The 288,358-nt window shown below is 42.3% G+C and overlaps 7 protein-coding genes across 10 annotated transcripts; 3 read left to right on the top strand and 4 right to left on the bottom strand.

Moving 5' to 3' along the window:
- Positions 1-17,884: 17,884 nt before the first annotated feature.
- On the bottom strand, positions 17,885-45,887 carry scaf8 (SR-related CTD-associated factor 8). The gene is made up of 20 exons (XM_083998313.1): positions 45,758-45,887; positions 44,722-44,805; positions 29,155-29,199; positions 28,688-28,849; positions 28,079-28,235; positions 27,850-27,977; positions 27,573-27,749; positions 26,306-26,385; positions 26,073-26,193; positions 24,236-24,367; positions 23,943-24,052; positions 23,505-23,698; positions 23,315-23,415; positions 22,889-23,002; positions 22,548-22,704; positions 22,069-22,199; positions 21,787-21,928; positions 21,657-21,704; positions 21,303-21,524; positions 17,885-21,157 (listed from the first exon to the last, which is right to left on the bottom strand). The coding sequence occupies exons 1-20, from the start codon at positions 45,785-45,787 to the stop codon at positions 19,236-19,238; spliced, it is 4,257 nt and encodes a 1,418-aa protein (XP_083854439.1). The 5' UTR covers positions 45,788-45,887; the 3' UTR covers positions 17,885-19,235.
- A 1,105-nt stretch (positions 45,888-46,992) lies between these two features.
- Positions 46,993-101,358, bottom strand: LOC311005810 (connector enhancer of kinase suppressor of ras 3-like). Of its 2 annotated transcripts, XM_083998389.1 has the most exons (26): positions 101,295-101,326; positions 101,130-101,201; positions 85,929-86,092; positions 74,440-74,642; positions 73,328-73,415; positions 69,661-69,702; positions 68,654-68,773; positions 68,413-68,472; positions 67,637-67,705; positions 67,364-67,510; positions 65,819-65,943; positions 65,093-65,280; positions 64,897-64,983; positions 64,223-64,473; positions 62,038-62,075; positions 60,172-60,214; positions 54,887-54,940; positions 54,346-54,385; positions 53,638-53,807; positions 52,221-52,294; positions 50,757-50,828; positions 50,064-50,128; positions 49,691-49,815; positions 49,108-49,456; positions 48,620-48,810; positions 46,993-48,213 (listed from the first exon to the last, which is right to left on the bottom strand). In XM_083998389.1, the coding sequence occupies exons 2-26, from the start codon at positions 101,179-101,181 to the stop codon at positions 48,013-48,015; spliced, it is 3,018 nt and encodes a 1,005-aa protein (XP_083854515.1). In that variant the 5' UTR covers positions 101,182-101,201; positions 101,295-101,326; the 3' UTR covers positions 46,993-48,012. The 2 variants fall into 2 exon arrangements, with proteins under 2 accessions (XP_083854515.1, XP_083854514.1); XM_083998388.1 differs by having other exon boundaries at positions 101,130-101,358.
- A 3,051-nt stretch (positions 101,359-104,409) lies between these two features.
- On the bottom strand, positions 104,410-111,401 carry qpct (glutaminyl-peptide cyclotransferase). Its single transcript, XM_083997557.1, has 7 exons — positions 111,241-111,401; positions 108,849-108,995; positions 108,203-108,484; positions 106,555-106,722; positions 105,787-105,886; positions 105,135-105,251; positions 104,410-105,046 (listed from the first exon to the last, which is right to left on the bottom strand). The coding sequence occupies exons 1-7, from the start codon at positions 111,361-111,363 to the stop codon at positions 104,847-104,849; spliced, it is 1,137 nt and encodes a 378-aa protein (XP_083853683.1). The 5' UTR covers positions 111,364-111,401; the 3' UTR covers positions 104,410-104,846.
- A 672-nt stretch (positions 111,402-112,073) lies between these two features.
- On the top strand, positions 112,074-118,805 carry mocs3 (molybdenum cofactor synthesis 3). The gene is made up of 13 exons (XM_083998019.1): positions 112,074-112,320; positions 113,482-113,614; positions 113,725-113,817; positions 114,494-114,614; positions 115,476-115,550; positions 115,741-115,858; positions 115,939-116,047; positions 116,151-116,213; positions 116,781-116,944; positions 117,139-117,186; positions 117,764-117,860; positions 117,964-118,071; positions 118,596-118,805. The coding sequence occupies exons 1-13, from the start codon at positions 112,228-112,230 to the stop codon at positions 118,751-118,753; spliced, it is 1,380 nt and encodes a 459-aa protein (XP_083854145.1). The 5' UTR covers positions 112,074-112,227; the 3' UTR covers positions 118,754-118,805.
- An 878-nt stretch (positions 118,806-119,683) lies between these two features.
- prkd3 (protein kinase D3) lies at positions 119,684-243,073 on the top strand. 3 transcript variants are annotated; one of them, XM_083998730.1, is made up of 20 exons: positions 119,684-119,892; positions 120,713-121,376; positions 139,211-139,349; positions 143,158-143,289; positions 143,852-144,009; positions 145,620-145,812; positions 145,916-145,993; positions 146,086-146,272; positions 146,776-146,899; positions 147,089-147,166; positions 150,666-150,942; positions 152,215-152,267; positions 152,715-152,787; positions 152,882-152,988; positions 153,470-153,631; positions 154,587-154,685; positions 155,299-155,566; positions 156,032-156,117; positions 156,655-156,863; positions 243,064-243,073. In XM_083998730.1, the coding sequence occupies exons 2-19, from the start codon at positions 121,101-121,103 to the stop codon at positions 156,826-156,828; spliced, it is 2,664 nt and encodes an 887-aa protein (XP_083854856.1). In that variant the 5' UTR covers positions 119,684-119,892; positions 120,713-121,100; the 3' UTR covers positions 156,829-156,863; positions 243,064-243,073. The 3 variants fall into 3 exon arrangements, with proteins under 3 accessions (XP_083854856.1, XP_083854857.1, XP_083854855.1); XM_083998731.1 differs by lacking the exon at positions 243,064-243,073 and having other exon boundaries at positions 145,623-145,812; positions 156,655-158,250; XM_083998729.1 differs by lacking the exon at positions 243,064-243,073 and having other exon boundaries at positions 156,655-158,250.
- foxa2 (forkhead box A2) lies at positions 168,234-170,787 on the top strand. Its single transcript, XM_083997907.1, has 2 exons — positions 168,234-168,478; positions 169,178-170,787. Exons 1-2 carry the CDS (start codon positions 168,407-168,409, stop codon positions 170,354-170,356), a joined length of 1,251 nt encoding a protein of 416 aa, XP_083854033.1. The 5' UTR covers positions 168,234-168,406; the 3' UTR covers positions 170,357-170,787.
- A 24,798-nt stretch (positions 243,074-267,871) lies between the features above and the next one.
- On the bottom strand, positions 267,872-273,266 carry pax1a (paired box 1a; the record flags this gene model as incomplete). The annotated part of the gene is given in 7 exon segments (XM_083997611.1): positions 267,872-268,002; positions 268,585-268,801; positions 269,288-269,421; positions 270,503-271,123; positions 271,772-271,798; positions 271,801-271,985; positions 273,196-273,266. Coding segments are annotated over 7 exon segments (1,386 nt in total).
- Positions 273,267-288,358: the final 15,092 nt, after the last annotated feature.

Raw genomic sequence — 288,358 nt, 5'->3', positions numbered from 1 at the left:
GCATGTGACAGCGTCCAGAAAACACAAGGAGTTGTCATAAGGTGTGTGCATTCTGTATGTGACTGTGTGTTTGTGTGTGTGAAGCAGACAGAGGGAGGGCTATAATCAGACGCTCTCACGCCACACCCTGAAACAACTCCTTACTTGTTTCTAAATACAGCAGCCAACACTGAAGCATCCACAACCACAAAGAGTGCGACTGCAGCGGCTCACACAATAGACAAAGGAAATCTGAACACAGGGAAGGCAAATAGAAGAGCATGGGTGAAGATAAGGTATGAAAAATGTCAGGCCATTTTGAAAAAAAGGCTTTTAATCGAACAGGACAGGTCTGATCTAAGTGATAGCCTGCAGACTCCTAAGGGCCCGCCTAATGAGAAATCAATGACGACAACGAGTCAACCACGTGTCACTGAGGCCAACCTCTCATGCCAGTGTTATTCTGGTCTTTTAAGGATAGGCTACACTTACAGCACCAGATTTAGCCTCCTGTACATGTGACTAGCGTTAGATTTTTTTTTGTAACTCCTTGAGTTATTTTATTGTGATTCAGTAATAAACTCCTATCTGTGAATACAATTCTACAATTCAGCTATGGTTTCATATTGTGCAATAAAAAAAATGTAGGAGTTGAAAGTGGTGCTTGATAGAGCGGCCTGCACCTGCGTTCAGAGGACATAATATACCTGGATGGATATATTAGTAGTGTGGGAAACCATTTATGACAGACCTTCCCCCTGCACATTGCATCATCTGTGGTGTCTGACTGCCTGTCTGAGAGGAGAGTAACACACAGCAGGGATGGGGGATGGATGTGACTGAGCTGTTGATTACTTGAGTTGTAGGTGAAGAAACTACCACGAGGGTGTGAGAGAGGTGAAGAGCTGAATTAGGTTTTTGTGCGACTGCATGTGGAGAAAAGATTGGAGGCGACTGCACGACCATGACTGTATGCTAAAGCGTGGGGTCATTTAATTGTGTGTTTACTGTGGGGGGTTGTCCTTAGTTTCTTTGTCTATAGCTACCGGTGCCCACTTTTGCATTATCTGTATCCTTTGGTGCAAGATCATGCATGACCGGTTGTTCTTTGAGGGAGGGCGCCTCCATTCTCTTTATCTGGCTGATTGCCTATCTGCACCTACTTGCCATCATTGCTCTCAGTCAAATGACTCACTTCAAAGTAAGAGTGTGAATTTTGCAGATCACCCAAGAAGGGATTATCAGGACAGCATCTTGATATTAGTTTCTCACCATGATAAATTGTGGCAATATATACCACACAAATTCAGGAAAGATAATTTTCAAAATTGTGTTGATTGATGATAAAAGCCAAATGCTAGAAGCAAAGAAAAAAAAATGTCACAAATGTTTTCTAAACTGTGCAATATGAGTTAAAATGTATCAAACGTAAATAATTTACACTCAGCTGCAGGATGTTGTTCAACCGAGGATTAGACACTCTTTAATGACATACAACAGTAATTCTGTTCATCAGTAATTTCTAGCCTCAGGGTGAAGCCCCACAGGCTGTTGTTGCATATCACATTTATCACATTGTGTCTCATTGTATTGTAAGTCCATCAAGTGCAAGGGATAAATATATGTGAGCATACATTTAGCTCTCTCTATTTTTTTTCCCAATGACACACAATGTGCACTTATTTGTGGCAACAACTGTGCAATTTTGGTGGTGTGTGTACTGTCTGTCACGTCTGTTTCCCTGTGAAGTAAGAGTCATATGACACCTCAGTCACTTTACCACAGTCAGAGATGACTGTTCAGACGAGCAGTGTTGAATCAGGAATCTCTCCCCCTTGTTATTGACACAATCATACACTGTGTGTGAATCCCTCGTCAGAATGTGTTTATTTACCACACAGTATATTGGGTTTATACTGTAATGCAATACTTGGCTCACTCAGGCAAGCCTTTTGCATACACATGAGCATGAGTGAAATCTGTTCTATAGTTTTACCAAATCCTTTAAGACCACGATGCAAGACCCACTGCGCTGTCAGCAGCTATATTTTCTTTTTCCCTTTAAATCCTTACATTTTATTTGACCTCTTACCAGTTCCTCTCAGGCAGTGCTGCCCACCTCCATTAGCTCAGATTCAGCTGTGTTTCTCGCTGGCTACTACAGAGTGAAGCCTTACAGTGACAGACAAGAAAATTGCTTAACCTAAAAAGCCATGTTTGTCTTCCCATCAGGCCGTGTCAGGTCCGGCGCACGGTGGCACTGCACCATGTCCAAACATGGAGAAAGAAAATATGACTGATAGACTGGTGGCGGACAGCTCGACATGTGGTCAGCGTGACATGAGACCTCGATCTAAAAATGTCCCCAAGAAAACACATGAGCACCCATTTTTATATTTTCTTGAAACCGAATGTAGGGCAGATTTGACAATGACAAAGTTGCGAGTGTGTAGGTGGCCAAATATAACTCGCATGAAAGGATATAAATGATTGAGGGACCGTGAGGACATTACTGTATGAAAGAGAAATCAGGAATGGACTAGCCTTGTCTTTGAAATACTCCCTGAAAGAGAATAAGGAGGCCGTCTGTAGCTCTGGGTTGGCGTGACAGTTTAAGCTCCTTCAAATCTCCTCGCTGCTGGTTGAATGACTAGAACCACAGCCCTGCAGCCAGAGGCCAGTGGAGGTGAATCCAGAGCAAACACAGGGACACTTGATTAAGTTATCACGAGATTAAATTGAGTCAAACGAGAATAACATATTACAAGCCAACAAACATACACTGACATTCAAAAGCTCTATTCAGTAAAAAAAAATGGTAAAGGCTGATTCCAATGAGCCAAATGCAATCATTCACTCTGAAGTGTAACGTGGTATGTGGCGGGCTGCGCTGAGGCTATATTCTGCTCATTCTAATTCAATAAGGGCAACAAACGGAAAACAAGCCGAACAATTCAAGACGCAAACAACTCAGAGCGGCAAGTGGAGGGCTGGGAATCACCAATTCTTTAATTATATTCTTTAATTACATACTTTAATTGCAACAACGTTCAGCTACGCAACTGCTTTTTCGCCAATTAATGCATCTTCGACGGTGACATTACCGGCTACAACAGATAATATCCAGAGAGTTAGAGTCTTATTGCTCCATTAGGACTGTGCTTGTTGCTGAGCCCGGCCCACTAAGGTAACGTTCCCACACCCATTACCTCCTCGCTCCCCACTGAGAAACACTTTCACACCCATGTGAAGGGAGTAGTACACACGGTCTGTTAAAATTACCTTGTTAAAATCTGCTCATTTCACTGTCTTAATTAGAAACACAACCACACTGCTCGGGGTCTTTCCCACAAAATCATCACCTGCCAGCACGACATAGATTAACGGAGAGCACCAAACCCAAACGAGGCGGTTGTCTGTCTGGCAGCTCAAGTTTTAAACAAAGTAGGAAATGAATGACCTGGAGCCGTTAATGGAAAGCTGATACTTTTCTCCCCAAACTGTCTGGACTGGTTTGGTTACAGGCCCCATGGAGGCGTGCATGGCAACGATGAAGAGTCATAAACAGTTTTAATGTCTCCCTGGGGATAAACTTCAGTTATTCCCAACTGTGGCAGAAATACACTTCACAATGCCAAATCAAGTGTTCCAGCTGGCTGCACATGACACACTATTTCACTAATTGACCAATTGTTAAACCCCTTCTCCAAAAGACTGACTGACCTGTCAAAGCTTAGCAACGTAGCGAGTTGCAGTTCTGTCAAGCCTTTCTTCACATTTTGAAGCTGTGCATTGTACCGTACCTAGAAAGATACTCAGTGTCCAGAGTTTGGACAAAAGTGTCTAATTTAAGCCTTTACAAAAAAAAAAGAAAAACAAAAGAAAGTTGAAAGCAAAATGCAGGACAAGTTGTAACTCTTAGACTGCTAATTCGTACCACTGGTCCTTAAAGAGACCCCGAGGAGTTTGCTTTTGGTTATAAAAGAGTCTCATATTAATGTGGATGAATCTACATTACCCACACTTGTTAATGGGTCAATTTTCGATAAATATATTGTTTTGATATCATTATTTAGTGGTCGACTCGCCCAGCATTTCCTAGTTTTGGTTTCCCGGACGCTGCCCGGCGGGTCATGGGAATAACGCCGCCGGATTGCTAGTTGGCATCGTTTATGGTCGGAACTACGACGGTATGTGATCGTCTTAGAACCTCCGACTTTTTTTGAAAACATTCCTGGCAAATGCTTTTGCTTTTGTCCGTCTTGCGCCGGTCCAAGAATTTCACAGTGTGCGCAGAGGCTCATGGGAAATGTAGTGTGAAAACACTTCGCTTTCCGAACCTCCTCATAGTCCCTTTAAATTTACAGGCCTTGCACCTAGTATACGCTCCATTTTATAATACTGCATCCTTGTAGCCCGACCTGCACTTACTAAGCTACTCTGACCTGCTCTTACATAATTTGATTTTGAAAAGTTGTCAAAACAAGACAATCCGGTCAACATTAGCTCAGATAGCATTAACCTACATTTGCCAAACAAAGTTAGTTTTTACAATAGGCTTTTCATTTGTAATGTGAAAAACTAACTTGTAAATTGAGTGTGTATGCTAGAAATAGGGCACATGTTCCATTTATTATCATTATCTGTTTAAATAATTATTGCCTATTCTTACTTACTATTAACTTTTCACCTGGAACAGGTAGCTTTAGTCCTATTATTTTAGAAAAACACTGTGTCACTTAAATTGGTTGCTCCTCTTATTTATTTATTTATCTATTTATTTTGGTTTGGTCTTCCCATTTTAATTATTTGCTTTTGATCACCGTTAAAGTTCTACATGAACTCGTGATACTATGGGTGGTAGTATAGCAATGTTTTCCATGATAATGCACTTTTGTATTAGGGAGATGGTTGGGTGAACTGATGTCGTATGTACACTTCTGGCATTTTATGTGGAAACACTGAAAACCAATAAAACATATTTACACACAAAAATGGTTGCTGGCTGGAAATGAAAAAAAAAAATCCCCTCTCATCTTCCTCTGTGAGAAATAAAGGGGCCCCAAAATTCTATTTCTAACAATTTACCAATAATAAGTAATTTCTTAATACTGATAATGTGTCATACACAAATTTAAAGCATGACAGTTGCAGTACTGAGTGAATCACAACAACCGCAAACCTTTGACATTCGGTCTTTGTGTTTTGTGGCATTAATAAAAATGCATTGAGTAGCCTAAAAGAAGGCCTGGAAATGTTTAATTTGATCACATTCTACATGTAAAGCTTTTAAGGCCCTCGGGTGAGATAAGATTAATAATTTGTCCTTTAGGTCCATTTCAGAAAGCGTGCACCTCGGTCTATTGTGTGTATTCATGTGGGAGAGCTGTGAACAAAAGGAAAGATTCAACACGTTTCCATTTTGTAGCAGCAGGTCTCCCTTGGTGTTTATATTCTCTACAGCAGCCCTTTGTGTGTGTGTGTGTGTGTGTGTGTGTGTGTGTGTGTGTGTGTGTGTGTGTGTGTGTGTGTGTGTGTGTGTGTGTGTGTGTGTGTGTGTGTGTATTTACCTATTAGCTCATTTAGCTAATAATAGCTAATGGATCTGTGCATGCGAGACTCTTTTCATTTGGGCTGTGAAATCGGATTAGTTCTCCTGTGTGCTGTGGTGTATGTGTGTGGGTGCCTGTGTGTGTGTGTGTGTCTGTGTGTGTGTGTGTGTGTGTGTGTGTGTGTGTGTGTGTGTGTGTGTGTGTGTGTGCGCGCGCATGCGTGTGTGAACACATGCATTTGATTGGACAACAGTGTGTTGTAAGTGTGTATCTGTTACAATGAGATCCTCTTGAAAACAACCACTACTGTGCCACTACCATGCAGACAACATGGAGGGTGGTTTGCATGTGCAGGTAATGGAGAAAACGAAATGCTATATGATGAAGTTAAGTCTTGGCCTATGAGACAGCTTCATGTGTTGTGCTGCTGCTGTACAAACAAATCCCTCAACTGTGTGTAACAGGATATTAGAGCTTTCTATAAGAGGGGAAGGCTCCAGGTCTTAGAGGGAAGCACAGAGCATCCCTGACAGCTTTAATGATGTTTAGATCTGGTGATTTGAGAGGTCATGGGAATCCTTTCAGTTCCTCCTGATGTTCATGTCACTTCTACACTTGTTTATCAGTGCAACAAAGGGATTTATTATTCTAGGAAAATGGTACCAGGGTTGGATCGCCAACAAAGGCAAATTGGTCAGTTGCTGGGGTATTCATAAAGTGGATTTGAAAGTTCATGTTTTTTATTGTTCATCAGCTGGTATGTCATGTTATTTATAAATGTCCAGTTTTAGGTCTTTATGTGTGTTAGTTTTGTATGATTTTATAAATTTCTAATATGTTAAATCAATTAAACTCACCACAAGCTGGGGGCCAGAAAAATGTTCCTATTGCACAGAGACTAAGACAGTTGTCTTCATTATAGATCCACTATGTTGACCTAATTGGTTGTCATGGCTCCATGTTTGGTCACCTTCAAATAACTGTCTGGCCAAGATTTCCATTTTTTCATGAACTCATCCGTCCCCGTTGATGAAGGCTGACGTGTGTCAGTAGATCTCTGTTGGCTGTGCAGCTGCTCTCTGTTTGACTTTTGGCAGTTCAGCCGGAGGCTGTGCTACTACTGGAGCTATATGGTTGCTGTTCCATGTGAACACTTAATCACAAATTACACGGTCCTGTTTGAATGTGCAAAGCTCTGATACTAAATGGAAATATTTTTCAATCCCACACAGACAAGCCAGGTGGGTTTGTGTAGATGCCAATATTGCACCTTTGTCATGTTTTCATCACTAGTTGAACTGAAGAGCAGATGAGTGTGGAGTTACTGAAAGGAAACAGTTCCAAATATAAATGCTAGCTCCATCAGCTATATTAGGCTTGTATAAAATTTTTAAAACGTATGAATCCACAACCCACATATTAAAACCCACAGAGCACTTATTAAAAAGTGATTGCCAGACCTCTTTTACAGCTGACACACACCACTAATTGGCACACTGGTGACTTTGCCTCTGTATTAAACCTTGTAATTATGATGACCTGATGCAATGATATAATGATGAAAGTTACTTGATTTGTATGTTTCTGTTATTTTGTCCATCGCCTAGATGTTTAATGTGAGCGTACACTTGCCAATCCAAATTGTGATACTTGATACAGTGGACTTTAACTTTAAGTGGTGTATGTAGCACCAGATCTCCAGCCTAGATCGTCTGTCCAGCAAAACAGAGACAAAGACCTCCCCCATATCACTTTGTCCTCCATTCCAGCCCAGAAATGAGTCTGACCCAGCCCACACTTATCATCCTCTAACTCTTCCACTCGAGGTGAGTGCCAGATCCATGTTTTTCATTTTCTCCCCAGAGTCACCATGTGACACTCGGGGGCGTGTGGGGTGGGGTGGGGGGGCGAGTAATAAGGTGGGGGAGGAAGAACAGGGCAGAGAAAGAGAGAAAGTGTGCCGGCCAAATGGATGGGCAGAGGAGCAGACTGTGTTAGTTACAACTCCCTCCCTCACCGTGTCAGACCCTCTGCACTCGCTCCTGACCCTCTTATTCTCACTCTCCACCAAGGTCATCGCTGCTTCCTATATCGAATTAGTTCCAATTTAAAGCTCTGACACTTTCCGACTCAGAATCATTTTAATTTCAATGTTGCATTACGCCTCTGAACTCGACTTCAGCAGCTTCGTAAAGGTCACAACTGTTGCAGGGATGAATTACACTACCGAGGCGCTGCTACTACTGTATTGTGTTTCTCTTTCTCTTTCGCGCACACATTGCTGAGAGATCAAAGAAAGAGCAACGTTACCCAATTTGGAAGACTGACATTTTAGCAGCAAACGGCTGTTGTTATTTTCTAATACAGATGAAGAAGAAGAAAATCTCATCAAAACACATTTCTTAATTTGTTATTCAGGTAACCAGGCTGTCTCAGATGTGTCCAAGTAAACAAAACCACAGATTGCTGACCCACACAGTTCAAAACAGGATATTAATTTTAGTCGATTTTAGCAGATTTTCTTTAATAACTGATTAAAAATCACTCTTTATTCACAGCTGCTATGAGGAGACCAACTAACTCATGATGTCGCACTGAAAACCTACTTCATTTAAGGTGAATTCCCTCAGTCCGAAGAGTAATTTGCTGCTGTCTAGCCTCGATGGACATGATGGAAATTAAACCTAAAAATAACCCGTGACTACGGTGTCAAACCCACTGTGTGTCACATGTCACTGGGGAATAAAACAAAAGAAAGAAGCTATAAGAGGTGAGATGAAACGAGAAGGAGTAAAAAAAAAGGAGTAAAAAAAAAAACGGATGAGGGGAGAAAACGCTGTGAAGGAATAATGAGGGTGAGGCACGTGGGAAGCAAGGATGCGGGAAGAGGAAGGGAAAGTCCAAACATGGAGAGAGAGGACGTGAAGAGTGGAGCACCAGCCCACTGCTCATCACACATTTGTCATTTTCATTTGCAGAGGCTGCGGGGCGAAGCATGTATCGTGTTTTTATATCACATCAGAGGAGAACACGTGGCGGGAAGAGAAAAGGAATGAAGGAGGATCACGGTTGCAAACCAGACATGGAAGTAAAAGTCACGTTTTCTGGTGACATAACGAATTTATTCTTTTATAACTGTAGAATGGTAATTATAGTGTGATCAACCGCGATTAGCTCTGATTATCCACCTGCTACTGCATCAAGACTTAGGAGCAAAGGAGGGTAAAGGAAGGAGGGACAGGAAGGAGGAGAGTGTGAGAGTTGTTCTACTTTTTCTTCTGCAGGTCATGGACTTCTCAACCCTAGCTATAGAAACACATACACACACACACACACACACACACACACACACACACACACACACACACACACACACACACACACACACACACACACACACACACACACACACACACACACACACACACACACACACTCTCTCTCTCTCTCGCCTTCTCACATACACTGGTGTGACATCTGCTGTAGATCGGCCCTGTCACACTGCAGTCTCTGCTGGGGCCGGCCGTCACAGATGTTCACAGCGAGGTCCTCAGTCCATTCCTCCACCCCATGGGAGAGTTCAGACCGGCAGTCCAGAGAGACTTGGAGACAGGAAATCTGTTTTTTTCCTATTTAACAGGCCCGAAGATCCACAGTTTCACACATGCACACACACATGCACACACACAGTTCAGTCTTTGCTATCCGGTTAAAACAGCATGAGGATGAGCAATTTTATTTAGGGTTTTTTTTCTCCATGATGGTACTGTAGCATTTTCGTAGGTAGGAGTGTGTATTTTCCCCTCTGTGTGTGTGTGTGTGTGTGTGTGTGTGTGTAGAGAGAAAATGTGTTTGTGTATCATATGTGTGTGGGTGGGAGAATAGGAAGAGGGTTGGAGTGTGAAAGAGAGGAAGACTGTGTAGGTGTATGAAAGAAAGTGCAAATGTGTCTGAGCCTGTGTGGAAAGGAAGGAAAAAAAATGTGTATTTGCTTATATTTGTATGTGTGCACAGTGTGTGTGTGTGTGTGTGTGTGTGTGTGTGTGTGTAGGAGAAAGAGAGAGCGAGAGAGTGACAGCCTGGAAATCCCTGATGCCTGCTGGTCATTAATAAACATGATCATGAATGTTTAATCCCCATCAGCAGGGTGGCAGGGGAACCCTCGTGGGTGATATTGACAAAGTCGCACACACACACTGTGTCACACACACACCGGACAGATTGGGTGAGCGGCAGGAGGCAGGTTTGAAGTGCCCAACACGGGGTTAAATACTAAAGCCAGACTCCGGCTCTCTTTTTCACTGTGTTAAACCACATGTGTGGGAAGACGAGAACATGTTTTACGCGGAAAAACGAAATACGAATATCAGCACAAAGGACTGTTCATGTGTCTGTTCAGCTGTAGAGAACTGATTCATAAAAAGAATCCACGAGAAACAAACATATAGTCACATTTAGCTGAGGAAACAGAGATACATTGTCGAAATATGCCTGGGGAGAAATAATTCCACTGCGGAGACACTTCGTGTATTTCAGGAAGCATCTCCTAATAAACATCTTGAAAACAGAAAAAAAAAATAGCTCTCTGTACTAGAATCACGAGAAAGATTCTCCATTGAAGAGACAAGTTTTGTGGCTGAAACTCCTTGAATTCATCTCAACTTTTGTGCAAAACTGTTTTCAATTGTTCCGGGAGGATCAGATTTGTCGGATTCATTAACAGATAAAGCGGCTTATTAAGATAAAACCAGACTATTTCCTTCAGAAACTCTGTATTAAGAATTAGCCTGATAAGATATTAATTTTCCAACGTTTGCCTCCTATTTAAAGCTGCTGATATTGTCCACTGACATGGTGTATATGCGTTATGTGTTGGTAGTCCATACAAGGAGAGAACAGTCAAACTGAGGTCCAAGCCACTGCAGCACGACACCTCTCTATTTGCCTTAGTGTGCACAGGGCCACTTCATATTAAAATACAATGACAAGTCCTTCTATTTTTAAACCATTCTGGTTAATGTGACCAAAACTATTTCTTTAGTTTGAGGTTTGTTGCACTTGGCTGTCTAAGTGCTGTTTCGGGGGCTTTTGCATTGTGTCAAGAATATTTTGGAATTATTTGCTTAAAAGTATTAATAATTGAACATTTTACTACTTGTTCAACGGACAGTTTTCATTGGAACTACTTTCCACGGAAGAAATAGTCCCTGATAACGCAGTTGACGGAGCGTTCTGTGAACTGTCCAAAGTACTTGGGACAATGTTTGGTGAAAGAAGACAATGATACTTTTTACAAAAACAAAATAAAAACTACACTGAACAATTCAAAACTAACTAAAACTGAATGAAATTAGCTTAGTTTTCGTTTTCTAAGAGGAAAACGCCACAGCCCAATATAAGACTATTTTCCATTGTATCGTGACAAGGACTGATAGGAACATTTGTAGGATTTAACTAAAAGGGAAAAATCGAACAAATTTGAAAGTTCATCTTCGGTGCTCTCACAGTTAAGCTCCAAACCATGGCTTTCCTCCTAATACCTAAAAAACTGAGACTAAAACTAAATAAAAACTTAACTAAAACTGCTTAATCACCTGTTGAACTAACTAAAACAAAACTAAACGAAATAAAAAAGCAATCTGAAAAACTATGTAAAAATTAAAAATAATGAAAAATGTAAAACTATACTAACCTTGGCATGGGCACACACCAATAAAGATCAGTGAGGAAGTGTGTTGTTTTAGTTGCTAATTCCAAAATTTTGTATGATGTTGTTGGCCTAAATGTTTGCCACTTTATCTGTGAGATCTTGAATGTCTTTTCTCAAAATGGCAAATGATTCCATTCTGCTGTTAAACACAAGATTATACGTTCAAAGCCGCACCAGGTCTGATGACAACACCTCCATCCTTACAAATGTGTCGACTTCCTCCTACAACAAAGCGACCCCACCCACCCCACCCCTCCCCTCTGCACTCTACCACTTGATTCTGATGACTCAGGAATTTCCTATCTTTTCAAATGTGACACCGTCTGCTCTGTGTCTCGTGCACAACCTCCAAGGGGACGTCTCCGGCTCTCAGGAGGGGATTTGCCTCTTCCCATCGTAAACAAACACACAGACAACGAGGAGGCCTTCAGGGCTAATTACCGATAGCTGCTGCTGCTGCTGCTGCTGCTAACAAGCAGCACAGGAGGGGCAAAGCAGAGAGAACAAATGAAGTCACATGTGTGGGCAGGTAGACACACACACAAACACATGCGCTCACTATGGTTCTTAATGGAAACAATGAAGCTTGTTTTGGTGGTTGATGAACCAGGTGTCACATCTGCAGGAAGACGCTGAGTCAGCCTTTAATAGGCGGCTTTTTTTTTATGAGCTCTTCTTTTACAAACGATGACAGACGTGTGAATGGAGGCGACCCAGACTGCATGGGAACAATAAAGCTCATACAAAATGTCTGCGGCATATTCAGGTTTTTTTTTTATCACACACCTTCCGTAGCTGCAGAGATCTGCACAAGTGAGAAGGGGCTACATAATCAGAAGATTGCTTGAGCATGCAGTGGAGAGCTGGTTAAGAGAAATAGTGTATGTGTGTGTGTGTGTGTGTGTGTGTGTGTGTGTGTGTGTGTGTGTGTGTGTGTGTGTGTGTGTGTGTGTGTGTGTGTGTGTGTGTGTGTGTGTGTGTGTGCATGACTGGGATACGTGCCCACTCCCATGAGAGCAGTGCTGCTGACGGAGGAGCGTCAGCGAGGAGGCTCCGGCCCCTACCTGCCTGTCTTTCCTGATACATTTCATGTTTCCAAATTTCCACAATGTGCTGCGCTGTCAAAAGTTTCATCCCGCTTGCTCAGCATCTAAGCACGCCTCCCTCCCTCAACCCTTCTTTGCCCCCTCCCACCCCACCCCTCCAGCCTCCTGTCCTACAAACACACACATATTCCTCATTTGTGTTGTCAGATTTAATAAGCTCCCCTGTCACCAAGATCACACACATACACACACACACACACACACACACACCAACTATGTGAATCATGACTGGTCTTCTCTCATTAAAAATTTTTTTTTTTTTAATTGAGTGTTTGTTGCTCATCGTCGTATCCTTGACTACCTCATTTTCCCAGACAACTCCCTGCCTCTCCAACAGCAGAGACCTTTAACCTCCAGGGCGCTGGTGATCTCCCTGTCACTTTACAAAACTTCTTTACCTTCACTCATAATGTACATGCTCACCGTACTAGACAGTAATAATCTTACTCTATATTTACCCTTCACCCACACATCACACCATCAGTTTAATATGTCCTATAGAGGTCCTATTCTTTGGAATGGACTACCTCCTTCGCTAACATCCATTTCTCCTATTCACTCTTTAAAAAGCAGCTAAAAATACACCTTAACTTTTCTTGAATTTCCCACTCTCTCCATATCCCACATCCTTACTCTGTCTTTTTATGATTTCAATCTATGAATTTTTCTGTACCTTATTTCCATTGTCTCTATTTGTTACTGATCACTTTGTTCTTTATCTCTTCATTTTTGCTAATTTTTGCTCATTTTGCTCATATAACGTTGATTATCTATGCACTTATCTCTTTTTTTTCCTCTATGTTTACATGTTAGCCATAGAAATTTGTTTTGTTGTCATTTGTGACAGGGGTGGAACTTGTGTACAAGCCAATCCGCTTCGTTCCCTCCTTGCACCATTGAATATAAATGTGTGCTAAATAAATACACCTAAACCTAAACCTAAAACCTGGTGACCCCACCCTCGCCCTGCTGCAACGAGCAGCTCGAGATGAGAAGCAGAGGCAGTGAAGAGAAGTCACCCACTGATCCAGAAACAGCCCAGTTTTGGGCCAGATAGTCACGTGTAAACAGATGATAGACGTTTACTGATATTTGTGTTTTGAACTGAGGCCACACGACGGGAAAAGATTAGAGGCTGACAATGTTAACAGAGACAACAGTTGCAGACATCAATCCCGAAATGTAAATGTCCTGTCTCTGCCTCCGTAAACTATGTTTGCACTAATGGGTTTAATTCTGGTTGCATTGTGGCACCGCTGACACACTGCCAGTGTACACATACACGCACACGCACACACGGGAAAAAGGTATTCAGTGACAGGCATGTAGACTGCTGATAACACACACACCTCCTCGGTTTGTAAATACACACTGACTTGGCAAAGACAACCTCTTCTCTCTTCCTGCTCCTGGCAAAGCAGAGAAAAAACAAAAAAACACTTGACACTCGGTTTTTACTCTTCATAAGAGAAGATGAAAAGTCCTTATGAAAGTCAGTAGAGAGAAAAATGAGTCATTCTGGTGCCTTCAAAGACAAGCGCAGTCGACACTCACTGTAGAGTGTAGAGGTTGAGAAATGATAAGTCTGACTTCGCAGAAATTCTGTGGTCCTAGCTGCGCTGTACTGAGGATATATTACAAATGACTGAACTTCTGTAGGAGTGGTAGGGTCATCATTTTTAAATAGAGTAATAACAATTTTTTAGTTGGGTGAGAATAAGAATATATTCTTTTACATTCTAGCCTTGGAAGTATCGGTCAATGTCGACCACTTTGTCAAGAACTATTTCAATGTTCTGTACAGAATTTCAGAAGAATCCTTATGACTTTGTTAAAGGGATAGTTCAACATTTTGGCAAATTTGCCTATTGCCATAATCCCTATAGTTTTAGGAGTAGGTTCATTACCTTTAATTATCAGTGCATGTTGTTTTGAGATCAGCGGGGCAGAGACGCTAGCTGCTCAACGAACACAGTGGAGGTGAACCGTACAAGGTCCCCTGATCCTCATCAAACTCTTCAAATACACAATCCAACAACGTTAAAACGCTCTTGCGGAGAAGTTATGACCTGCACATCTGTCACGCTATGAAATAATAATAATGTGTAATTATGTAACATTACAACACATGAAGCAAATACTCGGAACTACTTACGCTTCTGAAATCACTCCACCTAGCAGACATGTCTGGAATGTAGTTCCGGCTATGCGTATGCCTTGAAAACAGCTCTTGTGATGTTACATTATTATTTCAGAGTGTGGTGAATGTGCAGGTCACTACTTTTCCATGAGAGTGTTTTGGAGTTGTTGGATTGTGTATTTGACAAGTTTGATGAGGGACACTGTACCGTTCACCTCCATTGTGTTCGCTAAACAGCTCGCGTCTCTGCCCCGCTGATCTCAAAACAACATGCACCGATAATTAAAGGTAATAAACCTCCCCCTATGACTATAGAGATTATGGCAATAGGCAAATTTGCCAAGATGTTGAACTATCCCTTTAATCTCCACTAGCAGGTCAACATTTTCAATCGTCTGATGTAATATACACAGTATGCGAAATAAGCTTCCATATTGGCAGGTACCTATGCAGCTCAAGTGGCCTTGAGCAGGCCATCGATCGCCCACCACCAGCTTTGCGGCTTCTGCTCAAACTTTTCTGTCGATCGTGGTGCAATGGGACAACTCCGTGACCTTGGCACCTCTGTGAGCCAACCTGCAGCAGGGCGTGGCCCGTGGAGCGGCTCAACTCCTGACTAGGCTATAAGTTCCTCCTGGGTGAGGGGGGGTGACTCTGGAAACCTTGGCCGAGCCCTAAGGAGTCTGCTGGCCCTGATAACGCATAGCCAGGGCAGAGGAAACTCACGCACACTCCCACAGTGGTGAGTAATTACTGTGGCTGCCGAGTGTGAGCCGAGATAGGGGGATTCCTCTCCTGTATAACTAGGTGGACGGAAGATAGATAGGGCTGGTTCCTTTTTTCTTTTTTTTTTCTTCCTTTGCCCAATTTCTGGTGCTCATGAATTCGTGCGAGCAGCCACTGTAACGCAGACACTCTGTCTCTCTCCACTTGGCACAGACTCCAGTGCGTGAATATGATATCTGAGTATCTGGCCGTGGCAGATAGAGGCTGATTTTAGTCTAGAGGCTTTGGGGAGGGACTAATCAATATCTTTAATCAATTAAGAATGCAGCAACTGAGAAACTGCGGAAACAGGCCAAACCTCACACTAGAAGGACCTCATTCCATTTATCAGGCGCTCCTGTATCGATCCAGAAAATAAGGTATGGAGAGAGGTATCAGAGGAATTAGTTTCAGCGAGGTGACACCGTTAAAAGATCCTGCATGGCAGCAATTTTCCCGGCCCCCTTTTCTTTACAGTTGTTTCAAAGAGGAGGGGATTTCACATGTGGGTGTACTTCACCCTGATGATCGACAGGCTTTTTATTTGTCTGAGCGAGAGTGAAGCACAGAAGGTAAGAGAGGTGAGCACTGCAGATTTTGAGCTGTCGCACTCCAAGAAACAAGTCTGCACAGAGCACGCTCCTCTGTCTGTCTGCCATAATAATGAGCGCTGTAGAACCACACTGACCTCAAATGGTCAGAGACGGTACTGTAACGCTACAGTTGCCCTGACTGTCTCTCTCCAGTAGCAACAGGAGCCACTGTATCTGTTGTGGAAATGAGCCACCCAGCATATGAGTGAAACTAATTAAAAAATACTCCTCGCAGAGCTAATTAGGCCTTGAAGTCAGACACCTCCAGTTCATATCAGACTGGGACTTTTTATGATTTCCTCACGTCACCGTAAAAACCATTTACAAGTTCACCTTCAGCACTGTCTAATTTACTTCCTCTCAACAGGGAACTTGATGTATCTGACCTACAGTTAAAGACACACATTAGCACCACCACCTAGGCAGTGTATTATCATTCCATGCCATTATGGTTTAGGTGCTCTCATTACTTGCCCATGCTGAGGTAATCCTCACCTAAAGGTCAGGCTAGCTTTGGTCTGTTCCCACAGGCCTTACTGGGGGGTTGTACGGAGTATAAACTGAATCTGGTGTGCACATGAGCACAATTAAGACTCATCCCCGAGCTTTATTAGAAAGCAATGTCTAAATATAGATATTTTATTCTATGATTATCTGTGATATCTGTGAACATATGAGGCTTTGTGCTACAATAGATGCGTAACTGAAGGATGCTGGACCTCTCCTAGAGAGAGGATTTACTATTATTGATGTCCAAAGGAGCCCCAGCCAACTGCTGTGTACACGTTTGTCTGTTTCAGGGCAGATAGTGGTTGATTCAAAGTCTTAGCCTGTCAAATCTTTGTGAGGGGAGGTCAGGAGGAGGTTGGGCTTGGCCGACTGCCTGGGCCTCTGGGAGCCAGGTGAGAGGTAGAAATTTATGAAGTGAGTCATAACAGAGGACACACAACTGGGTATTATAGCGAGGCTTTATCCACCCCCCGTCCCCCACTAAAAAAAAATGGTCTCCAGATGCTTAATCCAGAGCCAAACTACAAAATACGTTGTGTATCTGTGTATTAATGTTTGGATTAGCGACGTAAGCTCAGGTGTAATTGGAGGTAGAGGCATTCTACAGCACGCGGCGCTGCTCCTCTCCTGCTGTTTTCTTTATGAGAATAAAAAGCGCTGAAATGGCATCAATAGACACCATGATGCAGCCGATTGTTCAAATAAATCCCCTAGCTTGTGTTTTCTAACACTGGCCAGGACATAAATGAGTGTAGAGAAGCGCTAGTGTGTGCTGAGTGTGCACTTTCTCCAGCTGTAGCAGCCGGGTCCCTGGCAGTGCAGGGTGGAGGGGGGTGCGGGGGGTTAAAGGTAGCCAGCATCTTTTCCTGTCTCCTCCACATCTCCCTCATTTATATACTCCCCCCACCCCCATTTGTTCTCTTGTGGAAAGCGCCAGATGGCGGCTTTTTATGTTTTTATGATGAGAACTGTCCCCTGTGAGAAATGTGCTCTTTCCCAGAGTTCAGTGAATTATTCCACTGCTTCAGTTAAAGGGCATTTGGTTATAATCTGCACCTTTATTACTAGGTTATTATTACGATTTGTGCAACTGACCTTTGTTTGGAATCTCAGGTGTCAGGAGGCATTGCCTCCATGATACAGATTCATTATTAGACTTTATTTACATTTTTTTTTCTGTCTCTTTTCTTCTCTTGATACTGATTTTTTAAAAGTTTTAAAAGTTAGTCTGCAATCTTAATCTTAATTTTTGTCTATACACAACCTGCCATGTAAGGTATGTCCCAAATTTATTTATTTATTTATTTTCGTAGATTTGATTAACTATTGTCTGGTTTTGTTTTTATTTATATTAGTTTATCTCAGTTGCATTCTGCTCTCGAGGTCGATGCTGCCGTGTTGATGTGTTTGCAAAAGTTCATCTGATTGGCTTCAATCAGGATTCATGACAATAAGAGTGGTAAAAAAACTGATGCACCTTCAACTTTTATTCAACATCACAACTCCTGTAGTAGACATTTGGTCTGAGAGAACAGCAGACTATGGATTTCTAGTAGTATGTATGTCTCAACAGAAAAGCACTACAAGTATGAAATGAACAAGAGAGACAGGAAGGTTAAAACATGGCTACAGGCCTGCATGCACAGAACAATGGAGTATATATTGTTCTCCTCTAGGTGAGTGCTGTACAAACTGCCCAGCTACCATTCAAACGGTAGGCCAGTCAATTCTGTGCACGGAGCATTCTGTTCATAGAGCTGTCTGAACACTGAGTTGCACGCACAGTCTGGTGTACATCACACAGTAGTGTTGGGTAGCATCATGAACGACAAATCCATTCAAAAAGGCACAATCCCCTCCTCAACAGTCACCCAGCAAAAGCTTAGGGAAACATACAGGCTGAAGTCATCAGAAACTAAGAACTACACGTCCCACGGTTGCATCCAACAAAGTGCTCTGTGGATGGATGGTATAGCAGCAACTTGGGTTTACGAGAACATCAAATCGACTGAAGTGACAGCACACAATGTGTACAAGTCTGTAAAGCAGTCTTAGTTTCCACCGGTCCTGGGTCAGAAAACAGTCCTAAAGCATGTGTGTTTAAAACAGACAAAAGCATGTTTATTTCAAACTAAAACAATATGCACCCGACATGAGGACATCCCTCTGTTCATTTTCTTTCTCCCCGCTGGCATGTCATTTTCTGTTTGTGTTCACTGTATAATTAGAAACAAATTACAGACATTTATTTGGGGGATACAACAGTTTCATGTTTTCATGTTCATTTTTTTTTCTCCAATCTTAAAGAGCTGTACTGGTCTCACCTTATGCTGGCTATTTCTTCTCCTTAGAAATAGAAAGCATTGTAAGGACACCACCAAAGCATTCTCTGAAAACTTTGCAGCAGCATTTTAAAAGAAGAGGAGACAGAAAACGGGGCCAGCGACTGCTGTTTTCAAGTATCGTGTTTCACTGTATTCAATCCATTGTTGAACAGCCAGGATTTCTTACTCTCTTCCATAGGAAGGTCAAAGCTTATTTTCCCCATATACAATTGAAACATTGTGGCAGGCAATTCGATAAAATTCACCAAGCTTAGATTAATTAAAATGGGTGGGGGGTGGCATTACATCTTAAAAAAGGAAAAACGAAATAAAATACAAACAAAATTTCTATCAATAAATCAGCTAATGAGCCTTCTATTTAAGTACACTGGTATTTGTGTGAGATAAAATCATTTGTTATTGGCTATCAGACAATAACTGATGTGAGTCAGTATTCGTCATGTCCCGTGTGGTGGTGGTGGTGGTGGTTTGCTGACATAAGTACAGAGAAGAAGAGACAACTTTACAAAATGATCTTTTACCTACTGAGTGATGATTATGTCCCCTCAGTGTCTGTGACAGTGTCTACCACTGGCTGACTCGCAGCTTCTTCCATGGGCTCACTCTGTTCATTGTCTACGTCCTTAGGAGAGGCAAGCTGCTCCTGCTCTGGTTCACTTTCTGGGAGCATTGAGTCAGAGGAAGGGTCTGCACTGGGCTCGGGGGAGGCCTCGGGTGTCGGTTCAACCGCATTGCTATTGTCCATCTCTGGCCCGTTGACCCACTGGTCACTGGGGGAGGAGGTTCTCTCTTGTGACTCCTCCTCGTCCTTCTGTGGACTGTCCTGCTCCTCCGGGGAGTGAGCCGTCTCTTCAGGCAGGCTGTCAGCGAGTGTGAAGGCCACGGGTGAGTCCTGGGATGACGCCTCGGCCGAGGGCGAGGCTTGGATCGGGGTCTCGGTGTCTGGAGAGGCCGTGTCTGGAGAAGCGGTGGCCTTGGATGGGGATTCGGCCGCGGGCTGAGATTGTGATTCCGTTTGTGGGGGGGTGTCGGATTGCGGGGATGACTCGGCCAGGGTGGGAGCCTCTATCGACGGGCTCTCGCTCTTGTTGTTAGGCGATGCGTCGGGTGATTGAGCTGCCGGTGGCGACTGCGCCTCAGGTGTCTCGGATGGAGCCGGGGTTTCCGACTGGGACTCGGGCGTGGCCTCTTGGCTCTGGGATGAAGGTGGGGACTTCATCTGCACCTGAGGCAGCTGTGGGCTCAGGCCCACCACGGGAGGTTTGGCCTGAGCCTGAGGCAGGAGTGGGGACTGGAATCGCTGCTGAAGCTGGGGGTTCAGCTTCAGAGGCGCAAGCAGTTTGCCTTGGTTCAGGGTCAGGTTGGCGTTTAGAGTCGGAGTTGGAAGCAGAGGCGTAGGCAGAGGGAGGAGAGGCGTCCAGCCCCCGCGCTCGCGTTCCCTCTCGCGCTCTCTCTCTTTGTCCCGGTCTCTGTCGCGCTCGTGCTCCCTGGTGCGATCTCGGCCTCTCTCCCTGTCTCTCTCCCTCTCGCGCTCCCGCTCGCGGCTGTGGCGGTTTCCGTTCATCTCCCTTCTGAAGTCAAAGTCTCTTTCGTCTCTGTCTCTTTGTCTGTCCCATGGCCGTCTTCGCTCATCTAGGTCTTGATGTAATTCGCTGTCGAAAGGCGCGGTGGCACCAGCGCCACTTCGGTTCCAGGCCTGCGCCCCCCCGGTGGCGCCGGCGTTTCCGGGAGCGCTGGCTCCTCCTCCTGCGGTCCCAGGACGACTGTCGAAGCGGTTGGGGAAGTTCTGCCCAGGTGTGGGGCGCTCCTCCTGGAAGCCTTTTGGACCGGCGGGAGCCTGCGGGCCTCCTCGCATGCTATCTCGTTCGTCAAAGTCTCCTCTGGCCTGGCTCCAGCGGTTATCGGGAGTGAAGCCTGCGAGAGCCTGCAGACGTCCCACCAGGCTGGTTCTGGCTGGCTGGGTCCCTGGGGTTTGGAGCAGAGGAGGCCTGCCCCCTACACCTCCTCCTGCTGCTCCTCCTCCTCCAATAGACTCCCTGTGCTCTGGTGGAGGGGTCCTCAGCAGGCCTGTGCTCTGCTTTTCCATTGGGGGGAAGCGATAGTCCTGGTCTTTGCCCTCATCAGCACCAGAAGCAGACTCATCTTCCGTCTTGGGTAAATTTTCATTGGTAAGGTTTGCGGCCCTGTTGAAGGGGTCCAGCTGAGAGAAAGGAGCCCTGGCACGGGCCTGGAGAGAACTGTCGAGGAGGCTGGCGGCTTGCTGGGCGGCGCTCTGCTGCATGAGGAGTGGGAAGCGGGCTGCGGCCCCTGGCTGCAGCAGATTAGGTCGCACATCTAGAGGTAACAGGCCAGGCATTCTCTGCCCGGCCAGACCAGACTGGTGCAGGGGGTGGGTGAGGGAGGCTGTAGGGTGCATGCCGAGGAGACCCATCCCGCTGCGGACTGCGTTTTGCATGCCTGAGAACAAAACATAAAGACCAAAATAAATGTTCATGTTATTCTTGCTTTAACACAAATAACCCTTATAACCCCCCCAAGTAAAAACTCTTGAAAATATGCAATATGATCTGGGTATGCACCAGGAAAAAAGATTGATTATTACCTTGCAATGTCAGCTCTGCAGCAGCATCCAACCCATCTGCAGACTGAGCTGTTTTCTCATTGGGGCCTTGTTGAGTTTGGATTCCCACAGGGTTAAACACGCTGGCTCCAGGGATGGCTGAGGGCATAAAGCTGCCGGGGATGCCGCTGGTCGGCGGGATCATCGCACCGAACGGTGAGTCCTTGACACCTTCTTGGCTTGAAGCCAGAGGCTGCACCAGAGCTAAATGTGAGTACAGGAGACACAACAAAGTTAATACAGAATAATAAATTGAAGATAGATGAGAGAACACTTTGACAATTCTCAAACAATATTCACGTATTAGCTATAGGAGTAGCATGTTGTTATACTTACAAGTAGTTGCTGAGGCCATTGCTGCTGTCTGCGCTGCCTGCAAAAAACCTACACAACAGAAAGTAGCTCTGTAAAAGCTTGTTGATTTTTTCCAGAGCAGATATTTATTAAGACTGTTTGCTTTATTTACCTGGTGGAGGCTGTGAGGCATTGAAGCCGGCCCTTATGAAGGGAGGTGGTGGCCCGTAGCCTGGAGGGGGTATACCCATGGTGACAGGGAAGGTGGGGGGCACCAAACCTACTGCACCGGGAACCGCCTGGGCAACAGGTAGCTGGATGAGAGAAATGTAAGAGAGAACATGCTTCTCAGTGGCTGACCAAACTCCCACTGAAGGTCTTTCGCAATTTCTATGTTGAACAGACCCAGACAGTCCCACTTAATGTGGTTTGCTGAAATCTGCCTGTTCAGTACCTGTACAGGCATCATGGTAACCTGCTGGTTGTAGGTCTCGGTCTGGGTGTTGGATACTGCTGTAGTCTCTGCGCTTACAGGTTGACTTGCAACTTCCTTCACTGGTTCAGCATTCTTGGCTGCTTCCCACTCTGCAGAAACAGAAAACCCATTCAAAGAATTTAAAAACGATCAACCAGCTCTCCCTTGGACTAGAGAGTTTAGCTGTGCTTTTCTAACTCCAATTCTAACAGAGTAGGGGGTTCATGATGGGATTTCTGAAAGGATTTTGCGCATTACCACAACAAAACAAGCTGGGGGAATGAAAACTAATCCAGTCACATGATAAAATGCCAACAAGTGTCTGTTTGGATATCTGCCTTATGTTGTCATGATATGTGTGTACACACTCTCTTCTTCTGCCCATATTTAAACTATTACTGCTACTGAGTAAATATAATTAATGAAGGGAGAGAATAGGCGGAAGCGTTTCATTTCACCATCATTGACGGTCTCCTGGTCGATGATTCCTCCTTCAGCAAAGCCGTCCAGATCATCCAGCTTAACCTTCTCCCATGGTATGTAGGTGACGCCCAGGTCCACATCCCAAAACTGCTTGTACTCCTGCTTAACACCCTTGTTCAGAGCCCACGCAATCTGGATCAGAGACACACACATGAAGGTCATTTTTCACAAACATTACTCGGAGCATACACGGATTCCATGTGCCTGGAAAGCTAAACTATCCGAGGTTACAACATTGAGGGTCATAAGAAAATTACATTAGAGAGCACAAGGAGAATGAGAAAACAATAAATCAAATTAGAAAGGTCATGCTTACCTTGATGACCTTCGAGCCAATCTTATAGGAGCCAGTGCTCAGCTTCTGTCGGGCGCGGTACGCATCCTGTCTGTGGACCATACAGATGTAGGCACAGCCTCTAGGAGGGATCATCTGCAGAGGCACACACACTTTACATTACACTGGCAAAGTGACTATAAAATAGATGACAGAATCTATAATTGTGTGATTAATGAATGAGTGTGTAGATGAGACAGAGTCAGAGAGAATGTATAGAATAGAGAAATGACAAAGAAATTAAAACTATGAGGGGCAGATGGCCGAAAAATGGCAGACCATGAACAGCAGCTTACGGGCACAATGACAGATGACTGGCAGCAACTCACCAGTCTGTTTTCATTTTAAGATAATAGCCAACATGCTGTAACTAAATTAGAGGGCCAGCAGAGGGAGAAGGACACTTACATTGATTGACTCAATTTGGCCAAATTCTTCAAACAGGTTAGTGAGGTCTTGCTGAGTGGCCTTCTTGTCCACCTGGCCCACCCACAGAGTTGTGCTGCAGACTGGGCAAAGAAAAACATAATACTGATCAGAAGACGTATCAACTGGAGTCATACAATGAAAATATGAACAAACAGCGTCCTCCACTGACCACTGAGAGTCTTGGATCGTATGGGAGGCAGGCCTTTCTTCTGTCGCTCTTTCTCTCGCTCTCGGGCACGTCTTTCGCTCGAGTAAGACCGCGATGACTTCCTCTTACGATCTCTGGAGCGTGAGCGAGAACGTTTGCGGTGCTTACGTTTCCGTGAGCCAGAGCGGGACCTGGACCGCCTCCTCTTAGGAGACCTACAGACGGAACACCAAAACGTTAACAACTAGAGCTTGTTTTCAAATATCATAATTGTGCTGATCATTTGATCACTTTAAAAACATGCACGTGAATGACTAACTAGCATCTGAAATTAAAGTGCATCAGGTACCTATTATCGAGCTTGTATAAGCGGATTATTACTACTGTAACCAATTCATTTACTGAATCAGACAATTAAACAATATTCAAGGTACTAATATAATGATAAGTGGTACTGACCTGGAGCGTGACCTTGAGCGTGTTCGGGAGCGTGTGCTGACCGCCTTCTTTTCCTCTGCCTCAAAGATCTCCTCCTCCATTCCATCTGGGCCCTCGTCCAGATCCATGTCCTAATAAAAGACATCATCAATACCTCTGCTCAGGAATGCTAAGTAATGCAGAAAACTGCAGTAATTATCATCAGACGTTGGTTGGCCTACAGCTACAGCACTGCTTTGTGCAGTCCTTGTGTTGAGACATACAGTCTATTTACAAAGTATAGTTTTAGATAATGACCCAGAGATGACCCCTACCTGCTGTTGGTTGTCTATGGAGTCATCTAACTTGTTCTCTGCTTCAGGAAGTTGTGGCTGGCTGCTGCTCTGAGCATTTGCAACAGAGTTATCTTGGCCAAAGATTGAATCCTGTCCCTCTATGCTCATGGCCTGCAGGAAGAACAAGCAGTACAGTCATGACTATACAAGTCTTACAAAACAGCTCAGTCTCTGCAACAAAATACTTTGTTCATTAATCATACGAAAACATCCATTCTCATTTCCTAAACCTACATTTTGCTAGGGATTCAAAAGGGGTACCAAGTACCACTTCACTTTCAAATGCAACATCGTTTGTATGAGGAGACCCACACACTCCTCTAAAATGTTAATTGTAAAATGTATTGTTCTCATCTGTGCAACGGTTTAGGCCATGTCCTTAGTGCTCTTGCGTAAGTGCTGGGTGCAATTAAAATACTTTGCAGTGAATAACATTTTATTTAGCAAAAACTTAAGGCTTTGTCCTAGCAAGTAGGACAGAGCAAATAAAACATCTTGATAGTTTGTACAAAAAATCCCCATGGTAACAATTGGTGTTATATTACTTATTGTACTGTTCTTAAACATTTGTATCAAATCTTGCCACAATCTCCCTATTAGGCTACAGCACTAGGCTTAAGTAGCTCAAACAAGTGTAGAGCCAGAACAGAGAAAAAGACAACCAACCCCCACACACAGATGAACACAACAAACCTTTTCCATCATTTAAAAAGGTCACATTAGCATCTCAGTGTACACAAAGTGTGTGTGCTCCTTAATTGCTAGCATTAGCAGCTGCAGCCAAGCTTGCAAACAAGCCTTGTGGTTACACTGGTTAAAACACAGCAGCATCTGTCTTTTCAATCACTACCCAGTACAGTACGAGGCTACGAGTTAAAAAAAGAAACAGGGACATGTTAACTGAAATGTAATCTGGCCACATGGTAGAGCATTACGTGAGGGTCATATGCATCCATCCATTTTCTTCTTCCTATTGAAGGTCGGGCTGCAGTAAAAGTAGGTCAAGTTAAGTAGTCCAGACATCCGTCCGCCCAACCAACACTCTGCAGCTCCTTCTGGGAGATCCTGAGGCGTTCCCAGGTCAGATGAGATATATAATCTCTCCAGCATGTTCTAGGTCTACCCCAAGGCCTCATAGCAGATGGATATGGCTTGAAGACTTGACTCCCATGGAGGCTGCCCAGGAGGCATCCTAATCAGATTCTCTAACCACCTCGACAGTCTCATTTCAGTGTAAAGGTGCAGCAGCTCTACTTCTGGTTCTGCACCTTACCCTTTCTCAAAAACTGAGCCCAGCCACCCTGTGGAGGAATCTCATTTCAGCTGCTCTTATCAGCAAACTTCAGTCACTACCCAAAAGTGAACACAGGTGATTGTGAGAAGAAGGGCTGAATCAAGAACTTAGCCTTTGGGCTCATTTCCCTCCGCACCACAAAGGCTTCACGTAGCTGTACTGCTGATGCTGCACACATCTGTCAGACAATCTCCCGTTCAATCCTACACTCACAAGTGATCAAGATACTTAAATTACATCCCAACGGGAGGAGAGAAATGTGTTTTTTCCCATTAGACATGTTCAAGGTATGAGGAGCACAAATAAATTTAAAATACAATTGTTTGGAAACATAACAAATCTCGTGAATCACATAGAAACAAAACATTAACTGGCAACAGTCGTTCAAATGCAATGTGTGTGACAATGTTTTTCACTCACCCACCCCACTACCCAGAATAGTGTGGAACAAAACATAAACTGTTAATATAAACCAATTCCAACCAACAGTGCCCTGATTGTGGTTGTGTGTGTGTGAACTACCTTCTGTTGGTGCTGCTGGTGCTCAAGCAGCTGCTTTTGAAACTGCTCCAGGTTCTGCTGCTGTAGCTGCTCAGCTAACTGATGAAAGAGGGAGCTGTTGATGGGCTCGGACACTATGGGCCTGCAAGTGGTCAACAGCTCAATTAGATACAAGCACTTGATGGAAGTGGTTGACAGTGAAGAAACATGAACACTGGATAATTATCAAGCGGTTAGTTGAAGTTGGAACTCACAGTTGAGATGACGAAGTGTCCTTTTTAGATTCTTCACCACGCTCAGAATCATTGCCAAAGTCGAATGGACCCAAAAGCTTCTGCAGAACAGACACAACATAATGTAGGAAATGAGAACCAAGAGCTAAGGATTCTGTTTTTTAGACACCTATGAATGAACCTGGCTGCTCCCCATCATTTTTTGTGTTTTATTATAGCAGCTTTTTTAGCAGTTGGTCAATCTGCTTAGCTTTGTGGTGTAATGGGACCTCCAACAAAGCAGCAGTGTAACCTGATAAAAACAACCACAAAAACAGCATGCATTTACTTTGGTCAACAGAGTGGTACAAAAAACTCCCAAGAAGCAATTAAACAAGTATCCGCAATAAGAACAATTGAATTACACAATGGTATAATGAATTAATCAATTGTTATTATATTAATATTCAAATTAAGTATGCTGTTAATTTGTGTAAATCAACACAATTTTTAACAGACTGAAAAAATGACTAAGCCTATTCAATAAGACAAACAGTGTAATCAGTCTGATAAATAAGAGGCAATGTGTCTCAGAACATTACCTCAGATGCATGATGCAAATTAATGATAATGAATGGTTCTAGTTAGAAAGAAGCTGCAGTCAAGGTAAATCATGGTTACATGCACTGTACTGTAGATAGGTTTTACACTATTTACAAGTTCCACGAGGCCAAAAATGCGTTGCTCTGGTGTCCTTTCATGCTCTGGTGCAATGAACAAGGTGGGGGGCGGGACTACACTTCTCAACAGAGTGCCTCTCTCAGCCACTGAGTTTGAACCACAGGTGATCAGTTTTAAGGTTAGTGGTAACTATAAACATTTGTTTCATTTTACTGATCAAATATTTGAAATAAGAATTGTCTGATAACGACTGACTGAAATTGTCTGAACTTGTATCTCTTGGTGTATTTCGACACTTCTTAAAGGTCCGACAACAAAAATCATTTGAGCGGTGCCTTTGCTGACCAACCTTGTCACCTTGACCTCCTGCTCCCTGCACTTTTTGTTTTAACCTCTATTGTAACATGGCCCTATTTAATATAATGTAATATTGTAATGTATATTGTAATGTATTTTGTATTTTATAATGTTGACGACGTGTGCTGCTGCCCTCTTGGCCAGGTCGCCCTTGAAAATGAGATCTCGATCTCAACGGGTCTTTTACCTGGTTAAATAAAGGCTAAATAAAAATAAAAAAAAACCAATCAATCGGGGCTTCCACACTGACAGCTGTTCACTTGAGCCTTACCTTATTGAAAGAGGAGACCCTCTGCTCCAGGGGGTTGAGGCTGTTGGCAGTAGCAGCTGCAGTGAGTTGTGCTGTCAGAGCTTGCAGCTGCACCACTAGGCCAGCGTCCAAGGCCTGCAGCAGGGATGGCTGGGGCTTCTGCTGCTGCATCTGCAGACTCTGAACCAGCTGCTGCAGCTACAACAAGTGATAACAGGGTGTCATTTACAACATCTGACCACCCACAAGTGCCATTTAGAAGCGCACAAACTGGTTTGATAAGGACATGCACTCTAACCTGTTGCCCTTGTGGACTCTGTAGGATCTGTGCCACAGCAGCCACCGTGTCTGTGTTGGTAATCTGCGAAGCCCAGTCAGGCAGACCCTGGACTAAGTTGGCTGGGGTGGCCGGGGTGGCAGGGGTGCCTGGATGCACAGAGAAACAGATGTTGTGATGCAAAACACGAACCACGTTACCTAGATAATCTGACCACATTATTGTTGTGTGTGTGTGTGCTCTGACTGACCAGGTGTGGTGTTGTTGACCGGGGCAGCACTGCTGGGCATGACGGGGGTAACACTCGGAGGTGGAATCCCTGCTGCCATGTCCAAGAGAGGCTGAATGATGTCACTCTTGAAGACGGCATTCTTTTGCCACAGGTTGAGGACTCGCACAATCTTACTCTGGAAACACAAACACAGAGAGGCAACAGTGACACAACAGTAAACGCGACAGAAGAAAACAACATTTACACCAAGGAAATAACCAGACAATGAGAGATCGACACCCTCCATAGGCTAGAAGTCTACGAATACAAAAAAATAAATCATATTTTTACATTAAAATACATTTTCTCACTTCTGAGTTTGCGATAGCTGCCTTGAAACCAACTGCAAAATCTGCTACTTCTTTGACAAGAGTTCAAAGCTATTTCTTTGTATCATCCCATAATGTTGAAGGACGGAGACAAACTCAAATAAATGCAATGATGTGAGTCTACTGCCAGTCCCTGATCTATTCATCACATCACCTATATATCAAATCAAGTCTAATATCATCTCTCATTAAACCATGACAAGCCACAAAAATGAAAAGCCACAGAGACGAACACAAAACCTATTAAAATCTGCCTGACCTTATCATCTGAAGGGCAGCGGTAGAGGTGCTGGAACGTAGCGATGATGTTCTTGCTGAAGCGAGGGGCAAAAACGTCCTTCTCTGTGCCAAACTGGTGTCGTGACTGTCTGACAATGGAGTCGACGACGTACAGCCCTGGAACCTTGTATTCTGGTTTGCACTGCAATACACACACACAGACAGTTGAGGTAAGGGAATTCCAAAAATACTTGTTTACTCATTTGCAGAAGTAGAAGCAACACATACCAAGTATACAACCACAGAGAGCACATTTTAGCCCATATCTACATGTAATTAGTGAAGTCTACTAGTTTTAAGATGGGAAATCAAACCAAATTTACCCCCATCAACTTCCAATGACGAGTGGGAGTAACTTTGAAATAAGGTAAATTATCTATGATTTCTCCACAAAAATTAAACAGCATTTCCATTATGAGATTGTTCCTTATCTAAAATGTAACTCACCTTTTGGATGAACTTCTCTACACTCTGGACAACATGCTTGTAGAACTGTAAGAGAAGCAAAGGAGAGGAGACATTGAAATGAAGGGCAACATCTCAGAGCAAAGCTTAATGACAGCAGCCACAGTGGGAGGCAGCAGGTCCAGCCTGTGAAAACCTAAGAGAAAGAAAGAATGAGAGGCAGGATGTATGACTCAGCTGTACACCCACTGCTCCTTTTTGTTGTTTAACACCACCATCATGCACTGGTGGAGAGGGGTGGGAGTGATGAGAGCCAGAGTTGTCTTGTGGCAATTACAAATATTAAGAAATACAAAAGAAGAAGAAAATAGTGCTATTATCATTTGATTATGCTCTATCCTAGCTTAGAGCAGCTCCAAAAGGACTAATCAATAAGCAATGAGTAAGTACATGGTTATTATATGACAGCTGTCTCCAGATCAGCTGTAGATCAAATGATACAGATGCAAACTTGAGTTACACTTGCATTTCCTGGTTTAAGAAAGTAATCATTTGTGGCAGCTTGGTTCACTTATTCATAAAAGATGCACCAGGTTCAAGTGAGTTATCACAAAAATAGCCAAATCCTGTTTCTTTTTGACCATGGGTACGGGACACACAAAATCTCTGACAAAAAGTCAGGAAATGTTTATCCCTATTGTGTAGAGTGGACACACAACGATAGCAGTCAGTCCTGTTCAGTCAGTGGCTGTCTGATCAGCAGCCACTATTGTGTTGAAGTGAGTTGCCTATGGAGACAGATGCTGGTGATCCTTGAAACACCGCTGCAGCGTGCAGCTGCCTGTGCTCCTGCTGATAATGTTTGACCTTAACAAAAAACCACTGACTGAGAAGCTAAAACCGAACTCTTCCTATGTGTCCAGTCCATCGGTGAGAAAGGCTAAACTGCTGGATTACATTTCACTGCTTCAGGATGGCTGAGGTCAAAATTGTGCAATGCAGATTTCACAGACTAACCACGAACGGTACAGAGTTACGGAAATGCCTGCCTCAGTGGTGGATAACAACAGTCTTTGCTTAAGCTACACCAATAAAATACACTGGCACTAAGACAATTCAAAGGATCACACATTACGCAAATCTTTTCATGTTACAGTTAAAACTAACATGGCTACGCAAACAATGTATGTTTGGATTTTAAGCAAATGAGACAGTCAACAGTTCACACTGCTGAGAAGTATAAAACACAATTTCATATATCATCCAGCAGATGGAGTCAAAGCACAAGGCACTGACGGGTCTGAGTGTATGGCTCTTATGTCAGGGACTAAATAGAGCAGTATAGTCATTTCTCACAAGTTTAAATGTGATAGAGGAAATGTCTTTCCAGCAACCCACCCATTATATTAGCAATCACATACAGCTGTTAAATGTTGCAGTCAAATGGTCACTTTAAAAGACAACACTGTATGATTCAATTGTCCTGTGCACATGCTAAAAATTTCATTTTTAACAGTGTGTTGACGTTGGTAAGTGCAACACCTGCTGGCATTTTAAATGTGCGATATCAAACAATACCATTGTCAAGTAGGGCCACGTAAAGATAATCTAAACACATTTAACATCTTTGTAATTACAGCAACTACAAAAATTAAACTCTGCATGTGAGAAAAAACACAAGTTCAATCAAGAGCATAGAAAACGTTCACCAGAACAAGACTTCAACTTCAAAATCAGTGATGAGAAGCTACTTACAAACATCACACTGCAGCAACTGAACCAGTCAGATACTTCAATAGATTCTGCTATTATGTTGCTTTTCATTTACAAGAAATGTAAATGTAGCCTAGAAAATAACTGAAGACTGGAAATTGTTATGAGCCAGAGTCCACTACGGCTTATAGTTATTGGAAATTAACTATGAGAAATGTATTTGACTCACAACACCGTTAGCCAGATATTAATGAGATTACGCGTCAGCAGCACCAGGTAACTTGAGATCACAGGTGCCTTCTATAAAGAGCCCAACTCCATGACAACCTCAGCAACACAGTACTTAAATAGGCACAAACGAAGCAGATGTTAACACCAGGCAGATTAAGGTAAATTAAACAGCGTTTCCCAGTGGGTCAATTAACATGTTATAACCAAGATCATGATTAGAGGAAGAAACACAGAGGCTCAATAATGGAAGTAAAACAAATGCCCCAATTAGAAAGAGTAAATCACACAATCGGTCTACTGGGGCTAAAGGTGATATAAAAGGCCAATCCAAACTGGTACAGTCGCACATTTTGAAATAACAGAGTTGGTGTGCAGAATGAGCACAGAAAAAGACTGATCTTTATGCTCTTCATGGAGTTTCTCTCTCATTGAGGAACAACTTAAGCCCTATTAATTAACCAGTCAGCTGCCAGCTACTAACAACAGATCACTGTCAACAGCTGTGATGATAGCTTATGTTACTGTTTGGTCACAAACAGCCTAAATGAGTAATAGGAGGTGTATAATGCAAGGTGCATTAACTGTGCTGAAAGGCAAAGAGGTGGTGACTGGTGACAACATCTCTGGTTAATATAAATAATATATCACAAAATGTTGGACAGTATATGCCAAAATTAATTTATAAGAACTGTTGAGAGGTGGCATTTTGACATTTAAAAAGCTGATTTGAGTTGAAGTATTTTCTTAAATTAGCCAATCACTTATGTGTTATCTAAACACACTGAGTCACTGTGTAGATAAGAGAATGAAAAAGCTGTTAGTGCTGATGAGACATCAAGTGAGGAGCCAGTCTTTATGAAGATTTTACTTGGTAAAATGTTCAAAATATTGTGCTGATTTATAGAAAAGCTAGAAAAATAATCTATTTCTATCCTGTTCTGTCTTGAGAATTATCATAGACAGAATCAGCACCATTAATCTAAATCATAGATCTATTTGTTGAAAGATTCCCCACCTTTACACAACAAGCTCTCCCCTAACAGGCATGATGTTCTTACATATGAAAGAGAAAAACACATGCTCATTCACTAGTTGCTGCACTGTGGACCTGTCTCTAGGCAACGGTTGCAGCATCTGCAGAGTCTGATTGAACTTCAGCATTTCCTCTTATTATCAAACATGTTTGACAAACTAGTATGAAAAAAAAAAAAAAAAACCCAACATTTCCCCCTGAAAATCCCACAGATTCACTGTAAACTCAGATGAACTTGGGTTTGGGTAATTTTGAGTGTCTGTTAAGGCCAAGGGAAAATACATGGGAATTATTTTTAAAAAAGAAACGCAAATGTCAATGGTAGGCCAGGCATTTGTGTCATTCCTCTTCAACCACACAAGTGTAACTCGTCCTAATCTGAAGATTGGGATCATTTATGTGATTTTTTAAAGCCACAAAAAGCACTACTTGTTGGCGACTTGTTGGTCAGTCTGATGGTTGTAATGTGTCAATACATCCTTTGTAACCACACAAAGAGTCAAACTGAGATGAGCTACAGTAAGAGGTGGATGTTTTAAAGCTGCACTGGTCAACAGGATAACAGGCTTTAAGAGCTGTGATATAAGATTCAACCAAAAAGCAATACGGCAAGGGGGTAGTTCATACCCATCTGAATGTCTTTTTCTTTGTCAAGGTGAATCACATTTTGAGCTAAACCACTGTAATGTGAACAACAGCTCAACTAACAGCACTTGATTCCTAAACCTAATGGGGGAAAAAACAACAACCATAACACCGACCTATACCAATAAGTTGAACACGACAGATATTACAATTAAGAAACCATGATTGCATTCATTTTGTCAGAGCACACCCACACAAGGCTGATAAGTCCCTTGGCTGAGCAGAGGTGTAACTATGATGGGATTTACAGTCAGACTGGATTTTACCTTGGGTTGTATGGCAAAAACCCAATGTGACAAGTAGCATGGGTAGGATTGTAGCTGTAATCTCCACAAGTAAGTTTGGCCAGCAGCCATCAAGTATTATGCTTATTTTACTGTAAGTTTTGTTTTTTTATACAAGCCTGTCAAAGAAGAATTTCTGTCAATCGCAACAGACAATAAAGCTTATCTATCTATCTAATCTAATCTAATCTATCTAAATGTGCAATTATTTCAGTTAGTCTGAATATACTCTCAGGGACAATGAAGTCGTACAGACACAGTACAGCAGCATACCATAGCCTAGACAAAAACTCATGAGAGAAAAAAAACACCATCAATGACAAAACACACTTGAATAAAGAGGAAAACCATCCAGCATAACCATCTGTGATCAGCTAGTTTGCATATCACAACATTGTCATGGATTTAGTCTATTGCCATACAGGACTTAGCCTGCTGCTGGCCTTTCTGTCACATTTTCACAACTGTAGAAAATGATCATGTGCAAAGCTCTTTTATGTCCATGGGAACCAGTGTGAAAGATTAATTTCTCCTCCTATAATATTGTTGTTAGTAAGCCTATTTATAATTTTATGATGATCAAGAGCTGTTAGTGGTAAGTTTAAACTGCACATCAATTTAATTTTTATGGTAAAAAACAATTTTGGGTTAGTGAATTTTTCTTAACGTTACAGATCCCAATTTTGGTTAAACATTTAACTATGTAAATGGTCACACCCCTCCTGTCAGCAACCTCTGTCATTGTGCTTCACTGTCTGCCAGGCAGCATGCCTTTCTCTCTACAGAATTACTTCACTGACAGAATAGATACAACGATACAAAGAAACATTTCCTGTCCTGAATGACAAGTTCAATCACACCACACCATTCAAACTGCTCCTGAAGGCAGGAGTGTGTGGGGCAACAGACCTTTGTCAAAACAGGCATTTTGAGTTGTCATAGCTGGAGAGGCACAGGTGTAATAGATGAGAGAAAAATGAATACAATCCATATAAATAAGCCAGTTCCAGGATCCTTGTATTGTGCATGCTGGTTCACTGATGCAACTTAACGGGACTGAGTCATGTTGACGACATTTGTTTCACCTGTGCCTTTAGGACAAGCTAAAAGGTTGATCTGAATAGAAGTCAATGTTTCTTTTTTCCCTCTATTAGAAAAGTCTAATTTGAGTTTCTATTATGGATTACTGAGAATGATTGCTATTTACAGGCATGCAAACTGATCAGGGGTGAAAAAGGTGAGAAAATTTCACAGAAGAAAAGCAACACACGCCCTAGGAAGGTCAAGGGGTCAACTGGGAAGGTTGGGTGGCACCTGTTCTAAAAGTTAGTCTGTGACTGTGGGGGTATGCTCCCACTGAGATTTAAAAAAAAAAAGAATATAAGATACTAAATGCTATTTTTTAGTGACTTTTTTGATTACTCATGTGCTGCTCATCTAACAAAATAAATAGATTAAGATAAATAAATTACATGGTATGGATTAACTATGCGCAAACATCCCTTTACATATCAACATACAGAGTATATAGATAACTACTCCCCTCAGCCTTTACTACTATTATAACTTAAACTCATCCTACAGACGGGACAGACTGAGGATGTTGGCTAAGAAATAACTGTTGCCAAACATACTTCAATTCAGATTAAAGGGAAGTCCACAAACTGATCTGAGTTTTTTATACAAAAGAAAGTCTGGCCTTTTTTCAGTGTGTGACATTGCTGACCACCATCTGGCAACTTGTTATAATCTTATTGTCACCTAATTTGGGCATGATTTACAGAGTTTGAGAACTGGACACATTGAGTGAATTATCAAGTATTAATAATTAAGAAGGTGCATCATCCTTGACTCACTGACCAACTCTGTTTGACCATCAGAAGACAGGTTAGACAAAGAGAGGAAGTGATTCCAGATTAGTTTCCATACTCTGAAACACTGTGTGTGCTAGTTCTTTTGTCTGTGTGTGTGCGCTAGTTCTTTTGTCTGTGTGTGCGCTAGTTCTTTTGGTGTCAAAAATACCAAGCTGCTGAAAAAAACTGACTGAAAATGTATTCTAATACATCCCACAAAGTGCAATATGAGAAGATGAGGTTGAGCCCTGTACTGTAACAGGTGTCTCCTAATTAACCTTGTAAACTGCAACAACTTTTAGCTGAAAACAAATGGTGTCAAGACAATCACAAATTATTGCTGATTAGGGCTGTCAGATCAAACTTCGCTATTCTAACAGAATTCAAATTATTTTCAAAATGAGAACATTCGAAGGTGAAAACTGACGTTTGAATGTGTGCCTTCCGCAACGATGCAAATTAATGTAGTGCATCGCGACATTCGGGGTAGTAAACATGTTGATAAAACAAACAATTCTGTTGTTTTTGTGCGCGACGTAGAGCTGCAGCTTTAAATTTACAAGCAGAGTTTTTTAGATTGCCTGTTTATTCGGCTGGAATGGTGCGCCTACACACTACACTCACACCTTTTTTTCTTTTTATCAATCGATCTGCGGACCACTTATGTGCCGATTGCGGATCAACTGTGATCCGTTGCACCACTACTTATAATATTTCGATTTGCCTTCTTGAATTTTTATATTAAGTTGGTAAAACTTAAGTAATAATAAGCTGGTATAGGTGTATAATGAGCTTAAAAAACAACAACAAAAAACACACACAAATTCAAATTTGATTTGGGGGGAAGATTGACAGCCCTATTGCTGATAACACCATTGTGAGTAGTGGTTCACAAGTGAGGTACTAAAGTTATAATATTGAGAAGTAGGTCAGGGGCGGCTATATTGTACCTCTGCTGCATTTCTGTACAACATACACAAGGAACAGCAGCTTTGTGGGGTGTAATGAATAATGATGCCTCATTTTACAGTGAACTATTTTTTAGCTATTATGATGTTGCAACACTCATCTTGCCTTAGATCCACATTTATAAATTTGGTCCGTCTCACTTCAAACCTTTCTGCAGCATAAAAATCAAGAAAATAGTTAACTATCATAAAATACCAATAACATACCAACTACATGTGTCGGTAGTACAACAACTACCGACACATCATGCAAAGAAACGGATACAAATACGTATATTATTGAGAAGACTCTGGTAAAATAGGCAAGTTACTGGAGAAGACAAATGTGACTACAGATGGAACAACACTGGTCCAACTGTGTGTCATTCTTTGAGTCACAGTGCTAAAATGAATGCCCTTCTGGGCTGGTCCAAAAACTTACAACTGGCATTCAAATTGTGTGTCAAATGTCTCTGCAGTAGTATATTTATCAGCTTTAGCTCTTATCAGCTGTGATGTTAACATAACACCCCAATTAACACACATTTTTTTTTGTGCTCGTCTTTCACAGCACACACTGTAAACAGACCTGTCATCTGCCCAGCACGGTGCTGTTAAAACAGAAACCCTACAGCTACACCTTCCTCTAAATGGGCAGCTATGTTAAGGAGTTTTGTCAGAAGTCTAAGAAACACAGTAACCAAGTAAAGTGTCAAACACAAAGACTTCCAACACTTGAAAGGCACTGTTCTGTACATGAAATGCAAAGGACAGCAGCTAGCAGCTGACTCAGAATCTGTGAAGATATTCTCTCTTCACTGCATTTGTGTCAGTGTGCTCTCACAACTCTGAGGAGACAGGAAAACTCAACTTATGGCACGTAGGGAGTCAACAGTCTTTTTTAATTAGCATTTTTAAATGCACTTATTTTAGTGTATAAATAACTCAAAAAAGGATTATTCAGACAAACTCAGAATATGAAGTAATGTCAGCAATATGTAGTTCATAGTATCCTTCTCAGTAGCTCTTACTAATGGACAGAGCATCTAATGGCTGTTAACACTGTTGCAAAGGGACAGGTACCGACACTAAACTGGTCCCTCTGCAACATTTTTAAGACCTTTACCAAGACATTATGTTATGTTTCATGTACTGTAGGAATAACATTTTTTAAAAAGATTTATGATGTATTATTGCCATTTAAAGGACAATTCCGGGCAAATTCAACTCAGGGCTGTATTTTCCTAACATTTTAGGTCTAAAATAAGGAATCTGAAGATTTTTAGTTTAATTGCTCCTGTTTTGCAGTAGTTGTGTCTGTCCCCACATCGCCACGGCAGCGATCAATGGAAGCGGGTGGAAGTTCCACTGCTTAGCAAGCCGACATGTTTGTAAAACTAGATCTAATTCAAAGTCTTGCGGAGTCTTGCGGAGTCTTGCGGAGTCTCGCGCGAGACCCAAGTTGACAAGCTCGGTGTGTTTATGTGCAGTTGGAAACTCCCGTTTGTGTCAGAAACACAGGAATATCAACTCTTGACTTGCTTGAAGTAAACAATTGTTTTCCACAGACAGCGTCAGATGGCTACTCAAACATGCACCGAGAAGTTTGTTCACTTCAAGCAAGTCAAGAGTTGATATTCCTGTGTTTATGACACAAACAGGAGCTTCCGATTGAACGTGAAGCCTCAACTTGGGTCTTGTGCGAGACTTTGAATTAGATCTAGTTTTACAAACATGTTGGCTTGCTTGAAGTAAATAAACTTCTTGGTGCATGTTTGAGTAGCCATCTGATGCTGTCTGTGGGAAAAAAAATTTGGCTTTAAGGGATGTAAACAGCCTAAGCAGCGGAACTTCCGTCCGCTGCAGTGGCTGTGCGGGGAAAGACAACTACCGCAAAACAGGAGCAATTAAACTGAAAATCTTCAGATTCCTTCTTTTAGACCTAAAATGATAGGAAAATACAATTGAGTTGAATTTGCCCGGAACTGTCCTTGAAGTTCTCCCACATGTTTTATCTCACAAACTCAATTTCTCTAAGGCCCCGTCCAGACGAATGCGTGGCTTCACCGAATCCGATCTTATCGTTTTGAAAAAAATCTCCGTAAACACGGCATCGTTTTCAAAAATATCTGCGTCCACACGATCAGCTGAAAACGACCCAAAACGCTGTAGTACCTACATACTGCAGGCGTGTGTGTGTCGCTGCAGCGCTGCCTGCCACACATAAACACTTAAAACAGCTGAAGAAGACGGGAAGTCCCCGCTGTAATTCAATAGAAGAAGTCCCCCGCTGTATTCAAACTCAAACATGGGATTAAATGTTGACAGGGAGTCGTGTCAGAGTAAATATGATGATCAGTGATGATTAAACAGGCGCGATTCAGCCGCAGCGTCTGAGCGACCTGACGGTAGTCGGCCGAGACTGCAGTGTGCAGCTGCTGCAGCGGTGTGTGTGTGTGTGTCTCAGGTTACAGGTAGAGCGGCGGGGGGCATGACATCATCGTTTCTGAAAAAATCCGTATTGGCCGTCCAGACGAAAACGCTGGGGCGGCGTTTTCAAATTTTCCCACTCTGGGACCCGTTTTCAAAAAATACCGTTTTCACCCCCTGAAAACGCCGTATCCGTGTGGACGCGAGGTCGATCCGATAAAGTATTTATCCGGATTCGAAAAAAACGGATTCGTCTGGACGGGGCCTAAGAGATCTTATGTGTGTGAGAGGTGTGGCAGTTTTGTGCAGCAAATACACAACCCCTGCACTCACCGACAATGGTTGAGACACATAAAATGCAGTTTTTGACCTAGCTTGTAGTTTATCAGTTGTTGCGCCAGGTGCATTTTGTATGCTACCAACCTTGAACACATGAGAGCCTAAATATGGGAACTAATCTATGTGAAAGGTTATGAAAACTTAGCATTCAAAGGTACAGTGTGTGTAACTAATTTGGCTTCTTATTGGCAAAAATCAAATATTGCTTTCATAGATACGTATTTACCGAAGTCTAGTCACAATTGCATACAAATGAAGGCTTTCTCGTAGCTTAGAATGAGTTGTTTACAAATACATAGGTGGCACCCAACCGAGGCTGCCATGTTGCATCGCCATCTTTGAATACGGTAGCTGAAAGGGGACAAACTTGGTTCAAATGCTCTCTTGGCTTGTGCCAATCAGCAACCCGATCCTCTATCAGAGGACGATTGACAATGGGGTTTTTTTTCGTTATAAAACACACCGGGCACAAGGTGCTGAGCAGCATTAGCAGCTAGATTGTCCAATGACAAAGTGCAGCCAAACACCAGGCTGAAGAAAGAGGAACAGCAGAGCTCCCTGACAACTCCTTTGTGGAGCTGCAGGTGAGAGAGCAGAACGCCGTTTTTTTTTTTTGTCTTTAAGCAGCGCCGTTGCTACAGGTGATCTATGATCTATGTCCATGTATGTTAGTCGTCTGATCTTCCTTCACGGGACTGCACTAAACTGTAAGTCCTCCTGCGTAACTTTTTCCTGCGAAATATGACTGAAGGCACGAGTGGAAGCCAGTACGTATGTAAAAAAAAAAACCAAAAAACATAGTATCGCTCAAAGTTATTGTTATCAGTAACATGTTTGTCCTTGGAGGCCACCGTGACTTTGCCGACGCTACAATCTAGCATCTGAGCGCTGGATGTCACGGTTTCCTCCCCATTTTACACACTGGGGCTTTAAGAGCATTTTCTTAAATTCAATTTGAAAAGAAAGGATTATGAGATATTCGGTCCCCCCCCCCCCCATTACAAAAGTCTATAGTGGTAATTTTTTTAAATCAGTGCTGTTGAAGTTTGCTACTGAAGAATGTTAATCGAGTAAAAAATAGGGTTTATTCTTAATTTGTTTTCGTTATTTTTCTTTTTTTTTTTTTTTTACAAATAACAAGAAGTACTGAGTAACAACCAGATCAACAAGCAGTATTGGTGAAACTAGCAGCACCATTGAAATCTTGGTGATACCCATCCCAACTGCATAATTAACAATAGTAAAGCTTCATTGATCATCATCTTTTTAAGCCAAAATGTGAAACGTCATTAAACATGTCTGAATCTGTCAAATCTATCAGGTTAAAATGGGAAGAACTCTGTAGACAAAGCCAAACTGAGCTGAGCTCAGCCTGCAGAGTGCAGTTCACTGTCATAACTTAACTCTGACAGATTTGTTAAGTCTACTCAGATTTGACATTGGGCTGTTCCACTGTATTTGAAAGTCAAACCAGTGCACAAATATTGGAGAATTGTATTTCTGTCTAATCCACTGAGCAAATTCAGAATTACCCATAGATGAATGCAACAGACTGCCTTATACTGCAGTGGGGGAGAGCATTTGCCAAATGCTCCATCACTGTGATGCTCTGCACTGCACCTATCAGCACAGTACTCTGCTGCTGTTCTCAGCCTAATGTAAATTGGTGGAAGTTATCAAGATAGTTGGATAATTATGACACCAAACCATCAAAGACATAATGTGTGGAAGCATTTTGGATTTACTGCCACAGAAACTCAAAAAAAAAAATCAGGTGGCACCAATGTGCATGCAACCAACTTAACCAAGGTTAACTCCTCTAAACTCCTCACACGCCTCCAGTGCTACCTGGGGAGATGCACAGACTCTAGTCCCTACTTGGTTACTGTACAGAACACATGTCTGACATGTATGACCAAATATGTGTTAGTTTGTATTAGAGTGTAAAATAGTCTTTATCTACTTGGGTAATCCACCCAATAAGATCCTATGTACAGTATAAGAAACGGGGAATAGCACTGTGTGCCAACATGAAATAATAAGCCAGACTGCATGTACAGAAGGCATGAATCACAGCTGCTCTGTCACACCAAACAGTGCAGTGTGAAAGAGAAAACCCTGAGAGACGTATGAAGATTGTGGTGACTTACTTTCGACTAATTGTCACGGGGAACATGAAGTACACCGTAAAATGACACCCATCAAGACCTATTCTGAACCACTCCACCCTAACCTGCTTTCTGATTATTGTCTGGAAATCTACAGTCTATAGGCTATGTGATGTCTGTTGTGTTGAGAATGAATGCTGAATTGCTGAAATGTACATTTAGTATTAATGTTAGATCAGAATATGGATATTCATATCCCCAAAGGTCAACATTCATTAATCCCTCACAACTTGTGGTTTTAAGCTCCACTCCAACTACTGATTTCTCAAACCAATATAAAGTACAGAACAACACAAACAATAAATGCTCCGATTTAGCTGTCAAGAAATGTCAAAAGATAACTGCAATAATCACACCAAAACCAAGAAATTTCAACTTCAAACAACATCAAAACCTTAAAACCAACATCGACCAACGTTTGACAACCAGTGAGGGAGCCCACAGTGGCTGCAGAGAAAGCCTCTGCTTTTCTGGGTGTGTGGGAGCAAAATAACTTTGAATAATTTTAGTTGTCTTCCATCTTCCTTGTGAAACAACCCATACTCCTACCTAAGCTGGTTAGGGATTCTCTTATCTCTCTGTAACTCTCTCCACCCCATCCTCCTCCTTCACATTCAGTGCATTGGGGGAGCTGGGAGAGCTGCTGAGGGAAGGGGAAACAGGTGTTATTCACAGGCAGCATAAGGCACAGCAACACCAAACAAGGTAATACATTATCAGAAGACTCATCGTTAAGGGCTGGTGTCCTTGCTTTGTGTAGTCAGGCCATTTCACTAATTCATGTGTAATGCAAAAATGATTACAAAGAATGATAACAATTTGTCCAATGTCTTCACTCTTGGTGTTCAGCAGCTCAGTAAAAGGTAACCAGTTCAGTACTTCAAGTGAACTACAACCTTAGATATAAATGGAGACTTGGCCAGCGATCGGCCTATTCCTATTAGTGGCTTCTTATGGGCCCATCATGAAGGAAACCAGCCATTAGTGTAATGCATAATAAATACTAAAGACACAGTACAGAGACAAATCTGTACATCTAAGAAAAAGGGGGACCTCTCCACAGGTAGATTTTATTGCGGCTCAAGACAAAATTATAACCCTAGAACTAATAAGGCCTAAGAGACCAGTTTTGAACAGACTTTGAGTTTCATTGTAGCACCGTAGTTATGGTGCTGTTTAAAAAGCACATGTCATGACACTGGCTTGTTTAAACAGGCCTGCAAACTACCTTTTATTATATTATATTACATTATATTATAGTGTATTATATTAGGTTATATTATACAGTTACAGTAAGAGAGTATAGCAGGTATTAGGGCTGTCACAATCCTGACATTTTAGGTGATGATTAATTGCCATACAATAATTGCGATTAACAATTTAATTGCCTTTTACTGATCATTTTATGTCATGATTATAATACAAGCCTAAACATTGTTTAATAATACAATTTATTGACTTTAAACATTTGAACATACAAATAAAACCTACATTTGTTCGCCTTTAGGCTCTGCAACTAAATACATAATGCTAATGTTAATAGATGCTCATCGAAATGCGGTGGTTAGAAATGAAGCTCCTTGAGAATTAACAGTTTGGGGCGCTCAACTCATGTGTCATTAAACCATAGAAGAAGGAGGAGGAGAAGGAGGCACAACATAATGGTGTCAATAAAAGACGACATGGTGGAAAACGACGAGGAAAGAGTAGGCCTAACAGAAATAGATGACATTTCTGTTACAGTTTCATCAAGCTGTTTTTATACAGATGAATGGAAACAATTTTTAAAATTATTCAAAATAATTGTGGTCTGCTCAAATTATTGCAATCATGTAACAATTTTCAATAAGACTATTAGCAAGATTTGAAAGTCCAAGCCATACACTGTGTCTATGTCTACAGCATCCCTCAAGTTCAAATTTTAAACTTTAAAGGGTGTTCACTGTTCCATCTCTGAAAGTTTGAGAAACTTCAGTTATTTGTAAGCTCCTTGAAACCATATCAACCTGATCAATACCCCAACAACATATCAAAATATGCTTCTATAATATAAGTAATCACAGGCTGCTTAGTGACTCACAACTCACTCTGGTTTACATGCTAAGCACCAACCCCAGTCTGACTTCAGTGATTGTGTAATAGGCACCAAGTGCTGCCAAAACATGGTTCATCACACAGCAGTGCATAGTTTCAGTACAGACACTGACAGAGGACCTAAGCTGTGTAAATTAATTACATATATTAATACCCATACAGCTTCAAAGATTTTTTATACTTTGTATATTTTAGGTATACAACGATGGGCACAAACTCAACCAGTCAGCTGAGTCTCTAGCATGGCTTCCAATCAGGACAGCAGCTCATCAACAGAGCTATCAAACTACATTTTAAAAATGAGTTAGCTCAAACATTTCAAAGTAGCACTGAGATTTGACATACCGCAGGAGGAAAAGAATAGATGTCATAATGAAATGACTGATCCCTGAAAATCTGTTTAACCGAGTGTGTCAGGGTCCCGGTATTGTTTATGCTGGCCTGGCTTACTGGGACACTTTATTAGAACAAAGCCATTGTTTATATTAGTAACCTCTGCGCTTTTCCTACAACGAATAGGTGAAAAGGTTAACCACTATTATATACGTATATACATATATATATATATATATATATATATATATATATATATATATATATATATACATATATATATATATATATATATACATATATATATATATATATATACATATATATATATATATATATACATATATATATACATATATATATATATATATATATATATATATATATATATATATATATATATATATATATATATATATATATATATATATATATATATATATATATATAACTGTTAACCTGTTCAAGGTGCAAAATGTACATGTATATTTTTCAGCTTTGTCATTAACTGATAATACATCCTTACAAAATCAAAATCGTGGATGAAGTTTGGTGTTAGCAAATACTTTTCCAGTAAGTAACAAAAATGACTGGTGCTCCAGTTTAACTATTTTAAGATACTAAAAAGTTATTATGTAGTCCCTTTGGTCTTGCAGCAGCCATCTATCCTCATGTAAGTAACAATATTTGTCACTCATACAGTGCCTGTATGATGGGCTCTGCTGATGGTACATTACATGAATATCCCATAAAAAGAAATTAAGAATTGCCAAAAAGGTACAGTAGGTAGGCTATTATGCAACATGTTTTTGCTCCCTTAAAGTCCTTTGAGCCTACCAACAACTCGCTAGTGTGACCTGAGTTTCAAAGCTTTACAAAGAGTTATCTGATGACTACAGATGCTTTAGCACTATTTTTAAATAACATAATTTTCCCAGGTATTTGTGAGAGGAAATAGTCCTCAAAAGATGAAATGCCCACACCTCACAATCCTCTAGAAGCCTGAAGAATTTGTTATCAAAGACCTGAATAATAAATTCCTAAAAAAAAACTGTACATATGTATTGACGGATCATATCAGACAGAGTCTGTGGTTGGCTTTATCTGAGTTTATGTAGTTCAGTTATGGATCCACGAACTGGGATAAGGAGATGATCGACAACTTGTGAAAAGCACATTAGAGGCAAACAGCCACCGGCACGATGATTTCTGTGTTGTATAACTGACATCAGTCCAGAGTCTACATCTGAGAGTCTCCTTGTTTCCATTTTTGCATCATTTTAGTTACTATTCACTGGTGACAAAACAGCAATTATTTACTTTGGGTTAATAATCTAGTATTTTCTGGCTTTATCATTCATCAATTAAATGGCAATATACCATTACCACCATTTAATCCACATCTTGCTATTTTTTAAAACAGTGTATAACACATGCCTTTAATCTTTGTTTTGACATAAGAATTGAAGAGGAAATCCCTTTCATGACCATTTCTTTATTCCCCATTACCTTCCACCTCCTTTAAGACTACATACTTACTTTTATAGCTTTGATCCCGGACTTGGTGATTTGAGTCATCTTGGCCTTGGAGATGGGCGGCTTGTACTCATTCAATGAGTACAGCTGAAAAATGAAATGAGAGAGAGAGAGATCTTTTGTCACACTGTGTAATAAAACGCCCCCACAACAGTCACATTTACTCGACTACTGTATAACCAAACAGTACCCCCGATCACCCCCTCTTGTTTGAGAGCTTTGTTCGCCCTAACACGTTCATTGTGGGTTATGCTGGTGGCCAGGGAGCCGCCAAGTTCCTAAATAAACGATGTAGAGGAGTACGCCTACGATAAATTGACTCGACACGGCCATTTAAGCAAAACAGCCATTAGTTGTTGCCAACTGTAGGATCTAATTCACATTGACTCTTGGCTGAGTGGACAGTGAAGCCAGCAGCACCGACCCTGGCGGCTCCAAAGGACAGAGACTTTGGTGTCAATGCAGACAAATGATGGTTGCGCTACTAGCTGCGGTGGCTAGTCATAAACCTGGCAACCTAAATAGGCTACTACGTTTTTCCCCACATAGTTTACATGCGGTTAAAGTCTGCACCTGGAGGATATCCCTACACCAGTCAAACTTCAACTACAGAAGCGTAATAACGGGGGAAGTGGCCGTGTGATAGAGTATTTCCCCCACGCCCGTGTTTGTTAGCCTCCGTACCAACTTATCACGCAACTGAGGCGGTTTTGCTAACTTGCTAGCTTGCTAGTTAGCGTCACTTCGCTAGCAACGAGCTGAGGTAAATATTTACAAACGGGCTGCCAACTCAACGCGGTGTGTAATCAATTTATATTCCCTTTTGCCAAAGTCTGGACAATTCACATGAACTAGATGGCGCATCAATGTTATCGCTGTAATGTTGTGAACAGACGGCGGCCTTGTCCGAGAGACTGCCCCCCCTTTCCTTTTCTGCTACTGGATGCTAACGTTGGCTAACTAGCACCCGTGAATATGAATTAAACAACGTTTCCTGCCGTCTCTGTGTTCAGTATTTTTGCAAGGCTTTTACACAAACCTCATTGTTAAATGCTTTGACGGCCTCCATGGTGTTGTCTTCAGGCTTGCAGGTGGCTGTAAATAATTACAGAGATATCTCCTCAGTAACCGGTTCAGACATGCATGCTCGACGTTTGGTGAGATGGAGGAGACTGCCAATATGGCGCATATAACCTCAATGGGAAATCTGCAGAGGGATACGCGACTCCTAGCGTCAGTTTCAGGGAACTACAGAGTCTACTAAACACTCCCTCTGCTTTCAAAAACACCACAGCCCTCTCTGTAGTAGCTATTCAATACCTCAGTTTTCACATGTTGCACTCTTGTGCCAAAAAATAATCACGCTTATCGCCTCCCACAAATGTAGCCTCTATACTGAAAAGCAAAGCAGATTTTTTTTTTGTAATTTTATTAAAATAACAGCATCCTCATAGTTTATGTCCATTACTTTGCATTTAGTTGAGGCATCTTCAGCAATTAGCCTACAGAGTCTTGAATCTTGCATGTAACAAAACAAGCTTTGCACAACTGGTTTTCCTGCCAGTCTTCGTCTGCAGGTCCTCGCAGGCTCCATCAGCTTGGATGGGAACCATCAGTGGACAGCCATTTCTTTCCAGAGATGTTGGGTCTTGACGGGCCAGTCAAGGACATTCAGGATTGTTCCTAAGACACAGTGTTCCAGACAACTCTTTCACCTTGGTAATATCAGCGCTTTCCACTGAGCTGCTTTCCTTCAGAACTGAAATTCACATTCTCTGAAACCTCCCCCAGATCTGTGCCTTGATGCAATCCTGTCTCTGAGCTCTGTGGGCAGTTCATCCACCTCATGGGCTGGCTCTTGTTCCAATATGCTCCATATATAGACAGGCTGTGCCTTCCTAAATCATGTCCAATCAGCTGAATTGAGCACAGGTGGACTCCAATCAAGGTCTACAAAGATCTCAGACAATAAAAAGAAATGTCTGGTATCCTATCATAGAAAATGATAGCCTACAAATTATTTTTATTTTTTAATACATTTGCAAAATTAAATAATATTCATCCTTTGCTGTCCCATTATGAGGAGGACAAATTAATTTAAATGACTTCAAGAAAGGATGTATATCATATCATATGATTTCAATTTTTCCATCAGTGCTCCTGAATAGGCTACACTGTATGTCGAAGCTCTCGACCGTGACCATGTGGATCAAAATTAAACCAGAATGGCAAGAAGTTCACTCAAATAACACTTTATTTCCACGTATACAGGCAATCATACTGACGTTCATACCAATCAAAGGGAAGTGACATCACACATCCATTTACAACTATTTACACATAGTTTATTTAACATGCACAACGGATGAAACTTATTACAAAAAAAATGCATCTTTATGCCCTCAGCTTGGTCGGGTCACTGCAGCAGGGCCTACCCCCTTCAACGTGGTCTGAGCTTTCTGTTGCTCTCTGGAGGTGTGGCTGGGCACAGTCACATTATTCCTGGTGTATGTATGTAACTGTATCATCTCCAACTTATCTGCTCATCTTATGCTAGCACAGGGTTTGATGGCCCAATTTCAGTTTGTTTTCCTGAGAATCGACTGCCATGTTTATATGCAAATAAATGCCCTAAATCCTGTCTCAAGTCCAATGACATTGGTTAGTATAGTAATAAAGTTTTTATCACATTTGTAATAAAATAGTAGGCCTATGTCTGTTACTGTCAATGTTTGTCGTTTGCCATTATGGTTGGAATTCTTCACTTACAACCATTCAGTCTGGAAAGTCTTTGTGTTAGGTGTGTTGATGTGATTTCTAAAATGACCAACATGCACAGATCATTCCTATCACTTTCTGTGAAATGCAAGTGTAACAGGCAGTTGTGGTGCATGGCACCAATAAGAGACTGACAACAGATTAAAAAAAAAGTTCACTACTGATGAAACCAAAATAGATAGAAGGAGTGTTTTTCATGCAGAGAACAATGGGTCCATTATTCCAACGTACTCCATCATTCCACAAAATAAAACAATTTATGCATAGGCTCACAGAGTTACATCATAAAAACAATCAAACAGTAAAAGTAACACTAAAACACGTTTCACGTTTTTATGTGAAATGCTACTTATAATGTCTGCACCATTTGCATTTAGCAACTAAAAACACATTCTTCACTGATCCAGTTACTTGTTGAACAGCACAGAGTCCGCCGCTATGGAGCAGCAGTCTCAGGTGAAAACATCAGTGTATGTGTGTATTCAAAGTAATGTGAGTGTGACGTCTTCAGAGTCTTTATAAACTAGTCTCCACCACGGGAGCAACACTGACTGATGCTGCAGCTTTTGTGGCCTCTGCTGCCACCTGCTGGTCCTTTTTGACACAGATCTCCTGCACCAAGGGAGCATTGGCCTCCTTCCATTCTCTGAACTTATGTGAAGTAAGCTCCTGGTCCGACAGCACCTGTTCCAATGCCTGTAGGTCTGCTTCTTTCGACTGAGATAGAAAAGAAAGAACGATGCAAAAAAAAATTATATGGGTGTAAACATTCCAAATTCTACAAAAAAAAAGAAAAACTACACTGTAATGCAATGTAGCCTACAAATCACAAAATCCTACATTTTTGCTAACTGTATTGTAATAGGCAAGGCAAGGCAATTTTATTTGTATAGCCCATTTTTACATACAGTTTGTCTCAAAGGGCTTTACATAGCATCATAACAACATCCTCTACCCTTAGACCCTCACATCGACTAAGGAAAAACTCCCAAGAAAACCCTTTTAACAGGGAAAAATTGGAGAAACCTCAGGGTGAGCAACAGAGGAAGGATCCCTCACCCTAATAGTATAGCATAATACAAAATCACAAGCTAAAAAACAGACAATGAAAAAGAAAATGTACCTTTAATGTGCTGTTGAGTGCCCTGATAAGGTGCAGTTTATCATTGATGGTATGGTTTTTACAGCGTTTTATGAAGGAGGCCCTGAATTCCCTTTTTGTGGATGGTTTACGATCTCCTATTGGCGACAGGCTGGCCTCTTTTAGATGATTATACAGCTTCTCCATCTCATCTGAGCTGTTCCCACGTTCCCCTGAAACAAGATAAGGTCTTGTTTTATCACCACCGTACACACCACAAAGCATACAGTGAGTCACAGACAAAGCAATATGCATTCAAATAACACAGATCAACAAAATGTCAGTGAGGTCGCAGCTAAGGAAGATAGAGAACAAGATAGTATCTGAAACAATGTAAAATGCCACAATATTAGACAGTTCTTCCTTTTAGCATAGATATTATCTACAGTTTGGAGAAACAGGAAATGCCCTCTGCGAGCACGTTTTCTTACAACTATGAGTAAAATCATCACTTTCTCACAAAGTCTCACCTCCAACCTGAGCACCTACAGCATCCCTCTGTGCCGCCTCCTCCTCCACGGCGGGGCTGCACCCTGCTTCTGAGGAGTCCTGTGGTGCTGAGCCCTCCAACACCGGGGAGTCCTCCTCCTCCTCTTCTGTCTCCTCTTGCGGAGGCTGATGTGTGTGTACTTGAACCGAGCACACCACTGCCGTTTCCCCTGCGGGAGGAGAAGCCTGCGAGACCAGGTCCAACCACGACTGCCGGTGTTTGGAGAGCGAGGAGGCGGAGCCCTGTGATGTCATTGTGCTGACGGGCGACGAGAGCGAACCGTTGACTTCGCTAGGGACCGTGGAAGAGTAAGGGGGAGGGAGGGTACCCTGAAAGACAAACACTCCACTGTCAGACGTAATAATGTACTTTAATAGGGTTGGTTCAGTTAATTTTTATTTATTCTATTTGGAAGGAAAATAATTTGCATTTTAACATGTGATTTTCCTACTTGACAACAATAATCCCACACAATCCAGTTGCTCCAATACTCAATATCACATGCTCCTGTATTGTTGTGGCCGATGGTGTAATGTGGACCATAAGGCAGACACATGACTGACCTGATGTGTGCTACCGAGCGGTGCAGCTGCATCCACAGAGTTCCGCAGGGTCTGTTCAGAGTAGGGTGGAGGGGGGATCTCGGTGCTTTCAGTCTCTTCATGGTCACTGGCTTCACTGTAACACTCTAAACACCCACATGTGTGTGTTAGAAATCATAACATGATGAAAACACCAAGAATCCATAAGAAGTTACATTCATTCTTTTTTTGTGTGTTATTTTGGTTCTAAGATAAGTTATTTATGGGATGTGTTATGTTCACTTGTACATGAATGTTTGTGCTAGGGAAATTCTCAGGAAACAATTTCCTAAAAAATCAAGTGAATAATGTAAATAATATGTTTTCAAAAAAAGAGATGATGATGGATGCTCACCTGCTGCAGGGTTTTGTTCTGTTGGCTCATACTGAATCGATGCTAGGCCGAGCTTATTCAACCATCTGAAAAAAAAGAAAAATCAACTCAATAATCTCTCTGACACAAGAGAATAAATTGGCATATGACTTAACTGTGAGTGGTCAATATGCAGAATTGAAGATATAGCTGATAACTGTTGTAAACAACCGCTGAAAACAGCTTACATCACTGCAGCCTATCTGTATCCTGCCTAATATCAGGTTTCAACACTGCTTCTCTCCTCCTATCTGTGCCCACATAGTGACTGAAAGGAAGCACATTATTTTTTCAATGTTAATTCCCAAGCCATCTCCAAGTTTCTCCCCTGCTGCTGATAACTGTGTCAACTGTAATGTCATGTCAACTATATTTACTTGCAAAATGATCACTACGAAGGTCAGAGGTGACACATGCTGCTCCAGATATGAGACTGTGAGGAGCTGGCAACTCTCTGCTAAGCAGCCATGGTTTGTCAACAGGTCAAGAGACAAATGTGCTAAATTAGCAGCACTCCAGATAGAGGAGGAAGTCCAGATCAGTCACATGACATTTGGCTGGCCAATGGGGGACAGCGACTCAACTCTGTCACTCAGTCACAGACATCTGTGTTCCAGTAAAAAAACAAAACAAAAAACAAAAAGCAAAACAAAACAATGCTGTTCTGTGACTTACACATTCATCTCTTCGTGGCTCTCAGCAGCAAAATAAAACATCATGACTTGTGGGTGGCAGGCTTTGAACGCACTGCAGGAGAAAAATAAACAGAGAGGTTAAGACATGATCAGACGTAAGACAGAAACAGCGTGTTGGGCCATTATGTTTCTAGTCAGATTTATAATTCAAGCTCTTCACTGAGATTGTTTTAGTATTATATGCTGACTGTATGTGGGGACAATTTCTATATCATTTAGATCCAACAACAGATAAACAGTGCAGTTAGGCAGTATTCACATTTTGTGATATTGCTGCCTTGTGATACAACTGTTTGAATGAAGTTACCCTGCACAAATCTACACTCAATACCCCATTAAGAACAAAAAAACAAGGATCTTTATATATTTCATTTAGGGATTTTTAGTAACTTTATTAAAAATGAAAGCCTGAATTCAGATTATTTCATCAGTACTTAGTTGTAGCATCTTTGACAGTGATTACAGCCTTGAGTGTTCTTGAGTATGATGTAACAAGCTCTGCATGCACATTTGGAGATGGTGGATTTGGTTTAAGTCAGGGTTCTGGGTCCAGTTGTTCCTGAGCCACTGCTGCACTGTCTTGGCTGTGAGCTCAGATGATTATCCTGCTGGAGGGTGAACCTTTAGGCCAGTCTTGAGGTACTGGACACGTTGCATGTTTCTCTGTTCTGCTCTCCCTTAACCCCGACAATCCCCCCTTTACCCACTGCTGAAAAACACCACCATGACCATGTCTCATCCCTGGGGTGATATTGAGTGGGTGATGAGTAGTAGCCAGTCAGTCAGGGAATCTTGTTTCCCACAGTAAGAAAGTTTTTGTTTGTATGTTTTTGGCAAAATCCAAGCTTTAACTTTCTCCGGCCTCTCTGCCATGAAGCCCAGATTGGTGGAGTGCTGCAGGGTTGGTTATCCTTCTGGAAGTTTCCCCAGGATCACAGAAGATCAGTCAGAGTGACCATTGGACTCTTGGCCACTTATATTACCACAGCCATTCCCTCTGGTTGCTCGGTTTGGCTGGGCAGCTCTGCTTTTTCCAAAATGTCTCCAATTTAAGAATTATGGAGACCGCTGTGAAACCTTCAATACAGTGGATTTGTTTGCTGCTTCCCACAGATCTGATCCCTGTTCCTTCCTACTCATGGTTGGCTTTTCCTCTCATATGCACTCTCACTTGACCTCACATAGACAGGTGTGTGTCTTTCCAAATCAAATCCAATCAAAGTGAATTAATATCCCAGGTTGACGCCATCTATTTAGACGATTCAGCACCTGAGCTTAAGTATCATCACAGAGGCTCTGAATGGTTAGTTTTTACTTTTAAATACATAGAAACATTGATGGGGTATTGAGTGTAGACAAATGATGGGAAAATAAATTGAAATGACTCAAGTATAAAACTGCTACATCATTAACTGATATAAACCAGGAAGAGTGGAGGCCTTACTGTTTCTTCTTGCACTCTATGGCTCTGTCGATCATGAAGTTGGTGAGGTCAATGTAGCCCTCGGCTTTTTCTGCCTGCAACACACAGATTGAACAACAGTGAGCGTCAAGGGCTTAATGATGATTTCAAACCACTTCCTGACATTGACACCTGCCGTTACATTGCAGCAGGCTACTTCTTCTATTTTCACACACACACCATGTGATGGTGACATACAGTAGATCTGACTGGAATCATCATCATGCCAGTAAATCAAACCTGTCAGTTACGTATGCCTGAATCAGGGCCTGATGGGATATTAGTGACACTGTCAGCGTCAGGAAACACAGGGAGGCAGCTGTGGCAAAAACAAGTGTGACTCATTCTCACTGCATCTGTGCTATTTACGTGATGTGTTAAATTCAAGTGAATCACTACATTGCTTCAAAGGAAAGTGTCGATAAAATGCACCATTGCAAACTGTGCCAATTTGTGGTTTCAATATAAGCAAAGGTTTTTTTGTCTGTTTGTTTTTTCTCAAAATCATTTTTTTTTTCCTGAAATACTGTATATGTAAGAGAAGGGAAAAAAATCCTCCTTGTAGAAACATTCACCCTTTTCTGTTTTGTTTGTGCACATTCAGACCGACATGATGACAGGGATTTGTGTCTACTTTTGTTGTGATTGACAATTAAACAATGTTTACACAGTGATTTAACATATTAAGCTTTACACCAGCAGTATAATGTAGCTAGCAGCTTGACGGACGGTCAATAAATCCCATAAAAAACCATGACCAATAATCCGGTGCATATTCTCATTTGCCCAGGTCATAGTATTTCAAAGCAACTGGACTTTGTTATTTCCTAGACAAATAACGAAGTCCAGTTGCTTTCGATTTAACCTCCTTTGAAAAAACATGACCAATAATGAGTTGACCCCTGATAGGAATATTATGGTCATAAAGCCTCATGCTCACAAACTGACACACATGTTGCAGTTTCATGTTGCAATTCTTTCTATTGTTTTAGTAATGTTGGCTAAAAACTACAGGGTTATGAAACCTTTTTTTTTAAATGTCAATATTATCATGACTTGGATTTCAAGATTTAAATCTTGAAAATCAACCATTGTAATGCCCCCATCACCACCAACACCACAATTATTTTATCTACACTGTTAAATAATCTGCTTAAGAAGGTGGAACAAATTTGAATTGGAATGAGCTGGGGGAGAGCTATAGAGAAAAGGTTGGTGGAGACAAGTGGGCAAAGAAAGAAACAGAAACTTGATGATTATTATTCTGTGTTACTCAGGATTTGCAAACTGAAGTTCATGCAGCGGCAGCCAGCTCACACACATGACTCAGACAGCGGTCAAACGTGTCTAAATCAGCACATCCCCTGGTGAAAAGGTGGTTTAGAAAAAAAAAACTCACCAATTGGGTGGTGTACCAGTAGAGAGCTGTCTTCTTTAGCGCAAACCAGTACTTCTTCCATTTTATACCCAGGAAGCCTTTACTCTCTTTCTTCCTGTACAGCCAGCCCTGGTGGTCTGGCTGACCCAGCTCTTTGACCGAGACTCGTCTTCTGCTCATCGTACCATTGCCTGTGCACAAAAAGCAAACATGCACGTTAATGCACAGAGACCTCCTCCCCTCGGTCCACAGAGAAACAAAGCCACAGCAGAATAAAGTCTAACAGAAGACAAAGACAGAAGTCGGACACACAAAACACAAACATTTCCATTCAAGTCCAAATAGGCCAATGCATTTGGTCAATAACCAAATGAGTTTCTAAAAATAACACAGAACAAACCCACACAACAAAACCCGGAACAATCAATTGAGAAGTTGTGCTACATTTCAGCCTACCTGTTTCTCAGTATCACTCAGCAGTGTCAATGCAATGTCAACAAAATGTCACAAATGTTTGCTTCCAAGAAGAACCGAGGCTCTGCCAACACAGAGCTAAAATAGATGAGAACTGAAGTGAAACTAACCAAGCGCTGTCTGAAAAACCCTCTGTACACACTAATTGCCCTGCCACTTCATACACGCCCACAGAGGGGCCAAATTATAGTTGCAGGCACTCACACACACACACAGATACATACATACAGACAAAGCAACAGGATGACAACTTACCTCCCCGACTCTTCTTTTTGGACTTGTGTCGGAGGGAGACCTTTGGGAGCAGGGCAGAGGAGGACAACGTGAGGTCAGAGAGCGACAGGCAGAAGAGAAGAACACATGAGCAGTTTCAGACCCTAGAGCTGAGACGAAGAGGCTGGAACATCCTGTTTCTCACACTAAGTGTCACATGCGTTTGCTCTGCTGTTCTCTCTTTTTCGCTACTGACACACACATTGACACACACCTACCTTCTCTCTAACATCCTCATCTGTCGCTTGACTTTCAGGCTTGTCACATTTCTAGTCCATTGTGAATTACGTTTAGCGTTAAAAAAAGAAAAAGAAAAACCGTATGACAAGCTCTTCTGCTGATGTATGAAACCTCGTTGGCATTAATATATTTCACTTTATCATCATAAAAAATAGCAGAAGCAGAAGTACTTCCACCAGTGGAGGGAGTGCAAAGTTTCTGTTTCATTAACATGAGTCAACATCTGACTTTGAAATGAATGTCATAGTGTGAAAAAAAACAAAAAAACTGAACAAATACTTACTGGGTTGTAGTCATCAGCAGCCATAGATGGAGACACTGATATGGGGAAAGCAGCCTGTTGAAATAAAGCAGAAGATACAACTTATTCACAGAACAGGTGTGTGGGTTGTCAGCGCACCACAGAGAAATGGGCTGAAATGTGTTTTTTTCATGTGTGACAAGAGGAAGTGACATCACGGGCAGACAGTGGAGGAAACCTTCTTTTTAATTTGTTTTTTTTTTCCAACTTGTGTGAAAGAATATAAATATGATTTGAAAGCAGGAAGAAAAATTAGAATTTCTCCGACTGAAGTGGAAGATGAGGCTGAAATAAAGGTTTTAAACACTAAAAAATGAATAATGATGAACAGCAGTGACTCACAGCTGAAATATCACCATCAGCAATTTCATATAGTCTTCATATGACGCATATAGCCTTCATTTAAAACACAGTGGAATCTGAGGCCATGTTCCCATTCCCAAATGGATCTCATTGGACTGTTGGAGCCCAATGTATCTCAATAAGTTTGATATGATTCTGCTGCTGTCATCACACCTCGATAAATACCTTGTTAGCAGCACATGTGGAACAAAAGAAGACAGCAGTGAAACATTTTACAATCCTAAATGAACCATGACACAAAAGAAGTTGAGAAATCCAAGTTGCCATTATTGACTAACTTCCTCTGCGAACTGCGAGTTCCTTATTTGAAAAGTGACAAAGCTGCCAGAGACACTGTCACATTTTTAGCAAATATTCAACCACCAAGAAAAAGCTTCTCATGATACACTACAACAAAATAAAGATATTATCTCACAGAAAAGTAGTCTCTACCCTCCATTACAGCTCTTTGTGGATTAGAGGTAGAAGAAAGAGTCTGCTCTTCATAAAACCTTGATGTTACACCTTAGTCAGACTGAGAACTACACTAGAACAAAAATAAAACTCAGGAAATGTAACAGCACAGGTGGTGGTCGGGTCACAGGGTCCTGGGTTCAAGTCCTGCTGCAGTTGTTCACATTCAATCACTCACCATAAACTCAATCTACAAGCATTCTCAATGAGAACAAGAAGATGGATGGAGTCGTACCTGGTTCTGTAAAAAACAGATTCACTGCTAGTCCAAACACCTTAGTCGAGTATCCTTTGTGATTCTGAATGCTCTCACAATGACAGCAAAGGGCTCTTATCTGTGTGAAACCCTGTATGTTGTGTGTCTGTGTGGGTCTGTCTTGCACAACACAAACGCATCACATCTTATTCCGGATGTCTGAATGAAGTGGCTGCGTGTGGAAGCTACATGTTGATCACCACAGAAACCACCGCAGAAGCATTATGGTGATGGAGCCTGTGTCTTAGGTAACTAACTTCCTGCTTTTTTTTTTTTTTTTTCCTCCAGACTTTGACAGCAAAGACAAATGTAACCCTAGCTTCTGAAGATGCAAAACAAATCAATGTTTCAATAAACAAATCTATAGATTTGCATGTGATATTTAAACAAAAAGCATGTCCACTTTTCTAGCTGTCTGTGCAGCTGGCAGATATTCCAACCACAGTTTATCAGCATATCATCTGTAAGTGTGTGTGTTTGTTTCCAAAACACAATGAAGGCACAGTAGCTCTTCAGAGGGATGGGAAATGTTAAGTAGCTTGGATACAAAAAAAACATATAAAACAAATAAACGCTAATCCCCACAGCAACAATGTATCTTAAAAACTTAAATGTATGCAAAAGAGGCGATTTTAAAGTGCAATCACAAAATCTACACTGCATCATAGTTCCAACTAAATTTCCTAACCTTTTGCATACATATCTGTAATTTAACCAATGAACTGCACTTTAAAATAATATCATCTAGCCTACACAAATACAACTTTATTATGAAAGTGAACAACTCCTTTAAAATATCAATCAGCCGCGGCCCGTATCCTCTCTGTAGCTGAGCTGAACAAACAACTACGACAAAAATTACTTTTCTATTATCTCAACAGAAATACACGAGGATACTGTACCGTCCACCACGACCTCAACGTTTGAAGTTTGGCCCGAAAGCTCTGCTCAAAGTCTGACCAAACCTTAGCGAGCATGTCGACCACAGACAATGAGGAAAGTCGGGGGCGGCTGGTTGGTTTCAGGTGAGCTCAGGACCTGTTTGGGTGTAGCCCCCCTTTGTTTAGCTCCAAGACGGTATCAGCTCACACAGACACTCAGACTGAAGTTACAAAACACTATGAACGATTTTTTTCCTTCTGTTTGTTTAATATAGCTATGACAGTCATTTGTAATATTTTTGCATCTTGGCAGGCTAATATTAATCAGACGAAATGAAGAGTTTCTCTCAGAGAACATTCGCAGTTGCCACACGCGGCCACTAGGTGTCGCCAAGTCCCTTCAGTGTAAAAACCTAAAGAACCACTGGGAAAAGTCGACATTCAGGTGAAAGGGAAAGCAAGTGCAATAAAGAAAAAAAAGAGTTTTTGTTAAGGAACAGTAAAAAAAAAATAAAAAAAAAGTTATGTTTTATGATGCAACTGGAGCTCAGTCTGATCTAAACATCTGCCCTCATCTGCAAAGCCACAAGGCCACTTAAAAAAATCTGAAGAGTAGCTAACAATGGGTGCACCTTCATCAACATGGGAGGTCAGGACCAGACTGGACGAGTTCATAAGTGTTTTTTCCTATTATTTCTTTGAGGAATTAAAAAAAAAAAAAACATGGCTTCCTTCAGCAAGAAGGAGAAAAACAAGTGTTTCATGTTACAGGGTCCACTCGTAGTTCAGGGAGGCTGTGGCCTGGCTATCAACACCCTTAGCTGTCACAGCGGTGAGCTGAGGTCGTAGCCATAACATCAGTGCTCGGGCTGCAGCAGTGTGGAGATGGTGTTTGGATGTTCTGGTCTGAGTCTGTCTGTGTCAGGATGGTGGTGAACCATAGACACATTCCTCCGTCCTGCGTTATTATAGTCTCCATTTCATTTTGACTTAAATAGACCGGGGCCTCTTCTCTCTTTCCACTTGCTATTGTCCTACAGAGAGTGGTCTGAAAAGTGGTCTGAAGTGACCATGAAGAGACCCCCCCCTCCCCCTTTATATCTTTCACATTCTCACACCATAGTTTCCTCTATGCTTCCCCTCCCATTTGTCACTCTATCTGTCACATCCGTCGCAAGGAACTTCCTTGTGTTATGCCCAAACCCCTCAAGAGCTTCATCCTGAAACGTTTCAATTAAATGTGATGAATTAAGTAAAACATTTCAACACAATTCACACTCTTCTCACTTCTGTGTTGAGGGGAAAAAGCCTCAGCATGCCACTATAGGCTGATTTAAAGGGGCATTTCGTCGAGGGCGAGTTTCGGTGGAAGTGAGGTAATATTGCATGCGACTCATGTCAAAAGGCCTGAAGGATTCACGGGAATGCAGATTGGTCACACCATTGTAGCGCTCAGTCTCCCATCATGATCCATGCTGGGAATTGTCATGGCACTTAGCTAATGTTCTCCCCCCTCCCACCCAGGAACTGTGTGTGTGTGAGTGTGAGGAGGAGAAATGAGAGAGGGGGGACACAGAGTGGCTATTATTTAGCAGGGGAATCTCACACAGTGTAAAGGGGGAAGGGTGCAGGGCTGGAAATGATATCAGATCCTGGCTTGCTCAGTTTGATGGAGCTGCGTGTCTTCCCTCTGCTGTAGGTGGTAACTGCCCAGTCGCCCCCTCTGCTGATCACCACCTCAGTTTAGCTCTCACTACATTTGCACACTGGATCATATTATAGCTCTAAATACAGTATTGAGAGCGGCAGTAAATGAGGATGTGGTTTTTGCTCTGTGTTCTGTTATGTGCACATATAGAGAAGAGAAAGTGGCAAAGAACAAAAACAATGAAATCTGCACATGTTCCACCTTCTGTGCTGCTACATAAACGCTGACAGCAAGGTCAAGGTTTTCTTATTTGGTGGGACAACAAGTCGTCATTGGACCATAAATCTGTGCAAATGCGATATGCTCACTCGCCGCTGTTGACAATGCACCTAATCCATCTGACCCTTTAGAAGGTGGATGAGTGGGGCGTGCCACTGGATTGACATTAACTCATATGGCCTGTGTGCGTGCATATGTGTGTGTATGCAAAGACACAAAAACCAATCCTTAGTTTACCCCTGTGGTGATTGCATTTCCACATCGCTAATAGGTGCCGGATCAATTTTCCCCTAGCAGCACATTCAACAAGGAACAAGATTCTACAGCCATGCTAGCAGCTCTGTGAGGCAGAGTGTCCTACTCAACGCTAACACCTACTTGCTAATACGCTCAGAGCAATTATGCAAACATGTTAAATGTTAACTACTCAGTTTAACATGTTTGTCATCTTGGTTTATTGTGTTTGCATGTCAACAATTATTAATACCGGTAAGCACTTGAAACACTGCGCCTTATGGCTACAGTATTTAGCCACACTCTCATCTTAACTTATCTTATTGGTAATGATAATAAATCAAGATTCAAAAAGACACGAAAGGTGTCATACATAAAAGTTTTTATCCTATTTGTTGTAGTAATTATAAGGGATTGTTGTTGATAATGTATATTTTTGTCCCCAGGAAGAATAGTCCTCACCGTGACGACTAATGGGGATCAATGTACAAATAATGAGCAAATAAACTAAACCTGAAACTCTGTGCAAATGATAGTCCACAATAATTTAATGTTTATACCAAATTTCATGATAACACACCAGTAATTAGTTGTTGGGCAATTTCACTGAAATCCCCAACAGTCAAAGTCATCGTGCTGGAATGGTTATGGAATCCTTGAGGCTGTCTGGATGTCTGTTCAAAATATTATGTATAATTGGTGAGATACTCTGGTCTGGAAAAGAGGTGGACTGACTGACAGACATGCATTACCATCCACAGAACCATGCTGCTCGTGTGGCTAAAAAAGAAGATGGTGTAGACTCAGATTGTGTGTGTGTGTGTGTGTGTGTGTGTGTGTGTGTGTGTGTGTGTGTGTGTGTGTGTGTGTGTGTGTGTGTGTGTGTGTGTGTGTGTGTGTGTGTGTGTGTGTGTGTGTGTGTGTGTGTGTGTATGTGAAGTTGTGCATGTTGTCATATGTCACTGTGAAATGTAATGGGCCTGTAGCTGAGGCTTTCGGTTTCACCACCTCCTGCCAAGGCTGAGGCCAGTGACATTCCTCACATTGCACAGTGTTTGTATCGAACTCACACACATACACACTGTACACAGACACTGAGTGACTGCATACGGTTAATTTCTAAGTCAGTTAAGTCTGATAGATAGATACTCACTGCTTGAGAGAAGGACCAGGATCGTATATGTGGCTGATTATACCTGTAAGAACAGAGTAGATTGCAGATGGTTTAAGACAACCCACTTCAACTGACGTCAGTACTTAGAGTCATGTTGTCCTGTATACCACTTTATATCAGATAAGAGTCTCTCTTGAAATTTTCCAACACATACTTACTGCCTCCCAGCCCATTCATAACCATTCATTATGTTTATCTATATTCAAATCTAGCTTACTTTGATTTGGCGTGAACAAAACAGATCCCTTGATGACTGTTTAAGGTCGGCATTTACTTGCTGTGCCAGTGGTAGCGATGATACATTTGGCAATCAGCCCTAGCAGCAGGGGCCGACAAGAAGCTTGTTCCTGATGCTCAAAATACTTGATCTACCTCAGCCAGGCCTCACCCTGCAATTTCACAAATGAAAATTGTCTCTGGCTAGTTCTTCCTGTCTTTGGGATTGCTGACATGTCTTGTGTTCTCCTCCTCCCGTCTGTCATCCATAAATTTTCACTGCGTTGTCACCTCTTTAAATTACTAGTGTGCTAAAGGTTGCATTGATTATCTTTTCACAACTTCAAATTCTTGGGTTGATGTGTTCTACCTACCACTTAGACAGAGTGACTCCCACATTTTTCTTTGTTTGTTATGATAAGCATTTTAGAAATGGAATTGACGCACCATCACATGTTATGCTTTGTCATCAGGAACCTGGTTTGTTTTTACACATTACCGGGGCAAAATTAAGATGACACTTGATTAAATCTACCGTCAATCAAAATCTCATGCTCAAATCCCGCCCCCCCAAACAATGAGTCAACTGCTTATCTGCCAGATTTACTATAGCATCTTTCTATATATTCTACATGTGAGTAATATGTTTTGATTGAGCGTGCAAAAAAAAACAAAAAACGGATGTGATGCGTTTGTATGCGGCTCTTAGAATAGAACCGCAAGGAGGGTGGAGGGGTATTATTGTGCAAGGCGTTTAGTCATTGATCACAGTGTTAATGTGACGAGTCACACATCCTCAGGCCCTACATCCAAGACCAGAGGAAGTACCGGTACATCTGTTCCAGGGATGGAGCAGCAAACCTCAGTTGTCGTCATGCTTCGCAGTGGGATGGAGTTATTTATGGTGGTAAAATGCAGAACTATCACGATTTGTCATAACAGTGACATTTCTAAAGATTCTTCTCCCGAATGTGACGGTGTCTTGGGGGGGTGGGTGGCAAAGTCCGGATGCATATGAGAAATAATGATGTCAGAAATAGAAATGTATCTGCCTGTTTAAAAATAAAGATCTGAACTGATTTAGTATTCAAAGCTGTGACAAGTCAGTTTTCAACTTTTCAGAAGGAGTTTGGTCTGGAAATGTCTTCATTTTCAGTACTTTAAGTAAGTACTTTATGGGGTCTCAACTAGAAAAGAAAATAACAACAAGCATTTTTAACATCTGCAACAGTTATATGTTGATTCTTTCCTCTAATTATGTAAGTGAATTTAATATGCTATAATTACGTTTTCTTTCTCCAACCCTTTTCTGGGTTCACTTCATACTTGGATGATAACAAAAAATATTGTCATTGTTACTATTGTTACCTTAAAGCTGTTGCTAACTCATCCTGCCCTGTATGTATCCAGCCTGGTTGTCTGTAGCGGATTTTCCCTGATCATAAAAGCAGCTCACCCACTGACCCTGCACACTGTGGCTTGTTTTAAAGAGATTCCACAGCTTGCTGTCACTCCCTGTAAGAAAATCAGACCCACCCTGTTCTTATGTCTCCCATCTGACCTGTACACTATGAAACAGTGTGTTTGTGTGTGTGTGGGAGGGAGAGAAAGAGAGATGGAGGAACTCACCGGTTGAGGAAGTCACTGCTAGAGTGCCACTCAGGTCCCTGTGATACATAAAGATCTATGTGTTAACGCATGTCGGAGAGGAAGTCTTTCTGCTGGTCTTGTTTAGTCTTTTTTGCTCAACATCCAACAAATGATTTTATGTGGTGGTAGATCTGAAATGTTAACTGCACAACTGCAGCAGGCAACTAGGTTTGACACATTTAGAACAAAACAATCATCACATTCATAATCTGTGCCTGGGATTTGTGATAAATTAGCAATGAAACTATTCCACATGCACAGGCTACCAATAATTCAACATATCATTCCTGTGCAGGCGTAACATGTTAGTGGTTAGCAAACTGAGCAGTGGGTTAAACAGAGTGCAGGTAGTACTTAAGCAGACCACAGGTTTTCAGAAAGTGCAAATTAGTGAGGACCGCAGGCGACTATAGCTTGTCAAGCTTGGGCAGAGCAAGGCATGGGGAAGAAGAGGTGGAGGAAAGATAAGAGAAGAGAAGAGGCCCATCTCCATCAGTAAACTCATGCACAGTAAAACTAAGGTGAAGGGAAAAAAAAGAAAAGGTGAGCACGGTGGATCGTTGTTGGTAGCGGTCAGATCTTCAGCACTGACGAAGATGACGGGAGGTGTCGGTCGTCGCCTGGCAAATGCTTCTTCAAATCAATGAAAATGGCAAAAGGCTGTCAGGCATAGTAATCCTAACCTCACATTTCAATTCTTAAAGGACAACATATGTGCAGGAATAAGGTCCCCTGACGGAAAACCTGCTCTGACCATATGGTCCCCCAGCTGGAATTTTAAAGTTCATCAAAGAGGTAAGTCGTTACATAACCATCACCATCTGAGACACAGTGAAAAAAAGGTAACTTGACATCAGCTATCCCATTTCAGTGCAAGCTTAAAAAGAAAACAGAAGCAGGGTTCACCTCAAAAGGTCAAAGCAGGTTAGAAACACAGCCGGCTCCAGCACTCAGTCCAAGACTGGAAGTTATTAACTAAAGCTGCCCATCAATTAAAACCGGAATAACAGTTGAGCACATACAGTTTTCAAAAGAGAAATCGTTATCCCACATGCTAAATTAGAGTTACACTTTGAGCAGTAAGTCCACACCCAATGTTAAAATGAAGACAATACAAAAGATCACTGAAATAACTGCAATTTTTAATAAACGCTATTCAAATCTTACAAAAGGCAGATAAAGCAACAACAGACACTTCTTCCCTGTATTGTTTTAAATAATACTGTCATTCTGTCTCTTGTGAAATCTGTTCTTCCCATAGCATGTGCTAATAGAAGGCCATTTGACCTGTGTTTCCTACAGGACTGGTTCAAAAACACTGGCTTTATAAAACCAGTTATTACTGTCAACCAGCTGTATATATAGGCCCCTTTAGGTGGGTAATTGCAGAGTTAACTGTGCATAGCTTTAAAACCAGCACAAATACTGTATTTGCTAGAGACAAGATAAAAAATCCTTTTGCCAACCAAAATAGCACAGTCAACTGCATCTCTCTGAAGTATATGCATAGCTTACAAGAGGCAACTGTTGGCAGAAGGTAATGTAACTAGCTGATCACAAAAGTGTAGTTTGATAAAGAGAAAAAAAACATGTATAGTAAAAGCACAATTTCACTAACAAAATATGCTGTTTGTTTCACTTAGTTTTATTTTTTTTTTTATAACTTATTCATTGCAAATAAATCAGAGTAAGCAAATAACTGAAATTATATCAGGCAAGTTTTCTGAAATCTTAAATAATGGTACCAGAGAGCATTTGAACTGAAACATAACATAACTTAATATGTACAGAGGAGTTCAGAGACAGCACAAAAAGGCTTAAAGTGTCCTAAACCTGAACAAATGTATCTTCTTGAGGCAGAGAGGGGCCTTATAGTCAGAGACAAAGAGGATTGTGGGCAGTGTTAAAGGGGTGATGACATAATGTAGTGAGTACTACAAGAAGCAAGTTTGGTTGAGGAGTAGTAGTTGGTAGTAGTAGTAACGCCAGGGAAATATGGAGTTTGGGGAAACAGGAGTGTGAGAAAAGCCCGAAGCTGCCAAAAAAACAGCTGGACGTTAAAAATCAAAGGCACTGAGGAAGGACACAAGACAGGAACAGGAAGCCCCGGACAGGAAGCGCATCATCAGTGAGTCAATAGCTTAAGCCGCGTGATCCAACTGACCAGTAGTGAGCGTTCTGCTGTTGTGCGCTTGGAGGCGGGGGCTATTGGGGTCTTCTTCGTGTCCTCCTGGTAGGGGATGGTAGCGCTGTTGTGGAGGTCTGAGTTGGAGTAGTACCGGCTGCCCCGGATGTGGTCCACTCGGACGAGGTGGCGTTCCCCCGCAGGCCTGTAGGGCGGGGACACTGAGGGGACTTCCTCCGCGATGGTGGGGATCCTCTCGTTGCTCAGGTATCTGTACAGGAGGTCTTCGCCTAAAACAGAGACGACAAAGGAAGTTAACGAGTGTACTGTACTAGGGATCGACCGATATGTTTTTTTCAAGGCCGATACCAATACCGATTATTAATAATCAAGAAGAGCGATAACTAATATTTAGAACCACTATTCACTTGCAGTTAAAATGAACAATTAGAATAACACACCTGGGATTAGACTGAATACAGTATATTGGTTGTTTCTTGTCTGTACATTGTTAAAATCTGTGATAAAAAAGACCTTAAAATTCAGGCAGAGAGACGGCTGCATTAGAGCCATAGGAGCGTGTTTTTTCATTTTATCAGTTATCGGTGAAAAAAATGCAGAATATCGGCCGATATTATCAACCATGCCGATAATCGGTCTATCCGACAGTGGTCTTATCACAGCACAGATGATGTCAGCGTGTGTGTACGTACCTTTCCTTCCCTGTGCCCAGGGCTTGGCGTAGGGATCTATCACTCCAACGCAAGTATCTGCTGGCATGGACAGAGGCCGAGGCTTTCCTATGAGGAAGAGTAATTACTATCAATGAATGATGTTAATTCAAGGATGCATTTATTCGATATCTATCAGTGGAATATTCATGAGACACACTGATAAGAAAATACTGACCACGTGAAGGCTTGTGCTCTCTCATTCTGGGCTGGATCACGTTGGCCGTGATGGGACAGCCGGTGCTCAGTTTGTCATAATCTGCGATGGTGCAGCGTCTCCTGCTCTCCTGGTCCAGAAAGGAGTTGGGTGATTCAGAGCCCTTTGGTCTTTTGCTAATGCTGGACAAGGAGTCTGTTCTCATCTCTCTGCAGAGAGAAACAAACACTGAGTCATTTATCAAAGCACAGCATGCCAATTTAAAATATGAAATAGAATATCAGGATTAATGTCATGTTACCAGCTTTGGTGTAATTCTAATGAAATAAATATGACAAAGCTGCACACTTCTATTAAGATTATCATTTTCTCTAGATTTTTCAGTGAAGTGGTCACGTTCTGTCAACATCCTGGAGGTGGAGGATGAAGGAGCCGTTGCATAAGGACTATGATGGGAGCAGAGTGGGCAAGCAGAACAGAAAGTGGAGTGGGAGGGGAAAGAACTAAGGTGATCACGGGCCCAGGGTGCACTCATTATCCACAAGCCTCCGAGGCATGGGTGAGGAGTTGTGGCAAAGGTCGATTTGATCGATTACTGCGGGATGGAAGTCACCCTCCATCATTCTTGCTGGTCGTCGTTTTTCAAGTTCTTTCCTGGCTTCTATCTAATGCTTCTATCTAATTCAACCTGTTGAATGAGACTGTATCCGCTTTGATAAGCTCTTCAAATGAAAAGGGACGACTCACCGTGGGGTGTACGGCATAGGGGGGGGAGGGGGGATGTACAAGTCCATGATAGCCGGCTTCTCTTTTTTGGTTGTTCCATTAGCTGAGCCGCAGGGAGACTGGGCTCTGATCAAGGAGGAGTTGTTCTGGAAAAGACAGCATCATCAGTCAAAGTCAAAATGTTCAACACCAAATACAATGAAGAATCAGTGATAGACATCCAAGTTCTGCTTATGAATATTGATTAAATACATGAGTTTACTGTCAAGAGCAAATTTAAAAAAAAAGAAAAAAAGTTCTTGCTTTCTGTTTCCTACAGTTTGTGTTTTTTAAATACAGACTAAATATGATGAATAGGAGGAGTTCACCAGAAGTGGTGAGACATTTGAGTGCTTGAGTGCGTCTCCCCGAGTATAAACCTTCATGTTTGAGGTACGGAAAGACTGTAAGTGAAATCCAAAATAGCCTATGAGACATGCACTTAAAACTACACTCTTTTACCACAGTTATGTTTCCAGCACTCAACAGCATCGTGCCCTTGACTCAGTGGACCACTCTTCATCCCTGTCTCCTTCTCATCAGACCAAAATGATACGTCCAGTAGATGTGATATATTAATGATAAACTAAACATCTGATCCGTGATCTGATGAATCGGTGCCCCCTTCGCCTTTTTTCCAAATAACTCCTGTGTGTACAAATTATATAGTATTACAAAGCCAGTGCCATTCAATGTTGAATCACGGTGTGTGATTTGTCTCTGTTTTGCCTTCTGGGGTGTTATTATCACAGATAAACCTAGATGGTTAACTCTGATACCCCTGTCTACTTGTTAAAACAAGATGCTGGTGGACATGTTGACATTGGCCACCTTTCAGCTGAGAGCCTCTTTGTTGTTGTTGAGAAACCCACTCTTATCTGATATCTTCTCATCTTTCTCTCTGTGGCTATAAAACTAAAAACAGGCTACGCATGATAAGACAATGCCAGAGCCTGAATTTTGTCAGTCTAAGCTTACAAAGATCTTATTGTCTCCCTGTCAAACGGGGGACTCAGGTGCGGAGACATGGTTAAAAGCTGAGCCAAGCCCTAATGTGCTCACATGAGGCGGGACAGCAAATTGGATTACAGACACATAACCTTATTAGCACAATATTTATCAGCCACCTCTGGGTCTTTGTTGAACAATAGACATTAGGCTACGCAGACACAACACGGATGGACAATGCAAAGTCCTATTGTCTTCTGTGGATGACTTCAAATTAACAAGATACAATCTAAACCAGACTCCAAAACTATGAGCTGGCAGCGTTATCTCCCAGACCGACTGACATCACGAGACTCTTTTTGTTTGTTTGCCTCTGGTGGCTGCTCGTGACGGAACAAACTCAACGTTGTGCTCGATATAGCCGGCAGCACTTTCAGGGTGGCTCCATGACACTTGTCTAAACTTGCAGCTTTGCAACCAACTCCCTAAAAATCAGATAATTGGTTGACAATGACACAGCAAGTGTGTGTGTGCTTGTGTGTCTGTGTGTATATATATACTATATATACGTATATATACCTGAGGTACTGGAGGCTTCCAGCGCATGTTCTTGAGAGGGGCGGGGGTGAAACCTGTTGTGCCTGTGGGCCTCTTCTTGAGGAGGAGGACCACACCTTTGGGGTCCTCCCTCAGTTTGATAACCAGGTTTTTCAGCTGCCAGCCCACCTGGTTAACAGGATGTGAAAAATTAAAGTAATTAAAATCATACAACAATGTACTGAATGTGATCTATTTACCATAATGGATGTTCAAATATGTGGATAATGGATGTGAAAAAGTGGAGGTTCTCACCACTGTCTGCTGGTTCACCTGGATCACCTCATCACCTGCATGGATCTTCCTGGTCAGGTCTGCAGGAGACTGAAGAACAAACACACACTAATAAGGTCAAAGCCTATTGGATAAATGTTGAAACATCACTGTACCTGCTGCCATAAACAAACACCCTGTGGTAACTGGAGGCTTATTTGGTGACTCTCTGTCTGACTACGACTGTTCCTGCCTTCGTGTTTCCGTTCAAAAAGCAAATATCTGATGAACAAACGCTCCCAAGTTCAAAAAATCGTGAGAAAATCCACACGGCTCTCTGTCTCTGCATATCAGTTCCATCATTTTACATGTCACACTCATATCAAACAAGATTAATGAGTCATTATTGTTGATGATTCAGATCCTGATTCACAATTAAGGACCGGAGGCATAAGGATCCAACCGTGGCAGTGATGCCACTGCATTAGTCACTGGCTGTCTCAGTGTGGGGGTGCTAAGATGTTGTGTGATATTTAATGATTACTAGAGTGTAGAAGCAAAAGGTTCAGTTCACAGATGAGCAATTCTTCACTCCTTCAGATAAAGTAACTCTGTGTGGCCTCAGTATAAGAGGAGGCGAATGAAAAGAAAGATGAGGAGGAGGATGAGCGTGATGTTTTCTTTTAGAGTCTATATCAGAAATGTATTCTCAGGAGTGAGGTGTAAGAACGTGAGTTGACCATATAAATGAGATATAAAAATAGAAACACTATCAGTAATTGCTTTGTGGTGTGCTTTGAACATAATGTTATACTTACATGCTCTGTGGTTCCCGTGATGACATGTAAACCATCATAAGTAGATTTGATGTACATCCCCTGTGTAAAAAAAACACACACACACACACACAAAATGATTATGGTCAAAATATAATATCCCCAGAGGGAGACAAATGTATGATGGGGACGTGAGGGGTCACAATTTGACACACATTGCATGCATTCCAGGTTGGAGACAGAAAGTTTGGGACATAAAAAAAAAATTCCCAGCATTCCTTACCAAACCCTCTCCCGGCTTGATATTGGTCAGCTGGACTTCTTCCAAGCAGGCCGACTGGCTCATCAGGGGGTCAGAGGTGGTTCTCACGGTCTGATCACAGATGTTGTTCAGAATCTTAGACTACAGAGGAGAAGGGGTAAAAACAAAATGCAGCCGTGAATAAAATAGGAAGCACAAGACTCCAGAGAACTTTTGATTGTAAGTGAAGTGTTAAATCCTCTAATGGTGTATTGTGTCTTGAATAACCAGTCGAGGTATTGTGTGGTTTACGGGTTTGAACAAGTCAGGTTGCACTGTGCTGCTTACCTTCACTGGTGCTCATGCCTCTGTGTGTCTATATTCATGTTTAGTGTTGAGGCTCAATGGGCTATAAGGGGCCATTATTTTGCTATTAGCTAGACGTTCCTGAGCACACACAACAATGAACTCGGTCCTGCGCACACACCCTTTCTCTCAGCTTCGCCCTTTGCTTGTTTTAGGACACAAACTGTAATTTGTCATAATTAGAGGGGTCTTTTCTGTGGCACATGCATTTTGTTTTGAACACACGGTGTGCATTTTATGTGGACAAGCTCAGAAAATGGGGGGAAAAATACCATGCAGAGCAGATGGGGAACATAGACAAGAGCAAGACAATTCAAAATCTTACAAAGACAGTGTCAGCTCTACTGCTGACTTGTCTGAGAGGGAGACATAGTGCCAGAGGAAACCCTGTGTTAGCCTAAGGAGTCTGGAGAGTGTTAGCAACAGGAAACGCTGATTGATGGCCGGGGCATGTTAGTGCCGCCTCCTCCACTGGCAATCCTATAGACCTGTCTGCTCTATTCACCCAGAAAATTGACCTTGCTGCCAAGAGCACGTCTCACAATCTGGATGTAAAAAGACATTTACTCCCCCCACCCAAAAAAAGGCTGAAAAAAAAGACATTTTCCCTGCACACAGGAAATCCTGGGTCCCCCTTTAGTTTACATTTTAGAAAACAAAGGGAAGAGATAGAGTTTACTTACAACTTCTAGGATCTTCTCTTCCATCTCGTAAACACTGCAGTCCTGTAGAGAAGACAGAGATGACAGATGAGATGTGGGAGCAGTAAACAACAGGGGAGGCTTAACGGAAGAGGTTATTCAATGGCCAGAGAGAAAAAGTATAGGGGTTGGGTAAGTGCGATATAATCAACATTCCAGATATAGACCTGAGAAAAATGGAGAAGAGCCACAAATAAACAGCTTTTAGTTTCAAATTGCCTCCTTGGCTAAATTCTGGGGATTCTATAATTGCAGAATGCCCCGTGTGGTTTGGTGAACTATACTGGAACTTGAAGGACATGTGAACAGATGACGTAAGGGAAAATATGTAATCTTCAGAAAGTCCTCATGCAAATAGTCCTTGGGGGTCTCTTCAAGTCAGACATGAGACATGAGAGCTGACAGTAGCTGTGAACTTGGTTGTTTGGGGGAAAATATGTGCTGATAAAATGTGCAAGGTCAGCTGGGATACTGAGCGCCATCCCCGACATAGGGACGGGTAGACTGCAGCTGGACTGGACACAGCTGAGGCAACAGCCTCTCCTGACAACTGTGTTGTTGGTGGTGAAAGGGCCTGTGGTTAGGAAAGGGCGGGTTCACAGTGCATTATTTGTTGGGGGAGGGGTGGCGCTCTTTATGCTGGGAATGCCCCCAAGGGAAAGCCATCCATCAAAACACAGGTGAAATGCTTCTGTCAAAACCAGAGAGCGCAGAAAGCCCTCGCAAGCCACCAGCCTTTGTCAGCGCAAAATAAAGGGAAACTGGTGTTGTGGCCCGCACTGTATTAGTGACATGCATAGGCATGTGCCATGTACAAAGCCTGCTCTGTGGCTCTTTATAAATCCATTGTGCAGGCAGCAAATGGGGGGGTCAAGCAAGTTTTTCCATATTTCCATAGCTTGCACATTCCACTGGTCGTAGAGGCGAGCGCCTGTTTTCAAAGGCACTTGGCTTGTCAAACTGTTGGTTTGTTTGTATAGACAGGGTTTGCATGACTGTCTGTGGCCATGAGAGCGATGGTTTCCCAACATGATGAGTCCATCCTGTGCTCCCTAATAAGTTTGATTTGTGTTTGAGAGCCTAAGCTCCTCTAATAAGGTTCCACATCTTTCTTACTTTGAGGGGAAAAATGAAAACCCAAGATAAACACCAAGTAGGAAAAAGAGCCATCAGGACAGGTTTCATTTGACATACACTGGTCCCAAAAATTCTGTTTCCATACAATACATCTTCAGTCGGCCAAGAACATGTGGTGGTTTTTCCAAAGAATTTGGCTATGCTTGCGTAAACACTTAACTGCATACTTCTTTCACAGACTGGACAATGTTTGGATGACTACATTGTTGACCGAGCCAAGAGGGATGAGCTAAAAATACATATTTTGATGTTTACTTGTCCTCAGAGAAAACAGTAACGGCGGCAGACATGGCTTGGCTTGCTGGTAGCTTTAACATTCACACAACATTTCTCTCTTGTTTCAGACTACCATCAAATCATGTGAAAACAATATCACAGATAATCCTCCTAAGTTCTGTTCGTGATATCCAAAATAATCCCATATCTTTGCGGAAAACCAAAGTCTTTCTCGTAGACAGGAGCCAGATCAGAACTAAGCACAGAGAGAGGCTGAGGGACAATTCCCTGGGTGTACTGATCCCGCACGTTATGGACTTGATCCCACAGCCGGTGTGGATCAGATGACTCTGTGTGCAGCTCTCTGGGCCTTTGATCTGCCACCAGAGCGGATTTGCATGGTCGAGCAATGAAGTGGCCGACAGAGAGGAGCGCTGGCAAAGTGCTGAAACCTGGAGAGTTGCTGCCTTTAAACTGGAGTGAAATAAAGGACATGAACTGCAATACTTAAGACCTGGCCTTCTAATGTCCTGTTATTCACACAGTGTCACTATAAGATGGATATATATTTGTTGAGGTTCAGTGTTTGGCCTTCATAATGGAATCTGCCTGTTTTTCTATTTAAAAAGAGAAATAAGCTACATATCTCATCTAAAAATTCAGGAGTGGGAAGCACGCACAAAAGACACAAGAGATCGATGAAAAATGTGTTCTTTGAAAGAGAATGACCTCCACGCAGACAGGTCAGCCAAGATGGGTGATGCGTTCACAGTTTTATGGCCGTGTCCCATTGTGTGTGTACACACAGGCTTCATTCAAGCAGAACACATAAACTGTGTGATCTGAAAAGCCCCAATTCTTGGCTGAAGTTCATGAACGAGCTGGGCAAACCTCACGCTGTCCTCCCCCATCATAAAACTAATCACTGAGGCAGTCTCCTGTGCAACCTATTTTAGTGGCTCATATGCTTGCCTGCTTATTATTGAAGAAAAAAAAAGCCATAACAAAACAATAGGTCCAAAGAAATGAGAAACAGAGTCCAGAAGTATGCCGCTAGGTTTACACATTTCAGATTCCTTAACGACGGAGAGAGTTGGAAATAAGCCTTTCTCATCTGTGACTCTGCAGCTCTGTGCAATTACGATTAACAATGAGTTGATTTAAAACTAACAGGGGACTAAACTACGCCGCCCCCTCCAGCTGCTGGAGGAAAACTAATCGCTCCAGTCCTACAAGAGTCTTTCAGCACCTATCAGGAGTTTATTCTACACCGTAACCTCTGTACTTCACATGGCAGTGTGGGAAATGTATACCCCCCCCCTCTCTCCTGGATGACCATGACCGAGACATCCACTGTAAATCATCAGAGGCCCTGAAATCCCAGACTCTGGCGAGGAAATAGGCACTCTGGGAAAGGAATTTATTTTGATGCAATAACCCTCCAAAAACGACACCTGCAGCCTCGGCAGCCACTTTCACTGGCGGTGTAGAGAAAGTGTTGCTTATCCTTGTGCGTTTAAGACAAAAACCTTTGTGCAGAAGAAAGGAAAGGCTGCTCACCAGCTGCCTGTGTTTGATACATATGTATGAGCTAAACCACTGCTGGTTGCATGAGACTGACAGAGGTGGACACTTAAGTTGTGCCATGATGCAACACGAGAGCAATTCTCTGCAGAAAGTCCTGGGGTCTAGTGTCTAGTGTGGATGTTTGCTGATGTTCTGTTTTAACCGTTAGCTGTGGAAGAAGTCAGATGGACCTCCTCCTCATCCCTGGCATTAAAAAAAAAAAACCTACACACGGGAAGCGCTTTCAGACAGTTTGATCTCCCGCTGTGAGCATCTTGGAGATGCAAAAACAGGAACCACATGGCTGAGGGAGAATGGCAGCCTGGGGAATGTTGGCAGGCACCTTTAAAAGCACGCCAGCGGGTTTTATGAAACTGGAAAACACAAAAGCGACGTTTACCATTAAACGTCCCCGCACTAAGGGGGTCTCCTTATTAGCCAGCGTGAGGGGGGGGAAAGATCCCAAGAAAAACATCAGCATTTGCAATAATGTGCTCAGACTGCTGGCTTCAGGTTCATGTCATGGCTGCCAGACCACATTTCCCATAACTCTCTTCTCCTACACTTTATCCTGCATGTCTGTGCCCCCAAGCTTGTATGTATTCAGTGGAAAAAGCTATCGTGCATGTGCATATGTGTGTGTGTGTGTGTGTGTGTGTGTGTGTGTGTGTGTGTGTCTTTTCCTTGGGGCTGGCTACATGTGTGCTGTTGAACTAACTAGCATGCAGACCTGTTGAACTGTGGTGGTGAGCTCCAGGCACAGCTGAATGATCTTGTTCTTGGTGGCTGTGAAGTCACTGATCCCTGTAAGAGGCGTCCTGCAAACAGACAAAGAAGGAAAGGGAGAACATTAAGGAGCAAGTCTGGACTGCTTGACTGCACAACTGTAAAATCCATGTTTAGAACAATAACGGTTGATACTAATATCGAAGCAATTGAGTCATTAAGTCATAAAAAGGCTAAAAACAGAACCAGAGGATGTGTATGGCTGAAGTAGGTTAATAACACAGAGTCTGCTGTAACACGGCAGACTCGGTGAACCTTGCTCTGATTGCTGTGTATGGGTGACTGGCCACAGACAGACAGTCTTTGTTATACCTGAAGAATTTCACTGTTTTAGTGCAGTTCTTGTTTAACCCAAGTAAAATAACAAGATTTTCAATATTAATATTATTATGCTCAGGGTCTATGTCTACAGTCCGAAGCCGTCAGCAGCTATAATACTCAACCAACAACACTACTTGGGATATGGGATACCAATACACAGACGCGCTGGCATTTGATACTTAACATTTGACACTGACAAATATTAGAATAAGAGGAAAATACATTTTTTAAAAAGATGTAAAATGTAACTATTACTGTAAAATTTATTTAATAACACGTAAAAATGTGTTTATGTTGTCATCTGGGTTCTGACTCAACATTGAGCACAGACGTCTGTACTGCTCCCATCTACCATTTATGATCATGATGTCACTGTACACAAGCCTGCCACCAAAGAAGAGAAGCTTAATTTCAGCCAGCTATCATTTAATCCTGCCAACCTGCTTAATATGCTCTGCTTTTATGGTGTCATGGGTTGTGGAGCAGGTCACGTAGAGAGCAGAGGGGATATAGACATTCAGAAATCAATTTTTGGGCCATTACGTCCAAATAAAGAATGATTTATCTCACCCAGCCGTGTCCAGACTCAGCACCAAGCGTTATTATCACATTCTGTTAAGCTATGTCTTTTATGTGTGATATCTACTTTTGTGAGCAGACGGTGTCGGCAGCCTCTCTGATATCTGATCTGATTCACAGTGTACAGGCAGGTTGCGGTGATAGAGGTCTTATTACCTGTCCAGCCAAGCCAGGAGGCTCTTTGCGGCTCCGATCAGCTCCACCACGGATGTGAGGAAGTCGTTGGGTGGCTTGCGAGAGGTGGTGCCTTCATACGCGGGGCTTTTTCTACGTTCGGACGTGGCCATGTGCAGACTGTTGGTGGCAGCTCGCATCCTCACAACCAGATTCTTCAAGTTGTCCGTCTCGACTCCGTAGTTCTGCAACAGTACAACAACACACAATTCAAACTGTGCACCACATGCATGCTTTGCATGTGCCAATCAAGCTTAGAATCAAAGCAAACAATCCTTTCACACTCTAGTCCTGGGAGGTTCTTTGCCCCTAAGACATGTAGTTTCCTGTACAGTGAATGGCTGTAATCATTTCTCAGGCAGATATGATTTAAATGCACTCATCTGTGTGAGGACAGCGCAGCCATGAAAACCCTTCAGTCTACAGATTTATTCGAGGGGCGTGCACGTGCCATCACCTGATTCCTATCAAGCAGAGCAAAGTTTGCATTCTTGTGCCGGGGGTTGTTTCCTGCTTTTCCATTCCTCGACTTTATAGGTTGTTCACATGCACAAAAGCAGCAGGGTTGTGTCTTCACGGGTCACTAAGTACAGTACAGATCAAGCTATGAACGGTACTTCTGCAGAGCACTTGAACACACTACAACAGGATGCACTTTTTTTTCCCAAGCAGAGTGAAGTGTGTGTCTGAGGCTTAGCTTCGCCACTTGTCAAATATTTTAAAGAGCTTGCTTTAAAGTCCTGTCACTGTTTTGATTGAGTAAATGGGTGTGTAGCGATGTGTTGCTTAAAAGGTAAATAGAGGAACGGTGGCCCGGCTCTTGTCTCGGTAAATATCAACTTACATGGTGTTGCATCGCTGCCAGCAATGCTGCTGTTGTGTTGTCCTCACTCCAGTGTAGCAACTGGAGCTATACAACCAGATAAACTCGTTTTTGCGAGAAATGATGAGGAGTCGTAGTAAGCTGTTTTTTGTCCTCTTTTACTGTGGCTCTTTACCATCTCACACAGACAGAGTGAAAACTGTAATAAACGATACAAAAACCGTTACATTCATGACGTGAGCTTATTCACAAGCCTAACTCAATGTACATACACATTTTAATTATTGTTTTTAATTACAACAGAATATTATCTTTGTAAATATGTATTTCAACATTAACTTATTATATTTATTGTTATTTATCCATTATCTACCATGAAATTACTTACAACATTGCCTCTATGGCGTTCCCAACGCAGGAGATGTGGATATAAAGAAAAACATGCCAACAGATCAGCCTGCTTCCATGTAGCAGTTAGCGGTTAGCAAGGAAAGAACTCAACAAACCCTATCAAAATAAAAGCTCACTCTTCAGAATAAAAGTCTAAATGTCTTAAAGGACAACACACTCCCCGCCTGACCTTTGTGAGGTCACTACTCAGCTAAACTATGAACTAAGCGGGTTTCTGATCTTCAGTCTTTAGCTAGAAGTAAGATGACTTCTGAAACTGGTCTAAAGAAAGTCTTTGAATGTCCTTGATCTGTGGTCTTCAATTCCACTTTCCTGACCCTTCCATCACCTCCAGGAAAGGTCTTTGTGATCATAGCCATTGGCCAGTTGTTGCGAGCAGCTTGATTGTCCTTGAGAAGAACAATGTCGCCTTCTTGGAGGTTTTTGCAGGATTTGGTCCATTTTTTCCGATGTTGCAAGGTGAACAAGTAGTCTTGTCTCCAACGATTCCAGAACTTGTTGGCGAGACATTGTACTTGTCTCCACTGTTTGGTCAGGAGATCTTTATCTGTAAAGTCCCCTGGTGGAGGTGGGACTCCAACTTTCTGAGTTAGGAGCATTGATGGTGACAGAATGAATGGATCCTCAGGGTCATTTGAAACTGGGATCAGTGGCCTTGCGTTTATGATTGCTGTCACCTCTGCCATTAATGTACACAAGACCTCATGGGTTAAGCGCTCGTATTGTTGTAGCAGCATGGAGTCCAAAATTCTTCGGGCCACTCCAATCAAACGTTCCCAAGAGCCACCCATGTGCGAGGCATGTGGGGGGTTGAAAACCCAGGTGCACCCTTGATGGCTTAGGAACCTCTGCACAGTGGTGTCTGGTCCGTCTTTACTCATCCCAAGTTCCTTGCAAGCCCCTATGAAGTTTGTGCCGCAATCAGATCTTAGTTGCTTGGCAGGTCCTCTAACTGCAAAGAAACGCCTTATAGCATTGATGCAGCTCGAAGTGTCCATTGAGTCGATGACCTCGATGTGCACTGCTCTGGAGCTCATACAGCAGAACAATATGGCCCAACGCTTGCTCTCAGCTTGTCCTCCTCTTGTACGTCTGGTGATGATAGACCAAGGTCCGAAGACGTCCAACCCCACGTATGTGAAAGGAGGGCAAGTTGCAAGGCGCTCTGGCGGCAAGTCTGCCATGCGTTGTTCCTGCTGTTTTCCTCTAAGTCTACGACAGATTACACATTTGTGTAGGACTGAGTTGACGAGCCTTTTTCCTCCCAGGAGCCATAGTCCTGCTGCTCTGACAGCGCCTTCTGTCAGGTGACGACCTTGATGTTTGACCTGAGCATGATAATGTCTGACAAGTAACAAGGAAACATGGCTGTCTTTTGGGAGGATTATTGGATTCTTTTCTCCAATGTCCAGGTTAGCATTTTTCAGTCGGCCTCCGACGCAGATGAGATTGTTCTGCAGGATTGGACTGAGACGATCAAGGCTGCTGTTTGGAGGAGCTGGCTTGTTTGTTTCCAATGCTTCAAACTCCTTTGCGAATGCTCTCTTCTGAACAGCTCTGATGATAACTTCCTTTGCTTGAGATAGTTCATCTGGGGTGCGAGGCAAATCGCACTTATGCCATCCCTTGCACTTGTCCACACTGCTGGAGGACTTGTACGACCTTGCAATATGAATTAGAAGAGCTACGGCTCGGACAAGAGTATGGAAGCTAGAGAACCTTTGAAAACCTTCTGTGCAAAGGCCTCCCTCTCTAAGTTGCGTGGCGTAGCTTCTCACCTGTGGACGGATTTCGACGTCTAGCTCCGGTTCGACTAAATCGAATGAGCTCAATGATTCTGTGTCATTGGACGGTTTGAGCAGAAAGGCGGCTCCTGTAAACCACGTTGTTTGTGCCAGGTGTGAAGCAGGCACCGACCTTGATGCGTGGTCAGCAGGATTATCCTCCGTAGGCACGTAGTGCCATTGGTCCGATCTTGTGGTCTGACGAATACGCTGAACTCTATTATGGACATAGACGTAGAAGCGTTTGGATTCGTTATAGATGTAACCGAGGACCACTTTGCTGTCGGTATAGAACTGGGTGGAGTTCAGCCTCAAGTCCAACTCATCATAAATTAGTTCTGCCATTTCCACAGCCAAGACTGCAGCGCATAGCTCGAGTCTTGGAATGGTTGGTTCAGACTGGGGTGCCAGTTTCGATTTACCCATAACAAACCCAATGTGAGCTTGTCCGTCTTCCTGTACAACCTTCAAGTACGCAACAGCACCAATGGCTTTGGTAGATGCGTCAGAGAACACGCAGAGCTCTGTTCGAGCTGCCTTGGCCAGAGAAGTAGCTGTGTAAGCTCTTCGTACATGAAGGTGTTTCAGGTACTGGAGAGAATCTCGCCAGGCTTGCCACTTACTGAATTTATCTTCAGGTAAGGGTGTGTCCCAATCAGACAGCTCAACTGTCAGTTCTCTGAGGAGAGCTCTTCCTTGGATTGTGATCGGGGCCAGAAATCCCAAGGGGTCAAAAACGCTATTCACTGTGGAAAGGACTCCACGGCGAGTAAAGGGCTTAGTGTCGGTCGACACGGAGTAGGTGAACGTGTCACTTGATATCTCCCAGATGAGGCCCAGGCTGCGTTGGGTTGGCGTAGCTTCTCCACTGAGGTCTATGTCTTTGATGGTTGCTGCCCGGTCCTCAGGTGAAAAGGCGTCCAAGACCACTTGACTGTTCGAAGCGAACTTGTGAAGCCGAAGGTTCGACTCAGCAAGCGAAGATTGAGTTCGCCGTAGCAAGTCAATGGCTTCGGTCTCGGTAGATACAGAACAAAGTCCGTCGTCAACATAAAAGTGACGCTCTACAAAGTTGACTGTGTCGGTGCCATGCTCTCGAGCACCCTCCCTGATAGCTCTTCTAAGCCCATAGATAGCTACGGCAGGGGAGGGGCTGTTGCCGAAAACATGCACCTTCATTCGGTAGTCTATGATTTCTTTTGTGACATCATTGTCCTTGTACCACAAGAATCTCAGGTAGTTCCTGTGGTTTTCTTGCACCAGGAAACAGTGAAACATTTGCTGTATATCAGCCAGGACAGCAACCCTTTCCTTCCTGAACCGCATCAAGACTCCTAAAAGCGAGTTGTTCAGGTCAGGGCCTGTGAGGAGCACATCGTTGAGAGAAATGCCTGAGTGTTGGGCACTCGAGTCAAACACCACTCTGATTTGGCCCGGTTTTTGTGGGTGAAACACGCCAAATGTTGGCAGGTACCAACATTCTTCATCTTCACTCAATGGTGGTGCTACCTCAGCATGGTCGTTCTCAAATATTTTTCCCATGAAGGCCACATACTGCTGTTGCATCTCTGGTTTCCTGGTTAGCGTTCGTTGGAGCGATGCAAAGCGTTTGATCGCTTGTTCACGGTTGTTGGGCAAGCGAGGTCTTGGTTGCCTGAATGGGAGCGGAGCTACCCAACTATTCGCCTCGTTTATGTAGACCTTTTTGTCCATTAGTTCCAAAAAGATCTCATCTTCAATTGAAGATGCCACCTTGTTGTCATGTTCAGTGTGATTAAACACTGTTCTTCCCAGCGTCTCCTCCGGTGCTTTGCTTGACTCTTGGATCCTGTCTCTAGGTTGGAGAATTCTTTCTTTGATATGTAAGAAGTTTGTGCAGGGTTGAAGGAATGAGGGCCGGCCATTGTCTAGCACAGTTGTTTTGAAGGAATTGACAGTAGGCTTGTGTGCATTCCCCAAGCAAACTTCTCCAACCAGTACCCAACCTAGGTCTAGGCGTTGAGCGAAAGGGGCGTGGTGAGGGCCGTTAACTTGTTCTCGTACCTTGTGCACTCTGATTATGTCCCTGCCAAGAAGCAGTAGGATCTCAGCAGTAGGGTCAATCTCTGGGATGTGCTGTGCTACTTTCACAAGATGTGGGAAATGTAGAGCTACACGAGGCGTTGGAATTTCGGACCGATTGTCCAGTATATCATTGCACTCGATGAGTGGTGGGAGAGGGATTGTGACCTTCCCATTGAGCGACTCAATCACAAAGTCCTCAGCCTTCTGGCCAGATGTTTCTATTGTACCAGAACATGTTCTTAGATAGTAAGAGCAAGGTTCGCCCTTGATGTTGAACAGCTTGAAAAAACTAGACTTTGCCAGGGATCGGTTACTTTGGTCATCCAGGATGACGTAGGCCTTGATAGCTTTGTCTGGTTGACCTTTGTGATACACTTTCGCGAGGCAAATCTTAGAACATGAGCGGCCAACTTGTCCTGTGCCACATATTTCGGTGCAGCTGGAGGTGACAACGTCTTTGCTGTTGCCACTTTCTTCTCCCTCCCCGCCATTGTGTGGTGGAGTTGAGGGAGCCTCAACTTGAGGTGCAGGGCCTGGATGCATAGCAGAGTCGTGTCTGGTGCTATCACACTCCATACATTTGATGGCGATTTGGCAGTCCTTGGCCAAATGAGTGGTTGAGCTGCAACATTTGAAACAAATTCCTCTTTCTTTGAGGAAAGTCTTTCTATCCTCCAGATTCTTGGCTCTGAAAGCTCTGCACCGCTTGAGGGGGTGTGGTTTGCCATGAATTGGACAGCTTCTGTTTGGGTCACTGATGCTTTTCTCACGACTGCTTGTGTTCAAGCCTGCTGAGACAACATCTGTCTTATGAACTGTGATGGGGTTCCTTGTCCCTTTAAAGGAGAATTTCTCAGGCTTAACAGGTGAGTTAGTAGCACTTGACAGAGCAAAGCTTGGGTCATTCCTTTTCTGTGCTTCGTAGCGTACAAACCTAGCAAAGAATTCAAATTGTGGAAATCGTCCATAATTTTCTTCCTTGAACCTTGAACCCTCCGACATCCATCTTTCTTGAAGCCCATAAGGAAGTTTTGCTACTATGGGTTCAATTCCACGTGCAGTGTCCAGGTAAGTCAAAGCTGAGAGATAGCCATCCTCCTTGGCACACTGTAGTTCCATTAGCAAATCTGCTAGTTCCTGAAGCTTCATGTGTTCTTTTCCTGAAACTCTTGGGAAATTATCAAGTCGTTTGAAAAGAGACTTTTCGATCACTTCAGGTGCTGCATAACATACCTGGAGCCGTTCCCAAGCCTTGTTGAGGGCTTTGGCTGGGTCTGTTATATGTGCTGACCGTAGACGTTTGACATGGTCGGTGGATTCTCTACCGAGCCATTTGGTCATCAAGTCCAATTCCTCAGTAGCTGAGAGGTCTAACCCTTGAGTGGCATTGTTGAATGATGACTTCCAAGCACGATAGTTTTCAGGCTTGTCATCAAATTGATATAAACTTGAACTTAGCAAATCACGCCGAGCTAAGTATTGAGCCAGGTTTTCCGTTGCAGGTGTATTGGGGCTAGGTGATGGCCTAAACTGTGGATGGAAGGGCCGTGCTGACTCATTCAAGTCTGAGTGACGCGGTTTTGAATTCCTCCGTTGGTCACATTCTCCATATGGAGCCTTGTTTTCCTCTTTGATAGCTGGTGGCGCATACAAATCACTATAGCCCTCATTGGCTAATGCAGGGTAGCTAGTGACATGAGCGTGTCGTGACTCACTAGGAAAAATAGGGGCCCGAAATATTGTGGGGCTAGCATGCACAACGTGTTGCTCTCGGTCTTGGGCGGACGTTTGGGACTCAACATAGTTCCTAGTTCGCTCCATTTTGTCTTCCTCAGATGGTCCTGCCTCATCTAAAACAGCACAATGTTCCATTGCGTCAGCCGCTTCCCACACGGCCGCTTCAGCTGCAGCAGCCGCTGCCTCTTTTTTCATAGCGAGCTTTTCTAACTCGGCATCTCTTTTTGCCTTTTCCAGCTTTGCTTCAGATTCTTTAGCTGCAATCTCCTTCTGATATTCAGCTTCCTTAGTAGCTCTCTCTATTTTAGCTTGAGTTTCTTGGTCTGCAAATGCAAGGCGTGCTTTAGCAGCCTCCGCTTTAGCACGTGCTCGTGTCAACGAGCTAGTCGACGATGCTGATGACCGTGAACTTTTCCTACTCACCACTGACATCTTGTCGCTTTGCTTTGCATCCATCTTCCCGCGTTGTATAAAGCCAGTGTTCTCTGTTTTTTCACTGTGTTGTCCTCACTCCAGTGTAGCAACTGGAGCTATACAACCAGATAAACTCGTTTTTGCGAGAAATGATGAGGAGTCGTAGTAAGCTGTTTTTTGTCCTCTTTTACTGTGGCTCTTTACCATCTCACACAGACAGAGTGAAAACTGTAATAAACGATACAAAAACCGTTACATTCATGACGTGAGCTTATTCACAAGCCTAACTCAATGTACATACACATTTTAATTATTGTTTTTAATTACAACAGAATATTATCTTTGTAAATATGTATTTCAACATTAACTTATTATATTTATTGTTATTTATCCATTATCTACCATGAAATTACTTACAACATTGCCTCTATGGCGTTCCCAACGCAGGAGATGTGGATATAAAGAAAAACATGCCAACAGATCAGCCTGCTTCCATGTAGCAGTTAGCGGTTAGCAAGGAAAGAACTCAACAAACCCTATCAAAATAAAAGCTCACTCTTCAGAATAAAAGTCTAAATGTCTTAAAGGACAACACAGCTGTTATGTGTGACGTGCCAGCAGCTAAATACACTTCGCAAAAGGAGTAAAAAAGCATGTGTTTGGCAAAACAACGAGGGAGATCTGCTAGTGGTTAGCGTCTACTTTTATTCCACTGCCTCTCTCCAACGCGCACTCAAAAAATATACAAATCATTTCACTCATTTTAATCCCAGAGTAATCACTGGAATAACCGGACCAGTTCAACAGTAGCAGTAGGTTAGCAGCAGTTTCTTTCCTCATGCCACACTCGACACATGAAAGGGATTGCTGTAACGTCACAAAAGAGAAGCAAACATGATCAGAGAAGGGAGAGACGTCATTTGATGGTTTGGTTTCTTATTCAGTCGCTCACACAGTCTAGAAGTGATACTTTAGCACACAGGGCAGTGCAAATTTTCCACATCAAACGTCTCTCCTGGCTTTTTCATTAGCAGGCTAATCACACAGTCACAGCAGCTCTGACTGGCCCACAGATGTCCGGTGAGCCTTTGTCCCACACTGCCAGCTGAGCTAAAACCCACCACGTCTTGAGCAAAAAGAAAAATCTGTGGTTCCAATCAAATACAATTTTTCATTCCCTGCAACATTTCCAGCCAAATTCACATTCTTTCAGTGCCTTTTTATAGACTTTCTGTTAATCTAGAATCAAGATGGCAGAAGATTTTTTTGTGTGTGTAGACTCTACTTGGGGCTCTTTGAAGGGAACTATATACTGATATAAGTATCCTTAGGAGAAATGGAGACCGGCTATCACAACACAGCACTTCCTGCCCTTGCCACAGGCATTACATGGATCTGACTTGACTATAAAAGATACAACTGTCTGCAGTGTGTGTGTGTGTGTGTGTGTGTGTGTGTGTGTGTGTGTGTGTGTGTGTGTGTGTGTGTGTGTGCGTGCGTCTGTTGCTGGATTGTGCCATCTAAGGTTGAGTGTTACATTATACCCTGGGCAACAGTAAAATACATTTACAGCTCCTCTGTGGCCAGATGCTCTGTCATATACTGTACGTTCAATGGCTGTTGGACGCAGTTAATGTGTGTGTGAATATCATGAGCTGCTCGTCTTTAAGTAGGCCACTCGGGTCTGAGAACAAATAAAGAAGTGTTGGGTTTCAACACCGACTCTGCGGAAAGCATCACAGCCTTCAGTAAAATTAATTGAAATGTTCTTTCTTTGTCCCTGGACGGCAGTTTGGTCTTGATCGCTTTTGGGAGGAAGAGAAGCATAAGTAGAAATACATCCTATAGGGCTGTGAGGTTGTATGTCAGGCCATCAGTCTGCATGATGTAGGTAATGTAAGCACTATGAAGCTGTGATCTTTTTTTTCAATCACATGATGGCTTAATATTTGAAATTCTAGGGCAAAAAAGCAAATCTGTGACAGCATCAACAGGAGTCAGGACATGCCTGAACTAACAGTAAACAAAAAAGAGGCAAAGTGGGGGGAGTGTCTTAAGAGTGTGGAGGGTTTTGGGTGCCGGTGGCCCATGTTTCTGTCGGCAGCAGTGACCTTGCCACAGTTACAGCTAATTGAATCGGGGGCCTCACTTCCTCCCGAGGGACCTGCTGAAGGTTGAGGCCTCGTTCTTAATAAGGAAGCCCCTAACGGACATAAAACATTAAGCTGAGCTGCTTCGATCGGAGGTGAAAGGTCGCAGAGAGTCCAGCATTCCTGACTCTTGAGTTCCGAGGAAAAGAGAGGGAAGGGTGATGGTGCGATGTGCCAAATCTTCCTTACTAAATTGCATAAGACCATGCATTGTAAATACAAGTATTTCAAAGAAAGAGCACCTTCTTGAAGAAAAGAATAAACATTCATAAATGGAAAAAGGGAATTCAAATATCAAAAGCAAGCTGAGGCAACACTTTGGAAGGTGCGTTTATGAAGCAGCTCGAGGGGAAATTTACTTGAGATTTTTACTGTGTTGATGCAAAGGTTCTGGGGGTGAACAAAAGTCTGGGGGTGATTACTGTGATGGTAAAAGAGGTTATGGGCCACAGGATGTACCATATGGTATATATTCTATGATGAGTATATCTATCAAAAAACAACAAAAAAAGGCAGCCATATCTGCCAAGTGCTTCCATGTGTCCATTCCAGTGGCTGCAGCAATGGAGCAATGGACACAGTGTAGTCAGGTGATGGACAAGTTGCTGTAGTGTTGATAGAAGGAAGGGAGCTATGAAATCAGTATCGCCTTCACTCAAGATCTAATCAAGATCTAGGAAATCCCATTCACAGCTTCAGGTTGCTGAGCTGGCAGATCACTGATAAAATCACATAGTTGATTCAAAGCCATGTCACCCACGGATTTCAGATCAACATCATTCGAGTGGCAGCCTTGGGTGGGAGAGAAAAGGTTCATCTTTTAACTTTCTTCAGAGCAAAAAGTAACCCTGCCTCAAACGATTAATGTAAAGCATTTTAAGAGAGCATAAAGGAGAGGGAGAAATGCTGACACTGCGACCACAATCTGGGTCTTTTATGGCACAGGAAGTGATAAAACTTCAAATCGATCCCATCTGCTTGAAAAAAAAACCTGGTTCTCTTTCAGTTGGAGCGCGGACAGTTTTCATCGCTCTTTTTATGCTCACTGGTTGAAGGCAGAGACGTTTTTGTTGGCAGCTCTTCTGGAAGGATGTGATGATGGACAGCGGGTCAAGCTGGTTTCGCTCCCACAGTGGCTAATGAGAGCCGCACGGGGGACGTTTAATTGAACCAAGAGAGAGATGGCTCAGGTGAACAGGAGGCTACAGCAGCGAGAGTGAAACCGACTCTTCCACGTCTCTCCTGTCATTTTACTTCAAGCGAATGGAGCCTTTAAAACAAATACAGCTGTATGAATGTGTTGTGTATGTGAAGGAGACTTAATATGTAAGGATCAAAGTGTCACTCATCGCTACATGAAAAACCCACCCATTAACTGCCTCTAATAATCTCCCACAGCTTCAAACTGCCAAACCGAGCCCAGGGCCCCCCGTGACCCCATCTCCTCTTCTGTGACACCACTGTTCCCCCAGTGTCCTCGGGGGCTGCTTCATGTGTTGTGGTGCCTCCACACCCCGCTGAGCTGTGTGGGATTGGATGAGCCCGCATGCATCGCTGCTTCCTTTAGCAGCCCAACCAGAAACTACAGGCTACAGAGTTTTTTAGTGAATGCACACACTGAGAGATGGATGGAGAGAGGGAGAACAGGGCGGGGGTTGATGACCACAGAAGGCAAGTTGTTGTTCCAAAACCTTTCTTAGGATACAATACAGTCAAGTCTCACCATTGTGTCACACACACTCAGGGCTCCAGACTGCCCCTTAAATTGAGGCATTTTGCCCTTAAAATTTGACAGTGCAAGTAAATGTTTTATCTACTAACCAGTAAATTTGCAGGGTTTTTTTTCCTTCCTATTTTTAACACTGGTGAAATGTGGATGGAGCGACTCAAAGAATCTGGAATCTGTCATTACAGGTGGCAGGCCAATGTGTGTGAGGATCATGAATGAAAAGAAAAAAGTAAATATCTTTGCAAACCCCTAAATTGTCTGCTTGCGCTCTAAAAATTTAAATTAGGGGCCACTGTGCTCCTAGTAAAAAAAAAAAAGTTAGTGTGGAGCCCTGACACCCAGTGCAAAGATATACTGACCAGAGCACAGAGCAGGTCGACGGCCTCCAGCACCAGCTCCTGGTGTCCGATCCTGGCTACGCCGAGCTCCTCCAGGTCTTGATGTGTGATCTTCAGTAGCTGCTCCCCGCTGATCTTCTCCCGCTCAAAGTTGCTCACATACTGCTGCAGGCTGTCATCCAAACCTGGATATACACAAGAAGAAATAGGTAAAGAAGGTGTGTGAGAGGGGGGGGGGGGACTCATTAAGCAAACATTAAAAAATGTGAGCAGCCTGCTGCTTAAGAAAGGATTAGTTCAACTGCCATTTACTAACTTTGGCTTAACTGCTATATCTATCTAATTAGCATGTGTCCCAATATAGTGTGTAAGTCTATGTGTATGCACAGCGGAGATAAGGAACAGGTGGGATTGCTATCTGTGCTGCTAGCTAGACAAACACACCATAAACAGAGTAACGGCTGAGACCTCGGAGTCTGTTAGACTGGTTAAACAATGGATGACTATATTTGTGTGTGTATGTGGGTGTTTCAATAAAAGGTGCCTGTGTCAGGGGCGTCCCCTTGCTACTATTTGGAGCTGCACTAACAAATGAGTTAGACCGTTATGGTCCCAACGGCCCAGGAACATACAATGATTTAACTCACTATGAACATACAGTGTACTGTGGCGCACTGGAGAATGAGTTACATACAATGCACTGCAGTGAACAAACTCACAAATGTACACTCCCTATGCGTGCATTGTGTCCCTCGGTGGACCTTCAAGTAGTGTTTAGACAACAGAGTGAAGAACGAGCCTTTGTGTATGTCGTTCATGTGTGTCGTCTAGCTGAGCAAACGCCATCTTTCTCCCCATCAAAGAGTGCACAGAGAGGGGGCAGCTGCAGCTACATGGCCCGGCGCCCTGCTTCTCTGAAAGACCTGTCAGCTGCATGACACACTCACTCTGATCATAACACACACACACACAGTTTCCAGTTTGATATTCAAGCAGCAATAGCTTGACTTTTTCTTTTAGGAACATGTGACTTATCAGCAGATAACAGCAGCTAAATAAAACGCAAGGTATGTGGTTATAAGGAGATTAATTGGTCACCGAGCCATTTTTGTGAATGGCAGCTCATGTCCTCATGCCACACACAGACACTTTTAGTCTTAGTGTGTGTCGCAGAGAGTATGCATAAAGGAAAGACAGTCAATATGTGTGCGATGGCAATATGTTTAACTGTACATACTGTACGGAGCAAACACTACAGTTAATGCCTCATCATGTATATGATTTTATAACATATAACAAGTAAGCTCCTTAGTATATTCCTTCCTTTATGTTACTTTGTTTTTTTTGTTGGTGTGAAGTGGGAGGGGCTTAATAAGAAAAAAACTACAATGTGACATACTCCACTAATCTATTTCAGTGGCTTTAGCGCAAACAGTTTAACGTACAGGAATGCAGCTGCTACACAATAATAAGCGTCTTCATCAGACCTCTAGGACGGAAAGCTTTTACGACGAGGCAGCTGCAGAAGTTTTCCTGGAATGCTAAGTTGTTATTTGATAAAAAAGCTGGAGCAGAAGTCAAGGAGCAGGAGCCAAGTTGCTTGCTTCATGAGCGCTCGATATTGTGCCATTTCAAATCTTTGTGGTTCGTTGACAGTAGAAAATCCACGTTACGGTGACACTATACATCAGAATATGCTGCATTGTGTTGCTCTAGGACTCGGACTACCTCCCTTCAAAGCCATTAAAATTCCATTATGGCACCATAGTTCACTTACAGCAGCAGTTTTTTTAAACCTTGGGAAAATATATGGGAGAGCTCAAGTCATCTCCACTGAATCAAAGGGAAAAAATCCATCATGACTTGTTAACCATTAGCCGCCACACAAGTCAAGTCCAGTTAGGCTCATTAGATTTTTCTCATTCCTCAGCATGCTAATTCCTAGGCACGACTTCAGAGATTTTTTAAGCTTAACCCCTGACTGTCCAGGAGGCTTCGCAGGAATCCACTTCCAATTGTAAGAAAGGGGACTGAGCGCTGGCCTGAGCCCACACCACCGTGAACACAAGCCAAATACAAACACTGGGCTAGTCACTTAATGCGATTAGATGAAAACAAAGACTTGGATCCAGAAGGGGCAAAGTTTCTCCTTCCTGCTGTGTTAAAAAGGCATTTCCTGTGGAACGGTGCCACCGTCCTCACCGAACAGAAGAAGAAAGGGCACAAGGGAAACTTGTGGTTCGGCTTACAATGAGACATTTCTGAGGCTTTTCCTTGCTCAGCTGTAGCAAAAAACCACACAGACTAGATATAGGAAACAGTCTGGAAAAAAGGGGAATTAATCTGCACCCTCTACGTGATGAACGAAGGGCCTTTCCTTTCCTCTAGACTGTTTTCACTTTCATTGGCAAGTGTGGTCTCCTCGCATATCCAGACCCTGATCTTAAGGTTTAGAAATTTCAGGTCACCTCAGGGTTAAAACTGATCTGCATTTGCTTTGAAATGGAACAATTGTAAGTGTGTTTCTGTGCGTCAGAGCAGGAACTGCCATCTTAATGGCAGCAGTGATGGAGAATAGGGGTAAATGTGTGCTATAGAGAAAATACATCGCTCTCCCACCGAATTCAGGGGCCCTCACAGGGACAGCTCGCAGCAATCTCTCTCTCTCTGGACTCAACCAATCGACACCTTCAGAATAAAAGAGGGGTGTCCTTACAGTGGGGCTTATAAAACATTTATTGGGCCTTGATCAATGACTGCTGGTGTGTGTGTGTATGTGTGAGCGAAACTATCAATTTTCATTAAGGGTAGAGAAAGCAGTAAAAGAGATAGAGTGTCACGTTATTGTGAATTGAGAGGGAGGGGGGGAGGCGGCAAGGAGGAGTGTGTGAATGCTTTTCAAAAGCCTGCGCAGGATGAAACACTTTTGGAGGAGTTTTATTGCCTCTGTGAACCACTTGGCAAATGTCCTCAAACCAGAGCAAGTGGGTGTAACTGTGTGGCAGCAGAGGCAACAGACACGCAGCGTCAACATCAACTCCAATCACATGGCCAATAAGCTGGAAAAACAGAGCCAGTGCCCCCAAAAACACGTCTTTAAATTCAACACTTGACTGATAAAAACCAAGACTGAAATCTCAATCAATTCAAATACTACACCACATGAAAGCTTGGAGCAGCATCATAAACCATCTCTGCAGAGTTCCTTTACAGCTGGTAGTCTGAGTTGACAGAGTCTTAAATGATCATGAAATATGCTGTAATATTTTGATGGTAGAAAATTAAATCCACACTACTGGATCCAGGTGTGAATAAAAAACAGACAGAAAATTATAGACAATCTATTATGAAAAACTGACTTGGTCATTTGTCAAACACAAAATTCCAACTTTTAGCGCTCATTCTGTGCTGTAAATTGTAAATACAGTAACACTTTTATTTGACGCCTATCTCTACAACACATTATAACCATACTTTTAATGAGTTATGCAGTTATAGCACTGTATAACTAGTTATCAACACTCATGAATGATCATAATTCTTCATAACACATTATAAAGCATTTTATCATGACTTATAAGGTCAGGTATGCCCACATCGATAATGCATTATTAATATAGATATAATGTGTTATAATTGGCTTATAACTATCATTATAAACATTCATAAACTATCATAAGGCTTTATAACAATAAGCATTATACATTATAGAGCATTATAACTCTATCATACTTGACCTTATAAAATGTGGCGTGTCATGCTTATTGTTAATGATAATTTCTGAGTGTTTATAACTATAGTTATACAGTGCTATAACTGCATTATTACTCATTATAAGTATGGTTATAATGCGTTATAGAGATAGGCGTCAAATAAAGTGTTGCCATAAATATTTAGATTTTCATGATCGAGTATGGACCTTTATGACATGGTCTAAATCAAACCCAGGATGATAATATGTTAAAAAAGAAAGATGATTAAAATGAACTTGTGTCTTACAATAAACTGCTACAATCAAACTGAAACCATGTCTTACATATGGTTTCTAAAGATTCCTGCTGTATTAGAGACAATTTGAATGAAATCTGTCAGTGCTGCTCATCAACAACCAAACAGTACAGGGGGTAATGCCAGTGTGTCCCATCATGGCACCTGTTGTTCACTGTGGGGTCTTTTTCTTACCACCCACCATCTCCCATCCGGTAAACAGTGATAATGTGTAGAGCAGGTTACCAGCCCAACTGCTTCAGTCTATGTATGCGTAGTTGTGCACACAGCCATATTTCTGAACAGCTGGGAAAGCAAGAACCCTTGATATTCCAAGTCTGGATGCTACAAGTGGAGCTGGACCATGTTGGAGGCCTTGGAGCTCTGCAGCCTACGGAAAGGCTGTGTAAGCACACATTTTTGGCAATGTAAACAACAGAACCCTTTTGCAAATGGCTGGGCTATTTCTGTCATAATCTCAACATTTCCACATCCGTACAGAAGCACAAACAACAGCAGATTGGGTTTGTTGTGTCCAAGTACATCACAGGCCAGAACCATTCTGATGAAAGAAAAAAAAAATCAAAGACGAGTCAACAGCTTCGGACATGACATCTTACACAAAGTCACAGTTTTGTTCTTTGAAAATTGTCGATCGGTCCTGAACGGTGGCCTCAATACGTCCTTCCGTTGCCAACTTTTCGTTCTCAGGGGTTTGATTACACTAGAAAAAGAGCAAACACTCTTTCACCTTCTAGAGAAAGAACCAAACAGGCTTCATCCTCCTCACCTCCCCCATCTTTCAACCCCTTACTGTGCTCCCCCATGGGAGCTGTAGCCACCCTGTGACACACACACACACACACACACACACACAAGCAAAAGGGGACACACACAAACACAAACCAATATCCCCACTGGGGTGGCCAGTGGGAAAGCTACTGGGTGTAGAATAGCAAAGCCACTGTAACTCTGCTGTCTTTATTTGTCGGCCTGGTCTGCGGACCTGTGGGGAATGGGCAGGAATTCGACTCATTGTTCTCTGCTGAGCAGCTCCATTGTGGGAATTCACAGCGCTCTGGCACAATGGTCTCTGGCTAGACCGGGCAGTGTTGTAATTAGAGAGAAAGAAAAAAGCTCCTCTCAGCGACTGCTAAGCTATCCTCTAATGCATGACTTCACAGGACGACAACAAAGCCTGTACACACACACATTGGGCAGGCCCTTCCAATGGGAACTGGGGATAGGAGTTACACAATGGTGCTCTGCATCTCTCAAATCAGTATGTTGTGTTCTCGTCTCTGGACAGCACACAATCTCACAGGTTACTCTGGGAGTCTTCACTCTTGCAACTGGCTACTGTTTTTGCATCAATGGCTCTTTTACTGATGCTGCGATTTTTCCATTTTCAATCACTCTTAACTGCTTAACAGGCTGTGACCCGGTGTCACCCGTGTTTTAATCTTATCACTGACAACAAAAGAGTGTTTCACTTCATGTATCCTAATCTGAAACACAGACAACTACAAAATGGCACTGACATGTCCCCAGTGGGCTTCTTAAGTGTGGAAAAAGCAGCTGAGGCCAGTCCTTCCACAGGCGGACAAAAGCAGCTCTGTCTCTCACCGGGTGATGGACGATGACTGATGAGAGAAGAGGAGGGAGGGTGGAGGGGTGGGGGGTCAAAGTTTGCGGGGCTGTTGATCTTGAAGCAAAACCAGCAAGAAACTATGAGTTCTGCCGCCCCCCCAGGCTCGGTTAATCCTCACCTCGAGCAAGCCCCAGCCACGCCGCTCACTATCTCATCAAAATTTTCAAGTTCCATGGACAGCTCAGCTGATATTGACTGGAGCGAGGTGAGAGGTGATTTCTGGGAGCGATGCAGGTCAGAACGCACGAGCACAGGTATTTTGGCTTTGGCATGGTGCATGATACATGATGACTTCAGGTCATAAGCAAATGAGAAAATAGAGAAAAACAAGGGGAGGTTAGAGAGATGCTTTAAAAAAAATTGAGATGAAACAGACTGCTGCAGGCACAATAGTGAACGTCTTTGCAAAACCTGCAGCAAACAGTTGTTGCTTAAGCTGAGGGCGTGGAAAAAAAACACTGAAGAACTGGCTTTCTGGGTCACCGAGTTTGTACCTGAATCACTGTTTGGGTTCTTGTCAGACTTCACCTCACATATGGTTGAGCGAATGCAGCCAGACATTTGATTTGATTTATTTACGGGTAGTTAATTAGGGGGATAGTCAAGATCAGGTATGTAAATAAACCTCCTCCCTTTCCTGATGTGTGCAGGTAAGTGTGGCTGGTGCCAGAGTGTTGGACAGACAGAGGCAGGGGTTTAAGCAGTAACCTCTCCGGCCAACGTAAACACCCATCACTCGCCGGTCGGTCAGCCCGCCCCGGCCACGCTGCATCTCATTACCACTTGCAGCAGCCACTAAAGAAAGCAACAAAGACCTCAAAAATGCCTCAGACTTCCCCTCTTCCCTCTCAGCTCTGTCCCTGCATCCCCACCCATCACAATCCTGAGTCTTTCCTGGCCTCTCCAATGTTCATATTGTTGTGGTTCTGTTTGTTGACGCGTATCCCGAGATAGTCACGGCCTTTGTGTCCAGAAAAGACACAATGCGAGATATTGGGAATTTGTTCTTCTCCACAGAAGGTGTTGAATCAGAAGGATATTCCCTCAGTGTGGCCTGGGAGTTTCTCCCGGAGATGGGATGACGGCGTTGTTTGTGTGGCAACAGAACGTATAAAACACTCACTTTGCAACAACCTATAAATCTTTCCATGAGACAAAACTATAATTAAGGAGGTTTCGCTAAGAGACAGACGTGGAGGGAAAAAGAAGTAAAACGCAGAGGAACAAAGGGGAAAAAGAAAGAAAAGCAAAGATGAGAAGGCAGATGACCACTTTTAAGACTTGACATCAAACCTAAACCTAAGTCACAGCCACGGAGAAATAAACAGGTCACAGAAAAAAAAAAAAAAAAAAAGGGAACTCCATTTAGTGGTTAAAAAATCGCTCCTGTTTTGCGGTAGTTGCATCTGTCCCCGCATCCCCACGGCAGCAATGAATGGGAGTGGATGTAAGTTCCGCTGTTTAGGCTGTTTACAGCCCTCAAAGCCGCAATTTTTTTCCACAGACAGCGTCAGATGGTCTACTCAAACATGCACCGAGAAGTTTATTTACTTCAAGCAAGCCGACATGTTAGTAAAACTAGATCTAATTCAAAGTCTCCCGGAGTCTCGCGCGAGACCCAGTTGCCGTGCTGGTGTATTCAGGTGCAGTGGGAAAAGCTACCGTTTGTGTCATAAACACAGGAATATCAACTCTTGACTTGCTTCAAGTAAAAAAAAATTCTCGCGCATGTTTGAGTAGCCACGTGACGCTGTCTGTGGAAAAAAATGTACACTTCAAGCAAGTCAAGAGTTGGTATTCCTGTGTTTATGACACAAACGGTAGCTCCAACTGCGCCTGAATACACCAGCACTGCAACCGCCGTCACATGTACGGTGTATGATCAGGGTGGCCCTACATGCTGATTACAGACCAATTTACCAGCACCATAATAGCTGCCTATGGGAACCACAATAAAGATGAACAAGGTTTTGGAAGGAGGAAATGAGACCCCCCCTTATTTAGTTTGTCATGGGAATAGAGCACCAGTAGACCAACATTGCATGTGGCCATATATTATTGCAGCTAAACTTAACTAAAACTCGCATCAATTGTGCTATTATGTTGTGTGACAATGCTTTATTTGGCTTTTTATGAACCAGACAGGCAAAAGCAAGTCTTTAATTAAGCTAAAGATGGATTCATATTGCCCCTGTGGCTCATATGGTTGAGTGTTAGTACTTTCTCTGTTCCTAATGTGGATCCCCCATAAGCATCTTTGGATAAGAACCTGCTAATTGCTGTAAATCTCCCCGAGGGTACAATCCCTCCTCAAATCTTGTTAAACAGCCGAGCTGTAAAAGTGGAGAGAAAGATTCGACTGCCAAGCCATGCACGGGATTTAACTCGATCAAAACCGACAGTGGCTCCGTCCGCGACCTTGGCACAGTGGAGGTTCCCTCCTCAGCCTTGGCTGTCCACACGCAAATCTGAGATTGGTCCTTGCGTACAACCCTAGCTCTATCCAGCTGGAGCTCTTCGCCGCGGCAGCGCAAAGAAGCGACTGGTGGTCCCAGCCTCTTTAAGTCACAAATGGCTGCCAAAAACTGAGCTGATGAACCGTCTGGGGCTGTAAATAAAATGAGGGTTACTATAGTGACAGGGGAAAGAGGAGTTTGGGGAAGTTAGAGGAGGGTGAGGTGGAGGGAAAGGAAGAGGAGTACAGTATGTGATCACAATCCAACAATTTACAGCTGACTTGCATCCGGGTCAGGGGAGGGAGGGGACAGGGGTCAGACAGACTGGGATCATCAGTAGTGTGTCTTTTCCTTTTCTGTTTCACACACACACACACAGATACAGTAATTAGCTTTCTCTCAAATAATTCTCAATGACTCACTTCTCAAATATCGCCAACAGTTGAACAAATTATGCAATGCCAAACATCACCCGGCAGCCTACGAGCCGTGGGCAACTGCGCTCGCTCTCCCTGCTGCGAGGGCTGCGGGGTGGGGGAGGGTGAGTCATCTTCAACGAAAAAGGTAGTGGTAAGTGACAGTGTGTGTCACCCTCAGGCTAAGACAGGGCAGCTATGACGCAGACACACAGACACACTCACACGCTGCACGTTGCGCTGTGCTCACTGGGCCGACTCTCTGGCGCTGGTTTTAAGAGATGTGCGATCTACATTTAGTTTTAATGCTCTACACACCAACAATGGATTCTTCGGTGAATAGACACACACACACGTGCATACTAAGCTCTCTCACTACCAGAAAAAACCACTCCGCCCATCTGCAGGTGAGGTTTGTTTGTACTCCTGTCGGCACCTGTGGGTCTCCTTCACTGCCATGACACATTAAGACAGGGACAGTTACGCTCCTATAAATAAATGTGCTCCTGTTTGGAAAGAGTGCCACATACAAACAGAGCAGAAAGGCAGGTGAGAGGCTTTTCCCAGGTGTCTGCATCATTGCTAACAAAAGGGAGAATCAACAGAATCTCCCGTAATTGTTTCCTCAGGTCGACGAGCCACCACTCCCTGCTTAAACAAATTCAAAACCCTCTTTGTACGGTCTATTGAGTTGAAATCAAGCGGGGGAAAAAAAAAAAAAAACTTTTCAGCCTTGAGAGCAGATCAGCCTGAATATGACGAAAATGATGAGTATGAATAGAAATCTCGCCAGTTGATTATACATTCAGTAAGTTTAGATATTTCATGGATCTATTGTATCTACTCATAATATGTTGCTCGTTTGCTAGACGCTGTGGGAGACAATAGGGAAATAAGCAACAAATGTCGTTCGTCTTGAAGTTGGGACCAGTGAAAGGGGGAAGTCCAGTTCTTCAACACAATGTGACGTGTGACATTACTGCTATGTGCTTGTGGAATTTTCTGAAGACTCCCTGGTTGATTTTCAACTAAACCCAAACGAAAACAGAAGTCTGGTACAGGTGTTCCGCTTTATGACCTCTCTGCCTTTGTGTGCTGTGGAAAACCACAAAGACAGTACTGTATGTAGCTTCCCTTTTATGTCCCAGGTGTTTATTTTTTTTTATTTTTCCAGGTTAAAAAAACAAAACACACTCATCCCTTCATCCACTCTACACAAAGCCGCTCAGATGGTGGGCCTGGGGGCTCATCAACACAGACAGGCCCATTACAGCCGCCATGTCCATCAGCGCTCTTTAATGTAACCAGTCGACAAGTGCACGCACAATACATCATGCATGGAGGCCTACAAACAACAACAGCCTGCGTTCAGTACCATGGAGCGACAAATATAAACAGAATGGACTGCAAAGGGGAAGTTGGTGAATTGTTTTTAAAGTTCAACCACAGGATTGCGCGTTCACAAGTGTGTGAACAGCCAGGCAGGAATTCAGTCGTTCTCTGTGACAGACTGGGAAAAAAACAGGGACTGGTCTGGACATGTTCTGAACAAGCTCTGATCTGGCATCCATTCAAATGCCCGGCTAAACCCAAAAGTGGGTAACAGTTCATAAAACTACAGACCACTTCATAATCATAATGACATTTGCGCTCCATTATAGTGTAAGCTGGTGACGGGATGAAAGAGCTTTATGTGTATTTGGTCAGTGAGGGGGACCGTCAAGTCGGCCGGGTTCAGCATTTTAAATCCGTTAAAAGCAACTGGTGGCCCCGACTGCAACAAAGGACATGTGTGACCTGTTTTGACTGTTCATTCACAGAGCTGTTAGTTCAGTATGGCAGAAAAAAAAAGCAGCAGTTGACTGCATTCCTCTCATGTTCTGTGGTTATTTGAGCATAACTGCGCTAGCAGTGCTTAGATAGCAATACCAACATGGCCATACACTTCCTTTTTCGTCCTCTTCACCAGTTCCTCCAGCACGTTATGTGGTGCGGGAGCAATTCGAGACTTTAATATCCTGGAAAATTCCAATCACATGACTGAGATGGTGAGCCCTTTAGGCAAAACCGTGGCACGCAAACGCACATAAACCAGTAAGCATGGGCAGGCGCACGCACTTGACATCCCCTCCTGCACGAGAGGTCGGTCAGCATGTGACCCGTATTTGCACTCGCACCCGCTGTGCCACCTCAGGTTGGAGCGTTTATTCCCATGGCTTAAGCATGGCACTTCACAGGCCAATGCTCTTAGGGCAGAGCGGGGCCAAATAGCTTGGTCCAAGCTAAGCTGAGATCATCAGGGGAGATTTGCAATGCATATTTTAGATTTGAATGAAAAGCAAACTGGTCCAGGTTGGCAGGGATACGAGGTAGCACTCGGGACGGTGAGAAGAACTATTGACTAAACACATGAATGCAAACTGATAATATTTTACAGATGGAAATCACGACCAATAGAAAGTGCTTTATAATGAATGATTATTGTGCTGTGTCGCTGTCCAAACACACTATCACAGCTGAACACGCTGTCTCCAAGCTCAATATCAACTTTTAACCACGACATAAATTTTGAATACTGCATGCTGTGCTCTTCCCTTTTCTCTGCATCTCCTCATCGTTAGAACAGTGGCATTAACTATTAATGGTTTCTCTACAAGTCCCCATATGTTGCAGCTCCTCAGGCTGTAAAGGCTGAGACAGCGGGCCGTGTGAGAAACAGGCTGCGGAGGGGCCGGCAGGAACAAAACCCAGGCAATCCCTTTCAGCCACCTCTCCCCAGGGGGAATCCTCTTACAGCACTTCCCCTGAACTCTAAAGGCCATTTTCTATGGAAAGGTAACATGGTTATCTGCCCATCAATGGAACACAATAGCTCGATTTTAAAAAGGCCCAGTGGCTGGTTGACTGTAAACTGGTTAATGACAAAGACGAGGAGTTTTAACGTTGAGGGGACAGTTACTACATTTGAATAAATTATTTCACCTTGTTACTTCCTCGTATGCGTAGGTCAAAGGAGAGGATGTACTGATTTCCACTGAAGTCCTCTGTTTGGATTAATCGAACACCTGTCCTCCCTGATACACACACACACACACACACATACATACACCGCCTCCACAGCATAAGGGTTGCTAAACTGGATTAATGATGCCCGTGGAGGCTGTCCAAACATAGACACTTTAAAACAGAGACAGTGGATGCCTTAAAAAGAAGTGAGGTGTCTGTACGACGTCTGTTCACACTCCAGTTTAGGAAGTCTCTGTTTCAGCCAGATAAAGATCAGAGACCATCATTGCCCACACCTTGCTATCACCTCTACAGATAAGGCTGCTGACTGTTCCCATCAGTGCAGTCACTTAGCATGTGTGGACTCAAACGCGGCGGTGTTATTTTTCCAAGTGCCCGCTTGTTCAAAGACAAAAAAAAAAATCATATGCAGCACATGTTTGTCACCTCTCTGACAACCTAATTACCTTTTTGGCACTGTAGTGCTACTTGAGAACCAGGATACAACCACACACACACACACTTACTGCCACTCTCATGTTTCTGATCACATGACAACTAATCAAACACATCTGGGCTGCCAAGCACGTGTCCTAAGTCTGCATAACCACTCATGTTGTTAGGGAGGAATGGTTTCTGATTATGGAGAATGTCCACACACACACACAAGACACTGTATCTCTATTAGCTTATCACTGGGAGGCTAATAGAGCCAGGCCTTGTATAGATGCGGCAGGTCTAAAAAAAGGGGGGTGTGAGGTACATGTAGGCCACTAGACCAGCAGGACTTTATTCGTGACCTCATGCTCCAAATAAACTTCATTGCTAAAATTCACGTGCCTCCGTCCATTTACAGATACATGGCTTTGAAATTTGATTAGCCCAGTATATTTAAATGTAGAAAACGTTGGAGGACGTCCAGTGTGCACTGCACTGCAAAAGCTGGATAAAAGCCATTCAGTCAGACAGTAGTCATGCAGGTTTGTGCGTCTGGGATGCCTTGTTAAATCTTGGCAGTCACACTCGTGAGTAACTACAAGGTGGATGAGAGGGGAGGACAAGAGGAAGAAGTGTTTGAGTGTAAATGAGAAGTTATTCAGCCGAGTTGGAGCTCAACTTTCCCCCCCTGATCACTGCCAGCCTGTCTCAGCTGAAGCATTGCCCACACGGAGTCAGGACTATATTTGGAAATTGACTTGCAGCATATTACGACTTAAACTTTTGACTTTGTGAACATGAGTAAGTGGGTCGATGTATTTATGCCGCTGATATAGAATAAGCGCTTGATTTGTCACAACTAAATTTTTTAATTAATTCAGTGACAACATATTGTGGCCATACCCCACCTAAGCTGTCATTGAGGGCTGATCCCCACCCCCCTAGGCAAGGAGCTCTTCACATGACATATGGCACACCAATCACACGACACCACAGGTCCAGGTGGAAGATCAGAGCTTGTGGTGAAGTAAGTTACGCTTCAGGGCATCTCCCAGTCCTCAAACAAAAAACAACAGTGTTTTAAACTGAAAGAACCAAAAGTCCTTTCACTGGCAATAAACATCAGCCAACCACTGCTTGATCCTCTTGAACAATACAAGTGATTAACAATTGTCTCAATACACAAAAAAGGCCCTGTCCTACTAGGGGGGGTTGAAAACAACCTGAGGCAACCACGAACATACAGTGCTTAGTGAGACTTTAATTTGCCTTCTTTCACACACCCGTGTTTGCCACTGGTGTGAACAGGTCAACACTAGGCCACGACCCTGCTCTCGGCAAAAGGTTTTTACCACGGTTTTCAGTTATGAAAGGATTACACAAGTTATTCCCCAGTCAAACAACATCACTGGTGGTTACATGCTGTCGCGGCTGTGCACTGTACAGCGGTCACGGAGGACACACAACACAAGGTCTTTTTTTCTTTTCGCCTGGACACAGTTGGCGACTGCTGGCCTGGCGCTCCCTTGGCCACATGCTCTGCTGTTCTTGCAAACAAAGAGGTTAAACATGCTTATGGAGCATCTGACGCTACACAATGAACAAAATAGCCTTGTTAAGGACAATGTAGTGTAAATTATTGCGATTTCATGTTAAATCGCTAAAAAACAAAATCATTAGTCATGCAAAGTGGAGCAACCAGTGTTGCTAGTTCAGAGCTTTTACCAAAACTGCTTAAAATATGGACAGATCAAATGTCTTGCAAAGTAACCCATTGACGATTGTGCCTCTAACCCAGGCCAATGACTATTCACCCTTCCAAAAACAAAATGAGGAAAATTACATATCAGAAGATGACTGTATGATCAACTTCTGGAAAAAACAACAGCACTGAAGTGACAACAGGACAACAATGACAGGACAACCTGGTGGCCCCCGCCCTATGACCCACCAGTAGTTCACTGCATGTTGACCCTGTGTTCAAATTCCCACGTCCATGCACCAGGTCTGCATGTGTCACTTGCGTTAGTTCACTCTACCAAGTTTGTAAAGGGTCTGCAAATCCACTGGCCAAGAGCTGCAGAGACAAACGCTGAGTCAGATATTTTTTAGACTGACAGCGACGGGACCTGTGTAGACAACTAATCCTCCATCCATACGTGCCCTGGCGGGGCTCTCCTCGCTGCACACACTGAAACTAACCCCTCCACAATCCCCTCTAGCACCCCAGCTATAGATGAGCACTGGAAGGCATGCCTAAATCAGCAGTTACTGTGCTCCAACACGGTTACAGTTCCAAGCAATGACAAAAGAGCTCGCCCCGAAATACAAATTATGAGATTAAACAGGGAAACCCCCTATGATTTGTGTTGGGATTTGTTTTTTGACAGTAAAGCAAAGACAGACAGCTGTGTCCTGCCAGTGGCCATATAAACAGCACGTCAGTCCTTTTGCAGGATAATGTAGACAGACTTCACTGTTCCTGTGTTAGGAATGATTGGACTGATAGCCTACTATTTACATCCATACTTCACATACCAGTTGGTGTCCCTCACTAGACATAACTATGCTGTGACTGAACTCTGGTTCAAAGAGAACTGAAGCTGTTGCCATAACGAGCATTCCTGTCAGGTATGGTTTTTATGAGCTGTCACATCCCAAGAAGCACTAAAACAAAGACAGTAAAATGATGGATGGCATTCAAATTATTTAAATTCTTCAGAAGGCAGTGATTTCTTAACTCAATGATACAAGGGAAACTGGTTTAAATTCAGGATAACCCCATTCATACATTGCTTGAGTGAACAAACTTTGATGAATTATAATCCTTATTAGTTTAAGTAGGAGTGTGGTCTCAACTTTCAACACCGGTGTGTTGGGAGACTGAGTTAAGCGTTTCTTTACCAGCAAAGTGTTCAGCAAATGTTTGAAGAAACACTTTAGTAGCTACAATTCAAACGTCGCCACAAGCAGCACTTCAGCGGGTAGCTATATCAAAGAAAAGCTAACAGAGCCGAGTGAACCTGCCGACATGTGTAGCCAAAGTTAAAGAGAAGAAGGACGCAGTGCTATTGTTATGCGCCTCAGTGGAGGTATGTTGTCACACTGGAGCAGTTTCTACGAAACTCGCTGGAGATAACCGCAGAGAGCGACTCACAGCTGAGACACACAAGCCCCTACGGAGAGACAGTGTTTCTGTCAGGGGAAAATAGGCGCAATTTAGTAGCTACACAAAGTTGTCCACAAAGTAAAGTGCTCCACCGTTTACCTTTCATCCAGTCGACAACTTGCTTCGGCGTCCACTTCGTTATCGGCTCCATGACTCCCTCAGTAAAATAGCCTATCAAGAGAGAAAAAAAATACGCCAATAAAAAAAATTGGCTTTCAGGTTTTTTCAAAGTTAAATAAAAAACAATAATAAAGAAGCTGTCACATTCTTCACGACTGCTCGGTGCTGTCCGTCTGTTTGTGTTCACTCACTAAACAACTCTGTGCACAAATCCCTCCCAGCTCCTTAGCCTACTGCCCGGTGTGGGATCAATGCGGCGTTCATGTGCTGCTTGGAATACTGGGAAAAAATTACTGCTGGGTGAAAAGTAACGACAAAGAAGCCCTGATTAGCCACAGTAACTTGTTTTTCTATGGGACAGATTAAACTGGTTTAATTTTATGATTTATTAACTGTGCATTAATTCATGTTCATTACTATGATTAATTATAGGCTACTTCGATTCTTTAATGTGTGTTTTCCCAACTCTAAGTAGCCTAGTGACCGGTAGTGACACGATGTTGTTTCACCTTTGACGGCAAAGCAAATCGTCTGTTATTGATTATAATAAAATAAGTTATTTTTATTTTTATTTATGATCATGACCAATGTCTTCACACAGCATGGGGGATTCGTTAATGACAACTAAGAAACATAATCTGAGGGATTTACGAAGTGCACCTGAATGTAGCATGTAGAATGTAGGTAGTTCGTGTGTGTTGACCGCCCTCATTTGAAACTGGAGGCGTGTTGCTATAACCTAGGCTACCACACATTGTGTTACTCAGTTTATGATTTGTTACCCCTGGAAAAATGAATGTAAGAACATGGGGTCTGGAAAGTCTGTTTATTTTAAATAATGTTTTACTGTTAAACATTAATTCATAACTGTATTCAATGTTCAACCAACCTACCATCTTATTTGTCACTGTGATAGAAAACTGACTGGCAGTGCTTATGACACTAGTCAGTCATCACAGTCACAGTCATCGGTGCTTTATTGTGACTCCAATCATAGTCACAGTCACCAAGTTGTAAGGACATCCATGAAAAACACCAGAAGCAGCAGAGTTTTTCTTATGAATGAACTGAATTTAACTCACCAGTGCTCTCTGTTGGTACCTTGCTTCCTTGCATGTACTGTGCCACCCACCCTCTGCACAAATGTGTACAATAATGCTTCACATTGCAGGCTACAGTCCCACCAACTAATTTAGGAAACATCTCAAATCCAATAATGCAATGAAACTGGATGCTGGGCTTCAATGAATCTGAAAACTCTATCAGCTGCAGTGGAAAATTCAGTTTCAGTAACCAAGATATTTATCATATGTTTCAAACCTTAATTGTATTTTTTTTTTTTTTTACTTTTGTTTTATTATTTAAATTAAGTTTTTTCTAATACTCATGAATGTCATGTGTAGTCAACTACATTGATTTAATGCTGTATTTAAAATGGAGAGCCAACATTATTGACTTAACTGATATTAAAACAAAAACAAACAAATATAATGACTTTGTGTGTAGTCATAGTCATGTATTCACAGTCATGAGTGACCATAAAATTGTGCATTTAAGCTTGTTCTTGCCTCACTCAGTGGAACATCATATTTGTCACATAATGCATGGTTGGTGGGAAGAACCAGTACACAGGTCGTTTACTTTGACATAAGAGAAAGCACGTAAAGTAAATTCTATATTAAAATGGTCTACAAGAAACTTCTTGTTCAGGTAATGGTTTACAATCCTAGTTCCCATCAATGATAACCTTTTCCTACCTGTTTTTTTTTTTTTTTTTTTAACTATTTCTAACACGCCTTTCATGGGAGAGTCCCAGCCCTTCCCATCACTCTTCTACAGCTGGAAGCAGTTGTCTACTCTGCACTGTAATCAGCTAAACATTAAAGATCACCTGTTATTAAATTTGAATGCATCTGTGTTCTCAGACAAAAAAAAATAAAAATACAGGAAACCACAATAAAGTATAATCTAACAATTTATTCTGCTTCTGCTCATTTTCCTAGTTCAAACATGCTGGTTGCTCTGACTCCATGTACACCAGTATTTAAATTTAAGTTATTTTAACTTCTCAATAACTTACTTTTTCTACTTTTTTTTTTTTTATCTGTTTGATGAGTAGAATAAAATACAGTAGAGAACAAAGAATGAGGCAAAGGTCACTTAAGTTTTACTGTAATTACAAGTCAAAGAAGGCAGGAGTGATTGGGTGGAGACAATGGAACATGTTCTTGTCTTATTTGGCCTTTGAAGAAGAAGACAGAGATATACACCATGTTAGTTTATGTTGTTACCAGGCATCGTAAACATTTCTGACTACAGCAAACGGGGGAGTCAGGGCCACGTTCAGTTCTCATGAGAGTGGGCTGGATTTGAGAGGATCTGCGTGGTGTGGAATTCAAGGGAGGTCCTCCCTCAGAGGATTAAGTGAATCATGGGATTGTTGTTGAGGCGAGGCGGAGGGATGCAGGGAGTGTTTGGTCTGCTTAAGAAGAGAGGGCCAGAGCTTTAGAGTTGAGAGAGAGGGGGGGTGAGACCTCTGGAGTTGACACAAGACTGAAAGTGTGGGCTGTTTCTGATTGGCTATTAAATCATAATTACCGAAAAAGTTCACACTTCCTCATGGGAAAGGTCACCTTTCTTTATCATAATGACCAGGCATCAGAGCAGGATTAACAGCTTTACTCATGGCTCCTAAAATACTAACATTAAAACAAAGACTTGTAAAGATAAGCAAACCCTACATGATCTGCTTTGTATTCTGAATCAAGATTTATTTCAGCCTCAAAATACAGGAAGTGCAGATTTGGCACGGTATATTATTCTGGGATCTACATTAAGGTTGGACTAATGATGTCATATAAACAGAAGGCAGGCATGTGAAACATCACCACAGGAAGTTATCCACTTCACCATCGGAGGTGGCAGGATATGAAGGGCCCAAGATATTGTGATAATCAAAATAAACCATAACTTCCTGCCACCGACCGGTTCTCTCTCTAAACACTGAAGAGATTTACTGCAGCAGAGGAAATGTCACATAGCCTACCCTGCAGCTAAAACCACCTTGTGACTCTGTCTACATACTCTTTACCATATGTTTCGTGGAATTTATGTGACTGCCAACTATTGTATAAATCATAAGATATGTTATTATAGCATAATATTTCAAATACAACATATCACCATCTTTGGACTTGTAATGCATTTATGTATTTGAGTGCTTGCAGGGAAATTGTTAAAAAAAAAGGACATCACAGCATTTTGACACATAATTTATACATTTTTTCTAACACTTCTTCCTCATCTCTGATACGACCCGAGCAGATCCCAGACATTAGTATTGACACTAAGATGCCTCTTCCCAGGGCAAATGAGGGGTGTAGGCCTAAATAAAGAGAGCAGTGTAGTATAAAACACACAGCAGATCCTGTGTGCTCATCTCACTGGGGCGAGGGCTTGAAGGAAAAAGTCTCAGAATCTCTTATGAAACCAATTGCAAAAAAAAAAAAAAGGTCTCATGTAAACTTACAAAGGACAAATTATAAACATTTACTTGTGAAGACTTCGATTTCAAAACAAAACATGAAGTTCTTTATATGAGCGTACAGTATGCTCCATGTTAAATGCTCACTGCAGTTGTGACTGCAATAAATGTGTTGGGCTATACCTTGTTGCAGAAAATGCTAACGGGAATTTTTACGGTGCATTCTGTGGGTTTGAAGGGTTTGAGGGGACTGAAGGGACGACCGGTCTGGCACTGAGGTACTCTAGAACAAAGATCTGCAAAATCTTGTTGAGGTTCTGGATGGTGGAGCGATCCAGGTTCTGTTCGTTGTCATCAAACGTGTGCCACACGGAGGGGAAGGGGGAGGGGATGAGGTGGAGGACACGTACACCTGACAGAGAAGCACAGGATGGGGATTAACAGGTATACAAGATGCGATTATTTTTGCATTAGTGTTGTTGTTTAGTGTGTGTGTATACCTCTGTTTAGGAATGGTATATGATCATCTTGTATGTGGCCAACAGGTCGATCGGGCCAGAAATACTGCACGCTGATAGGATGATCCGCCAGCTGATTCATGGAGTGAAGTCGCTTTTCTGAGGATATACAAGACAAAGAGTGAAAAAAGTGCATGTGTAAGCACTTTACAGAAAAAACATACATATATGATCTATTAATTACAAAATCAAGACTGTAAGTGTGGTTTGATGAGTTTGGATTCATGTCTCTGCAGCATAACCAAACAATCTCACAACTATCATCCCATGTTGGTGCAATTGAAACAAATAAAGAATCCTGTCATATTAAAAAAGAAAAGAAAAAAAGAAGAAGACTGAGATAGTAGGCTTCCAGGGCCTTTACAGTTTCATTAGTAATTTTGCCTAAAAAAAAGGAATTATCTCTACAGTGCAGTCAGAGCAGATGGAAAAACACGGTGTAATTGCAATCATTTGTCAGCACAGTTGGCACTCTGGCCCCCATACAATGATAGCTCTTTGTGAGATGACTAACACATTAATGATGTGTAATTACAGAAACTGAGAGTTGATTTATTGGCTCTTGTGGCACACCTTCAGCAACGTAAAAAGCCCCACGTAACACCATTCATTTTTCAAACACTGGATCATTTACCAATGTTCTGCAGTCTGGAGAGCCAGGGGGTTGTGCTGGGGAACTGGTTGCCAAAGTGAGGGCCAGGAGCTCCAATCAGGTCCAACAACACAAACAGATCCTGGAGAAGAAGAGAAGGGAAGCAAAAGGAAAGGAAAGGAAAGGAAAGGGAAAGGGAAGGAAAGGAAAGGGGATGAAGCATTCTGGTGAGAAACCTTCTCTGCACATCCTGAAGATAAGTCTCTGACCAGGAGCCTGTTCCCATAATAATCAAAACCACCACTTTGAGGTGGCACCTCACGTCACGCTATCTCTGCAGGCCACACCCGCTGCTCCGTTCACATGCATGAACACACACATGCACAGACTTGATACTGTCTGCTTTATCTCTCCCTGTCCGCACAGGAATGTCTCCATTTGTTGATAAACACCGGCTCTATCTCAGTGTTGCTATGATAAAGAAACATCTACCAATTAAAGTGACATCTTGTTATCGGAGACTGTATAATGGATGATGTTTGATATCGAGACACCCGAGCCTCCCTGGAGATAAAATGAGTGGTTTTGTGAGCTTTTTGAAATTTCTGTAAAATACAGAAGAATAGACGTGAGATCTCCCTTGTTAAGGTGTCTGTGTGGGCTGTGTGTGTGAGAGAGAGAAGATCAGGGCTAAGCAGATTGTGCTGAAATTGATGTGGGCTAACAAAGGGATGATCTTAAGTGTGATTAAGTGATTATGCTAATCTGGGTTGGTTTAGACAGAGGAGGATGAGCAGAACTGGTACACACCATGCTGTGGAGTTGGTTGGTGCCTGTGGCTCCGGCAGGGTGCGGGGTGCTCTCCATCTTCTGGGCCAGATGGCGTGAGCCGTACAGGGAGTCTGTGGGGGTCCACTGGAAAAGGGCCTCCTCTCCATCAAAGAAGATCAACTGCAGTGTCAGGTTGGGGCTGGAGCTCTACATGGGAGGTACAGAGATAATACAGTGATACATACTGCAGTCTCCATTCCAAGAGATTTGCTGCCCTCTAGTGGAATTTTATGTGACAGTGATGGAAAACAATGGAGTTTCAAAAGAAGGTTTTACAGTATGTCGTGAACTAGAATTTCTTATTTTTTCTCCTAAAATGACTCTACTTTATTACAAAGCCTACAATATCCTGATCCTGAATATCCTGCCATGACATTGATTATGTCTCCTCCTCTGTGGCAGCATTGTATTTGTATTCAGGGTGATCCCTATTCCCCACAGTGACCTTTGTGACAGACAGCTGAGTCTGACAAACATGTCCCTTGGCAGATCTCCCTGTCACTGTCCACCCAAGAGACGTGACTCTCAACTGTGACACAGAAAAAGTACAGAGCAGCAAACTACATGAATACTAAGCATATTGCTTATGCACCATTTGTGCAACAACATTAAAACGCTGTTGAAGACAAATTTGTGTCATTCATGAGACAGAACTAACAATTTTAACTATATAAATTATTTTTACTATTTTAATTTATTTTACTATACAAATTTAGTTTGAAATGTTGTTGCCATCATTGATATTGAGTTTGAGCATTTATATCAATGTGTAATTCACATGTGAAATTTTTCATTAAAAATGTCATTAAACTTTAATTTAAGTGGCATGCACTACACATCTTAGTGAATGACCCAAAGATAATGCTGACATGATAAACCTGATCAATACATTTCATCACTACCGGTCTTTACATGGCATTTGTCAACAGTCTTGTGAAATGACAACACAAATTGTATTGTCATTGTAACCACAGGCTGATAAACAGCAGATTGTGTCATAGAGCTCCACTGTGGTTACAGAATGTGTACTGATCCACAGCTGAAACAAGTTCCCAGGAAATGTGCCACTTACTCCTGTTTGGTTACTGTTCACTATAAACTACCCAGGTATGTCAGGAAGCTTAAGGAAGATGTTTAAAGATCTACATCAAGTCACAGGTCAAGGACTGACAACCAGACCAATGTACTGGTTGGTTTTCATGAGGAAAAATATAGAATGACAACAGTTTTATCTAGTATTTAATTAATCTGCAGCACTAAAAATGTTTCCTTGTTTCCCTTTAACACTCACATCACATGCTTGAAGTGATAAATGGTTCCCTCATGTGAGTGAAAAATCCAGTGATGCTCACCCAGTAGGTACGGAGCTGGCTTGTCTGCCCCGTGTTTGACCTTGTTATTTTCAAGCTCACCATGACTGTTGTTGTTGTAAGACTTAATTATGATTCATGGCAACAAGGTTAGTCCATTCCACAACAAGAGACTACTGCACACCTCTGTATGGCCTATATTGATATTCTTGTTTGCACATTGGATGTTTTTTGTTTACAGGCATCCATAGTGCACATGCACATGGGGTCGCAGTCAAACTAAACCCATGTTTAATTTTGTAGATTTAAGTCGCTACCTTCTGAGCTTTCAGTTCTTCGTCCAGGGCTCGTGCCATCTCCAGCATCATGGCACAGGGAACAGCAGAATCGGTGGCGCCTTGGAACTCCCTCCCGTGCCACTGTGGGGGGTAGTACTTGGAGTCGTAGTGACAGGCCAGAACCAGGCGGCGTCTGGCTGATGGATTGAGGGTGGCAATCAGGTTGGTGAAGGGCAGCGGGCCGTAGGGTGTTTGTGACATGAACCTGTCCTCTGTCACCTCCCAGCCTGCTCCGAGGGAGCCCAGAGTTGTTTTAATATGCTGAAAGAAACACAAACACACACATATAAAAGAGAACAGGTTGCTTTAAACCTGTTGCTTGTCTATTTTTTACAGTATTTTGTGATGACTTCTTGAACCTATTGAGCTGAATGTATTTTCTATTGAAAGGACATGTTGGGACAAGATGTAAAATGTGGAGAAATCACCCACAAGTGTTAACTAGTGCAATATCAGCTGGTTTAAGCTGCTTATCTTTGCTTTTAGTTCCCCTAATGCTGCTACTGAAATACTGTTGGGATTTTGACATTTATCTCACCAATTACTGTCAGCTTTGGGTATCACAAATACTATACTGTATGCTGGCAGACTGGTTGTTATATTATCTTACAAATGGTAAACTCACCTCCTGCACAGCTTGGCTGCCTGCAGAGCCTGGGTACCTGGTAACCAACAGTGGCCTCAGATCTCTCTGCCACATCTGCTCCAGGTCAGTGTGAGACAGGGCGGTACGGATCTCATCTCCTGTTAGTGTGATGGCTCTGTGCTGGAGCTGAACACCACCAGAGGAGACAACAACAAAATACATGAGACATGGCTATTGACTGGCTATTGAGTGACTATTGCAAAGATGAAATGCCACTGTTGATCTGTTGTTAATCAGCGGCTCTGTCAGCACGTCTGTTGCAGCATATTGTGTTTTCAACCAACCTCTTAGTAAGAGCATGTAGCAATCTTGCTGATTCATGCAGATGACACACAGCTCACACAACCAGTAATGTTACTGTGTCGTAACATAAATACTTCTTTAACTGTGACCACGGTGCGTCTCTCTCCTTTGTCATGGCTGTAAGAGCCATGCAGGCTGTGACAGTTACTGTGTCACAACAGTAACTTCCTCCTGTCTTATTACTGGAAACCACAATGGAATTTTTTATTCCTATATTTAAGATATGTTACGGCTATTAGAGGAGAACATCCTTCTTAAACAGGCTTATTGACAATCAGCTACTATATAACAACACCTGTATAATGTCTAGAAAAGCCATACACACTGTTCATCTATAAGCAGTTTTGTGTCAAACACTGTGCTGTGAAGTTCTCTCTATCACCTCCACAGCGTGAGACACAAGAGGCAATTAGAGTTGTGTGAATAGACATTGATGAGGTAGAAGTGAGAGGCTCCTGTTAACGCCTTATTACTCCCTTTTGCTCGAGGAAAAGGAGCGTGACTGTAAAAAGCAACACAACCTATTTTGATTTGACGTATCAAGCTGTGTGTCAATTCAGTTTGTTTAAAAACACACACACACACACACATCGATCCTATGATCCCATGGCTCTTTTTTTCATTTGGTCTCAAAGTTCAGCTGCTGAGAAGCACGGTTGTCCTGGTAACAAACTGAACTGACAGGGAGGATGGAGAGCAGGAGCATTAAGGAAAGGGCTGATGGTAAATGTCAGAGCACGGTCAGTGTCTCTGTAGCTCCTGCCTCTCTGATAACAGGCAGACTGACTGGTCCTTCATTGCCAAGATGTTGGAAAAAGCCTCATACATGTGATTATTGTCATTATCAGTTAATCTGATTACTATTTTTTTTAATTCTTTATTCTAATGAGCATAAATTTATCATAGAAATAGAATTTATTGTTATTTTCCAAGAACATGTCTTTTTCAAAGTCCAAAGCTCATAAATCAGTGAAAAGCAGCAAATAATCCCACCCAAGAGGATAGAAACAGTAAATGAGTCACAGCACTGAATTGATTTTTCGTTTATTATCTGACTTTATAAATGAGCACTCATTTTAGTCTTTGAAATGAACATTATTTAAAGGGAAATCACTGTGGACATTTGTTCTTTGTACTGATTTGGTTTCACTTGTTTTTGTTTTGAACAACAGGAGAAGCCACATTCCTCAAGCCTGTTCATTACAACTGAAGCATGCAGATACACTTCTATGAACCCTGTTCACAATACGCATTGGGTCCATGCTGGCTGACTCATGCATCAGTCCTGTAATTACACAGTGGAGTACAGCTACGGCGCAAGAGTAGAATTATGTGGTCACACAGACTGAATATAGTCCTCTTCAAGAGCTGGGGCTCACTGAGCTCAGAGAGGGTTAAAGGGGGTCCACTTAAGATCTATAAATACCAAGACCTGCAATTGGAGGATCAATGATGATGGCCGTGCTGCCATAGCAACCAGGCATAGAGAAAAGCAGGAGAAGATCACTGATGAGGAGCAAGAGTGGCCAGGCATACTCAGGTGCATCTCAGGAGAATTACACAAGTGCTGTGAACAGTGCAGAGTATTGCTGGGATATCAGGAACAGCTATTATAAATCATGACTGGAGCTGAGTATGAAAACCTGTAGTTTTTACTTCTCATAGAAGAACAGTAGCCTGTTGATCAGTATGTTAAGCATGCACAGGCTGACAAAGTAAAATAAACGAATGGCAGACATACATGTATTTCCTGCAATTAAAGATTTCTCCATTTAAGTGCAGGTGCATTTCTGATGACAATAACTGTTATTCAGTTCGGTAGCTAATTAATTAGTTAATCGCTAATTGCAATCAATCGTTTGATATGGTAGGCTACTTTTTTATTTATTTATAAAGTAAGCCACGTGACACTAACACACAAGATACAAAAACATTGCATGTGGCAATTTTACTGTAAATAAATGGTTTCACTTCCGATTTTCTGATTGCCCCCATGTAGATTTACTGCTCCGACTACCTGCCCATGTGTTCTTCAGACAACAAAACGTTCCTCTCTTAATTGATCTACCTTTTCTTGAGTCCAGGGGATTCCGTAGGAGCAGTGGAGAAATGTCATCGAAATAGACACAACGTAAATGAAACGCATTATGCTGCTTCGCTCAGCCATCGTTGTTGTCGCTGCTCTCCACATTCCTGTCTCTCCTCTGTGAAAGCTTACAGATCATGTGAAAAGCAGGAGGCAGTACCCGAGGCTCTCTAGACCACAGCGCGTCACTATACTGCCGTGTGTGTGTGTGTGTGTGTGTGTGTGTGTGTGTGTGTGTGTGTGTGTGTGTGTGTGTGTGTGTGTGTGTGTGTGTGTAATCCACTCGGGTGCTTGTTAACAGTAATGACATGGTGACCCCATGTATAGCCCTTTGATAATTGCTCCTTTTCACCAACAAAGCAACACTTTTACAGCATACCTGAGGGCCCCAGAGAATACTCTGACTAGACCCATTATGTAGCCTATGTAGCAAACCCCCCCCAAAAAACAAATGACGAAATAAACAAAAAACAGTTATCAATCTATTATTTTTTTCCAACTGAACAGTTTATGAGTGACAAAATGTGATGTAAAATATAAAACGCGCAATGTTAAATTTAACAAACAGAAAGTAGCCTAAGTAAATAGGCTATTTGATATAATATTTATATTAAATCAAACATCTACTTACTTTCTTTTACTTCCCATTTAATCATATTATTAATCATGAACAGTCAGACAAACTAGTTTTTATAATAAATATGTAAGCTACTTTAAAAATATATAGGCTATTTCTTTAAAGTGCGAGCCGCGCTCTACGTCATCTACCACGTGGTCTTGTTTCACGTGGCCAACCCGGAAGTGCGCTCCCTCGTTTGCTGCATGTCAACATCTTTCTCACCACACTTAAAAGTTGTTTCACAGTTGTTGCCCGGTGCAAAGTTACAGTGAAATATCCTCTCCGTGACACTTGGCTGCACCTTTTGTTGTTGTCATTGTGTTGGTTTAATCGTGCACACGGCAGCAGCGATGTCTGAGGAGGTGTGTTGTTTGAAGGCTCAGCTCAAAGAGCAGGAGAAAGAGATTTCTGCTCTGAAGAACAGACTGGCTCAGCTGGAGAAGGTATGGGAAGTTTACTCACCGTCGAGCTGGTGTTTATTCAATGTAGCATTTCTCCACATTTGGAGCACGTCACGTGCCCACAGAAACTCCCTCCATGGGAGTAGTAGTTTAATAGTCTATTAATAACGAGTGTAGGCTAACTAAATGTAATGTACCGTAGGTAAACATAGTAAGAACACCTCGGGTCATAATGATAGCACATTTGAACCTCCCACTGCTGTCTAAACCTGGACACAGGACAGAGCGTTAACTAGCATGCTAGCTAGGTTTCATGTTGAGTTTTTAGTAGTAGTAGTAGCTAGTAGTACAAGTGTATGGAGCTACATTTGTGTCTTTATTATTCAATCAAACTTGCAATATTGATACTTTTATGTCAAATCCTAAAGGTTAATGAATGGAACCAGGTGTAGCCTATTTACTGTAGAGAAATTGGCCTTTAATTTAGGTTTTTCTTTTGTGGTCAAACTTATATCACTTGTTTACTGGTCTTTTTTTGACTGCAAATCTTCTTTATATTTTGATTGCAAAACCTACTGTGATTGAACTATAAAGACAATATCGTAGCTACATACAAGTGTTAATTCAGCTAGATGTTACAACAAGGACGTGTTTAGTGATGGTGTTATAGGTGTTCCTAATATTCTGTGCACGTAAACGGGGAAGACAACAAACAGGAACTCCAGTACAACACCACCCTCAACATAGCCCCTGGAATAAACATCTTTACAAAAAAAAAAAAACATACTCATGTTAATGTCCCTTCAGCATTATATTAAACATACAAACACACTGCCATATTCCTGTTGAATTCATAAACTGACATGATTTTGAGAAGACAAATAAAAAGCTACTTTCCTGTCTCAAAGTGGAGAAGAATACCAATGCAAAGACAGGCATTGTAATGGGTCCTAAGTAAACATACAGGTAAACATACTAGCCACTTTAATGTTCCCATATCTCTTATGTAGAGCTCTTGGTAATCAGCTCCGTATGTCAGACATCAGGCTGGAGACAAACCTAAAGACGGAAATAAACAAAGCTCATTATATTATAGAGACAGATTGTTGGGCGCTGTGATGCCACCTGGCTCAAAAGCTCTTGTACATAACTTGCCTCCTTTATTTAGTGTGTAATAATAATTGCCCCGTTGTGTGATATCAGAACCATACCTCAGCACTGGAGCTACATGAACGAGTGAGACCCCTGACCCCACTGAAAGCCAAGCCGGCCCTCAGCAATGAGGACATTATGCGGTACAGCAGACAGCTCCTTCTGCCTGACCTGGGTGTACACGGTATGGACTGTCACATGCGGTGATGTTTAGAGCAGAGGCCATTCTGTCAAGTGAGGTAAATGACAAGACTGAACACAAGTTACAACAGAGCACGTCTTGATTGTCCACAGGTCAGCTAAACTTATCTAAGACCTCAGTGCTGGTTGTGGGCTGTGGAGGACTAGGCTGCCCCCTGGCACAATACCTTGCAGCAGCAGGCATTGGTAAGTAATCTATTTACTATTGTATGGTATGATGTGTTGTTTTTTTTTTTTAATGATTGTTGAAACCCCAACTGTTTTTTTTTCTTTAGGCAGAATATAATAATAATAAATGTGTTTTTATTGTTTTTTCATATTTACACAAGACAACAAACATCCCATTCTGAAGAAGACGATAGGGCTTAAAACATACACCACGTATACAATTTAGGCAGAATAAAATTAGCAGTGTCACCTCTCAGGGGCTGATAAACAAAATGATTGTACCTTAGATTTGAAATACATATAGCAAAGGTTAATGAATGGAACCAAGTGTACTTTTCTGCTTTTAATTTAGGTTTTTCTTTTGTGGTTAAACTAATATCACTTGTTTCCTGGTTTAAAGTTGCAACTACACTTTTGCTGCATAACTTACTGGAGATAACTGGAGTAATTGAAGGAAATGGGTGTAGGGGTTTGTGCTTATATTAGCATGCTGTGTAGGAGAAGAGTCAACGTCTGTGTTTAGAAGTAAGCAGATATAACATCTAGGAAAAAGTCAACAAACAAGTGGTATAAATAAAAAGGGCAAGTCAGGTCTGATTTATTCACTTTTTGTCAAATTGGCCTTTAATGGTCATGGTCTACCAATATTATCAGTGTTTGTTATTTAGTCAGAAGTCTGTCTGTGTGTCTCCAGGCCGCCTGGGTCTGCTGGATTACGATGAGGTGGAGCTCAGTAACCTGCACAGACAGGTGCTGCATGGAGAGGAGAACCAGGGCCAGGCCAAGGCTCTGTCTGCTGCCAATGCAGTTGGAAGGTACTGACTTATACATGTACATTTCTTGAAAAAATACATCTAATGTGGGATGGCCCAGTACATAGGTCAGTGCACCATTATACCAGTATCCTGTAGCAAAAAAGCTTGAGAACATTTGAGAAGTGTATTGCTTAAAACATCTTAAACGGACCTGAAACATTATGTTTATTATTATATATCATTAGTAAAATAAGATAATATTATTAGATGCTCTGTAACTATGATAATTGGTGCATTTAAATGCTTTCTGTGACCCTTTGGTTGCTGTGTAATGTATGCTGGCGCGCTCCAGTCTCACCACAGGTTATATTTGGTTGTGTATTTCTCCTCAGTCTGCAAATATTGTGTAAACATGCTATTTTAGAGACAGCTGTTTCTGGTGCTTTTCTCCCTCACAGTGGGCCTACTGTGGTTAACGCACACACACAAACATTGCACAGCCGCGGCCACATGAGGGCGTCATTTCACTGACTGAGCAAACAACATGTTGCAGAGATTTCTTAGAGTGTGTCACACAGACAAAACCATCCTCTTCTCATTGTTGTTTATTAATGATTTTTTCTGTGTGTTTTATTAAAGAATGATGTTATGTTTTGGCACCTGTTTGATAGCTGAGAGACAGTAAAGAGTAAGGGGGTGGAGGAGAGAGGGGGCCGACATGTGACTCAGATCCCATGTCAGACTCAAAGCTCACATGTTGTTTTGTGATTTGTTTTTGGTTTGAATCACTAGTATGTCCTCGATGTGGCTTTTTTTTGTGGCTCAACGCTGATCTCACATTGTTGCTTGTGTTGTTCTGTTAATTATGGATGACCAAACATATTTTCTTGAAGAAATAATTGTCATTTTTTGAACTCACAGGTTGAACTCCACTGTGGAGTGTGTTCCCTACCACCTGCAGCTGTCATCAGAGAATGCCTTGCAACTCATTCAACAGTATCCTGCAGCAAAGTCTTCAACCTACATCTGTTACGCAGACCTACCGCTGGCTTAATCCTCTCATGAATAGTTCTTACAGCTGTCATCCTATTCAAGCTCATGGTTTTGTATCAGTAGAAAAACCTTACTGCCAATCTATTTCATTGAGAAACTCTTATGTAACCCTCCTTGACCTCTCTGACCTCATATATGACATTGTGGCGGACTGTTCGGATAATGTGCCCACTCGTTATCTGGTAAATGACGCCTGTGTCCTCAGCGGTAAACCTCTAGTGTCAGCAAGTGCACTGAGAATGGAGGGGCAGGTAAGGTAGAAAGAACTCTTTCTTGTCAGGGCTCCTGAACATTTTCCAAATCATTTATGTTTATGTGTATGTGTGTGTAGTTGACAGTGTATAACTACAACGGAGGCCCCTGCTACAGATGTCTGTACCCAGTACCCCCACCCCCAGAGACAGTGACCAACTGTTCTGACGGAGGGGTGTTAGGAGTGGGTGAGTCTTGTCCCTTCTTACTTGCCCAGAAGCCATTAACGTTGGACAGAGTGCTGTTTGTGTAAATAATAGCCCCTGGTAACATTTTCCACTTTTCTTTAAGTTCCAGGGATCATGGGCTGCTTCCAAGCTTTGGAAGTCATCAAGATTGCCTCTGGACGAGGCTGTATCCTTTCCTGCTCCATTCTTAACTCCCACATTATATAGTTCACCTTGCTTCGTTATTTTTTTTGGGTTGCAGCAGAACTTTTTCACTGAGATGTTGCAATGAAGCAACGGTCAACTGCTTAAAGCGATTTCATTGTAGCAACATTAGTGTTTTGTGCCCGTCTGATAAAACAAAGTAAAAACAGAGATATTTTTGTCTAAGGCGTCTGGACTGGCTGTTCATTTGTCATTGTCTCAAGATGCATTTGCACTAATGTTGAAGTTCACATCAGAGAATAGACTCGCCCTGTCATGACTTCTGACTCATATCATATCACCTACTTTTAAATTTCTGCAAAGTACAATGCAGTTTCCAACCACGAAGGGACTCGAACCCTCAATCTTCTGATCCGAAGTCAGACGCCTTATCCATTAGGCCACGTGGTCACTTGTGATACTTGAACCAACACCTGGCTGTCGTGTGGCAGCCAGGGAAATGTACCGTTGCCTGAATCTTGGCCGTGGCAAATGGGAGACGTGCTTGACGTGATCCATCAAATAAATGATCCTTGACCAGGTTTCTTAGCTTCCTGTGGCCAGCAGCTGATGATGTTTGACGCTCAAGATGCCAAGTTTCGGTCCATCAGGTTGCGGCCCAAGCAGGCTGGCTGTGCAGTCTGTGGAGAGACCCCCACTGTAACCAAGCTGGTGGACTACGAGAGCTTCTGTGGGTCCGCCGCCACAGATAAGGTCGGTCGTACGAGATGAGACCAAACAACTCATATAGTGGAATTGTGCACGTTTTCGTAGGAATGTTGCTTTTTGAAGTAATAAAAAGTGTTTCTTACATCAGCCGTATTTCATATGACACGTAGAAAGTACACATAATTATCCCTTAATCATAGGAAAATTCTCTTATTGCCCGATTTTTCCGTGTGTTTCAGTGCCGCAGACTCAACCTCCTCTCCAGAGATCAGAGGATCACGGTACAGGTAGGGAATATATTCTCCAGAACAGTCGGCTATTGCGTGACTCCCTGTATTTAGTGCTGTTTATTGTATGATTACTCACAATTTTCTCAGTTTTCATGTGCATTCATAAACTGATTACATCTCTGTGCTGACCCAGCCCCAAATGGGAAATGACTTAATATGGGCCTGTAGATTTTCTATGGGAAAGAATAACATGTTCTATTTGGCACTGAGAGCAGTGGTAGTGGATTGCATCTGTTTATATTTCTGCAGAATTGGCGCTTTCAAACCCGCTGAGTCATTAAGCGCAGAGATGGGGATCATGATTGATTGGGCTGTAATCGAGATTGTGCAAGGGGCTCCAGTTAGAAACAGTTTTGTTTCCTGTGATTTAAGGAAAAGCAGTTAAAATGTTCATATTCCTCCACAAATACAAATCCAAGCAGTATTTCAACATTTGCTGGGAATCATTTTGGTTTCCCTGTTTAACTATGGACATAAATCAATGTCTTTTTTGCAGAAAACCAAAGCCACACCTCTGTCCAATTATATATTTGATGATAGAAGTGCATTAAGAGCTGTCTTGATATAATTCCAGGGTTATCAGTCGATATTGGACACCGCAGAGCCCCATCTTCTGTTGGATGTGCGCCCTCTTGTGGAGGTGGATATATGCCACTTACCCTTCTCCCTCAGTATCCTTTCAGTGATGGAGACACTGTATCAGGGCCACTGTGTCCCAATTCTGTAATTTTACTTCCTGTTTCTGTGTGATTATCCTCCTTATATTTCTGCCAGACATCCCACTTTCAAGTTTAGAGGAGAGAAGGAGTGAACATGTCCAGCTATTGAGGGAGAGAATCAGCCAGTTGAAACAGCAGATGGCAGGTGACTGCCAGCCTCCAGGTAACATGTCAAAACACCATTCAGGCTCCGTACATGTTGTTTGAAATGAACAGGCACGTAGAGCCACTTGTGCATATTCACCCAGTCCACTGTGTATCGTGTATAGTGCCGGGCGGGAGGCTTATTTTGGACAGCGAGTAAAAGGTTGTAATGGGGTTGCTAGGTGACCCCTTTTCCAAAACAAGTGGTCAACCTGAGCAGCTGGCCTGCTTCAGAGAAATTAATATTCAGAACATTATTTTTGTGGTGTTGTGGATTTTCACTGTGCGGAGCTGTTTTTATCAATGAGATGAATTTAGGTTATATCTTTTGTGATGTAGTCTCGGCCACCTGATGTGTATTCAATTGTTGCATACTCAAGTTTTCATAATTTTCAGCATTAGTCTGTTTAAAAACGTGCAGCTTTTGGCAGCTGATGTGTATTTTGTTTATTATTTTGGTAGTGAAGATTAAATGTGCTGAAGTTCAGTCTCAAATTTGAACAAACTCATCCGTCAGTGTTTTCTCTCTGTGGTTTCCTCCAGTGTTTGTGATCTGTAAGCTGGGGAACGACTCTCAGAAGGCGGTGCAGGTTCTGGAGAAGATGAGTGGATCAGAAGTGGACAGCATCACAGTGAAAGACATCTGTGGAGGCCTGATGGCCTGGGCACAGAAAATAGACCCCGCCTTTCCACAGTATTAATCCATTACAATGTTTTTCTTATCTTTTAATAAATATTGCATTCTGTAGGTCATCTCTGTTTTTTCCCGCATATTTGTGTGTGTGTGTGTGTGTGTGTGTGTATGTGTGTGTAATGGGCATCTTGCTTTTCAGTAAACTGTGTTAAATGTCATAGCTGAAATACAGAGCCTCAAATTCATTGTGTACAAGTGTAACAGTGGAGCAGTTCCTAAAATGTGTTGTGTAACCAGCTGTGTATCAGTTCATCAAAAACATGAGCTGGCAGTTAGATGACTCGTTAGCATCCTTGCAAAATCAAGTTGCTCTTCCTGTTTTTCTTGTCAATCCTTAGAAGTTCGGTGAATTAAATAAAATATAATGCAATTTGATACTTCCTAACATATGACAAATCAAGCCTATCCTATTCTCTGCACACCTTTGTCCGCTGCCATAAATAAGTTAAGTTGTTTAAAGGAAAACTCTGATCAGAAAACTCAAACTTATTGTTGTTTATGAAATAAATCAGTGCGTTCTTCCAACCACTCTAAGACCGGGGACATAGTAGCCTATTAGTCCCTTCAATGAACCCTGAAGACTCCCAGACTCCGCTCGTGAAAACCAGCGTGTTTCAAACCGAACCGGTTCGTGTAGAATGAAGTTTTTTTTTTCTTGGCATGGCCAAGTTGAAATAACGGAAAAGAAAAGCACATGCGCATTGGTTTGAGTTCCATCGGAGGCGCCATTGCTTCACAGGGACTGTAGTTCAAGTTTTCCTCCCCACACATGGAAAGTCAGTTATGCGGAGATAATAAAAAGACTCCAAGCCCCAGCGACGGTCGCTGCTCTTTTTTTTCCTCTCCTCGTCAAGCAGTGGGAGTAGTCACAACTGGAAGGATAATAAGATGCGCATGAATTTACAATCTGGAATAAAAAGATAAGAGAAAATAAATGGACGACTCGGTCAGTCTCAGCGCGCCTCTGTGTCAAAGTAAAGTTACTATTTATTCTCTGTAAGCTGCGGCGCTGCGCTCCTGTGTGCGACTCAACATAAAAGTGCAGAATAATAAAGTTGAGGCTCCGCTTCCCTCAGTTGATGGAGTTAAAAAGTTTCTTCAGTCCACTCACAATGGAAAGGAAAGCGCCCTTCGCTGACTGTGAAGGTAAGGTACCATTTCACAATGATTTAATTCGACGTTTGCTTTGTGGACGGGCTCGTACGTGAGCAGATGGATAGTTGTGAGTGTCATCTGAAATGTGCATATTTCAGGGGCTTGTATAACTTGTTTTGCTGGCGTTTTTCGACTCGGCTCGTGTTCTGCCAGCGAGCCAATCGAAAGTGGGAGGGGTGCAGATGTTCAGAAGCCTCGGTTCCAGATGTTTGTGGAGTTTGAAATTCTTGTAAACACAGAAATGATACGCTTTGTCGACTTTTACGCGTCCTTTGGGCTCTAATTTGACTTGTTTTGCGCACGAGCAGCCGTAAGTGTGTTGCTTTTGCTTCGTTCAGCAACAGTCCAAACAGGTCGATATAGTAGCCTAACGTTCAAAGTAGTAATCCTCTCAAACAAAAGTTTCACTTATCAGCCCCATTTACAGACAGGCAGTGTGGAGTTAGCTTTGAGCTAGCACTGGGAAGTAGCCTGCCCTGCACACAACCAAAACAGTACTGGGCATTAGCAAAACACAATAGAAATGGTAGTGGCAGGAGAAATTGAATTAAAAATGTTCATATTGTTCCTTTATTTTATTATGTGTCTAACTGATGTAGTGCTTTCATCATAAAGTTAATATTAACTCCATTAGTTTAACTGTAAAGTGTTCAAGGTTGAACAAAATCAAAATTCATTCAGCTGACAGACTAATGCAGTGAACCAGTCATTTTCTTGCTCTGCAGTGTATTCAGATTCAGAGGTGAATACTTGTTCATTATAAAAATAGCTGTGTGTTTGTCTCTGTGTGTGTGTATGTTTGTGGTGACAGGTTTCCTGTGGTCAGAGTGGATTACTGACTTCAGTAAGGAGAAGGAACACCACTCCAGGATATGAAGTTTGTGGCATTGCTTTTACAGCAGAAGCCTGTGGATTGTTCAGACTTTCTCTCCCATCACCTGCCCACTTCATTAATGAGTGTGTGGTGTGTGTGAGCTCAGGTGGGCGGTAGGTTATTATCCTATCAATTCCTGAAAAAAACAATGTCACTTTGATAAAACAGACAGTGCTGAGTCACTACGACCGATGAAGACCAAAGGTTTCCCCCTGCCAAGAGTTCATCCCCACAGATCCAGCTGAGCTTTTTTTTTTTTTTTTGTATCACTCCTCTCTGAGTTCTCCACTATTCGGCATTTCACGTCGCCATTGGAAGAAACCCAATGTCTGCCTCCTCTCCCCCATCCTTACCTCGAGCCTTCCTCCACTCTCTCCATCCGCACCACCCGTCCTCGTCGCCGAGCCCGCCTGGGCCGCTCTACACGCGGCTTTCCAACGGCAGCCACAGTGCCCCCAGCCCCACCAACTCCCGCAGCTCTTTCCATGGGGTGTCCTTCCTGCTGCAGATCGGACTGACCAGAGAGACGGTGAACCTGGAAGCCAATGACCTGTCCTTGTCTTCTGTGAAGGACCTGGTGTGCTCCATAGTGGACCAGAAGGTAAGCGCTCACGATACACACAGTTTTCAGTTACACACACAGGACATCCCAGTTACCTTGTTTTTTCCCAGCCTGTTTTTAAATTTCAGCAGTAATCCTGGAGGCAGTATAGGACTAACATGATGATGCACCCCGCGTGTTTTCCCATCTTCTACCATATTCATCTGTTAAGGTTTTGTTTCCAACACAGACATCTGGGCCTCGTGCCCCAAAATGAGTCAAACGCAGCAGAGGCATGCACACAACAGCACCAACGCTCCTCCTGTTACAGGACACAGTCTAGTAGCACCAGTTATTTACACTGTGGTGTGATGTTGCAGAACTTACATGATGCATACACACACATATACACAACTATTCAGTGGTTTTTGCTTGGCTCTTTGTGATGTTGGAACTACTTTATTTTCCATGACATTGCTAATGCTGTAATGACACCGTAGTGTAGCCTCAGCACAAGAAGTTGCAAGTATCGGCCGCATCATTCCACATCTCATATTTGCTTGTTTGAGAATATTCTAAGTGCAAATCAATGGCGCCAGCTTTAATTCGCCTGTTATTGTTTCGAGAGCAGTCAGGGAAGTGTGTATTCCAGTGTGTGTGTGTGTGTGTGTGTGTGTTTGTATGTGAAAATGAGGCTAAAACATTTTAATTTCAGTTTTCCAATCTGAGGCGGCCCCTTTGTAATAACAAGCATTGTAAAGCTACACCACAGATTCAATGCCTTTTATGCAAAGTGGTTTTTAGTGTGAGAAAAAATATACCCATTGCTCCACTACTAATACCAAATAAGCTCAAAAACAGTAGCTCACATAAACTGGAGCATGAAACCAGCAATAAATTTATGCAGTAATACAATTAATATAGCAAACTGACATCAAAGGTTCATAACATTCATGATTATTTATACTAAATATGCAGTATTTTCAAACATATGAAGCCGCTCTAAATCTCTTACCGAGTTATTTTGTGTTCTTTGAGCCCATGGATGTGGACAGCACTTTATACTTGTGTGGGATTAATGGTGTGTAAAGCCTGTTGGAATAATGAAATGGCACCTATGTGCATCCACACAACCTCTTGTGAATAATGATGATTACTCCATTTGTGTCTGTAATTATTATTGACTGGATAAAAAAGGCGGTGATTAAACAAAGCACTTTCATCAGCCACTAGGATCTGAACATGTAGGTAGGTCAGAGCTGTATTTTTGTTTGTTGGGGTGATGATAATGGAAATGGGGGGGGGTAAAAAATGAATGAAGGGCTTGTGCTGCGAGCAGCAAGTGGAAGATACAGTAGTGAAGGAGTTATCTGTATTGCGTCTGTGTCCTTTGGTTTCCAATGTTGTCCAAGTTGACATTCCAGAGGAGCAGGGTAATGTTGTTGTTCTTTACGAGGGTCTGCTGATTCTCACTAGCTAGTTATGAACAGTTCTGGTCCGCAGAGCAGAAAATCTCATCACTGTGCATATTTACATGGATCCTGTAACATTGGCATAGTTGCAAGAATCTGTAACAGGAAAAGAGTGGGAAATACGATTCTTTGAAGACGAGTCGACGCTTGAAGAAAATCAGTGCAGCGCATTCATAGTGAGTGGGTGCTGATAATTTGCCAAGAAGTGATTAGGATCATCTATTGGTTTTGTGCGATTTTTTTATCACTGTTTTATCATTTCATATCACATGTGCACATCTAAAGACACCATGGAGTTTCATAAGATATGGCAGGAAGCAATTTAAGTTTATGACCAGCAGTCATGGGAACTTTTAAAAGGCTATAGAATAAACATGTGAGCATACTGTACATCCTTCGCCACATAATATACTGCTCATTAGTAGACCAGAGAACATATCCAGCCTGTTCATCCACATTGTTGTGCATTTCTTCTATTAGACACTGCCAAGTGCAGTGCACTCTCTCAACTATTTCATGATTTCCAGCCATATGGCTTTGATATCAATGGAAAATATGACTGTAAGCCTTGTGCACTCTCCAGTCAATCCCTACCTCACTTCTTGTTCTAAAATATGCATGACAATGGCGAGCCTTTTACAAAGTCCGCTCGTGCCGGCCAACTTTTCCAGCTGAGGATCTCTGACCCTAGCTTTAGCTGTTGACAGTCGTCCCAGGATGTCTCCAGTCAGCACAACCTCAGGTGTCTGTCAGCAGGGGTGAGACAGGAAAAAGCTTTGGACTTGATGTGGTAATATCTGCATGGAGATGTGGGTCTGGATGGAGGTGTATCCCTCCCCACCCTCCCCACCTCCATGCTGCTGCTTCCTCCACAGAGAGCTGGCCTGCTTCACTAAGTGACTCACCATTCAGCCATGTAACAAACATGGATGCTTATCCCCATTTAAATCTGTTCATTCCGTGTCAGGATTTCTGCTGTGTCAGCTGTTGCGAGCGAGATTTAGTCGTACGTAAAGCGTGATATTTAACCATGCTGATATCTTGGTCGCCTTCAACCTTGTATTATAGTGGCGGAGCAATTTGTCCAGCTCCCTGCTGATTATCTGGGTTTGGGGTAGGAACAACGACCCTGATGCACTTTTCCTCGTTCTTTTTTTTTAATGAGACCCAAAGGTGCTTTCAGGCCTGCTGGAAGATGGAGTGTTTCCACTGTGTGTGTGTCTCCGGCTCTGGACTTTTCCCAGTGCACAAGGGGTTAACAGGAGCCCAAAAGAGTAGGTTTGGATTTATAATCAGCTATTGATATCTCCATCACGCGATACATAGCTTGTTTCCACACACTGTGTTGGCATTATTTCACTGGTAACTGCCTTGTGGTTTTACTGGTTATGAAACTACCACTGTACAACTGCTGTACATGTGCCCTATATATTGGCTTAGCCTTTTCTAGGTGTGTGTTACTGAAAAGGAAGAAAACAGTCTTTCAACGGACTCACCCAGCAACAGGACAGAAAGAAAACACAGACTGATCAATCACAGCTCACAGTTCGTCTCCATGTTGTATCTGTTTCACTTCCATAGTCCCAGTCTGTAACATTTTTTGAAGAGGTGGATGTTAGCTACAGTGCAGATTGTTGCTTAACCTACATACACATAGCTGCTGTAGGTATGGCATAATAACCCTTTGCCACAGATGTATAAATGCCATTTTAAGATTCATATTTTTCATAGCAGAGAATACAAAACCCCCATTTTGACTTTCTGTATCTGCAATCTCATCCTTCCAGTATCCTCTCAAAGCTTGTGACCAAACATAGCTTAAGGACAGAAAGTTGTTTTCTCTGATAAAGTGAGCGCTTAATTTGCTGCACTGTTCCCAGTTTTAGTACAATTTTCGTTTTCTTTTTGGTGTTTTATTTTGGAACCTGCTCCTTCGCTGGCTTGCTGAACTATTACAGCAACATCTGACAAACTAGCTCAGGTCCAGTTTTCAACAAGCCTCACACACCAGGGATAAAAGCCCTTCACACTATAGCAGAGGCACTGTGAATACAGTTGGACAGCTGTATAATTTCCAAATGTTTGCATGTACTCTCCTCTACTGTGTATATTGTGTCATGGCTTCAAGTTTGACATTTCATATCTTTCCTGAACCCTTTAGTTTTGAATCGGTCTCATTGTTTGACAGGGAGTCATGCAGCCTGTTATAATAGCTGTGTATTGTATAGATTTTGTACGGCTCATTCCTCTTCCTGCTAAAGGCTCAACCACATGACTTGGCCAGAGTCTGCAGAATAGATTTGCTTTCTCTCTGTTCCCTGTACTGATCTGAAGTTGGGTTTTGATAGTAGTGGTCTGGACCACATTCAACAACTTTTGTGGTTAAGGTCAACCTCAGTCCGGGGTAACCTGATCTTGATAGGCTCACTCTCTCGGAGCAGCTATTGCATTTACTGCTCCTGAAATGTATTGAATAATCTAAAATGTTACTGTTTTAGTGTCACCACTATCAGCTCTTGGCCAGGCTCCTTGAGGACTGTGAGAAAGGATGGAAGGAGCCAGCCAGTGGGTGGTGGAGTCCCTCCCAGTCGGGTACCATCCAGCCTCAGATCTAACCCCACGATGGCCCGTTGACGGCGCTCCAATGCTCCAAGCAACTCTGAGTCAGGCCGGCCTTGTTACACTTCTCGGCTTTCGACTTGTGTGTCTGGTTTTTTGGGGGCTTGATGAATGGTGCGAGATAAACATCCATAGCTTCCACTTGTTGAACACTTCCTGTTTGGTGTCGCCCAAGTCCTCTCGTGCAGCCAGCAAGGGAGCAGTGGCGGGACAAAAGTTCACGACTCCCTGAGAATGACTCCCAGTTAGCCACTTGGTCAGCCCCGACAGCCAGCCAGCTACAGAACATTCCTCTTCACCCAGGCATTTTTGGAGGATGATGTGATGTTGCTTGGGATGGGTGGGATTAGACTGCTAGGAAACTGAAAATATTTGAAGCTAAACACTTGCTTTGGTAGTGCTGAACGTTTGACAGATTTGATGGATGCTGTACTGCCAATTAAGGTGATCAGCAGAGTTTATTTTTCACTCTTTATAGGACCATATTTGATATTCTACAATGGTGCAATTTCACTTTCGGTGGACTTGCTTTCTGGTGAAATGCTGGCACCAAACAGGTTTGATATAAACAGAGAATTTACAGTGCAGCTTGGCACCAGTTGAAAGTTTCTCTCACCGTCAAAGGGGATGATAAAGCTTAGCAGGAGGAAGGAAATGTGAAGTTCTTCTGGCATAGGTAATGGAAAAAAACATTACACTTTTGCCTGAAATGTTAGTTTTATGAATACTTTAATTTTAGTGCTTGTCCTTAGGATGTTGCTGCCTTTTCGCTACAGCTGGAAATGTTGTGAAAGGCAGCTGCCTCAGCCACAGGTTTCCCTACTGGTTTTGTCAGCGCTGTAACTCCCAGTTCTGGTTGAGGGCTGTACATCTGCCTCTGTAATTAGCGAGACAAAGGCCTTTTTGAGTCAGAACCAGGCTACGTTGAACAACATACAGCGAAACGGCAGAGCGTTATAAAACAGAAGGATTTAGGTTGTTCTAAACCTTTGTGTAATATCGATTGCATGATGCAAGGTAACGCTTGGCAGAGAAACGAGATCGGCTCAACATTCCTCATCAAGATTAATTGTTGCAACAGTGGTGAAGGCTCTTTGGTTTGCATTTATGTGCTTTCTTCATGATGTTATATCAGTATTTAGGCTTTTTGTTTGCCAAAGGTTATGTATCCAGTGATGATTATGCTTTAAAAATAAATAATCTCAATAGCCCTCTCAGCTAAGATCTTACAGTTTTTGATAGTATGCTTCGTCTGGAAAAATTAAGGTATAGAAAGCAGCAAGACAAAATTAAAGAGAGACGAAAATAAGAAGCGAAAATAGTCAGAAAAGAAGGATGCAGATGGAAAATGGAGGGACTGCAGTTCACATCAACCAAAACTAACTGAAACACACGGGAAATAAATCACCACCATCTCCCTCCCTCCTTCCCTTGGAGAGTATAAGCCCACATCTGCATGTTCCTATGGAGCTGGCAGCCATATTTCACCCCAGAGGACGTCCCAACAGCGGAGGGCTTTATGTGTGATATACATGGAGCCAGACGTTTCCTGGAAAGCACATTCAGCTCCTTCTCAAGGAAAAACAGGTCACACTCGAATCAAAATACTCACTGTTGGTATTGGTTCTGAATCCGCACTGTTACGGCCTTAGCCTTTTTCCAACTTAGATGGTTTTCAGAGTTCATTTGGTGTATTCCAAAACCATGGAGTGGACTGAATTGATATCACAATGGGGAATCCTGAAAAAAAGTCTTCAATGTACAACTGAAAAGCCTACTCGCACTAGGAATCTATCAATTTCCCCAGTCTTGGAGTAATTTGTGGAAAATGGAGAGAGAAAGAGAGAGGGAGAAAGAGAGGGAGAGAGAAGAAAAAAGAAGAAAATATCTCTGAAGTTAAGTGAGCTAAGTAATTTCTACCATCTGCAGTGCACATTTCTGCCGCCTCGCTCTCCTTTAAATGTAAAGTGGCAAGGCAGAACGCAGGGCCCGGCCACAAGACTCAGAGAATGACAGAATGGAGAAGAGCGGTCCTCTCCGGGGAAAAAGGGGCAGGGGAGGCTGGGACAGCCCTGCTGGCAGCGCCTCGCATGGGGCACCGAGGGGGTTGTGGCCACCACCGTACAGCTCAATGTCTGATGCCAAAACCATCAGAAGAAAGCCACTCCTGCCAACAACCGTGGCTTTGATTTGGATTCTCCGCACTTCTAGCTTTTGCGCCCAAATGCCCTTCACCATACTTGACTTTTCGCCGGTGGCGGGTGATAATCTCGCATCACTCCAATCTCCTCTAATGCCATGTGAATGGGCCGTGATTGTGATTATATTGAAGTGGTACGGCAGCAGTCATTTAGAACCCCTTTAATACTCGTGGAATCCCGGTGACTTTGTCCTTGTGAAGCCAACCACATGTGGTGATTTAGGAGCACTTCCTGAGAGACCCTGCGAGTTTCCATTCATAAATTTGTAACCATAGCATAACACGGTTCGCTGGAAGAGGATATTTCATTTCCCTCATTAATTTACTCATTAACAGTTTGAGTTTCTTCTCCTGTTTAACTGCAGTTCCACCTTGACTGCATTCCCCAACCTCAGCACACTGAGAAGACCTCAACCATGAAAAACGCTGAACGCAGGGGGGGCGCTTAATGACAAGAGCACGGCCCTCGTCAGGATATTAACCCCTTGCTTATTTGGCATATAGTTAATGTCTAATGTTGCTTTTCTGAACTGAGGAGCCCTTCAAATCAAAAGACTAGTACAAACAGATGTTATAATCATGACCATAGCATCTGCTAACATGCCAAAAATGTTTCCACTGTCCTGCAGTGAGGAGCACACAGTCTCTGTTGTAGCTACACAGTCGTATCAGTGTGGTGTTATTGATCCCTGCAGCACAAGCAGGTTGCAGAATGTCTTATTCTGTGTTGTTTTCTCAGTACTGTTTGCCTTTCCTGTCTTTCAGCATCGAGGGTGATCTGTCAAACTGATAGGAAGGTGGCAGGGGAAGTGCAATTACATGTTGATGCAAAGTTGTTGCTAGAACAAGAAAGCTACGATGTTATGAAGGGGAAAGGAAGGGTCTTCAGAAAATGCTGCCATATAATGAGCAACGTTTGGCCTGAATGGAGAGGAAAGTATCTGTGGTACAACTCTACTTCTGTTTGATTGGGCTGTCTGGTCACTCTTAAAAACCCGAGGGAAGCAGGCAGCCGCTCATTGCGACTCCTTTGTGTTTCTGTGTCTCTTTCTCCAGCCGTGCTCACTGTCGGGTTAGTTCCCCTCAGAGCCGCTCCCTGTTTCCATATTCTCTCCCTTCTGCTCCTGCTCTCCAATCTGCTGTGGTCGGCGGAGCAGCACAGCCCGTGCAGTCTGTGTGCCTGCGCTCAAATGGCTTTTTTTCTCCCCTACACTGCACTTGCCATTATTCTTGTCTTGTGTGTTTAAGCGTTGTGAGAAATTGCCTCTTGGTGTCTCTGTTTTGAAGAAAGGTGACAGCATGGGTGTTGGAATTTGGCTGGACCCCGAGTGTTTAGTTTAGGGAAGTTTTATTACATAGGAACAATTGTATTTCTGCGAAGCCGCTAATTTAACAAAAGCACCTCTGTAAAAAAGTTACTTCTCATGATTAATCATAAAGAAAAAGTGGGAAAACCTCAAGCAGCCAGTCAGTCCAGACCCACTTAGTTAAACAGACCCCAGAGCAATTATTAATGTTTCAGTTGAGCAACAGCAGCATGTTCCTACATCCTGCCATTACCGCGCACCTTCTGACCCCCTGCTCCACCAGAACGGGAGAAAGTGCTGTCACCATCAATCTCCACATAAATACCCCCGGGTTCACCTGTTTATTTGCCCCGTGTGGAGGTGAATCTGTTGGCTGTCCCCGGCTTCTCCGGGCCCGAGAGAGAGAGAGAGTGGGGGGAGGGGGGGGGGGAGTGTGCGCTGCAGTATATCTCTGAAGGTGAAGGCGCTGGTGGAGGATCGCAGCGGGGCTATAACTCATCAGCGGTGTGCGGGGGCCCCGGCCAAGCATGTTTTAGATCACACTGCTCTCTTCCTGAGAAGCTCTGGATCCTGTGACTCAGCCTTCCTCTTCTCTGCCTGGCCTCTGGACACTGTTAATGCATGCAATGCTCATGCACACACACACACACACACACACACACACACACACACACACACACACACACACACACACACACACACACACACACACACACACACACACACACACACACACACACACACACACACACACACACAGTGAGCAAGCACCCACACATGTACAAGACACTGTCATCAGGAGAGAGAGTTGAGTCATTTTTCTGTCATGCATGTTAAGAACTAGTGTTATATAGGCTAGGAGCCACCTGGCTCTCATTGGGGGAGACGGTGGCTACTAACCAAATGGTGACCTCACCCACCATTATCTCCACTCCACTTCAGTGCGTCTGTACTTCAGGCCAAATTACCACAGAGAGGAGTATTGTTTCTCTGGGTCCAAATAATCAAAAGCCTGGTGAAATAATTGAGGGATTTTCTTTGGAGAGCGTCGCAGCGACGTTTTATGAAACCAGAGAGAAATGTAGCTGGCAGCCGTCAGCTAGTGCGGTTGATGTAAATTGGCTAAGCGCTATAGCTTTGTTAGAGTCTCCCGATGATTGAAAGAGGTCTAGGATGGCAGGTGGAGAGTCTCCCTGCTGTATACTGCGGTCTGGACGCGACCCTGGGCCCGAGCTCGGCGGTTAGAGTCATGATCCCACCTTGTCTGCACCAGAAAACAGTGATACATTACACACACACACATACAGACACACACATGCATGGCTCCTCAGTGTGCAGTACGAGGTGGATTAATTACATATGAGCTCTTGGCACTTTTTCAGACCTCTGCGTTTCTCATCTTACCAGTCGAAGCTCGGCCGTGCTGCTCGGCCAAGCTTCGGTGTTCACACTCTTTCCTGAAACACGCAGCAAAAGATTAATGCGAGGGGTGAGAAGTAGGTCAAACAATAAGCTGCTTTGTCATTACGCTGACCCCTGTTTATACAAAAGCAGCATGCAGAGGGTGGAGTCGAGTGCAGTGAAGGCTTCCACCTTGTGCAGCCGCGTGTTAATAGTCCATGCATGTTGAAACTGACTGCAGATACTGTATATTTGCAGTTGAGCTTTATTTCACGCGCTTTGGCTGGGAAGCATCAGCAGCAGCAGCATCATTCAGACTGGAGTTATTAGCTCCGGAGGACATATACTTGTGTTGTGTGTTTTCCACGATGAGACAGCCTCACACAGTCAAAACGCCTATGAATGAGCTGTGAGCCATGTATACTGCCGCATGCATGGAAGGAAACGAGTTAGTCAGCCTCGCAGAGTGAGAAAGTCACAGCTTCTCCCACCACATGAGTTTCCTTTCCGCTGCACGAGGCCCGCTTCAGTCGCTTTACCTTTTGCGTTTCTCCCTCGTGCAGTGGAAAAGAAGCTGACTCGTCTTCAGGAGGGGGGGGGGGGCACACGTTGCGGTACGAAGAGAGCGGTGGGATGAGTTTGCTTGATCCTGCGTGTGTACGAAGACGCTCGCTTGAATATGAACCATATGAGGGTAGTGCTTTGTCAGTCAGCTACACCTCACCTCCTTACTCCCCCCAACCCCCCCTCTTACTCTTTCTGCTTCCAGCTGTAGCGTGTTTGTCTTGGCCTGCGCCTGCAAACAGAGGAGCGAATAGTTTTATGTAATGTACCATTGGAATCAAGCGTTCCTCCTCTGCCTTTATCCTTCCATGCACTATAGCTGCGGAGCAGAAGGGAAGCACGGTCTATGGAGTCGCTTGAGTCATCGCAGGCTGTCATCAGTGGATGTGCAGTTTATTCTAGCAGCCTACGAAAATGATCCGAAATGTCATGCCAAATGAGCACAGTGGGTGCTGTGGTAGATGATGTGGCATCAACTGGCTATTTATGAACATCAGTAATGCATGTTATCAAACTTTTAAAATAACCATCAGTATTAGTTTTGGTTCAGATGTCCCCAAATTAAAAATAAATAAATAAATAAATAATAATCAAGGACAAATATTAAAGGGACAACGAGGAGTTTTGGAAAAGCGAAGCGTTTTCACACTACATTTATGAGCCTCCGCGCGCACCGTAAAATTCTTTTGACCGGCGCAAGATGGACTCATGTTTTCATTCATCAAGAATTAAAGTCAGAGGTTCAAAGAGGTTCACATACCGTCGTAGTTCCGACCATAAACGGGGGTTCAGCTGCGTTATTCTCATGACTCGTTGCGAAACCGAAAGTAAAAAACGCTGGTCGGCTCGACCAGCATCTCCGCCACCACTAATAATAACAAAATAACGATAGAGACAGAACGATATATTTATCGAAAATGGGCCCATTAACAAGTGTGGGTAGCGGAGATTCATCCACATTAACGTGAGACTTTTTTATAACCGAATAGAAACTCCTCGTTGTCCCTTTAAAGGCATAGTTTAAGATTTTGGAAAATAGTGTTAGCCATAATGTTCGTTGCATGTGTAAATTAGGGCTTTCACAGTATCAAATTTGTTCTAAATACAAGCGTGGGGAAGTGGAGAGAGTCTGTAACATCTACTGCACTGTCACCTCACAGCAAGAAGTTTCTGGGCTGGATCTCCAGGCTCTATGTATCAGCCCTGTCTGGCCACCTGTCTGGGGCGTACCTCACCCTCGACCCATATCAGCTGGGACTGGCTCCAGCGACCCTGCAATTGATGGATGATAAATGAGAAAATAAAATTATTCATTTAGACAAAACAATAATTGTGACCGCAGTAAATTATTATTCATAGTAAAAAAAAAAGGGAACCAGGTAAACTAATAAACCAAAGATCAAAAACATCTACCTCACAGCATTAACATATGTGTTATAACACAATGTTACTGTGTTTTCATTTTAATAATCATTTGTCATTTTTATATCAAATATTCCAACCTACAACAGTTGTTCATCAATATACATGACTTATCATCTACAATCTACAAGTCTGTCATGTTTGGAAGCAATACATTTGAATAGTCAGTGAAGCAGTCATGGTACTGGTAGTATGTTAAAAGTTCATAATAGACAAAAAAAATAAATGCTTTGAAAAATTGAATCAAATTTGCCTGAGACTGAGAGACTGAGAATGGACAGTGTCCCCATCAAAGTGAATTATTTCGAAATCATGCAGTCAAATTATATGGAAACTGTTAAAGCGGGACCAAAAACAATTAACGTTGAATAAGACAGTGGAAAACCAGAGTGTTTCTAATGTGCCCTCTTTTTTTATTCCTAACTCCAAGTGACAAATGAATTATTTGTCCGCTCGCTTGATGCCCGCGTTTAGTGATCGCATAATTCGCTGCGCATGTGTTCCTCGTAGCGTGCTGTGTGGAAAAACTTTTGCTTGGTATTACATTAATAATATGTACTGAAAACAAATACAATTCCACGGTTGGCTTTAATAAATTAACACAGTTTTCCACCCGCAGTGTTTGATGTGACTGGAGCAGAGTAATTACACAGCTTTCCCCCACCGAGGTTCGCGTGAGCACATAATTGGATTTTCCAATGCATTCGTTTGACGCCTTCTTGAAGTAGCTACATTTTCCTCTGTTGTGGGCATTGACGTGCACCTCAAAGTCAAACAATGGTTTCCCCATTGTTTTGACATAAAACAATGTTTTCCTATTTGTGAAACCCTCACCATGGCTCAGTGGAACTTCATGGTTTCATGACAGGCTGAGGAGCATGATGATGCAGCATGTTATCTATCAAATCTGCAATACATAATAACTCATCAAGGCTGGCTTGAAGGAATGAAGCACCAAGCCTGAATATGTGGCACAGCTCTCGTCTTATTGGTCTCCTGCTAAGGTGTCTGTCTGTAAAACAAAGAGACATCAACATCTTGTGTTTCCTCATGTAGGTCTCTGGGGCGGTGTGATCTGGGTCTCTGCTCTGTTGAGTAATTGCAGGGTTATCAGTCAATAGACTTATTTATCTGCTGAATAAAAGCACCTTGTATCATACTGGTCTTGTGACACTCTTTATCTTTCCACCTCAAGCTAAATGAGGAAGGGCCCTCCACCTCCTGACTCTGGTTAAGGGTTTCACAAGAACCCTGTACCTAGATGAAAATATTTAAGTTCAGTCCTCTGGAGGGAGGTTAGATAATCCTTTAAGACTGTTTTGTACTTATTTAATCTGCACAGGCACACCTGGGAGCTGAGCAGGACCAAAATGTGTTTGTCTTCAGCCCTGGGGCTAGTTGCCTGCTTGAGGACATCCCAGAAGTGGTTGTGGTGTGAATGTTGCTCAGTCATCGTTACAGTTGAATTGACATGAGGGCAAAAAACACATCTAACATTTTCCATCCACTCTTTCATTTTGGATCTGTCTCTCCAGTGAAATGTCAAAACAATAGTAAAGTTCTTACATTTATGTGTAGGTACAGGCAGAAACAATTTTAGTTACTCAGTAATCTCACACAGTCTGGAGAGCTCTAAAAAGACATATAGATATTATGGAAATTCTTTGCCACCAGAAATAAAACTTCTCGTTCATAATCTTTTTATTATGTAAAAACATTTTGCATAGTGACAACTCTCCGTATTTTTCTAAATGAACATTTGTGCTTGAACTTCTATCTGACTGAGAAGTTCAGGCTGTGTCACATTTATGATTTACAGAGCAAGAATCAAGACTGGCAGAGGCCAGCGAGTCAACATCATGAAAAACACAGCGGCAGTGGTCACATGACAATCACACAATATTGTGGAAAACTCTCTCTTTTCTTTCCCGCATTACAAAACTGACATTTTCAAATGCGTCCACTTTGAAGAGTATGAAAAGCTCTATTGTTGATGGTCTGAAACTGTGTGAATAAAAGGCCGACTGAGAGAAACTAAGAGGATGAAATTGTTTAAAAATGTTAAAATACTAAGTCTATTAATAATTTAAGAAAAATACAAAATAATAAATGTGGATTTATTTATTATGCTTTTGTTGAATAAATATTTACAGAAAAATAATAAGCAACTCTTTTATTCATCATTGAAAGAAGCAATAATACGATAATTCCAACTTCTCAAATGAGAAAATTTGATGCATCAGTTGAACAAAACAAGCAATTTGATGAGGATCATTTAGAACTTTACAAAACTGTGGTCGCAGTTATTATTTTTTTCAATATTCTCTAAACTTTTAAAGGCCAAACGATTGAAAGATTATTTAAGAAAATAACAGACAACACTCATCTAGCAGCCATTCTGCCTATTAGCTGTGTTACTTCCTCAGAGGAAAGCACGATGACTGGCTGTTTTTCTAAGTGGTATGTTGTTTATGAAGCTCCTCATGTGTGTAACCTTTTGCTCATGCAGGCTGCTCCGGAGCAGGGAACACTGTAGCCGTCCTCCACATCTGTGTGGCTCCCTGCCAGACTAATAAAGGTGTGAGGCAGCCTGAGGTCAAGCAGCATACTTTTCCTTACTGTAATCACATGGCCATCTGTCAGAACCTGTGCACCGCTCTCAGCACCGCTTCCCTTTGGCCACCCACCTCTGCCTCACATCGCACTTGCACAGAAACTCAAATGTCTCACCGCATAATCATGTGCCTCCCATTCTGTTTCGATAAGAGTGTTTACTGTCCCGTGTGACTGACAGCCTCCACACATTACTTCTGTGTTTTTTTTTTCAGTGTGATAGCAAAGAAATTCAGTGGAACATTCAAAAACAAGCCACAACTCCCGCTCCCCGCCAGGTGTTAATGTCATATTTATTGTTTGATTTAGCCTGCGTGAATGAGTTATGACTCATTTCCAATTTGTCATTTCCAGCTTTATGGTGCAACTGATAGTAACAGCCACAGAGGAGAAAGCATCAGCAACAGTCTTAAATGCCAAAAGGCACAGTTGGTTATTCAAACCAGATCCCTTTTTTTTTTTTATTCATTGGTGTCTTGAGATCATTTGTTTTTGGCTCCCATTGAAACGGGACCATATTCCAGATCTGCGCTCCCACACCCAAACCATGTCCCGTCTTTCCTCTTCCCTCCTGCCTCTCGCCCTCTTTCCTTATAACAGGATTTAGCTTATCAATGGCGGATTAGTTCGTTTAACAAAAGCTTACTACTGCAAAGCCCCTTTCCACTCGTCCTTCCAGCCTGACTTTGTGGACCTCACACACTGCTCCTCCTCGCCGGGGTCTTTGGTGTGCGTGTGTGGTCGCGGCTGCTCGGCTGAATGGATTTGGAGATGACAAAAGACATGCTTAGTCACTACGGGCTTGGGGAGATGTATGCAGCAGCATGTGTGGGTGATGGTGTGTGAGGGTGCATATGTGTACAGGCGGTGAACGGTTTATTTTTACATGCAGGAAGGAGAAATGTGTGAATATAGGGATCTTTTGCTTATGCATTCACTCCCCACCCCACACACACGCAGGTTAAACCGTCAATTCTAATGTAATCTGTGTGTGATCTGAACAACAATACTGTTAAAATGTGCCCCAAACCTGCCAATCTATTGTTCTGCTACCTCTCTGGGCTTCCTCTTGCTTTAATGGACCTTGGAAAAAAAAGCGGTGTCCTCTGCCCTCACAGTCATTACATGCTGGCCTGCAGATGCTGCTGTGCTGGAATGGGACCCTGTTCTGTCCAGTGGAAAGTGTTGCGTGAGGTGCCAAGAGGAGGAGGTGACTCCAGCTGGCTGGATTTGGGCATGGACCACAATTTTTGTGTGTGTCTTTGTGTGTGTGTGTGTGTGTGTGTGTGTTGGAGAGCAGGCGTGTCAGGCGAGTGGAGGAAAACCCCACCATGACACTGCAGCCGGCTCAGGAAGGATACCCCCCCACCACCACCACCCCTGCCCCCCTCCCACACACACACCACCGCCACCCCGGGCCTGCCTGTGGCATGGTGATGGTTCGGGCCACATACCATTAATCACCTCGGAGGGTGACAGGATTTAGGATGCAGCTATGTCAGGAGGGAGGGAGGGTGGTGGGTGGGTGGGGGGGGACTTGGAAATGTTCCATTATAGAGGCACGTGCCCTGTGCCTCACTCAGAGCTGTGCATAACTGTTTCTCTGCTACTCTATGTGACTTTATTTTCAATGGGTAGCCCCTTGAGATATGCCATCTCATTTTCAAGGGGGTCCTTCTTAAAGGGATAGTTCAACATTTTGGCAAATTGGCCCATAATCCCTATAGTCATAGCAGTAGGTTCGTTACCTTTATTTGTCGGTGCAAGCTATTTTTAGAACGGCGGAGCAGAGCTACGCTACGGAGGCTAATGGGATTTCTTGGTTTCCTTCATCAGTCTCATCAAATACACAATCCAACAACTCCAAAACGCTCTTGTGGACAAGTTGTGACCTGCACATTCACCACGCTATGAGATAATGACGGAATGTTATGAGACAGAGTTGTTTTCTAGGCAAAAGCAGAGACTGCTTGCCGAAAAACTGCCCTCGACAGGAACACGCATCAGCAGTTTTGCATGAATTTACCTCAAAAACAACAACCTGCTATGACTATACAATTATCAAAATGTTGAACTATCCCTACAAAACAAGAGTTCAGTCACCAATAGTACAGGTTCATAATAGACACAAAACATAAAACAATATAGAGACACAGACGCCCATTCACACACACACTCACACTACAATGCTCCACCGATCCTAGCTACCACACCCGGCCAACCACATACACACACCAAATAATTACACCTCACTATCAGAATGTGACTGAATATGACCATCTGATGCTGAACTAGTTGTGACACAGCTGAAAAAATCTACAGGGGTCAAGCTACCACTCCTATGGAAGCTATAACGTCATAACATAAGGAAGGATGTGTGGGGCGTGGGGTGTCGGGTGTCGGGTGTGGGTCAATATAAGATGAACTGTCACAATGTATCTTCAAAACACATTAGCACATGAACTCACCACAAGCCTGCAGAGTCTTTGAGGGTTTGTTTACACCACAGTTTTATCAGCTCATCAGTATCACTGTTGGTCAAAGTGTGTTTGTGCATTTGTCTGTTGTTTTTGTTGTCTCTTTTTTAGTCCATACGATTTAGATCAACATCTTTCTGACACAGGCAAACCTAGATGTACAGGTTAGAGGTTAAGTGTTATCTTTGGTGAACTTGTTTTGATAGTGTCTGGCTGACATACATTATTTCACCGCAGCACGACCTCAGTATCTCCATTAATGACATCATTTTGAAAAAAGGGAATGTGGCGTGAATTAAACTCAACTTCGTTTCAATTTTGAACGGCTTCTTATATTAAAAGGGAAAGTCCACTCTTTTTTTTTTTCCAGATAGATGGTCCATGCTTGCTATTCTGAGCCTGGTGGGTCTTTCATGGGAAAAGCCCATCGCTGCACAAGAAGAGATGTTTTGTGTTTTGATGTACTTGACTGATCCCTGAAGGGACGTGTCCTCCACAGGGAGATCATCAGCACCAAGTGCTGCATCGGAGCGTCTCTCTCTGTCCGTGCCTCTTGTCCCTCCCCCTCTGCTGTCCCCGAGAAACCCACTGTAGCTGTCGGCCTCTTACCTTCTGATGGTCCCACTCCTCTCAGGCTTTTGTTGATGCGAGTGATCTCATATACCCGTGTTTTCCCCGAGCCATCAATCTGTCTCACTGTCTCTGTAATTGTGTTTCTTGGCAATTTAAAGGCTGCAGGTGTCTTAGTGTCCCGTGCCCAGATGCTGTGCCAGCCCCTGTGCTCCTGGGCCACTGTGGCATTGTTCTACGTGGCCCATTGTGTGTGACCCTGGTTCAGGGGGAAACAGCTGGTGGATCCTACAGCACCAGCCTGCTTAGCGTTGAGACTTGGGCTCATGCTTTGTTGTGAAATGGCCTGAGCTTCAAAACCTGAGTTCAGGATCTGAACATCCATCCCCTGTTGATGGGTACCGTGTTGTGGTGTGTAGGAGATGAGGGCTTTTCCTCTGGTACTCGCTGTGCAACCTTTAATTTGAAATCAGTTTTTTTGTGTATATTTACATCATACATACATTGATACACATATGCATGTATGTCTCTCCAGGCTGTATGCTTTTGACAGGACCCTTGCTCTCCAGGAGGCTACGGGCTGCCCTTAGAACAGGAAGTGACTCAGTATTGACTGGCGCTGCACTTCCTGTGCGCTGATTCTCCTCTACTCCTCTCAGGATGTTTACCTCCTCCTCCTTCTCAGCGTCTCCCTCTCCCCCCCTCCCCCTCCCTCCCCCCCCCCCCCCCCCCCCCCCCCTTTCCGCGATCACGTGACTTCACGTTTGGTGCTCCGAGCTCCAGTTCACGACCTGGTCTGTCTAGGTTTGGTTTGGCCCAGACATCAGCGCTGACGGCGACGGCTGAATCGGAGGTCCTGGCCAGAGGCAGATTTTTTCTTTGTGCGGACTTGTTTAAACACACAGAGTGCGTTGTTTGAGTGGTTTATCATGATTATTCCAGGTTTGCGTTAAGAATTCACTGTTTTAATGGAAACAATGTGAAATAAATGAGTCATAAAACAGACGTAGAGCAGAACACCTGGGCTTTATGAGTCTCTGAAGGGAAGAAAGGAGCAGGAGCTCTCTCTCCCTGAGCCATAGGGTTCAAATACTCATATTGATCATGATGTAAGCCACTGGAAATGATGTCATATGAGTGTGTGTGTGTGTGTGTGTGTAGTAGCCACCACTTGTGCTCACACATCTGGCTGAGTTTCACCGGCATCTCTACTTTGCGTATCATCTAACTCATCTCCTCTTCTTTCCAGTTCCCAGAGTGCGGCTTCTTTGGCATGTACGACAAAATCCTGCTGTTCCGCCACGACTTAAATGACGAGAACATCCTGCAGAGGCTGACCTCGGCGGAGGACATCCATGAAGGAGACCTCATCGAGGTGGTGCTGTCTGGTACGTAACCTCCTCCTCCTCCGCAGCCACAGATTAGTTTCTTATTGTGTTGCCTTGACTATCTCAAAACAGTTGCGGCACACAGTTTGTCCTGCAGCATCTCAGATTAGTGAAAACACGAACAAAGCTGCACTAAAATGATGAATTGCTACTTCATTGTATCTTTGTGAGGTTAAAGAAAAAACATTGACTCAACAGAACAGGGAACTGTTGCTCTTGGCAAATGGAACGAACAAGAAGTTCTAATCATGTAGTCACAGTGTTCCTCACTTCAAATTACACATCTAGGTAACTTTTAGCCCCTGAGCACAGAGTAAGCTTAGGGGATATTTAATTTATCATCTAATGAACGTGGTAGCTTGAAAGCAGTTGCTAACATCAGTTGTGCTGTTTTTAATCTATGAGAGAGAAACCCAGCTGTTTAACCCATGTGTTTCAATGAGGGGAAGAGGCAGAGGCTGTAGAAAACTGTGAAGTTGACAGTTCTTCATTTATCTCTTTATGCTCATGTGAGCTGAATATTGTGTACAAATTGTAATACAGTGGTTTTGTTGGCCCAGCTTTGTTCCAGAGTTTTTCCAAGTCCAACACAAACAGGCTGAAAGTCACGCTCCTTTCTTTCCAAAAACAGAAGAAAAATGAACCTAAAATTCCACCACACAGTTATAAAGTTGCCCGAACGCTAATAAACTGGAGGAAGCTTCCCTTGTTACATTTTTTGCGCCTCGTCAGAGCCGACACACCTTCCAGTAAAACCCTGCCTGTTGTGTCTTGTTCAAGGGCACTTTAGCAGTGGGTCAGATGTTTGCTGTCAGAGTCATCCGCACTCCCTGACACAAACTTTTAATATGGTTCTTGCACAATTCGGTGCTTGTGAAGCGAATGACTCAACGCTCCATTCATTAACTCATCTGCCTTTGCTTCTTATGACAAATGACTATTTTTCGTCTGTTTTTGTTTCTTTCTTCCTCCTCGAAGTTTTCCACCAGCTTGTCCACCTCAGTCACAGGTGTTTAGTCTTTTCTTTTTTCTTGAATCAGCTTCCTGTCGCGGAGCCGAGACCAACAAATGGCTTAGAGAATCTGTTCAGAGCTAATCTGTTCTCTGGCTCCATCTGCCTCCACGAGGAAGCACCTGACACCACCTGTGCTGGATATCTCCTCCTCTCTCCTGGGCTCCGAGTATTGTTTGCGGGGGATTTAGATTGTATAGGTTCAGGATCTGAGGATACTTCAGGCATCAGAGCTGAGGAACGTAGACTAAAGACTGGAGAACTTCCTTCTTTTTGTTTCTCACTGTCTGTGTTTGTCTTGCGCTCTCTTTTGTGTCAGTCTTTGTTGCTCCCTCTTTCCCTCCTCTGCGCTCTCTTCTTCTAATCCCCCTCCCCTACCTCTACAAATCCATCCGCAGGTGGAAGCTCCACCAGCGGAGCTAGACAGTTTACAGTCTAAGATATCCTTGATAAAAAAAAGCATCATAGAAGATTTGCTACATACAGCAACACTCACAGTTTTCTTTTTTTTTCTTCTTCATCCCACACTGAATAAAGCTGGCCCTCTTCATGAGAGGGGCTCCGCTATGTCACGCACTGGATCTCTGTTTGAGAAACACGAGCTGAGAGATCCACATTCCCAAAGCCTTTCATTTGGTTCACAGAAAATATGAACCTTTCCTGCCCCACAATTTGTCTCCTGTCATCTCTTTTACCCAGCGCTCCCTAACCAACCTGCTGCTGCGATTCTGCGGCTGTGGGAGAGAGACGATCCGAATATCTCTCTCGCTGCGAGAGGGAGGCAGAAGTGGCTTTTTCTTGGCTGCGGGCTCAAAGGAGAGGGCTTGTTTTTCCTGCAGTAAGTGATTGTAGTAGACCCGCCGAGTGTAAACACACTCTGATGTGCGGGGCGGCCCTGGACGCAGCGGACACAGCGCGGGCCATCTCGGCCCATGAGGCTTGAGGTTTGGCCCTGACCGATTGTCCCTTTGTTCTGTTTTTCACTCCCTTTAGAAAATTCCCACCCACTTGCACAACAGGCCGGGCTCCTCGCTCAACCGCTGCCGGCGATGTGAAATTGATATTTTACAACACCTTCTGTTTGTCATAAATATGGCAAACTTGTTTTTGTCAGATGGAAACTTGTGGCCTGCGAATGGAAACCCGGAGCCTCAAAAAGCAAACAGATAGCGCATTCATGTGAGCCTCTCCGCTCGTGAGAAGCGCCGCGAAAAACAACGTGTCGAGTTTATGTTTGGCGCTGTTTGATGCTAACAAGCGCGACAAGCATTACATAACGCTGTGACTGCTTAGAGGCAGCCGGTTGTTTTGCAGACGTGTGTGAAAAAGCTCATGAATGCTGCCTTTCATGTGCCGGTACCAGGGAGCTATGTTTACCCCATGACATGTGACCTGCCCCAACTCCTTCAAATAAAAAGCCAAACTACCAAATCTCACCCCATCAACCATCAGATCTATCTGCTATGGAGAAGAATACCACCCCAGTCTTCTCTGATCATCTCTTGATTTGTCTTTGTTGTGCATAAATATGAATATATCAGAGATTTAGGGTTAGGGTTCACTTGGCTTAAAATGAATATTTGTTTTTTTATTTGGGTTGACCTTAACATTAACCTTCGACTGTGGAAATGTTGCATTCTTTGTCAAATTAACAGATCAGATTGATTCAGTGTGACTGGCTATTTATTGCCTCAGAGGAATTCTGTGACATCTTACAATTTTTTTTTCTTTTCTAATTGTTTTCTGTCTTCAAGGATGTTTTCTCTTTACTTTATATGGAGCAGATTCTTGACAAAGAGCTTTTTTCTTTCTTTTTTTTTACTGGCCTAATGTCATATTTGTTGTTTGTCTGTATCTCATCACAGCAACAACAGCTGAGAATGTCCACACTTGTCCAATGAAAAATGTGTTTGGCTGAATCGCCTCAAAGGGAATGAACTAACACACACTATATGACATCACCCTTGCCACACACACACATACATACACACACATGCATGCACACAGACACCCACAGGTTTAGCTGCTTAACCTGTGTGTAAAGATTAACCGTTCCCTTGTTGGTCCCTGGTCAAATGATTGCGCAGGAACACTTACTAATGCAGAGTCTGAGAGAACAGAGGCTTCACTCAGACTCACACACACACACACACACATTTGGCAGCAGTCACCACCGTATCTTACTCATCTTCACATCTCTGATGATTCACAGCCATGATTAATGGAGTCTTGCTTCCAGCAGTGAGCTCAGCGTCTGTTTGACACAACGCAGCAGAAAAATAAGGGAAGAATAAGAGAGAAAGAGACGGAGAGACGGATCGTCAGCTCTGTTGGATTCGCTCATAATTGCATAAGAACAAAGATAGACAGATATAACAGGACCTTTCTGCATTTCTCTGGTGTCTTATGGGTGTGCCCTCTCACTTTGATACAAGAAATGATGAAACTCAAGTAGTGCCCCTGCAGATGTGATGCCCTCTACTGCAGCACTGTGGATACAGCACTCACACCAGAGAGTTCACTTTCAGTGGAGCTCTTCTTTGCTATATTTTCCCACAACACAAGAATGCACACATCGTGAGCCTGCATATTGTCTGATATTGCTTTGATATTAAAACCTGATGAAATAGCTTCCAGAGATACATGTGATAAATGGCTGCTCTCTTCTTTTCCTTTGTCATCATTTCTTCTGATTTTTTTTTTCCTTTTATCCTTCAGCTTTCTTTGAAAAACCATTTTCCATATTTGTTTTGCTGCTGCCAAGTTTTAGTTATACCACTTGTGTGTTGTTTCTAGCTCAAGCAACAGTTGAAGACTTCCAGATCCGACCCCATGCCCTCTTTGTCCACTCCTACAAGGCCCCCACCTTCTGTGACTACTGTGGGGAGATGCTATGGGGTCTGGTCCGGCAGGGGCTCAAATGTGAAGGTTAGATGCACACACACACACACACACACACACACACACACACACACACACCTGGGTGGAAAACTACAAAACACTGTGTTCTTCTCAAATCCTCTAAGACCTTTTGTTTTATCTCATGGATTTACTATTAGAAATCCAGACTGTAGACACACACACACACACACACACAACACCTCTGACCTTAAGAATGTATCAGAGAGAGATACAAGCAAACAAGAAAGATTTGGTCCGGGCACTGGAGCCAGTGAAATGCTTGACATTCAGATCCCAGTGGAGTTATGGCACGCTGCCTCGCTTTCATTATTTTGTCATCGTTGGATCAGATTAGAATCATACGCTTTCATGTTCCTGTCATTAGGCTGCGTTTTGAATTCAATCAAAAAGCTGATTTATTTACCAGTGAAACACAAAATCATAAATTCTCTCATACAGGCCTATTCATCAGTGGGGCCATCTTGTGGCTGATGTGCAAAGTGAAATATGTTTTTCACCTCTCGGGTCGATGTGCTGTTTTCATAGGTGTTTTGTCACTGATGCCATCTGTGTGTGTTCCTGTTTTAAGGATGTGGCCTAAACTACCACAAGCGCTGCGCCTTTAAGATCCCCAACAACTGCACTGGTGTCAGGAAGAGGCGACTGTCCAATGTCTCGCTGCCTGCGCCGTCCCTCTCTGTCCCCAGGCCGGTACCTGCTGAGAATGCCGTGGTCGTCCTGGAGGAGGTGAGTCCTGATTGGTTGGAAGTATGATTCATAGATACAAGTAGACAAACCCTAAACTATGCAAAGTAACAAAATACAATAATAAAAAGTTGGAGCAAAAAAATCCTGCTTATCTTCTGAATGAGGGTTGAACAACAACAGTGGGGCCAACCCTGTAATCACAAATGTCTGTGACTGACTGATAGAGCCCAACTCCAAATGAAGTTTTCCCATTGACTTTCATTGCTATTTCAAAATGAATTGGCTCTATTAGGGGGTGTTTTCATTCATTTATTTATTATTATTTATTATCTTTTATTGGAGGAACCAGGCAGGGAGTCACAAGAAATGTTCTGTACTCTGTTCAGTGAGACGCTGAGAGGGGGAGCAGCAGTTTGATTCCCAGACAGAGACTGTGCTCTGTGAGAGAGTCAGTATAAATAAATATGGCCAAAGTCACAGCAGATACTTTGTCTTCAACTTATGTGTTATGTGTAGATGTTATAAAATCAGGATTCTGGCAGCAGAGCAGAAATGTGGAAAAGTTAAAAGTTAAAGTTCTGAATGGGCCGGGCCTTGGTTCAGTCACTATATCAAACTTGACTGACAGATTAAAAACATATAAATGAGAACAGATTTATTGGGTATTCAACTGTATTAAAACACTGTAGATGTGAGCACAGAAAGAAGGAAAGAAGCAAACAGATGAATGTCTGAAACCAGCTGACACTAGGCAGAATGCATCCGACACAATGACGTCAGTTATTTACAGCAACAGTTTTCAAGTCAGTCTCTCTCTCTCTCTGACACACACACACACACACACTGGTCCAACCAGATACTAGGTTTTCATCATGTCTTGTTTATTCTCACGCACACAATCAGCTGGCTGGAGTTTTGACATCATCCTAAATCAGACTGGAAGCCAGGTGGATTGGCCAAGAATGTGAGGCAGTCAATCTGCATGCCGTTAAACGTTTCTAAACTTATCAAGTTTGGCTCTTTTCCATGGGTGAATCTCCTGGGCCCTGTTGTAGAACACCACTGATGCAGAAAATTGAATTGAGCTGCGCTGAGCTCTGTGGAGAGATCCTTAGCGAGGTCTTATGAAACAGCTTTTTGCATAAGCCCACAATGAAAATTCTCCTCTCGTCTGTGTCCCCACGAAAGGTCATCAGGAAATATAATTATGCTAATGGCATTAAAAGTCCATTGAAGTCCAAGTTTACGTATTTGCTCACTTGCTGGCGAAAAAACGAAGAAAAAAAAAGCTCTTGTTTCTGTCGGGAGCTTCCAGACAGCTCGATTTATTCATATAAAATCAGGAGCAAATGCTCATACATGGTAAAACATGATAAATCTAATAACCTTATTCCGACCACTGGGACCATGTAAACTATGCACAGTCATGCTAACTCTGAGCGACTTCCTTTTCCACTGGTTTCTTTCTCTTCTCCTGCCATGTCATTATTCACTCTGTCTCTCTCTATCACTCACATACTCCCTTTGAGGCTGCTCTTCCTTTCTTTTCCCCCTTTGCCTCCTTCATGCATATGGTTTTTAATTCTTCCTAACATCACTCCATCTTCCCCCCTTCTTTTTTTCCATCCCCTCCAAACCCCCCCACACAGCAGAGGTCCCATCAGGAAGCCGGGAAGCGGATCCTGTCCTGGAGCGGCAGGCCCATCTGGATGGAGAAGATGGTGCTGGGACGGGTTAAGGTGCCGCACACCTTCGCCATTCACACCTACACTCGGCCCACTATCTGCCAGTACTGCAAGCGTCTGCTCAAGGGCCTCTTTCGCCAGGGCATGCAGTGTAAAGGTAGGATTACATATGAAGAGAGTGGGGGCTGATTTTACAATGTTATTTTTGCAATAATTCACTGATTATTATCTGTTTTTGTGTATTTTTTATTTATTTGTAGACTGCAGATTCAACTGCCATAAGCGATGTGCATCAAAGGTACCGAGAGATTGTTTGGGGGAGGTGGATTTCAATGGAGGTGAGTTCTACGCAACGTTTCACAGTCACAGTGGCTTATCTGTTAATATTTCTGATTTCAAACATTTATCATAACTTCATGTACATGTGCAGAGCCAGCCAGCCCGGGCCCAGATTCAGACACAACCATGGATACCATGGAGGTGGACAGCAGTGATATGGACGGTGGCCGAGGGCTGGACGACTCAGAGGAACCGTCAACGCCAGATGAGAGGATGTTCGACATGGATTCGCCCTTCTTGGATAGAGAGAAGGACGAAGAGCCCATCAAGACAATCAGGTATGAAGATACTCATGATTCACGTGTTGTTTCCCCTCATCCTCTTTATGACGTGTTCATCTCTGTAGGTGGCACTGTTTACTGTAGCCGTGGAGCCTGTCACTGCTCATCCCAGCTTCCCCACGTCTGTTTTTTCTCTTATTATTCTGGACAAGTTAAGTGAAGACTGACAGGGGAAAGACATGTAGCAAAGGTCACCGTCCTGATTCAAACCGGAGACTTTGTGGTTATGTTTTAAACCACCAGGTCTAGCTGCCCAATTCCTGTGTTTATCCTACACCAGCAGTGTTACCACTGCTGCAAACATAAAATGCATCACGTCCTGTGCAGGAGTTCTGTCAGGAAAGACCCACCAGACACCGGCTGCTTAGAAAAGCAAACATAAAAGGTTTCATTAACCGGACTGCAGACGAGCTTCTTTCATCACACAGAGCTCTAAATCAGTAAGCAGTTGTGATATTAATCTAAAAAAATCTCTTTTTTATCTGTGTGTGTGTCTCTAGTCCTTCCACTAGCACCAACATACCTCTGATGCGGGTGGTCCAGTCCATCAAACACACCAAGAGGCGGAGCTCCACTGTAGTGAAGGAGGGCTGGATGGTTCATTATACGAGCAGGGACAACCTGGTAAGACTGATAACCTCTAAAGCTCAGCAGAGGAGGCCAGTCTGAAATGGGCTGTGCTAAGCCTGTATGCTGGGGGTGAACAGAAGGTATTTTGCTCGAGAAACAACAATCTTTTTCGACTGAATGCAATATTGGCAATAATCTAGCATTGAGACTAATTTGGTGTTTGTTTGTTTTCCCCTTAAACAGCGGAAGAGACATTACTGGAGGCTGGACAGCAAGAGCCTGAGTCTCTTCCAGAACGACACCGGCGCCAAGTTCTACAAAGTGAGCATAAAACTGTCATCTCTGCCTTGTTCTTGGAAAACTCATGCCTTGTCCTCCGGAAGAAACACACAGCTACATTTTGTTAAAATGTCAAGAAACTGAGCCGAATAATAGAAGTGGATTCAGCGTTGAGTCCACTGTGATGATATCATGGAGTCCTCATGTAGTTCCTCAGCTACATTTCTTAAAGGAATAGTTTACCAGAGAATGAAATTCTGTCATTATTGACAGCCTCATGCTGATGAATACTCTGGAGTATTTTTTTATTCCTCAAAGTGCATCTGGTTCGTAGTCCAACGAAAACTTTATATGAGAGTCAATAGCACCCGACACAAAAAGGTCCATAAAACTACACAAAGACCTTGTAATATTCCTCCATACTGCTCATCCGCTGCAATCCAAGTGTCCTCAAGGGATATAGTCCAGAGTTTACTCAAACCAACGTCATTTAGGACATTTTTATAGCCTAAAAAGTCCATGGAGCATGGGGCGTGCTCTCATGTTCAAGTGCAACACAGGACTGTTTAGGCTGTAAAAATGTCCTAAATGACATTGGTTCGAGTAAACTCTGGACTATATCCCTTCCGGACACTTGGATTGAAGCGGACGAGCAGTATGGAGGAATATTAAAATGTTTTTGTGTAGTTTTATGGACGTTTTTGTGTCGGGCGCTATTGACTCTCATATAAGGATTTCATTGGACTACAAACCCCCCTCCCGGGTCTCCAGATGCACTTTGAGGAATAAAAAACTACTCTGGAGTATTCATCAGCATGAGGGTGAGTCAATAAAGACTGAATTTCATTTTTTGGTGAACTATTCCTTTAACACAGTGAGAGTTTCCACACTCATAGTTGACTAATGCCTGTCACTCTTCTGAGAGCTATGTAAATAAAATCTAAGCAGTGTAAATCTTTGTGACTCAGCACAGAGGGCTGTCGTGTTGCAACTGTAAACTCATAAGGTCAGTTTGGCTCGGTGAAATTTCCCCTGTGGTTTTTCACCCTGCAGCCTGGTCTCTTCCCTGCATGAAGTGAAAGGACTCAGTCACTCACAGTCCCAACACGTAGCCACCGAGTATCAGGTCAGACGGGACATTTGAAGGAGTTTTGATGAGAAATTCTGACTGCAGGGATCCCCACCTGAAACAAAGTCTCACCACGTGCACCGTTATTAAAATGAACTGATGTCTTTTGTCTAGATTTGCCTTTCTCAATCCAAAAAAAAAAAAAATCCCATTGAATTTGATCTCGAGGTATCTTGCGCAACCTTATCTCGCAAGCCGGCGGTGGCCCTGAGAGTGAATCAAACGCTGTAATTTAGTCGTGTAAAATCAAGTTGTGGAGAGTGTGTGACACTTCCCGCTTAGTGCCAGCACCGTAGTCAGTCATTACACTGCCGCAGGGGCTTAATAGCGCAGTAATTACACACTGAGTGAGGGAGGGAACTGCAGCCTGCAAGGTAAAGAGTTCCACATGTGTGATGTGTGGTTGTTTGTGTGTGTCTGTGCACGTGTGTGTGTGTGAAGGTTGGGGAGGGTTGCAATCATTTTATTGTTCATGTCGCTCTGTATGTTTTGAAACTTTAACACCTCTTTGAGCTGTGGTCAGAGCTGTGTTACAGTGGGACAGTGTGTAGGATGTAGTAGTTTCCAGGGCGAGAGCCAGCATGTGTGTGTGTGTGTGTGTGTGTGTGTTGGAGGGGAGGTTTTGTTAGCAGCTGTATCTGCAGTTCTTCTTTTCTTCAGTTCTTACTGTCTCTCTTTTTAATACTGGTTGTGAAACGAGCGTGAAAAACAAAAAAGCCCCTCACCCTTCTCTCCCAATTACTCTGTCACACCCTGTGTCTCCTGCCACTGCAGCCCGCGGAGAGGAGGAAACCTCAGTTGGGGACCGACTCCTCAGGGTGTGTTTACAGGCAGCTTTATGTGGTTCTTTATTATCAACTTGGCACTCAGCTTTGTTTAAGAACCTTCAGGAGGCTAATTGAAGGCTAGCTGTAAATGGCGTCTTTTCATGCTCAAAAGTTTTGGTCTGAGTTCCAACCGAGCCTGTGAGCTCCAGACTCTGCAGCAGAAGATTTTTATCTATGATAGATAACGTGAAATGTTTTCCTGAACGTTAAGTAGAAGAAGGTTCTTTTGAGGGGTTTTTCATTTCAGAAACCGCAGAGTCTCCATATGCTCAGTGTGGATTTGGGGGGGAAGTCGCCGGTCTTTGGCGTTTTCCTTTAATTTCTCTGAAGTTCCTAGCCCCGCTGCCGCTCATCAGTGTGTGGCCACTGTCTCCCCCCCCCCCTTTTCTTTATACCTCCAATCTGATTAGTGGTGGTCGTGCGGTGGCTGGCTTGCCAGGGATGGCAGCCATTTTCACCATTTGGAAGCCATAACGGCTCCTCGTTTGAAGAGAGGAGACCCCTGTATTTGTGGCTTTTCTCTGAAGAAACCTTTTATGGGGTGAGGGGGCTTCTCTCTGTCTCTGCCAGATTGAGTCCTGTCACAATCAAACCTTGCATCCACACACACACACTTACCCCGTAGAAGAACGGCAGTGCAGTTTGCCGTGGCTTCTCGTTTCAGTGGCTAGCGGTAGCGCCGGCGGCTCGTGCTCAGATGGGGCCTCTGGCTGGCCCTGCCTTGTAATCAGGCAACCAGAGCGCTTCGGCCGCCGCAGGGCCCCCGCTCACGTGACCCGGCCCCGCTAACCACAAGCACTTCATCTGATACTCTGTGGTGAGCCACGCGGAGGGGACAGCGTGTGCCTCTGCGAGCCCCCATTGGCTGGAAATTCTGTGTGTTTTTTAATTTTTGACCCTCCCTCCTCTCTTTGATTTGACAGTGAGCATGAAGGGGAAGGGGGGGACTTTTAAAGTGTGCACTGCAGCAACTGTTCATTCTGTATCTGCACGTAAGAGAGAGAAGAGGAAGGTTAGAGCTCGGATTATTTAATCAACAGCCCAACAACTAAGTGTGGAGACTTTTGTGTGTGAGTGAGCTGCTACTGTTTCACTGTTGTTTCTGTCATGTTGTTGTGTTGTAGCTGGAGCACTGCATCTTTAGGCCAAGCAGTTTTCTGCTCTGATGTCATTGTTTGCTTCAGTTTCTTTCAGTGAGGTGAAAAGTGGTGTAACTTTTAAAATGTAAAAAAAAAAGTTCAACATTTTTATAGGAAACAAAGAAACCTGTTACCTTGAAAAAGTTGGGGAGTCTTTATTTATATTCTTAATGATCCGTTTTCATTCATTTTTATTTGTTATTAACCTTTTAAACCTGTATTCATCTTGATAACATTATTGTATCATTTTTCATTTCATTTTAAAAAATATTTCCCCTGTGTGTTTAGTCCCAGGTGATGCTGGACTACTTTAAATTTGTTGAAGAGTGTTTTTCTAAACACACAGGGTGCAGAATAAAATAAACGCTAAGAAAGAAAGTGAAAACTTCAATTTTTGGGATCTTATTCATCACCCCTCTCCTCCCCCTCCTCCTCCACCCCCACAGGAAATCCCTTTGTCCGAGATCCTCCAGGTGGAACAGTCCAGAGACTACAGTAACCTGGCGCAGGGCAGCAACCCTCACTGCTTCGAGATCATCACAGCAACAATGGTCTACTATGTAGGAGAGAACAACGGCAGCCACTACCACAGCCCAGCGCTGGCCGCCTCGGGAGTGGGCATGGAGGTGGCCCAGGGCTGGGAGAAGGCCATCAGACAGGCCCTGATGCCCGTCACCCCCCAGCCCAGCGTGGCCAGTGCTGCTGGCCAGGGCAAAGACCACAGTAAGTAGAAGAAGATATCACAGCTCCGTCGCTCTCTGAAACTAACAATGTGAGAATATTAAAAGTTTCACAAAAGGGCTTGAGGGAGAAATTTGATCATTTTCACATATCTGGTTTTAGTGGTGAAGATGACTGTTGTTTCTAATATACAAAAACGAGGGAAGTGACAGGAGTTGGTTGATACAAGAGTTAGCATTTCCCGTTTCAGTGATATCGCAGGGTATTTCCTGCCTCAATTTCAAGCCAAAGCACCTACTAGAGCCACAACAAAGAAAGAAGAGCCTCGACTGTGTTCAACATTTTGACATTTGTCCACATCGAAAGAAGGGCACCGCAAACAGATAAAAAATATTTCTATCAACTTTCGAAAGGAAGGGAAAGCCCTGCGCTCATGTTTGTAGGCCAAAGGAAGCGAGGCTGTAAAGTGAGTCTCTATTTGACAGTGGTGAAAAATGTTTTGACATGACTGTGCAGAAAGTGAACCTCGCTCCGTTTTCTCTAATCAAAGAAGTCTTGGTCCTTAACATTAAAGGCAGGGGGAATTATGTCCAGGCCTGCGGACTATCATTAGAGGCTCTTTGGTTAGAAACTGATTTATAGATTGAAGATCCACATGAGAGTCATGCCCATTAGCAGCGAGGGGCTTTTCAGCATGTGCATGACATTGGAAAAAGAGGCAGTCACAACAAGCTGAGGACCTGAAACAGAAATTCATTATGTCACTTTTGAAAGCACTTTGCGAAATGACAGCACAGCATATATAAAACTCCCCGTGCTGGCATTGTGGGCAAATTGACTCGTACATGATATTAATAATTTATCCGCAAATGTCAATGTCATTTATGTGATCACTTCTTTACAGGTTTAAAAGTCAATTTCTGCATTAGCTCAACATCATGTTTTGTACTTTTTTTGATTTGTGGCTCTCTGTTCATTGAGCAGAATTAGACCCTGCTGCTGCTGCTGCTGCTGCTGCTGCCTAAATTCCAAGTTATGAAATGCAATGCATATTTGCACCACTCTGTCACACATAGCTTCCCAAATCAATTTTATAGCCAATTTATTGTGTAATAAAATGCTTCATTATGCGCGGCTGTGACTTATTGCGTGCAGCTGCGATAAGAGGGAAAATTGTTGAAAAAAACAATAGTAGTATGTGAGCAATGTGCCTCCGACTACAATCACTTCAGGACTGACTGACTGCTTTATGCACTGGTAAAGTGGCGCTTTTCAGCTTTTGAATGTGGAAACATCATGTGTTTTCTCTTCCAGAAGAGCTGTCCATCAGCATATCTGTGTCCAACTGCCAGATCCAGGAGAATGTGGTGAGCAGGGCTTCTGTTTTTTTTGTTTTTTTCCCCCTCTTAGACACTGTTGCACAACTTCCCAGCAGAAGCTGCACTTGCATGCATGTGCTATTACAGTAGCTGTTGCGGTAACATGAGAAATTATATCCTACCGTGGCTTTCACTAAAACCTCTATTGGAAGGTTTTTATTCAGCACGAATAGGGAAGCTGCAGACCCTTTTTAAATTTTTTTTATTTTATTTTAGTTAAGGAATTTTTGTCTCAGTTCCACTTCTGCATTGAGTGAAAGTTAAATATTTGGCAATACCAGAAAACATTTTGGAAGAACAGCAGTTAAACCAGGCTTTAGATGATGTAACTGTTACTGATTGCCAATGACAGCATGGAAAGTTAACTGAATGTTTCCACAAGTAAAAGGCAAAATATGATGATGAATGAAGTAACAGTGCAAATTATGTGTGTAGGACATTGCCTCGGTGTACCAAATATTTTCTGATGAGGTGCTGGGGTCAGGCCAGTTTGGCATCGTCTATGGAGGTACGTTTCTACCTGCTACATTCATTTTATTTACTATAGATCCACTGTAGTTATATTGAAGTTATTTATTTGACCGTGTCCTGTCTTATCTTAGGCAAACACAGAAAGAGTGGCAGAGATGTGGCCATCAAAGTTATCGACAAGATGAGATTTCCTACAAAGCAGGAGAGCCAGCTGAGGAACGAGGTGGCCATATTACAGGTAATGATCACAAGCCACCAAACAGCTCAAGTGATCAATAGCAAATCAATATGATACAGAGGACATGTTACAACAGGTACTCTTTGTTTTGTCTCTGTTAAAGTTGTATGAAAGGAGAACGTTTGAACTTGTGAAAAGAACCACATGTAGTGATAACATAGCACACACAGGACTGGGTTAGGATGAGGATCCTTAAGCCAACACTTTTGGCCTTGTAGCTTCTTTAGGCTCATACTGAGCACAGGAAGTCAGTGAGTTTTATAGGAAACGGTACTCAGTAGATTTGTATAAGTAATTGAACAAAGAAAAAAATGATACAATACTACAATCAATATTCAAAGGCAGAAGAGTACCATTACAACATATAATTATACAGCAAATTCAAACAGCAAGAAATATGAAAATATCAGCACAACATCTACTACTAATAATCAGCACAAGAGGAAGTTTGAACTTGATGTCTTTGTCTGCTTCTCCTCAGAATCTGCACCACCCAGGTATCGTCAACTTGGAGTGTATGTTCGAGACGCCAGAGCGGGTCTTTGTTGTCATGGAGAAGCTGCACGGTGACATGCTGGAGATGATCCTGTCCAGCGAGAAGAGCAAACTGCCCGAACGAATCACCAAGTTCCTGGTCACACAGGTCTGTGCTTCACCTGCACACGCTGACGTTAAGTAGAGCGATCCACGGCCTGTTGTTAGTATATTTGCTCTGAAAGCAGCTGGGCCTGATCCAGTAGATCACAACATGTGTCACTGCCTTTCCACACTTTATACTTTTAAATTGCACCGTCCTTCACCACATTTTTTACATCTTATAACTTAACTTTCCATCAGCGGTTTCCTTCAGTCTCTCTGTATCTTCCCCTCTTTTTTTCGGGGTGTGTTTGCGCCCGCTGTCAGTGAGTCTGTGCTCTTGCTCCAGGGCCTGTTTATTCTTGTGGTGAGCTGATTTGTGTGTGTCGGGTTGGGTTGATGGGTGGGTGGGTGGGTGGGGGAGTTGTTTATGGGATTGGTCTGCATGGCATCACGGCCTCCTCCCTGGCCGTGGATTACAGCCTGCAGCGTGCTGGTGGCTTTGTGGGCTGATTAGAAGAGCAGCAGGGCCCTGGGCCTCTGCGGATCCCGGGTCCCAAACAGGAGCGGGACCATTAACAACGGCCCCATTAGCTGCGGCGGGGGCCTGGCTCTGATGTGGCCGGGAAGACTTCTGTCAAAGCCAGGGTCAAGATAGGCGAGCCAGGCGCGCTGTGGTTTTGGTGCAGGGCCATAGGCAGACATGCATGCAGCGGCGGTTTATGCCAGCACTCGTGAATATAGATGGGATGATGAGATGAGATCATATGTCTTTATGTGAAGGTACTGGTCAAGATGGAAGTATTTAAAGGCATTAGCATGCTTATACTGCTGTGATTTTTCCACATGGCAGCACCATAAATTCTACTGCATAGATTATACAAACATCAGTCTGTTTATACTATATGCTGTATACATTGAAATATTTAGATTCTGGTCTGAAAAAAAACAAACATTTTGATGTATTGTCATGTGGATTTTTGGAGCTAAATCTGTGCTTTTTGGACTTTTTGTTGCAACAGATCCTGGTGGCCTTGAGACATCTGCACTTCAAAAACATTGTTCACTGTGACTTGAAGCCTGAGAATGTACTACTGGCCTCTGCAGAGCCCTTTCCTCAGGTAATAAAAGTGTAAATATCTATATTTTTGCTCCAACCATATGTGTGTGTGTGTATTTGTATATATACTGTATATATATATGTACAGTGCTGTAAAAAAAAGTATTTGCCCTCTTCCTGATTTCTTACTTTTTTGTAAATTTGTCACACTTGAATGTTTAATATAGTGCCTTGTTATACACGTGACTTCTCCAAGTCACGGTTACTTTTATATAATTTAATATCATTTATATCATATCATTGTTATGTAAGCTGCTGGACGATCTGAATTTGGGATTAATAAAGTATTTTCTATTCTATTCTATTTAATGATAACCCAAGTAAATATAAAATGCAGTTTTTAAATGATGATTTCATTTATCAAAACTATCCAAATCTATGTGCCCCTATGTGAAAAAGTAATTGCTCCCATGTTAAATCATGGACTAACTGTGATAACCCCAATTTCTTTTGAAAGCTGAGTCTAGTTTCACCATCCACGCCCTGATAACTGATCACCTGTTGAATCAAGAAATCACTTCAATAGAACCTGTCTGACAAAGTGAAGGCTGAGAGATCTTAAGAAATTCAAGAAGATATATGTATTAATCATGTTTTTTTCTGTCTTGGTCCAGGTGAAGCTGTGTGACTTTGGCTTTGCCCGAATCATCGGTGAGAAGTCTTTCCGGCGCTCTGTAGTGGGCACTCCTGCTTACCTGGCTCCAGAGGTGCTGCGCAGTAAAGGCTACAACCGCTCCTTAGACATGTGGTCAGTGGGAGTCATTGTGTACGTCAGTCTGAGCGGGACGTTCCCTTTTAATGAGGATGAGGATATTAATGATCAGATCCAGAATGCTGCCTTCATGTACCCACCTACACCCTGGAAGGACATCTCCACAGAGGGTAATTTTTTGTTTTCTCCTTTCGTTGTAAACATCCAAATATTCACTAACACCAGTGCTCTAATCTGAGAGTTATGATGTCCTCCACTCGCAGTGTCCTGGTTTTACCTGTAGATTGGTGTCAGAGTGATACAGAGACATGCAGCCTCAGCGCTATCCTCCCCACCTACACGTCTAGGTCGCCTGAACTTTTCTCTGACTTTATCTTTGTCTGCGGTCGAAATGAATCACTTTCAAATCTCCCCATTTAACCAAGCTGCAGCTCCGCCCACATAGAGTGGGAAATGTAAAACAAGGTGAAACAACTGATGGATGTGTTGATGCTAATGTGTAGCTAAACCACCTCTGTTCTTGTTGTTGATACTGATCAGTCTGTCTTTTCCTGTCAAGTCAAATCATGTCCTGTGCTGTTGATATGAAATGTTGTAAGAAGAGTTTGTTTACACATGATCTGTTTCCCTCACAGCCACAGATCTGATCAACAATCTTCTCCAAGTCAAGATGAGGAAGAGGTACAGTGTGGACAAGTGTCTCAGCCATCCCTGGTTACAGGTGACATTTTGTTTTATATTTCACCCTTTAAATTGTCACAACACTTCTTAATGTTTTCTGTTCTTAATGGGTTCAGTGTGTATCACACCGTCTACTCGCTGTCACAGTGCAAACAGGAACTGGTAATGCCTGATTCTTGAGACTTTAAATGGTGCGAATACAGGCATCCAAATGTAGGTCACAAGCTGACTTGTTTGTAGCGTCATACTTCCTGCTTGCACACCCTAAGCATTATGGGAACTGTAGTTCACCCCAAATATGAGTAAAACAAAGAATAACAACAGGAACAGAACAGTGTTTTTTTTTTTTTGCAGTTTGCATACTCAGAACTAAACTCCCAACCATTCATTTACAGATGGGAGTTGAAAACCTGTTGATATATAAACTCAAACTAATTCCACTTAAAATTTTAAATTGCAACTTTCTGTAAAGCACATTATATTTGATATATATAGATAGTTAGGTAATAGATCCAGAGCATATATAATATTGATGTAATGAGGACAAAGTACTGACTGAATTGTCTCTTCTCCTCAGGACTATCAGACATGGCTGGACCTCAGGGAGTTTGAGACACGGCGAGGCGAGCGCTACATCACCCACGAAAGCGACGACGCACGCTGGGAGGAGTACGCAGACGAACACAGTCTCATTTACCCCAAACACTTCATCATGGCTCCCAACCTGGACGACATGGAAGAGGACCCCTAGTGGCCCGAGAGGGGGGGGGGACTTCCTACCACCTCGTGTGTTGAGGACAAAGATTGTCACAGGGACTTTTTGCATGAAGCTTTGGGAGCGGTGGATTTTCCCTCCTGGACTGTTTGTTGTGGAAACAGAGAGAAGCTGATCAGATGGAGAATAACTCTCCTGGGGCTTTAAAAGTGGGGAAATCCCCGACAGAAATCTAAGCATGATGCTCTGCTACAAGCAGCAGGCCGGTGGAGATGCGTGCCACAGAAACGCATTAAAAAAAAAACTGTCAGGAGAGAGGCGTGTTCTCCTCTCCTCCTTTTTGCACAAGGTCAAAACATTCCATGGATTTACTCAAGAACTATCACAAGCCAAAAATACTCAAGGTGAACTTTAAACTTTAGTTAACGTACCTGTAGTTCTGATTAATATTGAGTAATAATATGGTTCTGTTCTTTATGTGAGAGAGGAGATCAGAGCGAGATCTCACCCCAGGAGTAAAGGGCACTTTTCACAAGGGATTTACAGCCTGAAAATCAAACACATTTGAGTTTGTTCTCATTTCCAAACTGTTTGTGAGTCTGTCCTTTGGCATGAAACTGGAACTATCACATGTATTTGTATGTTCTTTGGTTGTTTTTTTAATGTATTTAGTAATTGTGGTAGGTTTTTGCACTATATTACCATTGAACATAGCAACTGAATAGAAACACTATTCGCTGCTACAGAGAGCAAACAGCTTTCAAGTTTCCGGTCTTGGGTGCAGAGCGTTAAAGAGTGTTAATCACGCTATTATACACACTATTGGCTGCTGTGTCACAAAATCCTCAGCAGGTATTTTCAGCCAACACGCTGTCAGAGTGTCATGATCTGTTCAGTGGCAGCTAATAGTGTGAAAGTTTTATGAACTGTTCCCTGGAGAAAGTGACAAACAGACCCTAACCAAAACACGTCAACAAAAGGTGTCTCCATACTATCTGTCTGAATTAACATTGTTCATGTCATAAGTGTTAAAACCACAACAGTGAACCTTAACTCAATGCAATAATGGAGCCGATACCTCTGTTCAAGACAACCTTAAATTCAACAATGGACTCTGTGTTGGAGCATCATGTGTCTGTGACCCTTTTCTGTACTTATGCAGTATTCTTGAATGTGACGCCAATTCTGAAGTTTGTGTTTTTGTTGCTCTGTAGCTATCCAACCTAGATTTTCACATAGAACAAAAATATCAGTGTCCATTCTCCTGTTTATTATGTTGTCGGGACCATTTCGACAGCCCCCGGGTGTCTAGACAGTAGACATAGTAGAAATTAAGTATAATTACAGTCTTGTTCACATGGGAGTTTATAGTGCTACAGTTGTGTAGTTTGCTTTATTGGTGTGTTTTGGGAGTACGTTCCTTGTTTCCCGTTGTCCTTCCCCTGTCTTTGTTGCCGCTGGATTGGCAGGTGTCAGTGTTTTGTATATTTCAGTTCATACCAATGGAATAAAAAAAAAAACATCTTCTTAAACTGAGAATGAAAGTTCTTCTTCCAGCCCCGCTCATACACCTGACTTTGATACATTTTGGATTGCAGCACCCCAGCATGCATGCGTGCGTACACAAGTGTGCGTGCCCTGGCTTGTAGTTTTTGTGTATATTGCATCATGATGTGTGAGTGAGTGTGCGTGTGTGTGTGTGTAGTGGTTTCACGTGTCAAATCCCATTCTCTGCAGCTGGATGTGATTGTTGCACCACACCGAGCAGTTTGCCGAGCCAGTCGCTCACCACAAGCGGAGTAATGACATAGTTAAAGAGGGAGGTGGTGGTGATGTGGGGGTTTGTGGAAGACTTTGAAAATCGCTCAGGATAAATGCTATCACGGAGTCCCTTCAAGTATCAAACATGTGTTCAACTCCAGCCATATGAATGAAAAAAGTTTCATTCCTGCACTGTGCTCCTGAATGGGCCTATTGTCTGAAGGTGCAGTCCACCATAAACTGCAGAGGATAGACAGCTGTCGTTAATTTAGCAACGTCTTTGAAGTGTGCTTTCCTCGATTCCTTACCCAGCGTTACTGTAGATACCGACTGACCACTGTTAGCAATCATGGCTAGCCTTATTGTAGTGCTATCTTTTAATAGCCACTGATGAGAAGTTGAATATACTTTTTTTCTCTCTCTTAAAGATACAACACTGCTCTCCTGTGTCAGTTAGTCTGAATGATTTCAAGATGTGGACCGTCTTAGCCGGCCAGATGACCCCATTAACCCCAGAGACATTAGAGTCTCAACAGGCACAAACACTGCGGCTCTGTTAGAGTTCACTGAGTTGATCCTGAACAAAATAAATACAAACTGACCCACATAACTTATTTTAGAGTAGCTGTGTTAGTCAGATGTAGTGATACAATGTGAGAGTTGTGTCTTCAGAGATTAGAGTGAAAAGGAAATGAGGATAAGTGTTGTGGGGAAATAAGGTGCAATGTCTCCCCCCTCTGGCTGGATGGAAGTGTAAGATTTTCAATTGCTCACATCTTTCCCAAAAGACTTTATGCTGTTTTTTCCCCCATTCAGAACAACATTTTACATGTGTAGGGGCAAGGTTTTAAAGTCTAGAATGTGTTTCTTATACTGTGAGTTAACATGAATGTTTGGTGTTTATTGTGCAGAAAGATGTAGAGTTTCACAATGGTCAACTGTTTTCACATGAAGAAGAACAAAATGTCCTTGAGACCGTATTCTGTCTCAGTTTAAGGGGAGCATGATTCTGTGACATTGGATTTACTAAAGCAACAGTGGTCTGCAGCGCTACACGAGTGACATGGAGACTTGAAACCTTCAGCATGAGACATTCATGTAATGGGAAACATTATGTATCTAGTTGTTTAAAAGTAAAGGTAAATAAAAAAGGAAGGGGTGGTGTTCCAGATTGTTTCTATACATAAATAATATTATATTCAGGAGACCTTTAAACTTAAAAGGATAAAAGTTGAAATACTATTTACAAATAATGTTCTCTAATAGCATAACATAAGATAACACACTTTTGATTATATGATGACGGAAAAGATTCAGTGTATCTTATGACATAATGAATCGAGATTATGAAAAAGAAAAGTATTAGGAACATACAGCCCCATGTGCTTGTCATATTAATATATATTACACCACATAGTGTCATGTGGGGACAACTCATGCACAGCAATTCTCTGTGCTACCAGAGGGTGTCACTCTCTGTAGGTGAAACCACTGAAACTGTGAGGGAGATTGTGAAAGTTTCTCAAACTGGATGTGTGATGCAACATTTTGTGATCCTCCAATGGATTAATGAGTCATTTTTGTCCCCGTACAGATTATCAGAAAATGTGTTATCTGTCCCACATTTGGAAATGACCTGTAAACATCTGATTACAAGAAAGTTTCACATGTTCTGAGTGGATGAGCCAAAGAGACCACTTAAAAAAAAGGGGTTGATGTGTAATTTACATAAACGGAGGCAGTGCAGTCAGATGTGTGTCAGGAATAACATCTGTTGAAGGATCAGAGACAGCGATCTGTCTTTGTTGCCCTGATCCTGTGGTCTGTGTATATTTGTCGAGCAGCTTTGCCCGGTAGCTTCTCGGCACTTCTCTCGTCACCTCAAGGGGAGGTCTGTGTGTCACGCATCCTTGTCCAGCGCCTCCTCTCCTCTATCCTCTTTCCTCCATGTCCTCCGTTTCCCCTGCTTCTCCTCTCCACTTCATGCTGGGTATCCATGGGCTCCAGACCAAACAAGCAAACAAACAAACAAACAGAACAACAGAAAAACCCATCACCCAGACAAGGTTGGTCTGGGCTTGGGGGAGAGAGATGGGGGAGAGAGATCTTGTTTACTTTCTGGGCCAGTTCCATTTCACTGTGATGGCAGAGAAGGCCTCCCAGGACACGACTATCCACACTTCTGTTTGACTTCCAGCGGGGATCAAGGTGGTTCTCAGTCCGCACTGACACATCATCTTCTGACCCAATACACAGCTGGCTGCATCCATGGGCCGCTAGCCTTTACCTAAGCTGATCCTGTTCTCTTCAGCTGTGGGCCTAGCCTTTCTGCGAGGGGACCTGATGGTGTGGCATTCAGCTGGTGGCCTTTCATCCTCACAGTGCTGTCTGTCAGACATGACGAGCAAATAGTCACCCATTTGTTGAGTATTACGCTACGTTTTCAGCAAATGTTGACCTATATCAAAACTGATGAGCTGTTTTTCACAATGTGTTGTTTGAAATTTAAACAACTAAAATGTGAACTTTGTCAGTTCGATGCTGTCAGCCCACACACTACCCAAACTGTTTTACTTTTTCTTCCTGTGTCCTTGACAAAGGGCTCAAGTCCTATGAAACACTATCTCCAATCTCTAATACAATCTTAGAACACCATGTATTTGCCCTTTTTTTTCCCACATTGGCGAGCCCAGCTTTCAATTCCTCTACATGTGCAACCATCGCTCAGTGGCCTGAATCACTGGAGTGGTGTGTGTGTGTGTGTGTGTGTGTGTCCGTTTGCAGGGAATTTCAATTGATGCAAAGTCAAGAGTTTTAGACTGTGTATTGCAGAAATAAAGGTCAAATCTGTGTGTGTGTGGTGGCTGGTCGGGACGTCAAGTCACCCTTTTGTTGTAAAAGCTGTGGCGGGAGGAAATGAAAGCTGGAAACGGTTTCCTGCTCTGGGAAAATGCAGATGAGCTATATAGGTATGTTTGATTTGCTGACTCCAGCTGTGCCTGGTTAGAATTCCCCTGACCCATCCTGTGGACCGGTTGCTGTGTGAGGCCACATGTATACCCCTGTTGCAAAGCAGGCAGGCGCAATACGCAACCTACCCCTCCCTCTCTCTACCCCTGCCCTGAAAGGACTGGCCATTGAACTCTCAGGCAAGTGGCAATATTTGCTCACCTGAAATACACACATCTTGCCAATTGGGGTCGGGGTGGGCTCAGGGGACTGGGGAAGGACCCCTTGATGCAGCTGTGGCCCGGAGAAAGACCAGACCAGGAAGTTCTGTGGCTGGAGGATGGGAGGGGGCTGTCTTGGCGGGGGGTTGTTTAGCGGTGGCGGCCCCATTGTCTCTTAAAAGAGGCAGGGACCGTATTTGTTCGAAGCTGCAGGAGGCTGATGAGGTGCTAATCTGTTGAGTGGCTGTGTCATTGGGCCTCTGTTCCCAATAGCCTGTTAGCTGTCAGGGCCTGTAAAAAAGGCAGAATTTACGGGCCCCTGGCCAGGACTCAGTCATCGGTGTCCACGGGTAAGCAAACACAGATTGGACACTTATGTTGTTGCTCTGGTAGGGCAGGCTTTACCACCAGGCTTCTGCATGGGGGTGACACGTAGGCAGCCCCTTTTCAGCCCTCTTCATGAGCTGTCGGCCCCCTCTGTGCTCCTCTGTAAACACTACAAATTAGCCATCTGCATATGGATGGGCCCTCGGTCCTTACAGGAAGGAGACAACCGCCTGGTAGAAGGTAGAAGATATAAGCTCGGCTCTAATGTAGACCAGATAAAACATTTTCCCCCTATCAGCTTTTAATTTCTATCCTCATGCATACGAAACACAAAGATAGCACGTTCAGACACGGGGATTGGAGATACGGCAGCACTGAGTCTCTGCTCAAGAGAGTGTGAGATTTTGTTGTATATGGTGCTTTGAAGCATGAGAATAATGAAAGCGAAGGGCCGGCCAGTTGTCTGAGATGGGCTCGGGTCAGCAGTCAGACGTAATCCCAAACTTGAATTTCCCCATCAGCCTGGAATACCGATAAGACAGCAGCAGATATGAACCTCACTCACTGAGTGACTGATGGAAAAAGGAAATGGAGCAAAAGCCTCTCTCAGATGTAGAACTGAGATGTGCGCGCATGTGTGTGTGTGTGTGTGTGTGTGTTTGTGTGTGAATGTGTGTGTGTTTTCTCAAGAGGCCTCTCAGAGATGGTTAGAGCCCCGGCACATTTGAGGAAATTGACCATTGTGATGATGAGAAGATATTGTATTGATGATTATTTCATAACGCTGCATCTGATCAAAGCCAGATCAGAATAGTTGATTAATTAATTTAACTGTCATGTAAAGGATTTTAGCATCTTTATGCCCACGTCTCTGAAGTCAATTAGGATTAGAAAGACCATCGCAGATACAAAACTCTTTAATCGTCCGCTCAGGTTTGCCCTCTCGTCTGCGCTGACGGGGATCTGACAGCATGGCGGCCGAGTGTAAACGGCAATAGCTCATCATGGATTATGGCATGGGCTTGATTGTAGTGATATTTAGACACAGAGCTTCCCATGGGAGCCTGGCACTTTAATTAACATAGCACTACTGGCCCCCCTCCTGTTTTAATTGCCTTCAGTCTGTGATTAAATGTGTATTGACTCTGCAGTTGGTCCACTAATGAATAACAATGTGCTGATTTGGTGATATTAAATCTTTTGGCTCCAATACACACCCCAGCCATGTTGCTTCGGAAAAGTTCAGACAGAGATGACAAGGGTGTAAGCAGATGTATACGTCACAGCTGGGGTGTATAAACCAAATAAAACACACAACATAATATACATGAACTGTTTTGGCCTTTTCTTATAGCTTTTCCAGAATTTTAACACAATTTTGACAGATAAATACAATCAATTATGTACATAATTACATGTTGTATAGTAAATGCTTTAACAATGCATAAAACTGGGCACCATTTTCTAAATAGATGCTTTAAAAATGCCTCAGACTTATAATCTATTGTTTCTATAGTTTTTGGTGATCTAATTGTGAAAAACTCATTTGGCAGGTGTTTATTAATTCAGTTTGGTAATAATACAGTTATGAAAGTCAGTCATAAATTATTTAATGAATGTCTGCCACATAGTCTCCAGTTATAAATGTTAATAAGTTGTTTAAAAATGGATCTGATCCTTATTATTTGCAGAGTGTTTTGTTTTTCTTTCTTTCTTTTTAATAGAAAATTGTCCAGGGAGATTTTCACAATCTGGCAACTCAAAAGTTGCTCACATTAATAGTTAATGATTGCTTTATGAAGCATTACGAAGTTATGCGTCAATGATCTGATACATTCATTTTTATAAATGTAAAACTCAATTTTCACCATGTGAGCTTCTAAATTATCCGCTTTAGTGCAGATACATTCTTTAGTGTCATCTGATCTGAATCTCTAGGGATCCCACCTTCACTCTACTCCTGTGGTCCAATAGATAAACTGTCACCTTGTTTGATAAATGAAGGGCAGCAGTCAACATAGGGCCCTTTAACATGACAAGCACTGAATCTGCAGTGCCCTGGATACAGTCAACATAAAACATATCGAATGGCATTCCTCACCACATTCTTCTCAATATCAAAAGGTTCATATTTGAGGATATCCTTAGTGCGTTTACGCCTGTGTTTGCGCCCTGACCCACTGGGGCCAGTGCAATAACTTTGGACTACCTCCCACTGCATCTCGCTGCAATGACCACTCTCAGTTTTTATTTAGCTGGCTTGTGTGCCTTCCCAGTCCAGCCGCTTTTCAGATTCATTTCCAGGTAAACACAGTGTGGCCAGCCACAAACCTGCAGCCAACAGGCGTTGTCACAGCTGTGGCAGATAATGGCAAGTCCAAACTCCAGCCCGGCTCTGGAATGTTTACTGTCACCACAGGCAAGTTGGCAGCAAACATTTTTTTTTCCAGCACTTTCTAAGAGGAATACTCTCTCGTTATTAATTTTATTTTGATGAATTACATGCTTAACCCTTTGCCCTGTGCTTTTTTTGTGTCTTGTGTGTGTGACCTGGTGCATTCAGAAAGATACAAAAGCTCAAAAAAGCGACATTCTTAAGTGAATCTTTAAATTTCAGTTGGGGGGTAAAGGAGGAAAAAAAGCCTTACTTTGAAAGTTGAAACTTAAAGTTAACACATCCCTGCCAACAACTCCTGGGTGTTTGAAGGAATGTTCGAAGAGTTCCGCCTTCCTCTCACGGAGCAGAGCAGAGGGCAGAGAGCGCCCTGTTTCCATCCCCCTGCCCTGCACCCAGGAGAGAAAAAAAACCCTCACAGACACCAACAGCATCTTTACCACAGAACTACGCTTTGTGGTGTCATGCTCATGCTCATGCAGGTGTCTGTGCTTTCACTTCTTTAAATGACTCATTAAACTTTCATCACCTTGTGTTTGCCCTTATCATAACCAGTAAAGGAATGGCAGCGGGATGTGTGAAAAGTAGCACTGATCATCATTGAGGCCAATCAACAAGAGCAGCAGAGATGTTAGGGCACATGCATGCAGCTCTGGGAGATCTGTCAACTTAACAGCAGCACAGTGTTTGTGTGACTCGTCCTTCTGAACACAAGCGAATGCAATTTTGGGAAGTACGCGGTTGTGAAAGCCTGAGCTGAGAACACAGTGACCCACAATGAGAGCAACAGCAAAATGTAATGAATGTGATAATCAGGAGCTAATCAGTGATTTGACCAGAAATGTACATGCTTTTCTCTGTTGTCATTAGCATTACCTTTTCACTGCACATTCAGTTCCTCATCTTATTCTATATTCCTATACATACACATATGCTGTAATATAATCATGAGATGATTTTATATTTTGCATTGCGCGTTGGAGTTTTTATGAAGAAACATTTCCAATAGAGACATGCCCTGCTTATTAAAAAAAAAAAAGCAAAACGTTTTTTCTTAATGTTTGTCAGAACGTCTTTTGACATAATTTGCATTTCATTACAGTCAACCTCTCATTCAGTTACAGGCTGTGTGTGTTTGTCTCAGTTAGCCATGGTTATTATACTATGTAGTAATATATTGTGATTGCAAATACAGATGAGGGGGGATTTAAACATCATCTTGGTCCCACTCAATCTATGTCCTCTGTACACACACTTTATAATTATATTAATTTCTGTTTTAGAAAAAAACAAACAATTGCCACGTGAGACAGAGTGACATGTTCTCTAGTATGTGAGCCATGTCAAAGTGACACTGACTCATGTCCTTCTGTAGTCCAGGAGAGATGTTAGAGATGTTGCACAACTTTCTTGTACCCCATGTAAAAAGATATTTGTTTATGTATGACTAGACACTGAGTGTATACTTGGTACACACACAGTGACACACTCAAACACATACACACACTGCTCCAGAGCATGAGTAATAAATACACACAGAGTAGGGTGATAAAGTAAATGGAGCTGGCTGAAGTTTTTGTTTTTAAACTAAATCCCAAAATGTGACCTTCACCCATGTCAGAGAAGTCCAGCAGGTTGATGATTAACTGTGGAATTAGCAACATGTCTCATTCAGGAACATAATGTCATGCAGGTCAAGGACCATTTTAGAGGACTGGGGGCTTTTGACTGTCTGCTGGAATAACTATGTGAAACACTCAGATTTGGGGATTTTAGAAACAGATTTTAGAAGCAGTTGTAGGTTTTTGGCCAGTTCACACATTTAAAAGGTGTTTTTAGAATGAAAATGCATTGCCTGTATAACACTGTCAGTTATAGATGAAATATGTGTCAAATAGATTTGCTATTTTATTCACATGTAAAATTCTCACATGCATTATTCATGAGTGAACTGAGCATTTATTGTGGTTTTATATGCACATCCCTAACACATTAGATAACCCTCTACAAATAATAACACTATATGTATAGGTAGCCTATAAAACATAAATAAGTATTTAATTGTTATTATTTTATTTTGAAAAATTGAATCCTTAAAAATAATAAAAACTACAAAAAAAAGACTGAGGAAGTGAAGCCGAGAAAGCGCAGATTTGAGCATCTCCAGCTCCACCGGTGCAATCCCCAGTCCTCAAACACACACGCAGCGTTTTCTCATGATCTCATTTCCAAGTTAAGCAGACTCTGTTAGTCCCTCGTCAACACGACAGGTTTACTCGCCTTTACTAATGGGGCTCTATACTGATAGTTATGCTCTTGCGTAAATATGCAGTCAAATAGATGTACAACTACTGACACGTGGCTGGCACCGGACTGCAGCCTCACCTTGATGTTTGTGTCACACAAATACTGTACAGACAGGCAGAGGAGGCCTCAGCCGTCTGTGCTCCGGTGGGTGGAAATGAAGTTTCATTATTTAAAGAGTGTCACAAAAAAAACAGCAAGAGCAACAGTGAGTCTAACTTAAGCCTGTATAAACCTTATACTCAGTTCAGCAAATAAAAAGGTGGGTAAACACTTTGTGGTTTGATAACCTCTACACACCTGTTTACTGTGGCTCACATATATTATTTTGTTTCCATTGAGAGTCATAAATTCGAAGCAGGTGAGAACAATTTGCATCGATTCTAAAATGTGTGACGGGAGTTTTCATTGCAATGAATTGTGCTGCCGGTTTTTTTTTGTGCCACAAACACTGAATCCAGTTGGAGACAATAACCGAGAGAGGGCGCTCTGAAGCTGCGTCTGCCATACTCTAATTAAAACATTTAGAAACAGTAACTCGCACATCCAGGTCAATAAAGCAGAAGAAAAATCTTGTCTTCTCACAAATAATAGTGACATTTTTAAGGGAGAGGGGAAAAAATGTGGCTGCTCTTTTAATAGGTAGTGAAACGGGTGTTGATTCTTTTTTTCTATTCAAAACATCTGGGGGCAAAGTGTTGAGAACAGCTGGCCTCTTGGCATCACTTGAATATTAACCCATTTTACCAAAGGTGCTTGAAAACATCTAAATGGAAGCTCCTCGTGCACTGCAGCACGTGCATTCGTGCATGCAGGCCCACATCAGTCTGCATGTTCACACAGCAGTGACTCTCTCAGAGGTGACAATAATCAGCTGAATATGCTCAACACAACCCTGCCAGCGTAATACTGTTATTAATGAATAGGTAGCCTACATTTAGTTAAAGTGCATTCCAAATATATCCACTTTTATGCGTATTTAATTTCTAATGTTGGTGCAAAAATAATAAACTGTTACATATATAGGCTAAAGGCTATAAATTCCGTGAAAACAATAAAAATCTAATATAATTGCAGCTGAGTTGAAGCAGAATAAGCAGGCTATACGCTTATTGAGCATGTGCGTAATGAAAAGCACACCAAGGAAGAGCGCCAAACATTCCTTTTATAGCTCACCCTTTTTTTTTCTCCAGCTCGAGCCAAAATACAATAAGATTAGTTTATAATGAAGCTTTTCATATGAAACTGTTCTTTTCATTCAGCGCAGGTGTACAATTGGGGTGGTGGTGGTGTAGGGAGGGTGAGGGGTGGTGGTAGTGGTGTTGGTGGTGGGTGGGTGAGGGGGGGTGAAGCTTGAGGAGTCTCACATCTAGGTGCGAGGAGATTATTCAAATAGGGCCCAAGGCGTAGAAGTAGGGATTGGAGGCTTGCCTAGCGCACAGAGCTATATCACAGCGTTAACAGGCAGCACGGAGCGTCATTTGAACTCCAGTCACTGACAGACGCATTTCACGGCTGGCTCCATAAGACACATGCGCCAGTCCTTGACGAAGGGGACACGCCGACGACCCAAACACACTCAGTGGTCCCCAGTCACCTGCTATTAGAGAGACTTTGGGCTTTTCCTCTGCTGGGAGACGCTTTGTAAAAGTCCTCCATGATGCTTGGAGCAGTTAAAATGGAAGGACACGATCACACCGACTGGAGCACCTACTACGGAGAGCCCGAGGTGGGTACCTTAAATATATATTTTTTTCCGTCTAAAGCCGATCCCATTTTATACAACTCAATATTAGCCCTGAGATAATATTAACTTTGTGATCAAATATTGACTTGAGGCGCCTCCAAATCCTCCCCCATCTCCACGCAGCGCACTATCCTAACAAAGTTGCTTGACATGTAGGGGGGGAAAAACTTTTCCCTCGGATTATAATTTGAGTCTATACATATCTTTACTGAATCAGATTATTTTTTTGTCATGTTTCCACTCAACAAACACCGGGGCTGTTTGATTTCGCGGAGATTGATTCAAATATTTGTGTTGCAGTCGCTGGGAGCTCACTCACATTTTAGTTTCATCTGCGTCGTTGCACATTTTCAGCGGATTGTTCAATTTCATTGACTTGCTCTAACTGTGACTTTAGACGACACGGATTCTCTAAATAATAATAATAATAATAATAATAATAATAGTAATAATAATAAAATGCTTTCTGACCATTTCAACCTTCACCAGCCTCTGAACAGTTAAAAGAAACCGTTATCTTTATATTATTATGAATTGTTTTATTTATAGTAATAATAATCTGTTTTTATTCGCCTAAAAGAAAAACTATTCCTTATGTGCAGTAATTGCAGTTGTGTTGAATTCCTGACTGAAGCTTGTGCCAGATGAAACTGACGAGTTCCTCTTTCCCCTCACTGACAGTGTTACACCTCGGTTGGCAACATGAACGCGGGCCTGGGAATGAACTCTATGAATACCTACATGAGCATGTCCGGCATGAGCACCACTGCCAACATGACGGCCAACTCCATGAACATGTCGTACGTCAACACGGGCATGAGCCCCTCCATGACCGGCATGTCACCGGGCACCGGAGCCATGAACGGCATGGGCGCAGGCATGACGGCCATGAGCGCAGCCCTGAGCCCCAGCATGAGTCCCATGACCGCGCAGCCCGCGTCGATGAACGCCCTGACATCCTACAACACCATGAACGCCATGAGCCCCATATACGGACAGTCGAACATCAACAGGTCCAGAGACCCTAAGACCTACCGCAGGAGCTACACGCACGCTAAACCCCCATACTCCTACATTTCTCTCATCACCATGGCCATTCAGCAGTCTCCCAGTAAGATGCTGACGCTGGCCGAGATCTACCAGTGGATAATGGACCTGTTCCCTTTTTACCGACAGAACCAGCAGCGCTGGCAGAACTCCATTCGCCACTCTTTGTCATTCAATGACTGTTTCCTCAAAGTGCCCAGGTCGCCGGATAAACCCGGGAAAGGCTCCTTTTGGACTCTGCACCCGGACTCTGGGAACATGTTTGAGAACGGCTGCTACCTGCGCAGGCAGAAGCGCTTCAAGTGCGACAAGAAGATAGGTGGCATGAAGGAGAGCGGCCGTAAGGGAGGGGACGGCGGCTCCTCTAACAGCAGCTCCGAGAGCTGTAACGGCAACGAGTCCCCGCACTCCAACTCCTCCTCCAGCGAGCACAAAAGGTCCCTGTCAGACATGAAGGCGAGCCAGGCCCTGAGCCCGGAGCACGCCGCCGCCTCCCCGGTGTCACAGGGGCAGCACCTCATGTCTCAGCATCACTCGGTGCTTGCGCACGAAGCGCACCTGAAGCCGGAGCACCACTACTCCTTCAACCACCCCTTCTCCATCAACAACCTCATGTCCTCGGAGCAGCAGCATCATAAAATGGACCTAAAGACTTACGAGCAGGTGATGCATTATTCCGGCTATGGCTCCCCCATGGCCGGGGCTCTTTCCATGGGCTCCATGGCGGGGAAACCCGGTCTGGATTCTTCCTCCATACCTGACACAACTTACTACCAAGGCGTCTATTCCAGGCCAATCATGAACTCTTCATAAACTCTGCTGCCCTCCTCCAGATGTGGACTTTCTTTCCCTTCAATTTGTACATTTGTAAAAAAAAATATAGAGTTTGTGTACAATATGTATTTCAGATATTTTTGATGTTTCCCACCGTTTTAGTTGTCGAGTTTGTTAGTAGGCTTATTATTTTGAGAAAGGATGTTGATAACAATAATAATAATAATTCAAAGTAAAGATAATGTGACGAGATCTGTTCGGAAGTCGGCTTCAGGAATGGACCCCAAAGACAAACAGAAACTTGCTGTAAAATAGCCTCCATCCGCATCACTGGATTCCTAAATGAATTTAAATGCCTCGCAGGATTTCTTCAATCATTTGTGTGATTCCTATTTATGGCTTGTATATGTGTATTCTTGTAGTGACAAGAACAGAATCTATATTAAAGTGTTATTGTTTTGTTTTCTGAATATGACGATGTTTGACTAATTATTATCATTATCATTATTAAGCAGCAAAATTAGCAGTAGTGGCGGAAAAAACAGTTGTTACTGGGGGTGGGTTTTAAATGATTAAACCAAAAGCAGAAAAGATTCAAAACAAACATTATTTTTTGATTATAACTCACTTTACATGAACAACTTAAAACTACAATTTATGAGAGGAAGATAGAAATAAGGACAGCCTAACGCTAACCCTATTTAATTATAACATGCATAGTAATGCAGTCTATTTACATATGATGATGATTATTATTATTATCATCATTATTATAACTACTACTATTATTATCTTTTCATGTATTTATCTTTTAATTCTGATGATAATGCGTATCCACGTGCTGTTACATAAACATGTGTTTTCAGCAGGGATTAATCGCTTTGCTGGACAACACTGAATACAATGCTAACAATTTGTCATTTAGAAAATGTCAACAAAACAAACACACTCTCATTAATCCCAAACATAAATTGGGATATTTATAGTGGGGGAGAGAGTGTGTATCCACCACATCATCCGCTTTGAGATATTCAGGGAGTGATGGCGATGAGGAGAACAGAAAGCAAGCTCAGAAAGGTAAAAGCCAAGCTGAGGTATAGAAACCCTATAGAAATATGCTGCACATAAAACCTGACTGTTTTCTGCACATAGTGGCGTCGTGCAAAGACTCCACAATAACACATGAGCTGTAATGTGCTGGGGCTGGACGTGCAGCTAGCTGACTCCCAGTGTGCAGGAGGAGCTGTCTGTCAGTGTATTCAATTAGCCATTTAAATTCCTGCACACATACAGTGAGAGATATTATGATTCAGACTGTCACTCACACACTCTCGCCTGCGTGGCTGCCAGTCACCCAGGTTGATCCACCACACACACACACAGACACACACACTCTCTCTGTCTCTCTCTCTCTCACACACACACACGCTGCAAAGTTTAGATCAGTGACTAAGATTAAGTGTCATTGTCACATAAAACAGCGTCCCGTGGCGCAGGAGAATAGTAGCTGGAAAAGGGGGCTGATTTGGGAACAGAGCCGCTTCAATGCGCTGCTCTAACTTCTATCCTCACAATCTGGGGGTCCATTGTCTACTCCCTATTTTTAAAGTAGTTGGACCCTCCCCTCTTGTTAGATAAGATAGGCGAGTTGTCGTCCAAATGAATCGAGACCCCCCCCCCCACCACCCCACATACACATCTCCCTCTCCCTCCCTCTCCTCTCCTCTGCTGTTTCCCCCCGCTGAGCTCAAATCCAAGGCCAGGGGAGTTTGGGGACATTTTCTGCTCCCCTTATAACCAAATAACACCCCTTCGCCTTCTGAACACGTAGGGCCTAAAGTGTGCGTTTATTCTCCAGACCCTCTTTACAGATCGTACTTTAAACAGCGTGATCTGCGAATAAACAAAGCCAGTAAACAATAGAGTGGAGGCTATGCCCACATATAGGAAGAGTACACACACAAACCAAATTGCACAAGTGTAAACTTTGAATAGGACGCCGCAGCTCTGTAAATTTACACAGACATTAAATTTCGTTCTATTCATTTTAGACATATAATGCTAAGCTGATTTTTTTTATAGCACACTGATCGATATCTCTGTAAAATAATCATTTTTTTTAACTAGCGGGGCAGTGAAATCTTTGCTTTGTGCTAAAGTCAACAGTGACAGAGTTTGAGCTCAAATAAATGCCGTGATGTCTGGAGCCCTTTGCAGAAGGCAGAAGGCGAAGCTTCTACAATGGGCTCCTGTGTGGCTTGCCAACAACAAGCACCGGCTATTTTGCACAGGTATGAAGCTTTTTTATTTCCTACAACGCTCTCTTTAGGATTTTAGACATCTTTATTTTTTTTTCTTCCTTCACTGGAAGGGAGAGGTGGCCGTTCCCGGACATGCAAGGAGGAGTATAGGAGGGTGGGGGTGCAGAGGTTGATATCCTAAATTCATGAGAAAGGAGACGTATTGGATTTCACGACAGGGTGGCGCAAAGCTGAGGGGATCTGCTGAGGTTGTGTGTAAGAGGTTGCTTCAAGTTTCTGTGTCTTTGAGCTGTGTGATGGAGAGGGATCCTGAGAAGAAGAAAAAAGAAACAGCTATAATTGATTTCTTCTTGTGATTGATGCATATTTCAAATGTAACTTTTAAAATCGATCGGGGCGGGGGAAAAAAAGAATTGCAAAAGGATGATTTGATTCCACTTGTTCTCAGTGCTGGTGATGTATTGAAACTGAAACCACCTCACAGGGCTGCAGCACTCCATCACCATCAGGAAACCATCTCGCCATTGTAGAAAACGTATATTGATTTTAGTGGAGAAAAACTATACGGCGGATTGCGTTCACTTGCTCACTGACACATTTACCTCAGTGTGGACCTGTGATGACTGACGGGAGATGGATATTTTTTGCAGTGTGCGGCTGATTGATATCATTGCTGCTGCGCTGTTGTCATGAAAACGAGCTTCGCTGCAGCTCTGACCCTGCTGCTGTGTTTATATTGCACTAGTGTGGAAATCCTTATTTATTTATAATATAGTCGCTTTTATTTCAGACAGTTTTGTCAAATATAGGCCTACATAAAACGATTCGGGAGTGTGTTTTAATAAATTAAGGCACCATACGCTTTTTCTTATTCAGAAATATTTATGTAACATAGCCTTATTATTACTATTATTATTATTATTATTATTATTACATTTATTATTTATATAATAAAAAATAATATTAACAATAAAAATAATAATAAGGTTGATATATAATGATAAAGAATAATAAGTGTGCCACTCATAAAAATGCACCGATGCTTTTACAATAACGTTGACGAGGCCATGTTTGAATAACTAATTCTTGTTAATCTTAAGTATATGGAGAGCTCGCCAAAAATGCCCATTTGCCAGCATTAAACAATTGTACCCTGACGTGGCTCTCACCCGACCCTATAGAGGCGGGATAACCCCAGTCAAGCCCCCTCTAGTGCCCGCTGAGATGGGAATGGCCTTTTGGAGCTTTGCCGGTTCAAAGGTAACCGACCTCAATCTGTACTGGCGGACAAAAGTTCGCCGAGGCCACATCACTGCACCTTCCCCATCTCTTTAACTTTGTGCAGGCTTTTCCATCGAGGGAGGATAGTCTGCTCTGGTCTGGTGTACCTCTGCAGCTCCTGGGGCGCGCCATCATACGAGCACATCTGTTGTTATAGCAACAGAATAAGGGATGGTCCAGCCTGTTGATCCTCTTTTTTTCCCTTTTTTTTTTTTTTTTTTTTTTAAACTTAACTCCACTAACCTGATTTCTCCTTATTTCTTATGGACGCATCTGCATATTTCTTTATTCAAGGCCTGAACGCCAGACCGCGCTCCCACGGTCACACACAGCTCCGAGGCGCATCTCTGGCAGATGTGACTGTGGCCGCAGCTCGGCGACGGACACTGCGCTCACTGAGATATGATGTAGGCCATGTTAACATCTGAAAAATAAATAATAAAGTAGGCTTCTCCAAGCAAACAAATGGAAATAATCGTTGAGCATATATTTTTATCTGCAGTCTATTGTCATATAACAATAACCACTTCACTTCTTTTTTTTCTGCTCACACCTTGAAATAGCATTTAATTGTAGCAGAACCTCCTAAGTGAGACATTCTCCCTACAGCAATGCATTTTAATGCCTAGGCGAGTTTGGGCCTCTATTTTCAATGACTCAGTTCCCTATAAGCCATCCACCCATGGGCGTCAACTGACTGTGGCAGCGTGAGAGTGCAGCTCTCATTCAGCAGGAGTGCTATACAGGAAAGGGGAAAAGGAATCTGGAATTAAGAAAAAAAAAGTCAGAAGAATATAAGGCTATGAAAGTTCCCATTAGGGAAGCAGCGGCAGCAGCATAGACAGAGTGAGCGTGTCACTACAGAATAGTGTGGTAATGACTCCTCCAGTCGGCCTAATAAACACTCCTGGATCATCACTAATGTCTGTCTGATTAGACTATAAGTCTGCGGGCTGTATTAAATCAGGTGTAGAGTTATTTCAGGGAGTCGGGTGGTGTTATATACAGCAGGGTGTCTGCCGCACCTTCAGGCTCACGCGCTGCAGCCCGCGGACTGGAACACCCAAGTAGATCTGTCTCCATGGCGACGGCGGGACACCGGTCCAACAAGCTGTAATTCTGTCTCAGCCTTTTGCAGGGGAGGGACCGTCCACACTAGCCCGACTTAACTCCTCTTTCACCAGAAATACTCCTAATCCCATATCCCAGCGAGCCAAACTGTCGTCCCTCAGTATATTAAAGGGACCACAAAGTCAAAACTCAAAGCCACCCATGGTTTCTCAGCAGGCGGCCCGGCCCGGTGAGATGCTCCGTCCTCCTCGTCCATCCGTCCACACGAGGAGTTGTCTGTCTTTTTTTTTTTTTTTTTTTTACGCATTTATTCACCAGCGCTCACACTTGTTTGTCTTTCAGCTATTATTATTGCTTAATGAGGAAAGGTAGCCTATGGGAAAAAGCAAATGATAGGCCTACTATTATTGTCAAATTTAAGGACAGGCCTGACCTACAATTTAAATTATAGCCTACCTATATAACAAAAGCATGTGGTGATTTAATCAAATTAATAATTAATTTGGGCTGTATTAGGAGATTCTTTTGTTTTATTATTAGTAGGCTATGCTTTCATCATTGTATCATTTTCCTGATAGCTGGAAAAATTGAGAGTAATAACTGCACTACCAGACAATGAAAGTTTTTAACAGAAGCCTGCACAATAATAATAATAAAAAAAATAGTCAGCTGTAGATGAATATTAATGCAAAGCAAGCTGCTTTTGCTAATTTGTAACAAATAAAAAAAGCTAAAATATATTATTTCTGTTGCCAAATCTTAGGCTGAAATTTACCTGAAATGAAATGTGTGTGAGCTTTATGCTTTCTACATTATTAAAGATTTCACTAATCAAGGCTAACACAATAAATAAAAAATAAACTACATACTACATAAACTACAGATGGGACGCAGGGCCAAAAATATAAGTGTATAATTTAGCAAATTAATTCAAATTGTACTTTCTGTACAGTAGCTACAACTTTGTCAACATTGTTTCATTTTGTTTAGGGGCTTCTTAGGCCTCCAGTTCTTTGGTACAGCTTAAATCTTCTTAATAATATATTCTGTTTTACTAAAGCTACATTAAAGTTATAGTTGAATTTTTTAAACTTTCTTTTTAAATTGAACTTTTGTGGAACCCTGGCAGATTGTGCACTGTTTGACTGTGATGGCGTTTTTATGAAAATGAAAAAGAAAAGTTTTGGATTGCTTCTCAAATTAAAGTTCCAGCATTTATAAATTATGCATTATATCATTTTATATGATGAAATACTGTAGTTAATATTTAAATGTTTGGTTCTAAAGAACAATCTGCAGAGAGTGGAGAACAGCAGGGAGCTCTGTATAATCAGGGATTTACAGATGTGCAGCAAAGACATATACACTTCATTTCTCCTTTCCTACTGTTCACATAAAAACATGACTCCTTCCTCATTCTGCTGTGGTCTTTTGTCTATCAAAGGAAAATCTTTTTTTTTTTTATAACAAAAGGCAGTTTTTTTTTTGTTTTTTTTTACCTCATAGCTACTCCCCTCTTGTCATTATTAAAGATGACAATTTAACCAGAAAGCACAGAAAAGTTTCCGTCAACATAACTGACCGACGTGGGCTGTTATTTTGCAAATCAAGATGTATGAGTGCAGGTTAGGGCTCTGTTATGATGGAAAGCATGAGGTGTGTGTGTGTGTGTGCTGGAGAGAGAGAAAGAGAGATCATGAGAGACAGAGAGCGGGAGAAGGATGGCAGGATAGACAGGGTGAGAATGCGGTCGACGACTGTGATTTGTCTGCACTCTTCTGACACGACTATGTGACATTCCAGTGCAGGACTCCTTCATGTCCCGAGTGCGAGAGAGATGGAGAGAGAGAGAAAAAGAGAGAGAGGGGGAAAGAGAGAGGTCCATCAACAATGCCCATTGAGTACTGTGAGGCAGCAGCTGGTGGGACGTGCACTGACCTAAAGGCGATCTATTCAGGCCAGCACGGGGTGCCTCTCACTACCCCGCTGCTTTTATACGCCTGGAAGTGGATGGATGGTCAGTGTTTATCCTTGTAAAGTATTGCAACACAGGTCTGTCATCATGCAAAACGGAAGGGAAACAGCCTCCACCTTACCTATAATATAACCGGGGAAGAAGTGAAAATCAAGGGTGATGGAGATCATGTAAATGTCTGATGAAGATAAAACGGCAATGACAGTCCAAGCTTTTGTCTCTCAGGAGTGCTGAAGTGAGACTCAGGGTGAGGTGGGGTGGTGGGGGGGATTAGCTTCTCAAGGAGAAACCTAATGTACAGAAAAATCCTCCATGCAAGATAACATACATGTGATCAACCAGGCAGAAAGATACTATATTGAATGGAGATTAAAGGTGCTCAATGTATGAAGTTAGGTATTGCTTGGGGGTAACTGCTGGAAATATTTGTGTGCATGCACGCACTCATGCTTCTTGTTCCTCTTTGGTAATTCTGCAGGCATTTCCCAGTGGGTCTCATGCCTGTCTTTGAGATCAAACCTTGTTGGCAAAGCTACCATAAAGCGATATGTCAGTCAGCTGTGGTAAAGGGTTGCCTGCTTGGCTGTGATTGATCTGCCAAGGTTTCTTTATTCCCCTTGAGGCTCGATACCTCCAGGTTTTTAGATTCAGCAGTTGCCAGTACTGATGAATATCTGGGGCTTCTGCTTTTGGAATAGTATACCGCATTATATCCTCTTTTACCTGACCCACTTCCACCCGCTGTGGCACCATTCACCAGCACATGGCCATGACATGGAAGCCAACAGGCTGCAGTGTCTCCTCACTTCCCCCCCTCGGCTCCAGTTCCAGGAAGTGGAGGCACAGCCTTGCCAGCCAATCACAGCGAAGGACACCCAACTCATTAAAAGTTAATGAAACCTATAAACGTGGTGCGCCAGCGATTCATTTAAACCCCCAATCCAATCTCCTCTCCCAGCAAAGGCAAACAAGCCCGTGTGCCCCCAGTGCCGTCCTCGGAATAACAAACTACGGAATATTTTGTCCTGCATATGTTCTTCTATGCAGACATGTGCGCTGTGATAGGCTATCTTACAATGGGACTTGTCCAATTTAGTGAATGCCAGGATGCCGTTCTGCAGGGGTGAATTCTGTAATCTGTGTCCGAGCTGAATTTAATGCCTTTACTTTACACTGCTCTGCTTGTCGGAAATGGCCGCAATAGATATGCCATTTCAACATTCATGAGAATCACTGACATTCAAATAATGTGCTCATTTTAATACCGTATGAGTAGGAGCCAAATCTCGGTGAAAAACCTGCATTTACTTCCTCGTGGTCATGCGAGTGTCAGGGTAAACCCTCTTTCCCTTCAGATAAAGCCATCTCTCCCTCTGTCTACTGCAAGACACTCTGACCTAATAACGCTGCAGCTCTCAATTTGATAACAACCCATCAACAGCAATAAAGTGCCACCTTAAGTGTCCAAAATCTTAAGTGTGGAACAATATCCCCCCTTGTCTTTAAGACCTCCATTTCAACACCGCCCCACTGCCCCATAGTGCTTCCCTTGGGGGATTCAAATTAAATTCTCCCCATGTATAGCGCCACTGTCAGCCCGCTAATGAATTCCCATACCCTGACTTGAATCAAATTAATCCCCAATTTAATCCCATATAAATGGCTGTGCTATTTATAATGGAAAGGCTGGTGCTCAGTTGAAGGATTGAGGAAAGCTGGGAGATGTCTATAGGGCTGTTGAGCAGATTATGGTGAAGGATGAGGCCTCTATGTTTTCCCCACTGCAGAGTAGTCCCCTGATACACACTATTTAACCCTCGCCTGCTTGACACTGACAGAAACATCACAGCGTTTGTCACTTAATATCCTTTCAGATTAAGGAGTCAACTGGCATATTTATTGGTCAGAGCAGGGATGCTCTTATCTTGAAGTGCCCAGCAGAAGGATAATGTTGTGTGAAAGGTGCACACATTGCACATCCTACTGTTTTTATGAAGGCCTTGGTTACAGTTAAATTAGCTGGGAGTCCAGACTTGTTCCAACCAGCCACTGTTAAAGGTCATAGTGTCAGAAACAGTTTTGTTCATGTATGGATGCAAATCTCACATTGGCCAGCTTTCATATGCAAACCTTTTCATGTGAAGGGAAGTTGTGTTTTTTTTTTTTTGGTTCAACTCCCTATCAGCTTTTAGATCAGAGGACCACCACCTTGAATATCAGTCACCAATGGGTGAATGACAGGTAGATTGTAAAGGAGCTTATATATACAAATATAACAGCATCATGTGGTATGGTGATATATTACTTATGCTTTTTAGATGCAAATATAATGGTTCACTACGCCGTCAGATGTATTTGAGTAAAGAAAAGCAAAGTCCAGATGGCGGCTTCAGGTTCAGTTATTGATGTGTGGCTCTGAAGACTGGAACTGTTGGACCGCCCGTCCCTGTGTTGTTTTTGGCCTCTGCATATAAGAGTCAACAGAGAATGAAAACCCAACATCCAGATACGCCAGCATGATGATATTCATAAAATTAAAAAAAAAAAAAAAACTGCTGCAATTTTCTTACTCCAAAATAAAAAAATAAAAAATAAAAAAAAATCTCAGCATAGGATAAATGGGATATTTGGGATTGATACACTGGGTTGGAACGTGTGTGAGATACCAAAAGTGAAACAGTATTAACTGTGTCATTTAGATTTTTATTTTTGTGTGCGTGTGTATGTTTGTGTGTGTATTTATGAGCTTTAGCAGAAAGTTTGCCCTAAAACTGAAAGTTCAAGATCCATAAGTGGAGTTGGGTTTGATGTATGCATACATAGCAAATCCAAATGTATGATATACTGTGTGTAGTTATTAGGTAAGCAGTGGCATGGGATGGATATGATGATGACAGACGGTTCTGAAGTCACTTTGGCAGTTCAGAGGACAGTTTGGAGCCTTTAAAGCTCGGTCCACCAAATGTCTGAATAGCTATGGTTTATTGAGGCATCTGTAAGCTTACTCATTTTATTGCCAAGCTTGGCTCGTGTACCTACCGTGATGGAGAGGCAGAGGACAAAAAAACACACGCACACAAAAGTTTGCTGTTTGCCTTCATTCCACCAAATCCTTGACAGCCGTGCTATAGCCCATCACTATTCACACCATTGTGCTGTCACAACAACTAAACACATCATTTGTGTTGCAGAAACTCATCCTGTATGTATCCAATACCAAATGTTTGGCGACTGAAAGAGGCAATGGTGGGTGGGGTGGATGGTCGGGTGTGTGTGTCTTGGGTGGGGGGGTTGCATAATTTGCTAGGAAACATTTTACCGAACATTTGGTGATAAAAACGCCGGCGTCGGCCCCAAGGCTTAAAGCAATTAATTCAGGATCCTGACATAAACTCTCCAATCCTTTGACAGCTTGGAGCTGAAATAAAAATGCTAGTTCTCCTGGGAACGGCAGGAGATAGCTGGCTCTTTTCTGGACTGTTTGCTCACTGGCCCTGAGAGCAATCTTCCCCAGTCAGAATGAAATGCAAGGACACAAACAATGTACCGGCGAGAGAATGGGAGATGGGGAATGAACAGTTTGGACTATTTGCTCAGCAGAAGGGCAGCCACAATGGCCGGCCCATGGCTTTCCCATGCATCAAGCCTCTTAGTCTTAGGCCTCCCTTTGTTGCCTGGTTTCTTCTTCCCCAGCCAGATAAGAGCCCAGCTGCCCTATACTTTTTAATTCCCATTGTACACCATACTGTATGGTCATTTATCTGTCCACATTCTGCTTGCCATGACGGTGTTGTCTAATTGAACGGGTTATCGCATGTGTATCTCTGTTCACCTTAGCATGTGTACTCGTTTAGGGGTTGAATCGCTTCCACTTTGCTATAAAAGACAGGGCGGCAGCCGGCGAGAGGGGGGGATAGCGGCTGACCCCTCTTCTCTTCTTAGAGGAGGCAGCACAAGTCAAGCACAGAACGCGATAACGATACCCAAGTGGGCTTTCTTTTGGTTCTCCCCCCCCCCCCCCCCCCCTGCCTAAGCTGACACAAATTTCCATTTTTACAGCTGTTTGGATCATACTCAATTGAGGAAAGAGCTGGGTTTGGGAAGTGAGAAATATCAAGGTGTGTATAAAAGTAATAAACAGTGAGGTGTCCCGTTTGAAGAAGCCGACAAAGATGTACTTTTCCAGCCAAAAGCAAAAAGGCTTCTAAGGGCTCTTGAGGGAGAAATGAGATGCAGTCATTATATGACCTAATGGCAACTCCAGCCAGAAGAGAGGGCAAACAGAGCAAGTGTAGTGGCGCTGGCTGAGAGAAAAGATCCATATTGTGCTCTTTTGTTTTGGCTTGTTGGTTTGTGTTTGCATTTACATTGACCAGTTCTCTGCTGAATGTGTATTCACACTCAATACATGTAATGTTGTCTGCATGGCAGGAAATGGAAGTAGCGTGCTTCCCTGTTGAGGTCTGCTGGGAATAAAAATAACAATAGTAAATGTGTCTGAAACAAACAAATAAACACACAAACAAAAAGAGGAGTGGGATGTCACCGGAGAATCAATACACATAAGATGAAGGAGCATATTCATGCATGTGAGCAGACACTCGCCTAAACACAAACACATCCAGACACACACGCACACACACACCCATCCCCCTCTGTAAAGGTTGTGGTGTCAGGGACCCCCTGGGTGGTCAAACTGAGGATGATTCGTACACAATATGATGTTGTGGAGACAAAACCATTGACAAAAAACAAAAAACAGAGTGACTTGTTGTGTTCTGACAACATTTATATCAGCACATAAAAATATTTGTTATTTATACTTTTTAATAAGAATTGAATTGTTTTTGAAGAGAGTGACAAGCGGCTTTTTACGCCCACAGGAACGACAGGAAAACTGTTCCTCTTCCAGCAGAAGGAAAACACAGCCCATGATGATTCCACAGTGGTTTATTCTAATGGATAAGCTCTTAATCTGTCAGATCAAATTTCAAAGTGCCAGGAGCTGTGCCAAGACAGGTCCCAGGAAGGAAAACCCTTTTTGTTTGGGGCAGAATTTTTTTAAATTTAAGACCAGACTTTATTCACAAGGGCCCTAATCACAAAAAAAAGGTATATGACCTGTTGCGGAAGCAATACCTCAAAGAGCAGCATCATTAAGAAACAGTAAGTGCTTGTTTTCACATCCACCTTTTGTGCACCATCAGCATTTTGCCAGCATGTCAGACCTCAGGTATGGCAAGATAAATAGCTGTCTTATTTGTGCCTGTGAGAGCTCGGCTCCTTGTGGGGTGGTGCTCTCAGCTTCACGCTCCACCAACACTGAAATAAAGCTCTGTTCGAGGCATTTCAACACCGCTTAAGGTTGTCCGTGGCCGTGTAATTTATGAGTTGAGAGGACTTCGTTTTTAAGTTCACTACGACCCACAATCTTCCAGCATTCATGGGTGGAGAAAAGAGCTGTGTGAGTCATAGGAAACTTACAACACTCCCCCAATTACCTTAAACAATGGCAGTCTGAGTGATACCTGTGGGGAGCTGCTGTGTGCTTCAGTCGCTAAATGATAATATGATGAGACCAAAATAAACCGGACGTCCCGGCATTTTGAGAGGTTGGGTGTCTTGTCATCTATAGGTCAGTATAAAACTGGCAGGATGTAGTTAGAGCCGATCACTTCTTGATCCACGGTGCTCAGTGGGTGGTCACATGGACAGACAGACAGACAGACAGACAGGATGACATGCTGACTTGTGCTTGCTCGCACTGGTTGCCAACCCACTGTAGAAGAAAAGACCTGAGGGGGCGAGTGTGATGATGCTCTTGGCTTTCTTTTTTTTTTAAGTAGTAGAATATATATGACTAAAATACTGGTGTATATGTGTTTTTGTAAAGTTAATATAAATTGGACAAGTGTGATGTAAGCTATTGACATGTTCCCATATTTTAAAAGAATTACATGATCAATAGTTTCATTTTTATTTTTTCAATATTTCTATTTCTATTCTTACAATGTTATTTTTCATAATGTGTCATAAAACAAAAACAAAATGTTGTAATCTTTATGTGGTACAATAAAACAAACAAAAACCATTGAGCAGCACCGCAAATCATATTTATTCTCCACTGAAAATGACACTTTACTACATCAAAAACACTGTTTGCTAAAAAAAAATAGTGGTGGTTAATTATAGAGGCTCCTTTGTCCGCACACAACGTTAAACATTTATATTTACATATCTGCTGTTTGCCCATTGTTACTGGATAATTATGTTTTATTGCTTATTGCACATATGGGAAATTAAAACACACATTATCAGGTTGGTTTTATCAGAGTAATTACATTTTGTTTATATTATGACCACAAAAACAACAGGTTCGAATGGCCTGGAAAAATGTAAACTTCTGGAAAAGGCTAAATTGAAATCAGATAATGGTTATGTATTTATAGTAAACAAAAAAAGGTTAGTAATTAAATTTCACTGTATGGGTGAATTTGTTGTATTTATCTGTGGAAATAAATAACCTAAACAAAACATGTAACTGTTTTTGAAAAAAAAAAAAAAAGTAAATACATTTTCTCTGGTTAATATTATCAATCTAACCAATTCTCATTATGGAAATGTACAAAAATGAAAACAATTAAATATCTTCGACTGTAATTTATTTCACAAGTAAAAAGAATCAAAGACTGATGAAAATGCAAAACAAACACATAAAACATACACATGATACTGCATTTAATTATGTGTTAAATATTGACGCAAAGATAAAAGAAAAATATAGAGCAGAACTAAAACAAACAAACACACAAAAAATACTAACAAATATATCAAAACATATAATAATGCATGGATGGATAATAATATGGGCTTATATTTCATCATTTATTGTTCTATGATTTTTATAAAACATTTCTTTTAGTTCTGTTTATTGAGCATGCTTCCTTGTTTTGCTGCATGAATATAGGATTACCTAAAAACAAATGACAGAAGTGAAATGCAGTGTGTTTTAGGTGTCTTCATTTAAATGTCAATGTTCATATTGGAACATTTTTACAATAACAATAGGTTTCGTATTGATTGTGTTGAACATACTCGGGGCCTACTCAGCCAGACATGGCTATAGCGTTCACATTACCTCTCTGCCAATGTGTGAATGTCAACACCCTGTAAACACCTTTGACACACATGCTTGAATGCGACGGGCGAGTTAACTAAACATTCCTGGGTGTTCCCCATAAAGGTCTCCCACTCATCCACCAGACTGCAATGACCCGTCTCCCACGCTTCTGACTGCACTCATGGAAAAAGAGCATTTTTCTCTTTATATATTAACATTTTCTTTTCTTTTTCAACTTTTACATCTAACACCGAAATATAAAATACTGAAAAGATAAACAACAAAAAATCACCAGGCTGTATCATCTGGTATTTTTCTTTCTGTGCATGTGTCTTAAAATGCAATGGAACAATGCTCTACAAGGATTTGGGAATTTGGGAGTATAATTCCAGCCCCGTGCTTATCGCCGCACCCAGACTATTTGAGTGTTTTGAGATGCGGGCTCCCTGAGGACGGATCGAAGGCGTCCTAGTAGAACTGCACATCAAATAAATAGGAGGATGGGATTTATATGGAGGCTGTGTCTCTGTCAAACAGGGCTCTGCTGACTGAAGTGATCCCCATGGCCCGAGTGGAGGAGAGGAGGGAGATGAAGCCTCAGAGGGAAGAGGGATAGCTGCGGCAGAGCTACACTGACGCACGCACACACACACACACACACACACACACTCTCAAACACACTCAAACACTCACACAATGTCCCTCTCAGTCCTGGGTTGTGACCGGCCCATGGCATTGGCCAGGTATGTCAGCTATGTTTGCCAAGCCATCCATCACCCATGCACCTTCCCTCCTGAAACAGGAACTTTTGTTTGAAGCATACACTTGTTAAACCCATCCTTTGACTCTGTTTAACCTAATTTATTTCCTTATAGCTGAAGGGGAAGATTTACTAGCACCTATGTTTTGTTCTTTATTTTCCTCTTATTGTGGGGCTGCACAGGACAAATGTGTGGCTAAAAACATGGGCGTGTTGTCACGAAGAGAGATTGCGAGCTACAGTTTGGGGACACCAATGGTCCTTATCATCGGTGACCAGGGTTAGCAAATAAACACACTGCGGCGAAGTCAAGCTGCACGTAAGGAAAGGAAAGATTTGTGGCTGTATCACGCTCACACCTGACAAAAGAGGATATGAAATGTTTTCATTTTCTACACAGGTTGCTTCAAAATAAAAAAAAAAGTGTTGTATGCTTCTATTTTTGTTACTTAAATGATTGAAATTTGCTATTTAAGTTTTGGATTTCACTTTCCTTCACAAGGAAAACTATTTAATTATTTATATACCAGTTATTCATAAAAGAAAAAGGAGGTACAAAACAAATACGAAGAAGCCAGTATGTTTGATGGAGAGAAGATGGAAAAGGAAAAACGTTTCCATAGAACTCAGAGAGCGTCATATTGACTCTAACACAAACATAAACCTGAGTCATTACACCATTGTTGGCCAGCTTGAGAACACATTGTCTGAGTGAGACTCTGACATGAGAACTGGCAACAAATGTCTCAAAAGAAACGTACGTGTGGGTTGGTATGTTTGCTAAAGCACCTAAGATGAAGCCTTTCTTCATTCTCCAGAAACACAACCTTCATTTATCTTTTGACTTCTACTCTGAGCCGGAGAGCTGATATCACTAAAAGTGCCACGTTAATGATTGACTCCCTGCGCACCAAGCATCCTGCGTTGAGTGGCCACTTTGCCCGCTCTTGTGCTGCATTTTCAGCCGTAAATGTTTGTGGTCCCACTCTCCTCTCCAAGTCCCATACAGTATTATTAGCACTGGGGGGTTAGGGTGGGGTCGAGACTAACTTTCAATAAAGAACCATTGGCATGCTGAGGTAAATGGAAGATAAGGAGTTTGTCTCTGACCCTTTTAGTGCTTTATAAGAATGTGGCTGTGTAAACCTAATCTCCCCTCAAGATAAATTTGGCTGTGCTTTGTGAAAGCAAGTTCATGCATTGCCTTTTTTCCCCCCCTCCTGTTCTAAAGCCCACTTTGACAGGCGTGAAATGAGTCCTGGACTTTTCATTGACAGTTCAAGATGGAGAGCAAACTGAGATTAGGGCATGTTAATTAATTGTGGGGTTGGTAAAGTGGCCTCCTATCCCATGAAAGACTTGTTCCATTTATTGCCATCCTGACAAACACTGACACTGGTGTAATCATGAATTTGATGTCCACCCTCCGCTTTTTTTTTCTTTTCTTTTTGGTAGTGTAGGATTCCTTGTGTAATTTAGCACACCTATTGAGCTTTTATATAAGACCAGCATCTATTGATGCTACTTAGCAACTCACTACCACCAGTCAATAACAGCATTACAATCATTGCCTTGTAAAGAAAAAACCTTATATTACACATCAGATTGACGTGTGTTCTCTCTCTCCTCCACAGATGCACATGGCTTTTCAGTTGAAGGAGACTTTTCCACTGCTACTTGGCGTCTACTTTCATCACCCCGCATCCAGCGACCTGAAAGCACTTTCCTGTCGCTGTACTTGGCTATATCTACGTCTGACCTGTCTGCCATATGTAATATCAAAGCCTCTGTCAGCGTGGAACTGAATGGGAACAAAAGAGAGACCTCCATTAATGATTAACTGTTCTAAAAGCCCCGGCTTTTGTATTCCCATGGTGCCCAGGCTATCTGGCCACCATGTGACATGCTCACAGCATTTTTCGAGCAGATTGGGGGAAAGCTAGTGAGCAAACACAGGTGCTTTGGAGCAGCGTTGCCGACGCTGTCAGGGACAACCACAAACAAGAGCAGCTATGCCTGGCTAAATGAATCCCCACCCCTCCCAACACCATCACCACCTCCACCCCCCCCTCTCTCTTCTCTGTCGCTAGCTAACTTGTTTGCTAGCTCGCTATAGCTTTCTCCCTGCAAAGCCTTCCTTCTGGAGAGCCCCCACGTCTCCCACCCCCACCACCCCCAACCCCAAACAAGTCCAATGTCCGCTCCAGCCGTGCTCCACAACTTCTCACACCCTCCAAAGAAACAAACAAATAAAAGTGAGGACGGCCGACCACTTCTTTGAGGTGATGGCATTTGCTGTGGTCATGACTAGTGGGAGAGCAAACAAATTAATGGTGTTCGAGTTTTCACTTTCCAAACCAAACTAAATGTCTTTTAGTTCAAGTGGGGCAATTCCACTGACCCTGGTGTCAAATGCTGTATAAGGGTTGCACACTCTTGCACTTGAAATGCAGAGGAGGAGGCCGTAAGAAAATTAAACAGGACTTGAGCTGTGGCCTACGAGAGCCTGGTGAGGTGAGACGCACGGCGCTGGCATCGGAAGAATAATACTTGAATGAATTGTGTGTGTGGTAAACACTGTGCATGCTAACAGTTTATTTCTGCTGTCTATGTGTTTTGACCACAAACTTTACCAAGAGGTGTGTGGAGCACTTAACCTTTTCATCCAGGCTGACTGATAGTTCAGAGTGACTGGGGGTGCTGTGTCGCTCAACTTTGATAAGACAATCAGATGATAGGATGGCGTTATCTTAACATGGCTTTCCGGCTGGGAGACAAATGAACAGTGTGTGATAACAAGAACAAAAGCTTGGCTCTTATTGGCTGGCTGCGCCGAAGAAAGGAAAATTATCAGTGTGGAAAATTCACAATAGGTGCAGTTTATTTCATTTTCAATTTTCTTCTTAGACGAGGTCACAAGTACAGTTTTTTTTTTTTTTTTTTAAATCATCCAAATATTTATATTGTGTCTTGGTGGCATTCTGATTTCACAGTCTGCAATTACCTGAGCCTATAAAGCAGTTATCACTGGAGAGATGATAAAAATGCTTTAAAACAAACAATTTAAATCAACAGGAGAGGAAATGAAGTTGTAAAAGTGAGACAGAGGAAGAGAGGCTGACACAGAGTGAGCAAAAAACCGATATAAATATATATATAAATAAAAGAGAGAATTTGAAGGATTGAAAAATGTTATGTGCGTCTGAGGGGAAGAGACAGAAAGTGTGAAGAAAGAAGGTCAAAAGTAGTTTCCACCGAGACCTGCTACTGATCAGTGAAAGAGCACTTCTGTCTTGGTTTTCTGACTTTTGCAGGCTAATTCTCAGAGTCAGAGAGAGGTGTGTATACTCAGGGATTCACTCAGGGCTTTGTTTGCTCTGTTCTCCCCCAAAAATGATTGGAAAATATATTGGTGCCCTGCCATGAAATGTTAGAACTTTTCCTGAACAAAAAAAAGAACTTGAAACTGTGTAAAAAATTGCATAAATAAAATGTTCCCTTTATAATATGTGTTGTGTGTTATTTGAAATATAAGATTTTCTTTTTACCAGCCTATTGAATGTACAGTTCGAGCAATTTTGTTTAAATTAGCATGTTTTAAAGTTGAATTTCACCTGCTTAAGCCATTCCTGCAGGGACCATCAGAAAGGGTTTAAAATGGGCAGAGATAGAGATACTCGGAGAAGCTCATCTCATCCCCTGTTCTGCTGCTGGTTCCCTGCAGGGATTTAGCCTCTGCTGGTCGTGAGCTGAGTCTGATCAGAGGAGTTACAAATCCTCACTTTTAGGGGTCTTACTGTAATTCACAGGGCTGTTGGCCACAGTAAAAGCGTGGGGGCCCGGCATCTCGAGAGGGATTTGAGACAACATCTTTGTTGCCTCCTCATTGTGTTACGGTGAAAGTCGTCCAGCTCCATTGTCTGACCAAACTCCGCTCAGACCTCGGCTCAATCAAAGAAAAGTTTTCCAGTAATGAGGTAAGACATGAAAGCTCATTGAACACAGCGACATGTTGAAAGGGCCCTTTTGATCTTGCCAGGCACAATGGTAAAATTTGAAAAGAGCAAAGTGCGCTTTAAGCAGCAATGCACTGCATTAACCCCTTGTCTTTTGACAGGCCCACACCTACAAAGAAGTAATATTCCGCCCGATGGAAAATGTAGTTCATGAGGAATGGCCTCCTTGAGAGGGAGGAGACCTTTGTGCTAATTCCACGTATTGCCTTCAGAGGTCGGCTGATCAAGAAACAGGAGTTGGCCTCTATTCAAATTTGATTTGTCAAAGCCACGTTATTTTGGTGTGGTCTTATTAATACTGTATTAGTACTGATTTAACTGACCTAAGGGCTTACAAAGTAGCACCATTAGTCAAGTCAAAATTTGTCCAATCAAGAAAAAGGCAGGATAAAGGTTAAGTGTCCTTTCTTTTTTTAATGAGTGATAAAAGATATATACTGGCATTTTGCTGGAGCTGACAGATTACAGCTCTGATGGTGATGGGTCAATCTGTAATAGCAGCTCACAATGGACATAAACACAGATTTATCCGGTAACTATTCTAATAAACTTTAATCAAACAGGATCTCTGTGTTCTTAGTGTTGACAGAGAGAAGGAAAGTGTGATGTCCTGTCATGAATGAAAAGTGAAAAAGAGAGTCACGCAGGACGATGCAGACGCTATTGTCAAGTCACAACAGTCAACATGTGAAATATACTCTAATAATACTAAAAAAACAACAACTCTCAAATAGACAGTCAAAATCTGACATGCCAGGTTTCCATCCATTGTCCAGCAACCAGATTAATGATTCAGGTGATGAACTCAAACTACACCTCCAGCCACAACTGATTGGTCAGAGATCTAGTCTGGTCCTAAAAACTGTTGTGGTTAGAATCAATAAAGTGTCTGCTGAGGTTAAGTTGGGCCAACGCTATCTCTGCCCATCAGCCAGTTAGTCTAATGTCTCCCCAGAGGAGAGTAATAAAATATCCCTGTAAACCTTTTGTGTCTATTAATTCATGAAGGTTAACTGAATTGATAAACTAAAGCCTTTTAGTTTAGTGACTTTTAAAGCAGCGACTCTGCCAGGAGTTCAAGCAGTGTCCTGATAAAGCTATACCTTATAGGCCTATTGTGATACGATCGTATCGCACTCAAGAAAAACCAGAGCAGGTGTTGCTCGCCATTAACTTGACGCAGACGTTCAATGCTTTCTACCCCCCCCCCCCCCCCCCCCCCCCCCCCATCCCCCCTCTCAAACAGCACATACACAAACAATCCTGGTGGATGAGGTGGTCCACGCAGGTACACAGCCAGCTCAGGTGGAAGACCTCTGCGCTGCCGTCGTCATGCCTGAGCTGCAGTCCACTGAAAGACGTATAGCTCGATGCCTCTCTCTCACAGCAGAGAGCACATCGACCGGCCTGCCAGAAGCTGCTGTTCCAACACACCTCTATTCACTGAATTGTCTCCCTGCCTCCTTTATGAATACAGCCCGTGTCCCTCGTGTTCAATTACCTGAGTCAATATGAATGTATTGAACTCCAACATGAGTCAAATCATAAAGTGTATATACAAGACCAGGGACGTTATGACCATCTCAGAGGGGCAGTGAAAATTACATTGGTGATTTGCAGCAGGCCAGGAAGTAAACAAAGTGGTAATATATGAGGGTAATAACATACATATGGCTCCAGTGTGGAGAGCATCTGGCCAGTTGTTGCTTTCCACCAGTTTGACGAGAGGACGTGTTGATGGACTTGAAATGATACAACCCTTTCATGTATAAAGGTATACAATAAAATACACGTCTATATGCCACAATAATGCCTGTGTGAATGGGTTCATGTGAGACCATGTGTGCATTGCGTGTATGAGGCAGCTGCTGCTTTTTGGCACACGCACGCACACACACACACAAGCACACCCATAAGCGCGCACACACACACATTCACACTCACAGGTAGCAGCTGGGTAGGCTCACCTGTCATATTAATAAAACCAGACAATCCCTTCCATCAGCAGCAGCGCAGCAGCAGCAGCAGCAGAGGTAAAAGCAGACAGAGAGAGGGAACAAAAGAGCGCTGAGGCGGAGAGACGAGAGGCTGAAAATGAGCAGGAGAAGAGGAGGAGTTGGTTACACTCTCTCTGATGCTCATATATCCATAACATGGTAAAGATACTAAAGAGCTGCTGTTAATCCCAAAAGCAGCGGGCAATCTCTTTCTCATTGTGATTAAAGAAAGCACAAGGATGTTCACACAGGATATGGGCAAACACACATGCACACCACACATAATATTCATTTTACAAAAAATAGAAAAAAGATTTTCTTTTTTTTTTTGATTGATTGGTGTATTTAGAGCCAGATGTGTTTGAACCTACAAAACTAAACGGTCACATGACAGTTCACAACACAATACAGTTCCATTTCTAAAGAAACAGGAAGGTCCATATTCTTACGCTTATTCCGCGACTCCTTGCTATAAACTCTTGCCTTTTTCTTTGGAGCCACTGAGCAATCAGACAAGAGGATTGGCTGTGGGTGATAGAGCGATGACAATACTGATAAGATAAGACAGCCCTTTAGAGACTTTCTGATTGTGTGTGATTGTTCTGTGTCTGTCTTTATGAGTGTGTGTCGATGTGAGGCTGCATGTTGCCGCTTGTTTGTGTGTGTTCTCTTGGCATCAGAAAAGGCCTTGGACGGAGCGGAGAAAGGGCCCAGGGGAGAGAGAGAGAAAAAGAGGGAGTGAGAGAGAGAGAGGAGAACAATACGGGGTGGTGGAAAATGACAAGCTGGGTAAAGGTGGGCTTGCTTCCTGAAAGCTCCACATCTAACAGGAGGCTGTGCCTTCCAGAGAGTCTGTCCGCCTCCTCCTCTTCCATTAACCCCTGAAGCCTCATGGCCCAGGTAGAGCTGATTCATCGAAACCACTGACAGCTGCTCCATGGGTGGGATCCTTGCGTGTTTACTTTTACCTGTAGACTCAGAGGACTCATCCTAAAGCCAATGAAAGCTCCAATGTGTCATAACTGACAGCAAAATGGAAACACTCTCATGGACCTACAAGATCATCTGACAGCCTGCTGAGATTGAAGTTGATTCATTTAAATCTGGTGCTGTCAGCACAAATAGGAATACACTGATTTTATTTCCCCCTGCCCTTATTTGCATCAATTAAATTAGCGCGGGCATTGTGCCTGGGCTGCTGGTATCCTGGCAGCCTCAAAATCCACCAAGTGTGATTAGGCTGATTACCTACATGGGTGAATTGACAAAACGTGTCCAAGGGAAGAAGTAGGAAATGCTCCATAAAGAATCTTTTGAGACGGACTGACAGGGCCCAGTGAGTGAGCGCCGATTTATGGATGAAGGCACAAAAAAGAAAGTTCCCAGTGTTCATCGCAGGCCAGTGAATCCAAAATGAACTCTTTTTATGAGGCTGACTTTGCCTCCGTGATGGCGCTCGCACAAAGCAGCCAACAAAGGGCGGCAGTAAAGGGGGAGTTGTGACAAGATAGCGGTACAAAGAGAGAATCAACTTTCACGTGGCTGAATGCAGACAGGAGCCCGGCCCAGCTGTTTTTAATGACGATGCATTGACAGGAGGGCAGGCTATTTTTAATCGCGTGCACTTCTTTCAGACACACACACAAAACCCCCCTTTCACCGAGCTTTGTCGGTAACCTGCGGTGACCTGCATTCAAGGCTGCGGCAGGGTCTCCCGCACAAAAGATGCTGGAGGAGAGAGGGAACTGGGATGTCTGCAGCTGGATGTTGAGTCCAGAGTCCCCTCTAGACCACCACTAGACCACTACAGACCTCAAGGATGAACATGAAAAGAAAAAAAATCATAGAAAAACTGGAATAATTGACATTAGAATAAAAAAAAAAGCATAAAGCCAGAGGTTTGTTACATTTAAAGCTAAATAAATGTCTAGAATGACTCTGCAAACACACACACAAAGAATGTATACAAACAAGTTGGAAAACAAAAGGCCCTTGTAACAGGCCTTGGGATCTTGATGAAAAATTCAAACAATATTAAATGGGGATTGTCAACAGCAGACACACTTCTGCTGAGGGCCCTTCAAACAGACAGAGTAACTCGGCACACACATTACGCCGCCACTGTTCAACCTCTTAGTGTAATGATGATGGTAGCTTTAACTGGGGCACAGCTTTTAAAATCCCTCTCCTGCAAACACTCTCCTGTGGTGGTGGTGGTGGTGGTGGTGGTGGTGGGGGTTAAAAGCCGAGGGAGGAGTGAGGAGCCTCTGTGTCCGGGCATGTCACTTCCTACAGATTTTTACCTGCCGGTGAACGTCACGGGTCACCTGGATTGCCTGCACGACGCCCCTGCCTCCCTCCCTTCTCTAGTGACCACTTCATCAGGAGTCGTGCTCCTGAAAGACACAGATTAAGATATCAGTGTGGAAGGATTCCAACTGTCCAACCTGCACAAGACGGAGCAGTAATGCCTCCTGACAGGCGAGCTTTAGAGCCCGGCCTCGGATTCTCACATCCATCAGTGATCCCTCATCTCGTGGCGTCGGAAAAAGAAACAACTCACATAAATATGTGGACTTCACTGCACACGTGAGGAGAAAAAAAAGTGCACAAGGGAGGGATGAAGGGCCACTCCACTACAATGTGATGCTTGTGTGTGTGTTTGTATTAAAGAGAGAAAGTTTGGATGTGAGGTTTTCCACACATTGACCAGACGTAGGGGTGCACAGGAGATCCTAAATAAGAAAATGTTCCATTTTTTTGTGCAATACAGTATCTTTTATCAGGATAGGATTTAAAAAGAAATTCAATTATGGTAACTGCAGTTTTTGTACATTTTAAATTCAGACGATTGCCAATTATTTATGTCGCTGATTTGTGCACAGTACATTACGTATCTAATACTATCATCATCATCATCATCATCATCATCATCATCATCATCATCACACACTGTAATGTGCATAAACCAAAACAAACAAATTAACCAATCATCTCTAGTGTCTAATGACTCACTGTGTGCGGTAACATACGAATAAATGTTTTGCCAATACAGAGAATTGAGAGTCACTCAAGCACCAAACACCATGTTGTTATAGACGTCTGGAACTTTCACCTCCATAAGATAAATAGGAAGTTGTCTTGACCTTTAGTCTAAAACATAAATGCTGGATATTACTTTTCCCACAATGTGTCATAACTGGGGTTAGTTTTCTCCCAGACTAAAGTAAACTGAACTTCCTGTGTAAGACTGTTTGAGTGCTCCCTTAAGGCAGTGTTTGAAGTAGCTTACTTGTTCTTGGAGAAGAAGGTGACTTTAAACAGCTAATCCTACATAAAAAAACACAGTCATTATCAGAGCTGTTTGCCGTAAGTGTGTGTGTATCTGGCAGCGCCGGAGGGTCAGCGGCTCCTCCGCCACCTGTAGGCAGACAGCCGTGCTGACTGGGAGGGGCTGGACTAGCTGTGGTCAGACACAGGAAACAGAGACAGCAGGTGCACTGTTATCACCTCCATAGAAAGGTAATGAAGCCACATCACAATCAGCAGGAAATGAAGCAGCACAGCTGAGCCTGATAGCCTACTCTATAACACCGGACAACACTTTAGACATGTATATGGGGCCGCATATGATCACACATCAACACTCTTGATAAGGGAAAATTTCCCAACTTCTGTGCCGTATCCCTATTGTTCTCGAGTGCTCCATGCAGACTCAAAGTGGTGTGACATTTATGGGCGCCTGCTTTGAAGAGACGCCAACTGCTCTCCGAGCAGTAAAAGAGCCACCTGCCTCGCCTCACCTGCCCTTCTGTGAGGGCTTAGTGAATAAAAACTCCCGAGTTCCAGTGTCAGTTAGACCCTGCCCTGTAGCTGCTGTACAGTGCAGCACACCTTCAAAATCCCCCCCAATTTTGGCTCTTGCAACAGACAGAAAAAAGGATATAAAGAGGAGAGCTGTTTTCTTTTCAGTGTCTCCCCTCGGCTAAGTCTGGGGTAAGCCCGCTAATCCCGCTTGGTGTGATGACTCACAACGGGTGTGGCCAATGTGTTCCCAAAGATATCTTTTCCACAGTCTGAATATCAATAGGAATGTTTATGTTGGCTTTGCGAATCATGTTGTGTGGCATTTAATAGTTTCTAATGACTGCTCAACACCTCTTTTGTTTATGTTCATATGTCTTAAATAAATAAAACCCCAAAAATGAATTGGAAAAATGTATATGCCATGTCTCGTACTTGCCCCATTCCCCCCACCCCCCAAGATGTATGTAGTGTTGTATAAGTGTGTGTTTCTGCCATGTGTGTGTTTGTGTATGTGTGAGAGAGAAGAGGGTGAGGGAGAGAATTGGGCCAGTGTCCCACCTAATTGTTATTGCGTCTGTGTTTGGCCTGGAGACAGTCGATAGGAATCAGCACAGAGCCTGGGGGTGGTGGTGGTGGGGTTATGGAGGGCTGTGTCTCCCACTTCCCAGTGTCTTAGTTGTAATGCATCCCTCCACTAACAGGGATCAAGGTATTAAGGATTCAGGTTATTTGTATTGATTTTATGTGCTGTCATGCCGGGCTCGAGGACGCCCTCATATTTGTGGAAATTGCAAATTCCACCTCGGAAATGTCACCAGCGTTTAATCTCTTCCTGAGTGGTCAATATGGGACCCTCGCTCTGGTCCGACCACGTTTATTAAACAGAGACCAAAGCGTTCCCTCGGTTACCATGACACCACGCAGCGCGGAACGGGATTGGTCTAGACCATATGGTAACATGGGAGTGAGCAAGTCGAACTTCAACATTAATAACTTTTAATAAGATCTGTGTCAGCGGACGAGATGAGGAAAGTTGACTCTGGATTAGGTTCAGCACAGGAGGATTATTCATAGTTGGGTTTATAACCCACAATGAGAATATAATCAAAGGACTGCAAACTTACATGCTGTACTTTAAGGCAGTGTGTGATTTACAATATTGGTTTCAATTCCTGTAAAACACACATGAAAAGCAGCAGTATCCCGATATGATTGTAAAACCAGGAGCAGCACCGCTACCGTCAGTGTCATTATTCTATGAGGACTCTTCAAGGTCTGCAAAAGCAAACTGCTTTGTTGCATCTGCCAACATTTGCATGCTATTATCATCTTTGCTTTATCCATGTCATAGCAAATGTTTCTCTTTCTCCAGTGTTTACAGGAATGGCCAGGCCACCCCTCCTCTCTCCATTCACCACAATCAAATTTACTCTGGCTTGAGTACACGTTTAGTGGGGACCATTTGTTTGAGGCAAACACTTAGGGCCCTCGTATGTCATTGACCAGTGTCCACAAATATAATCCTATCAAGTTCAATCTTAGGATGCTCTACGCCATTGTTTTCCTAATGCAATAAATGAAAATAATCCTATCCGGCTTGTTTTAATATAGAGCTATCTCCTTTTTTTTGAGTACATTATGAACTTCCTCAAGTCCCTCTTCTATTTGCTTGAGTGCTGGATAAACTTGTTGATGATATTGGGATGGTTTCAGTGAAATCCTACTGTTGACATGCACCACGCTTGAAGTATTTACAGTACAAGTAGAGGAACGGCACAGCTAACAAACACGAACCTGCCGGGTTGGGCGGCGTGCGTGACCGTACCCTTTCTTGCTTGTTGATAAACCCCTGCTTCTTCCAAAAGCCCTCAGTTGACATGTACCTACAGAGAAAGCCTTAGCAAAACAAGCAGGACCCTTGTAAATATGCAGTGTCCAACAGTGGCACACGCTGTGTTGGCTTACATACTGCTAGTGGTGTTTTTCTTTTTACCTCCAAATTTGCTCGGAAAACTAATCATGGTCTGATAAAGCCCATGGTAAATATGGGAGAGATTGACACCCACATGTCAAAGTTTACATAGCCAGACCAAGTGTACATATAGGGCAGGAGAACTGTGGGGCTGAACTGGTGTGACCTCAGCGAGTCTGTGCTGGTGGAATAGACACTTTGTGAGAGAAGCCGCAGAGGAGGAAGATTATTCAAAGACCCCGGCCAAGAAGGAAGACAGTTTGGAGGTGAAATTTCCGTCTGTATTTAACCAATGAAAATAAAACAAATAAAAAGATCTACAATGTAATGGATGCACAGACCAGAAAATCAGTACTGAGGTTTTCATTTCTTTTTTCTAACCAATTTAATGTGGTTAGGTTTCTACTGGTTTCCGTTCACCCCTCCTTTGAAATACATTAAAATAAAGACTGGATGTCTTTCTTCTTGCCAGTCGCTGTCAGCCATCCAATTGCTTGATAATCCACAGCAAAGACAGTGCAGCTAACAGAAAAGGTTAACCCCTGACTGATGTGTCTGATGTTAATCTATAGATCAATTAGGGAGAGGCACACTGGGTCAAGCTACAGATATTGCAGTGGCTATTAGTTCCCCTATCTGCCATTATTACACAGTCACATGCTCAAACATTGCGCTGGGTTGGTATGCTAGGCACAGATGCCTAGGGTAAACAGACAGGCCTACAAGGCTTGCACAAAATATTGATCTGACAGCAGATGGGAACCTTGATATCAGCCATTCAGTTTTCCTGTGTCTGTGTATTCTTATGTGTGTGCATGTGTTGGAACATTTGTGGCAAATGTGTTTGGGAAAATATTTAAAAGCACATAGAGTGTGTTTGTTTTTGCCCGACGGTAATCCAGAATATTTCACTTCCAATTTCAGTTTTAGCACACGATGGAATGCTTTGTTCAGTGGTTTGTAATATGGATGAATGCATATGGGTGGGCTTTTACATTATAATTTTTAATAATATTATTATATTCAATGTTACATGCAAATATGTGCCAGAGAGAGAAACATTGTGTGTAGTTCAAGCTAGAATGGTTAGTTCCTATTTCTGTTAATCACCACCAGACTGCTGGCGGTTACTTCACAGGGTTCAGTATTTTCCCAGTCCTGGCCCTAATATGATTTCACCAAAGTTGAAGTTGCAAAATTGCCGATACAATGGGCTCTTTAATTTAACTCTGATTTACAAGACAATAGATAAAAGCCACTGCATAAGCTGGAGTCAGGAGCAGCAGTTCACATCTAATTTTGAGATTTACATTTGATGTGACGTTCTTTGACTGATTCCTTTTTTTTTTCCAAACTGAACTTTTGCTCTCCTCCACAATAATCCAAACCTAGAGGCAATTTTTTTTCCTCCTCTCAAAAATACCAAACAAAGCACGAAACACATGCATCAGCTCCTTTTGTTGCATTAAGCTGCGTGTAAAAGAGGGATGGGTTGCGAGCAAGAAAAGGTGGCTTGAAATTTTCCATTACTTCACTCAAAGCTGCTCTTTCAGTTTCAGTGAATTAGCTGGATAGTAAAATAACCGAGGAGCTGAAATGACACCCTGTCTATCAGCTGAATGAAGGTATAAAGTTCTTAAATCCTCTTTCCCTGAGTCTGAACTCACAAATATTTTGGGTGCTCAAACTGGCTCATGCTGGGAAAAATGTCAAAAGGAGTGACCCATTTATTAGGACGGGATGGTTCTTTCTTTTCCAAAGCTGCCAGTAAGATTGAAGCATCACATCATTATGAAGAAATGCAAGTGCTCTCAATGGTTATGAATAGACAATCTCTGTATATGAAATTTGGATTTCTAGGGAGGGTTAGGGAGGGTCACATATTTCTTCGGACTATCCTCGAGTGCCACAATGACGCCAACTTGTCCAAATAGCACTGATGGGTAATCCAACATTCCTCAATCCTACAATCTCAGGATCATCACAGCAGGGAGTATGGAGGCATATTCATGAGTAATTATGTTTCTATATCTTCCTTCTCCGCCTCTGTGTTCAGAGCTCCATGGTGTGTTCTGGCCCTGGGGATCAATCACTCTGAGCTGCCTGGCCAAACACCACTGACAAGGCGGACGCAATGCAAAGCCGGTCCAGCGCCTCCGTGGCATACCACCATTCAATTAGTCTTGGTCAGCAGGAGGCATGATTATTCCAAAATTAGTGATTCTTTCCCTGGGTAAACAGGCCAGATTGGGATGTGTCATCCCTTGTGCGCCTTGCTGGTCACTGGGCCTCCACAAAGGGGGCTGGGGCCTGGAAGAGAGGCCAGGGTACAGAAGACTGCTTCTCCTGAAAGAGCAGCCCACTCCCCCTTCTCATTGCCGGACCCCGCGGCTCGACACAGCCCTCCCTGATAAAGTGGTATTTCCCGCATACAAAGGAGGCATCGGGCTTAATCCTCAGCCAACCCACACCCCCTTCTTTCTTCCCAGCAAGACAGCACAATGAGCGTGGACCTTGTCTTAATCCAAAGGTGGGCTATCACAGTAATCTGATAATACATGCTGATCAAAGTCTATTCAATGCTAATCAGGACAACAGATCAGCATTATGATCTAATTAGGGACACCCTATGTGGCGCTGAAGTGAAATGCCTGAGCACTGTAAACGGCAGAGGATACCATTGAAATAACAGAGAAGAAGAAAAGGCTCAGTGTAATGCTGTGGCATAATCCAAGCTCAAACCCATATTAACAGATAACTCGGGAGCAGCAAGTTAAATGAGAGAGTTGAGTTGATTTCAGGATCAAGATTCCACAAACCTCCACAGCGATGATTTGAGGGGGCGAAAAAATAAACCACACTGATCTTGATGTGGCTCTTTTCTCTGGTTGTCAGGAGGTTAGGTTGTGTGTGTGTTTTTTTTCAGTTCCATGGCAGCAAGAGGCCGCTCCTGACATAAAAGATGATGAAAAAGGTCAGAGGTGAGCCATGGTAGCGCACTGTCTCACAACATATCATATGCTCTTCTACCTCCAGCCGTGGTAAGAAAAAGAACAACGCTTTCTTTTATTGGCTGGTAAAGGGATGTTCATTGAGCCCTCCTGGTAGTTTTGACTTGTGTAAACCCATTGTGTACTTTTGTTGATTTTGCCACTCACGGTATGCCCAATTAGCCATGAGCTATTAACAAAGCACCAAATCAATTACCCACTTGCCTTTTCGGAAGTTGTCGTTCTCCTCTGGGATGTGCATCAGTCACGCCCTGCCTGCAGACTCATCCCCTGCAACTCCTGAAATCTGGGTGGCCACGGCTCTTTCAAAACAGCACAATGCAGCTCCTACATTTGGATAAACTAAGTCTACTATAACAAGGCTCCTAGCAATGGCTAATCCTATCAAAATGGACTCCTTTTAGAAAAACATTAAAAGCCAGTGCACACTAATGGCAGGGATATGTTACGCAAGGAATGCGGCGAAGGCAGAAATCAGCGTGCAATGAGAATTCCTTGAGCGGCAGTCGACATCCCTTCCACCTGGGCCTAAAACAACAAAACCGTTTTCAAATTCGGCACTATTTAGATACTCCTTAGCTACGAAAATAAAGGCCAGATGTGCAGGCAGAAGCCTCATGTGGCTACATGCAGGCTACTTGTGTGTGACGACGAAAGGCAGCCCTGTCGACAGCCATTGCTTTGCAAACTGACTTTCCCTTTCAGACAGTGTACAAAGAAAGGTTTAACCCTTTAGTGCTCACTAAATGTACAAACATCACTGACACCGTGAGAGTTGAACTTGGCAGAGCTTCAATCATGCCGTGTTTACGTGTCTGATGATATACTATATGTATTACATTTTTCAAAATATAAAATGTGTTGCTCACAGATGGCATGTCTAGACAACAAAGTAGATTAACAGGATTAGTCATTGTACATCTGATGACTTTAAAATGAGTCAAAAAGAAAAAACTTTGAAAGATTAAAAAGCAGCTCTACGTTTCACTTTAACCCCTAAGCAGCTTCTAAGTTTCTTGAACTTTATATGTTGTCCTGTGTGGGTCAGCTCAACGCAACTCAACTGCCCCCACCCCCATCCTTAGTCCAACTCCCACACACAGGCAGGAACAAAAAGACCCACCTCAGTGTGGCCCTATCAATGTCACCGCTTTGTGTAGCAGTCTTTCAGGGTACATGAAGTGTCTTTAGCCACAATGAGATCAATAGCACGACCAACTGTGCAGCAGCTAGCTGCGGCAGAAGCCGTACAGAGCTGCAACACAGAGAAGATAAAGCTGATCAGAGTCGACACATTGTCAGATCTCTATCTTTGATCTACTTGTGCACGCCTTGCTTTTATATAGCACTTTTCAGTCCGGTTTTTCCGTTGCATGCACTGTGTAGGAAAAGAGAGTGCTGCAGTTCAGGTGCAATATTGATGTGCCATATCTCCATTTAGTTGAAAATGTCCCTGAGGACCTTTCAAAGTTTTCTGTGTACTCTGCTGAGCCAGATCTTTCCTGACAGTGACCTCAGTCAGCCTATAGGTACACTGGCTTGGACAGGTCAGTTCCATTGATTTCCCATTCCCTCTTGGCACAATAAAGACTGTCAACGAACCACTGAGATGTGTCCTTGACCAGAGTGTAACCCACACCGTTTTATCATGTCTACTTTGGAGCTTTTAACTCAGTCAAAGGTTTGTTCATGGTGCAAAGACCCGTTGAATAAAATGCAGATTTAACTGTCCATTACTTTTACTTTGATCGCTCCCTTCTGTAATCATGTAAACTCTAGATGAATATATCATTATGAATAAATGGAGACCACCAAGTTAGACTTTAGAGGTTTCTCCTCTTTTTCCCAACAGTGAAAAAGCCCAAGTCTAATTTGCCATCATCAGCTTCTTTTGTTCAAACAGGGGCTGGTATTTGAGAATAATCCTCCCTCCATAGATGAAATAGTGCCTCGACAGGCAGCGGCAAGACTCTGTCAAAACCTTTTCCAGGGGCGAATCTTTGTGAGATCTGCAACGTTCAAGGCTGAAATATGTTGTTAATGACAAAACAAGTGATGTAAACGTGCCACCTGGCTTCGAATACAGGAAATGTGCAATTAAAACCTAAGCAAGCAGTTGGATGTTTGCTTTGTTTGTTGTTGCACTGAATGCTTTTCCTTGACAGTGGACATTTATTTTATCCGTCTTAATTCTATGAGTCATGTAACTCTACATGTGTTTCATTAATTCTCTATTATTTGGAAACAGAATACAAATTGACCTAATACATGAAGGTGGAACAGATGCCTTTACTTTATATTCAGCGTCTAGTTATCCTTTCAAAATGCCATGTGTAATGTCATGCAATATCTGACAAAATGACCTTAATTTAAAGGGCTGCCATTGATGTCAACACCAGGTAAATACCAACTTGCAAATGCGCATTGATTGTTTAGATGCTCCAGGTGACACCACGCCAGTAGAGGGAACTTTTGTTTACCTCTCAAATTTCACAGAATGTTGAAGTGGCACTAAAAAATTATTGACATATTGCTAAAGTGTCTGTGCTAAAAGACAGATTGAACAGTAAATACACTTTTAACCTGCAGGTTAAAAGTTCTTTTAAAAAAAATGCAGTCTAAAGTGCAAAAAAAAAAAAAAAAAAAAAAAATACAGCACATAAACACAAGCCCGGTAAGTAATGTGTTGTCAAGACCCTCAGTGAGAGTTTTTGAACAACACTGAATTTAAATGTATACGTATGTAGAGATAAATATATAAATAGTCTCCAGGCATCCTCGCTATTCTTCTCGCTGTCTCACCAACAACTGAGCTGCCACTGTGTACGGTGCGATTCAATAAGGAAATGAGATGCAAATTACTCCATACATCTACAGCATATCTTAGGAACATTATTCAGTGTTTTGATCTAGACTATCCTTTTGTTAGTTAAAATGTACAAACTATTCAAAAGATTTCTTTTGTTCTTCACCTTTGTTAGGAAGTGGAGAAAATATTTGGAATGCATTAAGTTCTGAAAACCGCCTGTCATGGCCGACAATAAAGGGTAGCCTAATAGATGTTAGCATTGATGGTAAAGAGGACAAAAAGAAGCGGCTCTCTGTTGTGCACAAACTGCCTGGCGCAACTAAAAATGAATCCATTAACTTCAGACTGTTTACTTTGTACTTTTGGCTGTAAAGGCAAAGAAAATAAAAAAAACCAATTCACGAGGTGCAGGAGCCAAGGCCTCAACTTCTCTTTCACGGGCCACGTTTTTTCTGCTTTTTAAAAACTCACACGCCAAGCGCCCTGGCAGCCAGCGCTGACAAGATGCAGGGGAGAGAGAAAAGACGGAGCGAGGAGACAAAACCAAACACAAAAACAGTAACATCTGCAGCCGCTTCCAGCCAGACAGTTTGATGTGAATAACTCAGCACTTTGTGCCCTGACCTTGGCGAACAAAGGCGGGGTGGGGGGATGCCTCAAGAGCGGAGCGGGATGCCCTGGGAGGCGAGCGCCCAGAGAGCACCCCTGCTCGTTTCGCTGAGTTGGAGTTATTGTCTCCCGGGCAGGGCGGAGAGGTGCCACCGGGGCACCCAGGCACTGCATGCCACCTAGACTGTCATAGTTTCAGCACAAAGATGGCTGCTCGTCAAATGAAGCAGAGTGGTGCTGCAGGAATAAAATGTCATTTTCAGACTGGTGCACTGCTGGAATCCTCTCATGCCACACGAATGAAGATCAGGTTCAGGCAAATAACTACAGAAGTGCCTTTTACAGAGATGGGTGAATGTAGAGATAAATCGGTGCGTAATGAGGGAGTGGATGAATATTTATCAATCCTGTCAGAAGATGCTAATACATATACAGATTTATTTCACCTCAGTCCAAAGTTAGAAAAGGCAAATTCCTCCCCATCAAATCAAAGGAAGACACAACAAAGCAACTGTGTACTTCAAGACTTAAATCTTACAAGTTCCTAATCCTTCTGAAGTCCACACGGGACCTTTGGTCTCCATGGCAACAGCAGGGCATTCAACCAAGTGATTGCCTCCAATGAATTTCAGATAAGACAAAATGGAAGTGAATTGATGTGATTTTAATGCAGAAGTGAGCGGCGGAGGGGAGGTCCACTCGGTTCATATTTGAATAAAGCAAACAGAGCAGACAAAAGGCTGACAGCCGTAAATGACATTGTCAGTACAAAAATTATCAGCCAGTTTACAATCTGTTTGCTCATGTAGAACAAACAGAATGTGTGTGGCATCCCCAGGCTTTGTGAACGGCAGGGACGGCAGCCGGCGGCGAGAGAAAAGCAGATATCAGCTCCCCCTGCAGCCCTGCAACAATTAGATAGCAATTTGACAGGCACACTCAAAATGTGAGTTTGTTATTCTCTTCCAAGGGCACCGCTTTTTTTTTTTTTTTTTTTTTTTTTTATAAATCAAAAAAGGAAATACATAATTGAGGCATTGGGAACAAAGACAAATTGTGTGACCTATGGCCAGAGGACTCGCAGGGTGGGATATCACAAGCGTTGGGAGACACATTCCAAACATAAGACCCTCAGTTACCTAGCAAGGACTCAAATCAAGGTCCCCCTTTTCTGCCTTGCCCTCCTTTGGTGGTAGGGGACCAACAGGGAGATCCTCCTTAAAAAGACAGCCCCGTTAGGCCCCGTTCACTCCCTGCTGCCCTTTGTTGCATTTTGTCACTTGTTTTGTTTTGAGCTTGTTAACTTCTCTATAGCCGCATGGACAAGCAGCAGCTGGTGAGCTTGCGGTGGGCTGCAAGGCATCAATTTTATCCTGGGACAAGGAGGGAAAACAGGCCAGGCTCGCTTCTGACAGCACCTTGAACCTTCTCACTGTAATGTCATCTGTCCATGTTGCCAAGCAGCCATGAGCCTGGCACAGATCAGAGACTAGTGAGCTGTGAAAAGGTGACCACAAGCAATGTCACCTGTCATTGGCAATGTCGTACATTTCCACTGCGTCCGGTATTATAAAAAATGATCTTTCGGAAGCTTTTTCAAGCAGTTAGCACAAAGAAAGATGAAACATAAAAACTGGCTTATTGACAGTGCCTACAGTGGGGGTTCACTAAAAGTTCAGGCGCGTTTAAGTTGTGCTCGGAAAATGCAAAAGAAAGGCAAATGTATTTAAAAGACGTCAGAGGCAGTAAAGGTGTGAATTCAGCTGCAGCAAACAAAGCAGCCCTGGAAGACATCCAGCTGAAAAGTCAAGCTGAGCGTCGCCTTGCTGATGAATGATGAGACGTAGGACGTGGCCTCATGAAGTCAGATCTGGAAGCTGCACACAAAGTCAGTCGAATCTTCTTGATACTGTGTCAAACTTCTCATCGCAGCAAAACAGCATGTCAAGAGTGTTAATTGATATTCATCCCAAGATTCTCCTCCCTGTGCTGTGAAGCCCTGCTCTGTTCTCTGGTGGTGGAGATGCCGTTTAGTCTTATTAAAAAGTTGTTTGATTAGCCGGCCCTGGAATGGAGGCTGTGGAAAGGTCTGGCAGCAGCAGATAAAAGGGGAATGATAAATAGGCGAAAAGCCAGCCGATTGCCAGTCAGCCACTAGAGCATCAAAACACATCCATTTCTCTGCAAAGTTGATCCAATTATTGTCAGCCACTCACAGATAGCTACTATGCTTTACTCCTTTCATTCCAGGCTAAATTGCTCTTCCCCTTTTTCGCCGATACGGCAATCGGTCATAAAGGGCCAGCCATCATTAGTGCTGTTTGAATTGGAGCCCTGTAGTGTTTGGTTAAGAGGGTAAATGCAAATTTGATGAAAGAATAAGGCTGCATTTACATATCAGCCTCAGCTCACATGGGTAGGGTAAACATTCTGTTTATCTCAAGTGTCAATTTATGATTTCAGTCGAATATAAAACCGACCTTGGCCCAGTCGGAGCAAAAGACCAAGGAAATTTACTGTTGTTTAAACACTATTTATTCAAGTAGAACTTGTCAACAAATCTTCTATAACTGGGCAAATAAAAGAAGAATATCAGGATGTTTTCACTGGAAATAGATCAGAGAATGCCCATTTTAAGGTTCACCTCTTAATTGTTTCTCCATTTAATAATTTTGCATCTTAAATAATGCCCTGATTAGTGATTTTTATATATTCTTATTTAATACCTACAAATAGAATTGTATGCTCAAAGGAAATCTTGGATATTATGTCAGGTCAATCTTATAATTTACAAAATTAAATTTGCATCAAATTAAAAAAAAAAAGCCTTTACACATTTATACATTAGATTTTCTGTTTCTAAATGATCGCAACTAAGGGGATCATTGACCATGAATGAAGCCACAAAATCACTCCTATGGTTAAAGTACAAAAAAAGATGTGCTATGAAAATGTAGAATTTAAACCAGTGAGAAGCATCACTCAGTATCTGTGACACTCCTATCAATGTACCATGTGAAAATCACTATTGTCTATTATTAAGTGTTTGATAAATGCAGGAATATTCCCTCAAGTAGTTTAGAGAAGGGCAGATAAAACTGTCAATTTTTTCCTTTTTAAATGTACACCCCAAATAAAACATATTTCACACAAACAATATTTAATTTCTGCATAGCCACAGAGCTGAGTGGGCTGTTAAAAATAAGGCAAAACACTGCCATCTATGGCTATGTTCCTAGGACTGCTGAGGTCCTGTGCACCCAGCACAAAGGCAATCGTCTATCCCTAGAAAAAAAAAATTGTATGGCTTGATATTTGTAAATAAGATTAATAAAATATAATTGTAATCATATAATTGTAAACATGCCTGACAATTCTCAATCTAGTGAAGTAAAAAAGTGTTTTGGAACAGTGTTCACACCAAAGTTTCTTGCATTGCTCACGGAGCTGACACGTTTTTGGCTTCTGAAATTGACAGACTGAAACCTAGATTTTCATCCAAATGGGCATCTGGTGGCCATATCCTTTAAGCAACACAATTCTGCACAAATCAGGGGTTCTGTCAGAGATTTTCGTACCACCTGCTGTGTATCTTCCCCTCAAATTGATTGAGCCTGCCTTTATTGTTTCATCATAATTTTATCTTTACAGTTTGTTGGCCAAAACACAACACACATTGCACATTTTGTACTTAAATGGGCAATATAATGATGCTGTGAGCGTCATATACTGTATGCTGGTATAACTTACTGTATATCTCATGGCAGATACTTCATATCAATGAAATTTATATTGGCAATAAAAACACATTTCAGGACTAAATTTTGACTGTGATTCAAGAGCGCATTAAGGCGCAATAATGAAGCGCATATAGCTGCCAGACTGGGGTAGCAGGTTGGCGGTGAAACATAGAAGAAAGCCAGATGTCAGGGCTTCTATAGCTTAGGCCTTGACCAGGCCTTCGTCTGCGGCGGCCCTTTATGTAGCTCTCTGTGTGATGCACTGGTCCCCAATGGGAGCCCCAAGGCTTTAGTGGTGATGAGACGCGATCTGTCCCGTCTGTCACCTCTCTCCAAGTTATTCATACACCATCCATACAGTCAGTCCTCCAAGGCCTCTAATCCCCGTCTCCCGAGGTGGAGTACAGACAGGGAAGCAGACAGCCGGGCAGGTTGCAAGTCTGTTCATAAGATGTTTAACACGCTGAGCATGACAGAGCATTTCACATTTACAAAATTTCAGAAATGGTATCAGCGTGAGGCTGCAAAAACAGTGGGTTATTCCTGCAAGTGGAAATCCTGATTCATACAATAATGTGGAAATGCATGAGTTCAAACGTGCACAAATGGGACATACACTAGATTTCCACTCTGACTATGCAGATGCTGTGAAACCGGTCCAAGGGATAGGAGTGAGATCATGCTTAAAAATTCTGCACTCGTTTTATTTTCATTAATCTGTTTTTGGTGAATTCTGAAAAAAACAATTTCATATTTTCACGCACTAGTTATTGCAGTAAAGTATTATTCTTCTTGATTTAAAAAGAATACCCTGGAGGGAACTGATCCATTATGTTTACAAACTCATCTTCACTTAATGAAAAACTGAGTCTAAGTGAAATCTTTAAATGGCAATATGCATTAGAGTCCCTAGCTGTTAGGTGGCATTATGAATTGCAGCTACTTCAGCGCCCCTGTGACCACACACAAGAGTAAATTTGCTCAGCACGTCATCTCCTGATGTTTACAAACAAATACAGAAAGAGTTTATGTAATGCATTTATTTAAACAAGACCTAAGAAATGAGCAAATAGATCATTCTTAGGGATGCTTTGCTTTGCAAACACACCTATTATAGATTAAAGTTTGACAGTATGCCAAAGTTATCAAGGTAAACTAGAACTGTGACTGACAACTGAAAGTGGTTTCTCTTTGTTCCAGTGTGTATGTGTGTGTGTGTGTGTTTGTATGAGTGAATGGGGGAAAGAGAGAGAGAGAGAGAGCGAGTGAGCGAGAAAAGCCATGCATAAAGAGGTGCAGCGAGACTCACTGTGTGGCACTCATTTTACCTCCCTCCTTCCTGGAAGCACCATCAATTTACTGGGGACAACTTGACCACTCCCTTCAAGGATCAGCACAAAGAGACTGACCTGGGACAGACACACAGGGTTCACCTCAGAGCCCATTAATCAAATGTCATGTTTGTGTGTGGATGAGGTCAGATCCTGGTATGTTGTGTTGCAACGGCTAGGTCATGTACAGGGCACTGGATTACACCCACAATATCTTAATAATGCCAACACACAGGGAAAAAAAAGAAAAAAAAAGAAAGTGTGATTTGTGTTGCTGTTTTCCAGTTGAATATTGATTCACTTTGTGTGATCAGGAATGTTTGTCAAACTCAAATAGTATTGTTTTTCCTGCAGAGATTAACCTGTTTAATGCAGAGAGCAATCACCCATTGAGATTGCACTGCATTGTAGGTTGAGTGTGCGTGTCTATATCTGCGTGTGAGTGGGTACATGCGTGTGTGTGTGTGCGTGTGTGTGTGTGTGTGAGAGACAAAGACCACCTGTGCAGTGGAGGGAGCCAGTGAATTTGGAGCCAGAGTGTGCTCTGTCAATTGGCATTTGATTTGTCACTCAGCAGACTCGGGCTCAGGCTGAGTCACTTAGCAGGCCACACCCGCTTTTCTCTATCTCTATCCCCCTCTCTCTCTCTTTCTCTCTCCCTCTCTTTCTGCCTTTCCCTTTTCTTCTCCCTCCACACAAGGTGTATCCAAGAGTTCACCTCCAGGCCAGCACTGTTGACACACATACCTTATTGCGCGTGGCTAACACCCATGTCTTTCAGAGACTTGTGTTTAAGCTGCAGCAAGGAAAAGGAAAAAGAAAATCATCACAGAATACAAACTCTTCACCATCAACACTTGCTGTTGATTATTCATTCCAGTGATCTGCAGGAAAATTACTGCTGCAAACTCGGGGGAAAAAAGATTTGAATTACTTGTATTTTTCCCACGGTGCACACCAAAACAACATGATTGTTTTCATTATTTTAAATCATAAAGAGGCTGCCACAGCATTTGCCGGGACCGCGCGGTTCTGTTTGTCGCCGTCGGCCACGGTGTGACCATCTGCACTATGAATTGTGGTGATGGCTACATTGTCCTCGAATCATGTGAGTTTGCACGGCCCAAAGAGAGCCTTTATTTCATGCACACCTACACAACGAAAGACCAACAAGAAGAGGACCGCGGCGCAGGTATTCGTGAGAGCCACATCTGAGCAGCACTGCAGGGATGCAGGTGGCAGACGGTATCACGCTCAGCAAGAGAAGCTGAATGGATACCGCAGCCAAAAAAGATCACAGATGCACACAGAAGCCTGTTTATTGTACACACCGTGCCTTAGATATGCTAACAAAGCTCGCACAGTCCCAATTGTGTAAGAGCAGTGGTAGATACTGTATGCCTCCTGAATTGAACAGTTAAACCTAAATGTAAATGTGCTGCAACTCTTAATATTAAAGTAAGAAAGTAAAACCTTCGAAATAACATATCAGCGGGGCATGACATACGTCTTCATGCAATCATGGCTGAGATAACAGCGCAAATAAATTAATCTTACAGCGGAAACAAAAGAAACGCCTGAAAATTCCTGACTGACTGCGCATTCTGAAGTCGCTACAACGGGTTCATTCATGAAAGCTTTTAAGGGTGTGGAGCTATACATGACGCCAACCACATCAAACATTTGATTAATTGACGATGTGATGCTGGAGGGGGTGCAACACAACATGCACGGTGCAGTGCGTTTCTGCACGACGTCTCAATCGGTGACTCTGCTCGACTGCATCCCACGCAAGTGTTGCACCAAACTCAGATCCAGGTCAGGAGTGAAACACTAACAACTATCCCACCACTCCCTTTTGGTAACAAAGCGCATCTATCTGTAGCAGGGCAGTGTGACAAAAGGGACAAAGCAGGTCTGCACTGTACCACTGGGTTTCAGAAATAATCTCTGAATGAGGTGAAACTCCCCGGGTCAGCTGAGAGTAAGTTTCCCATGACAGAAAGGTCTTTGAAGACAAGTTTGGAGGCTTCAGACAAAAGTATGTGACTGTTTTGGCTGGTGTAAATATTTCATCCATTTGCTTCTTAAAAGAAACTCCAAATCACTACAGTGACACACAAGCCACACATCTGAAAAATGAGTGACTTTGGCGAGCAAAGTCAGAAAGTATTTATATTTAAGATGATGTTATACTAGAAATATCAGGACTCTTTATTGATAGATATTTCCTTTCCTTTTTTTCTAGCACTTTCTAATACTTTTGTGTCCTGAATGGTATTATACAGTATTTTGTTTGTGCTGGTATCTATCCTGTTACTCTAGTCATAATGACTCACATCACATGATAGTTAAGATGGCGTCAATCTATATTTCTCAAGTCTGACGAAGAGCTGCTTCTGCTCGAAACGTTACTTCTTTTTCTGTGCAAATAAAATGGTATAAATAATTGGAGCCCTGCGGTGTGCGAGCCGTTTTCTTTTCCTTTTGACTTTGGCGAGCCACATTAAATACACCGAGGGTCAGTTTTTCCGCCTGTGGAGACAAGCATGATGGAAGGTGTCCATTGCAGTAAGCAGCTAATTGATATGGTAGCCCAGACAATAGGCGGGTGCCACCTGGTCACATTCCTCACATGCCAGTCAGTCTGTCAGTGACCCTGAAACGAAGCCCACTTTCCCAATTAGGGTCATTACTGTGAGCCAGTAAGTGCCCCAGTCACACATGGCTGCAAACCAGGCCCACTTTGGCACCACGGAAAAGACCCAGGGAAAAGGAGCAAACACACACACACACACACACACACATACACACACACACACACACACACATACAAAAAAGCTCCAAGCTGAGTGTTTTCACCAAAAGTTGCCTCAGACATCCAGGGGGGTTATTCAGTGTGAGATCTGTTTCCCAGTTTATGGAGCTAAAGAGGGCAATTTTGAGCAACTGAACATTTTGTAAAAAGAAGAAAAAGCTGCATTAATGATTCAGTGCAGGATGCCAGGCTTATGAGAATGTGAATGAGATAGTTGCTGGCAGTTAGAAAGCTGCTCATGGCTGTGTTAAAGGCGCCAGACTGACAGTTGTGGCAGTTGCTACGTCCTCACTGTTGTAAAAGGACGGTGTGTTTTCATGGACACGACCCAGTCAGACACCTCCTAACCACCGTTTGCTTGTCGTACCATCTGTAGGGAGCTTTTGGGCCTATTATCATTTTTATGTCATATGGAAATAGATATTGATCACCGTGAATGATATTTTCCTATTCCTCACAATAGTCACCCGAATGATGGAGCCAATTTTAAATCCGGGAATTGAAAAAGAAAAGAGACTATTTGAATCTGCGGTCACATGTTGTCTTTTTTTATTGTCCAGAGAAGATACTGTGACGTTAACGTATAGCAGATGTTGTTGCTCATTTGGCTGCTTATTTGGTTAAACACTTTAAATGCAGCTGCGAAACGGCCGTTTACGGATGTGAAGAAAACGATGGTGACGGGCCAGCATCGTCCAATTTAGTTTGATGTGATTGGCTGTTGTCAGGCGACGGGGATTGTCCTTTGTTTGCCCTTCACGTGTCCAAGTTCTTGCTTTGAAACACTGATATCGCAAAATGTTTCTCAGTTTTTCACGGCGCGCTGAAGCATCGCCACGCATAAGCCTTGCTGATGCCTCTTCCTCTGCCTCTGCATTAAACACTGTGTTGTGGTACTGTAGTTATGAGAGGAAATTCAACAGGGTTTATGCTACATGATGACTGCTAAGACTAACTTAGTGTGAATTCGCAGGTAGTTTTAAGGTAGTCAGACACAATGCCTTTCATTAAAATATATAGTGTGCCTGAGGTTTATATCTCTGCAGCATACAGATTTAATTTCTACACTATGTGCAGTGCACCTGCGTTCACTCCAACCATTAACAGGCACTAGCTTTTTTATGTTTTATCTCAAGATAAGGTGCACTGAGATTTGGAAGGTGGCACAACATTGAAATAGTCAGTCATCAGCTTTCACATTCAAGAAACAATAAAGTGAGTGAAGGAGATATCAGAGGAGTGAGAGATTAGTGCGAAAGCTGTTGTCGGGTTTTGCTGGTGAAAAGAAGCCTCTCTACAGTGCAGCTGGGAGCTGTTGCACATTCATCAGGTGAGACTCAGATAGCAAGTTGAGCCGGCTAGCAAGGTGCTGAAAGGCGCTAAAGCTCATGCAGAAAAGATGGCACCTCCTCCATATGCTGTATAAACACAAAGTGGTTCTTAATACTACTAAGTGTCAAGAGAGGAATAAAGTCAGCGGCTTCTGATCTTATCAAGATTTGGCAGAAGATGAGAAAAATGCAAAATGCATGTTCACATCTACTTATCGAGAAAAAATACTGTAGTCTTTTAGCAAATAGGAAAACATTGTTATTTTGTGAGCAAAATATAGATGTGCAAATGGACATCAGCAGTGCGGTGATTGACTGCAAGCTGTAATATTGCTCTAATGTCAATAAATGCTCTAATAACACAAATCAGATGGTATAGAGTGAGTGTACTCAGTGCCTTCAGTGTGTTTGTTTGATGAGTTGTCTGACTTGTAGTGTCTGAAGCCACACACCTCGCTCTCTGTCATAAAGAGGCTGTTTGCACAGCGCTCCTCAGACTTACTGCACATCACGCTGAAAAGTAGAGCACTCAAAAAGCTAGCTGTTGATCTGTTGATCTTGAAGGCATGTTGGTAAATCAAGGCAAAAAAAAATAATCAGCCAGGTCTGTTTGTATAACTGCTAAGCCGACCGAGCACGGCAAGTGAGTGACTATTGTGTACGACTCCAGCTGTGATGCCTTGCAGATAATCTTAGCAAAATGGACAACAGGGAGCCATATTTGCTTAATGCAACCAGCCTGTGTTCATATACAGGCTGGCTGCATTAAGCAAATATGTGGTAGCCTGCTGTTCTCGCCTTCTCTCCTCTCTCTCTATATTTAGAATTTCTGAGGTTAAAAAAATACCCTAATAAATAAATGAGATGAACATTTTTTAAAAACATGTCCCTGTGATAGTGAGCAACACTGCCCCCCAGTGAACATTTTTGGGCACCATGCAGCACATATAAACCCTTCTACATGTTGAAATCTAACAAAATTCAAATATTTCGCTATATCTATGAATAGAAAATGTAAATGACCAGACACAAATTACTGCAATACTGTATTCCTACGTGGCCATGGTCATCCAAACACACACTTTATTGTATTGTTACGACAGTCATATCCAGAGCCTGCCAGGCTATCGCTACATACAAGCCCTCGTATTGTCTTATCATTGTTCCGACAGGTGGTTTTACCTGGCTGTGGCTGGGAAGCAGACAGATATGAAGGGGATGTGTGGGGCAATAAAGCCATAACCGGCTGCTTGTATGGAGGAGACGTTACATACGGAGCACCACCTGCTAGATGTGAGGGCTCTTTATCACCAGCTGGCCAGTGTTTTATTGCACTCCTTTTTACAGTGGCGGTGATTAGCAGAAAAGGTCAGCAGGAAAATGGAGAACCTGTCATCATCTGGATGTGTAATACCCTGGTCATATCTGTTAAAACACTCAATGTGTCAATCAAGACATTAGTGTGAATGGGACAGCACAGTGACCAAGTCTGTTTTTCAGAGTCTATGCTGAAGCAGGAGGGACCACACCTTATTCTGTGGCACCATCTTCTGACAGATATGGTGTACTGCAACATTTAGCTTTGTTTCAAACATAATCCTTGTGCTTATTAAAATAAGGTTTAAGTCTGTAGTTCATGACTCATTGTATGTTGACCTACAGCGAAGACAACAATACACTTTGAATGATGTTAGGGATACAAACAGTGTACAGTGCAAGTCAAATCCATCAGCATATAATGCCGATTACATTATGAAGAAAAAAAACCTGAAAAATATTTTTTCTGCTGATTAAAATGTTAAAGGTTTCTTTAATTTAAAAAAAAGCAAAAGACAACTAGTTCAAACAAACCACTTACAGCATCAAAAAAAACAACAACATGATCTTAAACCTTTGATTCAGCTTTCTGTCTAGTTTCGGTGCAAATGAAATACAATTTACAATCTATTCAAGTTGTTATCGAAATTTCAGTGAAACCTATGCCCAAGACATTAGACACTGTGGACAGTAGAGATGAGTGATGCTCCTTTGGTGTAACACTCAAAGTGAGCTATACCCATTATGGTAATCCAATGAAATTCAATGCAATTCATATTTGAGCTCAGTGAATGCATCTAATTAGCCTTTGCATGTTTTGAGTGCAAGTGCATGTGCATATATGCATATGCTTATCATAAAATTCAGCACCTAGCTACACCAGAACAAGTCAGTCTATTTTAGTAATGTTTCTGAAGTACTACAGAGAGGCGCTCAACAGGATGAAATGTTTGCACTATTCATCCCACAGAAAAGGAATGACAAGACTACACAGCTTAGTAAGTGGAGCAACCGGAAGATTCTGCAAAAAGGCTAATAACAACCGGCCATGCACAAGGAGCGACATGATGTTCATGTCTGCTACTAGAAGGGAAGGACAACAGAGTGGTAACTTTCACATCTAGTAGGACCAACTAGTTTCCCTCAGTGAGTGACACCACTACATCATCAAGATTCACAGATACAGCAGGACAGACGTCCCAGAAGGTGCACCAAACACTGGAAACTGACTGGTGCCATTACTGTGTACTGCATAACGTAGTCAAATGCAGAAATGTTTGAAGCTTTGGAGGTCATAGCAACCTGCCAGTAGTTGTCTGTGAGACAAGGGACAGGAAAGGAAAGGAAAGGAAAGGAAAGTGGTAGCATTACTAGGAGAACTTTATACTGTAGGAGTCACAAGGGATACTCCAGGGACTATGACTCAGCTTGGCTTACTCAGTTTTCTAACAAGTATTTAACCTCCTTCATTCTCCCACTTTTCACCGCTTCAAGCAGAAGTAAGCGATCCGGTCGTTTTGGCTATCTTCTTGTCAGCCGATGGAGTTAGCAGCCCCCGCCCTCGTCATGGATCTAATTGGTCCTCGTCCCTACGTCACCACATTCACGCGCATCCCTTGGCTGCACACACAGCCCTTCATGCCGTTCCCTCTCCTCATTGGATAAAGCTTGTAGGATACAAGGAAGTATACAAGAAGTTTTCTCCTCGGCTCACAGCAGAGCAGAGTGACTGACAGACCCGTGTTTCGGACCAAACACTCTATGTAAGTGATTGCTGTCTGAAGATATAACTATTTAAGACTTATATTAACACAAATATTCCGCTTACTTCTGCTTTAACATTGATAAATACACCGTTAAGGCAACAATCATTAGTGCTATACATTGTTAAACAGGGTGGGAGGTGGGAACAGCATAATTAGAGTACATCATGCAGTCAGTTGTGTTTTAATATTTGAGAACAATCTGAATTTGCTCATGTTAGTGGATGACATAATCAGTATTGGACACTTTACTTTCCATCACATAAGGTTGTGAAAATCAAAACCAGCCACTGGCAGCAGGATCAGAACCTGATCTCCGGGTGGAAATCGTCGCTCAACCACTTCCATATCAAACCACTCAGGGAGAAATCCTCTTCTGAGGAAGCGGGTCATGTTACTGCTCATGCAACACTTTCATTATTAAGCCAAAACAAGGAGACAATGTAGCTTCATGCCAAACAAGTACAGATACTTGCTTCTTCCTATCATGGAAGTACTTTCTCAACATTCACTGAGGTTTGATGCCAGCGAAGTGTGCCTGCACTGCCTTGCCACTCTGGGTGGATAGCCCTGCCCTCATCTGCTGCTTCACATGACTGGAAACCCACTCGAGCATCAGTGAACCATCCACAAAAAATGCCTCACTTTCTCAAAGCTAAAGAAAGAAGAAGACCGCACAATAGTTTTGCTCCCGTGACAATTTATTGTCACACACCAAGTGGTAACGTTTCGGGCTCAGCCTTTCATCAGACTCACTTTCTCACAGCACCTGCTGGAATCCTTAATAAGGCAAAACTCTCTTCACTGAGAATGGATCACTTTTCTGGAAGCTGGTGAATGCCTCTCTCCAGAGCATATTGTGTAGCTCTATTAATGACCATTTATGTTGCACAGCAAGATTACACACAGCAAAACCAACTGTCAAAAGGCACATAAACATTTGAAGAAATAGCCTATGTTTTATATCTTGAAATCAAAAAATATTTCACAACAGTTACTTAACATCTAATAAGCAGCCAAACTCGACTCAGCCAAACTTCCATCATAACAGGCATCTAATTCCTCAGAAATTGCTCACAGCCTCTTAGAGACCCATTATACTCACTTTATATTGCAAAGAGTTTCACACTCTTCTCTTACTCAAAGTGATGTTTTTGGAGTCAGAAAAGTAATCTAATATAATAAACTGGCATACTAAACTCTACATACTTCACCAATTAAAAAATAGCAAAAATAGTAAGCCAGTCAGAGAAATAAGGTCCAAGCAGTACAGAGGCCCCTGAGCCCAGAATCTTAATCTCTCCACACACATACAAACAATGATAGATCAGTAACCAGTCTCAGACAGGACTTCCACACACACATCTGGCCTAAAGATGCAAAATAAAAGCCAGATGTTTTTACAAAAACAATCAATGCTTTTGTAGCATACACATATGGACGCATTGTGTTTCCTAAGGAAAAAAAAAACTAGGCCTAGCTAAACAGGTCAAAAGGTAGCAGATAACTGACAGCCTACCTGCCACCAGGTCACTGTCATCTGCGTTGGTGTGGGTCTCCAGTGGAGGAGGAGGTGGGCCAGGTGAGGTTAGCAGGGGTCCATCTTTGGGCTGTGGCTCTCTGCTCCCGCCCAGTTGAATGGTTGAAAGTAGATGCTGTTGTCACATAGGCTACTGTCCTCTTCTCCTACATTGGCATCGTCCAGGCTCTTTGCTAATGCTTGAAGGACCACTTTAGAAAACAGTGGAGACATTGGCTATGTATGAATGACACAATGAACTGCTTCGCTGCTGCAACTTTGTTTTCCCTCGTTTTTTTTTCTTTAAAGAAGCGTCTTACCAACAGCTGCCGGCACCTTTGCCGCGAGATTTCTCCAGTCACCACCTGACCTGACGTCATCATCACGTTACAGATACAACCAACAACGCTTATTTATTTGCTGTTGTAGCAAATGTGGGCTGGAATGGCTGAAATGTTGTTGTTGTTGTTACAACTTGAAATAAAGCTTTGAAAAAAAACAAACAAAAAAAAACGCTTATTTATTTATTTTGCAAATGAAATAATTTTCATCCATTGCTTACACAATGCACATAATCAGATTTCTTGATTGAGTTAAAAAAAAAAGGAAAAAGAAAAAAAAAAGGGTGAGGTCAGAGTTGTTGGGGGTTTTGAGCCCCCCTAGAGGGCGGGGTCCTCAGGTACCGGCCCAGTGGCCCTGTGGATAATCCATAGACAGGTACAGCTGTTTCCAGTGGCTCAAATATCAAGTGGCTTCTTTGTCTCCCCCGACTGTTTCATTTGGGTACTGTAGGATATGTCTGTATTATTCAATAGTCACAGTCTGTAACTGTAGCTATACCGCAATAGGTATATTGTGATATTTGTTTTTTGCATATCACCAAGCAATGTCTTGCTTATACTGTTCACTGTATTAACAGGAAATAACTCAGTTGTTTCTGCTCTCTAAAATTACAGGAGATCATGAACACAGCATCTAAATCAGACCAATCTACCCACTTGGGTGTTTTCACTTTGAGTGGACCCCTGCACCTGTCCAGCTCCTCACATTAACATGTACAGTGTACACTACACTTCACGTTTTCCTTATTTGTGACAAGAAAATGTTATTGCGTGAAAATAGAATTTTATTTTTTACAATTGTATTTCATTTAGTTGCTGCAGAATTTTATTTTTTACAATTATATTTCATTTAGATGCTGCAGTCCAAGCTGCACTACAAATGGTTTTGGTACCAGTATGAATAATAACAATCAGGCTGACCAAATAAACTTTCATTATTAAATACTGTATGAGTCTTTAAGAAATGTAAAGCCTGATTATCCCTTTGTGTAGTTTTTAGTGAATCTATTGAATGAACTACAAAGAAAGAGAAATAAGACCAATTTGATACAAAAGTAATTTATCATAGGATTCAGAATTCAGCCTATTTTGTGTTTATTTGATTGAATTTAAAGAAGTTAAAGAGATACCAGACACTGGGCACTGATTTAATCACTGTTCCTTTCACGTTATTGAATTTTGTGGAATAGTTTCTCTCAGTAAAAACACACACACAAAATAACGCTGCTTGAACATTGTGAAAAACAAAAACACATGAGTGGCCCATGTCTCTCATGTGGAACACCTATCTGCTGCTATCTTGATGCAACTGTCTCTTTAATGGCACAACTGTGGCCTCCAGTGACTGATTAGCTGAATGGCAACTGATATGCTGCACCTTCACAGCAGCAACAGTGGAGAGTGGGAGGACATTATTTATTTATTTTTTCCACTTTTTATTATTCTTTTTTGGATTCCTCTCATTGTTTATCCCTAATTTCCATAATTTATCACACAAAATATTATTATGCAAGGAGCTGTCTTAAACTGCCAGCTGAATTCAAGCCAATCATGTGTAAAGGCATCTCAGGTCACTGATCAAGATCCTGAGAAAAAATAAATTATCTTGGGATCTTTAAAATGAAAAATGTTGATTTTTCTGTTTGGTTTAAGACCACATTCTGACGTTAACTGCAAACATGTCGATTCAATTCTGAGTGTAATCATGCATTAAAGAGCATCTTTGAATTTTAATCAGTCAGAGGCAATTAAAAAGCTCTTCGGTTCTCGTCCCCTTGATTTTTCCGACTTCCATGTTCTGCTAATGGCTTCGGATCATGGCTAAGCCTTACTGCAAATGGCTCTTAATCCAGTGGGCCTGCGTTTGGTTACCTGGGGGAAATACTATCCAGGCTCTCTCCTACCCCCACTGCAAGCCTCCAGATTAGTCCAATATATATTAATCCCCCCATTTATCTTTGTCAACTAAGGGCCAAAAATAATTTGAGAGTGAGTAAATAAAAGCGAGTGCAATAAAAGAGGCATGCCCCAGGCAGAAGGCAGGTGCTTGCCACCTCATACACCTCGTCACTGAGATTGGCTCTCTAATGAGCCTCTCCGTACGGTAAATATGGCTCTGCTCATTTTGCTCATCAACATTTCATGGGTGAGGTGATTATCCTTTTCAAGCAAACAAGGGATGTTTCAGAGTTTCGAAATGGAAAATAGTCATCAAAAACATATGACTCCATCGAGCCATAGTGTTTGCTCAGGAGATGAAAGGAAAAGATAATTTTTAAGAAAAGTGAATTGGACCCAAGCCTTTGGTTGAAGAAAATAGAAGCAAGAGGTTAATCAACAGACTGGAAATAGGAATAACATCACACCTTTTTTATTAGCTAAACCTTTACGTTGCTTAAACATTCTTCTCATGTGCTTGTACACACTGAGCAGTTGAACCCTGCAGGACTCGTCCAAACTTTGACATTTACTGTTTGGTGGGAGACTAATAAATACAACAGCAGAGTGTATCACAGGAGGAATGTGTGTGATGTTTTGCCAAAAGATCCAAATATGATTTCAGCATGATTTCAGGAGGTTATTAGCTTCAAACATATTTTTTAAAAGAAGCTGTAAACTTCAGAAGTAGGAGGTACAGTCATCAGAGTATTTCTTTACAGGAGATTTTTTGGGGACGACTCAGCAGAAATGAAAGTCTCTTTGACTCTGCTGCAGGGATGTCTTTCTGTCCTGCTAGTGGGACTCATTACAAGTGGTATGCCTCTGAAATACACCCACTGAGATGCTGGCACAGCCCCCAGTTTCCTGACATGGTGCAGATACACCATCAAAGGTAGGGATACCTGCATAAAGGACCTCATGAGGACTGAGTTTGCTACTGGACTGTGCTTTCAACATTTCATGGGCTTCAAGATTTCCCAGTGATCTTTACTGAAAAACTGGAAATAATTTCTTCTTCAATAGCTATTTCTCAGTGCTTCATATGGACATGATTGGTATAAAATACAGAAAACCAATACGTCACATCTTGTTGCAGATGTGCACCACTTTTAGCTGTGTACCTTTGGTTGTGCGGCTTTCTTTCAACGATTATTGTCTTAAATTTGTGCAGAATTTACTTAATTCCAGATCAAGCACTGGGGAGTGATTTAATTGCAAATCACCAGTGCAGAATCTTAAATAATATTTTTTTGCTGAACACTAAATAAGATGACAACATGTAATATGAAAGTGGCCTCTTGTATTAATCTTGTGAGTACAGTCTCCTTTAGCACTAAGGGCACTTTCATTTATTTCAGTGTTTTTGATGCTGGAAGAAGCTCTAAGAAAGGTCTCTGATATGACTACAGCAGATTTCCTGCCCAGCACCAAGTGACTGGTTGGTCAATACAGTGACGCTGAACAGCCAGAAATTTCCCTCAGGAGCGAGAGAAAGGAGCAAAATAGAGCTAAAAGGAGGGTGAAAATTGACATAAACTCCAGATGAATACTAATGGGGGTCTTTATCTGCTCAATATGTTTGCAAGTTAACTTTTGTGACATAAATGTTTCCTTAATAACTAATGTTAGGGTGTTTTTCAATGTTAACAAAATAGCTTTAAAAAAAAAAGGTAAGATTTTGAAACCTTTCAGATCAAAGAGATGATTCATAGCCTACACACTGGAACTCACCAAATTGTATTCAAAATAAATCTTTTTCCTGGACTACAGTACAACTGCTAGTGGAATTTGCAGTGAAGTCCCCATAAAGTAAACACTTTTCCTTTTTGGAAAAGAGACCCCCCCTCTTCCCACCCAAACCATCTTTTGTTTTGAAAAGTATTTATTTTCTAATCCAAGATTTATAAGCTACCATCTGCCTGTGGGCAACGCTCAGATGGATTATTTACCCAAAGAAAATATAGCGGTGAAAAATTCATGTCTGCATGTCAGTCTGACCCTTGGTCATCTCCTGGCTCCCACCTCTATGATGAGAAAAGCCCCTCAGTGTTGCTGAGTGATGGGGGTTAGAGAGGAGGTGGGCCAGACGGTCGTCTCTCTGCAGCCTGTGACATCCTTTCCTACTCTCCATTCCCCCCTTTTCACCACATCAGAATACATGGCAGCTGCTGACAACCAAACACGTCCGTACGTTCTCTAAAAGTGCATGTGAATGGGAAGAAAATAAATGATTTTATGTCTTTTTACCTCCTGTTCAGGTTAAAGTGGAAAGCAATTATCTTACGAAATAAAGTGCTAAGATATTTATTTCTAATTAGCAGTGAGTTTTGTAGATGTATAATCTTATACTTTGGTGATTGATGGCTAACTGAGTAATCAGGTTTCACAAATCACTTTTATTAATGACCTTGCGACACAAGAACTGTACTGTGTATGTATGAATTTGAATGAATGCAGTTTATACAAGTTTTAAGGCTCTATCTTTCAATCTTTTGACATGAACTGATTATCAAGGTGATGTTGTTTTTCTGCAGCCCCAGTGTTGATCTACATTTCTCTCCTTGCAGGAGATATAGGGATTCATGTCACTCCAGTGAGGCCTCAAGACTTCCAACTAGTAATAACTGTCAAGTTCATAAGGAAGTCAAATATTCAGTGTGAGGAGTGAAAAGCAGCCCTGTGCATCTGACTTGCTCAAGGGGGGTTTGGGCCTGCCAACAGATTAAGTGGTCACTGAAGCCCACATGACGTGTTCGGTGTATTTCATATGAAAGCAGTATTTCCATAATCCAACATCTCTCTGTTAACCACTTGTCTAAATAGTCATAAATCACCCCTGAATTCCTGCTTTTATTTGGAAGGCACTCACATCCAGAGCTGCTGTTAGGAAGCCATACAGCACGAACAGAAAAACACCACCACATTATCTCCTTTGAAAAAAACAAACAAACGTTAGGATTCACTGAATAACAAAATAAGTAGCTGCTTCAGTAAAAGATTGCCCCAAATTATAGAAAATGATTGCCTTGTTTAAAAAGATCCAAACTCTTCTTACAGACAAGTAGAGACACATGCATGTGCACACACATACATACACACCACAGTTTCTCACCTTTCAGTTCTACAGTAACTGCTACTGTCCTTTGGGAAAGGAAACCAGCCACCGGTTAGAAGAGAAGACTTACTGAGTGATCCATTCTTCCCTCCAACAGATGAGAAAGTTAATAGGTTATATCCTCGTCCTCAGCTGGGATTGCCATTTCCTCTCCCTGTGACCTGTGCATCAGATGGTCGACTCTTACAGGAATCAAGGTGAAGAAGAACAAACATAAACGCTGGAAACTGGAAGGCTGGACCCTGCCTGAGGTCTGGGTCTGGGGCTAAAAGGGCTGTGGGACTGGGGCCGCCTGCTCTGCTCCACTCCACTTGCCAGCCTGTGAGGGAAGATTGGAAAAGTCATCAGCAGGCCTCAGGCCAGGGCCCTGCTTGAACAGGGGTGGCCACCAACACAATGTCTCCAGACAAATGGCTTTTCATGATGTGATCACTATCTGATGCGCTGCAAGGGAGGGCGAACGCAACATAAATGGCACTTTCCTGTTGAAAGAGAAATCATGGATGATGTAACAGCGCTGTTCGAGGGTGGCCAGAGAAAACAGATATGAACAGGGCTCTGTTTGTCTGCTGCCCAGGCATGCGGCCTCAGCCTAGGTAGCCTCTCTGTATTCAGAAAGCCAGTCATAAAAGCTTGTGTGAGGTGAAAGATAGAAGTGGCTTTGCGGCTTTTTTCATGCTCGCTGAGTAAAGGGGTCAGTCAGTGTTGTGTAAAAGGGAGGAGACGTCTGTCAAGTCAAAGTAACTGCAGCATGCTGCAGAACAACTAAACACATCCTCTGTGCATTATGTCATTTTGCCATTTGGAACAAAACAAAGTAATTACCAGCTTAATTTATGCATTTGGATCATTTGAAATAGGAATGACGCATGCCAGGAAAATACAGAGCAGCTTGACTATGACTGTAATAAATGTAATGTTTAGACCTGGCCCCAGTTCAGTTCCCTTCAGTATGACCCTTGCTGTGGGACTGACACGATTCCCTACAATAAGCTAACTGTGGAGTTGGCTTGGTGCTACAAATTTTTAGATCATATGATTTGTAGGTAAGGGTTGCCACAACTTCTGCCCAACATGCCAAATATTGTGTGGTGCAGGATATTCAACCACTGATGTAAACCAGATCCATATGGCAAAGCTATGTGGAGTAAAAACAGAGACCACTAGAGGTCGCAACAGCCACATCACAGATCACATGATTGCCCAGCAGCAGACAGGGATACACATGCTACTCTTTTATAGGATTGTCTTGCATGACATGTTCCTTAATTCAGCATTCTTCACAGTAAAAAAAAAGGAAAAAAATAGAATAGAATTTGATGTTTTACAGAATAAAGATAACGGATAACGAATAATATTTTCTCACAACTGATTAGATTATTTAAAAAGGCTACACGATGTGATGATGTGTATTTTTCCAGCCTTCCTTTCACCTGCAGCCACATGTTGCCCCTTCACCTCCAGCTGAAGTTCCCTATAAAGACATGGCCCTCCGCTTGCTCTTTGTGGTTCACATCCCTGAACGTTGGTCCTCAGGTCAGACCACAGGTCCCTTAGGAGGAAGGTCCTCACCTCTCTCCCTTTAAAACAACAGTGGTGGCCAGGTCAAGGCTCTGTTTTTTTTCTTTTTCTTCAACTGACATTTCCTCAAGATGGCTACCAGCAGCAACAGCTGCAGGTATACAGACAAACCGCAGTTAGTGCAGAGACATTAACACTGTGATGTGAATGTTCTAAAACATTTGTAAAATCGTAATTTCTTCTCTCTTAACGTTCAAAAAGGCTTGGCTAAATACACAAATTACAGCCTGTATGGTCAATATAAAAGCTTAATGAGAGGACATGACAGCTCGACTCAAATTTGTAAGTTCTGGTAAGTTGCAAGTTGGTTTTACTATAAAATGCCCATTTGTATTTTTAGGTACCAATGTTACTGGACTAGTATCACTCCCTGTGCACACAGACACACGCACGCACACACACATGCAGACGTAGACAAATATGTTCGCCCTGCTCTCTCTTATTTTTGGAGGCGCAGTTAGAGCTTTTGCCAAATACAGCTTTATACTGCCTGGCCTCCCATCCAAATGGCTCTATAACAGTTAAGAAACCTCCAGGGCCCACAAAGACCAAAAAGAAACAGAGGAAAAAGTGCAATTGGCAGCCAACCACACATATTCACTGAGCTCATCCCACCAGGCAGCAGTAAATCATTATGAAAGCAAAAGACATAGTGGTTGATGCTATCATCTAAGACCAATAAAGCGGCCATTTGTACGAACAACCTCCGCACATATAACTGTCACTAACTGTCATGTCAGTGGACATTTCTACATGTGGCTTTCACAGGATCACACTGTTTCAGTATTAGGACGAAGGCTGGGTGACTACTCTTGTAAAGGGCAGGGAAATTAAGCTCTTGTCTCTTTAATCAGACTCACCCTTGTGATGCAAGAACGACTGACAGGGAAATGCCTGGAGGGCGTTTACAGTATGTTCCCACAAGAAACAGGCAAGGGGATGATACATTGTTTCCTAACAAATAGAGAGCAGGAATCCTGATGGTGTTCGCAATCAGCCTTATATTTTGTCAGAATGGAAATAGCCTGTTTCTTTTGCTAGAACACAACCGCAGTCTACAGAGACCTCCTGTAAGAGGCCAATTGGCCCTGCTCCTTTCTGCGCTCCTGGGATATTATTCCCCCTCGAAAAGTACGATGTCCAAACAGTTCAAATAAACAAAATGAGAGGATATGATTAAGGGGCTTTGGTATGTAGGGTACAAGAGATTTGCTCGTTAGTTCACTTGTTTTAATCCAGTATTTCGTATTGTTTTTTTTGCTGTTGCACTACAAAAAAGGATACCAGTTGTTTCTGAGTGGTCCCCTCCCATGATACACTATGCCTGATGTCCTGTATTAAAGGGAAGAAAACCAAGGGCGTCATCCTGTGACACGGGGCGTCAGTAGGCACCTCATTCCCTCTGGGCCTCGCTTTGCCTTCGGCTCCAGAGGGGCGTGAGCGGTTTGTCTTCTGCTTGAAAGATGTGGGGCTCTGCCAAGTTCAACCCAGCCCAGAGACACTGACTACTATTAGCTGGCTTCCTGACCAGGATCGGGGGGGATTCACAGCGGGACTGGGGGGCCCTGGCGCGATGGTCCCCCTCTGCCTCAAGCCTCTGCCCTGTGATCTGGAGACAAGCTGAGATCTCAGAGCGCTGCCGTTTGACCACAGTTTACTCTGTGAGCGAGGGAAGGGGACGTGGCCATGCAACAGTATTTACTTCATCACTGACTTCATGTGGGTGGTCCCCCCCCCCTCCTTGCTGAAATACAATGGCTGCACCAGACACTGCTCACTCACATACTGTCCTGCCTCATTGGAAAAGCCATAAAACATGAGTCTTCCAGAGCTCCCAGGCTGTGCATGATATATTCTGAGTTTTCTGTTTCCTCACAGGTTGCCTTACATTTGCTGGTTTTGTGCCAGAAGACTAAATGCATTTTTATCTTAATCTCTGTCTTCCTGAAATATTTTCACCACAAGCAAACATGATCTGACAAATTGAGCTCATTACTGTCGCTCATTAATATCATTTATGAAAAACATCCTTGTCCTGATGTTTTCAGAAGCCCAGTGGGACGTATTTCTTCTCAAGGAAACAATCAGTCAGGTCCACTTTCATAGCGTGGATGTTGTCATTAGCTCATTTAGTTGCCATGAACCTGAAGACACGGTGACGATACCAAAAACCTGCCCCTCGGAGAGAGTCTGGTGTGATTCTGATGTGTCGATAAGAAGAGAGGAGCAGCTTTGTGGAGCGGTCTGTGTATGACCTTGCTACATGACCTGAGGCAGGGGAAATGAAGCAGACCAACTTTGTAATTTCTCTGAATTGACATCTGACCAGAGAGGAAATCTAGTCCAGTATGGCTTAAATTAATTCACTTCCATTTTTCATGCCTCACTGGAGATGGGAAGCTGCACTGTAAAACAAGGTCAGAATATCAAAGCGTTTGCTCGTTCCTGTTAAACACATCCAAATGAGTAACTGTCACTCGTACACTAGATCAACAATAAAACAAGACTGTGTACATGTAACATATTACACCACTGATTTGGCCATTGATAAATTCTCTCGAAGATTTGTCAGACTTCCTTCATCAAAAACTTACATGTTCACTGTGTTCTTCTCTATTTTCCTTACGTTTTTTCAACAGCACATGCAAGTTAGACATACAAACATAGACACAAACACATATGTATGCACACACACACACACACACACACACACACACACACACACACACACACACACACACACACACACACACACACACACACACACACACACACACACACACACACACACACACACACACACACAGAGTAATGGAGATGTAACTGGAAGAGCTCTTGCAGCATATGGATGCCATTTGTAAGCTGCACTGAGAATGTATAGGTCAGTCTTACCCTTTGGTATCTCTCTATCCATCTGTTTTCACATTACTTGCAAATTATAGTGTCCTCCAGACCCAAATGAACATAAATCAGGCCGGTGAAAGTGCAGAAGTTTTCCCATCTGTCATAAAACAATGATTTAAAGTACGGGTTGTCAAAATATGGCGCTGTGAATTCGCCCCGCTCCCCAGCAGTAGGAACACAAAGCGCCATCTCATCGGAGTAATTTATGGCCTCTGAGGGAACGGAGGGTGATTAGGGCTTAGGCCACCAACAGCCAGAAAAACAGTAGGAGCTCCAATAAGGATGGCTGGAAAACCTAGACCGAATTTATCAAACAATTCAGCGAAATCTATTTCTGTTAGGAGAGGCGAGCGAGATATATGGCCTGTTTAGTATACTGGTACATCACTGGAACATTTGGTCATACTGCATTTGTGAGTTTTGGAGATTCTACATTAAATAGTCGTAGCCCAGGACATGTGATGTATTGGTCAGCTGAGGTGCCAGAGGCCAAATCAAATATACAATGGGACGTTCTTGGATTTTAAACAACATATTCGTGTAAATGATGTCACCGAGTCTCTATAAAATTGTTTCTTTTAAAGGTGGAGTTTGAGGGTGAAAGCAGCTGTGTTCAACAGTGGCCGCAGGTTTTTGGCATCAACAAACAAAAGGACTAGTTAAAAAATGCTCGTCTTAACCGCCTTTACCTTAAATGGCCTTTAAAAACTGAAAGGCATACACGGTAACTAAAACGGCACAGTGGGACACGGCTTCCTGTATGGTCAGTTAATATATTATGATTAGCTCAGTACCACAGTTGGTTAGGGGAAATGCAGGGGTACAGCTCCTGGAATAACAGCCAGTTACTGTTGAGGTGAGGTCGAGTGGCTACCAATTAATGCTTTTGCTTATTGACATTTTCATCTGTTTCTAAATAAATGCAGATTTCCTGTGAACCAGAAATGGGGGCAATAAAAGCAGCTTAGGTGGTCACCACATATCAATATGCTGATATTTGGTCGACCTCAACGATGACATTTTTATAAAGAAAGGTTTGTCTCCCAGGCTGTTCTCCCTTCTCCATTACTCTGTGTGTAAATGCGAGTTTGCAGAGATTTTAAATTCCTCATTTTATATTCCCAAACTAAAAATCAGCTCCCCTTAAGTCATATGTTGTATCTACATCATATTAACTCATCACCTGCAGCTTTCTCTACATGGGAGGCGTCCTCCGTGACTGGGCAGGTATTGTTTTTGCATCTATTTTTACAACTGCTCTTCTGGGTCCCTGGCCAGTCATCAGCTCTGTGTGGTGGGAGTCATGCCCTCGGCCCCCACACAGCGTACAAAGTTCAGAGCTTGTCCTCGCCGGGCTTAAGGTGTTTTCCTCCAGAAGTAAAACACTTTTCACTATACTATCACTACGGGCATTGGTGCACATGCTGTTTATTGCCCTTATTGCCATCATTTACATGTCATCTCTAATGTGAAATGTAATAAAATCACAGCAATATGGAGGAGACTGTGGAGCTGAATGATTTCTGCTTGTTTCCTGTAATATAGATTAGTAAAGCATAGTCCCCTTAATTTGTGTACTCAGCAAGGGCCTGACACACATTAAGTAATTCTCCACAAGCTTATTTGGGTTAATTGTTGCGGCTGCTTGGCAATCTCCTGAACCACCCAAGCATCAGCTCCCAGGAGAACGTTCTGCATGTCCGCTAACCAATCAGCAGAAGGGTTCTGCATCGCCGCTGGCGGTCCACCCTGGGATCCACCCTGGGATCCAAAGGCTGTTCTGGCCAAGCAGTTCCTTATTTCTCTGGAGAACTCCAATGCCCTCGCTGGGACTCTTAAACATCTGAAGCCGAGCGAAGTTCAGGGGCCTTTGCAGCCGCGGCCACACAGGCCCTGCTATCTGTTTAAACAGCAGGTAGTCCCCAGCTCTCCTCTGTTTGTGTCCGTGGCTTCCTCCTACAGTTAAGGGGGATTTTCCCATACAGTCCATCGGTCCGAGGGGGCCCTGTTTTCCAGGATGGAGGTTGATGGAAACAAAAACACACATTTGCAATATGTGCCAGAATATTATTATTTTTCTGTTTATTCTGTGTCGCAGGAGTAGTGATGCAGCAGCTGTAAATCAGTGAAATTGATTTGGTCAAATGCAACAGAAAGGCCATTTTTGTGTACAGTATGATGCAGTTGCAGTACACACACTTTTATGTCCTGCATTAAGAGATACAATTAACAAAAGTGAAATACTTTAATCAAACAAATGTAAGGCAAAGAGTTAGGAAAAATGACTACAAATCCAATATGTCTGGGAGTGACTGTGTCCACTGTGCAGCCCAACAGGTCTCCTCCATCAAGGTGGCCTCAGCTGGGTTTCTATTGCATCCCACGTCAACACCACTGACAGCAAAAAGCACTTAGGGACCAAAAGATCACTTTACCATTCCTCCAGCAGGAAGGGAAGCCTCGAGGTGGGCGGTGGGGGGTTGGGAAAGGGGCAAAAGGACTGCAGGGGTACACACTAACACACTCTAGCCTGTAGGTGGGAGTATTGACGCTGGTTTAATTGACTCACCACCGTGGAAGGGCTACACATGTGCAGTGAGAAGGCACAGTAACATTAGTATTCAGAGGAAAACAGTAATTTATCTGAAATAAAATTGTTGCTTAATATTTTCTTTTGTTTACAGTCCTAATTTTCTCAAATTTTGACCTTTTAATCTGCAGAAATAAAAACCTAAAGAAAACTAGGAAATACCCTTTACATTAAATTAAATCTGTGTGGTGCGTTTAGAGACATCAGGTCAAAGTAAAGATTATTATCTCCTTTGAAAAGTTATGTCCCACTGTTTTCATTTTTTTCTTTTTTTTGGGGAGGGGAGGAGGAAATCTCCCAACATTTTTGCTTCTTTCAAGTTAATAGCTTAATTGCCAGCATTATGGGTTGTTCTGGGGCACAAATGGAAGACATTATTTTATTTCAATGCTTCATTTGCAGCTAGGTAAATATAAAAACACCAGCTGAAATATTTCCGGGCGTGTAAGATGTCGTGTCCATGATACAGTTCTGATGAAACTGGGGTTCCCCGAAATGGGACAATTGCTACAAGACAAATCAAGAGTATGAAAAAGAAAGTAAGATTTGAATTGTATCCCTAAACCCAACACACAAACTCTGACCAGTTTCCTTTTATACTAACGTTATAATAGAGCCATCACACTCAAATGTAACACACACACACACACAATGAAAAAAAAAGAAAGAGAGTGGATGAAACATATTTTTCTAGCTTGGCCACACATCATTACAAAACTCATACATACCTGAGAGGAAAAGTTAAATTAAATCAAGTCTAACTTAGAATTTCCTGAACTCCAAGAATGAATGGGATGGTTTTCAGGCTGTCTTGCTGTGCAGAAAGCAAATCTTATTTGCGTGTTTGCTTTCAGCAAGTGGGGTCACCCTCAGTGGATCTCACCAAGCTGTATAATTCGGCCGTGTGTGGCCCAGTGTTTGTGGCTCCTAGCCCACCGCTCACTCTGTCTGTGGGTTACCAAGGGTGAGGACACTCCCTGTGGAACCACACGCACATATGTGCAAGTGCAACATATACATTTATATAAGCAAACACAAATACATTCATGCCAACATATGCACAACCTCTAGGCCTATAGCACACACATATCTTAAATGAAAGAAACGTCAGTATTGTGAAAATTGTACATGTCTGTGCACCTTCAATGAGATTTTGTTTTAAATAAAATAACAAAATTAGTTAAGTAAAATTCTGGCCTTACTTTAAATACAATGTTTTTCTTAATCATAAATTAACAAAGATATTTGACACATACAACATTTATGCTTCATGGGAATTTGGTACTGAAGCAAACCATGAGACTGGTGAACAAATGGAAAGTATTGAAGTGTTTGTATCTGGCACCACTTGTGTATACAGTGAGAGTGTACGCTTGGCCATGGAGCTTGTTGGTGAAGTAATGTAGCCAGGTGAGACCAGGCGCCAGTAGAATTTACACAGTCACACCTCCACTAAGATCGACTCTGAAGATGTCTTTTAACATGGGGAAATGTGGCCATTCACGACCAGCCAAGCGTTTCAATGAACCACATTAGCAGTTGCGCCATTGTTTTTCAAAAGGCAGCTCAGAACTTGCTTTGATGGCCGGGAAGCTACTCCGCATTTCACATTGTCAGTCTGATGAGTCTCTTTTCATACTAATCTGCTGAGTCTTGCAGCCTCCATGATATTGTAACATGAACCTGGGCAGGATGTGGTTAGCAAATTGTGGTGTAGCTCTGCAAATGAACCTGGCTCTGTCACATTAAATTGTTTTTCTTTTAATGTGTAAAGTAGATCAGCAATTAGTTCAGATACAAAATGAGCTATGATAAGGTATGATGGATAATAGAAGTCATTGAGCAATTATAAGATTTAAAGGGGAAGAAGACAGATCCACTGTCTCACTTTCAGGCACTGACACAGATGTATGATGTTTCATGATGTCTTGATAGTAAAATGGAGTTTTAGTTATGGTATAGAGAATATACTGGGTGTGTTCAGTGTATGCGCCTCTCCTGAAACCCTTTGAGCAAAATTAATACTCCACAAAGGGGATGTCAGCCATCTCTCATGTCCTCCGTCACTCATTCACAGCGAGTCATTTGTAAGTCACACTTTGGCTTTGAAGGGAGTCAGGCACTCACTAGAGAGGAATTCCCGCTGAGGGTAAAAATCCTTTGGAAGAGACCTATGATTATATCTATATTAATGGTTCTGTAAGTCTAGAAAGATGTTTTGTCTGCTAGATCGCACAAATAGAGCTTTTTCACAAAGAAGAGGGTCATCTTAAACTGATTAGGTTGCAGAAATATCAGGTTCTTTTTGAAAGCTTGTGCTGTGCCTTTGGTCTTGTTGCTCAGACTCTGATGCCAGATGCAATAAATTATTAGTCTAAATCAGAACAGAATGCCAGCTTTACATCAGGATAGTGATCCATGTCAAGGAAAAGAAAAAAAACATGTTTGAAGCAAAGCAACGACCCAGTGTCAGGGTCTATCCCCACTAAGTCCAAGGCTATTATTTACTATTTCACATTGCACATGGATTTGGGCTGTTCATGAAAGAGTACTGTACGACTGAGCTTTGTGGGGACCCAAATGATTTAGTGTGTTTTATTCCCAGCAAAAACAAAGGCAACTGAAAAAAAACTATTAAAGGAAACACAGCAATGGTTCATAAAAATCACACAGCAAAATACATGAAAAAAAAAGTAAAGAGGTATTGATATACAGTATGTGTGTAAATACATATGCATATACATTTCTAGACAGTATATCACATCACAGAGTTTTGGACAGAGTGACTGTATGAGTGCTGGTAAACAAACCGATGAGGATAATATATCATAAATGAAGAATTCTGCATCTAACATTTATCTTTGCAAAGCTAAAAAACAATATCCAATTTCACCCTTGATCGTTTGTGTATGGAACCCAATAAACATTTTTATAATTTTACAAACGTAAAATAAACCAAACTCATATTGTGCAGAGTTATAATCTACATTTTTCTCATTAAAGTTATACTGTCTGGAATAAGATGCACTCGATTACTTGCTCCCGCAAGGCCACAAAATATCTCTGGGCTTTAACAGGCTATCGTAATCATAAGGGTTTTGTGGGCCTTATCTAAAGCGGTGTGTCATTTTCAATCTATCTGCAGACCATTTACTACCTCTGCTCTCTTGTTATAGCCACAGCAGCAGAGGGAGGTACCGATGGGAGATTTAGGTTTTGCCTCTACTTAGAAGTTTTATTCAAAATCTGGGCTTGCTTTCATTTGACCACCGCTCTTTGTAGAAGCTTAAAAAGTTTTATCTTCTATAAGTTGTAATAATCTTCACATGCCCTGTACATGCTTGAAAGAAACTGAACCAAAGCTATTTTACTTTGACTTTACAATTACAATTAATAAGAAAAAAGTCAGGTCACAATATAAATATTCTTAGGGATTTTTGGTCAGTGAAATAAACCGTAATGTACTCACACTAAACACTGAGTTCTATCCCAGCAGTTACACATTCTGTGCCAAACCCACAGGGTACCTGCATTCCATCTGCCAGTGCAAGAGAATATAGTCATGCTGGCGTGTGGCTTGTGAACTGCACCTCTTCCAGAATCATAGTCAAACAGCTTGACACAGGTCAATGGGAAAACAACAACCATCCTTCTTCTGTGGAACTATGAGTGGCTACATGTAGATAACAGGTCTATACAAACACTACCAAAACCATTGAATGCCATCTTGGTAAACAGCATCCGAGGCATGGAGCATAGCAGCCTAGTGCTTCCAGGATGTACCCATGAGCCCCATGGGAGCTGTCAGAAGTCAGTGAGGACTGGGCAGGGGGATATATGAACACGATTTCCAATAAAACAAGGCAACTCTGACCAGCATGTAAGCTGCAAAATCAGAACCAGGTGGGCTGCCCATGTTCAAAACTATCAAATGAACACCAGATCATGATGCAGTTAGGGTGTATATGTTTTTCTTCCTCTCCCTGTGCTACTAAAAGACACAGAAGTGATGGGCCACATTTAGCAAACACTGCACCTTGTTAGCATAGTAGAATGATATGTGAAAATGGCCGAGAGCCAACAAGAAAGATCTCTCTCTGTTAACCTCAGTGCAGCATCAGCCCAGGCCAGAAGTGAAAATGCTCTCAGTATGTTAGCTATACCACACTCCTATTATTTCCTATTATATCGCGTATCATGTTAAGCCTTTGGCCTTCAAACATTTTTTGTATATTTGAAATGAGTGAGTATCACTTGTCCCAATCAGGAAAAATGTGATTTGAATAAGGCGAGGTGAACTGTTTAAGTGATCATGCATTTGCCATGAAATATGTGCTCATTAAGGATGAAAGATTAGGTTACCTTTCTGCAACAAAAACGGTAAACTGAGTCAAGAAAACACCCAGCTTTCTAATGTTTTCCTGCCTGGACTGTAATGCAATTTTCTGCACTGAAGAGGGCCATATTCAGAAATGAGCCTGAAGATATGCAAAAAGGCACACACAGAAACACTTTGCTTGAGGTCAGGAAGGAAGTACATTGCCACTGAAAAGTGAGTTAGGAATAATGAAAGATACAAAAACAATGAAATGAAAACTGGTCCATAAACGTAACAGGAAACTGTTAGAAGTTAGGACACTTTAGGACTCTTTTATTGAGGGTTATTTCTTTTGAACCTCAGATATGAGAAGACAAGAGACTTGTGAGAAAACCAGAGTACCACAGAAGTGATGTAATGACACTTTTAAATCTTACTCTAAAAATACTAACAGTCAATGTTAAACTGAGTGAGTCAGAGGTTCAGTAGTGTCCATGGCAATGGTGGGGGTGCTGACAGCTTTTAATAGTGTTGCCAGCTTGAATGTAGTTCACAGTTAAAGGAATAATACTCAGATTGCTGAATGATTGGCCGTTACTCAACTTCAATGCTGCATGCAGAGCATGGATGCTAAAATCATTGGTGTGCCTGGTAGATCATTCTCTTTTGAACATGCATAGCCTTACGTATGTGCAGTGAATATGTAACTGGATTTTCAGATGCAAGAATGTTAGAAATATTTTATGCTGGCTCATTAAATGCTATGAATCAAAGCAATATCCCATCAGCATTACAAAATTATTAAACATTACAAACAGCACCTGCAAATTCCCAAATGTTCATTAGGAAATTCAACTTTGAGCTGTGTGAAATTTCAAAGTTTTGTCAGTCAGTTATTCATTAAAATGAAATGTCGGGGCTCACCTGGTAGAGCTGCCGCCCCATGCTATCAATTTAAGGCAATAAAAGCCCCCAAAATATATACAATAAAATGAAATGTCATTATATGTTGTGTTTCATGTATATTTCACTAATATTCATCATAAGACTTTCATACTGGCTGACTAATTTGTGACGCTAAGCTGGGTATGCACTGCAGATGTTGAGATAATGCTGGTTGTTTACAATGATTAAACTCACTTTATAAAGGCATACATGAAGGGCCTATTTCAACCCTGAAGTTTCTTATAGCTCTCTGGGGAGTTTTAGTCTCTTTGAGCTAATTGTTTTTTGCCCACAACTTTATTGTTTTGGTTCAGTCTCGCAACTGTTTTGCATCTGAGCGAAAAGGCTCCCACACAATCCCACTGGATGATACGGTATTTTTCCAGTATCAAACAGCAAATAAAAATTAGTAACTAGCTGCTCGTGCATTTAGCACTTAGCAGTGAAAGACCCAGATATTTCCCTTTTGAGGTGGTGGAGACCAAAATGGAGCTGAAAGAGATGCAAATATTAAACAAGGGAGTTGTCATTTGGCCACAGACATGACTCTGAATAAATGCTAATGTTGCTCTCTGTCTGTTGGTTGTGTTAGTAGTCAAATGTTTGCCTTTAAACTTCACAATGTGATAATGTTGCCCCCCAAACTGCCCAAAAACTATTTTTTAGGAATTTCAATGTAAACATGTTTGATAATTTAACCAGTGGAGTTGAATCAGTGGTTATTTGCAGGTATGGTTTGTGACACTATTGTTTTTGTTGAGCTTGGCCTATACAGCTTCGCTCAATACTGCTTCATTGTTCACTAATTACTGGACAAGCTGCATCACCTGCCGTAACTGAGCCTGTGCGTGCGCTGCTTTGTCGGGACATCTTTGTATAACTGAATTGTGTTTCTGACAGGATGTAGGAGAAATGCCCTCGAGCGAGGAGAAAAAAGAGCAATCAGATTAGAGCGTAGTGACATCATCATCAAAACAGTTTTTCATGGCTATCAACGTGCGGAGCGACACAAAGCATTCGGGTGGAAGACATGAAAGGCCTGTGACAGCATTTTCTCATTTGAAGTAACTTAAGCTAAACTTTCACCTCTCAGTTGTGCTATTGGCTCTACAAAAATACCTGTTGTGAGAAGTCTGGCACGGTCTGTTTGTAGTTAAGTCGGCCATGGGTACCCCTGAGGCAATTTCATGTATTTCCTTCACACTTTGGTCAAAGCTCGTAATATGTGACAGATTATACCCCCAAAGAAGGACTGGGAGGAAAAGTACAACTGCACCAAATTCAGTGTAAAGTGTATGTTGCATGTACGCTTTTAGCATTAGTGGTATTAATGTACAAAATATAAGAGATAATATTGCATCAGAAAGTTGAGGTAAATGGTGTGGTATATAATGTTAAAATGTCGTAACACTTTTGCTTTGTGAATCCCTAAAAACAGTATCTTAGTGTTAGTATGATGTTCAGACTGCTAATTCAAAACACTATATCTCAGTTTTAAATCTTGATTGCTCCCTATTTAAGCCTCTCTCCCCTTCCCTTTATACCCATCCATACATGTACATTTAAAACTTCTATTCTGTGATTTAAGCCATGACCTTTTTGATATGGAATTGGTCAAAATAAACAAATTGTTCAAATAATTTACACAATTAGTTTGGCTAAGACACGGAATCTTTGTGACCCACATGTTGGTACTAAACTAAACTATGCAAATAACTGGGTAGTTTATGTAAACATGGCTGCTTAGCCCAGTAGCGGCAGCAAATCCCTAAGTACTGGAGCCTATGATTAGACCCACTCAACCTCTGGAATAATAAACTTCAGCTTCTGGTCGTCCTTAATCAGACATTTAATCTCATTCTTTTCTAGATCAGAGTTGGTTCAAAAGCTCCTAACTGTCCTTTAATGCCCTTTAAGTGCTCTAGTTGAGTAACTGTGTTTCATGTACAAAAACTTTTGCCAGCTATTCATAGTTTAAGATAGGGGTTTGGATGTAGCAACTTGTCGAGTTAGTGAGTTTCACGACTGAAGCCAATTACACATGAGACAGTTTGTCCGTTTTTTAGTGTCAGCTGCAATCCAGTCAGATGACATTACCACAGTGAGAGCATCATTAGTCTATTTTGTTTTCTTTGATGGAGCAAGTTTTCCCCCCAGAGTGCCACCGAGAAAAAGTCCCCAAAACATAACGTATCTTCAGTCTGCACCTTAAATGTCCACTTTAATGTCATTTTGCACAGCTGCACACCATCATAATGATAATTAGTTCTATTGAGATGGGCGCACCTCAGCATTTTTTGTTGATTTGAGATAGTAAATTGGTTGCTGTGTTTGTTTGCTCCTCTAACCGAAAGAAATAGCTGCTGTTCCAGTCTGGAGTAATCAGGGTGTATTCTGTTTGGCACGCATGAGTGCTCCTGAAGTCCACTGGGTGAAGGGGAACTACACTGGATTTCAGCCCAGCTGGAAAACTGTCCTGTGAGAAGCTCTTCAGCTGTGAAATGGACAGTCTGTATTTGATACAGCAAACAGTGTGAGCTCAGATCAAACGATGGGACAGTTACTAAAAACCTGAGATCAATACTTACAAAGGCAACTTGAGGCCTTTTGAATGTAAAGCAAAGACAAAAGTCTCTGAGTGAAGCAGTAAAGTTTTGTTTACACAGTGATCAATTGGTTGCAAGAGCAGCAGTCAGCTACAAATTATGTGCGAGCACGAGTGCTTACCACGCTGCACTCGCACTCAGCTGGTTTTGATGCAGGGATGGGATCATGGGACAAGTCTTGGATGTCTGTGAAAGGGCTGCGGACTCTGGCGGTGTGCTGCAATTCTCTGTGGGTGGGAACACACACCAGTGTGTCCTCAGCAACCCAAAAGCAGTCCTGCAGTGCTGGAATAAGTAGGCCCGACCCCGTGGCCCACGACGCAGTGGTCCAACGGCGCCTGTCGGCTGAGCCCAAAACACCATTTCTTCACCAGATGTATTTCTAAGATTTGGTAGTGCAACAACTTCAAAGTCCAACTTGATTGTTTTTGATTGTATGATTATTCAATGCTGCCGTCTTTTTCTTTTATTTCTGGGGGGAAAAGATATTATCATTCAACCACACTTATTTAATTGCAGCAATTGGAGCCACTCTAATTGAGCCTTGCCTTTCATCTGTAATGGTAATGATTATGAGATTGTGTTTGTGCTGAGCAGTCTAGTCTGATGAGTAAGAGAGGAATGATACGACTGCTCTGGCTGAGATTTCATCTGCTTGGTGAATATTGTGTTTTAGCGTCCTATGCAGTAAACTAGGATACAGGCAATCTGATTTAATACAACATTTATTTATGTTTTTGCCGATATCAAACAAATCCAAATCAAACGTGCACTCACATTGTTCCTCATGTCGGCGTTTGCAGCCGATTGAATCTTTGTAATGGAGGTCTTGAGTAAGTAAACAGTGAATGCTTGTTCACAATGTCAGCGTGCTTTGTCAGAGCCACGCAGACATTTAAAGAGCATCTTATCATGTTGATTTAAGCAATTAAACATGAAGTTGCCCTCTGCAAGCTCCGACTGACTGTATCATCTTAATTATTATCTACAGAACCTTATCCTCAAAGCGTTTTCTGTGGCCCGATAAAGAGAACTTATCACAGTGATTACGTGGTTAAATGTCTGGCTATTTCAAAAAAAAAAAAAAAAAAAGTTTGAAATTGGGAAATGTAAGACACAGTACAACTTAGCCTTTAATGTGTTTGGGTATAGTGGTTTGCAAAATGCTTTCAGGGTGCATGTATGTTAAACAAAGTAATTAATCCTTAAACGATTCCTCATACTCTAATCCTTTTTCTGTGACAAGCATGGCACGATTACAGGAGCAGAAACAGACGGTGCTTTGACCCAGGAAATTGTTAGTGGGTCTGAAAAGCTGGTAAGTACAGAGAGAAGAGATTTGAGAGTTCACATCATTAAATTTTTGACTCTATCTTAATGATTTACAATGATTCAGGTTGAAGTTTTATAGATTTGAGATACAGAATCAATTTTAATATCAGTGGCATTTTGCTTTTTCCCCATCCACTTGTGAAGATACAACTTTATAGCTAATATTCATTCCATGTACAGTAACTGCAGTCTTTTGCCCCTAAGTCAACCACATCCAGATCATGATCTAATCAAATGTGACAAAGCTTTTCAGGGAAAGATGGGCAGCGATCTGGACTCTGCCCACGCTGGTATAGGAGCTGTTTTGACAAGGATTATCACTTTCATCACCAGGTAATTTATAACAACCCCCAGCTTCTGCAGACCTCATATCTCTCCTAAAGAACTGTGCTTACAAATACAAGAGCGATGCTGGTAGCTCGGTTTCTCACCTTCTGCTGAAGTAGGAGGGGGAAAGAAACCAAAACATTCAAACATCACGTTATCTTTGGCCCATATTGCAGGCTGACTCTTGCACAGCAGCCCGGGCTGTGAGTGTCTTGGCAGAACAGTCACCTGCATGGTGACGCAAAAGCCAAAGAATTTATCCAGAAATCTTCGTAAATCATCTTTTTATGTTAAAATAAACTCTGCGAATGCAGCTTTGACGCGTAGCAGATGGATTGTGTACATCCTAGGGTTGTGCAATTTTGAACTTGGTTAGTGATTTTTTCCCGGGAGTTCATGATACGTTCTCAAAATATTCCCACAGGTCTTCCTATAGTCCTGTCAGGTAGCAAAGACGTTATCACACGCCTGGGCATACGAGTTCAACATATGTAAATGTGATCATTCACACTACACTGCGTTTCATAGCAAGTCCTGTCTTGACTATCACGAGAAATATTATGTACAGACTTTCATACAAACAAAAGAGTACTGACCTGAACTCTAAATCCAGACACAGGTATAGAGAATGTTTATGATGTAAGTATGCCATCTATTCATTTTGTACAATGCAAATGTTTTCACAGTGCAGTGCTATCATAACAGCATCTGAAGGCACCTCCACCCTTTCCTTCAACATTAACTAACTGCACACAGGTACTGTAAGTGCAATTACGCTGTGGCGCCAGTGGTCTGCATAGCGAAGTGGTTTAAAACAGCACTGCAATTTATAATTTTTAAATTAATTGCTTTGGAAGAAGAAAGAAATGAGTATGATATTGATTAAAGCTCCATGATTTTATTCATAAAAAAAAGATTAACAACCATGTGTTACCATTCAGGTAGCTTTTCTTAAATTTCTATGTAGGTTCATGTGAACGTTAACGTTTGCGAGACGTGGACTACATTTGAGATTTAGTCACCACAGAGTAATGAGACAAAGACAGAGAGGCAACCAGAGAAACCATCCACCAATGTTCTACTCACGTTCATCAGTCGGTCTACTCTGTTTGCAAAGCAACAAAAAGACGCTGCACTCAGGCATTACAAGGGATTTCCTACCCGTGTCTGTTTTACACCATGTTAAAAATTATCACACAGAATTAACAGAGACAGGGATAGACAATGAAAACAAAGCCAAAAATGTGGCAGCACGAGATTTTCCTCATTGCTTTTTATTTTTTTGTGTGTGTATATGTATGTGTGTGTATATGTGTGTGTGTGTGTGTGTGTGTGTGTGTGTGTGTGTGTGTGTGTGTGTGTGTGTGTGTGTGTGTGTGTGTGTGTGTGTGTGTGTGTGTGTGTGTGTGTGTGTGTGTGTGTGTGTGTGTGTGTGTGTGTGTGTGTGTGTGTGTGTGTGTGCTGAAACTACAGTTCCAAAAAGCCACCCACAATTCACCACGTAGGGAGAAACCAGTTTCAAACTGGCACCTATTTATGGACTGCTACTGCCAGACAGAAATTCCTCCTACAGCGAAAAAAGCCCATTGACTGTGTAGCTCATCCATCATTCCAAAGCCATTGGCTTTAAAACAGAGGCAGCAAGGCTATGATTTGGTAACACACTTTACTTTGAATGGTTTCCCCACTTATGCTTCTGACTTCCCTTTTAACTTTTATTTTTTTCCTTTCAAATAAAGCCCTTCTCCTCTAAAGTACCTCACTAGCTGAATGTTCTACATCTCAGCTGCCTCCCTCCGTGGCCCGAGTTTGTGACCTTCAAGTATGTGCAGCATGTGAACACTGAACCTGGTCCTGTGTCGTGTGAACTCCTCGCTGGTGTGACAGGTTGAGGAGCTGACGTCATGAACTTGGCCTCACCTGCGCAGGCGGCTGCTCATGCAAAGAAAGATGTCGTGGCCTCTGCCATACCTGCTTTGATGCCAATTAACTAATCTTCTCACCTCGCTCAGTTCAGGTATGCAAACATTGTCGCGCTATCTGTGTGAAAATCACTCCACTAGTCAAAATGACGTTTATTCAGCACGCTCAAAACCAAAACAGACCAAACATTCCTTCCAGTGTCAGGGTATTATAATGCCAGTGTGATATCTACTCACCCTGTTATTCAGGATCTATCAAGCTTTTGTTGAAGCTTTGACAGTTGAGAGTTTCAACTTTGGCAAATATATTCTTATTAAAGCCATTTTTCCAATTTCTCAACTTTGCATGATGCCGGGAATCATTCATTGTTTATTAGAGTAATGAAATGTATAGTGGCTGCCTAGAAAAGGCAGGTTTCAACATAGCAGCTGAGTAGATTTAAAATAGGCCTGTTAGCTGTTGTTACAGATATAAATGTATTTCTGTTTGGGCCTGTCTGGCCTATTTTTATGTTTTATTTCCTCCTGGCAAAAAACAAGTCTCAGCTACTGTAAGTCACTGCTCGGTTTAGCTGACAAAAAATATGTATGGACTTGGTTGCTGACCACTGCAGCTGTGCAGCCCCAGTGGGACGGAAACAGCGAAGACAGCAGCATGCGAACATGAAGGGTTTGGCACTGGCGGCTTCAGCAAAAGATTGCTGTTTTATTGTTTCTGTTCTGATTTTTCTAGAGATCATGTCAATCAATGGGGCTGGTCAGTGCACAAACAACATAAGACAAAACAGTTAGTGGTTATTCCTGTCGTATAGTCTCTGTGAGATAGGGTGAGAACCAGAGGAGATCTTAGTGATAAGGTTGACAATAGTGAGCTGAGTAGAGCCCAACTGCATGCAAACCGCCAGGGACGCTGTGTCATCATGGTCAATTAAAAGTTATATGTAGGCTATTTATGTTATCTGCAATAAAACTTGCCATTTATTTACAAGAACAGTAGAAAACATTTCATAGACGAGGAAGCTCTGGTGATGATATGACAGAAATGGTGATAATTAACAAAATTAAATCTGATCACATTTGAAATGCAGTGTAATGTATACTATGCCTTTTCTCAATACTTTGTCTCTACAAATAACACTTGTGTTTATGTGACTGCAACAGTGGAGGACTCAGGGTCTTACAATACTTAGGTCAAAGACAACAATACAGTAATTAAGAATCTCTTCTTCTTGATCTATGCACCTGGACCTTTAATATGAGCAAACAGTTGTATTGTGAATCAAGGTCGGGAAGTCGGCTGAGGCTGGAGCTTGGACGACTACCAGCGGGGTCTCCTTCCTCCAGTTCACAGCTTTAACAAGTCTGATTTTGAGTGACCTGGGGAAACGGTTTAATGACTGTTTCTTGACTGTGTTTCAACACAGTGTGGGTGGGTGGTCTGACGTGACTGGGCAGGGACGGTGCTCTGATGTACAGTGCACTAAATGGATGTTAGATGTTAAATACAGAACAACAAACACTTTTCTCTTCACCGTCCCAGGAAAGTACCGTATTACGTCACATTGTGTATTTATATGATGGTTCTAAATTGTTTGTTTTCTGAAAGACATTAGTCCAGTGATTTCCCACAGATAAGGGTTTGTATCACATTAGTTTCAATACTTTAAATCATATTTCGGCTGTTTTTTGAATTTCTTTTCTACTCATAGATTTTTGCCTTCAAGTAAAAGCCACTTCAGTCAAACCCAGTCAAACTGCAGATCTGAAGATACTCTATTATTTTTTTCACAAGCCGAGTCTTAATAAACATCACAGACTTTAATAGGAGGTCCTTTGTGTCTGCTTTTTGAGTATCAATTGTTTCATCAGCAATTAATCAACCATCATATTATTTTGTGAGGTTTACCGCCTCATCTCTCACAGCTCCTGTCAGATTTATGGTCAGCATAGAGTCAGCGCCAGGATTTAAGAAAATTCTGCCACTTAGGTTACATTCAACCCTTCAATTTTTTATTTGCCTGTAATTTTCTACATGTATAAATAAGTTACTGAGTAAACCAACATGTGTTATTTCAACATAGGAAAAATAATAATTTTGTCAATTCTGTATATGCAGCTGAAAGGTTTAAAGTTGTAAATAATAATGTAAATATAGCTGTAACACACATTTTAAAACTTAATCTGCTTTCAGTATTTCATATTGAGAGTAGATAAAATGATTTCCCTTCATACAAAATGGGTCACTTCGAATGACACACGCACAATTATCACCTAATCTTGAAGCTCCTCTAACAACCATGAAACATCTTAGCTCAGTGTGTTGTTGTGGTTTTAAGGAATTTATAATTTTTGATTTTAGCTCAGGATTGTTTTCAGCAGAAAAGCCAAATGCAAAACTACAGACAATATTTCTGACTCTAGTTTAGCATTACAGTCTAGCATAACAGCCTATATCAAATGTTGGATGTATACACACACACACACACACACACACACACACACACACACACATAGATAGACCTTAGACACAGGTTTAAATACGAACCAGCAAAATGGAGTATCACAATAGCTTTGTTTTCTGAAGTATTATTTGCCTGAAACACCACCTGAAGTTTCCTGAGAAAAAAAAAAAGTGTGTAGTTACACGTCAGCTTCTCAGCCAGAGCCATGATAATTTATTTTTACTTCCCTAATGGAAAAATATTCCCCTAATTACGGTAAACAGAAAGTTGCTATTTCATATGGAATCATTCATGTTTGATGCCTGACTCTGATAAGACACTTTTGAAGTTCCACTGTATATGTTGTAAATTGTTTCTTTGAGCTTGCTCAAGTACCAAAATCACCCCTGCTTCACCCATGGGAATAGAGCGGGTACCACTCCAGCATTTGGAATCTGGGCCAAGAGTTTCCAAACATCTTTTCCTGGTGCCTAAAATTAGCAGCATAATGAGGTAGTGGCTTCCTTTTCTCTGAACTAATACCCCATCCCTGTGGGACAGCATGATGTGGACTAACACTCGAGATCAACAGAAAAATCTCACACCGACACTTAAGGCCCCAGGACAGAACATTTAAAACTGAAAACAAGGAATTCGACTGAACTGCCTCTGGTTTGGAGAGAACTGGAGCACACATTTTAAAAAAGAAGGAAATATAATGTAAATGTATAAGAAATATGAAGTAAATACAGGGTTCATATACTTTTCTCCTAAGCTTCAGTAAAGGTTGAAAAACATCCCAGTGCAGTTAACCCATTCTGTTCAGTCCCCCTCACCACTGTTTCCAGTGTACAACTTCCCTAAAAAGAGTTTTATGTGAGCTCCAGGACGGCTGGGGAGAATGGAAAAGACATGCTTAAGTAGACTCCACTTCATTATTAAACCTATAGGTCACATTTAATTGCACTTGCATTAATCTGTTTTATTTCAACTAATGAGTACTGCCATAAATTTAACTGAAGGTGAGGAATTTTTATGACCTTCAGCAAACTTTTGATCAGGTGCTGAAGCTGTTGAGGGGAAAACGAGTTGGAGAATCTTTACTGTGTACAGTACAGTGTCCAATTACACAACGGTTTGATTTTCAGCTCTCATTAGGAATTCTCCATCACACATAATGAATGCCCTTTGGGTTTAGGGCCAGCTAAACTAGGGACAGTTAATCTTACAAAACAGACTAGTTGCATACACTTTGCACCTCAAATACTCAAACAAAGAGCAAATGACTGGCACCAATGCCCACATTACTTTTGTTTTGTTATGAAAGTCAATTATTTTTAATATCTATCGTATTTTCATATGAGGATATGAGAGAAGTTAGATATAAAGGAACCGAGAACATTAAAAAAATGACAGAACAGGACCTCGGGTAGATTTAAACAACAAGGACACACATTTATTTTAAGAATGTCACTGCCGGGATGAAAGTCTGCTTTCAGAGTAAAATTTCCACCCACAGAAGGTGATGAATCACAAGCTCATTGCAGAACCCCACCATTAAACAGAAACTGGACAAGCAAGCACTAGAGTTTTTGGCTTTCTACTCATGTCGGTGTCCTGTAATATAGTGTGTACAACGCTGATTGCTTTGGTACATAAGTGTGCACTGTGCGATCTACAAACATCATGTTCACAGATCAAGTTAAAATTGTTCTGTTGCTGCAATTTGGGGCCTTTCCACAGGAAAAACTCAAGGATGGCTTTGATGTCAGAGTGATGATTATTTCAAGTTTTAAAAAAAATCTTTCATGTTAAAAAAATAAATAAAAAATCCAATCCCCACTTCTCTTCGTGGACTAAACTGAAAAGTCAATGCCCTTCTTGAGATTCAACAGCTACTTTAAATCTGCAGTGATTGCTTTAGGTACTTGTGGCCAGGAGAACACAGATGTAAACACAATATTATTATTTTACCACGTATCATCACCTTAGTTGATATGGTAAACTTGTCAGCAGTTTCCTCTGATCTCAGTGTCAAGGACAGCTAGACAAGCACACAATGGCTATCGGATCACAGTCATCCACTCAAGAGCTCAGGATTATCCTCAATGTGCACTTGCAAACAACAAAGGCTGCTGCTCCCTCTGCTTTCCAGTCTCAAGCCTTTCTCAATCTCACCCACAAAAATAACACAAACAATTACAGCTTTTGGAACTAAAGCTATAGCTTTAGAGATACTACCCTGCTGTCACCACAACTGGGCAGTAAATTACATGATCAGTGACACGAACCATTAGGCTACCAGCTCAGTGTCATCCTAATTAATATTTATTTTAGTTTTAACTTGGCAAACACCGCTTAGCTTGACTTAACGCTACAGTGCCTCACTATCACAAAGTGGTAGCCTGTCACGAGATGCTAGCTGGTTAGCATACTAACGTCAATAAGTGTTCAAATTGGCATTGCTCTCCACTGCTGGTGAGTAAGGAAAGAAGTTTCATTCTAAACTCAACAGCATTTCTTCTAAAGTGGTTAGTAAACAGTTGTTAATGCTAATGCTGGCTATTTAGCAAAAAGCAAAAGCTTATAAACCCAAACTGCAGTCTTTCCACAACCCTGACAGTTTTTATTCCTAAATGTAACATTGGTCCATAATCTAAACCACATGTTAATTATTGTTATCAATGGTGAATGTTTTTTTCAAGATGGTCCAATGGTTCATATCAGGGTAGTCACAAATATTTTGCATGGTAGCTCACGTTGAAGGAATTGTTGTTGGGGTCACAAAGAACTTTTTGTTTCCATGAACCTGTGAATGTGAGATGACAAGGATGATTAATTAGGAGAATTATGTGATTTCTGTGTGGATGGATCATCCATTAACTCATATCATTATCTGATGCCCAGACACGCATCTCTCTGTGTCTGTGAACCCTTGACTTCCTCCAGTCCATTGACTCCAGGACGCCTCTACAAGGACTGAACATGTTCTCAAAACAAACAGCACAACCTGTACAGGAGTCCAGACCCGGACCCAAAGAGCCAGACACTGGGATTGCCTCTGACAGCTGTTTCCTGTTATGTAACTACACACAGCTGCTATTTCTAAGAGAGGGCATCTTAGAGTTGTAGACATTTCCAAGGGTCAAGAGGAAGAAAAATAATGCAGCTCTAATAGTGACCAACAATGGACCACCAAGGTTTCCTCCTTTGGCATGCGATCTTCTGAGTCACCAAATATGTCAAGCATCTTCAAGCATTGTGGTTACCTCTGTATATTAGTGTGATATTATATGCTGTAATTGTTCTTCTTTTAAATGGAAGCTATCGCTCAAATGGACTGGAAGACTGACACAAACATCCTATTGGTTCATCATCTGCTCACAATATGTTGTTCCACAAATTCTAATTGTTCTTCAGTAATATAAAGACTGTTGTCTGCAAAGGCATATCAACCTACTGTAAAGAAGTTTGCAGGTTTTCGCCTCTCTGTTAATTTTGCACCAAAACCAAAATAGTATTGTTCTCTTAAAATGGTATTATAAAATGATGTGGAGACAGTTGGTATGTAGTCTATTCATAGGGGAGATGACACAACGTTGTACAAGGAATTAAATACAGTTAGATTTATCCAGGGCTTTACAGGTTGGGAGCATCAAGTTTTACGGGAGTTTCTTGTTCGGTGTCATTGCAGCAGTAGCAACAGCTGCAGAATTATAATGATATTAATTGTTGCACAATATCCAGATAATATGCAGACGTACTGTAAGAGAGGCTAATACATCAGGGAAACCTTTTTTTTTTTTAAACAAGTCTGTGCGATGTGTAAAAATAATACAGAGGAAATGTTATAGTGTCCTTAAGGCTTCAGGCACATTAGTTTCCTTGTTGACATTTTGCTCAAGAGAATAGAAGATAAATGAGGGAGCAGTAATGTCTGGGAAAAAGGCAGAATATTTGGCTGCCATTCTCTGTAAATATTGGTTCAGTTTGTTTGAGGTCCCTCCACAAAATAAACATTTTACATATTGAATAGATTATCATACTTGTCCGACCTGGATAGTGCATGATAGCATGTGAACATGTCTTTAACCTCCATGCATGGCAGGCAGAGAGAGACCACCCTTAGAAGGAGAGCACTGGAAGTCACTTTATGTGGAAGTTTGTGTCCTTTGAAATGCACCATTTGTGGTGGTTATCAGATGCAGCTCAGCGAGCATCACAGTCCAACCTTCACTAAGGACTTCCCAGTAACCCTGCTGTGCATAGCTGACTAATAGTTTCAAAGCTATATTACTTCCTAAATCCTAAAAATGACTTCCTAATAACTAATCAAAGTAAACATCTGACATTGTGGCAGACATACCTCTAAACCAGCCCTTTAAAAAAAAAAAAAAAAAAGAAGAATAAATTATAACTCCATACTAGCCCGAGTGAATCAACCGAGTTTTCTTGCATGTCCGACAGAAAACAAAAAAGTACCAATTGACTCGAGACGCAACAACATGGAAATGCCACGTTTCATGGGGCCAGTACCTGGTTTCAAAGCCAATGGAAAACTGAAGACATGTCGCAATAAATCACAAGAGGACATGTAAATCTCTCCTTACAGATGTTTGTGGAAAGATTAGAACGGCAAGGCGATAGGTCATAACTTAGTAGCAGACCTTGTAACGGGAGGCAGATTGTAGCAGCTCACACACTGCTCCCACGGGAGCTGGCAGTGTGTGTAAGCTAAGCTGTTACTTTACCCAATGAGTTTTTAAAGCATCACTGTTTCTAAAACACCTATGCCCATGATTACACGAAAGCAGGCTTTACACATCTATATTGTAAACCTTGCAGTTTAGTCAGGTGTTGACCAGCTAGGCGAGTCAGTCTAGCATGCTACAAAAAAAGGCCTCGATCACATGCTGGAATGTCTCCATGGGTCAGGGGTATTTACTGATGACATCTGTTCTAGGTTAAAGGGCCACAGAAGGTACAAGTACATATGGAAGTCTCTTTTCACATTAGAGGGAGCTTTTCCTCCATGACTGCGGATGTCCAGGGTGCGTGTCCCCTGCTCCTGCCTTACCCCTCAGCTCCCCGCACATGTCAAGTGACAGCCGTCCATTGAGATTCATCAGGGCAAGATTTATGTTTTTAGCAGCCAGCTCTCACTTCTTAGTAGCCATGCTCACTGCAGGCAGTGTTTTTCTTCCTGCACGATCTTATTAGTTTAGTTTATTACAGCAGCATGTCTGGTGAGGTCATTTATGGCCAACCATGGTGGTATGACAAACTCGTTTATAATGGTGAGGCTTCAGCACGTCGGATGAGATCACATGTGCCTTCCTCCCTCTCCTCTGCTGCCCAGACACCAAGCTCCATAGGTAATGAAATCATCTGTTTATCTGTATATTTGTGCAGGAATACGACGGGCCGGGGATCACTGTTGTTGGTGTGCGATTGCTGGCTGGGGGGCCATTTCACACGCCACTGAGTTTCTTCTACCACAGTTGCTAAATGCTATTGAGATAATAAGAGAGGCGGCAGGTTGGGACGACATGATGTTCCTGTAGATCACTAACAGATTTGGCGAGAAACTGGAAGCAGCAGTGATTAAAAAAAAAAAACACACTATTTTTAAGTTTCAGTACAGTATGTATTGATCAGAAGTGCATGTCCCCTTGAATGTGGCAGATTTAACTGCTGCATGTTTTCTCTCTTTCACCTGCAAGCAACTGGAGATCCTCTGTGCGTGTGGATATGCATAGAATTTTTTTTTTTTTTTTTTTTTTTTACCAGTTTGTTGTTTTTCCAAGTAAAATACAACCCATCTTGGCTGCACTAGTAGAAGGTGAAGAGATGCTTTGGGATAATTAGCAGCTCAACAGCATGTGTTCGTCTTAGCGCAGGTTCCCCGCTGGTGTTGAACTTCTGACCCTGGTCCCTGAGGGAGATGTTCAGACAAAGATAGAGGGCAGCAGAGAGATTTAGACGTGCTTATGGAACCTGTGTGGTCTCCAGATATGCAATGTGCAGTCCAACACACACATTCGGGCCTTGGCTGAAACTTAGACCTGATTCATTCCGAGTATCCATCTGGTAGAATACCCAGCAGTGTTGCACCCAGCTCTCTGCAGTTCCCATTTCAGAAGAGAAAGCACACCGATTGAAGGAAGCACAAAGGAATAAAGCTGTCCAAATGTCCAAATCCCAAATGATGAAGATGCCACATAATTTGCTTATTTTGCAAAGGAAGTGCTTGCTTCAATAGATGTGTATATTTAACACTTTCAGAATGAAAAATGACGGCAAAACAGGCATCATGAGTCAAGACTGGAACATTTCCACGTAAAACACAGAGATCTCTATGTTTTGCCACAAACGTTTTTCACATTAATATTTGAAATACATTTCTCCAGTTCAACACACAACTCAGATCTTATGCCCATGCAGTTGTCACACACATGCAGTAGTCAAACACTTAATACAGTGGGGTCCAAAGAGTCTGAGACCACTTTGGTCTATTTTCTGTATAAATATTGTGTATAATTCAATAAAAAAGGTTCCATGAAGATGTGGAATTGCATCTGTTTTTCTTTTGCTTTCTCCATCACACAACACTTCATATCCATTTGTTAGAAACAACTTAAATGTTTGTTTTATTATGAGAGAGAGATTAAGTTGCATCGCATGCCTTGTATTTTTGAAAGGCAGTGGAAATTTAGCTATTGTGAAAGCGGAGATGGTGAGTTTCTCTCATGAGGACTGTGCAGCACAATTGCTATCCTTTGGTGGAAGAATGTAATGAGAGTTGTATCTGTGGCAACAACTTCTCACAGTGCGGCAAGGGGCGCAAGCGACAATAAGGAAATGTTACTCATCATTTCATAAAAGTGGATCATACCCAGACTCTTAACAGATATTTATGTTTTATGAAAACCAGTCTCACAATTTCACCAACAGAGTCAGTGCTCGGGCGTCTTTTACCAACTCTGAATGAAGGCAGCTGAAGCGGATTAGGCTAAACGTCCTTGGAAAAAAGGGCTCACCACAAGAGTAAAGGAAAAAATTTACAGCACAACACTGACCGCTTGGTTTATTCCAACAGATACTAAGTTTGGTCATTGTGTTTTGCCAGCGGCAATGCAAATGCAAATAAATTGAGCAATAATATCATTTAAAATTGACGTTATTTGTATCACTCAACTGGATTAGCTCAAGAGAATTATATCAGTTCATTTGACTTTTATCTGTGTTGACAATATTTTAGTTACTCAACACACTTTACTTGATTTGAAAGTGTTACCCACATTGAGTTATGTTACTCATGCAAAGACACTCACAATATACCGTAGTACAGTCAACTACAGGTGAACTGGTGTGGTATGTGCCTGACCACGTTGGCTCCTGCAAGTTTAATCAGGTTATCTAGCATGAGAAAAAAATCTTTTGCTGTAGTAGAGAAGATGATATCAGGTGAGGAGATAAGTGCTAACAAGCCTTCTCTGTCACCTCTGGAGGGCGGCTGTCAGAAACAGACACTTTCCATCTGTTTCAGCCTGGCAGCAGGGGTCAGTGGCTGGAAATAGGCAGGCTATTGTGCTTCCCCACGGAGACAGATGTCAAGGTCAGTTTTAATGTACAGCTGCATTGTCAGCAGCTGGAGAGAGCTGAGGACCAGCGCCTAGAATTCTGAGTGCTGCGCAGACGTTTGATGATTGCTGCAAGGAACAACAATGCATCATCAGAGTCATGTTCTGAGTAGAGATCAGGTTTTCTTGCATTGTTGCCTTCAGTTTGTTTGTCTGTCAGCATGCAGAAAAGTGAGCATGGAAACCATTTTTATTTTCCTCTGTTACCACCCATGTGGATGTCTCCTAGATTGAGATACCTCCCTCCATTGCACACAGTCAATGTGCCCTCATGTAGGACAAACCCTACACAATCAGTTGGACCACAGCCTATGCAGATTTGTTGAGATTGGAGAAAGCACATTTTGGCAGTTTTGCACTGGTGGAGTAAAAGAATGATGCTGACGGTAATGAGGATAAAACGCGTGTTTGCTCTTGCATGGGTGGCATTTTTGTACTGCAGTTTTTAATTGGTATGCACAACACAACAATCCCTTTGAACTGCTTCACAGAATTGCAGATGGCCCTTGAAAAGATTGAAAATACAAGTATGATAGGTGCCAGTAAGAATAGCAGTGAGTGACAAGGTTTTACAGTTCGTGTCACATAGATGAGGAAGGAATGTTTGAATACAGTATGTGAGATAAAAATCCAGCTCTCTCCCAGCTGTTCCAAAAAACACTAGCTGAGCGCAGGAGAGATCATGTTGTACAAGTTTGTGGGGATGTGCATAGGACTTTTTTTTTTTAAATCATCAGCAATCGTTTTAGCCACATCCATCCAAACCAGTGGAAAATAAATGATATGAGGACGTGCTGACATGTTGAAGTTTACTCTAATTCTCATTTTGGCTCGCGCTCCGTTGCTCTAGCCACAGAGGAGGATCTTCGCTCCCATCTGGCTTACTGTGCAGCACTGAAGTGCAGGCCAGCTCAGTTGGGTCATTACAGAACTAAATCCAACTCACAACAGTAATTGCTGAATGGATAATATTGGAGTAAAGCCCTTAACTGGATTCAGGAGGCTGACTCAGTTATGATGCACACGGACTGAAATGAAATTAGTGGGATTGTCACATTTTTAAACAACTTTATGAACCGGTTTTAATATTAGATTCCATATATTAACTCATGCCTAATTCTAAATTTCTCATGAGTGAAATATAGTTTTTTTTCTTTTCCTCCTGAATTTTCCATGGTCTACCTGAGAGGCTGGGACTAGCCCTCACCTCCATGCAGTGCTGATCTTCTAATCCCCTGGATCTGAAGGTAAACAGACTGACTCTCGGATGTAAAGAGGGACACTCACAATATTTAGTTAAGAGATTTCAGGCTGGAAGAGGGTTACTCACCTGAACGATGGGAAAGGCTTTTGTGTGGCTGGACAGGTCAACAACATATCCATTTTCACTAGCGGATGGGAATGTGTTTGCTCAGGCCTATCTCCGGTCTCATGGAGGCCCAAGGTGTTCCATCTTGAATGGATAATCTATTGGTGATGGTATCTTCAACCAATACTTCACCTTGATTATCCCAAAAGTTTGATTTTAAATCAATACACTTTTCAGATTTTTCCTGGTTTGAACGCTCCTGAGTGTGATGAGACAAACGTAGATGATTGGATTGGATTGTATCCTTACATATTTAACCAAAACCTTGTTAGCTACAAACACAAGTGAGAAGACGATTCCTTACCTGTTCAGGGCAGGTCAGCACCCGTCACACCTGGTAAAGCTCTTTTCAAAGCAGCATCTCATCTCCTGCTTTATCTGTTCTTAACTCAGATAAGCTGGTCTTTAATGGACATATGAGAAACTTAATATTGGCATTTTATCGAGTGAAACGAGGTTAAAGAAAGGGATTGATGAAGCGCTTGACAGATTGCTCATAAATTCTGAAATGGATAAAACACAATGAATTAACTTTTGTGCTAGTGTTGAGGATGGAATAATGTGTCTGCCTTGTGTTGAACCAGACCCAATAGTTGAGTGACATTTAATTGAATCATATTTCTGGTATTTGGACATTTTCATGTAACATCATGTTACAGCCTCATCTTAGTGTTATTACTGCAGCTGGAGCACACTATTTTTTTTCTATTCTTTTTTTCATTATTATTTTTCTCTCTCATATATTATGTCAGTGGCATTTCAGGAGTAGAACAAAAGAACTGGAGGTCTCCAGCAGGGGGAGCGCAGAGCTGATGAGCTCTGCAAAGAGACATCACTTCCTCCTTCCAGTCATTTTGAAAATTAGTAGAAGAAAGTTTGTTTGTCATCCTTCACTCAAACATCCCCCTATAATCAGGTATGGGTCCCAGTGTGATTGAGATTCATTTTTGAGAGTGTGTTAGATAAATGAACACACATGCAGAGGGATAGGTTTCTCCTTGAATATGTTTAATTTTGCTAAGAAATGATGTGAATTATCTGACGACCATTAAGCTGACACCTTGTAATGCTACCTGCACTATTGTCTGTGGAGACCCGGGAATAAACATGGCTGCCATTGTAGCATGTAGCCTATTTTGTCCTTATGTAGTTTTTAAATTGCTGTGCTTATTAATTCACATGGCTTATTACTGGTTGTTTGTTCTGCATTTGCACTTTGTGTTTGTTTTATGTATGTTTGATGTGATATCTGTGCATTCGGATATAGGCTACATTTGTTGTGTGTCACTGTTGGGATATTTCAGTCATTTGTTTTATTCACTGAGTTAAAGAAACGTTGGGTCATCTTGGACTCAAATATCCCTTTTTCTGGGCTTCTGGGATTAAAATGTTGGACTGTCGGTCACTCAGTCAGGCCACAAATATCTCAACAGTTGTTGGATGGGTTGTCATGAAATTGTGTGTAGACATTCATTAGTCCCAGAGGATGAACACTGATGGTAGCCTACTAGTGATCCTCTGTCTTTCCTTTAGCATCATGAGCAGGTTGAATTCTTTTGCTAACTTGTTATGAAAACTTTTTTCACAAGAATTTTTTTTAAATTTTACACAAATCAATTTCCACCTAATGATACATTCTAAAAAAAATACAACAATCAGGTAAAATCTCACTTTGTGCATTGTTTTGGTTCATTCATGCTTGCAAAATTAATGACATTGCCTTCAACTTCGTTGTAGTATTTAGTGCTATTTTGCAAGGATGGTAAGAGTAAACATTATACCTGAATGATATATAATAATATATTGTGTTGTTTATAATGTTCCGTGTCAACATGATAATGCTTATGAGTGGTCATTTGCTAATGACACCTAGGTGATTTTTTGTGTTGTGTTGTCTTTCAGAGTTTTCATAGGCTACTCTTTTACATTTGCCTCCTGCTCTGTGGCTCATGTCTGACTGACCGCAGGTGTTGATCTGTTTGTTTATTTGTTTGTTTGTTTTAATATAAGTCTTAAATAGTTATATCTTCCGACAGCAATCACTTCTATAGAGTGTTTGGTCTGAAACACGGGTCTGTCAGTCACTCTGCTCTGCTGTAAGCCGAGGAGAAAACTTTCCTTGTATCCTACAACCTTTATCCAATGAGGAGAGAGAACGGCATAAAGGGGCGGTCCTCTCTGTGTGTGCAGCCAAGGGATGCACGTGCATGTGGTGACGTAGGGACGAGGGCGGGGACTGCTAACTCCATCGGCTGACAGGAAGTTAGCCAAAACGACCGGATCGCTTACTTCTGCTTTGATTTACCCACTTGCTCACATGTAGCTATGAGGAGGTCCTAGGCCTTCTGTCCTTGTTATGAAGTCCAAACCAATGAATGAGCTAACCTTTTTCTCCAGCTATAAAAAAAAAACATGTATTGCAGGCATGCCGAAAACAAAACAAACAAAAACAAAAAAAGACTGTATGTCCAGAATATTTAAAAAAGAAAATCTAATCTTAAACTCTATTGCATATTACAATATTTCAAATGCAAACAAAGAAGTTCCCTGAAAAGTAATCCTCTATTTTTACAGACGTTGGGTACTGGCCTGATATTTTGTCTTTAAATTACAGCTGCTTAAAGTAGATTTGCCTGGCATGATTGATTGCAGCGATGACAGCATCTGCCATGATTACAGTAATAAGTCATTTTGTCTCAATTCATTACACCCATTTTTGGGGTCAGCTTAGGTTAGAAATTAGAAAACAGAACCCAGAGTGTTGCAAAACAGTATTGTGGTTGACAGCTTGTCAAAGGGGGACTGACTAATTACAGTTCTCATCTAGCCTTGGGGAAGAAAAAAACTTGCTCATGTTATTCATGTCTAATTATTATGACATGACAGGATGAGCAATTCCACAAATATCAGTCGAGTATGACAGCAGACACCCACTGACTGATGCCTTGACTTTTTTCTTGTGTGTTTTTTTCTACGAGAAAATGTCTCTGCTGCTGCTTATCAAAGACCACAAACCTACATTATGAAGCTTAACTGGGCCTCAACAGCTATTAAACCTCATTTGCAGTATCAGCATAGTATTTTGCAAATTATACACAGTCTACGCTGGATCTTGCAGACGATAAGGACTCTCCCTCGAGATTGGGGAAATGGCTCAATTTGGGCCTTTCAGACGCACTCACAGGGAGCTGTGCTTGTGCATCGTCGCCAGCCTAGCTGTGCAGTATCTCCACCTGAGATCAGAACGCTCCAACAAAGACTCAGCATTCACATCGAAAGATAGATCCCGGGGCTGGGAGGGGGCCCATGGTGTTCAGACTTGGAGTTGTTGAGTTGGGCAAGAATGCCTCGCTGGTGCCAAGTTTTATTTTGGTGTAGGTCCATTGCAAGAGCAATCTCCGAGTGTGTGGCATTATGGAGGACATCCAAATGGTTAAGATGGAATTCCCTGATTGTTATTGAGACCTGAACCCCACTGTTCCTGAAATGATCACTATCAGCCACCACTCCTTGAAGCACACAGCTATTCATTAAAGATGGTTATCGGTAGGTCTGAGGCGAGAGAAGGGTTTTCAGGGGCAGTCAACGAGGCGAGATCATTGGGTAGCATCTAAGATCGGCTTGCTCAACATTTTTCTACATGCTCTTTCACAATTAACACAACTTCAAACAGTCTCACAGGTATCCTTTTGCCTCCTTAGATGTCACCGAGAGAGAAAAAAAGGGACTAATGAGTTCATACTCATAAAACGTGCTCACAAGGACACAAAATTACTGAATGTCCCATAACAAATAAACATAAAATACCTCTGAGATGCAACAAAAGATCAAGGCAGCGCTGCTTGGAATTAGACATGCTGAACTCCCTTTGGATTCAGCATAGCGTGAAGCTGCTATTATCTCTGTGAATGTCATATCTAGACCCTATTTTTTTCCATTACTGAGTAGTCTGCCTATCTTGCAGCTGGGAGTCTGCGAGATTTGTTCATACAGCAGCTCATACGTCAGTGTGGTTGAGCTGGAGCTGATCTTTGCTGGTTACTTTCATGGTCGAGTGATTGCATGTTTAAGTTAAAAAGCAGGGTCATTTATTTCTCGGGGCATACATTTACTAAGTCTGAATGTATTTTCAGTCTGTCAGTGTTATGTCTTTTTGACCTCTGAAGGTTGACTCAGTTTTTTTTTGTTTTGTTTTTTTGATTGTGTGTGTGTGGTTTAAGTCTCTAAACTCTGAGCAGCTCCTGCTCTCTTACTGACCTAATGAAGCAGCACACACTTCCTGGTTCATTACAACAGGCTGTAAAGGGAGAGCAGAGTGTGTATGGTGGCTCGACTCAGCAGTAGAGGGCTCCCTTTTCCCTCTCACCTCCTAATTTGACACTGGTCACCTACAGAGTAGTGATCTCACAATTAACAGTATTTAATCTTTTTTAATACAACTGAAATGTGACTTTACACTCTTTGGGGGCATCATGACAATGTTTTTTTTTTTTTTTTTTTTTTTTTTTTTTACAGTTTAATGTACACTCTTAACACTATAAACACTAAAAAGCGTACCAGCTGTAGTATTAGAATTATTATTTTCAACTTTAAAATAACACATTCCCCTACTGTTCTCACACAAAATAAGGCAACAATTTTTGAGCCACCGCTCTGGATTTGAGAACAGAACAGTTTCTCAACCCAAAGCTATCTGTTTTGACGGAGTGGGATGTTTGCCAGAGAGGAGTTCCCCTGCCATTAATCTTACTGTGGGTCTGAGTGACAGACCGAATTATCAACTAAAACTTTCAGCCACTTGAGACTGCTACTGATGTTTGGCTTTCAAGAAGAAGAAAGAGTGGGAAACCATTCTCCTGGTAGGAAAAGAGCAGACGCCTGTGTAACTTAAGCATTGTGGAAGCCCTCAGCAGCTCTGTAGCATTATCTGGACAAACTAATATTTACTCCAAGGCAGAGCAAACACACTCATTTACTTTGGCTTTATTCAGTGCTCTGGCATTGTTGATGGATTAAGTCTAATGATGAAAACTAACCTATCTCCTCAGTTTGATCTAAAGGCTCCACTTCTGAGAGGGCTGCGCGGCATTCACTCACAAGTGAAATGACCAGGAGCAGCTTTACACAAAGAAGCTGACAACAAGATCATTATTGGTTAATACAGGCTGAGCTGATGTCAAATATAAGCCTTACCCTATGAAAAAGTGACAGACTTAGACAAGGTCTTTGCTTTGCAAATTACTGATCAGCTGCTGCATCATCAATGTGCACATTATTAAGAACACAGCCTCCCACAAGGATGAAAACAAAATCAGCAACAGTCTGATTCTTTTTTTTTTCAGCTGCGTTCAGAGGGATGGGAGATTTGCAGCAGCCTGAACATGAAAAAGGCAAGTAACGAGTTGGTCTGGAGTCTGACCACAGTGCGGTGAATCTCCATTTGAGTCAGGTCTGCTTTGAATAAAAACTGATTTGCCTCCCCCCCTAAATTTAGTCTCCAAAATTACACACCCTTCAGAGCATTGTCGGAATGCACGAGACTTGAAGGTCCTCCTTTCTCACCAGAGCGTAATGAGAAACTGCTTGTAGGGACGGCTGGTCATAAAGGCAAACACCTGTGATGATGAGACTGAGGGAATCAATCTTCCTTCACCCCCTTCCATCAACACCAAATAGAGAAACTGGATTCTCCTGACCTACCCGTCCGCTTCGTGCGATGAAAGTAGAGACAACTGCTTTGCTGCTTGAGCCTGGAGGATGGATGGATGTGGGGAGAAACTAAGACTTTAAAATCCTCCACTGTGAATTACTGAAGAAAAATGCAAAGTGGCACATGCAAAATCCAGAAACGATGCGAAACGAGAGCCTTATTTGGATCGCTTGCTTTTCCCTTTTCAATTTTCACTACTGATTCATGCAGTCGAACAAATATCAAGATATGAACAAAAGTGAATAATTTGTCCTGTTTATGAAGATTTTATGTAGAATTTCTGTATTTCTAGTGGCAATATCTACACATTAATGTATGTTATGTTAGTTTGAATGGCTTTACTACCTGCCTTACTTATAATGCACTTTAAAGTCTTGATAATACACATTGGCCTTATTGATTTGAGAAAGGGTGTTCAAGAAACTGTTGTTATCATGAGAGGAAGATGTACACTGCTCATTTATTTAAGAAAATGCACCAATAGTAGTAAAAGTTCTGTATTCAAACTTAGGTATACAGCAAATAGTGCTGAAAGTATCAAAGTAAAACTCTGTCAGTGATATTTAATCACTTGATTGGCCAAACTTTATACCATTTGACTGTCACACCTATAGGGGATACAATTAGTTCAGTTTGTCTGGTTCAGTGATTCCCAGACGTTCACAGGGTAAACCTAAGGAGTTGTGGAATAAGAGAGGGAAAGTACAAATGTCTGATAATTGTACATAATTGTAAGTAAGTACATTTAATTGAATTATGTTTTGGTGATGTTGAAGTTATTTCAAAAGTGTATCTTAAACAACTTTTTATTTTTAGGTTCTTTGGAGGTGAACTGACTCGACCTGCTGCACCGTGAGTTGAGAGTGTAACCAAGCAGCCAGGAGGCGCTTCACCTCCCTTTTCTTTTACGTGTTTTCATTGGGTCAACCAGTTAGTCTGGCAGGACAGACTTTTCTTTGGGGGAAATGTCAGCCTTCCGACAAGAATTTCCCTGTTTACATTTGCAGGTGGACCCAAGATGGCATGATGGTGTATCCATACACTGTCTTGTTTTTAATGGACAAAGCCTCAGCATTCTTTGGCACGTATCAGCCCCAGGTTGAAACCTCGACAAATTCATGTGTGTTTATTTGTTTTTTCTACCTTGTGACGGACAGACACACAGCCTTGGATTTCACTTATAGAGTAGCCGAGACCTTGTTAACTCAGTAATGGATAGCCTTGGTGTACACGGAGACATCCTCCTCATTCTTGTGCCACTGTGAGCAGGAAGAGAAGACGAGCACTTCCTCTATCACTCTGACACTCACCTTTTGTCTGCCCGCGCCGGCCTCGCACAGAGAGCCTGTGTCTGCGCAGTGGTTAGGTGGTTAATGGCTTTTCTTTAGATTTTCCCATGAAGAGCCACATGCAGGAAATATTTTTGCTTTCTGCGTGTTGCGCATGATAGTACTGATAAACAAGACTTCACCGTCAAGTTACACCACACACAATACGCTGTGTGTAGAGTAGACCTTATTCTTGCGCACTTGTAAATGAAAATAAAACACCTAAAGGCTGTATTTAAAAAATGTCAACCTTTTATTTTGAAAAGTTCTACGTGACATAGTTTGCTAATTTGCAAAGTAGGAAATTATGTTAAATGTTGATGTTGATCAGCATTGAAGCGGGATGAAACTTGACTCCACACAACTCTAACATGAAGAAGCACTTGAGCTGCAGTTTGCCAAAACACACAGGCTTTCTTTACTAAGCTACCAAAATACTCCTCAACCAGAGAACAAAATGATTGTGTTTCTCATTAGGGTTTCACGTCATGACAGACAGCATATTGGAGCTGAAAGACAGAGGACTCACTAGACAATTGAATGCAGTTTTAAGCATTTCTGCAGAGGCCCACCTTGCTATTGTGGCTTGGAAGTGTGACTGGTGGTTGACTCAGTCTGCAGTCGAGGGTGATGACTGAGAGGATCTCCAGTGTGGAGTAGCCACCCACATAGCTTTGTATCTTGTCTGCAGATGAGTCAGATACATTTCATAAAAAGAGGAAGAAAAAGGAAAAAAAACCACACATTTCTTGTCATCCTCCACTGCAATTTAGCGACACTTTTTCCACTGTTCATACTCTCATCATCGCAAAGGTGTTGTTGTTTGGCTGCAAATGACTTATTACTTTCAGGAATCATAACTGTTTATGGAGGGCAGCTAAGCCTTCCTATATTTCTGTCAGTGCTGTCATCAGATACTTATATAATAAATGTAAGTACATCTTATGTTCTCATAAGAATATTAAACCTTTATTTTTTTAATGAAAGTTCACTACCATATCAACTAAAACAGTTTTTACAGAACACGGTGGTGTCGGTTTATTATTTTAATATGTGCAACACAGACACTAGACAGTTGAATGCAGTACTCCATCTGCTTTTACTGTACTATAATTTTTACCCCCCACATTTATCTAACAGCCATACTATGTACAGTTCCTAGTGTCTTTGTGGATTGAGATTTCAAATACAAATCATGATCCGTTTAAAAATGAGAGGATTTTACTACTTAATGATATGTGGTGTATAAATTAATTTCCAATTAGACTGATTACAACAAATAAATGCTGCTCATAAATGAACACATCAATAAACCTGATAATATCAAAATCAGTGTATTTTAATATTACTGTACTTTTATTTTGATGGGTACAGTAATTGATAAAACAGCCAATTGTCTCCTGTGGCTCTTGTACCGAGGCACATTTCAGCCTCAACAGACAGACATTTTCTTAATTTCCTGTTCCTCTTGCGTGCGCACCATGACATGTTGTCTTTCTGTTATTTTGATATTTTTGTGGTGTCATTTGGTCTGGCCTGTGGAGCCCTGCTCTCCTCCCAGTGGAGTGGCTATATCAGACCCTTCATTCAGTTTAAACCCATGTTTTCGCCATGCCAAATTAACAGCCACCCTTTGGGTCAATGCTGCGTGCGAGTGCTGAGATGGGAGAGGCGTGTCTGAGTGCAAAGCGCCAATAAGAGCAACATGCATGGTTCTCCACAACTGGCTGCACTCCGCGTTCTTCAAAGGCCCTGTCTCTCTCTCTTTGCACTGCGAGCTTGTTTGTAGCTCCAGTCAAGTGCGCGACAGATCGGGCTTCCTGGGCCTCTCTGCTCACGAACACACCATATAACCTGATGATAGTGTCAATAAGGGAAAGGTCAGACGGTTATGTCTGTGTTTTATTTCATCCTGGATGTTGCCAGAGTCGGAGCTAAGTTTGTGTTGATTTAGACATGAGCCTGTCTTGGTTATCAGCCAACAAGTTCCTTAAAATCTGACAACTCATAGGGGCTGGCAGCCCTGACTGGCGCCGTTGTCACGAACCCGTAGGGAGTGGCGGCAGCAGCAGGGCATGGGCAGGTTGATTAATGACAGTCATTGTTGTTTACTTCTCACCTTTTGTTGCATTATCTTTTCAACCAACTTCACAGTGACACGTTGGTTGCTGATCTCACTGTTCACATGCAGCGTTCAACACCAGAGCAACAGGATCTGCGTGCTTCAGACCTGTACAGACGAACAGTGTGCTGCTGTGTGATCCTGATATCTCATCTGAATACAGAGACGATGCAAACACACACACACCTCTCACAACCCACCGACCTGGTTAACATTTGCTTACAATTAACGGAACTTCTTGTTGACCCAGGTCACGGAGCATTATCTGGTTTGCTATCACGATGGATGAACCTCAATCAAATGTGTGGTATCGCCACCAGTTCCTACTCCCATGATACCGTTCTGACTGTTAGTTCAGCTTTATTTCCTCATCGTACATCAAGATGGCAAAATTACATACATACATGATCAGCATTTATACAATATACAAGATTTAGGAGACTGTTTCGCCCTTTTTTTTAAAACGAAAGTATGTATTTGTGGCCCATGTTTAAAGATTTATGTCCTCAGTGGGAACACATTTGGGCTGAGGGCCACGGAGGGTAGGGAGGTCACAGAATAATAACAGACATATTGTTTGTTTTGCGTCTTTTTCTGGCATTTTGGTGAATACAACTGAAATATAGAGAAATACTAGCCCTGACATGAAAAAAAACAACTACATTATTTTGTCACTAAGCCTATTCCAGTGCATCAGATTCAACATTTTACAGTGTGAGCAGCATTTCTTCCTTTTGATCATCTCCCTGAATACAGAAAATGTCTATTCAATCATTTCATAGCTTCTGCTGAGCTTCAGGCAGGATTTTCCTCCCTAAACCAACAGACAGTACAGTGGTTTACCACGCACATTTTTGGGAGAAGAGTCATCATCTTATTATCACCTAATAAGAATTTGAGCCAAAAATTAACTTGAAGGCATCCCTTAAATCCAACGCCTCATAGCTTCTTTTTTCTTCTGGTAGCATTTGGCTCGTGTGTGGCAGCATTTAGCACAGTATATGTTTCAACTCACTTCAAATAAATCACAGATGGGCAGTCGGGCAGAACATTAATTCTATAGTCTCCACAAATTAGAGAGGATCCTGAGGACTGTCTCTGTCTTTGCCCAGATCGTCACTAAAATAGACTTCCACTACAAAACTGCTGACAAATTTCCATAATGAAAGTCTGTATTTTGACTTTCCAGTCAGGACTACGCACTCCTCCAGACGCTGATATTTACATACCGATTACCGACAATACACACAAATTACAAGCATTCTTCCAGCTCCACAGAAATATGCTTACTTTCAGGGGCAGTGCTTTCAAGGAGTGCATTTTAATTGTGTTTGCAAACATAATTTCATGCTCTTTTAGTCATCTGTATGTAATAATCATAGCTGGCCTCCGAAATCCAATGTGATCCTGTGGTTATTCTCTTCATTGCTGTATTGCTGTGTTCTCCTGGGACCGACAACAGCGGCAGAATCTCCTGAGAGCAAATGTGAAATGATACGTTTTCATTTAGAAAGCCAAATGTCATCATCATGTCTCTGTCCCTTTTGCTTTTAGAGCCTCTGGTTGATGTGGTGAGCTGGCAGAGCAAGTAAGAACATGGGAGGGAGACATTTATCATCCTCTAGACTACAGAGCTGTAACTCTGCCTGCTTGGAAATCCTGTGGACAGTCAATGGGGGAAAAAAACAGTCAATGGTGATTGCATTACAAGGATGACATCGTTGCGGACCCACTGCTTTGGTGTTTTAGTTTTTGGGTGGTAAAAACGTGAATGCATCGCTTACAAATTTGACTAATAACAAAATGTCATTGTGCGTCTGTGTAGTCGTTGAGTGTGTCCTCTGCTGCTTCACTCTCTGTTTCTGCACCAAATTCATCAAATTCTGTCACACAGTGTAAACACCATGCTGGCAGAGACGAGCAAAACTTTCATTTATGACTTGGTCTCTCACATGCTTGTCAAAAAATTACACCCAGCTGGTCAAAGAGCGTGAAAGGAACATGTTCCAGCATTGTACATGTTTGCATTCACCGTGTTTCCATGGCAAGTCGATTCATTTGAAATGTTAGACATGAGAACTGCAGGCACTGGCCCTCTTTTCAAAATGGGATACTTTGCCAACTTGCCACTCTCTCTTTTTAAAAGGTTTCCAGCGTATCTTTCCTTGCTTTTTCCGAGACCTGTCTGGCCTGCCGTGTCGCCTGTCCTGAGACGCTCTCTTGTTGATTTTGTAGTCGTGCAAAGACAGAGTGAGCAAATGACTCCTGGCCAACCTGGGGTATTTCCCCCCTTCAGCACAAAAAGCAGAGATAATGTAAAATGTCTTGAATCATACCCAGCAAAGTGTCAAAGACATAAACTGAACTTTGGTCTGTAAAGAACACTCAATCCCTCCTGTACACATTACAGACATTGATGAATTGTTGCTGTTGAAGATAGCAGCGCCTGTTCTTGCTTTTTAAGGAATCTCGTGTCACCATTTCACTGCTACTTGGATTATGAATGGTGCTTAATATCATATCCATTAGGATCAAGGAGGCCATGTCTCCTATCCATCTCTCCAAGTATCTGTTTAAGCTTGTGGTATCTGAGAATCCTTTCAAGTTTAAGTTGCAGAGGTAACACTCTTAAGGCCATGAAGATCAGAGCGCTGTACAGTGTTTAAGTCTGACCATCTGCACACTTGTGTGTCACTAGTGTCACTGTAGGTTTGGCATGTCGTAGTGCAAAATGTCTCCCTTTGTCTCCTTTACACACATCTGAGTGTTGTTTTCAGTAAAACTCAATAGATAAGAAGACAAATAGAAGGGAGAAATTCAAACACATGATTTCAGATTTCAAAATTAGACTAATGCAAAGAAGATAATATACAGTTTTAATAAGCACCCATTACTCTGCACACCAACGTGTGGAAATAACAAAACGTTGGTTAATTGTTTTATGGTGATAATCAAATATCTAACTGAAATACAGTATATAGATTAAAATAGTCCCATACAGGTGTCTGTGTCCTGTGAAATTTCGGGGAAAATAATTTGAAAGTAATAATTAAATGATGGCTCATGAGTATTTGAACAATACTGAACAATAAACTATGAAAAGTATTTAAAATACACAGAAATTCCACTTGTAATGTTATAGAATAAAGAAAGAGCTATTGTGTCTTGTTGCACCTATCTTAAAGTACATACATTAAAAAGTCAATAAATATTATGTTTTGTGTCATGTACGAAGAGGAAATATCTATTTAGAAGCAGCCCACCTGCTGTCCCTCCGACACAGAGGGTCTGCAGAGGACACGGTGGGGGGTATCACTTGCTGCCCTGATTGATGACCATAGGTCCCGCAGGAAGTAACCCCGCCACCATGAAGGAGTGTTTTCTGAACCCCAAGTGGTATCCGGGAAAACATGAGCGACTCCAGTCAGGGAGCGTGTGTACTCATAGGCCATCTTAATGTTTGGATACACTCACTCACATGGGATTTTGCTGCAGAAGGGGAAAGGAGTCAAAGACTGCAAAATAGAGTTCAGAGGGCATCCAAATTCCAGGGTGTTCCCTGAAACGTGCCGTAAAGCCTGATCGGTATAACACCTCAGCGCTCCATGTTTCCATCCCTGTCTAAAGAACTAAAGGAGGATAGCATCATTTTTAAGATATCACAGATAAACATGAAGCTTTTTTTTTAACGCTTTAAAGATACTGCTGTAAACATCCAGTCAAAGGTTGTCATATATTTAATATAAAATTGCAAGCATACATGGAGGGGAAAATACAACTCATACAACATTTCAACTCTTTTTTTGAAAATTCATTATTTGGATTTGATCCCTTTACTTTGGAAAGAAACGATCATATACAGTAGTGACTTCTTCAGAATCACATTCTTTCTGCTTTTGGGGTGGTTCAAGTTGAGTTGAAGATTATTTCCGACTGTCCCCACAGCCAGAATGAAGAAAACAGAACCTCACTACAAGTCAGTCCAAAGATTGTCAGTGGGAGTATTTTGAAATGAAGTTTTTTCTGCCCGTTTATTTGAAAGGGAGTGGAATTGAAATCACGAGCAAATAACTTGAAATCAAACCCACAGACCAGCAGTAAAATTATTAATATCACTCATCTTTCTAATAAAGTCAGAGGTTACAATATTACTCTCAAAACTGACCCCAGCCTCAGATCTCCTCTCACTGCCTGTTAAACTGTAACTCACACTATTTTAAAATCATTCGGCCACCATGGTGTTAAGATGCTTGAGTCTTGGCTGATCAGCCTTATCAGTGTAAACAGATATAATCAAAACAAAATGGTCAGTGGATGACCGTCTCACATGAGTGAGAACCCAGTCAAGCTATTTCTTGATCAATCCAATTATAAGAGCTAGTTTAAAGTATTTTTTTTCCCATTAAACATTATGAATCATTGTGTTTTTCTTAGTTATAAAAATAGCATCATAAAATACTTCTCCCTAAATTGCCTTTGCACTGAAGGTGCTGTTAAAAACCACAGAAATGCTTAGTCCCACTCAGCCACGTTAAACTGGGCTCGTCACTGAGCCCACTGTATCACACACACACACACACACACCTCCCTCAGCATCAGTGGAAACGATGGCTGCAGTGTGCAGGGTTTACAGCTGTTAACAAGTCAAATACATAAACTGGCCCACAAGAAATGATAAACAAATATTTTTCTTAGAAACAAAAACTAAAATCATTAGGCTCTATATTCAATGGTGATTTTATCTCACAGTCAGGATAGAAATAAAATGTTAAACTTTAATGTGAACTTAAGTTTAAATTCATGATAAATTTAATGTGTCATTTTTTTGGGGGGCTGCTGTTTTAGAGGGTAAATCAATAAATAAATTACTTAACTTTTGCACAGAATGTATTGTTTTTCCTTTATATAAGCCTGGCTTAAACTATAATGTATAGATAATATAATGTCACATACATAATATATACATTTTATTCTGCTGAACTGGTCCAGTGTTTTTGCAAAAAAAATAACGGCACAACATGGCATTAATACCTGATGTGAAAAGTTTGACATGTAATATTTTATATTTCAGATATGCTGGCATTATTGGATAAGAAGCATCGTGCGGTGACCTGAGCACCAGGAAAAAGGTGAGACCAGATAATCTGGACTCACAAATAACAGTGAGGAGACTTTGTATCAGAGTAAAGAGGCCACCGGACTAAAAGCTTCAAAGACAGATTATACTGTATGTGAACCTCTCTGGTGATTTCTATACGGGAGACAAGTCTCTCAACGGAGGCAGCATGTGGGTGGATTTGGGCCGTCAGCTGCTCCCCTGCACGCACCCTTCATTAGCGCTCCGATCAGCCCTCAGATTTCCATCATGGCAGGTATCAATTACAACCCCGATAGCATCAGTGGAGGCAGCACAGCCTGTGGAGCCCACTGTGCCTGAGTGCTGAAGGTTCACGTTTAATAGTGGTGTAATGTCCTCTCAGCGTGTGGCTTTCCTATTCCACATTAGGATGCAAATCCATTTGAGACGCGTTTACATATTAGATTTTATACTTTAAACTTGATCTGTTGGCTTCATTCTATGATCGATCAGAGGTAGTTCGAGGCCAAAGGAGCCTCAGGGAACCTACTAATCGTCACAGCCAATGACTAGATTAAACTTCTAGAGAAAGTAGTTTTTCCGTTGACCCTGTGGTGGAAGAAGAGCGCGCGACGAAATAAACTGCAGGTGTGGAGAGTTTGGCGAATGTCGGCTGAATTCCAGACGATCAACACCGTAAAGATCAGAAATAAGACGACGAGGTTATTTTAGGATGAGGCCTTCACTGGCTGCAACAAAATCGAAAAGCACCTCAGCGGGCAGAAAAGTCCAACTCCTCCTATCTTTAAACTCCTATCTCGGTCTTTCATGTAGTAAACACAAGCAACCAGTTTCCAAACTGTGCACCTCTGCTGAAGTAATGTGGGCTGCGAGACCAGGGGGTGGCATTTAAAGAAAAGCCTTTATTTTTGAATATTTACAATGAAATTATAAAAATATATAATTAAAGCTTTGGCAAATATTTTACATTTAGACAATTTATTTCTTTGTTCACATCGTTAAGTCACTGGAGGATCGAGATCATGCCACAAATTAATATAATATATGGCGGATTACAGAAGAGCCCTGTTTTTATAAGAAAACATCGATGACACTGGACGGGCAAATGTGTATTTTTCTTTTATCCTGCAGTCTCCATAAGATAATATACAGTTTTTCAATGGAGGAGGAGAGAAAAAAAAACTATCAACCAATGAGGGGAGACACCGATACATCCATGCAAGCTTACATTCAAATGGCCTTGAAGGCCGATAAAGCTGTACTGTATTCAAAATGCGTGTGAAAAGGCCTGTGTTTGACTGTAAGATACAAACACCCGGGGGAACAAGCCGTTAGTGTTCAGACTTACTGTTGGAGTCGTTGAAATGAGTTCAGTTAAATGGGGTCTGGTAATTAAGGTGGTTTAAGTCCCGGTTATGATGATGAGGTAGGGAGACTGAGTCCATGCACACTGTTCAAGTCTTCATGTTGCTGCTGCTGCTGTTGCTGCTGCTGTTGCTGCTGCTGCTGCTGCTTGCTCAGGGGACTGGGTGGTTTTCTGTCTCCTGCACAACACAAAGAAGAAACAGATTCGTGGGTCTTTGCGTGCGACTGCTCATCCAAATAAGTATTTACTCCCCTGGATAAAGCCTTCTAACGCGATGTATTCCTCCTACAAGCTGCAGCAAGTCTGACCTGCGTTACACTAACAACACTCACAAATGTACCTATATGCTCCATACATGGGACTTTTCTTTATTTAAATCAAACGTATTTTATGCATAAAGTATCCTCGGACCACCTGGTAGGGCGCTGGACTGAAAGGTCAATATTTAATAATTGACATATAATTACACTTCATTGGGGATTTGGTAAATGTTTGCACTCGTCGCGGTCATTGCTTATTGCAAAAGTGTGTGTGCGTGAGAAAGGAATGAAGGAGGGAGGGAGAGAGAGTCAGACAGCTCGGTCCAGATCTGAGCTGATATAAGAAACCTCAATTATAATATTAATATAAAGGCAATAATAATAATCTCTGTAAAACAATCTATTGTAATAAAAAAAACAGAATCACAGGGAGAATAATAATAATACAAAAAATCTGTCAGCAGTTTTTACATTTAGCTGTGTTCCCGGTCTGTAGCTACCTTCTCGGGCCTGCTGGTGCTTGAAGGCCATCGGTGAGTGGATCTCCCCTGCGTGCATCCCCATCCCGCCACCTGGGTGGGACAGGGCCGGACTCTGCGGCTGCCAGTGGTGGTGGCCCGGGGCCACGTAGCCGCCCGCTGACCCGCTGTACACCCCGTACTGGTTGGTGGGAGAGTAAGCACACGCCGAGACATAACTGGACAATGTCGAGGAAGGCTGCAAACAGATGAGACGGAATGAACACAACGTCCCCGTAACGCACAGCAGCAGTAACCGTGTGTGACAAGAGGCGCGTGGCTGCAGCTGTGGGGCGTTTAAGGTCGTGAGTAGACTGTCCACTGTCATTTTAATTCACAATAAATAAGACAAATTGAAGTAAGCATGTGTTTACACAACTGTGTCTGTTATCTAAGTCTTAAAGCAGAGGCAGCCATTTAAAATCCATCAGGTGTAAAATGTCATGCACCAGCAGCCTGTGGCCTTCTGGGACTGTGAGTCCTGATAGACGGAAACTTTTCACAGCTGAGCCACAGGCCGAACAGCGAGAGCAGCCATTCACTGAGGCCTCTTAACATTTCCACTGTTTCCTATAAAGAAGGAAAACAACCTGGATATTGAATAGAGAGCGTGGGATACACACCTGTGTATAATCTCCATAGGCTGAACAGATGTCAGAATATAAGAGTTTTTTTTTTTTTTTACCTGCGCGTATTTTATGTCCGCGTCAATGGCTGACTTGTCAATCCCGTTGACAGTGTGAGCCGCTGGGAAAGCTGCTCTGTTGACGCTACTCCAATCCTCCATTTTTGGTGGATATCCCTCCGTCCCAGCAAGGGCTGATTTAGAAACAGTAACTTCATGTCAGACATGTGTAAAAGGCAAAATTGCTAAAATGTAAAATAAATAAATAGATAAATACAATAAAATTCCATGCAGTCACATTTACATCTTCATAAATAATTATGGAAATTATTATCATTACTATTTATATTATTGTTTCAATTATTAACCTATTCTCCTGTCTGGGCTATGACACATGGGTTATTTCATTTTCAATGTCCCGGGCCTTTCCCACAATTCAGGTTAATTCAAATAAATACAATATTTAACATTATAATTATTATAATTATTAAAGTGCATATTTCTTTGTAATACTTGTGTATTTTAAAATTAGGCCTGTCATTACTCTTATAGAAAAAATAGGCTAGATAACAACTTAAAAGCAAACAACAACATTTTACTGTAAATATCATTCTCTTATTTACTAATGTATATTAGGAATTTTGTATGCTAATTGTAGCAAAAAACTCTGTATATTTGATCACATGTCTGCGTAAAAAACATATGGCTATTATCGTTTTAATTGGATTACAGCGTCATGCTATTTCAATTAGAAATGTATAAATATATATCACATAACATGTAAATATGCAACTGTATACATTGTGAAATAAATCTAAAAATATACTTTGGACTTTGTGGTACAAATAATCGCACTGGTCCAGGGCGACATTAGAGTGAATGGAAATACTGGCTGAAGAACCAGGAAGGCCAGAAAAAAAATGGCTGTAGTTACTACTTGAAGGATTAGAGGGGATATAGCAGGTGAGCAAGGTGTTTGCAAATGCATCATCCCATGAAAAGGCCTATTGAGAGTGGCCTTACTTCCTTCTGGCTGAATGATGAAACGGAGGCCTGTAGGACTTCTAATGGACACACTGTCCTCCCTGCTGCCAGAAGCAGGTTGTGCGGAGTGATATGGTAATTCATCATCAAGAATAACACATTAATAACCAGCTGTGCGAGGTTATGAAGCTCCTATTTGAGAGCAGCTTGGGCTATTTGGCTCACGTGTGTGGGCGCTGTGGACGCAGAGGCCTTAATATTTTTCTCACAGAGCACAAAGTTGCTGCTCACCTGCAGGATCCATGAAGGCTCGTATGCCGAGGATGTTGCTGACGGTGTGTGCAGAAGGCCAGGCCCTGGATAAGCTCATATGCCCAGCCGTCACGGGTACTCCAGGAGGGCTGCTCATTTTGGGCGACATGGTGTTGGGGTAGGAGTAAGGATATATGTGGTTGTAGGAGAGCCCGGCCTGCGCAGAGGCTTGCTTACTGCTCTCATACTGGTTGGGCTGAGACAGATTTCCAATCTTGTTGCGTAAAATCCTGCTGATCGAGCTCACTGACGGGACATTGTACTTGTCACAAACTCCATCTGCCAAAAGCCTGTCCCGAATCTCCCAGGCAAAGATCCCGGGGTCGTTCTGTTTGTATTCCCTGATATTTTTCACCACGTTCGGCGTCGTGACCCGTGGTTTGCTTCCACCGATGGCACCGGGTAAGATGGAGCCCGTCTCGTTGTACCTCGCCAAAATCTTGCTCACGCAGCCGTGGGAAACTCGCAGTTGCCGGCTTATGTCGCAGGGTCTGATCCCGAGCTGGGCCAGCTCCACTATTCTTAACCGTATGGCGTTGGGCAGGGGTCGCCCATTGACGAACACGCCGCCTAACTGGTTCACCTCTCCATAGGTTTGCTCTGCGGGGAAAAGAGACACGCACGTTACACATTTAAACTATGAATACACAGACATCTGACTAATACAATTAATAATAATGTTATTTCAAGTTATTTACAGACAATGCCCTCGAGGCCTGCCACAATATATTTTCATACTGATATGTCAAAGGCAACCGCAGAGTGCCCAGTCTGACAGAGGGCATAGAGCTGCACAACACACACACACACACCGCTATTTTGCAACTTTTTAAAAAGTGTGCAAATTGCGTGGCTTGGTTTACCCTCTGCCATCCCTGCTGCACACACACACACACACACCAGAAAAAAACAACATTAAAAATGGCGAGCTTGAGGAATATACATGAGGAACGCTTCAAAGAAGTCGCTCCTCATAGGATAATTGCTGGTAAATGTTTCCATTTAGGATTTTAAGCTTTAAGCAGACAGCGGTGTCTGCCGGGAAAGAGCTGATAAAAATCCACCATGAAATAAACCTGACAAGCCGTCGCGTAAAGACCGTCTTCATCTGCACATAATGTGAACTTGAAGAAGGAGGGGGAAAAAACACAAATGCTTATTTCTGTCTCTACGCAGGCGTGTTGTGGCTGGATACGCTTCCATGAGCCCCCCTGCCACTGAAGCATGCAGATGGTAACGCTGCCTTACCCATTTGCCTATATGTCTCGAGATGCTGGGAAATGTAGGTGCCCCTTCAAATGGCTGAATCCGTCCGAGCGAAGGCAGAGAAGGAAGGGGGAGAGCGTGAGGAATGAGCCCCAGAAGAGGGAAAGGAGACCTCTTTAAACTCTCCTCCGGCTGCAGCGTGCCCCCTTCTTCTACTTCTCCCTCTTTTTTTTCTTTTTTTTTTGGAAGCAAGTGACTGCAAAGGACAGCGGCGCCAAAGTGATCTTCATCCGATAAAAGCAAATTGAAGTTATCCCGGGGAGTCCGGAGTTTGCTGGAATTAATTTGACGCGTTCTCCACGTCAAACTTCGCTTGTGATACGCCGAGACCGCTGCTCTGGTTTCATTGGTCGCCCTGCGTTGGAAACGCTGTCAGCCAATGCAAACCCCATCCGGTTGGAGCCGTGCGCCCTCCTTGAATATTTTGCATAGGGGAAGTGGCAGAAAGGGAAACGTTTCATCCAACATGCAGAGTTCTGGTGATACACACAAGCATGACAGCAGAGTCTAAACCTTCACGAACGGGTCTGAAGTCTTTTAATAAAGTCCAACCACTTTTTGTAATTGTAAATTATATGCGTAATGAGCTTTAGAGGGAGTTGTATTAATGGGGTAAATTAATCATTAAAGTAGAGGGTTTAATTAAAATCCAATTGCACCAGTTATTTAAAGGTATTTGATATTCATACTTGCTGATGCTTTAAATCACTTTTATTTCACTGGGCTCGTATGAAATATGGGAGGACTGTGGTCTGTGGTGTGTTGGTGATTCACTTCAATAGTTCTGTGCAACTTGGTAAATTTAAAACCACGCACGAGTGAATGACGCAGTCTCTTAAAATGCTATTTCTTCCTTGGAAATAACACCAATAAATGCAACAGAAATGTCAGTTCTACGAAAACAACATTTATATATTTTTCCATTAGTGGCTTTTTTTGTTGTTTCAAAATAAAATACTTGTGTTTGGTCTCAGTGCTATATATTTTTTTTTACCCCACTGGATTTATTTCTCTGTGGTTCAATCCTGCAGGATCGAGTCGTTGCACCATCAGAGCGGAGGGAGACTCGCACACACAGGGCAGCCTGAGTGGAGTTTATAAGCCAGTGTCAGAGCATCAAACATGGGAAGGGGCTCATGTAATCGATACCTCTGTAGATCGCAGCGCTCCCAGACTATGGGATATCGACTGGATTCCACAGACATACATTATCACAGCATGTTTTCGGAGTTTCCTGTGCAAGTTTAGAAGGTATCGTTTATAAGCTCGCAAAACGTTACTTGTAAAACTTAACAGTCGACCCAATGGTAACAAGGTGCAGTGTCCTTATACCCCCCCTCACCCCACCCCTCCTTCTCCTCCACCACCACCACCACCACCGCACTCCCACCCCCTCACCACCCCACCCCTCAGCTCTGTGTCTCCTGGCCACTTCGCCATCCACAGATCTGGGAGCGGGACACATGGAAAGCATCATGTTGGGTCAGAGGAGCTTTAAGTTCGCTTTAAAGTTTGATACTGGTGATAGACATTTATCTATTTATGTATTTTGTCATCATGGATATTGTTTGTCTGTCTGGATATCTCTATTTGCATGCTGCATTTGCGTGCATGTTGCAGTGTGGGAACTTTTCATCTGTTTCTTTTGAGTATAAATGAGTGTTTTTAATAACCCGCATTTCTAATCTCCCTCGGTCTCATTCTGTGTGTGTCACTGTGTGTCTCTCCCTCTGTGTGTGTGTGTCTCTCTCTCCCTCCTTGTGTCTCTATGTCTCTCCATCTCCTCTCCTCTGCTTGGCTGGCAGGACCCCCCTCATCTGGACAGCTCAGGAACTACACGGCTCAATATCAGCACGCTGTGTCACCTTTTTCACTTGGGCATTATTCACGGGGTATGTAAACCCGTGTCTGCGTGTTTCAATAGAAAACAGTAGGCAGGCATTTCCCTTGTATTTTGCATTATCATTGAAAAAAACGAGATAATTTACATTTTATTTTTTATATTTCTGTAACAAGTGCGCTTCATTAGGCTATTTTTCATAATTAATTTTGGCCCAAATCTCAAATGATATCACTATTCCAGCATTACAATTCTGTAGCCTTGCAATAGCCATGTTTCTAATAATATTTACTCGTTGTGAAATGTGTGAAATGTAGCCTATCATGATGCTTTTACCGTTTTCTGATACAATTTTTGATTTGAAACTCGGAGGCGTTAATGCAAATTGTGTTTATCATACCAGAGACAGAATTTGCATGAGGCCCTCTAGTTGTTATTTCGTTTGGTGTCGTGAAGGATTAAAACATGTTGGCATGAGCACACAAGTTGTTTTAGATGGAAGCCTCGGCTTAAGACTGAGAAATTGTGATTTTATTTTTTTTAGATGGTTTATGATATGCAAGTAAAAAAAAAAAAACGCGCGTGGCTGCAGATTCGGTCTTCAAGCTGCATGTTAAATAAACACAACGCGCTCAGTTCGCTGCTTCAGTCTGTTCCATCATTTTCTTTACATCGTGTTTGACTCCAGCCAAAGCTACACAGGCTGCAGAGTTGTATGAAAGTACATAGGGAATATAACATAAATATTGATGATTAATGCATGTGTTTGGAGAAGAGTGGAGCCGTTGGTGCAGTTACATAAATTGTGTGTATCAGGTGTAAGGTTTTGCAAACCGTCTACTTAGGTTTGTCAAGTGTGACAAAACAAAAACAATCTTGAACGGCTCCCCACATCTATCAGGATTCACGGTGTATTCATACAATATATGCCCCCATAAATATAGTGCAGCATAAACACAATGAGCAAATGCACAAGTCCAGGTAATCTATGTAAAATGTAATGGTTGGTGGCTGAGCCTGGATCTGCAGCTGCGTCTCTGAACCGATGCGACACAGTGTGGCGGTGGAGCAATCTCTCACCGTGTTTATTTTATTTTTTCTGTTAATCGTTTTGCTGAAACTTGATCTAAAATCACTGTGCACATCAGAAAAAAAATGTTAAAATACTGGACCCAAGTTTTCAGGATGGAAGCATAAATGTTATTATTAGGCTAATTTGCACCTGCATAATAGATCCATAGTGGACTGAAGGTCATCCACAGTTTTTATTATGAGGCAGTATACAGTTCAAGAGTGCGGGAGAAATTGTTTCATATGACATTCCTACCATTGTAATAATGATAATATTAATTGTATTTTGTGAGGCTTTAATTCATGTGGATTGTATATGTTTACACGGGTCATTATCCAGGGCATTTTTAATTCCTCTGGTCTGTCTTGTTTCCTGATAGTTTAATGGTTATTTAAAAATATTTATATTAATTGCTAAAATAATTACTAATTATGTTTTTTTTTTACTGACGTACAGAGAATATATTATGTTTTTTGTTGCAAACGTTTTCCTTTAAATGGTTTTACATTATCACATTAGGCCTATTATTTATTTAGTTGCATACGCTGACTAGTAGCTGTCCCACAAATAGACAGGAGTCTTCAAAGTGTGAAATCTCCTCCCTGATCGCCTCAACATCACACACACACACACACACACACACACACACACACACACACACACACACACACACACACACACACACACACACACACACACACACACACACACACACACACATTAACTCAACCGACACCTGACACTCGCAAGGTGCACCGACCCCCGTCGGTAAATATTGATGTTGGTTTTAAGTGTCATCAAAGGATTCACTTCCCCCAGTGTGCTTTGTCTTTATGGTCTTAAGGCGCATTTAAAGTTCTCTTTTTTGTCATTGTCTCACACACGGGGCCGACAATGAGAAAGAGACAGAGAGAGAGAGAGAGAGAGAGTGTGTGTGTGTGTGTGTGAGCGTGTGTATGTTTGGATGTGTGTGTGTGTGTGTGTGTGTGCTGAAAATTACACTTTCAGTAGCCATTATGATGTTCAAGAATTTTTCTGTAAATGTAAAAAATAATGCAATAAATGACACCTAACGTGTGTATGTTTGTGTGTGAATGTGTTACAGACCTAAGGCCTGACTGGTCTCTAGGTAAACACCACAGCCATGTTCAGATTAATGTGTCATTTCCATTAAAACAAACTGAATCTGTATACATGACTTGACATGGTTTCAATTTTCTCTCCACAACTGGATGAACCATTGCGTTTTATTGAAGAGCCTTTTTTTTTTTTTTTTAGCTTTAGTGTTTGTGAGTCCAGTGATCTCAGTGCTGAGTATGGAAATTATTAGACTGGGTCCAGATTGAGAGTATTTAGCACACTAAGACCGAAATGAGGCTTTAAGTTTAAAACAAAGCACGATAGAGAAAATCTACTGCTCCTTATATTTTCACAAGGACAAAAACTTTGCATGCAAGCAAAAGCAAAATATATATATTTGTTACAGAGGCTGCTGATTTATTTGCTCTTACAAACAAATGTAAGTGAGCCACAGCCCGGCCCTCCTCTATTTGAAAATATCACTTTTTGTAATGTTAAGACCAACACATTTAACCCAAAGTTTCACATGTCGTCTAAAGGCTAATAAATCCTTGTTGCTCATTATTAGGAAGGAGGGGGGAATCACTGTTTATCCTGTTGAGAGCCAACCAAGCCCAACCTGTAAAGAAACACACCGATCCCTCAGTTAAGCAGCCCCCCACCTCCTCCTCTACAAAAAAAGGTTTGTCCGCTCCTATCTGATCCAGAGGTGGTGATGTGTAGTTTCTTTGTGCTCCTGCTGGTGAGGTTCTGCTAAAAGGAGGCTTGGAAGGCAGTGAGCTCAGTTCTTTTATAGCCACAGGACCCACTCTGAGCTGCAGAACACGCCTAATGAGGGCGTGCAGCGGTGCCATGTGAGACATGCCAGCTTTTACCAGGGTGGGTAATTGCTTGTGACCTTCACTAAACACGTCTCATGTGTCTTCATGTTCTGTACGCACCTCTAATTGTTACAGTAAGGGAGACACCTGAGGACTGTGCATGTGCTTCGACTGGGTTATAATTCACCCCTTCTCCACATTGTTGAGAGAGGAAGCATTTGTTTAGTCTTTTTATGTAATTGTATATGAAGAAAAATAGTTTTGTGTCTTTTTGACATCTCAAATAATATTAAGTTCACAGTAATGAATACTATTAAAGAGACAGTTCTCTGTCACTGACCCATTACATAAAGTATGCCATCTGACAATAACTACTCCATCTGAATTGGGTGGTTTCACTTTGTTTTAATTTCATACCACTGACTGTCCTTGGGAATCCATGACATACTTGTTGTGTGTTAGGGACGAATCTGGTTCTGATTTAAAGTGGAAACATGTTCGGAGAAATTCAAAAGACTTTTTTCTCTCTGTTGCTCTGTTTCAAAAAACTGTCATCACAAAATGTGAACAGACTTGAGTGTTAGCGTTCAGAGACTCATCTCTGATGTGGAGCTATGTGGGATTATGGCATCTGCTGGTGGATTTTACTGATGGAGAGTGAGAGTGAGTTCTCAATACAGGCAGAGCTCTGTTGGGAAACATAAAAAATCATATTGGATGAGCTTTTTTTTTTTTTTTTAATACAAACCTCATAAGAGGATCAGCATCAGTCAGAGCCGGCATTCATGTTTTCCACATAACTTTCTTTGCCAATAATTAGAAACAAGAAAAATACCATTTAAAAAGTATTGAGGAATACAAATCAGAGTAGGAATCCCACAGGGTTATGCTAGGACAGACATTTCTAAAGCTAAATTGACACCATGCGGTTTCTCAACAGGATCTGTAAATTGGATCTGATGCCTCATTCAAAAAGAAAGATGTGACTGAAACTGATCAGATTACAATTGTTAACATGACACATCTGATGAAGAGAAGAGTCATTAGGGTTTTAATCATCCCCTGCTTGCCTTTTTTAGCCACAACACCAAGACAATGACTTCTTCAAAGAAAGTGGCACTGTGAAATTGTCCATTTTGGTGCTTGGTTGCATTATATAATACACAAGTATAAATAGCACCGAGTAAGGTCAGACTCTTATGGTTGCTATCTCCTCGGGAACAATGCTACTTAATGCACAATAGCAACTTCTATGACTAAAAAAGAGGCTGCACTTATCACAATGCACTTAATTAAGATCAACCATGTGATGTCTAAATGGAAGCAGCAGCAATAATTTCAGTTAGATGACAACCTGCTTTGTTAAAGATAACTTTAAACACATTTTTACTGATAAGCGTACACATGTTAAGCATCTGCTATCAGACTAATAAAGATCCATGGTGTGACCATAGTCTGTTTTTATCAGACGAGGATTTAATTTACCATCACTATCTAGATAAAGAACAGGAGGTCAGATTGTGATGTATGGTGCAGTGAATTGAAAAATGACGCTGTGTTACTTCCTATAGATAAATGTCCAAGGGAAAGAAAATGTAATATACAATGTGTTTATTCTGCCTGATTTACAGACTGAGAGCTGAATTATTTCCGTTTCTTTGGAAAGCATTCAGCTGTAATAACTTGTTCTTGTCTCATATCTCTTCCAGAGTGCATTCTCATTGTCACCAGTCACTGACAGACAATGTTGACTGGACTGAATCACAACCGAGAAACAGTGTTTTGTGTCACTTATCATGTGGAGTTTATGTTCTTATGTGTTCTTTTACTGTGACTTAAGATTGTGCTCGGATGAAAATTATGTTTTTGTCATGTTGTTAACGTCTCTGATGAGACTTAAAGCCATAGCCAAGACCATAGTGATCCTCTGGGTTGCATGATAGTAAAACACTACAGCTCCCCCTGTGGCTGTAAGCAGAATAGTCCAGCATGTTGACAGAAACTCATACATAGAGCCAAAAAGGACCCCCCCCCCCCCTTTCTATATAAATATGTATAATAAATGAATACAAAATCCTTCTCTGTCTATGTATGAATTTAGTCTTGTAGTTTGATGTAACCATTTTAAAGCAAGGGAAAGCAAAGCAATCACTGGATTACTTTGTCTGTTCCAGGGGTCATGATGTTGTTTGCAAACATTGTTTTTTACTGTCTTCATGAATGATGATAAATAAATACAGACAAATATTTCAAAGGTCTGGACATGGACCGCAACACCTGCAGTTGGGACAGAATCATATAAACTTCATAAAATACAGAAAAACAGCATTTTAATGATGTTTACATTCTGACAGGCCTGCATAACCACTACCCATTTGTTTTGTTACTACATCATTAACACTCTATGCTCATAGTCTATCCAATGTGTGTAGCCAGAGAGCACTTTCAAGGCATTATTAAATGCACCTTTTTATGCAGCCCGTGCTCAGTTGTTGTTTGGCAGAGGGGCTTCGCTGGGCTGGGTCTGTTGTCAATTAAGAGGAGGAACCTTAATTACTTTTGGAGCACTTCAGACTCCGTCCACGGCTGCTGCTGATTCATGCCTGCCCTACTTGGAAATCAGCCCAGAGAGTCGAAAAACACTGGGTCACATGTGGAAATTGACATTAACCTTGTATTTCCAATGCACAAATCTGCTGTCATGTTTATGGTTAACTTTTGACTCTCGGCTTTAGTGCTTTTTATTTTACTCATTGCGTTGTCTCTTAGACAAAAGCTCACTCAGACTGCAATTAGCTCCCTAACTTGGGTAGAGCTTTCAGACACCTGTAATAATAATTTGCAACGATTCCTCAAATGACCCTCTTTGAGCCGTAAATCCAGTCGTGTGTCATGAATTTGCAGTTGTGGTATAATTTCTTCTCTTCTAAAGCTTAAGAATGCCAGAGCCATAATGGAAAAGCCTGCAAAAGGGACATTCAAGGCCTGCTATCGGAGGCAGTGTGATATCGTTTTCCGCCAAACCAGAAATCAAGGCCTTGGACAGGCCTTTTTTATGTCAGGCATAGGGGTACTGTATGTTTTCTGACAGTTGCTCCTTTTAAGATTAATGGGCTTATGAAAACCGTGTGTCTTCTTCCAAAAGCCAAGCTCAATATCAGTCAGTGTTACCAGCATAATCGTGCCGTCCTGACCAAGAAATCCCAAAGACAGATTGAATATTGATGTCACAACAAGAGGGAATCAGAATCAGTGCATTTATGTGTGGGTGCAAGCGCAGGACAAGCAGTGCTGGCAGCCATGCTGGATTTGATTTCTTACTTATGGGAAAGAAAACATGCAAAACTAATTGATACGTTGCAAGTTTTATACAAAGACTTTTATATTTAAGATGCTACAAATTATGATCTATGTAACAAAGCTAAAGTATACGTTCATGGATTTCAAAATGAGGCACAAAAATGAACAGATGATCCTGCTCTTCTTCGTCTGGAATATATAGAGGTGCAGGGAGCTATCCTTGTACTCTATCAGTGCACTGACCTCACTGAACCACAGCCAGATGCTCATAAATACATTCCCTTATTTCTACCCTTGTGTGGATGCCAGTTGGGCCGGGAAGTGGGTTTGTTTTGGGTGTTCTCGGTATATTCCAGCCAGAGCCATGCTTTCACGTTTCTCATAAGAGAGCTGTGCTTGACTTCCTGAAATGCATATTTATTCCTGCTTGTGGTCGTCTGTCATGGCGGTGATCTGTTGAAAGCTGCATAACTTGACTCCAGTGTCTGTATAATGGAGACTTGTTTGTCCCGACACCCGTGGATTAATCAACTGGATGCCTCTCCCCGGTGAATTGTAGTGCCGTACTGTTGGAGTCCAGGTTCAAGAGTGTAAGCGTGAAAGCCGACTCCAGGTTCTGGTTAAGTGAGCAGTTAAACCTGCCTCCACCGATGTCAGAAACTCAACCCACATGATTATTTTTTGGTCACATCTGTACACATCGCCTTTCAGCTCTCAAACCATGCATATGTGTTGTGCAGCTCGGCAGATATTTCTGGAATCCCTCATGTCTCTCATCGGCATTCTGTTTTTAGAAAGAATAAGCAGAGGCCTTTTAAAGGCTAATTATGAAGCATTAACAAGTTCACCATGCTGGGCACAAATCAGGCTTATAGCATCGACCAGGGCGGGTGGGACCACTTCAACCTACAGCAAAGGAATGGGGGACCTTAGCTCACTCATACTGGTGGTGAAATGTCTGACATGTTTGCGCTGAGTAGGGACAGACAGGCCTGCAACCAAGCCTGGACTTGCTGGCCAAGAAAAAGCCCCTCATAGCTCCCCCATTTTCCTCAGCATGGCCCGTCCTCAGTGAATGTACTGCATAACCTCACACACTCAGTCACTGGGTTTACAATAATGAGTAGTAAGTGTGTGAACCCATGCAACAACTGCAACTAACTGTATGTTGCTTTATTACCATTACCTCCATGTTTAATAATGACTGTAAATGTAAAAGGAAGTTGTCAGGTTGAATAGAATAGAAAGCAGGCAGCGTAAAATGCTTTGTTAGAGAGACAGATGGAAGTGAACGAACAGGGAAGGTGAAGTAGGGTCAAACTGAATGCACATGAGAGTACGTGTGATAAAACAGACTTGAAGTGAAGTAAAAGAACAGAGTGAACCGTTTCAACATTTTCCTCCTGTCTTTTGTCATTATTATTGTTTACTGTATCATGTTTCCTTGAATGCAGCCCAGAGAGAGTGTGCCATACGTAATCCATGAGCTCTGTTCTGCATAAAAAGTGCCAGCTCGTCTTTATTCTATACTCATCCATTTATTTCTTTTCCCCCCTCTTTGTTTCTTTTAAGTGTCAGTGTTGTGTGTCGGGTTGTCTGTGTACTGTAGTTGTACTGGAGCTTGGTTGTTTTGCCTCTCTGCTCCAGCTGCCTGTGTCCTGTTATTTCATTGTTACTGATAAAAAAAAACAATTCATGACGAAAAAAAAAAAGTGCCAAGTCACTGATTCTTTTCATTCTAACAAAAGGTTGCAAGTTACAGTTGTTTTATTTTTTCACATTGTATCCTCTAATTGCTTGTTTTTGTCCAAGCAACACTCTGACAACTTAAAGGGATATTCCGGTGTAAATTTAACCCATGGTCCAACACACCGTGACACCCCTCCTTGAGAGATGAAGTCTGCTGACTTCTAGCTTCTCTAGTTGTAGCAACTTTAGCAAGTCTATTTTCTCCACACGCAAACTGGGTTCAAAAAGCCACTCATAGCCACAAATAATGCTCAGAACAGCATCAACAGTAGGGTCAGCAGCAGCACATAGCCTAATACGAGGAATCAAACATCTGTTAGCTTTGCCTGGTTTCTATCGAAAAGAGACAAAAACAACTCACCCACTCTCCTCCAAATACGTTATGCAGCAACTTTCCGCGTCCAGCATAGCGTCGTCCAGGCACTGGCAGAACAAACATTCAGTCTCAGCGGCCACATGGCAGGCAGCACATAGACTCCACCGGTATCTCTCCCTCTTTCACTTTTCTCCTCCATTTCCTTCAGCTCCTCTTCGGTGAACTCGGTCTCAAACTAACTAACCCATTGAAATGAAAACAGTCGTTGTTGTTCTCAAACTGCATAAACTCAGCTGTGTTGTCCATTCTGTGACGTCTGCTTGTTACTGCCATGGGTACAGGTAGTCAGCTGGCGTGGAAGCGATTACTAAGTGAAAGTCCCGCAGCTCAAGGATGAAAATGTGTGATTATTACTGCATGCAAATGCAGTCAAAGTTCCTGTGTATCTGGCCTATTCGTTTATAAAAGTTATTATCGAGGGTTCACTGGGAAAGGAACGGATTCTGGGCATTTCTAACTTTAGATATTTGCGGGAGAAAATCAGGTAAACAATCACGAGATTAGGCGTGACGTCACACGCGAGATCAGGACGACGTTTGTTACCGGAAGAGACTGCCTGTAACCAGAGAACTTCTGGCTCTGCTGTTACCATAGATATTATGTGCTATAACATAGTGAAGCAGATAATATAATACCTCCATGACATCAACACGGCTGAATTTATGGAGTTTGAGAACAACGATGACTGGTTTCATTTCGATGGGTGCCCCTTTGAGACCGAGTTTACCGAAGACGAGCTGAAGGAAATGGAGGAGAAAAGAGGGACAGCTGTGCTGGACCTGGGGGGTTCGAGTGGTCAATCATGTGTGGTCACTGTCTGCCAGTGGCCGCTGAGACTATGTGCTGCCAGTCGGACTCAGACGTGTTTTGTCAGTGCCTGGACGACGCTATGCTGGACGCGGAAAGTTGCTGCATAACTTATAACTGGAGGAGAGTGGGTGAGTTGTTTTTGTCCCTTTTCAATAGAAACCAGGCAAAGCTAACAGATGTTTGATGCCTATGTGCTGCTTCTGACCCTGTACTTTTGACAAAGTTTGGTGCCGTTCTGAGCATTAGCCTATTTGTGGCTATGAGTGGCTTTTTGATTGCGGTTTTCGCGTGGAGAAATAGACTGCGCTGTTTGTTATGGTGCGGTCTTTGCTGAAGTTGCTATAGGTAGAAAAGCTAGTGGTTGGCAGACTTCATCTCGGGGCATATTTTATCTATGCAGGCCATTTGTTGTGTTTACTTGACACAATGCCAAGTACTCTTATGATTAATGTAATATCATCCGAGAGGACGCATTTTTCTGTGGCCAACAATACAACGGAAACAACAAACAAGATGGTGATTAATGTTGAATATTGTTGACATTAGTTGTAATGATGATGGTGTGTGTGTGGTGGAGCCCACATGTGATGATGTTATGTAGGAACAGCTTTGGAAAATGTAAAACGCCAAAAACCACGATTGCTCAATGCCATTGTTGATGTAACCATATTTGAACTGTGTACACCCATATTACAGCTAATTATGGGTTTGGTCAAAGGTCTCAGTGAGCTTCATAGAAGACTCGGGGATGTCAAGGAGAGCTTACCTTCATCCGGTGTAATTAGAGGACGTTCAGAGACTCAGCTGAAATTTGCAACATGAGGAAATTATTCTGTCACCACCTTGTTAGGGCTTTCCTTTCATTAGCTCATTACACCGAAGACAATTTGTCCAGGACGATGAATTAAGTATCATTTCATGCAGTTTAGTGTTATTTTAACAGATTTCAGTCCGTGCAGCAGATTTGTCGATGGAAAGTCTGAAGGGGTGGAAACTTGTTGTCAACAACTGTGTTGATAAATCAAAGCCTCCCTGATCTAATTCAAGGTACAATTATCTCAAAGGAGAGGCTTCTGTGGAGGTTTTAAAGTGAGCCCATATGCTGCAGACCACAACCTGCCGCCACATCTCCAAAAACATCTACAGAGATGGAACTCTGCGCTCGAGTGTTTCCTCCAAGAGAAAAACACGTCCCAGGCCTCCTGTCCAAGACAGAGAAACAATTACAACATCAAATAGAAAGAGCGCGGCACACTTCCCAGGATCAGAGGGTTGAGTCTTTTCTTGGCAGCAAGCAGTGATACTGGCTGAGAGCCCCTTTCACTCAAAGACATGGCACAGATTTCCCCATGACATAGTGAGCAGATACTTACCCAAGAAGAAGAGGACAGAGCCAGCTTTGGATTGAAAACTCAGGCTTTCCTGCACTTTGTCATTGTAATGATGTTGATTGCAGTATGATGATCGTACATGCGTTTTGTCTTGTCCCTGTTCCTTCGTCCCTGCTTATTTCATGAATTGATTTTGTAGTTGGGTGTGCCAGGTTAGTGACATCATATCTCTGCATTTCTGATGGAAATTTGGGTAAGATAATAGATTATAATAGATAGAAAATCACACCAAATGAGGCATGTGATCAATCAGTATTCTCTATTTGACACTGAAGACCAAAGCCAACTATTTACTGGCCAGGCTCTCAGTGCTCAAGAGCCTCCAGGTCCTGTCTGTCGTGCTCAACATCAAGGTCATTTGGTGTGGGTTTTTTTTAGAAACAGGAGTGAATATCGTATTTGTTATGGGACTGGTACTGGTACTCTTGTGAGTATTTACAGCAAGAAGGTGTTTGTGGGATAGACTCAAAATATACTACAGGCTTGATGTTCAATAAAGAAACATGTCAGCCAGTACAATGGTGTGGTTAACTGATGTGTTTTTAATAGTTTTTGGATCACAGCAGTGGAGCTCTGTGACACACTTTAATAAGCGATATCAGACTCTGGATCACAGAAAATACTTGTTATTAATTATCTGTCTGTTTTGGTCTGTTCATGGAATTTACTGACAATAAGAAAAATCTTGGGTATATCACCAGACTATTTCTTTAAAAGTCAGAATTGGGTATGATGAATGATCTCACAAGCTTCTAGTACAGCCATCATCCCTCTGAGCTGCTGCTTCAAGTATGCAGACACGACAAATGAGTCACAGTACAGAACTAGCAGTGTAAATATTATAAGCCCCTGTTGTTATATGGTGCAGGCAGGATTCAGATTCAAGAGAAACCCAATGTGCTCTAAAAACAGCTTTAATGATGATTGGCTTAGACTCCACTAGAGGGATTAAACACTATTGTCTGAAAAGTCACTCCCCTCGCCTGGAGTTTGGATGGAGGTGGTAGATTGTTGATTCAAAATCTTCCATTTGTGTTCAGTCGAGTCAAGATGCCATAACACATGACTCACTATCTTTGACCTGGATTCTGCATTCGTTCTGTTTCTTCAGGGTTTTCCTTTAATTTCTCAAATTTCACATAAATTCTTGCTCCTGCATTAGGTCATAAAGTGGCAACTGCTACTTGAGGAAACACGTTTTTTTTCTGAATTTTAATAAAATATGGTTCATATTCAAAGGTGCTTGGACTATCTGATCCACATATTGAAGCACATATAATCCACCTTCAGCTTCTGTATCATAACTTTACACCACTGTATGAAGTGTTAATGCTGGGGGAGTTAAGTCGGTGTCAGAATTTCTTCGGCAGCTCTGTGACCTGTCAACAAAGAAGGAACTGCCTGAAAGTGATACTCACTCTTCAGAGACCGTTTGGTTAAACCAAGCGAGACGTTATTAGCATTCTGGAGCTAAAATGTTTGAGTTAAAGCTAAAAATGGATTTGTCACTGTCTCCTTGTCTTTGCATGATTCATTCTCAGCCATTCTTTGCCCTCTTTCTCTTTTTCTGAACTTGAGCCGAGACAAGTGCAAGCAAGTCCTGGAGGACAGGTTTGATGGGCTACCTTTAATCGTTTTCTGTTCTCAGTATTCACATCAGGAAAAGAAATGCAAAAAACTTTCCACCTGGACTAAAGATAAATGAACAGATGAATGTCTTTGAATTCATTTAAAGAGATTCGTTATCAAATTTGTGTTTAACAATTGTAGTTTTAGTGTGAAAGATGAAAAGTTGCTGTAACAGATGAAGCTCAATAGGCCCAGGTTTACAGAGCTGAGGCACCTTCAGAGACAGTAGCCTATAACATTTACATGGCAGCTGTGCTCTGTGAATGTTGGTCCAGCAATGAAACCCACCAATCCTTTGAACTGTGCCCTTAATTCTCATACGTACAGACATTCCTACCACTTTTTTTTTCTTCTCATAGCACTCTGGGTCATATCAAGTTCTCAGGCAGAATGCAGATAGTTGTGATAGCATCGACAAGATGGTGCAAAGTGATGACACGTCTGCAGAATCAGCCTGTCTAACGAGGCGTGGGGGTGACTGAGAACAGGTAGCTGGTCGGTTGTGTCATCATCGTTACGCACTGACAGAGAGGGACATGTTTTTCTCTTGAGAAAATTACAAAATGGTGTTGGAGGCAGACCTGTACTGTAAACACCATCTCACTAATTAAGGCTCAATAGATGGAGCCAAAGAGTCGTTTTTTTCTAGGAATTGATTGAAAAGAGTGTCTTGAAGGAGTAGCTGAGTAAATAGCCCCAGTTTTGTTGGTGTTCTTCCTGCTACATGAACAAATGCACCATAACTCATCCGAGTCAGACATTTGAAAGTCAAACAAGTAAGACTGGTTGTGTAGCTGAGGTGCTAATCTAACAAGATTAAGAATGTCAGGAGTAAGACTTAACCAGAGCTCCTCATCTTTGTCAGGTCTTTCTTTGCCTTTAAAGTAAAACATTTGAAAAATCCTATGTGCCATAAACATCCCCTCAGCTCCATCTATTTGTATTAAACTCAACATCAGACTTCAGAGCACCTACCTCTCTGAAGTGCTTTTTCCAAATTTAAACATTAGCAGTCAAACTCAAAGATTAGATCCTTTCTCATTGTTCATTTTTCACGTTTGATCTTTTTCACTGACCTAGAAGAAGGTCTGTTAAAAGTAGTTTCACCATTGACACAATATTGTACAAATTTGTTACACATTCCTTGGGTGGCAGAGTTACTGATTTCTTACGTTGCTCGAGAAAAGGTTGTGGAAAACAAATTGTGTTTCAGCTCATGGAGCGTACTGAGCAATTTGTTTTCATTTTCCAGAAAGTTTCCGTCGCCTCACATGGCACACACACACACACACACACACATAGATGGTGAAGTATTAGGAAAAACATGGAGGGGCAGTGAGAGAGAGATAGAGATGGGGGGCAAAGAGGGGGGAAAGAGAGCATGACCAAGCTTTATTGCCAGATTGACAGAACAGAGACCTTGGAGTGAACTGCCTCTCTTTTGAGGGAGTTTATATATAAACACCTTCAACATGCAGGTGGAAATACGGGCCAGTGGGGGTAAATAAATAGCGCCTGGTCTAGACTTCTCTGCATTTTGCAAACAGTGGAATTTTTCACATAAACTTGGACTTGCACGTTCCCTAGAAGAAGAAAAAAACTGAAAGAAAAAAACAACCTCTGATTTGCGAATTATGCAGCTTTATCAGTAAAAGACGATGAAAACGTGATTCGTTTTAAACAATCAGATCGGAAACAGGCATTTCAAATCTTTCTTTTCACTGCAACAGCAGTCAGACTCCTAAGGAATCTTTCCTAAATTATATAAACTAGTTCCATATCAGAAAATCAGCTCAGTGGTTCATTTTTCTGCTGTTCACCTCAGTATTGTACAGGCTACAACTGCACCCCCGCACTCCTACTTCTCTGTACTACCTGGTACGAATACACCACCATCTGGCCTAAAGTAGAAGTTGTTCAACTGACCTTTTACCTGAAAGACTGAGCCAACTTGATACTGTATATTTGAATGCTGACATGCCGATAATGTGAGTTGCCCTCTTGCTTAGCAAAGAAACAAGAAATCTTAAATTGTGACAATAAATGTAATGCTTACTCAGATTTGTTAGAGGTAATTGTTATATATCATCCAAACTTCACAAAAGGTTTATTTTGCAAACGATGAGAAATGGAGGGTATGGCAGAAGCTGAAGAAAAACACACAGGTTTGAGGGCTTTTTAAATCTTGTTGTTCAAATTCAGAGCAGAGGAGTTGGGAACTGACTCAAGGGTTGGCGTCATCTCAAATTACACATCATCATTTCAGGGTGGCCTCCACTAGATGGCAGCATAGGCTCATGGAAAAATATGCTCATCAGCCCTGAGAGCAGGAGTCTGTCATAGCACTTTTCCCCATTTTCCCTTTAACATATAATTTGTTACCAATCTAATTTATAAAAATATTCCTAACCTCCAAATGAAGCTTTTAGTCCTGATTCTTTTGAAGCATGAATTTAAGAACGTGTTAGGATAACCCCAAACCACTAATAGAACATTATGTG

Source organism: Trachurus trachurus (assembly GCF_905171665.1).
Source record: "Trachurus trachurus genome assembly, chromosome: 22".
NCBI lineage: Eukaryota > Metazoa > Chordata > Actinopteri > Carangiformes > Carangidae > Trachurus > Trachurus trachurus.
This window is presented reverse-complemented; position numbering and strand designations above follow the sequence as displayed.

Coding starts and splice junctions, on each gene's coding strand:
- qpct (XM_083997557.1), bottom strand. CDS start 111,363: ATGTGGAGAGCAGCGACAACAACGATGGCTGAGCGAAGCAGCATAATG. Junction 108,485..108,848: donor GCAGCCAAGCTGTGCAGGAG/GTGAGTTTACCA, acceptor TGTTTCTTTCAG/CATATTAAAACAACTCTGGG. Junction 105,887..106,554: donor CCAACCAACTCCACAGCATG/GTGTGTACCAGT, acceptor CTTCTTCTCCAG/GATCTGTTTGTGTTGTTGGA.
- LOC311005810 (XM_083998388.1), bottom strand. CDS start 101,181: ATGGAGCCGATAACGAAGTGGACGCCGAAGCAAGTTGTCGACTGGATG. Junction 65,281..65,818: donor CCTATGCCGTACACCCCACG/GTGAGTCGTCCC, acceptor TTCTCTCTGCAG/AGAGATGAGAACAGACTCCT. Junction 49,457..49,690: donor CGCTCGGTAGCACACATCAG/GTCAGTCATGTG, acceptor TTTGTCTTTCAG/GGTACCCTCCCTCCCCCTTA.
- scaf8 (XM_083998313.1), bottom strand. CDS start 45,787: ATGGAGGCCGTCAAAGCATTTAACAATGAG. Junction 44,806..45,757: donor TCAAAGCATTTAACAATGAG/GTTTGTGTAAAA, acceptor TTCATTTTTCAG/CTGTACTCATTGAATGAGTA. Junction 24,368..26,072: donor ACCAGCAGCACCAACAGAAG/GTAGTTCACACA, acceptor TTCTTCCTGCAG/GCCATGAGCATAGAGGGACA.
- prkd3 (XM_083998730.1), top strand. CDS start 121,101: ATGTCTGCCTCCTCTCCCCCATCCTTACCTCGAGCCTTCCTCCACTCT. Junction 145,994..146,085: donor GGAGGTGGATTTCAATGGAG/GTGAGTTCTACG, acceptor GTACATGTGCAG/AGCCAGCCAGCCCGGGCCCA. Junction 146,273..146,775: donor GAGCCCATCAAGACAATCAG/GTATGAAGATAC, acceptor GTGTGTCTCTAG/TCCTTCCACTAGCACCAACA.
- mocs3 (XM_083998019.1), top strand. CDS start 112,228: ATGTCTGAGGAGGTGTGTTGTTTGAAGGCTCAGCTCAAAGAGCAGGAG. Junction 117,187..117,763: donor ATCAGAGGATCACGGTACAG/GTAGGGAATATA, acceptor ATATAATTCCAG/GGTTATCAGTCGATATTGGA. Junction 117,861..117,963: donor CCACTTACCCTTCTCCCTCA/GTATCCTTTCAG, acceptor TATTTCTGCCAG/ACATCCCACTTTCAAGTTTA.
- foxa2 (XM_083997907.1), top strand. CDS start 168,407: ATGATGCTTGGAGCAGTTAAAATGGAAGGACACGATCACACCGACTGG. Junction 168,479..169,177: donor CCTACTACGGAGAGCCCGAG/GTGGGTACCTTA, acceptor CCTCACTGACAG/TGTTACACCTCGGTTGGCAA.